This window comes from Ranitomeya variabilis, chromosome 2, assembly GCF_051348905.1.
Source record: "Ranitomeya variabilis isolate aRanVar5 chromosome 2, aRanVar5.hap1, whole genome shotgun sequence".
Lineage (NCBI taxonomy): Eukaryota > Metazoa > Chordata > Amphibia > Anura > Dendrobatidae > Ranitomeya > Ranitomeya variabilis.
This window is the reverse complement of record NC_135233.1, coordinates 420,526,922-420,815,279: the sequence shown is the minus strand read 5'-3', so window position 1 is coordinate 420,815,279 and position 288,358 is coordinate 420,526,922. Positions and strand designations below refer to the sequence as shown.

Genomic DNA, 288,358 nt, shown 5'->3' with positions numbered 1-288,358 from the left:
GTTCCGCGGGGGCAGGTTCCGGCACCTTCCCTGCAGGAGGGTCGTCCTCCGACGTCCCAGCAGCAGCCTGGAGTGCTACACACTGTTGGACGCCCCGAGCTACCCAGCCAGTTTCCCTCCTCCATCGCGTGTAGGTTACTGCATCCCCGGGTTCTAGGTCGCGGCCATACCTTCCTCCGCAGGGCTCCACCTCTTCTCGGTCAACACGGACCTGTAGTGGCTCCCCGATATCTTGAATAACTCCCCTTCCTTTCCGGGATTTGAAGGACACCACAACACCCCAGTGTGACGGCGAGGTCTCTTCGACGCTCATCAGATCGACCTGGGCTGCAGGCTGGGGTCTGTTCCGCCATGCGGTCATCAGGCACCGCAGGTGTTCTACCTCCGGCAGGATCCTCAGGCCCTGTGCCTGCAGCTCACACTCTGCCGCTGCCGGGATGGAGGAAGCAGGGGACACCGGAGTTAGGCGGACCTCCGTAGGCTGACCCAGCCGAGCGATCACACGAGCGTCGGCCTCAAGGCGACGTGCTATCTGCCGGGCCTCGGCTGCGGCCACACACTCCTCAGACGGCGGCCAGTTGGGTCTGCCCATTGGTAGCTCCATAAGGGCCAGTCCCTGCAACGATGGTGCATCTGGGGCTGTGTCGGGTGGTGCAGCCTCATGCTGGGTCGGGTCGTTCCCACGCGGTGCTCCCGGCGTCGCCATCTTTGCTTCCTCTCCAGTGTCTTCTTCCCGCGGTCTCTTTCGTGGGCGGCCCCGTCTCCATGGTCTCCACCCTCCAAAGAGGATGAGAAGGCGGACCTCGGCCGTTGACGGACACATCCTCAGGATGCAAAAATGTTTAGACTGGGCGGCCATTGTCCTTTCGCGCTCTTTAGCTGATCCACGCCTACTCCACGCCCCTCTTCTCCTGCGCTCTCCTTAGCGCTGTAATGGCGGCTGGTTTTGGTGGCAAATGGCAATCCACAGTCTCTGCAATAAGTCACAGTCCAAGCACAATAAATCACAGTTCCAAGGCACACATGACCCGATTCCTCAGGCTTAAGTAGATCCTGTTCGTGACGCCAAGTTGTAGCGCCCCCACTGTTGCAGGGCCGAGGGGTACCCGGTACCGGGCCTCTGAGTCTCTGCTCTGGAGTTGTCACGGTGGCTAGACCCGGTCCGTGACCCTGCTGAGGGGCGTACAATGAAGGTGGAAGTATGGTGACGATGTTATGGTGCGGTGAAGTGCCGGTCGCGGTAAATAATGAGGACACCAGGTTGCAGTCTCTTTACCTCTTTACTGAAGGCTCCAGGATCCTCAATCCGGAATACGGTTAACCAGGCTGCGCAAGTCCGTCCAGTCCGATGGCACCTCCAGAATTCCCTTTGCAAGTGGAAATCTGTGCCTACCTTCTAGCGCTTGTGTGTTGTGGTCCTCCCCTGCTGTGCTTACGGGATAGTCCCCACAACTGTTGTGTTTGTTTCTCGTGTTCCCTCACAACTCGATTCTGATGTTCTTTCACGTCCCCCAGATCTTATGGTTAGGACGCACCCGTATGACGGGGAGGCTCGGAGCTCTTCCGGGACTCTAGCGTCGCCCCACTCCTGTTGTTACCCCCCTGTGTCTTCCTAGGTCAATTGGGTGAGACAGCCCGCCTATAACTGACTGTCCTGCCGTAGGTTTGAAGTTTGGCCTGGAGCTCTATACTTCCTCGGCGTTCCGGCCACCGGTTACGCGCCTCAGTAGGATGTTGCCTCGTCTTACAGCACGACTCCTACTGGTATTCTCCTTGTTGCGTTGATCTCGTTTCTCACTCAGCACAATAAATCTCGCTTCTTGTCCTTTCTTGGGGTACCTGTTGTGAGTTTGGTTTTTGGGCTCCCCCGGTGGTCACTGGTGGTACTGGACTTGTGTGCTTCACTTTCTCTGTTCACCTGTTTCCATCAGGATATGGGTGTATCCTATTTAGCCTTGCTGCTCAGTTATTCTAGTGCCGGCCATCAATGTAACCAGAGCCTTTCTGTTGCATGTTCCTGCTTCTAGACTACTATCAGCTAAGTTGGACTCTTAGTCCTAAGTTTGTTTTGCATTTTTGTTCCAGTTCACAGTTATGTTATTTTTCTGTAGCTGGAAGCTCTTGTGGGCCGAAATTGCCACTCCGGTGTCATGAGTTGACACATGAGTCTTAAAGTAATTTCGGGATGGTATTTTAATAGGGTTTTCAGCTGACCGTGAAGTTCCCTATTGTATCTTCTTGCTATCTAGTAAGCGGACTTCGCTTTGCTGAACCTACCTTCATACTGCATATGTCTTTTCCTCTGAACTCACCGTCAATATATGTGGGGGGCTTCTGTCTCCCATTTTTGGGGGAATTTCCCTAGAGGTAAGCCAGGTCTGTCTTTTCCTCTATTAGGGTTAGTTAGTCCTCCGGCTGGCGCTAGGCGTCTAGGGATAAAACGTAGGTACGCCACCCGGCCACTGTTAGTTGTGTGGTAGGTTTAGCTCACGGTCAGCTCGAGATTCCATCACCCAAGAGCTGTTCTGTTATTTATGTTCTCTGATGTTCCCTTGCCATTGGGAACCATGACAGTATGGCCGGCCCAGTGTTAAAACCGTTGGCAGAAGAAAGGAGAGAAAAAGAAGTCTGCAGATTTTTTTTATTTTTTTTTCCTCTGAGCTTGCTCTATAGTTGACTTAGTTGCATTTTTGCTCTAATTGCAGCCTTTGTCTCTCTCTCTCCTTCTAATCCTTGAATGGCTCTGATCTCACCTGATTAAAATGGATCCTCAGAGTTTGGCTACAGGTTTGAATAATCTAGCTACGAAGGTTCAAAATTTACAGGATTTTGTTATTCATGCTCCTATATCTGAACCTAGAATTCCTATACCAGAATTTTTCTCCGGGGATAGATCTCGCTTCCTGAATTTCAAAAATAATTGTAAATTATTTCTTTCCCTGAGATCTCGCTCCGCTGGAGATCCCGCACAGCAGGTTAGGATAGTAATTTCCTTGCTGCGGGGTGACCCTCAAGACTGGGCATTTGCATTGGCACCCGGGGATCCTGCGTTGCTCAATGTGGATGCGTTTTTTCTGGCTTTGGGGTTGCTTTATGAGGAACCTAACTTAGAGATTCAGGCTGAAAAAGCCTTGATGGCCCTATTTCAAGGGCAAGATGAAGCTGAAATATACTGCCAAAAATTTCGTAAATGGTCTGTGCTTACTCAGTGGAATGAGTGCGCCCTGGCGGCAAATTTCAGAGAGGGTCTCTCTGATGCCATTAAAGATGTTATGGTGGGGTTCCCTGCACCTACAGGTCTGAATGAGTCCATGACAATGGCTATTCAGATTGATCGGCGTTTGCGGGAGCGCAAACCTGTGCACCATTTGGCGGTGTCTTCTGAGAAGGCTCCAGAAAATATGCAATGTGATAGAATTCTGTCCAGAAGCGAACGGCAGAATTTTAGGCGAAAAAATGGGTTGTGCTTTTATTGTGGTGATTCAACTCATGTTATATCAGCATGCTCTAAACGTACAAAAAAGGTTGATAAGTCTATTTCAATTGGCACTTTACAGTCTAAGTTTATTCTGTCTGTGACCTTGATTTTTTCATTATCGTCAATTACCGCGGATGCCTATGTCGACTCTGGCGCCGCTTTGAGTCTAATGGATTGGTCCTTTGCCAGGCGCTGTGGGTTTGATCTAGAGCCTCTGGAAGTTCCTATACCTCTGAAGGGTATTGACTCTACACCATTGGCTAGTAATAAACCACAATACTGGACACAAGTGACTATGCGTATGAATCCAGACCATCAGGAGATGATTCGCTTCCTTGTGTTGTACAATCTACATGACGTTTTGGTGCTCGGATTACCATGGTTACAATCTCATAACCCAGTCCTTGACTGGAAAGCAATGTCTGTGTTAAGCTGGGGATGTCAGGGGGCTCATGGGGACGTACCTTTGGTTTCCATTTCGTCATCTATTCCCTCTGAGATTCCGGAATTTTTATCTGATTATCGTGATGTTTTTGAGGAGCCTAAGCTTGGTTCACTACCTCCTCACAGAGATTGCGATTGTACCATAGATCTGATTCCGGGCAGTAAATTTCCAAAGGCTCGTTTATTTAATCTATCTGTACCTGAACATGCTGCTATGCGAGAATATATTAAGGAGTCCCTGGAAAAGGGACATATTCGTCCTTCTTCATCTCCCTTAGGAGCCGGTTTTTTCTTTGTATCTAAAAAAGATGGCTCTTTGAGGCCGTGTATTGATTATCGACTCTTGAATAAAATTACAGTCAAATATCAGTATCCTCTGCCACTGCTGACTGATTTGTTTGCTCGAATAAAAGGGGCTAAGTGGTTCTCTAAGATTGATCTCCGTGGGGCGTATAATTTGGTGCGAATTAAGCAGGGGGATGAGTGGAAAACCGCATTTAATACGCCCGAGGGCCATTTTGAGTATTTAGTAATGCCTTTTGGTCTTTCAAATGCCCCTTCAGTCTTTCAGTCCTTTATGCATGACATTTTCCGTGAATATTTGGATAAATTTATGATCGTGTATCTGGATGATATTTTGATTTTTTCGGATGACTGGGATTCTCATGTCCAACAGGTCAGGAGGGTTTTTCAGGTTTTGCGGGCTAATTCCTTGTGTGTGAAGGGTTCTAAGTGTATTTTTGGGGTTCAAAAGATTTCTTTTTTGGGGTACATTTTTTCCCCCTCTTCCATTGAGATGGATCCTGTCAAGGTTCAGGCTATTTGTGATTGGACGCAACCTTCTTCTCTTAAGAGCCTTCAGAAATTTTTGGGCTTTGCTAATTTTTATCGTCGATTTATAACTGGTTTTTCTGATGTTGCTAAACCTTTGACTGATTTGACCAAAAAGGGTGCTGATGTTGCTGATTGGTCCCCTGCTGCTGTGGAGGCCTTTCGGGAGCTTAAGCGCCGCTTTTCTTCCGCCCCTGTGTTGCGTCAGCCTGATGTTACTCTTCCTTTTCAGGTTGAGGTCGATGCTTCCGAGATCGGAGCTGGGGCGGTCTTGTCGCAGAAAAGTTCCGACTGCTCCGTGATGAGACCTTGTGCGTTCTTTTCTCGAAAATTTTCGCCCGCCGAGCGAAATTATGATATTGGTAATCGGGAGCTTTTGGCTATGAAGTGGGCTTTTGAGGAGTGGCGTCATTGGCTTGAGGGGGCTAGACATCAGGTGGTGGTATTGACCGATCACAAGAATTTGATTTATCTTGAGTCTGCCAGGCGCCTGAATCCTAGACAGGCGCGCTGGTCGTTGTTTTTCTCTCGGTTTAATTTTGTGGTCTCATACTTACCAGGTTCTAAAAATGTGAAGGCGGATGCCCTTTCTAGGAGTTTTGAGCCTGATTCCCCTGGTGATTCTGAACCTACAGGTATCCTTAAGGATGGGGTGATATTATCTGCTGTTTCCCCAGACCTGCGACGGGCTTTGCAGGAGTTTCAGGCGGATAGACCTGATCGTTGCCCGCCTGGTAGACTGTTTGTTCCTGATGATTGGACCAGTAGAGTCATCTCGGAGGTTCATTCTTCTGTGTTGGCAGGTCATCCCGGGATCTTTGGTACCAGGGATTTGGTGGCTAGGTCCTTCTGGTGGCCTTCCCTGTCTCGAGATGTACGAGTTTTTGTGCAGTCTTGTGATGTTTGTGCTCGGGCCAAACCTTGTTGTTCTCGGGCTAGCGGATTGTTGTTATCTTTGCCTATTCCGAAGAGGCCTTGGACTCACATTTCTATGGATTTTATTTCTGATCTCCCTGTTTCTCAGAAAATGTCTGTCATCTGGGTGGTGTGTGACCGTTTTTCAAAGATGGTTCATTTGGTGCCCTTGCCTAAGTTGCCTTCCTCATCCGAGTTGGTTCCTCTGTTTTTTCAAAATGTGGTTCGCTTGCATGGTATTCCGGAGAATATCGTTTCTGACAGGGGGACCCAGTTCGTGTCTAGATTTTGGCGGGCGTTCTGTGCTAGGATGGGCATTGATTTGTCTTTTTCGTCTGCGTTCCATCCTCAGACTAATGGCCAGACTGAGCGAACTAATCAGACCTTGGAGACTTATTTGAGGTGTTTTGTGTCTGCGGATCAGGATGACTGGGTTGCCTTTTTGCCGTTGGCGGAGTTTGCCCTCAATAATCGGGCTAGTTCTGCCACTTTGGTTTCTCCTTTCTTTTGCAATTCGGGGTTTCATCCTCGTTTTTCTTCCGGTCAGGTGGAGTCTTCGGATTGTCCTGGAGTGGATACTGTGGTGGATAGGTTGCATCGGATTTGGGGACAGGTGGTGGACAATTTGGAGTTGTCCCAGGAGAAGACTCGGCATTTTGCTAACCGCCGTCGTCGTGTTGGTCCTCGTCTTCGTGTTGGGGACTTGGTGTGGTTGTCTTCTCGTTTTGTCCCTATGAGGGTTTCTTCTCCTAAGTTTAAGCCTCGGTTCATCGGCCCGTATAAGATTTTGGAGATTCTTAACCCCGTGTCCTTTCGATTGGACCTCCCAGCATCTTTTTCTATCCATAATGTCTTCCATCGGTCATTATTGTGCAGGTATGAGGTACCGGTTGTGCCTTCCGTTGAGCCTCCCGCTCCGGTGTTGGTTGAGGGTGAATTGGAGTACGTTGTGGAGAAGATCTTGGACTCCCGTGTTTCCAGACGGAAACTTCAGTATCTGGTCAAGTGGAAGGGCTACGGTCAAGAGGATAATTCTTGGGTGACAGCCTCTGATGTTCATGCCTCTGATTTGGTCCGTGCCTTTCATAGGGCTCGTCCTGATCGCCCTGGTGGTTCTTGTGAGGGTTCGGTGCCCCCTCCTTGAGGGGGGGGGTACTGTTGTGAGTTTGGTTTTTGGGCTCCCCCGGTGGTCACTGGTGGTACTGGACTTGTGTGTTTCACTTTCTCTGTTCACCTGTTTCCATCAGGATATGGGTGTATCCTATTTAGCCTTGCTGCTCAGTTATTCTAGTGCCGGCCATCAATGTAACCAGAGCCTTTCTGTTGCATGTTCCTGCTTCTAGACTACTATCAGCTAAGTTGGACTCTTAGTCCTAAGTTTGTTTTGCATTTTTGTTCCAGTTCACAGTTATGTTATTTTTCTGTAGCTGGAAGCTCTTGTGGGCCGAAATTGCCACTCCGGTGTCATGAGTTGACACATGAGTCTTAAAGTAATTTCGGGATGGTATTTTAATAGGGTTTTCAGCTGACCGTGAAGTTCCCTATTGTATCTTCTTGCTATCTAGTAAGCGGACCTCGCTTTGCTGAACCTACCTTCATACTGCGTATGTCTTTTCCTCTGAACTCACCGTCAATATATGTGGGGGGCTTCTGTCTCCCATTTTTGGGGGAATTTCCCTAGAGGTAAGCCAGGTCTGTCTTTTCCTCTATTAGGGTTAGTTAGTCCTCCGGCTGGCGCTAGGCGTCTAGGGATAAAACGTAGGTACGCCACCCGGCCACTGTTAGTTGTGTGGTAGGTTTAGCTCACGGTCAGCTCGAGATTCCATCACCCAAGAGCTGTTCTGTTATTTATGTTCTCTGACGTTCCCTTGCCATTGGGAACCATGACAGGTACCGCCGCTATATCGTGCAGGCGCGGTCCCGTAACGTTCTCTCTGGTCGCTAGGCCTCTGTCAGGATCCCACCCCTGACAGGGACCCCTCTGAATCTTCCCCTACAACACCCTCTGCCACAAGGTGTTGCCTGGTTCCAACCCAGTCAGCTTTCTCAACTAACTTCCTATCCAACCCCCAGTTTTACCAGACTGTGAGGAGTGGCCTAATGCATAGTGCCCTTAGCTCCCCCTGGAGGCCAGACTGTGAAATGTATTGGTGTCTGTGATACCTGGTCAGATGAACTCCTTCAGTGCCATCAGACGTACCATAGCCCCCCTTAGCGGCGGAGCACCAGTACTGCAACGACCAGGACTCTGGGGCGCTGCACTCTGTCCTGTCAGGGGGTCGCTCTGTCCTGTCAGGGGGTCGCTCTGTCCTGTCAGGGGGCGGCTCTGTCCTGTCAGGGGGACGCCGTGTTCTGTCAGGGGGACGCTGTGTCCTGTCAGGGGGACGCTGTGTCCTGTCAGGGGGACGCTGTGTCCTGTCAGGGGGCCGCTGTGTCCTGTCAGGGAGCATATAATCTAACAAAGCAGTATAATAATCACCCCCCCCAGGGTCCTGTCACACCTCCCCCACCTCAGCCCCCACAATACCGCCATCCTCTAACATTCCCCCAGTGACACGCCATAACCAGTCCGCAGTCAGTGAGGAGCAGCTGGAAGTGTCTGAGAGAAATGCAGGGAGGGCGGCACTAGGACCCAGCAGCCTGAGGCTACTTTCACACTAGCGTCGGACGACGCACGACGAAATGCGTCGTTGCGACGTACCGACGCTAGCAGTGAATGCGCCGCACAACGGGGGCAGCGGATGCTGTTTTTCAACGCATCCACTGCCCCATTGTGAGGTGCGGGGAGGCGGTTGCGACGTGTGGCAATGCGTCGCACTGAGTCGCTAATGCAAGTCAATGGAGAAAAAACGCATCCTGCAAGCACTTTTGCAGGATGCGTTTTTTCTACAAAACGACACATAGCGACGTGCAGTGCACGACGCTAGTGTGAAAGTAGCCTGAGACAACCTGAGCGTGCACCAAACTGCACTAGGAAGCATCTCCTCAGGTCAGTAATGGCGGCGCTGTACACTGCAGGGAGATTACACTGTGCTGCCGGCTGCAGAGTCTCCTCAGGTCAGTAATGCTGGCTGTAGAGTCTCCAGGTCAGTAATGCCGGCCGTAGAGTCTCCTCAGGTCAGTAATGCCGGCTGTAGAGTCTCAGGTCAGTAATGCCGGCTGTAGAGTCTTGTCAGGTCAGTAATGCTGGCTGTAGAGTCTTGTCAGGTCAGTAATGCCGGCTGTAGAGTCTCCTCAGGTCAGTAATGCCGGCTGTAGAGTCTCCTCAGGTCAGTAATGCCGGCTGCAGCGTCTCCCCAGGTCAGTAATGCCGGCTGCAGCGTCTCCTCAGGTCAGTAATGCCCGGCTGCAGCGTCTCCTCAGGTCAGTAATGCTGGCTGTAGAGTCTCCTCAGGTCAGTAATGCTGGCTGTAGAGTCTCCTCAGGTCAGTAATGCCGGCTGCAGCGTCTCCTCAGGTCAGTAATGCTGGCTGTAGAGTCTCCTCAGGTCAGTAATGCCGGCTGCAGCGTCTCCTCAGGTCAGTAATGCTGGCTGTAGAGTCTCCCCAGGTCAGTAATGCTGGCTGTAGAGTCTCCTCAGGTCAGTAATGCCAGCTGCAGAGTCTCCTCAGGTCAGTAATGCCGGCTGCAGAGTCTCCTCAAGTCAGTAATGCTGGCTGTAGAGTCTCCTCAGGTCAGTAATGCTGGCTGTAGTGTCTCCTCAGGTCAGTAATGCCGGCTGTAGAGTCTCTTCAGGTCAGTAATGCCGGCTGTAGAGTCTCCTCAGGTCAGTAATGCCGGCTGTAGAGTCTCCTCAGGTCAGTAATGCCAGCTGTAGAGTCTCCCCAGGTCAGTAATGCCGGCTGCAGAGTCTCCTCAGGTTAGTAATACCGGCTTCAGAGTCTCCGTCAGGCAGGTGAGCCCCCGTGTTCTGCCTCCTCACTGCTGGGAGCAGCCTCCGAGCAGTCAGTGCAGCTGACAAGTCTCCTTTCTTCTGAGCAGTTCTGAGGTAATCTCTGAGCTGCCTATGGCTACGTTCACACTTGCGTACCGGGGCCTTGCGGACGACTTACTTCCTCCCTGATACTTCTTCCATTTAGCTCCGCCTTCTTCTGCATGCGTCCTGCGTACCTGTCTTTAACATTGGGTACGCTGGACATTTGGATGTATGCGGATGCGTCGTTTTGACGCACCCGCTGATCGCACAGGAACGCAACAATTTGTGTACCTAAATGGAAGATGTGTGGAAGTGGGCGGAGCATCAGGGAGGAAGTACGCAGCCGTCCGCAAAGCCCCGATACGCAAATGTGAACGTAGCCTTACTGATGTGGACATTGGTCATCACACCAATCCCCCGGGCCCCTGTACTGAGGGAGCTTTATTAGAAAACATCAGCACTGGCCCCTTCAGAAGCAGCAGCTGCAGTGTGATTGCGGCCTGAGTGGCCAGTGCAGCCATTCCTCAATAAAGACCCTCAGTACCGGGGGAGGGTGATGTTATGGCCGATGTGCACATGAGTTAGAACCTGCCAGAACTGTTCAGGAGGAAGAAGTGTCAGATGTACTGACTGCAGGGAGGCTGCTCTCTGCAGCTAACAGAGGTAGTGACGAGGTCGAAGGACCGGCGACAGCTGGAGATCAGGCCATTAAGAGCTGATGGAGGACTGAAGACCCCCAGAATGGAGCTGCTGGAGATGGAAGACCCCCAGGATGGAGCTGCTGGAGATGGAAGACCCCCAGGATGGAGCTGCTGGAGATGGAAGACCCCCAGGATGGAGCTGCTGGAGATGGAAGACCCCCAGGATGGAGCTGCTGGAGATGGAAGACTGAAGACCCCCCAGGATGGAGCTGCTGGAGATGGAAGACTGAAGACCCCCAGGATGGAGATGGAGGACTGAAGACCCCCAGGATGGAGATGGAGGACTGAAGACCCTCAGGATGGAACTGCTGGAGATGGAAGAGTGAAGACTCCCAGGATGGAGCTGCAGGACTGAAGACCCCTGGATGGAGCTGCTCGAGATGGAAGACTGAAGACCCTCAGGATGGAGCTGCTGGAGATGGAAGACTGAAGACCCCCAGGATGGAGCTGCTGGAGATGGAAGACTGAAAACCCCCAGGATGGAGCTGCTGGAGATGGAAGACTGAAGACCCACAGGATGGAGCTGCTGGAGATGGAGGACTGAAGACCCCCAGGATGGAGCTGCTGGAGATGGAGGACTGAAGACCCCCAGGATGGAGCTGCTGGAGATGGAAGACTGAAGACCCCCAGGATGGAGCTGCTGGAGATGGAGGACTGAAGACCCCCAGGATGGAGCTGCTGGAGATGGAAGATTGCACCTGCCAGCGGTCCTATATGTGTGCACAGTGCTTACATGTATCCATGTGTACTGTGGTTATGTGTCTATACACACTAATAATAAACACTATATATGTGTGTGTATGTATGTGTATATATATATATATATACTGTATATACACGTGTATATATATACAGGGTGGGCCATTTATAAGGATAAACTTGAATGGGCCATTTATATGGAAACACCTAAATAAAATGGGAATGGTTGGTGATATCAACTTCCTGTTTGTGGCACATTAGTATATGGGATGGGGGAAACTTTTCAAGATGGGTGGTGACCATGGCAGCCATTTTGAAGTCGGCCATTTTGGATGCAGCTTTATAAATGGCCCACCCAGCTGCATCCATATATATGGGCCGCACTGTATATACCAGTGCACGGTGCTTACATGTATCTGTGTGTAGTGTAGTTATGTGTATGTATGTATCTATACACACTGATAATAGTACACTATATACAGTATATATATATATATATATATATATATATATACTGTGTATATATTGTAGGGGTTTCACTCGCTCAAGTGCGACGGCTGACACTTAGGAGGCTCGTTCCATCAAAAGTTCAAAGGTTTATTGCTCCATAAACCAGAAAGCAAAACAGAAAACAAATAGCTTTTAGCTTAGGCAAAAGGAAAAACAAGTGTCCAGTCCTTCAGGCTCAGTCCTGGAGCCTTAACACACTCTGGAGGCTAGCACCTCCACACATATCTTCTGTGTTAAGCATTAGGCTTTCTTTTATACTGTAGGTCTAACCACACCCAGAACCCATCACATGATCAGACATGTGGTTGTGACATCACCACAGGTCCTGAAACACATATAGGTAGCTATGGTTACATCACAGCGGCAAGCCGTCTATGTGACACATATCTCCCGTCCTCTGCCTAAAGCCGTGGGGCTTGGCACTTTCCCCCACTAGACAAGGGATTCTTGACAGGGCATCAGCATTACCGTGCAGCTTTCCGGCCCTATGTTCCACATGGAAACAGAAGTCCTGCAGGGTTAAGAACCAACGGGTGACCCTAGCATTTCTACCCTTCGTTTCCCTCATCCACCTAAGTGGGGCATGGTCGGATATCAGTCTAAATTTACGTCCCAGCAGATAGTACCGTAATGTGTCCACCGCCCACTTTATGGCCAAGCACTCCTTCTCTACGACTGAGTAGTTCTTTTCAGATGAGGACAGCTTCCTACTCAGATAGAGAACAGGATGCTCCTCCCCATGTAGTTCTTGGGAAAGGACTGCTCCTACCCCAACATCTGAGGCATCTGTCTGAAGAATAAACTCTTTCTTAAAGTTTGGGGCCATCAGAACGGGTTGCCTACACAGAGCCTCTTTCATTTCTTGGAAGGCTAACTCTGTTTCTTCGGACCATTTAACCATTACTGATTTTGTCCCTTTTAGCAGATCAGTCAGAGGCGCAGCCATCGTGGCGGAGTTTGGGATGAACCTCCTGTAATATCCCACGATTCCCAGGAAGGCTTTAATTTGCTTTTTGGAAACTGGTTTTGGCCATATTTGAATTGCCTCCACTTTACTGATTTGGGGTTTTATTTCTCCATGACCCACTATATATCCAAGGTACTTAGCTTCTTCTTTACCCAAGGCACACTTCTTTGGGTTTATTGTAAACCCCGCCTCTCTTATAGCATCAAACACCGCTTGGACCTTTTCCAGAGGACTCTCCCAGTCCGGGCTAAAGATGACGATATCATCCAGGTACGCAGCAGCGTATGCCTTATGGGGTGCAAGGATTCTATCCATAGCCCTCTGGAAGGTTGCCGGAGCTCCCTGTAGGCCAAACGGCATCCGGACATACTGGAAGCATCCATCTGGTGTAGAAAACGCTGTCTTCTCCTTGGCTTCCTGGGCCATGGGGATCTGCCAATACCCCTTCGTCAAATCCAAGGTGGTTATGTACCTGGCGGGCCCAAGCCTTTCGATGAGCTCATCAACGCGGGGCATGGGATATGCGTTGAACTTGGAGACCTCATTCAACTTCCTATAGTCGTTGCAAAATCTCCACTCCCCATCAGGTTTTGGGACCAGGACAATTGGGCTCGACCAACCGCTCTTGGATTCCTCAATGACTCCAAGCTTCAACATACGCTTTACTTCCTTGGAGATTACTTCTCGACGGGCCTCAGGAATTCGATAGGGCTTCACGTTCACGCGCACATGTGGCTCTGTCAGGACCTCATGCTCTATGACCTTCGTGTACCCAGGCAACTCAGAAAACAGGTCCCCGTTCTTCTGGAGTAACTCCCGGCACTGCTGTTTCTTTGCCTTCGATAGCGTCTCTGCTATAGTAACCCCTCCAACCTCACCTTCTGGGTTGCTTAGCAAAGATGGAGTTACTGCCGGCTCTCTGTCTTGCCATGGCTTGATGAGGTTGACATGGTAGACTTGGATTGGTTTCCGTCTACCTGGTTGGTGAATTTTATAGTTTACCTCACCAAGCTTCTCTACGACCTCATATGGCCCTTGCCATTTGGCCAAGAACTTGCTCTCCACCGTCAGAACTAACACAAGAACTCGGTCTCCCGATTTGAACTGCCTAACTCTTGCAGACCGGTTGTAGACCCTGGCCTGAGCTTCTTGTGACTGGAGGAGGTGTTCTTTCACGATAGGCATCACCTTTGCAATCCTCTGCTGCATCAGGGCCACATGCTCAATGACAATGACGCTTCTGTGGGGCGTAACTTCGGCTTCCCAAGTTTCCTTGGCTATATCCAGGAGTCCTCTCGGATGTCGGCCATATAGAAGCTCAAACGGTGAGAACCCTGTGGAGGCCTGTGGAACTTCACGAATGGAAAACATCAGATATGGTAAGAGACAGTCCCAGTCTCTACCGTCTTTCTCTATAGCTTTTCTCAGCATGCTCTTCAGTGTTTTGTTAAATCTCTCAACAAGACCATCTGACTGGGGATGGTACATCCTCAACTGGGAGATTTTCAGGACTTTGCATAACTCCCTCATCACCTTGCTCATGAAAGGTGTCCCCTGGTCAGTCAGAATCTCCTTCGGCAGACCTGTCCGGGAAAACACATGGACCAACTCGCGGGCTATACTCTTCGAGGAAGAATTTCTCAGAGGAATTGCCTCAGGATAGAGTGTGGCATAGTCCAGGATGACTAATATATACTGATGGCCCTGGGCTGATTTAACTAAGGGACCGACCAAGTCCATGGCAATTCTCTCGAATGGTACCTCAATAATGGGCAATGGTACAAGGGGGCTCCGGAAATGAGGACTGGGGGCAGTTAGCTGACATGTAGGGCAAGACCTGCAATAGTTCACTATTTCCCGGTGACACCCAGGCCAATAGAACCTCTGCACAACCCGTTCCTGCGTTTTTTCCACCCCTAGGTGTCCACCCAAGATGTGTGAATGGGCCATATCCAATACCTTCTGTCTATATGGACCCGGCACTACCAACTGCTCTATCAACTCCTCCCTCATTTTCGTGACTCGGTACAACAACTCCCCATTCATCAGAAAATGGGGAAATCTTGTGTCTGCCCCCGGCTCCTGTGCAGCCCCATTAATAACTGTGACATTATTAAAGGCTTCCCTCAGAGTTGGGTCCCTATGTTGGGCAGTCCCAAAATTTTCACCGGTTACCTCTAACTCCAGAATGTCAGATGCAGGGGACACTTCCTCCTCATCCCCAACCAGGACACAAAAAGGAAACCTGTCTGTCTCTGGTTGTGGCAATACCTTTTTAGGGTTCATTGGTTCCCTACTCTTGCTAGCGACCTCAGAACCCTTACCCCACAAATCCCAAAACAAACAGAAATCCCGACCAATAATTATAGGGTGCAACAAGTCCCGAACGACGCCAACTTCATGGGACTCAGTGCCACACGCCGTTTCAATATACACCCTGGCCATAGGGTAGTCCTTGGCATCACCACGTATGCACCGCACGCCGACCTTCTTTCCCGGGAGCAGGTGGAGAGGGAAAGTGGCCCTCACCAGGGTCACTAAGCTCCCCGAGTCTAACAGCGCCGTTACTGCTCGACCGTTCACCTTTACAGAACACGCTTGAGGCCCCTCGTTGGGCGGAGAGTTCACACTGCAGGCTGGATATGCATAGTATGAACTACGGCGTCCCATACTGCAGTCCATCTGCTCAGTGGTCTGGGAACAACGGGCAGCTATATGTCCTGGCCCGTGGCACCTCCAGCAAATAATATAATTCGTAGGGACCTTGGGCACCACCTCCCCCGCCCTTTATGACCTTGGACGCCCCACCCCTTTTTGGGACTCAGCACCTTTCTGGGACCCCCAGTACGGCATGGGCTGCCTCCCAAAGGAGCCTTCCATCCCTTAGTATCTCTCGACCAGTCCGATCAGTTCGTCGGCATTCTGAAGATCACCCTGGGCAACCCAAGTCTGTATGGACCTCGGGAGGGAATGCACAAACCAATCCATCATCACCCGTTCTACCGTCTGTGCAGGGGTAGAGGACTCTGGCTGCAGCCATTTCTGGACCAGGTGCAACAGGTCAAACATTTGGGAGCGAGGCAGTTTGTCCCGGTGATAGGCCCAGCAGTGAACTCGCTGTGCCCTCACAGTCAGTGTCACCCCCAAACGTGCGAGAACCTCGGCTTTCAATTTGTGATACTCCTTGGCATCCTGCAAGGTCAAATCATAGTACACCTTCTGAGGTTCCCCCGTCAGGTAAGGCGCCAATACCTCTGCCCACTGCTCTGGCGGAAGTTTTTCCCTCTCAGCGACCCTCTCAAACACCGTCAGGAAGGCCTCAACATCATCCCCGGGAGTCATTTTCTGCAATGCGCGTCTTACCGTCTTCCGGACGTGGGTGTCAACAGCCAAACCTGGTGTTGGGGCGCTCGTCTTGCCCTGGATGGCGGTTGCCAGAAGCTGCATCTCTTGCCGTTGCTCCTGCTGGTTCTGTTGCATCTGCTGCCGTTGCTCCTGCTGGCTCTGCCGTTGCTCCTGCTGGCTCTGCCGTTGCTCCTGTTGGCTCTGTTGTATCTGCAGCATCAACAGCCTGTTGGTCTCTTGCTGCGACTGGATGAAGTGTTTCAGCAGGTCCTCCATTTTCCCCGGCAATTCTTGCTGGCTTACAACAGACTTGACCCAGGACATTCAATAATAGACTTATGTCTCCGCTGGGAACGCTGCCCGCACGTCTACCACCAATTGTAGGGGTTTCACTCGCTCAAGTGCGACGGCTGACACTTAGGAGGCTCGTTCCATCAAAAGTTCAAAGGTTTATTGCTCCATAAACCAGAAAGCAAAACAGAAAACAAATAGCTTTTAGCTTAGGCAAAAGGAAAAACAAGTGTCCAGTCCTTCAGGCTCAGTCATGGAGCCTTAACACACTCTGGAGGCTAGCACCTCCACACATATCTTCTGTTATGGTTCTCAATGGCAAGAGAACATAGCCCAGCAAACATAAGAACTAGCTCTTGGAAGGATGGAAACTAAACTGACCATGAACTAAACCTGCCGCACAACTAACAGTAGCCGGGTAGCGTAGCCTGCGTTTTATCCCTAGACGCCCAGCGCCGGCCGGAGGACTAACTAATCCTGGCAGAGGAAAATATAGTCCTGGCTCACCTCTAGAGAAATTTCCCCGAAAGGCAGACAGAGGCCCCCACAAATATTGGCGGTGATTTTAGATGAAATGACAAACGTAGTATGAAAATAGGTTTAGCAAAATTGAGGTCCGCTTACTAGATAGCAGGAAGACAGAAAGGGCACTTTCATGGTCAGCTGAAAACCCTATCAAAACACCATCCTGAAATTACTTTCAGACTCTAGTATTAACTCATAACATCAGAGTGGCAATTTCAGATCACAAGAGCTTTCCAGACACAGAAACAAAACTACAGCTGTGAACTGGAACAAAATGCAAAAACAAACAAGGACTAAAGTCCAACTTAGCTGGGAGTTGTCTAGCAGCAGGAACATGCACAGAAAGGCTTCTGATTACAATGTTGACCGGCATGGAAGTGACAGAGGAGCAAGGCTAAATAGCGACTCCCACATCCTGATGGAAACAGGTGAACAGAGAGGATGATGCACACCAGTTCAATTCCACCAGTGGCCACCGGGGGAGCCCAAAATCCAATTTCACAACAGTACCCCCCCCCCTCAAGGAGGGGGCACCGAACCCTCACCAGAACCACCAGGGCGATCAGGATGAGCCCTATGAAAGGCACGGACCAAATCGGAGGCATGAACATCAGAGGCAGTCACCCAAGAATTATCCTCCTGACCGTATCCCTTCCATTTGACCAGATACTGGAGTTTCCGTCTGGAAACACGGGAGTCCAAGATTTTTTCCACAACGTACTCCAACTCGCCCTCAACCAACACCGGAGCAGGAGGCTCAACGGAAGGCACAACCGGTACCTCATACCTGCGCAATAATGACCGATGAAAAACATTATGAATAGAAAAAGATGCAGGGAGGTCCAAACGGAAGGACACAGGGTTAAGAATCTCCAATATCTTGTACGGGCCGATGAACCGAGGCTTAAACTTGGGAGAAGAAACCCTCATAGGGACAAAACGAGAAGACAACCACACCAAGTCCCCAACACAAAGCCGAGGACCAACCCGACGCCGGCGGTTGGCAAAAAGCTGAGTCTTCTCCTGGGACAACTTCAAATTGTCCACTACCTGCCCCCAAATCTGATGCAACCTCTCCACCACAGCATCCACTCCAGGACAATCCGAAGATTCCACCTGACCAGAAGAAAATCGAGGATGAAACCCCGAATTACAGAAAAAGGGAGACACCAAGGTGGCAGAGCTGGCCCGATTATTGAGGGCAAACTCCGCTAAAGGCAAAAAAGCAACCCAATCATCCTGATCCGCAGACACAAAACACCTCAAATATGTCTCCAAGGTCTGATTAGTCCGCTCGGTCTGGCCATTAGTCTGAGGATGGAAAGCAGACGAGAAAGACAAATCTATGCCCATCCTAGCACAGAATGCTCACCAAAATCTAGACACGAATTGGGTACCTCTGTCAGAAACGATATTCTCCGGAATACCATGCAAACGGACCACATTTTGAAAAAACAGAGGAACCAACTCGGAAGAAGAAGGCAACTTAGGCAGGGGAACCAAATGGACCATCTTAGAGAAATGATCACACACCACCCAGATGACAGACATCTTCTGAGAAACAGGAAGATCCGAAATAAAATCCATCGAGATGTGCGTCCAGGGCCTCTTCGGGATAGGCAAGGGCAACAACAATCCACTAGCCCGAGAACAACAAGGCTTGGCCCGAGCACAAACGTCACAAGACTGCACGAAGCCTCGCACATCTCGAGACAGGGAAGGCCACCAGAAGGACCTTGCCACCAAATCCCTGGTACCAAAGATTCCAGGATGACCTGCCAACGCAGAAGAATGAACCTCAGAAATGACTTTACTGGTCCAATCATCAGGAACAAACAGTCTACCAGGTGGGCAACGATCAGGTCTATCCGCCTGAAACTCCTGCAAGGCCCGCCGCAGGTCTGGAGAAACGGCAGACAATATCACTCCATCCTTAAGGATACCTGTAGGTTCAGAATTACCAGGGGAGTCAGGCTCAAAACTCCTAGAAAGGGCATCCGCCTTAACATTCTTAGAACCCGGCAGGTAGGACACCACAAAATTAAACCGAGAGAAAAACAACGACCAGCGCGCCTGTCTAGGATTCAGGCGTCTGGCGGACTCAAGATAAATTAGATTTTTGTGGTCAGTCAATACCACCACCTGATGTCTAGCCCCCTCAAGCCAATGACGCCACTCCTCAAAAGCCCACTTCATGGCCAAAAGCTCCCGATTCCCAACATCATAATTCCGCTCGGCAGGCGAAAATTTACGCGAGAAAAAAGCACAAGGTCTCATCACGGAGCAATCGGAACTTCTCTGCGACAAAACCGCCCCAGCTCCGATTTCAGAAGCGTCGACCTCAACCTGAAAAGGAAGAGCAACATCAGGCTGACGCAACACAGGGGCGGAAGAAAAGCGGCGCTTAAGCTCCCGAAAGGCCTCCACAGCAGCAGGGGACCAATCAGCAACATCAGCACCCTTCTTAGTCAAATCAGTCAATGGTTTAACAACATCAGAAAAACCAGCAATAAATCGACGATAAAAGTTAGCAAAGCCCAAAAATTTCTGAAGACTCTTAAGGGAAGAGGGTTGCGTCCAATCACAAATAGCCTGAACCTTGACAGGATCCATCTCGATGGAAGAGGGGGAAAAAATATATCCCAAAAAGGAAATCTTTTGAACCCCAAAAACGCACTTAGAACCCTTCACACACAAGGAATTAGACCGCAAAACCTGAAAAACCCTCCTGACCTGCTGGACATGAGAGTCCCAGTCATCCGAAAAAATCAAAATATCATCCAGATACACAATCATAAATTTATCCAAATAATCACGGAAAATGTCATGCATAAAGGACCGAAAGACTGAAGGGGCATTTGAAAGACCAAAAGGCATCACCAAATACTCAAAGTGGCCCTCGGGCGTATTAAATGCGGTTTTCCACTCATCCCCCTGCTTAATTCGCACCAAATTATACGCCCCACGGAGATCTATCTTAGAGAACCACTTGGCCCCCTTTATGCGAGCAAACAAATCAGTCAGCAGTGGCAACGGATATTGATATTTAACCGTGATTTTATTCAAAAGCCGATAATCAATGCACGGCCTCAAAGAGCCATCTTTCTTAGCCACAAAGAAAAAACCGGCTCCTAAGGGAGATGACGAAGGACGAATATGTCCCTTTTCCAAGGACTCCTTTATATATTCTCGCATAGCAGCATGTTCAGGCACAGACAGATTAAATAAACGACCCTTAGGGTATTTACTACCCGGAATCAAATCTATGGCACAATCGCACTCCCGGTGCGGAGGTAATGAACCAAGCTTAGGTTCTTCAAAAACGTCACGATATTCAGTCAAGAATTCAGGAATCTCAGAGGGAATAGATGATGAAATGGAAACCACAGGTACATCCCCATGCGTCCCCTTACATCCCCAGCTTAACACAGACATAGCTTTCCAGTCAAGGACTGGGTTATGAGATTGCAGCCATGGCAATCCAAGCACCAACACATCATGTAGGTTATACAGCACAAGAAAGCGAATAATCTCCTGGTGATCCGGATTAATCCGCATAGTTACTTGTGTCCAGTATTGTGGTTTATTGCTAGCCAATGGGGTGGAGTCAATCCCCTTCAGGGGTATAGGAGTTTCAAGAGGCTCCAAATCATACCCACAGCGTTTGGCAAAGGACCAATCCATAAGACTCAAAGCGGCGCCAGAGTCGACATAGGCATCCGCGGTAATAGATGATAAAGAACAAATCAGGGTCACAGATAGAATAAACTTAGACTGTAAAGTGCCAATTGAAACAGATTTATCAAGCTTCTTAGTACGCTTAGAGCATGCTGATATAACATGAGTTGAATCACCGCAATAGAAGCACAACCCATTTTTTCGTCTAAAATTCTGCCGTTCACTTCTGGACAGAATTCTATCACATTGCATATTCTCTGGCGTCTTCTCAGTAGACACCGCCAAATGGTGCACAGGTTTGCGCTCCCGCAGACGCCTATCGATCTGGATAGCCATTGTCATGGACTCATTCAGACCCGCAGGCACAGGGAACCCCACCATAACATCCTTAATGGCATCAGAGAGACCCTCTCTGAAATTCGCCGCCAGGGCGCACTCATTCCACTGAGTAAGCACAGCCCATTTACGGAATTTCTGGCAGTATATTTCAGCTTCGTCTTGCCCCTGAGATAGGGACATCAAGGCCTTTTCCGCCTGAAGTTCTAACTGAGGTTCCTCATAAAGCAACCCCAAGGCCAGAAAAAACGCATCCACATTGAGCAACGCAGGATCCCCTGGAGCCAATGCAAAAGCCCAATCCTGAGGGTCGCCCCGGAGCAAGGAAATCACAATCCTGACCTGCTGAGCAGGATCTCCAGCAGAGCGAGATTTCAGGGACAAAAACAACTTGCAATTATTTTTGAAATTTTGAAAGCAAGATCTATTCCCCGAGAAAAATTCAGGCAAAGGAATTCTAGGTTCAGATATAGGAACATGAACAACAAAATCTTGTAAATTTTGAACTTTCGTGGTGAGATTATTCAAACCTGCAGCTAAACTCTGAATATCCATTTTAAACAGGTGAACACAGAGCCATTCCAGGATTAGAAGGAGAGAGAGAGAGAAAGGCTGCAATATAGGCAGACTTGCAAGAGATTCAATTACAAGCACACTCAGAACTGAAGGAAAAAAAAAAAAAAAAATCTTCAGCAGACTTCTCTTTTCTCTCCTTTCTCTGTCAATTAATTTAACCCTTTTTGGGCCGGTCAAACTGTTATGGTTCTCAATGGCAAGAGAACATAGCCCAGCAAACATAAGAACTAGCTCTTGGAAGGATGGAAACTAAACTGACCATAAACTAAACCTGCCGCACAACTAACAGTAGCCGGGTAGCGTAGCCTGCGTTTTATCCCTAGACGCCCAGCGCCGGCCGGAGGACTAACTAATCCTGGCAGAGGAAAATATAGTCCTGGCTCACCTCTAGAGAAATTTCCCCGAAAGGCAGACAGAGGCCCCCACAAATATTGGCGGTGATTTTAGATGAAATGACAAACGTAGTATGAAAATAGGTTTAGCAAAATTGAGGTCCGCTTACTAGATAGCAGGAAGACAGAAAGGGCACTTTCATGGTCAGCTGAAAACCCTATCAAAACACCATCCTGAAATTACTTTCAGACTCTAGTATTAACTCATAACATCAGAGTGGCAATTTCAGATCACAAGAGCTTTCCAGACACAGAAACAAAACTACAGCTGTGAACTGGAACAAAATGCAAAAACAAACAAGGACTAAAGTCCAACTTAGCTGGGAGTTGTCTAGCAGCAGGAACATGCACAGAAAGGCTTCTGATTACAATGTTGACCGGCATGGAAGTGACAGAGGAGCAAGGCTAAATAGCGACTCCCACATCCTGATGGAAACAGGTGAACAGAGAGGATGATGCACACCAGTTCAATTCCACCAGTGGCCACCGGGGGAGCCCAAAATCCAATTTCACAACAATCTTCTGTGTTAACCATTAGGCTTTCTTTTATAGGTCTAACCACACCAAGAACCAACCCATCACATGATCAGACATGTGGTTGTGACATCACCACAGGTCCTGAAACACATATAGGTAGCTATGGTTACATCACTGTCTTGTCGGACGCTGTTCAGACCAGGTCGTCCGACAGACAGCGGTAATTCCGCTTTTGACCACTATTTGCTCATTGGCGTCTGCTGGATTTTGTCTGGCTGTTCCGGGGTTAATTTGCCTAGTCCTCGGATTGGAAGCTGGGCCATTCCCATGGCCTTTAAATAGTTCTCCTGTTCATTGGGCGTCGCCGATTATAGCTTCTGTCTTGTGCATTGTTATCTCGGTCTGGAGTGGAGAGCTGGTTGTTGGAGATTCGTTGCTGGTGGTGTATTTTCCTCTGTCTTATTTACTCCTTCCTATATTTGTATTTATTTTGCCCTGCACATTTATAGTGTATTCCTGAGTGACTGCGGCGTGGTGTATATTTTCCTTTATCCTTGTCTGTGCTAACTGTGGGTATTGGAATATTACCTCTTCACTGGGTGGAGGGCGGAGGTATCAGCCTAGGGTTAAAACAGGAGTCAGGGTGAGGTTCGAGGCCTGGACATGCACACCTTCAGTGTAAACTCCAGGTAGAGGGTCAGTCAGGATTTCCCTAGTCTGAGGGAAACTGCAGGGGCCCGGGTATTTAGCTCTCGCTCACCTAGTCTCCCCGTGACATTATAATCGGCCCAACAACAACAAAAAAAGGGGGTTCTTTTTTTTGTGTGTGTGTGTGTGTGTTTTGTCATGGATCCCATGACTTCCATAACCCGCCAGTTGGAGGCGCTGTCCCTACAGGTCACTGAGTTGAGGGGGGCAGTGCAGCAACAGGGAATAGCAGTATCTAATGTGCAGGCTGGAGCGACAGGAAGAGTTGCTGAGCCTAAATTTCCTTTGCCTGAAAGATTTACTGGTGAACGCAGTAAATTTGTTTCTTTTCGTGAAGCTTGCAAACTATATTTCCGCATGCACCCGATCTCCTCGGGTAATGAGGCTCAGCGTGGGGGCCTGGTGTTGTCATTGTTAAGCGGGGATCCCCAAGCATGGGCGTTTTCTTTGCCATCTGATTCTGTTGCATTTGACTCTGTGGAGGGTTTTTTTTCTTCTCTTGGGAAAATCTACGATGAACCTGACAGAATGGCTCTAGCAAAATCTAAGATACGCACTATTCGCCAGGGGGAGCGAGTTGCAGAGGATTACTGTTCTGAATTTCGTCGCTGGGCGATCGATACACAATGGAATGATCCAGCATTGCGGAGTCAGTTTATACATGGGATTTCTGGAAGGGTTAAAAAAGCCCTTCTGATGTACGAGACTCCTCCTTCTCTAGATTCCGCTATGAGTCTGGTTGTCCACATTGATCGTCGTTTGCGTCAGGGGGAGCATGAGACGCCGCCTGAGGGAGAAGGTTTAGGTTCACGTGAGGTTGCTGCAGGTGTGCCCACGGAACCTATGCAAATCGCAGGGGTGTCACATGTCAAGCATCAAGCCCCTGAGCTCAGGAAGCAGGGAGCCTGTTTTTACTGTGGTAAAACTGGTCATTTTATTAATATCTGTCCTCTGCTGTCTAAGAAAAACGCAACGGCGGAAAACTTCTAAGCTCAGATGGTGTGGAGAAGACCAATCTGAGCTTATGTATATCCTCCATGGTGGTTACTCAATGCATGCTCCCAGCTAAGGTTTTTATTGCTGGCAGTGAGCTGCCAATTACTGTTTTTGTGGATAGTGGTTCAGCCACAAATCTCATTGATGAGGAGTTTGCGCGCACAGCAGGTTTTAGGATTGAAAAACTGTCTCATCCTATTCGCGTGGTCACCATCAATGCTGCTCCTCTCTCTCAGGGGGGAGATTACTGAATTTGTGGCTGAGGTGAAATTCCACATAGGAGTTCTACATTCCGAGCGGGTTACATGTAAGGTGCTCAAGAATCTTCCTGCTCAGGTGGTTTTGGGTTTTCCTTGGTTGTCTATGCACAACCCGGTAATTGACTGGAAGACTCAGGACATAATTCGGTGGAGCGAGTTCTGCCAGGAGAATTGCCTGGCCACATGTGTGGCTGCGGTGACTTCAAGCGTTCCGGAGTCACTTCTGGATTTTGTGGATGTGTTCTCTGAGAAGGGTTGTTCAGAGTTGCCGCCGCATTGTCCTTATGACTGTTCTATCAGGTTTAAACCAGGGGCCAAATTGCCTAAAGCAAGGATGTTTAACATCTCCGGTCCGGAGAGACAAGCGTTAAAAGATTACATTGCTGAAAGCTTGAGCAAAGGGCACATCAGGCCGTCATCCTCGCCGGTGGCAGCAGGGTTCTTCTTCGTGAAGAAGAAAGATGGCGGATTACGCCCGTGTTTGGATTTCAGGGAGCTGAACCAGATTACGGTATGTGATCCATACCCTATGCCTCTGATACCAGATTTGTTCAACCAGGTGGCAGGTGCTAAGTGGTTTACCAAGCTTGATCTCAGGGGGGCATGCAACCTCATAAGAGTCCGTCAAGGTGATGAGTGGAAGACGGCTTTTAATACCCCTGAGGGTCATTTTGAAAATTTGGTGATGCCGTTTGGGTTGACTAACGCACCTGCAGTGTTCCAACATTTCATCAATGATGTGTTCTCGCATGTTTTGGGGAAATTCGTTATCGTGTATCTAGATGACATTCTCATATATTCTTGCGACCGTGATGCTCATTTAGATCATGTCAGGCAGGCGTTACAGCTTCTCAGAGAGAATAAGCTGTATGCTAAACTTGAGAAATGTGTATTTTCTGTTCAAGAGTTGCCTTTCTTGGGTTATATTGTGTCTGCTTCTGGGTTTAAAATGGACGCCTGTCATGATTCCCAATGGCAAGGAAACATCAGAACACCAAAATAACGGACGAGCTCTGGGTGATGAAATCTCGAGCTGACCGTGAGCTAAATCTACCACACTACTAATAGTAGCCAGGGAGCATACCTACGACTTCCTAGATGCCACGCGCCAGCCGGAGGACTAACTACGCCTGGTAGAGGAAGGAACAGACCTGGCTTACCTCTAGGGAAATACCCCAAAAGATGATAGCAGCCCCCCACATGTAATAACGGTGAGTTAAGAGGAAAGGACATACACAGTATGAAAGTAGATTTAGCAAAGAGAGGTCCACTTACTAGATAGCAGAAGGATACAAAAGAGGACTTCACGGTCAACTGAAAACCCTTTCAAAAAACCATCCTGAAATTACTTTAAGACTCCTGTGTCAACTCATGACACAGGAGTGGCAATTTCAGCCCGCAAGAGCTTCCAGCTACAGAGAATAACAAAAACTGCAAACTGGACAAAAGATACAAAACAAAAGGACAAAGTCCACTTAGCTGATCAGCAGACTAGTAGCAGGAACATGCAACCGAAGGCTCTGGTTACAATGATGACCGGCAAGGAAATGACTGGAGAGCAAGGCTAAATAGGAAACTCCCAAACACTGATGGGAGCAGGTGAACTGAGACAGCAAAGCACACACAAGTCACCAGTACCACCAGCAACCACCAGGGGAGCCCAAAAAGCGGATTCACAACAGTACCCCCCCTTAAGGAGGGGGCACCGAACCCTCACGAGAACCGCCAGGGCGATCTGGATGAGCCCTATGAAAGGCACGAACCAAATCCGAGGCATGAACATCAGAGGCAGTTACCCAAGAATTATCTTCCTGACCATAGCCTTTCCATTTAACCAGATATTGAAGTCTCCGTCTGGAAATACGGGAATCCAAGATCTTCTCTACAACGTACTCCAATTCACCCTCCACCAGCACAGGAGCAGGAGGTTCAGTAGAAGGAACCACCGGTACCTCATATCTCCGCAACAACGACCGATGGAATACATTATGGATAGCGAAAGATGCCGGGAGGTCCAAACGAAAGGACACAGGGTTAAGTATCTCCAAAATCCTATAAGGACCGATAAACCGAGGCTTAAATTTAGGAGAAGAAACCCTCATAGGGACAAAACGGGAAGACAACCACACCAAGTCCCCAACACGAAGGTGAGGACCAACACGACGACGGCGGTTAGCAAACTGCTGAGTCCTCTCCTGGGACAGTTCCAAATTATCCACCACTTGTCCCCAAATCCGATGCAACCGATCCACCACCGCATCCACTCCAGGACAATCCGAAGATTCAACCTGACCAGATGAAAAACGCGGATGAAACCCTGAATTGCAAAAGAAAGGAGAAACCAAAGTGGCAGAACTAGCCCGATTATTAAGAGCAAACTCTGCCAACGGCAGAAAGGCAACCCAATCATCCTGATCCGCAGACACAAAACACTTTTTGGGCTCCCCTGGTGGTTGCTGGTGGTACTGATGACTTGTGTGTGCTTTGCTGTCTCAGTTCACCTGCTCCCATCAGTGTTTGGGAGTTTCCTATTTAGCCTTGCTCTCCAGTCATTTCCTTGCCGGTCATCATTGTAACCAGAGCCTTCGGTTGCATGTTCCTGCTACTAGTCGGCTGATCAGCTAAGTGGACTTTGTCCTTTTGTTTTGTATCTTTTGTCCAGTTTGCAGTTTTTGTTATTCTCTGTAGCTGGAAGCTCTTGCGGGCTGAAATTGCCAATTGAAATAGACTTGTCAACCTTCCTAGTACGCTTAGAGCATGCTGATATAACATGAGCAGAATCACCACAATAGAAGCATAACCCATTTTTACGCCTATAATTCTGCCGCTCGCTTCTGGACATAATTCTGTCACATTGCATTTTCTCTGGCGTCTCATCAGAAGATACCGCCAAATGGTGCACGGGTTTGCGCTCCCGCAAACGCCGATCAATCTGAATAGCCATTGTCATGGACTCATTCAGACCTGTAGGCGCAGGGAACCCGACCATAACATCTTTAACGGCATCAGAAAGGCCCTCTCTGAAATTTGCCGCTAGGGCGCACTCATTCCACTGAGTAAGCACAGACCATTTACGAAATTTTTGGCAGTATATCTCAGCTTCATCTTGCCCTTGAGATAGGGCTATCAAAGCTTTTTCAGCTTGAATCTCCAAATTAGGTTCCTCATAAAGCAACCCTAAAGCCAGGAAAAACGCATCCACATTGAGCAACGCAGGATCCCCTGGTGCCAATGAAAATGCCCAATTTTGAGGGTCACCTCGCAGCAAAGAGATTACAATCTTAACCTGCTGGACAGGATCTCCTGAGGAGTGAGGTCTGAGAGAAAGGAATAATTTACAATTATATTTGAAATTCAGAAACCGAGATCTATCACCGGAAAACACCTCTGGTGTAGGGATTTTAGGTTCAGAAATAGGAGCATGTATAACAAAATCTTGTAAATTTTGAACCTTCGTAGCAATATTATTTAAACCTGCAGCCAAACTCTGAGGATCCATCTTTAAACAGGTGAGCTCAGAGCCATTCAAGGATTATAAGGAGAGAAAGGCAAAGGCTGTAATTAGAGCTGAAATACAACTGATCCAACTATGGAGCAAGCATAGGGGAAAAAAAAAAAAAAAAAATCTACAGACTTCTTTTTTCTCTCCTTTCTTCTGCCAATAACTTTAACATTGGCCGGTCATACTGTCATGATTCCCAATGGCAAGGAAACATCAGAACACCAAAATAACGGACGAGCTCTGGGTGATGGAATCTCGAGCTGACCGTGAGCTAAATCTACCACACAACTAATAGTAGCCAGGGAGCATACCTACGACTTCCTAGATGCCACGCGCCAGCCGGAGGACTAACTACGCCTGGTAGAGGAAGGAACAGACCTGGCTTACCTCTAGGGAAATACCCCAAAAGATGATAGCAGCCCCCCACATGTAATAACGGTGAGTTAAGAGGAAAGGACATACACAGTATGAAAGTAGATTTAGCAAAGAGAGGTCCACTTACTAGATAGCAGAAGGATACAAAAGAGGACTTCACGGTCAACTGAAAACCCTTTCAAAAAACCATCCTGAAATTACTTTAAGACTCCTGTGTCAACTCATGACACAGGAGTGGCAATTTCAGCCTGCAAGAGCTTCCAGCTACAGAGAATAACAAAAACTGCAAACTGGACAAAAGATACAAAACAAAAGGACAAAGTCCACTTAGCTGATCAGCAGACTAGTAGCAGGAACATGCAACCGAAGGCTCTGGTTACAATGATGACCGGCAAGGAAATGACTGGAGAGCAAGGCTAAATAGGAAACTCCCAAACACTGATGGGAGCAGGTGAACTGAGACAGCAAAGCACACACAAGTCACCAGTACCACCAGCAACCACCAGGGGAGCCCAAAAAGCGGATTCACAACAGACGCCGCTAAGGTGCAGGCGGTGCTGCATTGGGAACGTCCTGATAACCTGAAAGCACTTCAGCGGTTCCTTGGGTTTTCTAACTACTATAGGAAATTTATCAAGGATTTTTCCATCATTGCTAAACCGCTAATTGACATGACTAAAAAGGGTACCAATTTCTCCGTTTGGCCTGAGGCTGCTGTGCGCGCATTTGAATTTCTTAAGAACAGTTTTATTTCAGCCCCCATTCTTGTGCAGCCAGACGTATCTAAACCCTTTGTTGTGGAAGTCGATGCGTCTGAGGTTGGTGTGGGGGCGGTACTATCTCAAGGCTCATCTTTGAGTGGTTTACGTCCGTGCGCCTATTTCTCCAAGAAACTGTCGTCCGCCGAACGTAACTACGATATCGGAAACAGGGAGTTGTTGGCAATTAAGTTGGCCTTTGAGGAATGGCGACACTTCTTGGAGGGGTCGGTACATCAGGTTACTGTTATTACCGATCATAAGAATCTGCTGTATTTGGAGTCAACCAAGCGTCTGTCCCCCAGGCAGGCTCGCTGGGCATTGTTTTTCACGCGGTTCAATTTTGTGGTCACTTACAGACCGGGGTCTAAAAACACTAAGGCGGATGCTCTGTCCAGGTGTTTTCCGGGGGGAGAACCTCGAAAGGATCCAGTACCCATCCTCCAAAAGGGTGTTGTGGTTTCGGCTCTCACTACCGAGGTTGAGGCTGAGATTGCCGAGGCTCAGGAGGAGGTACCATCTGAGCTTCCCGTCAACAAATCTTTTGTACCGCTTCATCTCTGCCTAAAGGTTTTGGCGGAGCATCATGATGCTGTCCTGGCTGGCCACCCAGGGGTTAGAGGTACCTTGGAGTTGGTGTCACATCGGTTTTGGTGGCCCAAGATCCGACAGAACGTGGTCTCATATGTGTCAGCTTGTACCACGTGCGCTAGGGCTAAGACGCCTCGCTCCCGTCCTGTTGGCACACTACTTCCTCTTGTGGTACCTAGTAAGCCTTGGATGGAAATCTCCATGGATTTCATCACTGATTTGCCCTCATCAGCTGGGAACACGGTCATATTGGTGATTGTTGATCGGTTTTCTAAAATGTCGCACTTTGTGTCTTTGCCTTCGTTGCCTAACGCTAAGACTCTGGCTCAGGTATTTGTGCAGGAGGTGGTCAGACTTCATGGGGTTCCGTCTGACATCGTGTCTGATAGAGGGTCTCAGTTTGTGGCAAAATTTTGGAGAGCATTTTGCTCACTGCTGGGGATCAAGTTATCTCATTCTTCGGCGTTTCATCCTCAGTCAAATGGTCAGACTGAGCGTATGAACCAAAATTTGGAACAGTACTTACGCTGCTTTGTCTCTGATAACCAGGAGGAGTGGTCTACCTTTCTTCCTTTGGCTGAGTTTGCCATCAATAATCACCGCCAGGAGTCGTCTGGTGAGTCTCCGTTTTTTTGTGTTTACGGGCTACATCCTCAATTTTGTACCTTGAGTCAGAGGGCCTCTTCCGGCGTTCCGGAGGAGGAACTGTTGGGGACACAATTGTCATCAGTCTGGAGGAGAGTTAAGCAGCGCCTGTTGAGTGTTGGTGCTAGGTACAAACGTGTGGCTGACAGTAGGCGTGTGCCAGGTCCGGACCTGAGTGTGGATGACTGGGTGTGGTTATCCACAAAAAGCATAAGACTCAAAATACCGTCCCTTAAATTGGGTCCACGCTTTATTGGTCCATTTAGGGTCACCGCCGTCATTAACCCAGTAGCGTACCGATTGGAGCTCCCTACGGTGTATAAGATACACAACGTGTTCCACAGGTCTCTTCTAAAGAAGGTGGTGGGTTCTGTGGACGCGGCGCCTATGCCACCTCCAGTCTTGGTGGATGGTAATTTGGAGTTTGAAGTCTCCAAGGTGGTTGACTCTCGTGTAGTGCGTCGCACTTTACAGTACTTGGTACACTGGCGTGGTTATGGGCCTGAGGAGAGGTCCTGGGTACCAGCCTCGGACATTCATGCGGATCGGCTGGTCAGGTTTTTTCATCGTCGCCATCCAGACAAGCCGGGTCCTATAAGCCGTGAGGGCCCTGGGGTCCCTCGTAGAAGGCGGGGTACTGTCATGTCGGACGCTGTTCAGACCAGGTCTTCCGACAGACAGCGGTAATTCCACTTTTGACCACTATTTGCTTATTGGCGTCTGCTGGATTTTGTCTGGCTGTTCCGGGGTTAACTTGCCTAGTCCTCGGATTGGAAGCTGGGCTATTCCCATGGCCTTTAAATAGTTCTCCTGTTCATTGGGCGTAGCCGATTATAGCTTCTGTCTTGTGCGTTGTTATCTCGGTCTGGAGTGGAGAGCTGGTTGTTGGAGATTCGTTGCTGGTGGTGTATTTTCCTCTCTTATTTACTCCTTCCTATATTTGTATTTATTTTGCCCTGCACATTTATAGTGTATTCCTGAGTGACTGCGGCGTGGTGTATATTTTCCTTTATCCTTGTCTGTGCTAACTGTGGGTATTGGAATATTACCTCTTCACTGGGTGGAGGGCGGAGGTATCAGCCTAGGGTTAAAACAGGAGTCAGGGTGAGGTTCGAGGCCTGGACATGCACACCTTCAGTGTAAACTCCAGGTAGAGGGTCAGTCAGGATTTCCCTAGTCTGAGGGAAACTGCAGGGGCCCGGGTATTTAGCTCTCGCTCACCTAGTCTCCCCGTGACAATCACAGCAGCAAGCCATCTATGTGACACATATCTCCCGTCGATTAGACACCCTTTAGCCACGCTACAATATATATTTATATATATATTTATTAGCGCACCTGAGACACAATAGACTATGTGTAAGGGTACGTATCACTCAAGGGGGTTTCTCGGGAGCAGACACATCGCCGGTGCGGCTGCATCAGGCCCAGAGTTGGAGTGAGGCCGCTGACACCAGCGAATACTTCAGCTCGATCTGCATCCTCGGACACACATTCTGCTGAAATATATGGCAGTGCAGAGGATCCGCCAGTTCCTCTGCAGTACACAACGCTGACCAATTTGCATCCAACATCTGACCTCGATGTGCTCATGACTAGGGGTCATATGGCAGTGACCTCATGCGCGATGGTGGGGACGCTGAAGTCAGCTGGGGGCTCCTGCACCGGTTGCAGAAGAGGGCACCGCGTTTCTTCAGAGTAAAGAGAGGTGAGTAGAATGTTGTTGTTTTTTTATGTGTTGCAGAAGAACAAGACAAATTATCAAATGGCAGAAGGGCCGGTGGCAGTAGTGGGCCGCTCGAGTGTGCCGCTGTCGGTACACTCCCCCCGCTGTAGGCACACTCCCGGCCCTGCATTCAACTATACTGGCATCATAGACGCCGGTACAGTTGAATGCAATGATGGAGGAGAGAGCGTCTGCTGACGCTCCCTCTCCCATCATTCCCCGCTCCGCCTGCCGCTGACACTGCGGGTGCGTGATGAAGTCGTATCATCGCGCACCTGCTGTGTGATCGGGAGGGCAGACTGCAGCTGCTGAGACCGGAGCCAGGAGCAGCACGGGGCAAGAGGAAAGGTGAGTAGAGTGTTGTTTTTTTTATTATTATTAATATTATATATCAATGAGTGATAACTGGATTGTGGGGCTATTGGTGGGGCTGCATTGCATTGTATGGTGGCTGTGCTGCATTACATTCTATGGGGACTGGCTGCATTACATTATATGGGGGCTGTGCTGCATTACATTCTATGGGGACTGGCTGCATTACATTCTATGGGGGCTGGCTGCATTACATTATATGGGGCTGTGCTGCATTACATTGTATGGTGGCTGTGCTGCATTACATTCTATGGGCTGTGCTGCATTACATTCTATGGGGCTGTGCTACATTACATTCTATGGGGCTGTGCTGCATTACATTCTATGGGGCTGGCTGCATTACATTCTATGGGGACTGGCTGCATTACATTCTATGGGGACTGGCTGCATTACATTCTATGGGGCTGTGCTGCATTACATTGTATGGTGGCTGTGCTGCATTACATTCTATGGGGACTGTGCTGCATTACATTCTATGGGGCTGTGCTGCATTACATTCTATGGGGACTGTGCTTTATTACATTCTATGGGGGCTGTGCTGCATTACGTTCTATGGGGGCTGTGCTGTATTACATTCTATGGTGGCTGGCTACATTACATTCTATGGGGGCTGGCTGTATTACATTCTATGGGGGCTGTGCTGTATTACATTCTATGGGGACTGAGCTGTAATGCTGGATACAGCTGTAATTATATGTTATATAGTCGTGTTACACTCCCCTCACTTCTTGTAACCTACAAGTGTACAAAAATATTATACAGTCACTGTTACGGAACCCCCCAGCACCCAGAATATGTTGTGCAGTCATATGTATGTATAATAGGTTCCATGTGAGATATATGTCCCTAATGCATCAGCCCACAGGCTGCGCCCCTGGGCAGAGGGGACAAGATATCCCCTTCTGACCTCCCCCACCTTTGTAATTCCCACAGTAAATATCGGCAGGCTCCGGCCACCTGCGGCTATTGTAATGTATGTCTGGCCTATATTCTGTGTCCTGTGAGAAAAGTGTTGTCACACTGGAAATACGTGGAGAAGCAGTTATATTTTATATGCGCCCATGTACCAAGGAATTGAAAGCCAGCGTCCTTCATTCAGACGCCAGCCAAAGCAGAGTGGACCTCCTGACCCACGGGGTGGTACTGAAAGAGGTCCTCCAGCACGGTAGACCCCGTTACACTGGTGGCAGACAGCGGGATGTGATACCCCGTCTACAGGAGGAAAGGAATGAACTACCAGAAGTTAAAGAGGACTACATTAAAAGATCTGGTGGAAGCCCGAGGGTTAATCGCCAGCAACAAAACAAAAGCGGATTTGATAGCAGCCATCATGGAACACGACAGTGCAGTGCCCCCCCAATGTGAACATGGAGGAGACTGAATTCCAGAGGGAGGTAAAGAAAAGACTGGCGTTCTATGGCCCAAACCCTGCAGTAGAGATCATACGAGACGTGATGGCTGATGTGCGTACTGATCTGAAGGAAGAGATGGCCGAGCGGACCAGGATGGAGCTAGCCAAGATGGAGATGGCAGAGCCGACCAAAGTGGAGCTGGCCAAGATGGAGATGGCAGAGCGGAGAGAGGAGAGTCAGCGAGCAGGGGGAGCTCTGGCCTCCGACCAGGTACCTTCAACAGTAAGCCACAAAAAGATCCAATATAATGCCTTCCGACAGTTGGGGAGGCATAGGAAGACATTGATGGCTTTCTGCAGGACTTTGAGCGGCAGTGTGCCCTTCATCAAGTGAAGCCAGAGGAACGGGTTCAGATTCTGGCCAGCAAGCTGACAGGCCGGGCAGTGGACGCCTATCGCACGGTACATGATGAGGACTGTATGGACTATGAGCGGATCAAAGAAGTGATCTTGGCCCGGTATGCGCTGACACCAGAGGCATACCGCCAGAAGTTCCGCGGACTTATAAAACGAGTAACCGATACCCACGCTGAATGGGCCTTTAAATTACGGCGGTCACTGCTACAGTGGGTACAAGGGAGCCAAGCAACCACTAAGGAGGACGTCCTCCAGCTCTTCTTGCTAGAACGATTCTTTAATGGACTAACCCCCGAGACACAGGAATGGCTTCGGGACAGGCGGCCAACGACTCTTGAGGAGGCCGCTCGTCTAGCCGATGAACATCAGGAGGCCTCAGTTGTCCAGATCAAAGATGGTCACTAGGGGTCCGCCCATGGACCTGGAGGTCCCCAAACCACTGAAGATTGTAGGGGGACCAGCTAAAAACCTGGCCTACCACAGTCCCCCTGGGGCGCGATGCCACACCTGCCATCAGCTGGGACACCTGCAAAGACAATGTCCCAACCGGACTCAGCATACCCAGTGGCCAAAGGCGGGAACAGCTACCTTCAGCCGGGCCGCTGTACACTGCCACCAAGGAGAAGCTGACCCGGCATTGGGGGCTACGACTAACCAGGGGTGGAAGAGATGGAGGAAGTGCTGCATGAAGTAGACCCCGTGCAGGCAGCTCGGGCAGATAATCGACAACAGCATCGACAGGTCGTGTGGGTTAATGGAAAACGTATGCAGTGTGACGGGGTGTACGGCAGAGCAAGGAGAGACAACAGGCCAAGGGATGATTCCACAGATTTATTATCAAGAATGCTGGAACAACACATGCAGGTAGATCTACAGAGTCCACAATTAGTCCAATGGAACAGGTTCGAGGGCACCTCCCGATAATCCTTGTGCCAGCTAACAAAGCAATAGTCCACACGAGTCCAAAGGATCCCAAAACAATCTCACGAACGACGAGATATGTCCTCAGCTCAAGTCTCGCCCCGTTCGCTTCCGCAGTCACAGATGGACATGGGGTCTTGCCTCAGCTAAGAATCCCCACTCCTTCTCCTTCCAGCTTCAACTCACATCTGATCTCAAAAATAAGAATGGATTGTCTGAGCTCCTGGGATCCGCCCATAAAGGGGGGTAGGGGTCACACCTTCTGTTCAATGGTTGGGTCCACCAGAAGATTCTATTCTGGTCGGCTCCGCTTAGTCTACGTAGTATGTACATTTGACTAGCCACCTGCTGTGAGGAAGAATGGCTATTCCTTCACTAGTTGACAAAGCTTAATTACATTATAGCTTAGGGCTGCAAGTATTGGGGGAAGGAGACATTGTTACAGGTAAACTCCCAGCACAAGAAAATACATAAACTACAGCTAATAGAAACCAGAGAACAGTTACATACATCAAATGGCATATTATTCAAATACAGGACAGGGCAAAAGTACATATCATGACATGCAGGGACTAAGAGATTCCGGGGCAACTTTGACCCTTGTGAAGCATCATCTCGTCCGGGACCAAGAGAAGACGGGCCGGACAGTGGCAGTCCGTGTAGCAGGGGGAGCCATACATCGACTGCCCACTGCCAGGATTCACCTGAACTGGGGAGTCGGGGATGGCCTTGTTGCTGGATGGAGGATTTGCCTGCAGACGTCTTGCTGGAAAATGACTTGGGGCCCATGTTGTCTGCCTTCTCGGCTGCCCCTCTGGCTGAGACATATCCTGTGACCACCCGGAGACAAGCTCGAGCTGCGGAGGCGGAATCACACTCAGAGGAGGCCCAGGTAAGACATCCCAGCCCTACATGTAGTCCCATAGCCAGACACATTTCTTGGGCCACCCCAGCTGAATTTAAGAGGGAGTTACTTGAGGATCCTTCATTGGAGGAATATCGTTGGAAGGCACAGGAGGGGAGAGGGGTATTGGAAGGGGAACAGTTTGTATGGAAGCAGGGACTCCTCTACCGGATCACAGAGCAGCACCACACAGGGACGAGCCCCACTATAAAATGACAGCTGGTAGTTCCCAAGAAGTATAGGCAGGAGTTACTGCGAATCTCTCATGACATACCCTTGGCCAGGCACTTCGGCATCAGTCGCACCAGGCATCGTCTGACACAAAACTTCTTTTGGCCGGGGGTAACCTATGATGTTCGTCAGTACTGCCAGACCTGTGACAGTTGCCAGCGCATTGGCTAGAGTGGAGATCGATGCAAGGCCAAATTACGCCCCCTCCCCATTGTGGAGGAACCATTTAGCCGAGTAGCGGTCGATCTGATAGGGCCGTTAGCCAAACCCAGTCCGTCAGGGAAAAGGTATATATTGACAGTGGTAGATTATGCCACACGGTATCCAGAGGCGGTTGCGTTACCTAACATGCTGGCAGAGACGGTGGCGGCTGCCCTGCTCCAGGTTTTCTCACGGGTTGGATTTCCCCGGGAGATTATCTCGGACCAGGTTACCCAGTTTACAGCAGAGGTGACCAACCGACTGTGGAAGCTGTGCAGCGTAAAGTCCATTAGAAGCGCCCCGTACCACCCGCAAACCAATGGGTTGTGTGAATGCTTTAACAGGACTTTAAAACAACTCATTGGGACTTTTACCAGGACCTACAGGGACTGGGAGAAATTCTTGCCACACCTCCTGTTTGCCTATCGGGAGGTGCCCCAAGAATCCACGGGGTTCTCCCCGTTTGAACTGGTATACGGGAGGCGGGTAAGGGGACCCTGTTATGACCCCAATGGCGAGGGTCTCAGAGGAACGTGGAAGTCTGCAGAATACAAAAATCCAGCTCATAGGGCAGTGGTAACTGGGTTGACCATATATCTACTCCTAACGCCAACACTAGAAGTAGCCGGGGATCATTCCTACGTTGATTCTAGATGACACGCGCCAGCCGGAGAATCTAGCTACCCCTAGTAGAGGAAAACAAAGACCTTTCTTGCCTCCAGAGAAGGGGACCCCAAAGCTGGATAGAAGCCCCCCACAAATAATGACGGTGAGGTAAGAGGAAATGACAAACACAGAAATGAACCAGGTTTAGCACAGAGAGGCCCGCTTACTGATAGCAGAATAAAGAAAGGTAACTTATATGGTCAACAAAAAACCCTATCAAAATCCACACTGGAAATTCAAGAACCCCCGAACCGTCTAACGGTCCGGGGGGAGAACACCAGCCCCCCTAGAGCTTCCAGCAAAGGTCAGGATATAGATTTGGAACAAGCTGGACAAAAATACAAAACCAAAACAAATAGCAAAAAGCAAAAGGCAGACTTAGCTGATATAACTGGAACCAGGATCAGTAGACAAGAGCACAGCAGACTAGCTCTGATAACTACGTTGCCAGGCATAGAACTGAAGGTCCAGGGAGCTTATATAGCAACACCCCTAACTAACGACCCAGGTGCGGATAAAAGGAATGACAGAAAAACCAGAGTCAAAAAACTAGTAACCACTAGAGGGAGCAAAAAGCAAATTCACAACAGTACCCCCCCCTTAGTGAGGGGTCACCGAACCCTCACCACGACCACCAGGGCGATCAGGATGAGCGGCATGAAAGGCACGAACTAAATCGGCCGCATGAACATCAGAGGCGACCACCCAGGAATTATCCTCCTGACCATAGCCCTTCCACTTGACCAGGTACTGAAGCTTCCGCCTGGAGAGGCGAGAATCCAAGATCTTCTCCACCACGTACTCCAACTCGCCCTCAACCAACACCGGAGCAGGAGGCTCAGCAGAAGGAACTACAGGCACAATGTACCGCCGCAACAAGGACCTATGAAATACATTGTGAATAGCAAACGACACAGGAAGATCCAGACGAAAAGATACAGGATTAAGGATTTCCAATATCTTGTAAGGCCCAATAAAACGAGGTTTAAATTTGGGAGAGGAGACCTTCATAGGAACAAAGCGGGAAGAAAGCCATACCAAATCCCCAACGCGTAGTCGGGGACCCACACCGCGGCGGCGGTTGGCAAAGCGCTGAGCCTTCTCCTGTGACAACTTCAAGTTGTCCACCACATGATTCCAGATCTGCTGCAACCTATCCACCACAGAATCCACCCCAGGACAGTCAGAAGGCTCCACATGACCCGAAGAAAAGCGAGGATGGAAACCAGAGTTGCAGAAAAAAGGTGAAACCAAGGTGGCGGAACTAGCCCGATTATTAAGGGCAAACTCAGCCAACGGCAAGAATGTCACCCAATCGTCCTGATCAGCAGAGACAAAACACCTCAAATAAGCCTCCAAAGTCTGATTGGTTCGCTCCGTCTGTCCATTAGTCTGAGGATGGAAAGCAGACGAAAACGACAAATCAATGCCCATCCTACTACAAAAGGATCGCCAGAACCTGGAAACGAACTGGGATCCTCTGTCTGACACAATATTCTCAGGGATGCCGTGCAAACGAACCACGTTCTGGAAAAACACAGGAACCAGATCGGAAGAGGAAGGCAGCTTAGGCAAAGGAACCAAATGGACCATCTTGGAGAAGCGATCACATATCACCCAGATAACGGACATGCCCTGAGATAGCGGAAGATCAGAAATGAAATCCATGGAGATATGTGTCCAAGGTCTCTTCGGGACAGGCAAGGGCAAGAGCAAACCGCTGGCACGAGAACAGCAAGGCTTAGCTCGAGCACAAGTCCCACAGGACTGCACAAATGACCGCACATCCCTTGACAAGGAAGGCCACCAAAAGGACCTGGCCACCAGATCTCTGGTGCCAAAAATTCCCGGGTGACCTGCCAACACCGAGGAATGAACCTCGGAAATGACTCTGCTGGTCCACTTATCCGGGACAAACAGTCTGTCAGGTGGACAAGACTCAGGCCTATCAGCCTGAAATCTCTGCAACACACGTCGCAGATCCGGAGAAATAGCTGACAAGATAACTCCATCTTTAAGAATACCAACAGGATCAGCGACTCCAGGAGCATCAGGCACAAAGCTCCTAGAAAGAGCATCGGCCTTCACATTTTTTGAACCAGGTAAATACGAGACAACAAAATCAAAGCGGGAGAAAAACAATGACCAGCGGGCCTGTCTCGGATTAAGGCGTTTAGCAGACTCGAGATACATCAGATTTTTGTGATCAGTCAAGACCACCACACGATGCTTAGCACCCTCGAGCCAATGACGCCACTCCTCAAATGCCCATTTCATGGCCAACAACTCCCGATTGCCCACATCATAATTTCGCTCGGCAGGCGAAAACTTCCTAGAGAAAAAGGCACAAGGTTTCATAACAGAGCAACCAGGGCCTCTCTGCGACAAAACGGCCCCTGCCCCAATCTCCGAAGCATCCACCTCAACCTGAAAGGGAAGTGAGACGTCAGGCTGGCACAAAACAGGCGCCGAAGTAAACCGGCGTTTCAACTCCTGGAAAGCCTCCACGGCAGCAGGAGCCCAGTTAGCTACATCGGAGCCCTTCTTGGTCATATCCGTCAAAGGTTTCACAATGCTAGAAAAATTAGCGATAAAACGACGGTAGAAGTTAGCGAAGCCCAAGAACTTCTGAAGACTCTTAACTGACGAGGGCTGAGTCCAATCAAGAATAGCTCGGACCTTGACTGGGTCCATCTCCACAGCAGAAGGGGAAAAAATGAACCCCAAAAAGGGAACCTTCTGTACACCAAAGAGACACTTTGAGCCCTTGACAAACAAAGAATTTTCACGCAAAATTTTAAAGACCAACCTGACCTGCTCCACATGCGAATCCCAATTATCAGAAAAAACCAAAATATCATCCAGATAAACAATCAAAAATTTATCCAGATACTTCCGGAAAATGTCATGCATAAAGGACTGAAAAACTGAAGGCGCATTGGAGAGCCCAAAAGGCATCACCAAGTACTCAAAATGACCTTCGGGCGTATTGAATGCGGTTTTCCATTCATCACCTTGCTTAATGCGCACAAGGTTGTACGCACCACGAAGGTCTATCTTGGTGAACCACTTGGCACCCTTAATCCGGGCAAACAAGTCAGACAACAGCGGTAAAGGATACTGAAATTTGACAGTGATCTTATTTAAAAGCCGATAATCAATACAAGGTCTCAAAGATCCGTCCTTTTTTGCCACAAAAAAGAATCCCGCACCAAGAGGGGAAGAAGACGGACGAATATGTCCTTTCTCCAGAGACTCCTTGATATATGAACGCATAGCGGTATGTTCAGGTACCGACAGATTAAACAGTCTTCCCTTAGGAAATTTACTGCCTGGGATCAAATCTATAGCACAGTCACAGTCCCTATGAGGAGGCAGTGCACTGGACTCAGACTCACTGAAGACATCCTGATAATCAGACAAATACTCCGGAACTTCCGAAGGCGTAGAAGAAGCAATAGACACAGGCAGGGAATCCCCATGAATACCACGACAGCCCCAACTTGAGACTGACATAGCCTTCCAGTCCAGGACTGGATTATGGGTCTGTAACCATGGCAGCCCTAAAACAACCAAATCATGCATTTTATGTAAAACCAGGAAACGTATCACCTCGCGGTGTTCAGGAGTCATGCACATGGTAACCTGTGTCCAATACTGCGGTTTATTTGCTGCCAATGGTGTAGCATCAATACCCCTAAGAGGAATAGGATTTTCTAATGGTTCAAGAGTAAAACCACAGCGCTTAGCAAATGAGAGATCCATGAGACTCAGGGCAGCACCTGAATCTACAAACGCCATGACAGGATAAGATGACAGTGAGCAAATCAAAGTTACAGACAGAATAAATTTAGGTTGCAAATTACCAACGGTGACAGGACTAACAACCTTAGCTATACGTTTAGAGCATGCTGAGATAACATGTGTAGAATCACCACAGTAGTAGCACAAGCCATTCCGGCGTCTATGAATTTTCCGCTCATTTCTAGTCAGGATTCTATCACATTGCATTAAATCAGGTGTCTGTTCAGACAACACCATGAGGGAATTTGCGGTTTTTCTATCACATTGCACCGAATTAGGTGTCTGTTCAGACAACACCATGAGGGAATTTGCGGTTTTGCGCTCCCTCAACCGCCGGTCAATTTGAATAGCCAGTGCCATAGTATCATTCAGACCTGTGGGAATGGGAAAACCCACCATAACATTCTTAATGGCTTCAGAAAGGCCATTTCTAAAATTAGCGGCCAGTGCACACTCGTTCCAATGTGTCAGCACGGACCATTTCCGAAATTTTTGGCAATACACTTCAGCCTCGTCCTGCCCCTGAGACATAGCCAGCAAGGCCTTTTCTGCCTGAATCTCAAGATTGGGTTCCTCATAAAGTAAACCGAGCGCCAGAAAAAACGCATCAAGATCAGCCAATGCCGGATCTCCTGGCGCCAGCGAAAAAGCCCAATCCTGAGGGTCGCCCCGTAAGAATGAAATAACAATTTTTACTTGCTGAGCAGAATCTCCAGATGAACAGGGTCTCAGGGACAAAAACAATTTACAATTATTCACGAAATTCCTAAACTTAAACCTGTCTCCGGAAAACAGTTCAGGAATCGGTATTTTAGGTTCTGACCTAGGATTTCTGATAACATAGTCTTGTATGCCCTGCACACGAGTAGCCAGCTGGTCCACACTTGTAATCAAGGTCTGGACATTCATGTCTGCAGCAAGCATAGCCACTCTGAGGTAAAGGGGAAGAAGAAAAAAAAAAAAACAAAACTCAGAATCTTCTTTCTTATAATCCCTCTTCTGCAATGCATTAAACATTTAATACTGGCCTGGCAAACTGTTATGACCCCAATGGCGAGGGTCTCAGAGGAACGTGGAAGTCTGCAGAATACAAAAATCCAGCTCATAGGGCAGTGGTAACTGGGTTGACCATATATCTACTCCTAACGCCAACACTAGAAGTAGCCGGGGATCATTCCTACGTTGATTCTAGATGACACGCGCCAGCCGGAGAATCTAGCTACCCCTAGTAGAGGAAAACAAAGACCTTTCTTGCCTCCAGAGAAGGGGACCCCAAAGCTGGATAGAAGCCCCCCACAAATAATGACGGTGAGGTAAGAGGAAATGACAAACACAGAAATGAACCAGGTTTAGCACAGAGAGGCCCGCTTACTGATAGCAGAATAAAGAAAGGTAACTTATATGGTCAACAAAAAACCCTATCAAAATCCACACTGGAAATTCAAGAACCCCCGAACCGTCTAACGGTCCGGGGGGAGAACACCAGCCCCCCTAGAGCTTCCAGCAAAGGTCAGGATATAGATTTGGAACAAGCTGGACAAAAATACAAAACCAAAACAAATAGCAAAAAGCAAAAGGCAGACTTAGCTGATATAACTGGAACCAGGATCAGTAGACAAGAGCACAGCAGACTAGCTCTGATAACTACGTTGCCAGGCATAGAACTGAAGGTCCAGGGAGCTTATATAGCAACACCCCTAACTAACGACCCAGGTGCGGATAAAAGGAATGACAGAAAAACCAGAGTCAAAAAACTAGTAACCACTAGAGGGAGCAAAAAGCAAATTCACAACAGGACCCCTAGACTTAGTGCTAGAACACTGGGAAGGGGAGGGCATCATAGAAGGGGTACCTATTGTACCCTATGTGCTGGAATTCTGGGACCGCCTACAGGAGCTGACCCAGGCTGTACGTGGGAACATGCAGGTGGCCCAGCGGCGCCAGCGCGTATGGTACAATCGGAGGGCCAGAGAACGCACCTTGGAAATAGGACAGAAGGTCCTGGTGTTATAGCCCACCAGGCAGAACAAGTTCCAAGCTGCATGGCAGGGGCTCTACCAGGTAGTGGGGAAAATAGCCGACATCACCTATAATGTTGTCGATTGTGACGACCCCAGGGTTATCTGCATGTTCCACGTGAATATGCTGAAGCCCTACCGGGAGCGCCCTGAAGAGGTAGTGGCCATCTGTGCACCTGAAGCAGAGGATTTAGCCGGACTTCCCTTGCCTGATGTCTTAGGGGAAAGGACTCAGTCTAAAACATGGGACCAGGTACACTGGGGTGAAGACCTAGGTCCCCGGGTGAGACAGCAGGCGGAGGCGTTGTTGAGGCAGCGACAGAGGATGTTTTCGGGGAGACCAGGGTACACTCGCCTGGCACAACACAAGGTTGAGACCCAGGATCAGACCCCCCTTCCGCGTCCCTGAGTCTGTACGAGAAGGGATGCGACAAGAGATACAAGAGATGTTGCGTTTAGGGGTCATTGAAGAGTCAGATAGTCCCTGGGCATCCCCCATAGTGTTAGTGCCCAAGAAGGATGGGACTACACGGTTTTGTGTAGACTATCGTAAGCTCAATGAGAAAACGGTGACGGATGCGTATCCCATGTCGCGTGTGGATGAGTTGTTAGACTGCCTGGCAGGGGCAAAGTATTTGACCACCATCGATCTATGCAAAGGCTACTGGCAGATTCCCTTTAGTCCTGACGCTATTCCCAAGTCGGCATTTGTCACCCCGTTCAACTTATTCCAGTTTCGAGTTATGCCATTCGGGATGAAGACTGCCCCAGCGACCTTCCAGAGGCTGGCTGACCGGCTTCTGGATGGTCTCCAGGACTATGCTTGTGCCTACCTGGATGACATCGCCATCTACAGCGCGACATGGGAAGAACATCTAAATCACCTAGTGACCGTATTAGACAGGATCCACAAGGCCGGAATCACCCTGAACCCAAACAAGTGTCACGTGGTGTCACAGGTTCCTTCTCCGGTATCACACAATCAACAGAGCAAGAGAATAGTGAACAATTACGAGACCTTTATTTAGGCAAAACATGAAAGGTCCATATATACGATCCATCACACAAAGGATAAAATATTCCAGAACACGAATGCATTTCAGTAACAGGATAAAAGTCCAACAATCCAGCACAGAGGATAACAGTCCATATTCCCTCCTTTCTCTCTCTGAAGTGCTGTCTTCACATCATGGGTCCACACCGGATCTCAATTCCCCCCAGCAGGTTGGGGCGGTTTTCAGGCTTCCCACACCTGACAAAGGTGCCTGGTGGATTAAGGCACTACAGGGGGTCATTGTTTCAACAAGCTAGGTCAACATGTCATTAGCATACAATACAGAACTGTGGGGAGAATATCAGATGGCAAATAACAACTCATCCTACAAGATACAGTAAAGGTACCTTCACACTCAGCAACTTTACAACGAGAACGACAACGATCCGTGACGTTGCAGCGTCCTGGTTAGCGATCTCGTTGTGTTTGACACGCAGCAGCTATCAGGATCCTGCTGTGATACTGCTGGTCGGAGCTAGAAGTCCAGAACTTTATTTGGTCGTCAGATCGGCGTGTATCGTCGTGTTTGACAGCAAAAGCAACGATATCAGCAATGTTAAACATGGAGCTAACGACCTGTGAGAATGATAAGTGCGTCACCGCTACGTCACAGGATTGCTCCTGCATCGTTGTGGAGCTGCTGTGTTTGACATCTCTACAGCGACCTAAACAGCGACGCTGCAGCGATCGGCTCGTTGTCTATATCGCTGCAGCGTCGCTGAGTGTGACGGTACCTTAACACCATGATAATCAGTAAAATAGAAATATACAGAAAAATTATACCCACATAGCATATCACACGTGGGCAAAGCAGAGGTTCAGTATTTATGGCATTGGATGGGAAGTGGGAAACAGCGACCAGAACCAGCCAAGATTGAGGCCACAGCCAAGTGGCCCACCCCACGCACAAAAACCCAGGTCATGGTGTTTCTAGGGACAGCGGGGTATTGCAGGAAATTCGTTCCCAATTACAGCAGTGTAGCCAAGCACCTCACTGATCTGACCCGTAAGAACCAACCCCGCCAGGTAACCTGGACCCCAGAGTGTGAGGAAGCCTTCCGCCAGCTAAAGGACGCCCTCACCAATACCCCTGTATTGGCCACACCCGATCCAACTAAATGTTTCCTGGTTCACACAGACGCTTCTATGTTTGGATTGGAGGCAGTAGTGATCCAAGTCGGGCCGGACGGCCAAGAACACCCGGTAGCTTACCTGAGTCGGAAACTACTGCCCCGTGAAGTAAGCTATGCGGCCATCGAGAAGGAGTGCCTAGCGGTAGTATGGGCACTCAAAAAGTTGCAACCATATTTTTATGGATGACAGTTTTCCCTCCTAACGGACCATAATCCCCTAGTCTGGCTTAATCGGGTCTCGGAGACAACACCAGATTACTGCGGTGGAGTTTAGCCCTACAACCTCTGGACTTCACCATCCACTACAGACCCGGCAAACAAAACGGTAACGCCGATGGACTAAGTTGACAAACGGAACTTGTACCAACCCCATAAACTTCGGTCATCCCCAAACCGATCCATTAAGGATCAGACTGTGTATGCTGATCGCGTCGCTGAAAAGGGGAGCCATGTTACGAAACCCCCCAGCACCCAGAATATGTTGTGCAGTCATATGTATGTATAATAGGTTCCATGTGAGATGTATGTCCCTAATGCATCAGCCCACAGGCTGCGCCCCTGGGCAGAGGGGACAAGATATCCCCCTTCAGACCTCCCCCACCTTTGTAATTCCCACAGTAAATATCGGCAGGCTCCGGCCACCTGCGGCTATTGTAATGTATGTCTGGCCTGCCGCGTTTCAATGGGCCTGCCCTCTGTACCTGTGTGTTATATATTCTGTGTCCTGTGAGTAAAGTGTTGTCACACTGGAAATACGTGGAGAAGCAGTGATATTTTATACTAGATTGTGGCCCGATTCTAATGCATCGGGTATTCTAGAATATGCATGTCCCCGTAGTATATGGACAATGATGATTCCGACTGTGCCCGTCGCTGATTGGTCGAGGCAACCTTTATGACATCATCATCGCCATGGCAACCATTATGACATCTACCTCGACCAATCAGAGACGCGGGATTTCTACGTCGATACTGTGCCCTTCGCTGATTGGTCGAGGCCCAGGCGGCCTCGACCAATCAGCGAATGAATAAACGGGAATGCATCGGGTATTCTAGAATATGCATGTCCCCGTAGTATATGGACAATGATGATTCCAGAATTCGCGGCAGACTGTGCCCGTCGCTGATTGGTCGAGGCAACCTTTATGACACCTTCGTCGCCATGGCAACCATTATGACATCTATGTCAATACTGTACCCGTCGCTGATTGATCGAGGCCTGGCGGCAGACTGTGCCCGTCACTGATTGGTCGAGGCAACCTTTATGACATCATCGTCGCCATGCTGTGCCCGTCTCTGATTGGTCGAGGCCTAGCGGCCTCGACCAATCAGAGACGCGGGATTTCCAGGACAGACAGAAAGACAGACAGACAGATGGAAAACCCTTAGACAATTATATATATAGATGCGCCCATGTACCAAGGAATTGAAAGCCAGCGTCCTTCATTCAGACTCCAGCCAAAGCAGAGTGGACCTCCTGACCCACGGGGTGGTACTGAAAGAGGTACTCCAGGACGGTAGAGTCACCATGTGACAAGTGGGCCTGTGTGACTTCAAATGCCAGGGCTGAATTTTAGTCCCAGTCCGGCCCTGTGGAGTGCTGTCCATTATTATATAGCTTCCTGTTAGGTGGAGCGCCGTCCATTATTATATAGCGTCCTGTTACGTGAAACGACATCCATTATTATATAGTGTCCTGGTAGGTGGAGCGCCGTCCATTATTATATAGCCTCCTGTTATGTGGAGCGCCGTCCATTATTATATAGCCTCCTGTTATGTGGAGCGCCGTCCATTATTATATAGCGTCCTGTTACTTGGAGCGCCGTCCATTATTATATAGCCTCCTGTTATGTGGAGGGCCGTCCATTATTATATAGCCTCCTGTTATGTGGAGCACAATCCATTATTATATAGAGTTCTGTTAGGTGGAGCGACGTCCATTATTATATAGCTTCCTGTTAGGTGGATCGCCGTCCATTATTATATAGCGTCCTGTTAGGTGGAGCGCCGTCCATTATTAAATGTTCATTATCTCTCTATAACGGTGTGGAGTGGGCGGCTCTTCCTGTGTGATGTCAGAGCTCCACTGTGCTCTGGGCCAATCGCATGCGTCCTATGCTGCTTGTCCAATCATTTTACTACATGCAAACAGTCATTAATTCGGAGGTTGGTGACTGTGATGAATCCGCACCGCTCCGCGCCACCACGCCTGATGTCACTATTACGTCAGAAGGATCACTTGCACCAAAGTGACTTTCTGCACGCCCTGGTGACACGTAAGACCAGCTTGGTACAGTTTTACACAGACAACTACTGTCCACACTGAACGAGGGGGGCACGGGGAATGAGAGGATGTGGCCCAGGCAGTCGCTGACATGGTGCCACACTCGCCCACAGCCCTGACAAGCTGAGATGCCCCTTTCACTAGCACCAGTGAAACAGAGCACTGCCAGCATGGTAGGACTGCAACCAGTTCCTTGTTAGATATAAGCCCAGTCCATTACCTGGATTATATCTGACCAGAAACCATCCCCGGTAGCATGGAAAGTTAAACCGAGAAAGGGATGTGATTGAGATAAAAGAGCAGCCCAAGGATATATTATATATTTATTTGCCTTAAGGACACACTAGACAGTACACTATAAACACAATGGTTACATGTATACAATGGTCAGATATGCGAATACAGATAGTGGTAAGATAAAAAATATAAGCAGATGACTCATGTCAATTACCGGATTGATGATAGACCGTGTGTGTGCTGGGATCTGGGGCATGGGCTCCCAGCTAGTTCCTTGTTCCTTTACAGCACATTACTCGATGTGGCCCCCACTTTCGAAGTGAACCACAAGCATAACAGAGAGAGGCCATATGGCCCTACACAAACCTTTAACCCCTTTTGGGTCACTCCTCTCCTGCCCGCTGGGCTGGCCCTAAATCCCTTCCCCTTGACTCTAGCATCTAAGAACTCCAAAACCAAAGATGGGTCATAACTACTTAATGGACGGTCTTAGGAAGGCGGTTTTAGTGCCATCGGATCTGGCCAGGCCCCTGCAGCCCCTGCGCAGCTTTGCTACTTGGCTCTTGCTATCCATTATACATATCTCCCCACCCTGTGGTGCTAGAACGGATTGAGACTCAGGAAGGTGTTTGGTCCATTCCAGAGATCTTGAATATGTAACTGGAGTGTGAACAGGATGTATGATAAGTGCTTATTCTCCATATGAAATCATAGCTGACTCAACAAGGTAGTTAGACCTCATGGTATCTATTTTGCAAGCAAGCGTTTTGTTCTGAGCTTAGCTGGATCAAGGTGTGAGATCTGTCACGCACAGCCTTTTGAGGCTTGACCCCCCTGCTGAGCTATGTGTCCTGTTACAGCTGCACATGGGAAGGGGGTTTTATAATCCTCTGCTAAATAAGGATACAAACGATTGGCATGAAATTATATCTCCAATATTCTTCACATTGACCAACCAGACTCATAGAGGGTCTGCAGGGTTGGAGCTGTGCCTGGTAATGCCCGGCATATTCTACCCATCTATAATGACAATCTTGCTTCTTCTGAAGTTGTTCTTCTGAGTTTTTGTTTATTTGTTTAGATGTCCAGTACATCTGTCTGCGTCTGTTTGCAAGTTCTCTGAATTTACCATTTGCGCTTCATCTACGAGGACAATATTTTGTCTATAGTGTAACCTCATGCACTTACCCATTTATAGATTTAAGCCTGTTTTGCAAGGTCTAGCATAGATGCAACTTACCTGTTTACCATACCTGCCCAGTGTTTGCTTTTTTCATTTCCTGTATGGTCTGTTTACATCTCAATCTTTTAGCTCGTTTCTAGAAATCAAAGAAAAGCGATCACAATGACAGAGGCATCTGGAGTTGGAGCACAACAGTAGTTAGAGATTAAAAGTTTTCAATTGTTGCTCTTATTTTATTCTCCGAGTATTTCAATTTTTTCTGTTTACTCTGCCCAATGGAACCCAAGATGTGGGCCTTTTTATTCGATGCAACTTTATATAATCATTATAACATCAATTGACAAAGTAAGGTGTGAAAAGCACATCGGGTGCGCTTTCTTACACTGGTGAGGTCTCATTTATTCCACCCAGTCAGTAATTCCATCATAGATGGAAATTAGATTAGTCTGGTATGGCTTGTTTGCTACAAACCCATGCTGGCTCTGGTTAATTACTGTATTCTTATCCAAGTACTTACATACATGCTTAGTAATAATTTGTTAACAGATCTTTCCTAGTATAGAAGTAAAGCTCACTGGCCTGTATTTTCCTGGCTCCATCTACTTTCCTTTTTTGAAGATAGGGACAACATTTGCCCTTGTCAAATCTTCCGTCACTTCTCCTTTTCCCCAGGATTTTTCAAAGATTCTGGCTAGTGTTTCTGCAATTTCCTCTGCTAACTCTCAGTACCCTAGGATGTAATTTATATGGATCAGGAAATGTAAATTCATGTAAATTAGCTAAGTGTTCCCTCACCATCTCTTGGTTTATGGACAGTGTGGATTATTTTATTCCTTCGATGGCACAGTGAAGATCAGTTTTTGTTGCGATTGCTTTCTTAGAGAAAACAGATGCAAAATAGGAATTTAAAAGTTCGACTTCTCAACATCATTTTTAACCACTTCACCTTTTTCTTCCTGTAAAAATCCTATAGAATCTTTGACTTTACTTTTGCTGTTGACATACTTCTGAAATCAATTTTTATTGCTTTTGGTCTCCCTTACATGCCTCACTTCATTACTGTCTTTAGCTCTTCTAACTCTTGCCTTGCATTCCCTGCAGATAGCATTATATTCTTGTTTACATATGCCCTCTCTTTCCATTTAACATACATTTCTTTTTACATTTCTTTAAGTTCTATGTTCATCCACCCTGGTCTCTTTAAATGCTTCCAATTCTTCCTTCTTTTCTGGATTGTTACCGATTGAGCAGTGAGAATTTCATTTAGTTAAATCTCTCATCCTTTTTGGACATTTCTCTCCTTTAAAACATCCGGCCATTGAACCTTTCATATCCTCTTTCTGAGTCCATTTAAATCTGCCTTTCTGAAGTCCAACCCTAAAGTCTAAGTTCTCGCTGGTCTCCCTCCTCTTGTAATCCAAAATTTGAGGATAGCATGATCGCTGCCTCCTAAATTCCCAGCTACCTTTACTTCCTCAACCATTTCCTCCCTGTTGCTAAGAATTGGGTCCAAGATTGCAGATCCTCCTGTTTTCTCTTCTACCTTTTGAAAGATAATGTCAGCAAGAGAAAATAATTTTTTGACCCATTACTTTTAATAAATGAGAGAGATTCCCAACAAATATCTGGATAGTTAAAATCTCCCATAATCACTATGTCGTACTTTTTTGAGAACACTGACATCTGATGCAAAAAGAGTTCATAGATATCTTCAGTCTGTCCATGTGGCCCATAGCAAACTCCTACAATAATGTCCTTCCTGTTCTTCTCTCCTTGTATTTTTACCCAGTTTCATCAGAGCTACCAGTCTCTGAAGCTTGGATCTTTTCTTAACATACAATGCAACACCTTCTTCTCTTGTTAATCCTGTTTCTAATAACTTGTAGCCTTAAAGGTTTGTATTCCAATCATGTGTATCATCCCACCAAGTTTCAGTGATGCCAATGACATCATATCTCTCTTCCTGTGTTTGCAGCTCCAATTATTCCTGGTTTATTTCCCGTGCTCTATACAATTGTATATACACATTTTAGTTTGCAGTCGGTTTCTCTTGCTCCTCTATTTTCATTCAGAGTTTGTTGTTTTTGTTCTTTATTTCCACTCAGGGTCTCAAAATAATTCATTAGTTGCCTACTTTTCCTGTCCGTATATTTCCTATCCCATATTGCTCTAGTATAAAGCTCTCCTGATGGGTATAGTAAGGCATCTACCAAATATGTGTTTTCCTGTTTTCGTAAGATGCAACCCATCTCTAGCAAGGAGTCCATCATACAGGTAATTCACTCCATGGTCAAGAAACCAAAATGTTGCTCACGGCTCCATCAACGTAGCCAGTTGTTCACCTGTATAATCCTGTTCAATCTCCTTGTTCCATGTCCATGTCCATCCTGGGATTGAGGACTCTCAATTCTAAATATTTTTCCATCCTCTGGGAGTAATTTTAGTATTGACATCTTTGTAGATGGGGTTCCACCTCAGCATGGCCCATTAATATCTGTCTGTAGTAAGAAGAAACCATGGGGCCCCCATCCAATACTGTGACACCGGCAATAAGGGTTGGGTAACTGGTCCAAGTCCATCCCTCAGACCATAGGCAAACTGTTGTGAATTAGACTTTTTGGCTTCCTCTTGTGGTTACTAGTGATATGACTCTGGGATTGTCTTTCCTCAGTTTGGCACCCACCTGGATCCTTAGTCCAGTGCCTGGCATCGTTGTAATCAGATCCTTTCTGTTTGCTCCTGTCTGCTGGTCCTGGTTCGTGCAAAATTAAGCTAAGTCCTGCTTCTTTGTTTTTTGGTTATTTGATTTGCTCTTATTTTTGTCCAGCTTGTACTAAATGTGATTCCTGACTTTGCTGGAAGCTCTAGGGGGCTGGTGTTCTCCCCCCGGGCCGTTAGACGGTTCGGGGGTTCTTGATTATCCAGCGTGGATATTTTGATAGGGTTTTTGCTGACCATATAAGTCATCTTACTATACTTTGCTATTAGCTAGTGGGCCTCTCTTTGCTAAATACCTAGCTCATTCTTACGTTTGTCTTTTCCTCTTACCTCACCGTTATTATTTGTTGGGGGCTTGTATCCAACTTTTGGGGTCTTTTCTCTGGAGGCAAGAAAGGTCTTTCTTTTCCCTTCTAGGGTTAGTTAGTTCTCCGGCTGGCGCGAGACGTCTAGAACCAACGTAGGCACGTTCCCCGGCTGCTGCTATTTGTGGTGCTAGGATTAGATATATGGTCAGCTCAGTTACCACTGCCCTATGAGCTGGTTTTTTTGTGTTTGCAGACTTAGTAATTATTTCTGAGACCCTCTGCCATTGGGGTCATAACAGTATGCCAGGCCAACATTGAATGTTTAATGCATTGCAGAAGTGGGATAATAAGAAAGGAAATTCTGAGTTGTTTTTTTTTTTCCTCTCTTCCTCCCCTTTACCTCTGAGTGGCTTGTGCTTGCTGCAGACATGAATGTCCAGACCTTGATTACAAGTGTGGACCAGCTTGCTGCTCGTGTGCAGGGCATACAAGATTTTGTTACCAGTAGTCCAATGTCTGAACCTAAAATACCTATTCCTGAACTGTTTTCTGGAGACCGATTTAAGTTTAGGAATTTCAGGAATAATTGTAAATTGTTTCTATCTCTGAGACCCCGTTCATCTGGAGATTCAGCTCAGCAAGTTAAAATTGTTATCTCTTTTTTACGGGGCGACCCTCAGGATTGGGCTTTCTCGCTAGCGCCAGGAGATCCGGCATTGGCAAATATTGATGCGTTTTTTCTGGCGCTCGGATTGCTTTACGAGGAACCCAATCTTGAAGTTCAGGCAGAAAAAGCCTTGCTGGCTATTTCTCAGGGCCAGGATGAAGCTGAAGTGTATTGCCAAAAATTTCGGAAATGGTCCGTGCTTACTCAGTGGAATGAGTGTGCTCTGGCCGCAAATTTCAGAAATGGCCTTTCCGAAGCCATTAAGCATGTGATGGTGGGTTTCCCCATTCCTACAAGTCTGAATGATTCCATGGCGCTGGCTATTCAAATTGACCGGCGTTTGCGGGAGCGCAAAACCGCTAATCCTCTGGTGGTGTTGTCTGAACAAACACCTGATTTAATGCAATGTGATAGAATTCAGACTAGAAATGAGCGGAAAAATCATAGACGTCAGAATGGGTTGTGTTTTTACTGTGGTGATTCTACACATGTTATATCAGCATGCTCTAAACGCCTAACAAGGGTTGTTAGTCCTGTCGCCATTGGTAATTTGCAACCTAAATTTATTTTGTCTGTGACTTTAATTTGCTCATTGTCTTCTTACCCTGTTATGGCGTTTGTGGATTCAGGTGCTGCCCTGAGTCTTATGGATCTGTCATTTGCCAAGCGCTGTGGTTTTGTTCTTGAACCGTTGGTAAATCCTATTCCTCTTAGAGGTATTGATGCTACGCCATTGGCGGAAAATAAACCGCAGTTTTGGACACAGGTAACCATGTGCATGACTCCTGAACATCGGGAGGTGATTCGTTTTCTTGTTCTGCATAAGATGCATGATTTGGTCGTTTTGGGTCTGCCATGGTTACAGACCTACAATCCAGTCTTGGATTGGAAGGCAATGTCTGTGTCAAGTTGGGGCTGTCAGGGAATTCATGCTGATTCCCCGCCGGTGTCTATTGCTTCCTCTACTCCTTCGGAAGTTCCTGAGTATTTGTCTGATTATCAGGATGTATTCAGCGAGTCCAGGTCCAGTGCTCTGCCTCCTCATAGGGACTGTGACTGCGCCATAGATTTGATTCCAGGTAGTAAATTTCCTAAGGGAAGACTATTTAATCTGTCTGTACCTGAGCATGCCGCAATGCGTTCGTATATCAAGGAGTCTCTGGAGAAGGGGCATATCCGTCCATCCTCTTCCCCTCTTGGTGCGGGATTCTTTTTTGTGGCCAAGAAGGACGGATCTTTGAGACCTTGTATTGACTATCGGCTTCTGAATAAAATCCACCTCTCGTGTCTCCCCTTTTCCTCATAGATTGTAAGCTTGCGAGCAGCAGGGCCCTCATTCCTCCTGGTATCTGTTTTGAACTGTGATTTCTGTTATGCTGTAATGTCTGTTGTCTGTATAAGTCCCCTCTATAAGTTGTAAAGTGCTGCGGAATATGTTGGCGCTATATAAATAAAAATTATTATTATTATTATAAAATCACTGTTAAATTTCAGTATCCTTTGCCTCTGTTGTCGGACTTGTTTGCCCGGATTAAAGGTGCCAAGTGGTTCACCAAGATAGATCTTCGTGGTGCGTACAACCTTGTGCGCATTAAGCAAGGAGATGAATGGAAGACTGCATTTAATACGCCCGAAGGTCATTTTGAGTACTTGGTGATGCCTTTTGGGCTCTCTAATGCTCCCTCAGTGTTTCAGTCCTTTATGCATGATATTTTCCGGAAGTATCTGGATAAATTTATGATTGTTTATCTGGATGATATTCTGGTTTTCTCTGAAGATTGGGACTCACATGTGGAGCAGGTCAGGATGGTGTTTCAGGTCTTGCGTGAGAATGCTTTGTTTGTTAAGGGCTCAAAGTGTCTCTTTGGAGTACAGAAGGTTCCCTTTTTGGGGTTTATTTTTTCCCCTTCTGCTGTGGAGATGGACCCAGTCAAGGTCCGAGCTATTCATGATTGGACTCAACCCACGTCAGTTAAGAGTCTTCAGAAGTTCTTGGGTTTTGCTAACTTCTACCGTCGTTTTATCGCTAATTTTTCTAGCGTTGTTAAACCTTTGACGGATATGACCAAGAAAGGTTCTGATGTTGCTAACTGGGCTCCTGTAGCCGTGGAGGCGTTCCAAGAGTTGAAGCACCGGTTTACTTCGGCGCCTGTTTTGTGCCAGCCTGATGTCTCACTTCCCTTTCAGGTCGAAGTGGATGCTTCTGAGATTGGGGCAGGGGCCGTTTTGTCGCAGAGAGGCCCTGATTGCTCGGTAATGAGACCATGTGCTTTCTTCTCTAGGAAGTTTTCGCCTGCTGAGCGGAATTATGATGTTGGCAATCGGGAGTTGCTGGCCATGAAGTGGGCATTTGAGGAGTGGCGTCATTGGCTCGAGGGTGCTAAGCATCGTGTGGTGGTCTTGACTGATCACAAAAATTTGATGTATCTCGAGTCTGCTAAACGCCTGAATCCTAGACAGGCCCGCTGGTCATTGTTTTTCTCCCGTTTTGACTTTGTGGTCTCGTATTTACCAGGTTCAAAGAATGTGAAGGCTGATGCTCTTTCAAGGAGCTTTGTGCCTGACTCTCCTGGAGTCGCAGAACCAGTTGGTATTCTTAAAGAGGGAGTTATCTTGTCGGCCATTTCTCCTGATTTGCGACGTGTGTTGCAGAGATTTCAGGCTGGTAGACCTGACTCTTGTCCACCTGACAGACTGTTTGTTCCTGATAAGTGGACCAGCAGAGTCATTTCCGAGGTTCATTCCTCGGTGTTGGCAGGGCATCCGGGAATTTTTGGCACCAGAGATCTGGTGGCTAGGTCCTTTTGGTGGCCTTCCTTGTCACGGGATGTGCGGTCATTTGTGCAGTCCTGTGGGACTTGTGCTCGAGCTAAGCCTTGCTGTTCTCGTGCCAGCGGGTTGCTCTTGCCCTTGCCTGTCCCGAAGAGGCCTTGGACACACATTTCCATGGATTTCATTTCAGATCTCCCGGTGTCTCAGGGCATGTCTGTCATCTGGGTGGTATGTGATCGCTTTTCTAAAATGGTCCATTTGGTGCCTTTGCCTAAGCTGCCTTCCTCTTCCGATCTGGTTCCTGTGTTCTTTCAGAATGTGGTTCGTTTACACGGCATTCCTGAGAATATTGTGTCTGACAGAGGATCCCAGTTTGTTTCCAGGTTCTGGCGATCCTTTTGTGCTAGGATGGGCATTGATTTGTCGTTTTCGTCTGCCTTTCATCCTCAGACTAATGGACAAACGGAGCGAACTAATCAGACTCTGGAGGCTTATTTGAGGTGTTTTGTTTCGGCAGATCAGGATGATTGGGTGACCTTCTTGCCGTTGGCTGAGTTTGCCCTTAATAATCGGGCTAGTTCCGCTACTTTGGTTTCGCCATTTTTCTGCAACTCTGGTTTCCATCCTCGTTTTTCCTCGGGACATGTGGAGCCTTCTGACTGTCCTGGGGTAGATTCTGTGGTGGATAGGTTGCAGCAGATCTGGAATCATGTGGTGGACAACTTAAAGTTGTCACAGGAGAAGGCTCAGCGTTTTGCCAACCGCCGCCGCGGTGTGGGTCCCCGACTTCGTGTTGGGGATTTGGTATGGCTGTCTTCTCGATTTGTTCCTATGAAGGTCCCCTCTCCTAAATTTAAGCCTCGCTTCATCGGTCCTTACAAGATATTGGAAATCCTTAATCCTGTGTCCTTTCGCTTGGATCTTCCGGTGTCGTTTGCCATTCACAACGTGTTCCATAGGTCTTTGTTGCGGCGGTACGTTGTACCTGTGGTTCCTTCTGTTGAGCCTCCTGCTCCGGTGTTGGTTGAGGGCGAGTTGGAGTACGTGGTGGAGAAGATCTTGGATTCTCGTCTCTCCAGACGGAGGCTTCAGTATCTGGTCAAGTGGAAGGGCTATGGTCAGGAGGATAATTCCTGGGTGGTTGCTTCTGATGTGCATGCGGCCGATTTAGTTCGTGCCTTTCACGCTGCTCATCCTGATCGCCCTGGTGGTCTTGGTGAGGGTTGGGTGACCCCTCCTTAAGGGGGGGGTACTGTTGTGAATTAGACTTTTTGGCTCCCTCTTGTGGTTACTAGTGATATGACTCTAGGATTGTCTTTCCTCAGTTTGGCACCCACCTGGGTCGTTAGTCCAGGGGTGTTGCTATATAAACTTCCTGGATCCTTAGTCCAGTGCCTGGCATCATTGTAATCAGATCCTTTCTGTTTGCTCCTGTCTGCTGGTCCTGGTTCGTGCAAAATTAAGCTAAGTCCTGCTTCTTTGTTTTTTGGTTATTTGCTTTGCTCTTATTTTTGTCCAGCTTGTACTAAATGTGATTCCTGACTTTGCTGGAAGCTCTAGGGGGCTGGTGTTCTCCCCCCGGGCCGTTAGACGGTTCGGGGGTTCTTGAATATCCAGCGTGGATATTTTGATAGGGTTTTTGCTGACCATGTAAGTCATCTTACTATACTTTGCTATTAGCTAGTGGGCCTCTCTTTGCTAAATACCTAGCTCATTCTTACGTTTGTCTTTTCCTCTTACCTCACCGTTATTATTTGTTGGGGGCTTGTATCCAACTTTTGGGGTCTTTTCTCTGGAGGCAAGAAAGGTCTTTCTTTTCCCTTCTAGGGTTAGTTAGTTCTCCGGCTGGCGCGAGACGTCTAGAACCAACGTAGGCACGTTCCCCGGCTGCTGCTATTTGTGGTGCTAGGATTAGATATATGGTCAGCTCAGTTACCACTGCCCTATGAGCTGGTTTTTTTGTGTTTGCAGACTTAGTAATTGTTTCTGAGACCCTCTGCCATTGGGGTCATAACAGCAAACAAAACATTCAGCCCTTAGAGTAATTTATTTTTGGCCTTCTAACCCCTATTTCCCTCCATGTCACCAGGAAGCTTTGTAATATCACGGCCCCTGAAGATCTTTAGAAGGCAAACTACTGTCAAAATTTCCAAATGTAGTGAAACTTCTGGTGTTGGGTGCATGCACTGGAAGGGGGAGTGGCTTGACACCTTTTAGCCCCACCTCTGGCATTCATGCTTGTTATCCCCAGGTCAGCTTCCATCATTGCCTCTTACACTCACGTTCTCTTACAGACCAGACTCAGGGCCTCGTTGGCTTCAGGTTTGCATCTCACTGGCCCAGCGCTGTCCAGCCTTCTAATATGATTGTAATGATGAGATCTTCCCCTGTGTCTCCTCCTCGGCTAATTTACCAATGTTATCGATTGCTGAATGACATGTTCGGAGATGACAATAAATAGTGAGGAGCATTTGTCGCTGTTATCATCCATCCTGCACAGAAAAGCCTGTCGATTGTAATAGATTTAGGGGCAAAGGTAATGTATAGATGGTGGAGGATGCGGGCAGACGTTAGACAGGACCAGATCGGTGACTGCTCTGTCCATTAAGCCCATTAAAGCTGACACTAAAATCAATGAGAAAACCACATGAAGTAATTAGTGCAAAACGTAGGTTTCAGGATTGTGCTCCGTAACCCGGATTCATTAGAAGGGAAGAGAGGAATTCTGGGACAGCAAAGGGAACGTGTTTGGTGCGAGCTGGAAGTGTAGTATGGGATGTAAGAAGCACATTGTCTACACCCATAGACTCCACTGTAACATCCTCTTGAAAGTTATTTGTGGCAGTTTTCTTGCTCTCCCGGAGCCTGAACAAGACTCTTCCCAGCTCCCTGCAACTCATGATCAACACTACAGACGTACAATTGTGGTTCTGCTGTGTTCTCAGAGACTTGTCCCTACTGGATTCATTGTGACAAGCCCGTCAGCTGTGTGTGCAGGTCTAGGTAAGGCTGGGCTTCAAGCTTCTGAGTGTAAACAATTAATGATTCACTTCACTGACAGCAGAGGCATAGCTCATGGTTCAGTTCAGGAGGGGAAAGGCAAAACCTAACTGGTAACCCTGATAACAGTTATTGTGGTGCACCCTAATTGTGGGTATAAGGGAACCTCAGCCGATGACCGCGCTGTTACTGAAAATAATCTCTACCACTGTGCCCCCACATAATAATTCCACCACTGTGCCTCCACATAATAATGTCACCACTAAGCCCCACATAATAATGCCACCACTGTGCCTCCATATAATGTCACCACTGTACCTCCACATGTCACCACTGAGCCCCCACATAATAATGCCACCACTGTGCCTCCACATAATGTCACCATTGTACCTCCACATGTCACCACTGAGCCCCCACATAATAATGCCACCACTGTACCTCCACATAATGTCCCCACTGAGCCCCCACATAATAATGTCACCACTGTGCCCCCACATAATAATGCCACCACTGTGCCCACACATAATTCCATCACTGTGCCTCCACATAATGTCACCACTGTGTCTCCACATAATGTCACCACTGAGCCCCCACATAATGTCACCACTGAGCCCCCACATAATGCCACCACTGAGCCCTCACATAATGCCACCACTGAGCCCCCACATAATCCACTACTATGCCTCCACATAATATTGTCACCACTGTGCCCCCACATAATAATGTCACCACTGAGCCCCCACATAATAATGTCACCACTGTGCCCCCACATAATTCCACCACTGTGCCTCCACATAATGTCACTACTGTGTCTCCACATAATGTCACCACTGAGCCCCCACATAATGTCACCACTGAGCCCCCACATAATGCCACCACTGTGCCCTCACATAATGCCACCACTGAGCCCCCACATAATCCACTACTATGCCTCCACATAATAATGTCACCATTGTGCCCCACGTAATAATGCCACCACTGTGCCCCTCATATAATAATGCTACCACTGAATCCCCTACATAATAATGCCGCCACTCAACTCCCATATAATGCCACCACTGTGCCCTCACATAACGCCCCCACTTAATAATGCCACCATTGAGCCCTCACATAATAATGCTACCACTGAGCCCCCACATAATAATGCCACCACTGTGCCCTTGACATAATAATGCCAACACTGAGCCCCCACATATCAATGCCACCATTGTGCCCCCACAAAATGCCACCACTGTGCCCTCACATAATACCACCATTCTGCCCCCACATAATGCCACAATTGAGCCCTCACATAACAATGCCACAATTGAGTCCACAGATAATAATGCCACCACTGTACCCCTTACATAGTAATAATGGCACCACTGAGTCCCCACATAATAATTTCACCACTGTGCCCCTTTATAATGCCTCCTTTATGTGCCCTCTTGATGGTAAATTGCCCCATAAAAATATTAATGCCCTGTGCAAATGCCTTAGAATACAATGTCAACATTTTGCCCCTTTGATGGTCACTATACTCTAGGTGCCCTAATAATGCTTCTTAAGTGTCCACTTAGGATTTAATAATGTTCACCAAATCCCATAAAATACAGATTCTCTATACACAGTATAGTAGGCCCACAGTTCCCTTATATAGAGTATGATGTCCTCACAGCTCTCATATACCCCTATATACAGAATGGTGGCCAACAGCTCCCCTATACAGAATATAATGCCCCCACAGCTTTCCTAGACACTGTGTGGTGGGATCACAGTTCCGCTATACATAATGATACCCCACAACTCCTCTATACATAGTATGATGTCACGGGTTTACGTGACAGAAGAGCCAGAAGACCGCAGCATCTGATTTCTCCTACTCCTGCACTGATTAGAAGCACTTCATCTTCATATTAAATGGTGAAGGTTTCTTTTAGGGTATGTGTCCACGGGCCGTATTACATACGGAATAGCTGCGGATTGAACGCTGCGTAGAGCTGCAGCATTCAATCCGCAATGTCCAGATGTTACAGCATAGTGAAGGGGATTTTATGAAATCCCGTCTCCACTATGCGTGGTAACACGCATCCAGCAGCCCGGTGATTCCGGACATGCAGCGCGTCTTTTTAGAACGCAGCATGTCCGTTTACCTAGCGGCGCTGCTGCGCCGCCGCAAGTTAAAACACAGGGCCCTATGTGTGGGGTGCGATGATTCCGGATGTGTGCAATGAACACATCCGGAATCATTGTGTCTACAGAAGGGGGCGGCGCTTTGGGCGGAGCGAGTTTTCCGCTCCGTTCAAAGCGCCGGCCATCCTGAACATGGACACATACCCTTAGCAGTGCAGGGATTAATCTACTCAGTTGGACGCTCTCCTGCATTAACGCTCTCAGCTGTTCACTGTTAGCCACTCCCATCTCCTATATAATCTAGGCCCTGGCTAGCACTCATTGTTGGTGATTATTGGAAAAGGCATTTGGTGGATTTATCTGTGACTGTTGCTAGGTTTTTAGCTTGTGATAGTTTCCTTTTTTCTCCTACTTTGGTTTGACCCCATCCTCCACTCCCCTGTGTATTCCTCTGTTTGTGTGAGTATATGTGTGTGTTTGGTATTTTCCTGTAATCCCTGTTCATATTAACTTGTTAGTCTGTTTGGTGTATTACCGTACACTACTATTCCCCTCTTCCCTGGGTGGGGGAAGGGTACAGACTGAGGGCAGATTCATGAGCTAAGGCAAGGTACGAGGCCCCGGCGTCACCACCATCAGAAGTAATTCGGGGAACAGGGCGAGATAGAGCGCTCCTAGAGTTAGGGACGGAAGGAGCCCCTGACCCTGGGACACCAGACAACAGGATCGTGACAGACCCCTAGAGTAGCCCACAAACCATATAAGGGCCACCACATTAGCCCCCAAACTGTATAATGGCCCTTGCATTAGCCTTTGAACTGTATAATAGCCATCACAGTAGTATCTACAATGTATAAGGGTCCCCACACTTTCAGGATACCCCAAAGAAACCCCCACACTATATGATGCCCCCACAGTCACACCACAAGTTTTAATTAAAATAATAAACATCATATACTTACCTAATTTAGGATACTGATAGGTCCACAGGGCAGACTAACACGCTGTCAAAGTCACAGCGCCGGGCCTCTGACATCAGTTCTGTAGACTATAGATTTAAGGTGACCTGCAGAGAGCAGTAGTGCAGGCTTAATTTGGGTGCACAACATTTTTTGGTTCGAGGGTTACATTTGCATACTGAACCGATCCCAAGGGCGGCAGAAAAAATACAGAGGTACCTACATGAATGCATCACCAGAACCACCATCAGACAGTACATTAATACATCACTAAAACCAAATGTTGAGTATTGGAGGTGTCTGAAGAGCTCAATTTCTGCTAAAAAAAATCAGTGTTAACACACACACTTATTTAAAATGAGTTTTTGAAACATAATCACCAAATCCTCCTCATAATTTCAAATTTCTAAATTTTGAGGATTTTTAAGTTTTAACATAGCAATGAAGCACATTATGGATTGCTGCATGTGTATAAGATCAAAACCACCGTAAGCACATGAGTGCAACGCCAGAATCAAGATCAGTACATAAATGTAGAATTAGAACCACTGTCAGTTCATGAATACTTCATCAGAATCACGGTCCGTACATGAATGCAGAACAAGAACCACCATCAGTACATGAATACAGCACTAGAACCAAACTTTCCCTCCTCTGCACACTGCCCACATGATACTGTGCCTTCACATTAACATTGCTAATATACAATAAAAGTCCATATATCTTCAGCTCTATAAGGTGCTTACCTTTCCCATTTCGGCAGTAGAGTGATGGTGGAAACAGAGTGATTGACTCGGCAGGGTGACAGCCTTGGCAAGGTGATGGCACCAGTAGGGAGACACTGACAGCAAGGTGACCGCCTCACTCAAGTGATGACCTTTGACCAGTTATGGATTGCTACATTTGTACAAGATCAGAACCATAGTCAGTAAATGAGTCCATTAGCAGATCCACTGTCAGTACATGAATCCAACTTCTACGTACTGTGCTCCCACTTCTCCATATTGTCCCCATGCTCTCACCTCTCCATACTGTCCCCCTGATTTCCCCATACTATTACGCCACTAATCCATACTGTCCCCCACGCTACACATTCTCCATCCTGTTCCCCCACTTCTCCATATGGTCCCCACACGCTCCCAATTCTCCGTCCTGTTTCTCCATTACTCCCTATTGTCCCCTACATTCCCACCACTACATCTTGTTCCCCCACTTCTCCATATTGTCGCCTACATTCCCATCTCTCGATATTGTAAATCTACTTCTTTATATGGCCCCCAAGCTCCCATTTCTCTATATGGTGCCCCCACGCTCCCACCTCTCCATAATGTCCGCCGTTCTCCATATGGTCTCCCCACTCCTCCATATTGTCTCCCATGCTCATGCTCCCTCCTCCCAACACTGTACCCCACTTCTTCAAATGTTCCACCCAACCAAACGCTGCTCTGTGTGACAATTTTCCCCACTGCCCCATAATGTGTACTCCCCCGATGCGTCATTGCCACCTCTGTGGTGCAGTGATCATTGTAGCAGAGTGATGAGGTCAACAAAGTGAAGTGTGACAAAGATGTGTGAAGAGACACTATGGAGAGGGTGGCGTGGATCTGAACATGCTCATTGATCAGGTATTTTGTAATTAAGTATCCTTGTGATCAGCTATTCGGTGATCCAGTTCTCAGTGATCATATGTTCAGTAATCCAGTGCTCTTAGATCAGGTGTTTAGTAATTGTGCCTGAGGCTGTGATCAGCTAATCAGTGATCAAGTATTTTTTGATCAAGTGTTCAGTGATCAGTAATAGAGTGTTCATTTATCAGGTGTTCAGTGATGGAGTGATCAGGTGTTCAGTGATCCAGTGTTCCATGTTCAGGTGTACAGTGATCCACTGATCAGTGATCAGGTGTTCAGTGATCCAGTGCTCATTCATCAGTTGTTCAGTGATCCAGTGATGGTGTTCAGTGATACAGTGATCAGGTGTTCAATGATTCAGTGCTCATTGATCAGGAGTTTAGTAATTAGGTGTTCCTGTGATCAGCTATTGAGTGCTCAGTGATCCAGTGCTCAGGTGCTCAGTGATCCAATTATCAGTAATTAGTTGTTCAGTGATCCAGTGCTCAATAAATAGGTGTTCAGTGATCCAGTGCACAGTTGTTCAGTGATCCAGTTATCAGTAATTAGGTGTTCAGTGATCCAGTGCTCAGTAGGGTTGAGCGACTTTCATTTTTTTAAGATCGAGTAGGGTTTTGGGAAACCCGATTTTGTCCAGAGTCGAGTCGAGTGCAGTCGGCCGATTATCGCTAAAAGTCGGGGATCGACCGAAACACGAAACCCAATGCAAGTCAATGGGGAAGCATAGTCGGCAGTGAGTGGAGGCCAGGAAAACACCTACAGTGCCCATTTTAATGCCAAAAACATCCATTCTTGTTTCTGAAGCTTGCCAATCTTAATTAACTGTATAATAATAGTTGGGCATAAGGAATTGGGGGAAAGTTGTGGGGGGAGTAGGGCTGGCTCAAGTTTTTCGTGGGCCCAGGAAATGCGGACTACGTCACGGCGGTGTTGCAGGGAAAGGTAAGTATTTAAAAGTTGCAAGTGCTGTGATCCTGAGCAAGCAGGGGGGGCCCACTCGTTCGCATTGCCACTGGCACAGGGCCCCTCAAAGTACGGCGGTGTGTTTGCATGGCGGGGGCGCCTCCCACCAGCAGCGACACTTTTGCGTACTCTGAGGGGCCCTGTGCCAGTGACGTCGCCAACGAGTATGCCCCCCCACCTGATGAAGGAACCTGCACTTTCATCTGCACCTTCCTCTTTGTCCCTGTGTAAGGTGGTATAACATGCGGGAAGGGGAACCTTACTTTCAGCAGGGACAGATTCTGGCTGTGTAGAGTACAAGGGGAATGTAGTGGTCTAGGTCAATGTACCAGCAGACTCATTTAGCAGTGGCTGGGCAATGGGCAGGATGAGGAGGAAACAGATATAGGGCCAAAGAATAAAGTAGGCTACATGCAGTTCAAAATTGGTAACAGGACTAAACAGGCGGCATTGCTTTGTTCAGTGGAGTAGCAAACCCAAGAGCAGCAGACACTGTTTCAAGGGCCTAACCACACTAGTAGGCCAAATGCAGTTTAATATCTGATAGTATAGGGCGAAAGCCAGAATGTGGAAGCTCAGCTTTGTTCAGTTGAGGACAACACCAGGGAGGGGCAGACACCTTTAGTAGGCCGGAAAAGCCTATTGCATTTTTTAAAATGGTAATTTGGAGCAGAAGGTTGAAGCTCAGCTTTATTTAGTTGAGGGCAACACCAGGGAGGGGCAGAAGCCGTTAGTAGGCCCTAACCACCATTTTTTTTTTAAAACCACTTAATGAGAGCCGGAAGGTTGAAGCTCAGCTTTATTTAGTTGAGGACAACACCAGGGAGGGGCAGAAGCCGTTAGTAGGCCCTAACCACCATTATTTTTTTTTAAACCACATAATGAGAGCCGGAAGGTTGAAGCTCAGCTTTATTTAGTTGAGGACAACACCAGGGAGGGGCAGAAGCCGTTAGTAGGCCCTAACCACCATTTTTTTTTAAAAACCACTTAATGAGAGCCGGAAGGTTGAAGCTCAGCTTTATTTAGTTGAGGACAACACCAGGGAGGGGCAGAAGCCGTTAGTAGGCCCTAACCACCATTTTTTTTTTTAAAACCACATAATGAGAGCCGGAAGGTTGAAGCTCAGCTTTATTTAGTTGAGGACAACACCAGGGAGGGGCAGAAGCCGTTAGTAGGCCCTAACCACCATTTTTTTTTTTTTTAAAACCACTTAATGAGAGCCGGAAGGTTGAAGCTCAGCTTTATTTAGTTGAGGACAACACCAGGGAGGGGCAGAAGCCGTTAGTAGGCCCTAACCACCATTTTTTTTTAAAAACCACTTAATGAGAGCCGGAAGGTTGAAGCTCAGCTTTATTTAGTTGAGGACAACACCAGGGAGGGGCAGAAGCCGTTAGTAGGCCCTAACCAAAGTTGAAGGCCAAATGCAGTTTAATTTCTGATACTATAGGCCGAAAGCCAGAAGGTGGAAGTTCCGATTTAGACAGTGGAGGACAATTTGAATTAGGGACTGCAGACAGACTTAGTAGGCTGTCCCCTGTGGACCATGCATCCACCACATTAACCCATTGCGCCGTAATGGACACGTAATCTTCCGTGGCCATGCCTACAGGTCCATGCGTCTGTTGTCAGGTGCACCTTTGTACTCACAGATTGCCAGAGTGCATGGACAATGCGGTCTTCTACATGCTGGTGGAGGGTTGGGATGGCTTTTCTCGCAAAAGAAGTGTCGACTGGTTAGCTTGTAGCGTGGTACAGCGTAGTCCATCATGGCCTTATTAATAGTAAATAAAATATATAACTAGGCTCTATGAACTTTTAAATAGGTTCCAGGGGTACACGGGCAGCATTGGTGTGGTCAGTGGAGGAGTATTGCAAGTAGGGGCTGCAGACAGGCTATCAAAGGCCTAAAATAACAAACAGTAGGCAGTCATGGCAGTTTTACATCGGTTACATGGATACACAGGCAGGCACTCCAGGCAGCATTGTGCTCAGTGGAGGAGTATTGCAAGTAGGGGCCGCAGACAGGCTATCAAAGGCCTAAAATAACAAACAGTAGGCAGTCATGGCAGTTTTACATCGGTTACATGGATACACAGGCAGGCACTCCAGGCAGCATTGTGGTCAGTGGAGGAGTATTGCAAGTAGGGGCCGCAGACAGGCTATCAAAGGCCTAAAATAACAAACAGTAGGCAGTCATGGCAGTTTTACATCGGTTACATGGATACACAGGCAGCTAGGTGGTGAGTGGAGGAGTATTTAAAGTAAGGACCGCAGACAGGCTATCAAAGGCCTAACATAACAAACAATAGGCTCATGGCAGTTTTACAGCGGTTACATGGATACACGGGCAGGCAGCTTGGTGGTGAGTGGAGGAGTATTTAAAGTATGGACCGCAGACAGGCTTCGAAGGCCTAACACAATAAAATGGGCTGGCTGTAGGCACTTTAAAATTGGTTCCAGGGGTACACGGGCAGCAGTGGTCTGGTCAGTGGAGGCCTAGTGGAAGTATGGACCGCAGACAGGCTTCGAAGGCCTAACACAATAAAATGGGCTGACTGTAGGCACTTTAAAATTGGTTCCAGGGGTACACGGGCAGCAGTGGTCTGGTCAGTGGAGGACTAGTGGAAGTATGGACCGCAGACAGGCTTCGAAGGCCTAACACAATAAAATGGGCTGGCTGTAGGCACTTTAAAATTGGTTCCAGGGGTACACGGGCAGCAGTGGTCTGGTCAGTGGAGGCCTAGTGGAAGGAGGGACCGCAGACAGGCTTCGAAGGCCTAACACAATAAAATGGGCTGGCTGTAGGCACTTTAAAATTGGTTCCAGGGGTACACGGGCAGCAGTGGTCTGGTCAGTGGAGGCCTAGTGGAAGTATGGACCGCAGACAGGCTTCGAAGGCCTAACACAATAAAATGGGCTGGCTGTAGGCACTTTAAAATTGGTTCCAGGGGTACACGGGCAGCAGTGGTCTGGTCAGTGGAGGCCTAGTGGAAGTATGGACCGCAGACAGGCTTCGAAGGCCTAACACAATAAAATGGGCTGGCTGTAGGCACTTTAAAATTGGTTCCAGGGGTACACGGGCAGCAGTGGTCTGGTCAGTGGAGGCCTAGTGGAAGTATGGACCGCAGACAGGCTTCGAAGGCCTAACACAATAAAATGGGCTGGCTGTAGGCACTTTAAAATTGGTTCCAGGGGTACACGGGCAGCAGTGGTCTGGTCAGTGGAGGCCTAGTGGAAGGAGGGACCGCAGACAGGCTTCGAAGGCCTAACACAATAAAATGGGCTGGCTGTAGGCACTTTAAAATTGGTTCCAGGGGTACACGGGCAGCAGTGGTCTGGTCAGTGGAGGCCTAGTGGAAGGAGGGACCGCAGACAGGCTTCGAAGGCCTAACACAATAAAATGGGCTGGCTGTAGGCACTTTAAAATTGGTTCCAGGGGTACACGGGCAGCAGTGGTCTGGTCAGTGGAGGCCTAGTGGAAGGAGGGACCGCAGACAGGCTTCGAAGGCCTAACACAATAAAATGGGCTGGCTGTAGGCACTTTAAAATTGGTTCCAGGGGTACACGGGCAGCAGTGGTCTGGTCAGTGGAGGACTAGTGGAAGGAGGGAGCGCAGACAGGCTTCAAAGGCCTAACACAATAAAATGGGCTGGCTGTAGGCACTTTAAAATTGGTTCCAGGGGTACACGGGCAGCAGTGGTCTGGTCAGTGGAGGCCTAGTGGAAGGAGGGACCGCAGACAGGCTTCGAAGGCCTAACACAATAAAATGGGCTGGCTGTAGGCACTTTAAAATTGGTTCCAGGGGTACACGGGCAGCAGTGGTCTGGTCAGTGGAGGACTAGTGGAAGTATGGACCGCAGACAGGCTTCGAAGGCCTAACACAATAAAATGGGCTGGCTGTAGGCACTTTAAAATTGGTTCCAGGGGTACACGGGCAGCAGTGGTCTGGTCAGTGGAGGACTAGTGGAAGGAGGGAGCGCAGAAAGGCTTCAAAGGCCTAAAATAACAAACAATAGGCTCATGGCAGTTTTACAGCGGTTACATGGATACACGGGCAGGCAGCTTGGTGGTCAGTGGAGGAGTAGGGACCGCAGACAGGCTATCAAAGGCCTAAAATAACAAACAATAGGCTCATGGCAGTTTTACAGCGGTTACATGGATACACGGGCAGGCAGCTTGGTGCTGAGTGGAGGAGTAGTGCAAGGAGTGTCTGTCCCAGTACTCCCAAAATATAAATAGATGTTAATGTCTCGCAAAACAACCAAAACAAAAAAAAAGATGGCATACTTAGGTACAGGGGTGGGCTCATCTGCTGTGTTTCTGACATAGTAATTTGGCAGTAACTATTTAATGGTGCCAATATAGGACACAGACACAGACTACTTTAAGTTGCATCATAGATGTCTACAAATTTGTATTGTCAGTGCCAGACATTGAATGATGTCAGCGAATAGACTAAAGATTGGTGGAGCTGTGCGACATAATTTTGCACGTAGTACAGCCCAGTTTGAGCTGGGGTAGGGGGGAACTCTCTTGAGGCCGGCGGGACCGCCCCAGGGCCACTCATGTTACAACGGTGTGTCTGACGTTGGGTGCGCACCACCACCGCCAGAGACACTACATTGTACTATGAGGGACCCAGTAGCAATGCCGTCAACCAAAAGCGAGCACACCCACCTCTTCAGACAAACAGCAGTCTCACGGGTGCTTGCGCCAAGTCGCGATACCACGGCCCCGTGTGGGGAGTTTGGCCATTTAGGGAGGTGTAAACATGTCGTATGCTGTACAATCTGCAGCAGCAAATTAGACATTAGAAAAGTAATTCACAGGCAAGAGCTTTTCATAGGAAAGCTAGGTGTCGGCCGGGCAAGGTGGGGCAAAAGATTTTGAAATCCAGTTGTGGTTCATTTTAATGAATGTTAGATCGTCAACATTTTGGGTAGCCAGACGAGTCCTTTTTTCGGTTAATATTGACCCTGCAGCACTGAATACTCTTTCTGATAGGACACTTGCTGCCGGGCAAGCAAGCTCCTGCAATGCATATTCTGCCAATTCTGGCCAGGTGTCTAATTTGGAGGCCCAGTAATCAAATGGGAATGACGGTTGAGGGAGAACATCGATAAGGGATGAAAAATAGTTAGTAACCATACTGGACAAATGTTGTCTCCTGTCACTTTCAATTGATGCAGCAGTACCTGTCCTGTCTGCGGTCATAGCAAAATCACTCCACAACCTGGTCAGAAAACCCCTCTGTCCAACGCCACTTCTGATGTGTGCACCCCTAACACTCCTAGTCTGCTGCCCCCTGGAGCTCGTGTGAGAACGATCACGTGCGCTGTGTGCTGGGAATGCCTGAAGCAAACGGTCAACAAGAGTTGATTGTTTGGTTGCTAATATTAGTTCCAAGTTCTCATGTGGCATAACATTTTGCAATTTGCCTTTATAGCGTGGATCAAGGAGGCAGGCCAACCAGTAATCGTCATCGTTCATCATTTTCGTAATGCGTGTGTCCCTTTGTAGGATACGTAAGGCATAATCCGCCATGTGGGCCAAAGTTCCACTTGTCAAATCTCCGGTTGTGATTGGTTGAGGGGCAGTTGCAGGCAAATCTACGTCACTTGTGTCCCTCAAAAAACCAGAACCCGGCCGTGACACGCAACCAATTTCCTGTGCCCCCGTGAAAGTTTCCGCATTAAAAATATACTCATCCCCATCATCCTCCTCGTCCTCCACCTCCTCTTCGCCCGCTACCTCGTCCTGTACACTGCCCTGACCAGACAATGGCTGACTGTCATCAAGGCTTCCCTCTTCCTCTGGTGCAGACGCCTGCTCCTTTATGTGCGTCAAACTTTGCATCAGCAGACGCATTAGGGGGATGCTCATGCTTATTACGGCGTTGTCTGCACTAACCAGCCGTGTGCATTCCTCAAAACACTGAAGGACTTGACACATGTCTTGTATCTTCGACCACTGCACACCTGACAACTCCATGTCTGCCATCCTACTGCCTGCCCGTGTATCCTCCCACAAATAAATAACAGCACGCCTCTGTTCGCACAGTCTCTGAAGCATGTGCAGTGTTGAGTTCCACCTTGTTGCAACGTCTATGATTAGGCGATGCTGGGGAAGGTTCAAAGACCGCTGATAGGTCTGCATACGGCTGGCGTGTACAGGCGAACGTCGGATATGTGAGCAAAGTGCACGCACTTTGAGGAGCAGGTCGGAGAACCCAGGATAAGTTTTCAATAAGCACTGCACCACCAGGTTTAAGGTGTGAGCCAGGCAAGGAATGTGTTTCAGTTGGGAAAGGGAGATGGCAGCCATGAAATTCCTTCCGTTATCACTCACTACCTTGCCTGCCTCAAGATCTACTGTGCCCAGCCACGACTGCGTTTCTTGTTGCAAGAACTCGGACAGAACTTCCGCGGTGTGTCTGTTGTCGCCCAAACACTTCATAGCCAATACAGCCTGCTGACGCTTGGCAGTAGCTGGCCCATAATGGGACAACTGGTGTGCAACAGTGTCATCTGCCGATGGAGTGGTTGGCCGACTGCGTTCTGTGGAAGAGCTGTAGCTTCTGCAGGAGGACGAGGAGGAGGAGGAGGGGGTGCGAACGCCTACAGCCAACTGTTTCCTAGACCGTGGGCTAGGCACAACTGTCCCTAAATTGATGTCGCCTGTGGACCCTGCATCCACCACATTCACCCAGTGTGCCGTGATGGACACATAACGTCCCTGGCCATGCCTACTGGTCCATGCATCTGTAGTCAGGTGCACCTTTGTACTCACAGATTGCCTGAGTGCATGGACGATGCGCTGTTTAACATGCTGGTGCAGGGCTGGGATGGCTTTTCTGGAAAAAAAGTGTCGACTGGGTAGCTCGTATCGTGGTTCAGCGTACTCCATCAGGGCTTTGAAAGCTTCGCTTTCAACTAACCGGTAGGGCATCATCTCTAACGAGATTAGTCTAGCTATGTGGGCGTTAAAACCCTGTGTACGCGGATGCGAGGATAAGTACTTCCTTTTTCTAACCAGAGTCTCATGTAGGGTGAGCTGGACTGGAGAGCTGTAGATCGTGGAACTTTCGGGTGTGCCGGTGGACATGGCAGACTGAGAGACGGTTGGAGACGGTATTGTTTCCGCCGGTGCCCTACATGCAATATTTCCTCCTACAAAACTGGTGATTCCCTGACCCTGACTGCTTTTGGCTGGCAAAGAAACCTGCACAGATACTGCCGGTGGTGCGGAAAATGGTGGCCTTACAGTGACGGAAGGGATGTTGCGTTGCTGACTAGCTTCATTGGCCGAGGGTGCTACAACCTTGAGGGACGTTTGGTAGTTAGTCCAGGCTTGAGAATGCATGGTGGTTAAGTGTCTATGCATGCAACTAGTATTTAGACTTTTCAGATTCTGACCTCTGCTTAAGCTAGTTGAACATTTTTGACAGATGACTTTGCGCTGATCAGTTGGATGTTGTTTAAAAAAATGCCAGACTGCACTCTTCCTAGACTCTGATCCCTTTTCAGGGATTGCAGACTGAGCTTTAACCGGATGGCAACGCTGTGCTCCAACAGGTTTTGGCTTTGACACGCGTTTTGGTCCAGATACGGGCCCGGCAGATGGAACCTGTTGCGATGTTGATGCCTGCTGCGGCCCCTCCTCCACCTCCGCTTCTGAACTACTGCCGCCTGCACCCTGTTCCCCCAATGGCTGCCAATCGGGGTCAATAACTGGGTCATCTATTACCTCCTCTTCGAGCTCGTGTGCAACTTCGTCTGTGTCACTGTGTCGGTCGGTGGTATAGCGTTCGTGGCGGGGCAACATAGTCTCATCAGGGTCTGATTGTGGATCTGTACCCTGAGAGGGCAATGTGGTGGTCTGAGTCAAAGGAGCAGCATAGTACTCTGGCTGTGGCTGTGCATCAGTGCACTCCATGTCAGAATATACTTGTAATGGGCATGGCCTGTTAAATGTTTCACTTTCTAAGCCAGGGACGGTATGTGTAAAGAGCTCCATGGAGTGACCCGTTGTGTCGCCTGCTGCATCCTTCTCTCTTGTTGTAGTTTTTGCTGAGGAGGACAAGGAAGCGACTTGTCCCTGACCGTGAACATCCACAAGCGACGCGCTGCTTTTACATTTACCAGTTTCGGAAGAGGAGGCAAAAGAGCTAGAGGCTGAGTCTGCAATGTAAGCCAAAACTTGCTGTTGCTGCTCCGCCTTTAAAAGCGGTTTTCCTACTCCCAGAAAAGAGAGCGTTCGAGGCCTTGTGTAGCCTGACGACGAAACTGGCTCCACAGCTCCAGACTTAGGTGGAATATTTTTATCCCCACGACCACCTGATGCTCCACTACCACTACCATCATTACCAGCTGACAATGAACGCCCACGACGACCTCTTGCACCAGACTTCCTCATTGTTTTAAAATCTTAACCAAAGTAACTTTATTTGTTGCTATCAAACAACTTACACGGTGAGCTATAACTTCAGTATGATTTCAATATCCCTTAACAGGTTGGTGAGACCACAAGGAAAATCAGGCACAATGTTACACACTCTGTTTTCTGTGGCACAAAATCACAGAGATGACACACACGCAGGACTGTCACTCAAGCACTAATGTCAATATTAATCTCCCACCTAATTTATTTATTTTTTTTTCTCAGGGAGACTTTAGAAACCAAATAATATTAAAAAAAAAAATAAATAGGCTTTCTATGGCCCACTGAATGAGAGGGAGAGAGGTGGCACACCCAGGAGTCAAGACTGGCACACAAGCTGAAAGGGCAATATTACTCTCCCACTGTTTTTTTAGGTTTTTTTTTTTTTTTCAGGGAGAATTAGAAACCAAATAATATTAAAAAAAAAAAAATAGGCTTTCTATGGCCCACTGAATGAAAGGGAGAGAGGTGGCACACCCAGGAGTCAAGACTGGCACACAAGCTGAAAGGGCAATATTACTCTCCCACTGTTTTTTTATGTATTTTTTGTTTTTTTCAGGGAGACTTTAGAAACCCAATAATATTTAAAAAAAAAAATAAATAGGCTTTCTATGGCCCACTGAATGAGAGGGAGAGAGGTGGCACACCCAGGAGTCAAGACTGGCACACAAGCTGAAAGGGCAATATTACTCTCCCACTGTTTTTTTAGGTTTTTTTTTTTTTTCAGGGAGACTTTTGAAACCAAATAATATTAAAAAAAAAAAAAAAAAAAAAATATAGGCTTGCTATAGCCCACTGAATGATAGCGCACACACAGCAGTGGCACACAAGCCCTGACTGAGGCCAATATTTTTCTCCCACTGATTGATGTAGTGTTTCTGTGTTGAGGTAGATTTTAGAACACAAATCACGGAAAAAATAAATAGGCTTTCTATGGCCCACTCAGTGAGAGATGGCACACACAGGGATGGCACTGTAGCAGAAATGCCAATCTTAATCTCCCACAAAAAAAAAACAAAAAAAAAAAAAAACTGTCCTACAATTACTATCTCCCTGCAGTAATGTAAGCCAGGTATGGCAGGCAGCAATAGGAGTGGACTGATGCACAAATTAAATAAAAAGTGTGGACAAACAAAAAAGATAGCTGTGCAGAAAGGAAGGAACAAGAGGATATGTGCTTTGAAAAAAGCAGTTGGTTTCCACAGTGGCGTACACACAGCAATACAGCTATCACGGAGCCTTCTAGGGCAGCCCAATGAGCTACAGCGCTGAGGGGAAAAAAAAAAAAAAATAGCTTCCACTGTTCCTGCACACCGAAGGTGGTGTTGGACAGTGGAAATCGCTGCAGCACAAGCGGTTTGGTGGTTAGTGGACCCTGCCTAACGCTCTCCCTGCTTCTGATGAAGCGGCAGCAACCTCTCCCTAAGCTCAGATCAGCAGCAGTAAGATGGCGGTCGGCGGGAACGCCCCTTTATAGCCCCTGTGACGCCGCAGACAGCAAGCCAATCACTGCAATGCCCTTCTCTAAGATGGTGGGGACCAGGATCTATGTCATCACGCTGCCCACACTCTGCGTTCACCTTCATTGGCTGAGAAATGGCGCTTTTCGCGTCATTGAAACGCGACTTTGGCGCGAAAGTCGCGTACCGCATGGCCGACAAGCACAGGGGTCGGATCGGGTTTCATGAGACGCCGACTTAGCCAAAAGTCGGCGACTTTTGAAAATGATCGACCCGTTTCGCTCAACCCTAGTGCTCAGTTGTTCAGTGATCAGGTGCTCAGTGATCCAGTTATCAGTAATTAGGTGTTCAGTGATCCAGTGCACAGTGATCAGGTATTCAGTGATCCAGTAATCAGGTGTCCAGCGATCCGGTGCTCATTGATTAATTGCACAGACATTAGATACATGGTATGCAATTAGTCACAGTAATTAGATTCTCACTAATCATGTGTTCAGCGATCAGGTGTAAATGGACAAAGTGGGACCCACGGTGTAAACCACAAACACAGGACCCCATTAGTGCAAATTACAGACCAGGGAAAAATTGGTTAAACACAACCTTGGTGTCCGGCATCCAGTCTGCTGACAATAAATCTTATGCGAGTCAATAAATCAATCTACTTCGTTAAACTAATTTCTCCTTTTTGTCAATGAAAGGCTCTGCTGTCTCTATGGTGGGAGGTTGTTACAATGTATCAGTGTAGACAATCCATTGTGAACACAGAACAATGTCAACTTTCCAGCCCTGCACTCCAGACAGCTTCTACCTGCGCTGACACATTGTAACGAGCCATGGTGAGTGTTCAGCTTTTGTAAGTAACTGATCATTGTTTCCAATCACTGAGCTTGACATTGACACAGAATTGATGGTCAAGTACTCGAAAGTTGTAGAAGCTTTTATTACACAATGATTGTATTACGTAATGCCAAATTACCAAATATTCTGGATTATTGGATGATCATGGCAAAAAGTGGAACAATGGTAATCCGGCCTCTGCCGCTGGCACTCTGCCTTCTGGTTCTGGATTATCAGATGCCGGATTGCAGGTTGTGCCCTCGCATTTCACTCCGTTTCTTGAAGGCTTTTCCTAATTAACAGTCCTCCGGCTAATTAACCTCGCTGTAAATAACATTAAGCCGCAGCTTTGTTTGCACTCCACAGATTGCGGCAGGGAGGAAATGCTGGAAGAATAATAATAATAATATGTAATTACACGTGATTGCAGGGGGCTGATGGAGGTGGTCCGCAGAAAGCCCCTGAAAGTGCTCCATCTATTGTGCAGCGTGACTGTCGGCGGCCGGCGAGGGGCTTCAGTCCCCGCGCTCTTGTTTTGCAGGAAATTACTTTCATGCCGTCTATAGGATAAGTCTCATTAACTTCTCATTTAGCCGCTTTGGCCCCTTTTTTTCACATTGTTGATCTGGGGCCGGGGGAGGGGTGGCAGTGGCGAAATCCGAAAATCATCATCATAAAATACTCTTCACACTTCCAAGTTTTAATTGATGTTTACATCCCACTAACTCATTCCAGGTCGCTCACCAGCAGCGCATTTCAATTAACGGCGCAGCAAAGCCTTAAGGAGCGGGAATGTAATAAATACCAGGTAAGCGGCGCCTTCTGAGATTGCTTCTTAACTCCCTCCGAGCCGGGGGTGGGGGGCACAACACAGCACAGCAACCAGGCCGACTTGACGGACCCTCCAGCAGCAAAGTGATTACATTGTGCCAAGCCAGAGAACCAAGGTTGCGCTACATTGTGCGACATTTTCCGTTTTCAGGCTGTGGCGCCGCGGCCTCTGCTCTACTGGTACTGGTTTTTCTAATAGGATTTTGCTTTTGGATATTGTGATCTGCAGAATTGCCCCCAGTGACAGCACCCCCCCCCCCCCCCCCCAATTTTGGACCATTCTTTAAATAAAAAGATGAGAATTTTTTGCTTGACTGAATATTGAGAGATGAGGCAACAGTGAGTAATCAGCGAGTCCCAGAGGACAGCTGGAAATAGGGCTGTTCGCAAAACCTTGGAATCTTAGCCGTCTGCAGACTGTTCAGGTTTTCACATTTTATGAGCTTCATTCTAGTCAGGACTTAATACAAGTGTCTGCTGATTACAGACCTTCCATTAAAAGTCCTCGGAGCGGCGGCAGCAGCAATGGGATTGAAATCTCCATTCACCTCAGTCAATTCTCCTGTAACACAATTTCATTATATCAGGCAGGGGAGGACTGGGCCGCTGGGAAGCCGAACAGCTGGCGTCTAAAGTCTAAAGTCTCCCCTTGTAGCGAGCGGACCCTTCCCCCGGACCCCACGACTATGGCGCGTGGACCTTCGTCTCGGGTAACTGGGGGTGTTTGTAGATCTGTAGGAGAGGCAGATAGCATATTAACATGGCGCCTGTGAACTGTATCCAATCAGTTCCTTTCCACTGGCGTGTGTATGAAACAATTAAAATCAGATTTATATGGCGCTGCCGTAATTTATTCTGTCATTAATATAATCAACAAACAAGTGTCGATGAGCGGCGCCGGGTGATGTGTTTATTCTCAGAGATTCTCGCCTTTCAGATTATTTTTGAAAGCATTTAAAGTCGGTTAATGAAGTGGCAGGTGTTGGGATATTAGTGATTGCTGTCACGTGTGATGTGCGCATTGAGGAAAGGGAGCATGGACTGGAGAGGGAGCATGGAGGGAGCGAGGAATATGGAGGGACCAAGGAGCATGGAGGGACCAAGGAGCATGGAGGGAGCGAGGAATATGGAGGGACCAAGGAGCATGGAGGGATCGAGGAGTATGGAGGGACCAAGGAGCATGGAGGGAGCGAGGAATATGGATGGAGCATGGAGGGAGCGAGGAATATGGAGGGACCATGGAGCATGGAGGGAGCGAGGAATATGGAGGGACCATGGAGCATGGAGGGAGCGAGGAATATGGAGGGACCAAGGAGCATGGAGGGAGCGAAGAATATGGATGGAGCATGGAGGGAGCGAGGAATATGGAGGGACCAAGGAGCATGGAGGGAGCGAGGAATATGGAGGGACCATGGAGCATGGAGGGAGCGAGGAATATGGAGGGACCAAGGAGCATGGAGGGAGCGAGGAATATGGAGGGACCATGGAGCATGGAGGGAGCGAGGCATATGGAGGGACCAAGGAGCATGGAGGGAGCGAGGAATATGGAGGGACCATGGAGCATGGAGGGAGCGAGGAATATGGAGGGACCAAGGAGCATGGAGGGAGCGAGGAATATGGAGGGACCATGGAGCATGGAGGGAGCGAGGAATATGGAGGGACCAAGGAGCATGGAGGGATCGAGGAATATGGAGGGACCATGGAGCATGGAGGGAGCGAGGAATATGGAGGGACCAAGGAGCATGGAGGGAGCGAAGAATATGGATGGAGCATGGAGGGAGCGAGGAATATGGAGGGACCAAGGAGCATGGAGGGAGCGAGGAATATGGAGGGACCATGGAGCATGGAGGGAGCGAAGAATATGGATGGAGCATGGAGGGAGCGAGGAATATGGAGGGACCAAGGAGCATGGAGGGAGCGAGGAATATGGAGGGACCAAGGAGCATGGAGGGAGCGAGGAATATGGAGGGACCAAGGAGCATGGAGCGAGGAATATGGAGGGACCAAGGAGCATGGAGGGAGCGAGGAATATGGACGGACCATGAAGCATGGAGGGGGCGAGGAATATGGAGGGACCATGGAGCATGGAGGGAGCGAGGAATATGGAGGGACCAAGGAGCATGGAGGGAGCGAGGAATATGGAGGGATCATAGAGCATGGAGGGAGCGAGGAATATGGAGGGACCAAGGAGCATGGAGGGAGCGAGGAATATGGAGGGACCATGGAGCATTGAGGAAGCAAGGAATATGGAGGGACCAAGGAGCATGGAGGGAGCGAGGAATATGGAGGGAGCATGGAGGAAGCAAGGAATATGGAGGGACCAAGGAGCATGGAGGGAGCGAGAAATATGGAGGGAGCATGGAATATGGAGGGACCATGGAGCATGGAGGGAGCGAGGAATATCGAGGGACAATGGAGCATTGAGGAAGCAAGGAATATCGAGGGACAATGGAGCATTGAGGAAGCAAGGAATATGGAGGGACCATGGAGCATGGAGGGAGCGAGTAATATGGAGGGACCATGGAGCATGGAGGGAGCGAGGAATATCGAGGGACAATGGAGCATTGAGGAAGCGAGGAATATGGAGGGACCATGGAGCATGGAGGGAGTGAGGAATATGGAGGGACCATGGAGCATGGAGGGAGCGAGGAATATGGAGAGACCATGGAGCATGGAGGGAGCGAGGAATATCGAGGGACAATGGAGCATTGAGGAAGCAAGGAATATGGAGGGACCATGGAGCATGGAGGGAGCGAGGAATATGGAGGGACCATGGAGCATGGAGGGAGCGAGGAATATCGAGGGACAATGGAGCATTGAGGAAGCAAGGAATATGGAGGGACCATGGAGCATGGAGGGAGCGAGGAATATGGAGGGACCAAGGAGCATGGAGGGAGCGAGGAATATGGAGGGACCATGGAGCATGGAGGGAGCGAGGAATATGGAGGGACCATGGAGCATAGAGGGAGCGAGGAATATGGATGGAGCATGGATGGAGCGAGGAATATGGAGGGACCAAGGAGCATGGAGGGAGCGAGGAATATGGAGGGACCAAGGAGCATGGAGGGAGCGAGGAGTATGGAGGGACCAAGGAGCATGGAGGGAGCGAGGAATATGGAGGGACCATGGAGCATGGAGGGAGCGAGGAATATGGAGGGACCATGGAGCATGGAGGGAGCGAGGAATATGGAGGGACCATGGAGCATGGAGGGAGCGAGGAATATGGAGGGACCAAGGAGCATGGAGGGAGCGCGGAATATGGAGGGACCATGGAGCATGGAGGGAGCGAGGAATATGGAGGGACCATGGAGCATGGAGGGAGCGAGGAATATGGAGGGACCAAGGAGCATGGAGGGAGCGAGGAATATGGAGGGACCATGGAGCATGGAGGGAGCGAGGAATATGGAGGGACCATGGAGCATGGAGGGAGCGAGGAATATGGAGGGACCATGGAGCATGGAGGGAGCGAGGAATATGGAGGGACCAAGGAGCATGGAGGGAGCGAGGAATATGGAGGGACCATGGAGCATGGAGGGAGCGAGGAATATGGAGGGACCAAGGAGCATGGAGGGAGCGAGGAATATGGAGGGACCATGGAGCATGGAGGGAGCGAGGAATATGGAGGGACCAAGGAGCATGGAGGGAGCGAGGAATATGGAGGGACCATGGAGCATGGAGGGAGCGAGGAATATGGAGGGACCATGGAGCATGGAGGGATCCAGGAATATGGAGGGACCATGGAGCATGGAGGGAGCGAGGAATATGGAGGGACCATGGAGCATGGAGGGAGCGAGGAATATGGAGGGACCAAGGAGCATGGAGGGATCCAGGAATATGGAGGGACCATGGAGCATGGAGGGAGCGAGGAATATGGAGGGACCAAGGAGCATGGAGGGAGCGAAGAATATGGATGGAGCATGGAGGGAGCGAGGAATATGGAGGGACCAAGGAGCATGGAGGGAGCGAGGAATATGGAGGGAGCGAGGAATATGGAGGGACCATGGAGCATGGAGGGAGCGAAGAATATGGATGGAGCATGGAGGGAGCGAGGAATATGGAGGGACCAAGGAGCATGGAGGGAGCGAGGAATATGGACGGACCATGAAGCATGGAGGGGGCGAGGAATATGGAGGGACCATGGAGCATGGAGGGAGCGAGGAATATGGAGGGACCAAGGAGCATGGAGGGAGCGAGGAATATGGAGGGACCATGGAGCATGGAGGGAGCGAGGAATATGGAGGGACCAAGGAGCATGGAGGGAGCGAGGAATATGGAGGGACCATGGAGCATTGAGGAAGCAAGGAATATGGAGGGACCAAGGAGCATGGAGGGAGCGAGGAATATGGAGGGAGCATGGAGGAAGCAAGGAATATGGAGGGACCAAGGAGCATGGAGGGAGCGAGGAATATGGAGGGAGCATGGAGGGAGCAAGGAATATGGAGGGACCATGGAGCATGGAGGGAGCGAGGAATATCGAGGGACAATGGAGCATTGAGGAAGCAAGGAATATCGAGGGACAATGGAGCATTGAGGAAGCAAGGAATATGGAGGGACCATGGAGCATGGAGGGAGCGAGTAATATGGAGGGACCATGGAGCATGGAGGGAGCGAGGAATATCGAGGGACAATGGAGCATTGAGGAAGCAAGGAATATGGAGGGACCATGGAGCATGGAGGGAGTGAGGAATATGGAGGGACCATGGAGCATGGAGGGAGCGAGGAATATGGAGGGACCATGGAGCATGGAGGGAGCGAGGAATATCGAGGGACAATGGAGCATTGAGGAAGCAAGGAATATGGTGGGACCATGGAGCATGGAGGGAGCGAGGAATATGGAGGGACCATGGAGCATGGAGGGAGCGAGGAATATCGAGGGACAATGGAGCATTGAGGAAGCAAGGAATATGGAGGGACCATGGAGCATGGAGGGAGCGAGGAATATGGAGGGACCAAGGAGCATGGAGGGAGCGAGGAATATGGAGGGACCATGGAGCATGGAGGGAGCGAGGAATATGGAGGGACCATGGAGCATAGAGGGAGCGAGGAATATGGATGGAGCATGGAGGGAGCGAGGAATATGGAGGGACCAAGGAGCATGGAGGGAGCGAGGAATATGGAGGGACCAAGGAGCATGGAGGGAGCGAGGAATATGGAAAGACCAAGGAGAGAGTGAGGAATGTGGAGGGAGTGAGGAATATGTAGGGACCAAGAAGCATGGAGGGAGCGAGGAATATGGATGGATCATGGAGGGAGCGAGGAATATGGAGGGACCATCTGAGAAAATAAAGAACCTCATCCACAACTACCACAAAAGACTTCAAGCTGTCATTGATGTTAGAGGGGGCAATACAAGGTATTAAGGAATGGGGTATTAGAACTTTTGATCTGGGTCATTTGGATGTTTTGTGTTGTCATTATGATTTAAAAAGAGAAAACACAGTAGTCTGACAATAAATGGCTTCACCCAACTATTAACCATTAGCGGAGAAAACGTTTTGGTGTTATCATTCATATTCTCTGAAAAAAAGGCCAAGAAAGCAAAAATTCTGCCAGGGTATGTAAACTTTTGAGCACAACTGTAACTGGCAAATAAGTTCCCAACATTTTCTGTTCTTATGGCAGATAACTTCCCTCCTTTTATCGCCTAATTTATTTTAACTTCACTCTTTCTTTTTATTTGCTCTATATATTCCAAGTTCTCGTCCTTTCTTGAGACTTCCCAACTCTTCTTATTTCTTGTTTCTTCAGACCTCATGAGTCTTCCTGGTCTTATTTGTGCAGTTTCCTGACCCTTCCAGTTCTTACTTGCTGAAATGTCTTATGATTCCTCCATTTTGATACAGGAAAGATATATATCTTGGTACTGTGTTAGCCAGTAGATAGAAAAATATTTTGAATTGAGAGTCCTCAGTGGTTGATACTTTTAATGGCTAACTGAAAAGATTAGTCTTTGCCTGATGAAGAGACCTGTGTAGTCTCGAAAGCTGCAATTTGTTACCATCTTTTCAGTTAGCCATTAACCCCTTTCTGTCATTGGACGTACTATTCCGTCCATGTGGGGTGGGCCCTACTTCCCAAGGACGGAATAGTATGTCCAGAGCGATCAGCCGCGCTCTCAGGGGGAGCGCGGCCGATCACAGCCGGGTGTCAGCTGACTATCGCAGCTGACATCCGGCACTATGAGCCAGGAGCAGTCACGGACCGCCCCGACACATTAACCCCCGGCACACTGCGATCAAACATGATCGCAGTGTTCTGGCGGTATAGGGAAGCATCGCGCAGGGAGGGGGCTCCCTGCGAGCTTCCCTGAAACGATCGGTACAAGGCGATGTGCTCACCTTGTACTGAGCGTCTCCTCCTTGCAGGCCCTGGATCCAAAATGGCCGCGGGGCTGCATCCGGGTCCTGCAGGGAGTTGGCTTCACAGCGCCTGCTCAGAGCAGGCGCCGGGAAGCCTGGGGCTGTGCACGTCAGATCGCCGATCTGACACAGTGCACAGCAAAGTGTCAGATTGGCGATCTGTCACTTTACTGTGATGCCCCCAACCCCCCCTCCCCCCCCCCCCTGGGGCAAAGTAAAAATGTAAAAAAAAAATTACATGTGTAAAAAAAAAAAAATTCCTAAATAAATAATAATAATAATAAAAAAATATTGTTCCAATAAATACATTCCTTTAGCTAAATAAAAAAAAAACAATAAAAGTACACATATTTAGTATCGCCGCGTCCGTAACGACCCGACCTATAAAACTGCACCACTAGTTAACCCCGTAAAAAAAAAAAAAAAAAAAAAGCAAAAAACAACGCTTTATTATCATACCGCCGAACAAAAAGTGAAATAACATGCGATCAAAAAGACGGAAATAAATAACCATGGTACCGCTGAAAACGTCATCTTGTCCCGCAAAAAACGAGCCACCATACAGCATCATAAGCGAAAAAATAAAAAAGTTATAGTCCTCAGAATAAAGCGATGCAAAAATAATTATTTTTTCTATAAAATAGTTTTTATCGTATAAAAGCGGCAAAACATAAAAAAATGATATAAATGAGGTATCGCTGTAATCGTACTGACCCGAAGAATAAAACTGCTTTATCAATTTTACCAAACGCGGAACGGTATAAACGCCCCCCCCCCAAAAGAAATTCATGAATAGCTGGTTTTTGATAATTCTGCCTCACAAAAATCAGAATAAAAAGCGATCAAAAAATGTCACGTCCCCGAAAATGTTACCAATAAAAACGTCAACTCGTCCCGCAAAAAACAAGACCTCACATGACTCTGTGGACCAAAATATGGAAAAGTTATAGCATTCAAAATGTGGTAATGCAAAAAACATTTTTTGCAATAAAAAGCGTCTTTTAGTGTGTGACGGCTGCCAATCAAAAATCCGCTAGAAAACGCGCTATAAATAGTAAATCAAACCCCCCTTCATCACCCCCTTAGTTACAAAAAATTAAAAAATTAAAAAAATGTATTTATTTCCATCTTCCCATTAGGGTTTAGGGTTAGGGCTAGGGTGTCATGTCGGACGCTGTTCACACTAGGGCGTCCGACAGACAGCAGTAATTCCACTTACGTCCACTACGCGCTCAGTGGTGTCGGCTAGATTTTATCCAGCTTGCTCGGGGTTAATCTAGCTGGTAATCAGGTTTGAGGCTGGGTCACGCCCACGGCCTTTAAATAGTCGCGATGGACTTTGGGCGTCGCCGATTATAGCTTGTGCTTTATGCCTGGTGATTCCGGTCTGGAGTGGTGGTCTTGTTGCAGGAATATCGTATCTGGTGGTGTATAATCCTTTGTCATATTCCTCCTTCCTATTTGTATTTGTTTTGCCCTGTGCACATTATAGTGTATTCCTGTGTGTCTGCGGCGTGGTGCGTTTTTCAATTTTCCCTGTCTGTGCTTTCTGTGGGGATTGGTGTGTGGTCTCTTCACTGGGTGGCGGGTGGTGGTTTCAGCTTAGGGCTGAAACAGGAGTCAGGGTCAGGCCTGGCGGCCCAGACATGCACACCTTTAGTGTAACTTCTGGGAAAGGGACAGACAGGGTTTCCCTAGCCTGAGGGATATCGCAGGGGCCCGGGTAACCAACCTTAGTCTACCCAGTTCCCCCGTGACATAGGGTTAGGGCTAGGGCTAAGGCTAGGGTTAGGGCTAGGGTTAGGGTTAGGGCTAGGGTTAGGGCTAGGGTTAGGGCTACAGTTAGGGTTAGGGTTGGGGCTAAAGTTAGGGTTGGGGCTAAAGTTAGGGTTTGTATTACATTTACGGTTGGGAATAGGGTTGGGATTAGGGTTAGGGGTGTGTTTGGATTAGGGTTTCAGTTATAATTGGAGGGTTTCCACTGTTTAGGCACATCAGGGGCTCTCCAAACGCGACATTGCGTCCGATCTCAATTCCAGCCAATTCTGCGTTGAAAAAGTAAAACAGTGCTCCTTCCCTTCCGAGCTCTCCCGTGAGCACAAACAGGGGTTTACCCCAACATACGGGGTATCATCGTACTCAGAACACATTGGACAACAACTTTTGGGGTCCAATTTCTCCTGTTACCCTTGGGAAAATACAAAACTGGGGGCTAAAAAATAATTTTTGTGTAAAAAAAAATAAATAAAAAAATATATATATATTTTTTATTTTCACGGCTCTGCATTATAAACTGTAGTGAAACACTTGGGGGTTCAAAGTTCTCATAACACATCTAGTTAAGTTCCTTAGGGGGTCTAGTTTCCAATATGGGGTCACTTGTGGGGGGTTTCTATGGTTTAGGTACTTTAGGGGCTCTGCAAATGCAACGTGATGCCTGCAGACCATTCCATCTAAGTCTGCATTCCAAATGGCACTCCTTCCCTTCTGAGCTCTCCCATGCACCCAAACGGTGGTTCCCCCCTACATATGGGGTATCAGCGTACTCAGGACAAATTGGACAACAACTTTTGGGGTCCAATTTCTCCTGTTACACTTGGTAAAATACAAAACTGGGGGCTAAAAAATAATTTTTGTGGGGAAAAAAAAGAATTTTTATTTTCACGGCTCTGTGTTATAAACTGTAGTGAAACACTTGGGGGTTGAAAGCTCTCACAACACATCTAGATGAGTTCCTTAGGGGGTCTACTTTCCAAAATGGTGTCACTTGTGGGGAATTTCAATGTTTAGGCACATCAGTGGCTCTCCAAACGCAACATGGCGTCCCATCTCAATTCCAGTCAATTTTGCATTGAAAAGTCAAATGGCGCTCCTTCCCTTCCGAGCTCTGCCATGCGCCCAAACAGTGGTATACCCCCACATATGAGGTATCAGCGTACTTACGACAAATTGGATAACAACTTTTGGGGTCCAATTTATTCTCTTACCCTTGGGAAAATAAAAAATTGGGGGCGAAAAGATAATTTTTGTGAAAAAATATGATTTTTTATTTTTACGGCTCTGCATTATAAACTTCTGTGAATCACTTAATGGGTCAAAGTGCTCACCACACATCTAGATAAGTTCCTTAGGGGGTCTACTTTCCAAAATGGTGTCACTTGTGGGGGGTTTCAATGTTAAGGCACATCAGGGGCTCTCCAAACGCAACATGGCGTCCCATCTGAATTCCAGTCAATTTTGCATTGAAAAGTCAAACGGCGCTCCTTCCCTTCTGAGCTCTCCCATGCGCCCAAACAGTGGTTTACCCCCACATATGGGGTATCGGCGTAATCAGGACAAATTGTACAACAACTTTTGTGGTCCATTTTCTCCTTTTACCCTTGGTAAAATAAAAGAAATTGGAGCTGAATTAAATTCTTTGTGTAAAAAAGTTAAATGTTCATTTTTATTTAAACATTCCAAAAATTCCTGTGAAACACCTGAAGGGTTAATAAACTTCTTGAATGTGGTTTTGAGCACCTTGAGGGGTGCAGTTTTTAGAATGGTGTCACACTTGGGTATTTTCTATCATATAGACCCCTCAAAATGACTTCAAATGAGATGTGGTCCCTAAAAAAAAATGGTGTTGTAAAAATGAGAAATTGCTGGTCAACTTTTAACTCTTATAACTCCCTAACAAAAATGTTGGTTCCAAAACTGTGCTGATGTAAAGTAGATATGTGGGAAATGTTACTTATTAAGTATTTTGTGTGACATATGTCTGTGATTTAATTGTATAAAAATTCAAAGTTGGAAAATTGCGAAATTTTTGCCAAATTTCAGTTTTTTTCACAAATAAACGCAGGTAATATCAAAGAAATTTTACCACTATCATGAAATACAATATGTCACGAGAAAACAATGTCAGAATCATCGGGATCCGTTGAAGCTTTCCAGAGTTATAACCTCATAAAGGGACAGTGGTCAGAATTGTAAAAATTGGCCCGGTCATTAACGTGCAAACCATCCTTGGGGGTAAAGGGGTTAAAAGGTCTCAACCACTGAGGACTCTCAATTCTAAATATTTTTATGATTCCTCTTCATTTTCCTCCAGACCACTTCTTATTTCTTGAATCTTGTAGATTGGTTCTTATTCTAATATTTCCATTATTTTTCTAATTTTAACTGTGTTGATTTTTTTTTTTGTTCTTATTTCATGGATCTTGTGACTTGTTATTTCCCTCTCATATATCAGACAGTGGTCCCTGTGGAAGTCCGTTTTGGGTTTCCTTCATCTGCCGCCTGGGAGATAACAGCAGAGAATAAGCAGCCTTCATCAAAATGTATTCATTACAATGTGCAAGAAAGTTTCATTATTTGTCAAGCAATATCTGTGCAGCTACCATTGTGTCTATATGTTTTCATGTTCCTCCCTAATAGGAGCAGTTACCCCAAATATTCCTCAGTGTCCTTACAAATAACATCATAGGAGCATCCATACAGATCAGAACTGGGAGCTCGTCCATGCAGAACATCAATGAGGACACCTACTCAGGACAGGAAGGAGAAACCTTCCAGAGGTCACCGGTGGGAATCCCCATATCGGACACCGGTGGAAATGTACACAGAAAAGAAATGTGAACCCAGGTATCAATAGTAATTACCAGAAGCAAATCTTTAATCCCAGCATCATCATAATTACTGACGTTCAGAAACAACAATAATGGGATCAGGTGTCCTGAACATCAATGGGAACCTGTACCTAGAAAATCAATGGAAATCCTTGTAGAGAATATCAATCGGAGCCTTTACCTGGATCAATGGGAACATTATTGAGAGACTTCCAATGTATAGAACATTGATATCCCAGAACATCAATGGGAAGAAGCGAACATCACCATCATCGTCATCTCTCTGGCCTTGTGGCGTTTTCTGGAATAGAGATGATTCCAATAAGTCTATAAAAAATGGACGTTATGTTTGTTCTTTATTTAATTTATCCATTTTCTAAGTTGGTTTCATCAGTTTTTTTCTCATTATGGGGAGGTTTTGCTTATCTCTGTGTTCTATCCTAATTCATGCTGTACTCAGCAATACTACAGAGAACTAACAGGGTTTTTTCACCAACAAAGTTAAGTGTAAACTTGATTTTAATCATTAGATCTTGGAATAATAATAATTTCCACAATTGGATGTGATAAATAAAATGTTCCTGTGCTGATGCAATCTTATAATGTGCCCCTGCTGTACTGTGTAATGGTCGTGTCCGACCATACAGGGACATGGTCAGATCATACCACATCTCCTAGGCAGGGGGGACGCAGAAGAGTATGCAGACATTACAGCCGGGATCACATGATTATTTTTGTGAGGTAAAACATTTCTCCGCCTGTTTTTAAATAATGTTTTACATCAAGGAAAGAATCATCTGTGATCCCGGCTGTAATGTCTGTATAGTCTCCTGCGTCCCCCCCTGCCCAGGAGATGTGGTATGATCAGACCATGCCCCTGTATGGTCGGACACGACCATTACACAGTGCAGCAGGGGCACGTTTATAAGATTTATCTCCGCACAGGAACATTTTATTCATTACATCCAATTGTGGAAATTGTTATTATTCCAAGATCTGTTGATTAAAATTTAACTTTTTTGTGAGAAAACCCCTTTAATGGCGAGGAGGCCAAACATGTTGCCTCTACTTCATTTGGGATGTGGCTTCCCATTGTCAGAGTGTCCGACATCCAATCTTGGGAATAATGGGGTTCTAACCATTGGACCCTCAATCAGCAAGTTATTGCCTATTCTAAGGATAGGGCGTAAGTTGATTTTTTTCAGAATAATTCTCTAATACTTGTTAAAAGGAATAACAAATAATATCAATATTTTAATGTAGTATTAAAATATCACCCTTTCTTCAGGTCCCTAAGGGGTGACTAGTTTCCCTGCAGCGCACATACGATCGCTGTGCACCAAAAAAAGGAGCATGGCCCGCACCTTCAAAAATCCATACGTTGATCTAATGCCGCCAGGCACAATATCACTGAGTATGATGGTCTTAGTGTAACATTGTGATCAAACTGTATGCAGCCACTGCCACGTCATGGCGAACTTGTCAGTGGTCCCTATCGCCTTAACGAAGGGTGTTGTGCACTGACCACCGCCACAGCGACAATGCACCGGCAGGGCGGATGGCCAATGCTGCAAGACTAAGTCCCCATGACTCCAGACCACGCTGCCCCACCAGCACAAAACCACAGCAATAATGGCCGCCACACAGCACCCACACCAAATTAATGCGATCGCTGATTCACAACTCTCCTATAATAAAACATAACAAGTTTATTGACCAACAAGAAACTGCAACAAAACAGTATAATATTCCCACATGTCTGACAAGAATCATTATGAAATCTATATGCTAAATTATAGATTGCAATATAGTTAAACACCAGTAAAAGCATCTTTACCCACTAGAGAAGATGCAGACACAGAAGTAGCCTCCCCCACCTAGACAATGCTGACCGTACCTGCTCCAGACAGGACTCAGGATTATAACACAGAGATGGTCAGGGGTATGATGAAGGGTTAGGGGGAGTAAGCAGAGGAAGAGGGTTTGATATTTATGAGGATCTGGGTCTGCTTGTGGTTCAGGAGGTGGTGCTAGTGGATTCTCTCTCTGTGTGTCTGCCCTCCTGGTGTCCTGCCTATCTCTTGGGCTCCTGTCAATTTCTTGAGCTCCTGTCTATCTCTTGAGCTCCTGTCGATTCCTTGAGCTCCTGTCGATTTTTTGATCTCCTATCTCTTAAGCTCCTGCCTATCTCTTAAGCTCCTGCCTATCTCTTGAGCTCCTGCTTGTCTCTTAAGCTCCTGCCCATCCCCTTGAGCTCCTGTCAATTTCTTGAGCTCCTGTCCATCTCTTTAGCTCCTGCCTATATCTTGAGCTCCTGTCAATTTCTTGATCTGTCAATTTCTTGATCTCCTATCTCTTAAGCTCCTGCCTATCTCTTAAGCTCCTGCCTATCTCTTGAGCTCCTGCTTGTCTCTTAAGCTCCTGCTCATCCCCTTGAGCTCCTGTTGATTTCTTGAGCTCCTGTCCATCTCTTAAGCTCCTGCCTATATCTTCAGCTCCTGTCAATTTCTTGATCGTCTATCTCTTAAGCTCCTGCCTATCTCTTAAGCTCCTGCCTATCTCTTGAGCTCCTGCCTATCTCTTGAGCTCCTGCCTATCTCTTGAGCTCCTGCCTACATCTTGAGCTCCTGCCTATCTTTTGAGCTCCTGACTATCCCTTGAGCTCCTGTTTATCTCTTGAGCTCCTATCTCTTAAGCTCCTGAGTATCTCTTAAGCTCCTGCCTATCCCTTGAGCTCCTGCCTATCTCCTGCCTATCTCTTGAGCTCCTGCCTATCTTAAGCTCCTGCCTACCTCTTGAGCTCCTGCCTATCTTTTGATCTCCTGTCTATCCCTTGAGCTCCTGTCGATTTCTTGAGCTCCTATCTCTTAAGCTCCTGCCTATCTCTTCAGCTCCTTCTTGTCTCTTAAGCTCCTGTCCATCCCCTTGAGATCCTGCCTATCTCTTGAGATCCTGCCTGTCTCTTGAGATCCTGCCTGTCTCTTGAGATCCTGCCTGTCTCTTGAGATCCTGTTTGTCTCTTGAGCTCCTGTCGATTTCTTGAGCTCCTGTCCATCTCTTGAGCTCCTGCTTGTCTCTTGAGCTCCTGCTTGTCTCTTGAGCTCCTGTCCATCTCTTGAGCTCCTGCTTGTCTCCTAAGCTCCTGCTTGTCTCCTAAGCTCCTGCTTGTCTCTTGAGCTCCTGCTTGTCTCTTAAGCTCCTGCCCATCCCCTTGAGCTCCTGTCAATTTATTGAGCTCCTATCTCTTGAGCTCCTGCCTATCTCTTGAGCTCGTGCCTATCTCTTGACCACTTGTCTATCTCTTGAGATCTTTTTATCTACATTTCAGGCAATGGTGCAGAAGCAAGAACCAAACTAACATCTTTCAAGTGGGGTGACAAGTTGACAGCAAGGACATGAGGGCAAATATCTATATACATTTAGTATATACCGATGTCTATACATATGAAATCTATACATATCCACACCTATAATTACTGCAGATTTCTAGTCTTCCCTTTACAACTCTATAGGAGTGCTGACCCTCTCCCCTGTTTTTTCTGCATTAGGGATTGTGGCCACAGCAGGACCGTGTAGCTTTATTTCCTAGACTTCTTTTTATGAGAGCTAAGCTGGATCATATTCTTCCTCATTTCATTTGAGATCTGACGGGGCACAGAAAAAGATCAGGCTCTTGAGCTTGGGTCCATGGCGTGAGGACGCCTTGTTGCTGGTGAGTGACGGACTCATTTTTTGATTCATAAATGTTAACTACGGACGTCATATTATGTAGATATTCATTAATTGCAAGGTGCTGATACACAGTGTTTGCATGTAATGTCGGGTTACAACGTTGTGATTTGTGGAAAAACTTATAAAGATACAAAAATAAATAATTTACAGACAAAGTTTCATTTCAGACATTTAATTTACTGTGGGGAAAAAAGAATTTAGTCAGCCACCAATTGTGCAAGTTCTCCCACTTACGTGAGCAAATACTTATTTTCCACCATAATTTGCAAAATAAATCTTACCAAATCAGACAAGGTGATTTTCTGGATTTGTTTTCTCCTTTTGACTCTCATAGTTGTGGTCTACCTATGATGTCAATTACTGGTCTCTCTCATCTGTTTACGTGGCAGAATTTGCACAATTAGTGGCTGACTAAACACTTCTTTCCCCCCACTGTATGTATTCCTTCCTTTTATTTGGTACAATGTGATTTTATTGTTACTAACGACTGGTAGATTTTTCTTTTCACCTTGAGCACATAATTTCCAAGAGGATTTCTATTTTAAAGAAATATTGGGGTCTCCTATCGATGCATGGGATCCTAGTCCTGTTTCTCTGCTCCAGAACCTACAAAGCAAAGAATAGAGAACCAGACAGCGAGAGACAGAAGTTGAGATAATGACACATTGTCTATATATCTACAACCTGGGATAATAATGCATCATCACTATACCCAATGTATATCGTCAATATATCTAGAAGCTGAGAAAATTATACATCATCCATTATCTAGATTATTACAAAATTATATATCATCTATATATCTAGTGTATATCGTCTATATATATCTAGAAGCTGAGATGATGATACATCATCTATGTATCTAGAAGATTAGATAATAAAACAATTTTTATACACAGTGTATATCCTCTGTATATCTAGAAACTGAGATGATACATCTTCTATATACCCAGTGTATATCATTAATATATCTAGAAGCTGAGATGACACATCATCTGTATATATACAACCTGGGATAATAATAGATCGTCTACATACCAAGTCTATATTGTCAATATATCTAGAGGCTGAGATAATGGCACATTGTTTATATTATCTAGAGGATTGCACAATGATATATCATTTAAATATCCAGTGCACATCGTCTATGTATCTATAAGTTGAGATAACAATACATTGTCTATATACCCAGTGTATATTGTCAATATATCTAGAAACTGAGCTAGTGATGCATCGTGCATATATGTAGAAGATCAGATAATGATACATTGTCTATATATCCAGATTAGATAATGATACATCATCTATACACCCAGTGCTCATTATCTAGATATCTAATGTATATATCTAGTGTACACTGACAATATAGCTAAAAGCTTAGCTAATGCCTCATCGTCTAAATATCTATTGTAGATCGTCTATAAATCTAGTTTCCATCTTCTACCCAGCTAGAAGTTAAGATATATATATATATATATATATATATATATATATACCGTATTTTTCGCTTTGTAAGACGCTCTGGATTATAAGACGCACCCCAAATTTTGAGGAGAAAAATAGGAAAAAATCTTTTTTTAATAAATTGGTGGGGCTTCTTATAATCCATGCATCTTATTGCTTACCAGGGGTTGTGGCTGCGGTGGATCAGGGTCCCAGGGTCGATGCTGGAGGCATTGCTGTAGGCTGGGATGAGGGGGTCTGCGTGGGGGCTCTTGTGCTGAATGGGGCCTCCTGTGCTGCAGGGGGGCTCCTGTGCTGCTGGCTGAGATGAGGGGGTCTGCAGAGGGGCTCCTGTGCTGCAAGGGGGCTCCTGTGCTGCTGGGGGGCTCCTGTGCTGCTGGGGGCCTCCTATGCTCCAGGCTGGAATGAGGGGGTCTGCAGGGGGGCTCCTGTGCTGCAGTGGGGCTCCTGTGCTGCTGGAGGGCTCCTGTGCTGCAGGCTGGAATGAGGGGGTCTGCAGGGGGGCTCCTGTGCTGCAGAGGGGCTCCTGTGCTACTGGCTGGGATGTGGGGGTCTGCAGGAGGGCTCCTGTGCTGCAGGGGGGATCCTGTGCTGCAGAGGGGGTGTCAGGACTCTGAACATTTTTTACTTTTTGTGCATTACTGCCCTCTTCCAAGATGGCGTCTTTGGTCTCATGTGCACTGTGTCTTCCTGCTATAAAACTTCACCCCAGCCTTCAGTCTGTGCTAGAGTATTCTGCCTTGCTTCCAGCTCCTGACCTCTGATTACTCCCTGGCTATACACCTGCTCCTGTGAACCTGTGTGGTGATCCTGCTACTCTGCTCTGAGTTCCTGCTGCATACACAAGTTTCCAGTAATCCTCCTTCATCTGTTGCTCGTGTTTACTGCATCTGCATTTGCTGGACATGTAAGCTGCTGCTGCTTTGCTATAACCTGAGACTATTAACCAGGCCTCCCTGGTTGAGCTAAGATATGATTTGAACTGCCTATAAGCATATCTATCTGTGTCTGGACTAAGACAAGGATTTATTCGTGTCAAGTATCCTCAAGAATAACTGTGCTTCATAAACTTTCTGCTTGATTGCATTTTTCTCTGAAGACTGCTAAGCTGCGTTTATTATTTGCACCAAGTGTTGTGGACTTGAGTTTCTCTCTGCACCTGTTTGAATCACCGTGTGTTAATATAGACTTTACCAATTATAAAACTGAGTCCTGTAGTTGTCTTGTTCCACGCAAAGAGTCTCCTGAGTTATCCCCTATAATTATTACAGGGGGGCTCCTGTGCTGCTGGCTGGGATGAGGGGGCTCCTGTGCTGCAGGGGGGCTCAGGTGCTGCAGGGAGGCTCCGGTGCTGCAGGGGTGTCTCTGGTGCTGCAGGGGTGTCTCTGGTGCTGCGGAGGGCTCTGCCGACATTTTGTGTAAGGCCAGAGCCCCCGGCAGTTCATCCATGCTTTCCTGTGCAGTGGACTTTGGGAAAATGGCCGCCGGGAGGCGGCACATGCGCAGATGGAGATCTTGGGACCAAGATCTCAAGAGATGAGATCTCAGCATTGAAATCTCATCTCCCGAGATTCCGGTGGCCATTTTCCCGGAGTCCGTCACACAGGACGGCATGGACGAACTGCCGGGGGGTTCTGGCCTTTCACAAAATGTCGCCAGAGCCCCCCCGCAGCATTGGAGCCTCCAGCATCACCCTGGGCAGCAGTGGACAACTGCGGCAGCGGTGGCGGACAACCGCGGCGGGGGACACCCCCTCATCCCAGCCTGTAACGGTGAGCGGTATATCCGCTCTGTAAGACGTACCCCCATTTCCCCTCCAAATTTTGGGCAAATAAAGTGCATCTTACAAAGCAAAATATACGGTGTATATATATATATATATATATATATATCAAAAAAAGGGAACAGCACAACACTTCTACTTATCTTCGGGTGCAAGGCCCCAGGCAACCAGTCCAACGATTGCACCAAGTTTATGAAAGCTCAAAAAAAGAGGCAGCACTCCATTTCTTCTGTGAAAATGTGGAAGATTTAATCAACCCACTTGTCTGGGCGACGTTTCGGCTCCATCTGAGCCTTTCTCAAGCCTTTCTCAAGGCCTATATATATATATTCACCATAAGCCACACCATGTGGGCTAATAAAATCCACTTTTTCACGTACAGATCAGTGAGGGTCGACCATCCGGTATTGCAGTGGAAAATTAAAAAGCCATAAAGACCTCTCCAGAGAGGGGACATGTCACCCTCACATTGACCATATGGGCTTAATTATAACTGGTGAAGTGAAAAGGAACTGACACTTCTACTTCCATGGAAGTAGGACCTCACATTGAACATGTAGGGCTACTTATATCTGGGGAAAAGAAACTAATTATAACTGGGGAAGTGGAAGAGCTGACACTTCAACCTCCATTGAAGTAGGGACTTCCTACAGTGTTCCGGTAATTACAACAGGAGATTTGTTCTGAGAGACAGACACCAAAGCAGGGATTTATTTATTCAGGGGCAGGGAAGTACAGTGGCTTCCGCTGATCAAAGCACTGTTCTGAGACATTTTAACCCCTTCCCGACATGTGACGGAATAGTACGTCACATGTCGGGACCCCCGCTTTGATGTGCGCTCCGGCGGTGAGCGCACATCAAAGTCGCGACATGTCAGCTGTTTTTTACAGCTGACATGTGCGCGCAATAGCGGCGGGTGAAATCGCGATCACCCGCCGCTATTAACTAGTTAAATGCCGCTGTCAAACGCAGACAGCGGCATTTAACTACCGCATCCGGCCGTGCGGCCGGATATGAGCGCATCGCCGACCCCTGTCACATGATCGGGGGTCGGCGATGCTCCTCCATTGTAACCATAGAGGTCCTTGAGACCTCTATGGTTACTGATTGCCGGTGGCTGTGAGCGCCCCCCTGTGGTCGGCGCTCACAGCACACCTGCATTTTAGCTACATAACAGCGATCTGATGATCGCTGTTATGTAGCAGAGCCGATCGGGCTGTGCCTGCTTCTAGCCTCCCATGGAGGCTATAGAAGCATGGCAAAAGTAAAAAAAAAAAGTTTTTAAAAATGTGAAAAAAATAAAAAAAACATAAAAGTTTAAATCACCCCCCTTTCGCCCCAATCAAAATAAATCAATAAAAAAAACAAAAAACTACACATATTTGGTATCGCCGCGTTCAGAATCGCCCGATCTATCAATTAAAAAAAAGCATTAACCTGATCGCTAAATGGCGTAATGAGAAAAAAATTCGAAACGCCAGATTTACGTTTTTTTGGTCACCACGACATTGCATTAAAATGCAATAACGGGCGATCAAAAGAACGTATCTACACCAAAATGCTATCATTAAAAATGCCAGCTCGGCACGCAAAAAATAAGCCCTCACCTGACCCCAGATCACGAAAAATGGAGACGCTACGAGTATCGGAAAATGGCGCAATTTTGTTTTGTTTTGTTTTTTGCAAAGTTTGGAATTTTTTTTCACCACTTAGGTGAAAAATAACCTAGTCATGTTAGGTGTCTTTGAACTCGTAGTGACCTGGAGAATCATAATGGCAGGTCAGTTTTAGCATTTAGTGAACCTAGCAAAATAGGCAAGCAAAAAACAAGTGTGGGATTGCACTTTTTTTGCAATTTCACTGCACTTGGAATTTTTTTCCCGTTTTCTAGTACACGACATGCTAAAACCAATGATGTCGTTCAAAAGTACAACTCGTCCCGCAAAAAATAAGCCCTCACATGGCCAAATTGACGGAAAAATAAAAAAGTTATGGCTCTGGGAAGGAGGGGAGCGAAAAACGAAAACGGAAAAACGGAAAAAGCTCCGGGGGTGAAGGGGTTAAAGCCAGTGGTCAGTGAGGAATATTGGGGTTTACATCGATCTGATATTTATGGGAGATACAGTATATTATCTGTGTTGTAGTGTAGTGTAGGGAGGAACATAATACATTCACTCACATCGTCTAAAGGCCTTTCCAACCCTTCCAACTTAATAACAATCCAATGGATGATGCAATCTAGGCCATGTTTCATCTCTATATAGAGGTATAGTCACAATAGGAAACATAAACTACAATTTGAAATACCTGAGCAAAGTTATCCTGTAAGTTGTGGATCTAATAAAATATTGAAAGACCTAGAACATCCCACAACCAGCCCCCATATGAGCTCACCAAGGGGAGGTATGTAACAGTGATGTAATAAAAAGCTGAATTTAGGTTTGCGTATTTTCAGTCCTGGAAGGTACACCTTGCTGTAGGTTCTGCCCATTTTTCTAAGGAGTACTTCCCTTTGCTAAGCTCTTAGCCATTTCTGTGACACATGTTTCGTAATTGTCCGTTATCTTTTATTTCATGTAATTGTATACATCGTATTGTTTTGTTACCATTTTGTATCATCTTTGTATATTTTTAGAAACACTACCTACCTTTGCGGATTAAATATATAAACTGTAATAGCTCTGTTCTTCTTGCTCTGTAAACCGCACACCGTAATACCATATGCTACCTGTAACGGGTGAACAATCGGCCTGTATAAATGATTGGTGGTGGCAGATTATATATATATATATATATATATATATATATATATATATATATATATATATATAATATAATATAAATATAATAATAATATAATATATATAATATTCCATGAGTTGGAACAGAGGTTGTATATGAAATGTGCGAAGCAGGACACTCACGTTAGACACTGCGATTCCCTCTGGCTCCATATTCTTAGTTCCATATTCAGACTCCGTGTTCTTACTCAACAGTTCAACTTTACTGGAAAAAACGGGTTCTGGTACAGAGGTAACACAGTTCACACCCAATTACATTCCGTGAGCTCTCCCCGCTTCTCTTCTGACAACTTCCATCGCACAGACGCTCCTTTTACGTCTGCGGCTTCTGTGCCCCTAGGTCCACCATCTTCCTCCAATTCTCCTTGTACGCTTTTCCTTGGAAAAATGTAAAAGGCGTGCTCAGCTCTGCCTAGTCCCGATCGTAGGCCCCGGATCCTCTTTGGAATGGTGATGGTTAGATGGTGATGACCACTCGTACGCGGCTTAGCCTGGGGTCCCACATTGCCTCAGCAATTTCCAGCCCCAGAGCCATCTGTCGTCTCCTGTTACTACATCACTCAAACTCCCCTACCCAGGAAGTCTCACCACTATATCTCACGGCTCTCCACTACCCCCATCTCTAGATCCTCTCAACCTGGAAAACCCCTTAATCTAACTAGGCATATTCTGGCACTCTCATTTCTTACCTCTATTGTGCCCCACTAATTTATCCCCAAGACTGTCTTATCCTATCTCCTATATCTATCTGCATACAGTACTGTTTGTGGGGGCCAATAACGATGAGCAAGACTGTATGTGGGGGCCAATAACTATGAGCAGGATTGTGGGTGGGAGCCAATAACGATGAGCAGGACTGTATGTGGGAGCCAATAACGATGAGCAGGACTGTGAGTGGGGGCCAATAACGATGGGCAGGACTGTGAGTGTGGGGCCAATAACGATGAGCAGTACTGTATATGGGGGCCAATAACGATGAGCAGTACTGTATGTAGGGGCCAATAGCGATGAGCAGTACTGTATGTGGGGGCCAATAACGATGAGCAGGACTGTGGGTGGGGGCCAATGACGATGAGCAGGGCTATGGGTGGGGGCCAATAACGATGAGCAGTACTGTATGTGGGGGCCAATAACGATGAGCAGGGCTGTATGGTGGGGGTCAATAACGATGAGCAGGGCTGTATGTGGGGGTCAATAACGATGAGCTGGACTGTGGGTGGGGGCCAATAACGATGAGCAGGTCTGTATGAGGGGGCCAATAATGATGTGCTGGACTGTGGGTGGGGGCCAATAACGAAGAGCTGTGCTGTCTGTGGGGGTCAATAACGATGAGCAGGACTGTGGGTGGGGGCCAATAACTATGAGCAGGGCTATGGGTGGGGGCCAATAACGATGAGCAGGGCTGTGGGTGGGGGCCAAACAGTCTACATCCTACATCTGTCCCTCCTGACTCCTCATATACAGAAGCTCTGAGATTTCTCCTATGTCCTCTCTTAGTCTCCAGTCCTTTGCTGTGGGGAGCAGAGCAAAACCTTCAGTAACATCTCCAGACTGACGTGTTTTATTTATTGATGCGTCAAGTTATCAAACGTGTAACACTTTTGCAAATTTGGCGCATCTTTCACAGATAACATTTCTGTGTAGAGAAGTGTTTCCACGTCATACTTCTCCCCTATTGAAGTCAAAAATGCAACTTTTTTTACAACTTATTAACAAGCTGCAAATCATAAATGTGGCTCAGTCTTATTGGTCTCGCTGCACATAACACCCAGTGTCGCCCATTGCCCATCCACCATTATTGTCCTAGTAGTCATGTCAGTCCCCATATATTAGTAGATCTGCTGCACATAACACCCAGTGTCGCCCCTCCGCCTCTCCACGTCCTTATCCTCTTCCTCTGATATCCTCCCGCCGCTTGTTATTTTGTCTCTCATTTATTTATCTCTTTTCTCTGTCACTTTGCACATAATTCGCCTTCTTTCTTCGCGTCTCTTTGGGGACTCGTCTAAAGGTCATTGAGCTCCCAAATCTGCAGTGGGAATATTTTGCTCTCAGCAGCGCCTTCATATGGAAAGTGAAGGGGATGGGTCTCAGGGCGCCGCTGTCCCTCGACGCCTCTCACCTTGAACTTGCATCTGTTTGCTCCTTTCATGTCTCCTCCAAGGCGAGGAGCTGTCACATCCGGAGGTGAATGGGGGCTTCTCTATAATTGTTGGCTACCCCGGACGAGGGGCTAGGCGGCCACGCAGGGGGGTGCATCGCTGTGAGAGGTGAAGGGGCGTCGAGAATTAAGGTCATTAATTTCGCCCTTCGGAGGAGCCGCCGCTCAGATAAAGTCAGCACAATATTCCGCTCCTCAAGTTTCTCTGGATTTTTTTTCTCTGCCGGCCCATTTATCTCCATGCTGTCAATTAGAGGGAAAAGCAAAGAAGTAATTAGGAACTGTGCAATTTTAATTAGCTGTTTTGATAATTAAACTAATTGGTTCCCTTGTGTTTCCGCAATGTGCGCAGAGCACTTTTTTGATATCTGGGCTGACGATTTCCCATCCGTTGGTTAATTAGTCACTTTTGCATTAAAAAGGAGCCTTTCTTAATAGCCTTAATTTGCAGTTGAAAAGAGGATCTAGCGTCAATAATTTGTGTAATTGGTAACTGTTTGATTGTAATTTAGAAGCACGGCCGGGCAGCGCTGCATGCCTAATTCCTAATGACTAGGATTAAAGTAGGATTAAATGTTCGGGAGGAAGGATTTTTTCCTCCTATGTAATTGTTGAACACGGCCTCTATTTATGTTAACTCCTATTAATTGCCTGCGTTTTTGGTGGATGTGGCAGAAAGGCATATAATGAGCTATTGATGGATCGCATCACGAGGACGCCTATGTGAGGCGGCTGGAGGTGACTTCTGCGGGCCGGGGGGGCACACACTTCATAGAAAGGATGCGGAGCTGGAGTTGGGTGGGATGAAGGTCGGACAATGACATCTGGATGAGACTGACGTTGCGCTCCACACAAACGGCCAAGGCCCCTTAAAGGAAATGTGTCCGGGTGTTTCAAATATATGAAGTTACATGAGATGATTAATACATTAGGAACCTGAACTAGATGAATTTTCAGTGTTTTATTCATTATTTATGGAGCTACTCTACAGCTGGAGGGGAGGCCTAGCCCCATGGGTTGTAGACCATTGCTCTGTGTGGAGGCCCTCCAATCCTCTGTGCCCAGGACCTAGAACTGGGAGGCCCACCCAGGGAGGCAGAGGAGCATGGAGAACCAGTCAGCAAGGAGGGAAGAAGACGCTGCCATTTCTGGAGGAGCCGTTGTGGAGCCTTCATCCTCAGTACAGCTGTGAGATCCGATGGTGCAGCCTTCATAACGCACATGGTATGGAGCATGGTGGAGGCACATGGCATGGTGGAGGCATATGGCATGGTGGAGCCTGGTGGAGGCACATGGCATGGCGGAGCCTGGTGGAGGCACATGGCATGGTAGAGCCTGGTGGAGGCACATGGCATAGTGGAGCCTGGTGGAGGCACATGGCATGGTGGAGGCACATGGCATGGTGAAGTATGGTGGAGGCACATGGCATGGTGGAGCCTGGTGGAGGCACATGGCATGATGGAGTCTGGTGGAGGCACATGGCATGGGGGAGTTTGTATGTAATGAGGAGGAACATAACAAGGCAGAGGAGAAAATGGGAGGCACGGAGTAGCTTTCCTTAGCTGTGTGCATAGAGCCTGATTGTAAGGTAGTCTACTGGATGCTGTTTCTCCTTGTATAGACCGATGGGTTGGCTTAAGGAAATTTATAGGAAAAACAGTGCACCCCTGAAGAAAGTATACCAACTACTATAAGATGAAACCTACTAAGAAACTTAAAGCCCGACCCCGAACACTACAGGGTGGAGAACTGAGGACCACCCATTCAGATATATTGGAAGAATGAGGTACCGAGCCAAGCATGGGCTTCCTGCAGCTCCTCTGATACTTGTATACGGCTGGCAGCGGAGCCTGAGGAAGCCGCCTGCATCAAATCACCGCACCAAGATGATAACGGAGGAAATCTGGCCATGGGCTGCAGACGACAGCCTGCTATGACCCCATAGTAACCCGCCATAGTGTGCAGGTCATGTATCTCTCCACGACTCTGCCGACCCCAGGCACACGTCGATCACTGTCATAACAGGAAAGTGAAATCTTATAGAAATCTGCATTTTGAAAACAAGATTTGTGTTTCGGGTCTAAAAATACCTAAAGTTTGGTCACCAAGAGGTTGGAGCATCCATCATCCTGCAGAACAATCTGCGCACAGCAATTTCTCCTCCTACGTAACTCTCAGCGCCGATACTTCCTGCCCTCCACAAACTAATAAGTTATTACTCCAAATACAGACTTAATTTGAGAACTATTTTGACAAGTGTCATCCGCAGCTTTCTCTTGGCAGGAAAGTGGGGAAAATGTCACCACCAAAAGTCATAAACCTATAATGAAAAAAACAGCATCACCATGGAGATAAACAGTGTGCCGCCTAATGTGCAGAGATGTAAAAGCCAACACTACACGACCAACGTCTGAGAGGATGGCACAAAGTAATAGTGTTATACTAACTCCAGAAACTACCAGAAAACAGATATTCCCACCTGCATCTAAGCAAAGGGGGCAGAGTAAGAAAAGGGGGGCAGTATTATAGTAGTTATATTCTTGTACATAGGGGCAGTATTATAGTAGTTATATTCTTGTACATAGGGGCAGTATTATAGTAGTTATATTCTTGTACATAGGGGCAGTATTATAGTAGTTATATTCTTGTACATAGGGGCAGTATTATAGTAGTTATATTCTTGTATATAGGAGCAGTATTATAGTAGTTATATTCTTGTACATAGTGGCAGTATTATAGTAGTTATAGTCCTGTACATAAGGGCAGTATTATAGTAGTTATATTCTTGTACATAGGAGCAGTATTATAGTAGTTATATTCTTGTACATAGTGGCAGTATTATAGTAGTTATATTCTTGTACATAGTGGCAGTATTATAGTAGTTATATTCTTGTACATACGGGCAGTATTATAGTAGTTATATTCTTGTACATAGTGGCAGTATTATAGTAGTTATATTCTTGTACATAGGGGCAGTATTATAGTAGTTATGTTCTTGTATATAGGGGCAGTATTATAGTAGTTATATTCTTGTACATAGGGGCAGTATTATAGTAGTTATATTCTTGTACATAGGGGCAGTATTATAGTAGTTATATTCTTGTACACAGGGGCAGTATTATAGTAGTTATTTTCTTGAACATAGGAGCAGCATTATAGTAGTTATATTCTCGTACATAGGAGCAGTATTATAGTAGTTATATTCTTGTACATAGGAGGCAGTATTATAGTAGTTATATTCTTGTACATAGTGGCAGTATTATAGTAGTTATATTCCTGTACATAGGGGCAGTATTATAGTAGTTATATTCTTGTACATAGGGGCAGTATTATAGTAGTTATATTCTTGTACATAGGAGGCAGTTTTATAGTAGTTATATTCTTGTACATAGTGGCAGTATTATAGTAGTTATATTCCTGTACATAGGGGCAGTATTATAGTAGTTATATTCTTGTACATAGGAGGCAGTATTATAGTAGTTATATTCTTGTATATAGTGGCAGTATTATAGTAGTTATATTCCTGTACATAGGGGCAGTATTATGGTAGTTATATTCCTGTACATAGGGGCAGTATTATAGTAGTTATATTCTTGTACATAGGGGCAGTATTATAGTAGTTATATTCTTGTACATAGGAGGCAGTATTATAGTAGTTATATTCTTGTACATAGGAGCAGTATTATAGTAGTTATATTCTTGTACATAGGAGGCAGTATTATAGTAGTTATAATCCTGTACATAGGGGCAGTATTATAGTAGTTATATTCTCGTACATAGGAGCAGTATTATAGTAGTTATATTCTTGTACATAGGGAGCAGTATTATAGTAGTTATATTCCTGTACATACAGTAGGAGCTATATTATAGCAGTTATATTCTTGTATATAGGAGCAGTATTATAGCAGTTATATTCTTGTACATAAGGGCAGTATTATAGTAGTTATATTCTTGTACATAGGATCAGTATTATAGTAGTTATATTCCTGTACATAGGAGCAGTATTATAGCAGTTATATTCTTATACATAGGAGCAGTATTATAATAGTTATATTCTTGTACATAGGGACAGTATTATAGTAGTTATATTATTGTACATAGGGGCAGTATTATAGTAGTTATATTCCTGTACATAGAGGGCAGTATTATAGTAGTTATATTCCTGTACATAGGAGCAGTATTATAGCAGTTATATTCTTGTACATAGGGGCAGTATTATAGTAGTTATATTCTTGTACATAGGAGCAGTATTATAGTAGTTATATTCTTGTACGTATGGGCAGTATTATAGTAGTTATATTCCTGTACATAGGGGCAGTATTATAGTAGTTATATTCTTGTACATAGGGGCAGTATTATAGTAGTATTATTCTTGTATATAGGGGCAGTATTATAGTAGTTATATTCTTGTACATAGGGGCAGTATTATAGTAGTTATACTCTTGTACATAGGGGCAGTATTATAGTAGTTATACACCTGTACATAGGGGGCAGTATTATAGTAGTTATATTCTTGTACATAGGGGCAGTATTATAGTATTTTTTTATTTTTCTGTTTAGGGGCAGTATTATGGTTGACATTATAGGATCTGTTTGGTGTATTGCAATATGTATATGATACTTTATGGTGGATTGATGGCTTCTGACAATACGAGTTAGTGTCTGTACAGGTGACGATATTTTGAGTCGGGATAATTAATCATCTTGTTGTAGTAACTTGATATTTTACCATTTTCAGCTTATTTTTTCTCTGTAAAGATCACTTGTGGCCATACTTACTTTGTGGTTAATAAGTCTATGTATACCGTCACGCTTTGTGAGCCGTTCCCTTCTATGGATATATTTGCAGTGTGTATAATGTGGCAGCTCTTATGGTAATCTCAGTAATTAGTGCTGGTCACTTGCTAACAGCGACTTATTAACTCTTCGTCACTGTGTCCACATCTATTAGTTTAACTTTCCCTACCAGCGCTGACTTTAGTGCTCCTTAAAGGCCAAGAACCATCCATCTGACTCGAGTTATGATTTGTATGCATCTTCCTATATATTCAGTTTTCTACATCTTCATGATCGCCACTTACTATCAGATGAAATCTAATGGCTGACAACCTGCCCAGTACTGATATTTCCCAGATTAGGGTTAGTTGCAATTGTAACCAGTGTAGAGAATCATCTGTGAGCTGATCAGTCTTTTCCTTAGAATGATACATGTCTGTGAACAGTTTCCTATGTTGCTAGTTGGCAAAAAGATAGCATATCATCTAAAGTGATACATTGTAGCAAACCCTCAACTGTGTGAGCAGGAAACTGTCAGTGTGGACTTTCAGCATCTGAATTAAGCAATGCAATTTTAATTTACTGCAGAGATCTTTTAAAAATGGTGGAATCGGCTCGCATCGGCTCAAGCGAAGATGTCACGTCGGTCTTTGTGGGTGATCTGCGGGCGCACATAGACGTACAGCGGACATGAGAGTTCTAGAACTCCCATCCACTGTGCTGTCACAGCCGGCCGCTGTGGTTTTGAGGTTGCATAAATACATAGTGTCAAAACCGCAGCAAATCCTGAACGTGGGAATGTGGCCGAATATCTTCACCTAGAGCGTTACATCTGGTGACCCCAGAATTACAGCACATGTGGTGTCAGGCAATGACTGAGTGACCCCCTATCGATGTGGATGAGGGGGCATCCACCGACTCTGTGCCGATGACGTCAGCAGAATTACAGCTGCATAAACGACTTTTATAAATGCTCTGTGCAACGTATATAGTTATAGGATTTCTTAGCATACTGACATGTTTCTATAGGTTTCTTCAGATATGCCTCGTGTTTGCATTATTTTGCATCATGAATACAAAACTTGACTACATGATAAGGAAAACCCACAATCTGTATATTGGCTGCAGACTAGGAGGTCAGGACAAGAGTTGTGCTCCACACATAAGCAGCAATAGACGTGCATCACATCTTACTCAGTGGTTGCAGGGAAGATGCAATCTATGCCTTTTGCAGTCTCAATAATCTGGAGAGAGCCAACCAATCACTCTGCCAATTGTTATCTCTGTATGGTGCCCCCCCTCCCCATTAGGAAAGGAGTTTCAAGAAAGAAGAATTGGACTTTACACCCAGTACCACATACAGCACCAGGAACATTTTCAGTTGAGTCGGGTGAGGAAGCAGAGGGCACATTAATGTCATGAAGCATTTTCCTCTCACGACCCAGACTTTCTGTCTGTAGGACTGCCAATATACAAGGACCCTTGACGTGGGTTGGCAGCTTAAAATATTGTGGCCATAATATCAACCAATACCTTGCATACATTGTTATGTTTTTGGGCACTTTATATTTTTCCAGGGTGCGACTGGGCCCTAGATGGCTCTGTACACTGTGGCCTCTGTTCACACAGGATGCATCATGGTTAGCCCGCTATACATATGGCGTCATTAATAGGCTTTGCACCATATACTTTGCATTCCTGTGTGAACATGCCACATACAGACTATTTTTTTGCATGGGTGCTCCAAGCAGCCAATTCCTGATTGTAGGTTGGCTGCATTAGTATTAATTGCACCTGTGTATTTGCTATCTCTACCTGGGCCTGGTGCACCCTGGTTAGTGCAATTGTTGGAGGCCTTGAGCAGGTAAGCATCTCTGCCTGTGTTCTGGTGTTTTTTTGTTTAGTATAGTGGAGGTTTTTCCTCTAATGGTGTTTTTTTTTTCTGTCAGCAACCTCAACTGATCCGCACTTTATAACACAAAGTGAACTGAACCATCTTGTCAGAGGCTGATCTCGTAGGTTCCCGGCTACAGCAGTAAGCCTGATCTCTTAGGTTCCCATCTACAGCAGTAAGGCTGAGCTCTTAGGTTCCCATCTACAGCAGTAAGGCTTATCTCTTATGTTCCCATCTACAGTAGTAAGACTGATCTCTTAGGTTCCCATCTATAGCAGTAAGCCTGATCTCTTAGGTTCCCCATCTACAGTAGTAAGACTGAGGTCTTAGGTTCCTGGATACAGCAGTAAGCCTGAGCTCTTAGGTTCCCATTTACAGCAGTAAGCCTGAGCTCTTATGTGCCTGCCTACAGCAGTAAGCCTGAGCTCTTAGGTTCCCGGCTACAGCAATAAGCCTGAGCTCTTAGGTTCCCATGTAGAGCAGTAAGCCTGAGCTTTTAGGTTCCCATCTACAGCAGTAAGCCTGAGCTCTTAGGTTCCCGACTACTGCAGTAAGGTTGAGCTATTACGTTCCCAGCTACTGCAGTAAGGCTGAGCTCTTAGGTTCCCATCTACAGCAGTAAGCCTGAGTTCTTAGGTTCACATCTACAGCAGTAAGACTGATCTCTTGGGTTCCCATCTATAGCAGTAAGCCTGATCTCTTAGGTTCCCATCTATAGTAGTAAGACTGAGGTCTTAGGTTCCTGGCTACAGCCGTAAGCCTGAGCTCTTAGGTTCCCATCTAAAGCAGTTAGCCTGAGCTCTTAGGTTCCTGGCTACAGCAGTAAGCCTGAGCTCATAGGTTTCCAGCTACAGAAGTAAGCCTGAGCTCTTAGGTTCCCGGCAACAGCAATAAGCCTGAGCACTTAGGTTCCCATCTACAGCAGTAAGCCTGAGCTCTTAGGTTCCTAGCTACAGCAGTAAGACTGAGCTCTTAGGTTCCCAGCTACTGCAGTAAGGCTGAGTTCCTAGGATCCCGGCTACTGCAGCAAGGTTGAGCTCTTAAGTTCCCAGCTACAGCAGTAAGACTGAGCTCTTAGGTTCCCGGCTACTGCAGTAAAGCTGAGCTCTTAGATTCCCGGCTACAGCAGTAAGGCTGATGAGCTCTTAGGTTCCCGGCTACTGCAGGAAGGCTGAGCTCTTAGGTTCCCGGCTACTGCAGTAAGGCTGAGCTCCTAGGTTCCCGGCTAGTACATAAATATATCACCAGAACCATCATCAAATCAGGAATACATCACCAAAACCACCATCATAAACACCATCAGTACAGACTGCGTCATTAGAATTATCATCATTACATGAGGACAGCACCACAACAAGCATTGGTACATGAATACAGCATGAGAACCACTATCAGTACATGTATTACTGCATGAAAGCTATGGTCAGAACATGACTACAGAACTACAATCAGTACATGAATATATCACCATAAAATAGCACCATAACAATCATCAGTACATGAATACAGTGCCAGAACTATCATCAGTACATAAATGCAACATAAAAATCATCATCAGTAAATGAACTATCACCTGTCCATGAATACAGCAAAAAAAACATCAGTATATGAATATATCACCAGAACCACTATCAGTACATGAATTCAGTACTAAAACCATCATTGACAAACACATACAGCACCAAAAGCATCATCACTGCATGAATACAGCATCAAAACTATCATCAGTACATGAATACAGCACCAGAACTTTCATCAATATACAAAAATATCAACAGAACATGTATACAGCACTAAAACCATCATCAGTATATAAATACAGCCATAGAACCACCATTAGTAGACAAATACAGCAACAAAATCACCACCAGTAGAAGAATACACTAGTACACTAGAATAATGCATAAATGCACCACCACAACCTCCAATAGTTGAGGGATACAGCACAAGAACCACATACTGTATATGAATACAGCACTAAAACATCATCAGTACATGAATGCAGCATTAGAATTATTGTCAATACATGACTACACATTCACCCAGGAATTCAGACATCAACCTAAGAGAGGTATTCATACACATAAGGACCCATCAGTCTTTTGAGACCACCTTGACGTTGGTTGATGTGCAGACATGATTTGGCCAAATTGTGTGCAATGCATCTTTCAATTTTTCCTAATATTCAGAAGCCATATTGCTATTCATATATTTCACGATAGAGTGCAACCTTTTTTTTGTATAAACAACTAGAGATAGGCTGACACCTGGCTGTTCGGGTCCGGCAGGAATGGCCGAACAGTTACAAAAAGTTATCACTGTTCTAGCGGGGATCTCATCGAGGTCATGGCAGTTCAGCTCTGGAATGCAACCTCACTGACTGGAGGTAACCTATGACGTCACTGCCGTTCACTGGGCTGCTCTTCCAGCAGCTCATTCACCAGTGATTCTCAGCCTGTACTGTCACAACTTGGCACCGTCCAGGATGAAAACTGTTTTTCCCCCAGAAATGGATTATGACATGGGACAGAACGATGGAGAGGTGAGGGATACTGTTGTTTTTTATTTTTGTTTTCTTACAGGAGACTGAGGGCTTCAGTGGAATAGGTGTTTGGTGAGTATAACTGTATTTGTTATTTTTAACCCTTTAACTACTGCCGATACGCCTTTTAACGGCGGTAGTTAAGGGTACTTATTCCTCAGTGCCACTTTTTAATGGCGCTGAGAAAAAAGGATATAGCATCCCCCCAGCATCGGAAAATCTCCAGGGTCTTGGCTACCTCCTCCAGTACCTTCGGCATCCACTGGTTTTGTCCCCTGGCCCTCGGCGTCTTCTTCCAGGAAGAAAATGGCAGACGCTTGGCTGAAATTGATTCCAGACAATTTTGCGTTCAAAAAGTCAATCGGTGCTCCCTCCCTTCTGACCCCTGTCATGCGCCCAAATAATGGCTTTCCCACACATATGGGGTATCGGCGTACTCAGGAGAAATTGCACAACAAATTTTGTGGTCCATTTTCTCCCGTTACCCTTGTGAAAATAAAAAAAAGTTTGGTTCCAAAATATATTTTTTGTGAAAATAAAATAAAATGTTCATTTTTTCTTTCCACAGTGTTTTAGTTCTTGTGAAGCACCTGAAAGGTTAATAAACTTGTTGAATGTGGTTTTGAGCACCTTGAGGGGTGCAGTTTTTAGAATGGTATCATTTTGGGGTATTTTCTGTCGTGTTGACCCCCAAAGTCACTTCAAACGTTATGTGGTCCCTAAAAAAATGGTTTTGTAAATTTTGTTGTAAAAATTAGAAATCGCTGGTCAATTTTTAACCCTTATAACTTCCTAACAAAAATCAATTATGTTTCCAAAATTGTGCTGATGTAAAGTAGACATGTGGGAAATGTTATTTATTAACTATTTTCTGCGATATTACTCTCTGATTTAAGGGCACAAAAATTAAAAGTTTGAAAATTGCAAAATTTTTGCCAAATTTCCATTTTTTTTTATAAAAAAAAGCAAGTTATATAGCAGAAATGTTACTAACATAAAGTACAATATGTCACGAAAAAATAATCTCAGAATCAGTGGGATCTGTTCAAGCTTTCCAGAGTTATTACCTCATAAAGTGACAGTGGTCAGAATTGTAAAATTTGGCATGTCATTAAGTACCAAATTGGCTTCGTCACTAAGGTGTTAAATAAAAAAAAGTAAAAATGTGTTTTGTTTTATTTCTAATCAAATACTTTATTCTGGCTGTGTCTTTTTTTACCACGTAACTATAGGATTAGTAATGGATAGCTGTCTTATAGATGCCTCTCCATTACTAACCTGTGGGCTTGATGTCACCTGACAATACAAAGTTGACATCAACCCTACAAACATGAACCCCACTTGCCACCGCTTCAGGGCATGTGGGAAGAGTCGGGCAAATCTCCAGAATTGTCATATCTAATAGATGCTCCTTTTCTGGGCGGCTGCGGGCTGCTATTTTTAGGCTGGGGGAGCCAATATCCATGGCCCCTTACCAGCCTGAGAATACCAGCCCCCAGCTGTCTGCTTTAGCAAGGCTGGTTGTCAAAAATGGAGGGAACCCCACACCATTTTTTAAATTATTTATTTAAATAATTAAAAAAAACAGCATGGGAACCCCTCTATTCTTGATAACCAGCCTTGCTGACAGCTGAGGGTTGCAGACCACAGCTGTGAGTTTTGCCTGGCTGGTTATCAAAAATACAAGGGAATCCACACCATTTTTGTAAAATTATTTACAGCACTAGAGCTGCAGATGAATACTCCCATCAGCCACTATTGGTGAAGTCCATGTTCGATGTCCATGCCCGAACAGTAGGTGTTCAGTACAGACGCCAATCTTTACTGTTCGGGTTCGCCTATCTCTGTGCACAACCTAATTTTACTACAGTAAAACATATAGATACACAACCAAATAAGATAAAAATAGGGTGCTACCCTTGTAAAAAAAACAGTAATGATGACAAAGAAAAGAAATACAGAAACAGGTGCTCACATAGGCACACAAATCATTGAAATGTTATTGAGTATAGCATAACTCTAAGATCAATAGGCATATATAAAGTGTGGCAAACATTTGCATACAATATGATAAACACTAAAATAGTGAGTCAATAAAACATTATTAAGTGAAAATTGTCTGGCAGGAATCCATAAAATGATGATAAATAATAATGCTCTCAATGATGTAGCATGTCAGAGCCAATGGGATCCCCTTGATACAGATCGAGTAGTCAAGGAAAATACACAAATGCAAGATCGAAAGATCTCAAGAGGTCCACCGTCAACTAAAATTGTACTACAGAGATCCAACTCCAATGTCAGTTCTTCCACCGCCATATAACCTTGCATCACATGAACCTACATCTCCCAGTATGATGTTAGCAATAGAAGGAGATGCTGGGAGTAGTTGTTTCCAGCCATCATCATACTGCGGACCATACAGGAACCACCGCACTGATGAGAAATGGGCAGGATCAACAAAAAAAAACATTTACATCCAGGTTCCTTATAAGGTCCCGTCACGCTTCCTATTCTTCACTGTTTCTTCTCACACTATGCTCATCTCCACACTTCCCCCATATTCAGTGCCCACAACATTGCCCCCATTTTTTACTGTTGCCCCAGCTCCCCTTCTTCTCACTGTGATCTCACACTCTATCTCCATCGTTCTGCCACCTCTCCATAATATCACCCTCATTGTACCTCCCCCATGTTTCCTCCTCTCCATACTGTGCCCTCCTTTCATGCTACTCCTCCAGACTGCCTTCTCACACAGCCTCTGTCTATACTGCATTGGTGCATTCACCATCCCTGCGTCTCACCACCTCTGCGGTGCAGCAGTAGCATCAGCAGCACCATCAGGTGACTGCATTAAGCTGCTGCACATCAACCCTGGAACCTGGTAGCCACAATGAACATCTGGTATCCACCGCCCTGTGTCGAACTATCTGACTATCTATTATCTATCTATTTATCTATTATCTATTGTGATGCAGTGACCCCTGTTGCAGCTATGGGGGTGCTGTGTGTGCTCCTCAGGATATGCATGGAGGCGTATCTGTGGTTGTAATGATGGTAAAACAGTGACTGGCAGAATTGTAAATGGCCGATGTGTGTCGCAGAGGGAGTCTGCGCTGTAAGCCTGATGTAATGTTGTTGTTCTGGGACCTGTAGTCCCACAAGTGTATGTATAGTTATGAAGGGAGGCTTATTTGGCTAGTTCGAGAGCTGGGCGGGTTGGACTAGCCACACACAACTCCCATCTATTGGAGTGGTTACAACTACATAATGTGATCATGGTGTGGTCACATGGAGGTGTAGTGGTCTCTGTAATGGAGACTGTGTGAAATCCTTGACGGCTTGTGTGTTGGGAGGTCCTGAGTGTGGCCTGGATCCCTGAATAGCGCACTATGAGGCCTGTGTGTTGGGAGATCCTGGGAGTAGGATCGGATCCCTGTTAAGCACACTGAGAGACTTGTGTGTTAGACGGTCCCAGGTGGGGACAGACGTCCTGAATAGCGCACTGAGTGGCCTGTGTTGGAAGTCCTGGGAGTAGGATTCCCGAAGAGCACATGGGAAGGAGTGTATGCAGAGTCTGTGATGGCACTGCATTGGGGGAGCTACAGCCCATCTGAGGGTCTGGACTAACTGATGTGTGCCTGCCAGGCAAGTTGGTGATCCCGGTTCGGCAGTTTCCCTGGAGGAGAGAGGACTGAAAGGAGTCAGCGTGTGGAGCAGGAGCTCCTGGAAGGTAACCCAGAGTATGGGAAACTGTGTGCACTGACAGGAGGTCAGTAATGAACTGTGTGGTCTCCCACGGTAACTGGATGAAGTGAGGTCCAGCGTGTTTAGAGACTGCAACCTAATGTCGTGTGTTGGTGCCTGTTGTGCTCCATGGACATTAATGAACTGTTCGGCGTGCGGTCGGCCACGGTAACTGGACAAAGTGGTGCGGCGTGTTTACTGACTGCGCTTCAAAGCCGTATATGAAGTATCAAAGTTAAAATTATATAAATTAACTATGTGTTAGGCCTGTGATGTGCAACATGGCCTGCAGTGCAGTTTATGTGGCCTAAAATAAATCGGACTGACTGTTTTTATGAGAAAAACGTGCCTGTGTGAGTCCCGTTGCTAAGCGAGTGCCCCCAACACATGCAGTAAGCGCTATCTCACACTATCTATCTATTATCTATCTATTATCAATCTATCATCTACCTATTATCAATCTATCTATTATCAATCTATCATCTATCTATTATCAGTCTATCTATTATCTATATTTATCTATCTATCTATTATCTATCTATCTATTATCTATCCAAGAGTCCAAAAAACATTAGCGGCAGCACACCATTGAGAGTTAAACTTCAGCTCTCAATGGTGAGCTGCCTCTAATCTTTTTTGGACTCTTAGGACAAGATTTGGTATATGTCTGGGGTGCTTTGCACCCTATTTTTGTTTTTTGTGCTGCTCTTAATTCTCCTTGTATTTATTAGCTATCATCTATTATCTATCTATCTATCTATCTATCTATCTATCTATCTATCTATCTATCTATCATCTAACTATTATCTATCTATCATCTATCTATTATCTATGTATTATCTATCTATTATCTATTTAACTATTATCTATCTATTTATCTATTATCTATCTATCATCTATCTATTATCTATCCACTAGATGGTGGCCCGATTCTAACGCATCGGGTATTCTAGAATATGTATGTAGTTTATTTATGAAGTTTTCAAAATAATGCAATTTATACACAGGATTCGGCCGGCCGCGACCAATTAGCGAAGCATGGTTCAAATTCTGCACAAATTCGCGGTCGGACTGCGCCTGTCGCTGATTGTTCGCGGCCGGGTGTGACCAGTCAGTGAAGCCAGGGCCGGCTCCAGGTTTTTGAGGGCCCCGGGTGAAAGAGTCTCACTGGGCCCCCCTCTTTAACACATACCACGATTCATGATGCACAGATACAGCAGAGAAATTTAGCACAGCCAAGTAGCATATAGCACAGCCACGTAGTATATAGCACAGGCCACGTAGTATATAACACAGCCCACGTAGTATATAACACAGCCCACGTAGTGTATAACACAGCCCACGTATATAGCACAGCCCACGTAGCATATAGCACATCCCACGTAGCATATAGCACAGCCCACGTAGTATATAACAGCCCACTTAGCATATAACACAGCCCACGTAGTATATAACACAGCCCATGAAGTATATAAACACAGCCCACGTAGTATATAACACAGGCCACGTAGTATATAACACAGGTCACGTAGTATATAGCACAGCCACGTAGTATATAGCACAGCCCACGCAGTATATTGCCCACCCATGTAATATATACCACAGCCACGTAGTATATAGCACAGCCCACGTAGTATATAGCAGAGAGACCTAGTATATTACACAGCCCATGCAGTATATAACACTGGCCACGGACTATAAAGCAATGTGGGCACCATATCCCTGTTAAAAAAAAGAATTAAAATAAAAAATAGTTATATACTCACCTTCCGTTGGCCCCCGGATCCAGGCGAGGCGTTTAGCGATTCTCCTCGCAACACTCTGGTCCCAAGAATGCATTGCAGTCTCGCGAGATGATGACGTTGCGGTCTCGCGGGTTAATAGCAGCGTTAACAGACTGCGTTACACCGCGGCATAACGCGGTCCGTTAACGCAGCCATTAACCCTGTGTGAGCGCTGACTGGAGGGGGCACTGACAGAGAGTAAGAAGGGGCAAATTCGCGGCCAGACTGTGCCTAGCGGCCGCGACCGATCGGCGACGCGATATTTCCATGACAAACAGACAGACGGAAGTGACCCTTAGACGATTATATAGATTATCTATCTATTATCTATCTATCATATATTATCTATCTATCATCTATCTATTACACTGGTCTACAAAAAAAAAAAATTCTGGCCTGGACTTTAAGAACAGTTTTAGACTAATTTGAGGGTGCTGAATTCAAATCTGATCTTATAATTTCTCTATCACATCACGTTTTTGCGCTATAGGTATATAGCCCATTTTCATGAATTCCATGATAAATATAAGTAGTGTATGAAAAGTGCCGGTTTATATGGTTCACTAAGGTATATCTTTGTTTTCTTTGAACATGCATAATTCCCATTTGTTATGATAACACCCTTGTTTTCTGTGCTACTGGGACAGTAGAGCTACAGCAGAACATTGGGTGAAAACTGTATGGCCTCAGCGACAGAGTTTGGCATCTGGCGATAAGAATGTCATCCATGATCCTCTAGTGGATAGGAAGGACACTGTCTTTCTTCCCTTACACATAAAACTTGGATTGATGAAGCAGTTTGTAAAAGCTCTCAATCACAGTGGAGAATGCTTTAACTATATATGTTCAACTTTTCCTGGTCTTAGTGAAGAGAAGAAAAAGGCTGGAATACTGTATTTGATGGACCTCAAATAAGAACACTTATGAAAGACCCAAATTTTATCACCAGGGCCGCCATCAGGGCATGACAGCCATGACTGGCGTATGGGGCCCGGTGAGCAGAGGGGGCCCGCATCGGGCCCCGTCTCATCTGCTCACCGGGCCCCCCCCCTGCAGGCGCTGCAGCACACTATTGACGTACGGGCCCGTGCCCGCACGTCAATAGTTAACAGTGGCCGCCAGCCAGTCGGAGGCTGGCAGCTGACTTGAGCGGCCGCAGTGCGCAGCCGCAGTCGCACTTCGCCGGCATCTGATGTCATTGTCAGCCGCCGGCGAGTGCGTCCTTCATCTGCGTGGAGGAAGAGAGCTTTGCCCACCGCAGGAGCATGGCAAGGTAAGAACTCTTTTTTTTTTTTTTTTTCTTTGAGCGCGGCGATCCAGGGGGGGCCCGGGGCAGAGATGCTGGACACAGGGGCAGTATGCTGGACACAGGGGCAGAGATGCTGGACACAGGGGCAGAAAGCTGGACACGGGCATTATGGTGGACACAGGGGCAGAGATGCTGGACACAGGGGCAGAAAGCTGGACACGGGCATTATGCTGGACACGGGCAGAGATGCTGGACACAGGGGCAGAAAGCTGGACACGGGCATTATGCTGGACACAGGGGCATTATGCTGGACACAGGGGCAGTATGCTGGACACAGGGGCAGAGATGCTGGACACGGGCAGTATGCTGGACACAGGGGCAGAGATGCTGGACACAGGGGCAGTATGCTGGACACAGGGGCAGAGATGCTGGACACAGGGGCAGAGATGCTGGACACAGGGGCAGAGATGCTGGACACAGGGGCAGAGATGCTGGACACGGGCAGAGATGCTGGACACGGGCAGAGATGCTGGACACAGGGGCAGAGATGCTGGACACAGGGGCAGAGATGCTGGACACGGGCAGAGATGCTGGACACAGGGGCAGAGATGCTGGACACAGGGGCAGAGATGCTGGACACAGGGGCAGTATGCTGGACAAAGGGGCAGTATGCTGGACACAGGGGCAGTATGCTGGACACAGGGGCAGAGATGCTGGACACAGGGGCAGAGATGCTGGACACAGGGGCAGAGATGCTGGACACAGGGGCAGAGATGCTGGACACAGGGGCAGAGATGCTGGACACGGGCAGTATGCTGGACACGGGCAGTATGCTGGACACGGGGGCAGTATGCTGGACACGGGGGCAGTATGCTGGACACGGGGGCAGAATGCTGGACACGGGGGCAGAATGCTGGACACGGGGGCAGAATGCTGGACATGGGGGCATGATTGGAGACACTGGGAGCAGGATTGGAGACAGATTGTGCAGGATCATGGGGCAGGATGGATATGATGGAGACAGATGGGTCAGGATGGGGAGATCATATGGGGCAGAAAGGATACTCATGAGGGCAGGATGAGAGAACATATGGCTGACGCCAGGAATGAGACACACGTTGGCCAGGATGGGGAATATTATTACCATAGGGACTAATTTAGGGATATTATTACTGCAGTGATGTATTTATTTTATTTTTTGAGGATACTGTTTTAAATGAGGGGACGGTCCTGTTACTGTGTAGAGTGACACTATGTCGCCTCTTTTTCTTCATGTGGTGTAATGTAGAAGTTGGGAAAAATTAAGTGATGTGTTCTGCAAGCGGAGCTCGAGATAACTGTGTTATTTCCTGCAGAGACAAGTCCTGGCTGGATGAAGTGATGGCGGTCTGTGCTGGATGAAAGATGAAGGACTTCACCTAGAGACGTCACTGGTGAGTCAGTGTTACCTATACACTGACACTATACACTGTATACTATATACAGAGGTCCTGTGTACAATGTCACCGGTGATCACTGTATTACCTCTACACAGACACTGCATACTAAGTACAGATCTCCTGTGAATACTGGCACTTATGGTGATAGTATGGTGCTTTTTTTTTTTTTTTTTTATTACTGATCAGAATTGTAGTATTCAGTCACTATGTGGTGGTAATATGTGGTCTGGTCATGGTGCGGTGGTATTTGTTCCTTGTATGTGATATTATTGGTCATTTTAAAAATTGAAAAATAAATAAATCTTTATTTTTATATAGCGCTAACATATTCCGCAGCGCTTTACAGTTTTGCACACATCATCATAAATAAAAATATACCTAAATTGTATTGCATATTTTAACAAATATTTAGTAGGTTATAGTATAGTAGGGCCCGGCCAAAAGTGTCTACCGTGTTATGGTGGCGGCTTAAAAAATCTTTTGGCCAAAACAAAAGCTGCCGACTATATGTGTGATCTGGTGATGGGAACTGTTAATGTGTGATAGGTGAGAAGTGGAGTTTTTTCAAGAGAGAGCGGTGGGACTGTGGACAGTTTGAGGGGTGGAGCGTGGAGGCGGGGCTGGGGTGGAGCCTGGGCGGAGTCTCAAGGGGGCCCCGAACATTTTGCCAGTATGGGGCCCTGAAATTTCTAGTGGCAGCCCTGTTTATCACATCAATGAATGAGACAGAAGAAAGAGCTAGGATAGCATTTTGCATACCTCCCAACCATCCCGGATCCCGCGGGACTGTCCTGATTTTGACAGCCAGCCCCGTGATCCCGGGCGGGACACTAATGTCCCGCACTACGTGCCTAGGGCGGGGACAATGCAGGGGGCGGCACCTGAGTAGCTTAGGTTTGTGGCTGTTTTTTTTTTTCTTATACATGCTGGGTCTCCTCCCGACCGATCCCGCCCCCCCCCTCCCCCGCCCCCTGTGCGGCGCTGCGCTGCCAAGCTGAGGCAGAGAGCCAGCAGCGATCAAGATGAGAGGTCAGCGACTCACTTCCTCCTGTGTGTGCACGGAGCTCCGACTTCTCCTGCTCTTAGCTGCTATCCCGGCAGAGAAGGAGAGATGGAGGAGGTGCCGGGACAGTGCTGAGCTGTGAGCAGCCGGAGAAACTGAAGAGCTGCACATGGCCAGATCAGCCGCCCCTGCAACACAGAGGAGATTGTGTGTGTGTGTGTGTGTGTGTGATGTGTGTGTGTGTGTGTGTGTGTGTGTCTGATGCTGCATGTGTGTGTCATTGTGTGTGTGTGATGCTGCATTTGTGTGTGTGTCATGTGTGTATGAGGTATCTGGTGTGTGTGATGGCTGTGTGTGTGTGTGTGATGGCTGTGTGTGTGTGATGGCTGTGTGTGTGTGTGTGTGTGTGATGGCTGTGTGTGTGTGATGGCTGGGTGTGTGTGATGGCTGGGTGTGTGTGTGATGGCTGGGTGTGTGTGTGTGATGGCTGGGTGTGTGTGTGTGATGGCTGGGTGTGTGTGTGATGGCTGGGTGTGTGTGTGTGATGGCTGTGTGTGTGTGTGTGATGGCTGTGTGTGTGTGTGTGTGTGTGTGTGTGTGATGGCTGTGTGTGTGTGTGTGATGGCTGGGTGTGTGTGTGTGTGATGGCTGGGTGTGTGTGTGTGTGTGTGTGATGGCTGGGTGTGTGTGTGTGATGGCTGGGTGTGTGTGTGATGGCTGCATGTGTGTGATGGCTGCGTGTGTGTGTGTGAGTGATGACTGCGTGTGTGTGTGATGACTGCGTGTGTGTGATGACTGCGTGTGTGTGATGGCTGTGTGTGTGTGATGGCTGCGTGTGTGTGTGTGTGATGACTGTGTGTGTGTGATGGCTGTGTGTGTGTGTGTGATGGCTGCGTGTGTGATGCATTTGTGTCAAAGCTGCATGTGTTTGTGAGCTGCTTTTGTGATGCTGCGTGTGTATGTGTGATACTGTGTGTGTGATGCTGCATGTGTGTGAGCTGCGTGCGTGTGTGAGCTGTGTGTGTGAGCGTGTGTGTGAGCTGCGTGCCTGTATGTCATTATACAGTATGGAGAACTGTGGCCATTATACAGTATGGAGCATCATGTGCAGCCAGCATACAGTATGGAGCATCATGTGTGGTCATTATACAGTATGGGGCATCATGTGCGGTCATTATACAGTATGGAGCATCATGTGTGTTCATTATACAGTATGCAGCCTCATGTGCGGTCATTATACAGTATGGAGCATCATGTGCGGCCATTATACAGTATGCATGTGGTCATTATACAGTATGGAGCGTCATGTGTGTTCATTATACAGTATGGAGCGTCATGTGCGGTCATTATACAGTATGGGGCATCATGTGGGGTCATTATACAGTATGGAGCATCATGTGCAGTCATTATACAGTATGGAGCATCATGTGTGTTCATTATACAGTATGCAGCCTCATGTGCGGTTATTATACAGTATGGAGCATCATGTGCGGCCATTATACAGTATGCATGCGGTCATTATACAGTATGGAGCGTCATGTGTGTTCATTATACAGTATGGAGCGTCATGTGCAGTCATTATACAGTATGGGGCATCATGTGGGGTCATTATACAGTATGGAGCATCATGTGCGGTCATTATACAGTATGGAGCATCATGTGCGGTCATTATACAGTATGGAGCATCATGTGCGGCCATTATACAGTATGCATGCGGTCATTATACAGTATGGAGCGTCGTGTGCGGTCATTATACAGTATGGAGCATCATGTGCGGCCATTATACAGTATGGAGCATCATGTGCGGTCATTATACAGTATGGAGCATCATGTGCGGCCATTATACAGTATGCATGCGGTCATTATACAGTATGGAGCGTCATGTGTGTTCATTATACAGTATGGGGCATCATGTGGGGTCATTATACAGTATGGAGCATCATGTGCGGTCATTATACAGTATGGAGCATCATGTGCGGCCATTATACAGTATGGAGCATCATGTGCGGTCATTATACAGTATGGAGCATCATGTGCGGTCATTATACTGTATGGAGCGTCATGTGCGGTCATTATACAGTATGGAGCATCATGTGCGGCCATTATACAGTATGGAGCATCATGTGCGGTCATTATACAGTATGGAGCATCATGTGCGGTCATTATACAGTATGGAGCATCATGTGCGGTCATCATACAGTATGGAGCATCATGTGCGGTCATCATACAGTATGGAGCATCATGTGCGGTCATTATACAGTATGGAGCATCATGTGTGGTCATTATACAGTATGGAGCATCATGTGCGGCCATTATACAGTATGGAGCATCATGTGCGGTCATTATACAGTATGGAGCATCATGTGCGGTCATTATACAGTATGGAGCATCATGTGCGGTCATTATACAGTATGGAGCATCATGTGCGGTCATTATACAGTATGGAGAATCATGTGCGGTCATCATACAGTATGGAGCATCATGTGTGGCCATTATACAGTATTGAGCATCATGTGTGGCCATTATACAGTATGGAGCATCATGTGCGGCCATTATACAGTATGGAGCATCATGTGCGGTCATCATACAGTATGGAGCATCATGTGCGGTCATCATACAGTATGGAGCATCATGTGCGGTCATCATACAGTATGGAGCATCATGTGCGGTCATTATACAGTATGGAGCATCATGTGTGGTCATTATACAGTATGGAGCATCATGTGCGGCCATTATACAGTATGGAGCATCATGTGCGGTCATTATACAGTATGGAGCATCATGTGCGGTCATTATACAGTATGGAGCATCATGTGCGGTCATTATACAGTATGGAGCATCATGTGCGGTCATTATACAGTATGGAGCATCATGTGCGGTCATCATACAGTATGGAGCATCATGTGTGGCCATTATACAGTATTGAGCATCATGTGTGGCCATTATACAGTATGGAGCATCATGTGCGGCCATTATACAGTATGGAGCACTGTGTGGCCATATTTTTTTGTTTATAACTATTGTATATGAAACAGTGTGATCAGCAGTGCTAAATGGGTGTGGTTGGGACGTGGATATGGGTGTGACTAATTATGAATGGGTGTGGTCAGAGGCGTGGCCTAAAATTTGCAAACTTTGTCCCTCTTTCCCATCTTCAAAAGTTGGGAGGTATGCATTTTGTAATGTGGTGCAGAATGTTCTAGGGAATAAGAAAGCAGACAACTATGAAGACATTGTGGAAGAGCTACTAATGAGTCTGCGAAATCTTGGATGTAGAATGAGTATTAAGATTCACTATTTACACAGCCATTTGGACTTTTTTCCAGAGAACCTTGGGGATGTGAGCGAGGAACAAGGGGAGCGTTTTCATCAGGACATTAAAACAATGGAAGAACGGTATTAAGGCCGGTGGGACTCACATATGATGGCTGACTATTGCTGGAGCTTGATGAGAGACAACCCAGAAGCTGTACATCACAGATCAGCCAAGAAAAGAAAGTTCAACTAACTGCCATTTGTCATTCATCTGTGTGCCATACATATGTGTTTTTATATTTTGTAGTTTAATTCTGTAAGTATATTTGATTTGCTGTACATAGACTTTGTAATCTTTGTTATTCCTTGATTAAAAATATACAAAATGTAGTACCGAAAATCATGTGTTTTTATCATAAAACAATAGGAGTAATTTTCATCAAAAATTGAAAATATCTCGAAATCCTGATGTGATAGCCAAAAACGGAGTTCATATTCGTAATCAGCAGCCAAAATTGACTTAAAATATGTTTTAAAACCTTTTGCCAGAAAAATTGCGTTGACCAGTGTTATCTATCTATGATCTATTATGCATCTATCATCTATCTATTATCTATCTATTTATCTATTCTCTATGTTGCTATCTGATAGCGGGAGCTGACAAGTGAGCAGCAGTTTTGGCCGCTTTCCTCTGTTTTCTGTCGCCAACAAAATGATCAACAATCATCAGGAGCGGACGGTCGCCATGTAAACACTGGGATTCGGCACAAGTTGGACACGATCGCTTCCTCCCACTCAGCTCTGCTGCAATCAGCGGAAGACGTTCTCACTTCCAGACTTGCCGCATATATCTATTGGAGGACATATAATGAGGACGACACTTGTCCACGTTCACCCCCTCCTTATGTGACGCAATATTGGGCCAAAACAGACTCATGAGGCTTTTTATCATTTAATGAGACACGTTTTACAGCTGGAGCCAGAGGAGGGGTCTACACAGAGTAAGGTCTATTCTGGGGCAGTGAGGCCGATCCCTGAGGGATAATGTCATGTAACAAACACAAACCTGCCAAACTAGCAGGGAGTCCCGGGAGGCAGGGAACGTCTCACTGAGGATCCTTTTTCTTCAGAGTAAAAATCCTACGATTGTCAGAGAATTTTGGCTCAGTTGTGCTGCATCTATAGCTCCCATCCGCCCCGGATTCGGCAGGACTGTCCTGATTTGAGGGCTCAGTCCCACCGTCCTGACACATCGGGGCTTTGTCCCGGCTTCTAATGCTCGCCTGTCTCTGGCGTCTTCATTGCTCTGTAGCTCCTCGGGGGCGGGGCCTAGTCTCTGCTCAATGCGTAAATTAAATCATTCACTTCTCATCCTGTGATCTCCTCTCCCCAAGAGATCCGACCATCTCCTGATCAGAAGCAGCAGCGCCAGCAATGAGCCACAGCCCACAATCACGTAGGTGGGGAACATGATAATCTGCTGCAGTCAGTGAAGCCAGAAGCAGATGATCATCATACATAGAGATACATTGTACACAGCAGTATATTTCTATGTATTTGTATTCTACAGGTGAAGAAAAAGTCAGATTTTTTTGTTCTTATAAACTATAAAAATAATGAAAATCCATTTATGAGAAAGTCATTTTCTCTTTCATGAGTCTCCCAGAGACTGGAACCAAGAACCTCTATAACTGCAGGCAGGAGTGAAAGCTCTGGAGCCTCTGGCGATGTGACTGGGAGCATTATGTGCACTTGATCTGTATTGCAGACACGGACCCCGCAGGCAGATTATACTGAGACATAGAGATACAATGTATGTAACAGTGCATTTTTATGTCTCTGCATTCTAGAGGGAGAACTAAAAGAAACATTTTTTTTTCTTGTAAAATTACTAAAATATAATGACAAACACTAAGGCTATGTGCACACGCTTCGGATTTGGCTGCGGATGTGCAGCTGTTTTCCATGCGTTATACAGTACCATGTAAACCTATGGAAAACAAAATCCGCAGTGCACATGCTGTGGAAAAAAATGCACGGAAACGCAGCGGTTTGTATTCTGCAGCATGTCAATTCTTTGTGCGGATTCCACAGTGGTTTACACCTGCTCCATAATAGGAATCCACAGGTGCAATCCGCACAAAAAACTAGGTAAATCCGCAGTAAATCCACAGTGCAGTTTACCTGCGGATTTAACAAAATTAGTGCAGAAAAATCTGCACACCATTCCACAACGTGTGCACATACCCTGACAATAATGTCATTTTTAATTTGTTTCTTTCAAAAAATAATAAACATCACTTATCCGTAAACAACACAGCGATCAGACTATTTACAGCGATTGGTAAACGGCGCAATTAATATTTTTCGTCTTTTAAACCCATTAAAATGTAATAAAACTGTAATGCTGAGGCCGTGTTCACATGTAGCGTAAATTCTGTGGGTTTTTTTCTGCACGTTTTCTACGGGTGTCCGCACCACCTGACGAAATAACAATCTACTCTGATGATTGCGTGTTTGCTGCTTTTCTTTTATGTGTCTTCCCCATTGTTTGTTGCGTTTTTGCTGCAGATGTGAAGCCGCATTTTTAATGTTTTTTGAAATACTACAGAAAAGCTTTGATTCTGCTCTTATTAATGCCACTGCACTTTTTTACATGTTTTTTTTAGGCTCCACATAAAAACTTATATAGCAAAAAGCACCAAAACCGCGTTCAGCAGCGTCTTCAGACCACATAGGACAGAGATTTCATTGGAATCACCTCCACTTTGCTTAGAATTTTAGCCTTTGTTCACATGTAGCGGAAATGCTGCGTATTTTCTTTTGTGATTAACTGTCCAAGCAAAGTGGATGTGATTTCATGAGAACTGCGCCCCCTGTGGTCTAAAGACGCTGCTGATCTGTGAGGTTTTGGTGCTTTTTTCTCTCATCTTCTATGTGGAGCCTAAAAAATAAAAATCGTATGTCTAACTTCAGAAACTAGATTAAAAATCAAAGCTTTTCTGTATATAAAACCCGTTAATAACGCGGCTTTACATCTGCACCAAAAACGCATCAAATAAGGGGAAAAGGCCTAAAAAATGCAGCAATAATCAGATAAAATAGTTATTGTGTAGTTTGGTGCAGATCCTGCAGAAAACAAAGAACACAATATTTCTGCACCGTGTGAACACGGCCTTACAGACACGAAAAACCCGGATGTCGTATAGTGATGCTACATTAAGGTGAGAAAGTTTTGGCGGCTCCGACTGTGAATGAAGAACTAAAAAAATAATTCCCAGGTCTCCACTAGAGATGAGCCGGACGCAGAGATGACGTCGCTCCCACCCTGGGGGATCAGGAGCCGCTGGGGACCTGGGAAGGGAGATTCACGGCCTCCTGTCCACCTGCCAGGGAGCACTGATCTAAACCCTGGACTGGAGACCCGTGAATACATCTGCTCATCTCTAGTCCCAACTGTCCCAGACACTGCAGACAGCCCCCCGGACACTGCAGACAGCCCCCCCTGACACTGCAGACAGCCCCCCCCGACACTGCAGACAGCTCCCCGGACACTGCAGACAGCCCCCCTGAGACTGCAGACAGCCCCCCCCCCCACCCCCGACACTGCAGAAAGCTCCCCAGACACTGCAGACAGCCCCCCAGGACACTGCGGACAGCCCCCCTGACACTGCAGACAGCCCCCCCCCGACACTGCAGACAGCTCCCCGGACACTGCAGACAGCCCCCTGAGACTGCAGACAGCCCCCCCACCCCCGACACTGCAGAAAGCTCCCCAGACACTGCAGACAGCCCCCCCAGGACACTGCGGACAGCCCACCGGACACTACAGACAGCCCCCCGGACACTGCAAACAGTCTGTGACAGAAGGATAAGACACGATGTAACAGCAGAAGAGTGCAGCTCTGGAGGATAAGATACAATGTAATAGTAGAATAGTGAGTGCAGCTCTGGAGGTAACTGGGGGATAAGACACCATGTAACAGCAGAATAGTGAGTGCAGCTCTGGAGGTGACTGGAGGATAAGACACCATGTAACAGCAGAATAGTGAGTGCAGCTCTGGAGGTGACTGGAGGATAAGACACCATGTAACAGCAGAATAATGAGTGCAGCTCTGGAGGATAAGACATAATGTAAAAGTAGAATAGTGACCACAGCTCTGCAGGATAAGACTGCATGTATCAGCAGAATAGTGAGTGCAGCTCTGAAGGTGACTGGAGGATAAGACATGATGTAACAGCAGAATAGTGAGTGCAGCTCTGGAGGTGACTAGATGATAAGACATGATGTAACAGCAGAATAGTGAGTGCAGCTCTGGAGGATAAGACATGTAACAGCAGAATAGTGAGTGCAGCTCTGGAGGATAAGACACCATGTAACAGCAGAATAGTGACCGCAGCTCTGGGGGTGACTGGAGGATAAGACATGATGTAACAGCAGAATAGTGAGTGTAGCTCTGGTGGTGATTGTAGAATAAGACATGATGTAACAGCAGAATAGTGAGTGCAGCTCTGGAGGTGACCGGAGGATAAGACACCATGTAACAGCAGAATAGTGACCGCAGCTCTGGAGGATAAGACATGATGTAACAGCAGAATAGTGAGTGCAGCTCTGGAGGATAAGACATGATGTAACAGCAGAATAGTGAGTGCAGCTCTGGAGGTGACTGGAGGATAAGACACCATGTAACAGCAGAATAGAGAGTGCAGCTCTGGAGGATAAGACATGATGTAACAGCAGAATAGTGAGTGCAGCTCTGGAGGATAAGGAATGCTGTTTTGTCTGATCATAAGGGGATGTGGAGCCAGTTTATCAGAGAACACATCCTCACCCTATGATTCTCAGATTATAGATGTGTTCAGCTCAATAATGGGGTAAAATATCACAAATTAAAATTCCCCAAAAAGGTGACCTCATGCTTCTCTGTGATCCTGTCTGGTGGGTTAAATGGACGTCTTTACTGTTGTAAACCATGATCCCATTCTCAGAAACAAATTATCATAAAATAAAAGCTTGTCATGTAAATGAGTCATAAATCAGCGTGCGGGGGGGGGGGGGGGGGGCGAACACTGTGTGTACACATCTGTAATCAGCAGGTGACATTAATGGGGATCTGGACTCACCAGATTGTGACATGAGGACAAGTCTCCACCTTGTAAATACAGACGGAGGATGAGAGATTATCTGAGAGAAGAGGAAGAAATGAGAGAGAATGGGGAAGGATGGAGTGGAGAGAATGGGAAAGGATGGTGCGGAGAGATTGGGGAAGGATGGTGCGGAGAGAATGGGGAAGGATGGAGTGGAGAGAATGGGGAAGGATGGTGCGGAGAGAATGGGAAAGGATGGTGCGGAGAGAATGGGGAAGGATGGAGTGTCGAGAAGTGAGTGAAGGATGGAGTGGAGAGAATGGGGAAGGATGGAGTGGAGAGAAGTGAGCAAAGGATGGAGTGGAGAGAATGGGAAAGGATGGAGCGGAGAGATTGGGGAAGGATGGTGCGGAGAGAATGGGGAAGGATGGAGTGGAGAGAATGGGAAAGGATGGAGTGGAGAGAATGGGAAAGGATGGAGTGGAGAGAATGGGAAAGGATGGAGTGGAGAGAATGGGAAAGGATGGAGTGGAGAGAATGGGAAAGGATGGTGTGGAGAGATTGGGGAAGGATGGTGCGGAGAGATTGGGGAAGGATGGTGCGGAGTGAATGGGGAAGGATGGAGCGGAGAGAATGGGGAAGGATGGAGCGGAGAGAATGGGGAAGGATGGAGCGGAGAGAATGGGGAAGGATGGTGTGGAGAGAAGTGAGCGAAGGATGGAGTGGAGAGAATGGGGAAGGATGGAGCGGAGAGAATAGGGAAGGATGGTGCGGAGAGAATGGGGAAGGATGGAGCGGAGAGAATGAGGAAGGATGGTGCGGAGAGAAGTGAGTGAAGGATGGAGCGGAGAGAAGTGAGCGAAGGATGGAGCGGAGAGAATGGGGAAAGATGGAGCGGAGAGAAGTGAGCGAAGGATGGAGCGGAGAGAAGTGAGCGAAGGATGGTGCGGGGAGAATGGGGAAGGATGGTGCGGGGAGAATGGGGAAGGATGGTGCGGAGAGTAGAACGAAGGAATAATGGGAATGAGATAGTGGGATGAACTACAAAGGATTGGAAGGAATGGGATGTGCGGAGACATCGAGGTAGACAATGTCACTTATAGTTTTGCACGTTTCTAAGTGGGACCTGGATATATTTCTTTCCTGGACTGGGATCCTGATCCACCCTTCTTCCTCCAGGATTTACACTGTGTTCCAAATTATTATGCAAATTGGATTTAAGTGTCATAAAGATTTAATTGTTTTGTTTTTCAAATAAACTCATGGATGGTATTGTGTCTCAGGGCTCAATGGATCACTGAAATCAATCTTAGGCCTCTTTCACACGTCCAGATAATTCCGGTACCGGAGAAATCGGTACCGGAGTTATCCGTGTCTGTGTGCTCACTTGGCACATCAGTGTGGCACACGTGCGGCATCCGTGTGCCGCTTGAGGACCACACGGACCGTGCAGGAGAGACAGCGCTACACTAAGCGCTGTCCCCCCTGTGTGGTGCTGAAGCCGGCATATGCGCATAGTCATCACTGTAATGAGCGGTCCCACGCGACCGCTCACACAGGACAGGCTACCGGCGCTGAGAGGAGACATCGCGGGAGCTGGGTGAGTATTTCTCTGCAAGGGGCCGGGCGGCGCACTGGGGATGGGAGGCGGGGGTCACATGCAAACTTTATTTTTAACAAAAAAGAAAAAAAACTTGATCTTTCATCTCTTCTCTCCTGGGGGGGAGAAGAGATGAATGCCGGCTTCAGCGCCACACAAGGGGACAGCGCTTACTGTAGCGCTGTTTCTCCTGTGGCGGTACGTGTACACGGAGGAGAGTGCACACTGTTCTCCGTGTGCACATGTGCAGGACGTATTGCTGTACGTGCTGCCAGAGAAAAACAGACATGTCTCCGTGTTTTCAACACGGAGACATGTGCATAGACCCATTCATTTGAGTGGGTCAACGTGTGTCAGTGTCTCCGGTACGTGAGAAAACTGTCACTACACGTACCGGAGACACTGATGTGTGAAAGAGGCCTTAAGCACATGTGATAATTGGTTTTCCAGGTGATTCTAATTAAAGGAAAACTACTTAAAAATGATGTTCCACATTACTAAGCAGGTCACAGTTTTCAAGTAACATGGGAAAGAAAAGGGATCTCTCTGCTGCTGAAAAGCATCAAATAGTGCACTGCCTTGGTCAATGGATGAAAACATTAGATATTTCCCGAAAACTTAAGCGTGATCATCGTACTGTTAACAGATTTGTAGCTGTATCTGAGCACAGATGTGTTTGTGCTGATAAAGGCATAATGAGGAAGATTTCTGCCAGGCAAGTTCATCGGATTAAGAAAGCAGCTGCTAAAAAGCCATTACAAAGCAGCAAACAGATATTTGAAGCTGCTGGTGCCTCTGGAGTCCCTCGAACCTCAAGGTGTAGGCTCCTTCAAAGGCTTGCTGTGGTTCATAAACCTACTATTCGGCCACCCTTAAACAGTGTTCACAAGCAGAAATGGTTGCATTGGGCCCACACATACATGAAGACTAATTTCCAAACAGTCTTGTTTACTGATAAGTGTTGAGCAACCCTGGATGGTCCAAATGGATAGAGTAGTGGATGGTTGGTGGATGGCCACCATGTCCCAACAAGGCTGCAACGTCAGCAAGGAGGTGGAGGAGTCATGTTTTGGGCTGGAATCATGGAGAAACAGCTGGTAGGGCCCTTTAAGGTTCCTGAAGGTGTGAAAATGACCTCTGCAAAGTATATAGAGTTTCTGACTGACAACTTTCCTCCATGGTATAAAAAGCAGAAACGTGCCTTCAGGAGCAAAATCATCTTCATGCATGACAATGTGCAGCGCCCCAGAGTCCTGGTCGTTGCAGTACTGATGCTCCGCCGCTAAGGGGGGCTATGGTACGTCTGATGGCACTGAAGGAGTTCACCTGACCAGGTATCACAGACACCAATACACTTCACAGTCTGGCCTCCAGGGGGAGCTAAGGGTGCTATGTATTAGGCCACTCCTCACAATCTGGTAAAACTGGGGGTTAGATAGGAAGTTAGTGAGAAGCTGACTGGGTTGGAACCAGGCAACATCCTGTGGCAGAGGGTGTTGCAGGGGAAGATTCAGGGGGGTCCCTGTCAGGGGTGGGATCCTGACAGAGGCCTAGCAAACAGAAAGAACGTTACGGGACCGCGCCTGCACTTCATTGCGGTGGTACCCCAAGAAAGGACAAGAAGCGAGGTTTATTGTGCTGAGTGAGAAACGAGATCAACGCAACAAGGAGAAACACCAGTAGGAGTCGTGCTGTAAGACGAGGCAACATCCTACTGAGGCGCATAGCCGGTGGCCGGAAACGCTGAGAAAGTATTGAGCTCCAGGCCTCACTACAAACCTACGGCAGGACAGTCAGTTATAGGCGGGCTGTCTCACTCAAATCACCTAAGAAGACATAGGGGGCAACAGTTGGAGAGGGGCGACGCTAGGGTCCCGGAAGAGCTCCGAGCCTACCCGTCATACGGGTGCGTCCTAGCCATATCATCTGGGGGGACGAAGAAGAACATCAAAATCGAGTTGTGAGGGAACTTCAGAAACAGACACAACAGTTGTGGGGACTATCCCGTAAGCACAGCAGGGGAGGACCACAACACACAAGCGCTAGAAGGTAGGCACAGATTTCCACCTGCAAAGGGAACTCTGGAGGTGCCATCGGACCGGTCGGACTCACGCAGCCCGGTTAACCGTATTCCGGACTGAGGATCCTGAAAGTAAAGTAAAGAGGTAAAGAGACTGCAACATGGTGTCCTCGTTATTTACTGCGACCTGCACCGCACCACAACCTCACATCACTCTCCACCTTCATTGGACGCCCCTCAGCAGTGTCACGGGCCGGGTCTAGCCACCGTGACAACCCCAGAACTGAGACAGAGAGGCCCGGTACCGGGTACCCCTCGGCCCTGCGGCAGTGGGGGCGCTCCAATTTGGCGTCACGAACAGGATCTACTTAAGCCTGAAGAATCAGGTCATGTGTGCCTTGGAACTGTGATTTATTGTGCTTGGACTGTGATTTATTGCAAAGGCTGTGTGTTGCCACTTGCCGCCAAAAGTTCCCGCCAAAAGCCGCCGCCATTGCAGCGCCACAGGGAGCGCAGAGGAAGAAGGGTGTGCCATGGGAGGAGACTACCAAAGCGGCGCCAAAAGTAGCGACCGCCCCCTCCGACTTCTGCTGCGAGATGATGACCTGCCCAGCAGCAGAGGAGAACCGCCCCCTGATTGGCAACGGCGGGAACGAGGTGAAGAGTGAGCTCGACCTTGGAGAAATGGCAGAGCCAGGTGCATGCTTTGCCGCCGAATGCCGGACAGCGATGATGATCAGCAAGTGCCCGAGCGACGGGGAAGTGATCCTGGCTTGCCCTCACCCACCAGAGGCGGATCCGCATCCACCGCAGCTGAAGGATCTGAACTCCTTGGAGCCGCCGGCGGAGGATCCGAGCCCGCCTATCCCGACCACGGAGCCATGGCGAGCAGAACCACATCGGGAGGCCGCCTTGGAGGAGCTGCGGTCCGGGCTGCAGCAGACTCCAGTGTCCTTGTCAACGGAACAGATCGACATCGGTGGAATCACATCAGGCGCAGGTATGGAAGGCGCCCCTACTCCCCCGACCGATCCTGTTCCCCCGACTGATCCTGCTCCCCTGACCGCTCCCGCGACCGCTCCTCACCCCGACAATAACCGTTTCCTCTCAGTGGAGCGGGTGGTGCTGACTCCAGACACGATGGGGAAACTGGTGCCTCCACTACCGACCAAGATGGGGGAACCCCTAGACGTGAGCTCAGACGGGGTGATCCTCCAGTGGGACACCCCCTGGATCGGGCCAGATGGAGCTCGGGAGGAAGGCCTCACCCTTGCTGTGCTCTCTTGGGAACAATATAAACAATGCCTGATCCTACATTGGAAAAACCGAAAAGAGAGAGAACAGACTGATGCGCCGAAAGTACAACACCCAAAGCCTGCACGCGGCAGGAAAGACGTGGTAAAGCGGGGAACTGTGCTGGCCTTTCACCCAAAGCGGGGTTGGGGCTCCATACAGGAACCGGGACTACCGACTGACGTCTTCGTTACTAGTCACGATGTGAAGACTCCTTTCCGCAACCGATATGGTGACCCACTATTGCAAAGGGGGGATCAGGTGACCTACACCCGCCACCGGAGTGCACAAGGATGGTGCGCTCGGAACGTCCAACGATGTGGGCCTGAGGGGGCGTCACCTGTTGCCTCGACCATGATTGAACCAGACTTGACAGCTCTTGCTACTATCGCCACCGTACGTCTTGTTGCGGCTACTGAGCTCGCAGCTAGGGTTAGCCTTCGAATCCAGACACCGGGTGACCTGACTGCACCCGAGAGACCAACCACCGATACTGACACCGCATCAGCCGGAGACCAGGGACTGAAGCCGCCACGGTCAGGAGATGTCCACTACCGGCTGATGTCTTGTAACATACTATGAAGCCCTAACGTTCGACAAAACTGTATATAGTTAACTGTTCGTCCTTTTATGTGTCTTCTTGCTGCTACAACCCGTCTAGGGTTAACTCTTAAAGGGATCCCTTAGTTTACCCGGGATCCCTATTTTGCCTTTTTGCTTTTGTTTTTGTTTCTCGTTCATCACTGTTGAAAAGAACTGCTGGATCATGAACACTGCATGATTACAAACTCATTGTAAATAGTTTGCACCTTCTTAAAGGTGCCCTCTACTGGTTTTACAAAGAAAAGGACTCTTTGCGAAGAAACTGTTCCTGAAAACAGTACCGGAGTCCTTGCTGCATACAGACTTGCAGCTTGAGAAGTTGCACTACCTCATAGAGACTTGGTCCCCTCTTAAAGGGAATGTTCATCAATAGCACTTAAAGAATGATGATGCTTTAAAAGGAAGTACTAATAATGCTTACATATAAAAGTTATATGTAGTGAGCTAGTTAATTGTGAGAAATGTTTAATGATGTTGCTAGAAGAATGAGGACAGGAAGTGAACCCGTATGGGGTTAGTCGGTGAGTCCTCCTAGGAGCCATACCGAGATGGCTCAGTGATCTTGAACTGAGAGAAGGTTGATAAGTTCTATACTGTGTATAGTAGCAGAAAGGCAGTAGGCCCGGGCAGAAAGGGGCGGTCCTGCAACAGAACGAGAGGCAGTAGGCCTGGGGCAGATAGACAGGCGGTCCTGCAGATGTAAGGATGGAAAATTAAGAAAAAGTTGATTTGCCTTATAGTGTTTTATAAGAAGGTCTTTAGTGGATTCAGTGTGTACGTCCTTAAAGGCAACGTTAAATTATTGTTCAAAAATTTGCACTTAGTAGAATACCCGGTTGGGTAAGAAAAGTTATTTATAGTATGTTATTTAAAGTATTTAACCATGTTTGTAACGTTCAAGTGTCCTCACCTCCCATAAAGGGAAGCTCTGTTCAAATTTACTTATTGTTGCATTTCAAAAATTGTATGTCTTTTTGCTGACATGTATTGTTGTTTTCTTCCCAGTCCAGGAGTACTTGGTTTAACCGGGGGGGAGTGCAGCGCCCCAGAGTCCTGGTCGTTGCAGTACTGATGCTCCGCCGCTAAGGGGGGCTATGGTACGTCTGATGGCACTGAAGGAGTTCACCTGACCAGGTATCACAGACACCAATACACTTCACAGTCTGGCCTCCAGGGGGAGCTAAGGGTGCACAATCTGGTAAAACTGGGGGTTAGATAGGAAGTTAGTGAGAAGCTGACTGGGTTAGAACCAGGCAACATCCTGTGGCAGAGGGTGTTGCAGGGGAAGATTCAGGGGGGTCCCTGTCAGGGGTGGGATCCTGACAGAGGCCTAGCGAACAGAAAGAACGTTACGGGACCGCGCCTGCCCTTCATCGCGGCGGTACCCCAAGAAAGGACGAGAAGCGAGGTTTATTGTGCTGAGAAACGAGATCAACGCAACAAGGAGAAACACCAGTAGGAGTCGTGCTGTAAGACGAGGCAACATCCTACTGAGGCGCGTAGCCGGTGGCCGGAAACGCCGAGGAAATATTGAGCTCCAGGCCTTACTTCAAACCTACAGCAGGACAGTTATAGTCGGGCTGTCTCACTCAAATCACCTAAGAAGACATAGGGGGCAACAGTTGGAGAGGGGCGACACTAGGGTCCCGGAAGAGCTCCGAGCCTACCCGTCAAACGGGTGCGTCCTAGCCATATCATCTGGGGGGACGAAGAAGAACATCAAAATCGAGTTGTGAGGGAACTTCAGAAACAGACACGACAGTTGTGGGGACTATCCCGTAAGCACAGCAGGGGAGGACCACAACACACAAGTGCTAGAAGGTAGGCACAGATTTCCACCTGCAAAGGGAACTCTGGAGGTGCCATCGGACCGGTCAGACTCACGCAGCCCGGTTAACCGTATTCCGGACTGAGGATCCTGAAGCCTTCAGTAAAGAGGTAAAGAGACTGCAACCTGGTGTCCTCGTTATTTACTGCGACCTGCACCGCACCACAACCTCACATCACTCTCCACCTTCATTGGACGCCCCTCAGCAGGGTCACGGGCTGGGTCTAGCCACCGTGACAACCCCAGAACTGAGACAGAGAGGCCCGGTACCGGGTACCCCTTGGCCCTGCGGCAGTGGGGGCGCTCCAATTGCACCATCTCATGCTGCAAAGAAAACCTCTGAGTCATTGGCTGCTATGGGCATAAAAGGAGATAAACTCATGGTATGGCCACCATCTTCCCCTGACCTCAACCCTATAGAGAACCTTTGGAGGATCATCAAGCCAAAGATCTATGAGGGTGGGAGGCAGTTCACATCAAAACAGCAGCTCTGGGAGGCTATTCTGACTTCATGCAGAGAAATACAAGCAGAAACTCTCCAAAAACTCACAAGTTCAATGGATGCAAGAATTGTGAAGGTGATATCAAAGAAGGGTTCCTTTGTTAACATGTAACTTGGCCTGTTAGGATGTTTTGGAGTTAAATAGCTTTTTTGTTCAGTGAATGTGACCTTCTAATGCTGCAAATTTCACAAATGAGCGTTTTCAGTTCTTTAAAACAGATCAAATATTTAGAAATTCTACTGTGCCTAATAATTTGGAACAGTGCATTTTGAGTTTTTATTCATTTTGGCGATTATACTGTTATCATTGGGAGGTTTCTTCAATAAAATTCGATGTATACTCTAATGGGTGATTACTTTTATTAGACTGACTATCATTTGTGCCAACCATTTAGGAAAATCCGATAAAAATGTCATTTGCATAATAATTTGGAACATAGTGTATATGTCTCTGCTCCATATTGTCAGACTGTCCCATCTCATAGAATGTCATTTATTTACAATCTTTCTTTTTCTTGAAGAATAGAGGAGAATTTCTCCATCAGAACAGAATATAATGTTGATATGACCCTGAGGGTCCGGAGGCCGCTAATTAATCCTCAGGAGAATCCCACCATGGTCCTGGAGGATAGTTCTGATGCCAGGTGCACCATTGTTACCGTCGGACAATCAATTTCCATGATCGATAGTGTAGAACCATGAAGGGGGATTGATCGGAAAACCGGCCTTCATGGTGGTGCTCAATGTGCAAGGAAGTACGGCAGGAGACAGAACCTTCCCATGATGGCTCCGAGGCTGTAAAGTCGTCTCCAAGCAGATGAATTTCCAGTCACAGACAACTTGATGCAATGTAACCAGTGACGATGGTAAATATTGTGTTTATAAGTCCCAGGAAATAGAACTTTAGTCACTTTCATGGTGGGAGACTGCCAGGAGACGGCTCGGCCACATGTGAGGCTGGGGCTCCTCCGGCCTCCGAATACTACAAAGACAATCAAAGTCCATCCCTAACATGAGAGAATTATCTTTCCATTAGACCTGGCCCCAAGCTATGGGATAATGAGCGATGATATCATTCAGGAGGACTGACAGCCGCTGTCTGGAGGGATCTGGACAATGAAAGATGAACTCGGCCTCCTGAGAATCCTTACTGCAGACAGCACAACTCAAAGACATCTTCAAATACGAGAAGACGCGGATCTCTCCCACTGACGGCCGTTTGTGGAGTTTTATTGATGTGGATCCGGCACCACATGAAACAGAATCATCCAGGAGAACAGAATGAAGAGGAAGAAGGAGGAGAACAAGCAAGAGGCGGGAGAGGGAGCGATTATCAGAAAAATCATATCCTACTATGTACTACTACTACTCCCACCATCCCACCATAACTACTACTATTAGTGGTAATGACACCGCAACGGCTACTACTACTCACACCATAACTACTACTGTTAGTGGTAATGACACAGCAATGACTACTACTACTCCCACCATCCCACCATAACTACTACTATTAGTGGTAATGACACCGCAACGACTACTACTACTCCCACCATCCCACCATAACTACTACTATTAGTGGTAATGACACCGCAACGACTACTACTACTCCCACCATCCCACCATAATTACTACTATTAGTGGTAATGACACCGCAACGACTACTACTACTCCCACCATCCCACCATAACTACTACTATTAGTGGTAATGACACCGCAACGGCTACTACTACTCACACCATAACTACTACTGTTAGTGGTAATGACACAGCAATGACTACTACTACTCCCACCATCCCACCATAACTACTACTATTAGTGGTAATGACACCGCAACGACTACTACTACTCCCACCATCCCACCATAACTACTACTATTAGTGGTAATGACACCGCAACGACTACTACTACTCCCACCATCCCACCATAATTACTACTATTAGTGGTAATGACACCGCAACGACTACTACTACTCCCACCATCCCACCATAACTACTACTATTAGTGGTAATGACACAGCAACGACTACTACTACTACTCCCACCATCCCACCATAACTACTACTATTAGTGGTAATGACATCGCAACGACTACTACTACTCCCACCATCCCACCATAACTACTACTACTATTAGTGGTAATGACACAGCAACGACTACTACTACTCCCACCATCCCACCATAACTACTACTATTAGTGGTAATGACACAGCAACGACTAATACTACTCCCACCATCCCACCATAACTACTACTATTAGTGGTAATGACACAGCAACGACTACTACTACTCCCACCATCCCACCATAACTACTACTATTAGTGGTAATGACACCGCAACGGCTACTACTACTCACACCATAACTACTACTGTTAGTGGTAATGACACAGCAATGACTACTACTACTCCCACCATCCCACCATAACTACTACTATTAGTGGTAATGACACCGCAACGACTACTACTACTCCCACCATCCCACCATAACTACTACTATTAGTGGTAATGACACCGCAACGACTACTACTACTCCCACCATCCCACCATAATTACTACTATTAGTGGTAATGACACCGCAACGACTACTACTCCCACCATCCCACCATAACTACTACTATTAGTGGTAATGACACAGCAACGACTACTACTACTACTCCCACCATCCCACCATAACTACTACTATTAGTGGTAATGACATCGCAACGACTACTACTACTCCCACCATCCCACCATAACTACTACTACTATTAGTGGTAATGACACAGCAACGACTACTACTACTCCCACCATCCCACCATAACTACTACTATTAGTGGTAATGACACAGCAACGACTAATACTACTCCCACCATCCCACCATAACTACTACTATTAGTGGTAATGACACAGCAACGACTACTACTACTCCCACCATCCCACCATAACTACTACTATTAGTGGTAATGACACCGCAACGACTACTACTACTCCCACCATCCCACCATAACTACTACTATTAGTGGTAATGACACAGCAACGACTAATACTACTCCCACCATCCCACCATAATGGTAGGCACAGTACTATATAAGGAACGTGCCTCTGACTGCAGAGCCCTTAAGGGATAGCTAGAGGAAAAAACTGTGCAGTGCCCAATTCCCCCCTTCCACTACTTTCCCAGGTGATGTCATGATCGGGACGCCCAGCGGACCAACCGGGGAGAGGAGGGAAGTCTGGCCACACCCTCGGGGGTTAAATTCTAGTGCCGGGGCCGGATTCTCCCTCTTTCTCCCCCGCTGACCCTTGGAAGCTGTTGTCCCACCCGCCCTCCCTTATGAACTTGTAATTGTACTGTGTTGTTACTTTGGAATTGTCCTAAATTATTAAAAAATTTTAAAAAAAAACCTTGACGTTCTTTTTTACACGTCACAGCGGTAGGTAGAGGGGGGCAAAGGTTCGTAACCTCTCATCGGCTTGCTGGCCCAGCGGTCGTCGGCTGGGGCCTTCAGCAATGAGTCCGTTGCGAAATGTAATTGCCCTTCTCTACTTTGCAAAATAAACTGTGACCGACCTGTTCAACCCATCCAGGCTTGTCGGTATCTTTTATTACGGAGTGGTGGGACGGGGGAAGGCACGGTTTACGACACACGGGTCTCTGGAGTCCTACTACTATTAGTGGTAATGACACCGCAACGACTACTACTACTCCCACCATCCCACCATAACTACTACTATTAGTGGTAATGACACCGCAACGGCTACTACTACTCACACCATAACTACTACTATTAGTGGTAATGACACCGCAACGACTACTACTCCCACCATCCCACCATAACTACTACTACTATTAGTGGTAATGACACAGCAACGACTACTACTACTCCCACCATCCCACCATAACTACTACTATTACTGGTAATGACACAGCAACGACTACTACTACTCCCACCATCCCACCATAACTACTACTATTAGTGGTAATGACACAGCAACGACTACTACTACTCCCACCATCCCACCATAACTACTACTATTAGTGGTAATGACACCGCATCGACTACTACTACTCCCACCATCCCACCATAACTACTACTATTAGTGGTAATGACACAACAACGACTAATACTACTCCCACCATCCCACCATAACTACTAATATTAGTGGTAATGACACCGCAACGACTACTACTACTCCCACCATCCCACTAAAACTACTACTATTAGTGATAATGACACTGCAACGACTGCTACTACTCCCATCATCCCACCATAACTACTACTACTATTAGTGGTAATGACACCACGACTACTACTACTCCCACCATCCCACCATAACTACTACTATTAGTGGTAATGACACCGCAACGACTACTACTACTCCCACCATCCCACCATAACTACTACTATTAGTGGTAATGACACAGCAACGACTACTACTACTCCCACCATAACTACTACTATTAGTGGTAATGACACCGCAACGACTACTACTACTCCCACCATAACTACTACTACTATTAGTGGTAATGACACTGCAACGACTACTACTACTCCCACCATAACTACTACTATTAGTGGTAATGACACCACAACGATTACTACTACTCCCACCATCCCACTAAAACTACTACTATTAGTGATAATGACACAGCAACGACTACTACTACTCCCATCATCCCACCATAACTACTACTACTGTTAGTGTTAATGACACCACAACGATTACTACTACTCCCACCATCCTACCATAACTACTACTACTATTAGTGGTAATGACTCCACAACGACCGTTAATACTCCTACCATCCCACCATAACTACTACTAATAATACCATTATACTACATCTCCTACCATCATCATCACTACTGCTACTAATAAGAGCTCTATTACATTAATACCACCTACTACTTGCAAAACACTATTTCTACAACTACTACCACCATCCCCTTGATAAAGCTGTGATACCAATAGGCGAAACGTATGTTGGGGCGCTCTTGGATGCGATCCGGTGCCACTTTCTCCATTAACTCTTGGTAAGTGCTGCTCCTGTCATGTTCTTGTATATTCAGACCACTTGGTCATAACAAGCATATATTACATTTGGAGCATACCTCTATTTTCTCAGGTGTTCTGTGTACTATTGGGGTACAGGTGGTGCTTATGATCTGGCACATCATCCGTTTTAATTACATTTTTGTATTATATGTATGTCACTTGATGTGTTTATAATAAAGTTAAAAAAAATTTAACCCTAAACACTCTTGTTTTCTCCGATTTCCTAAACTACTACCACCATCAACATTACTAATAGCACTACTACTTCAACTACTACTAATAACACGATTTATCTCAGATACTCTGGAGGCAGTGGTCAGTGATGAATATTGGGGTTTGCAGCAATCCAATATTTATGGGAGATTTATTTTATTTATTTTACTCATTTATATAGCGCTATTATTCCACAGCGCTTTACAGACATTATTGGCAGATATTATTATTGGGAAATATATTTTTGTCATCGTAGCGAAGAGACAAACATACTGCATTCACTCCAATCACTGTAAGGCCATTCTAACATCTTCAACTTAATATCAACCATATTGGATGATGCTATCATGCCATGTTTCATCTCTGTAGAAAGCTAGAATTGTGATAGGACACATGAAACAACATCTTCATGACGATATCCTGAAAATTGGGGCTTTCATAAACTTCTAAAGACCTAGCTAGCACATCCCACAACCTCCTCACATATGCTCACCAATGGGAGGTATGTGGGCGTAACTTTGATTGAATAAAAATGAGAGTTTGTTTTTTGTCATTTGACAGCTCTGGAGGACACAATACTCTGGCTCTGTCCTTTGATCTAAGGAGTGCTTCCCTCCGCTAAGCTCTGAGCCATTTCTGTGTCACAGGTTTAGTCATTCTGGCACAATCCATTTTTGGATTCGTGGCAGCTCTGGTTCCACTATGTTTTAAATTTCTCTTTTTTCCTTTCAGGACCAGCAGGGGTTAATGTCAGCTTCCCTTGCTGGCACCCTGCTGCAGCTGCAGAGTGGCTAGGTCAGCTGATGTGGTGGTGACCACTCCCACCATCCTTTAAATAGTCACCTGATGCATCAGCTGACTGTTGGTGATAGAGTTATTCTATGGAGACCAGCCCTGGTGACAGCTACTTCTGGAGTTTGGAGTCCTGTTTCTGTGTCCTCTGCGGTGTGGAGCTTGCCAGCGGAGTCTGGAAGGTAAGTGTGGTGTTTTTACCTTGTCTGTCTCGTGCTTATCACCACCCCCTGTGTTGTACCATCTGCAGTGATGAGGCCTGCGCTCTTGCTGGCCAGTGCACTAGCCAGGGAAGTGCGAGGAGACAGCGACGAACGAGGTTCATGATGGCAGCGGCTGGAAGGACCCGCTTAGGGCGTTAGGGGAGTGCAAGGACAGGCTCAGGTTAGAACTCAGGAAATGTCCCATCCATCATTCCCTGTCGGTAGGGCCTTCCTCTCCCCTATACCATCCCATTGTGTGTGTGTCGTGTCATCCGCTGACTGACCCCCTGGTGGGATTGTGACAAATTCTTGTTACCCCTTTATTTGTGATGACATATACCATATTCTTATGTTTCCATTTTGTAACATCTTTGTGTATTTTTATAACCACTGCCTACCTTTCTGGATTAAACATATAAAATGTCCTCTTGCTCAGTAAATAGCTCCCATGAAGCCAAACGCAACCTGTAAGGCTACTTTCACACTAGCATCATTTGTAATACGTCGCAATGCGTCGTTTAGGAGAAAAAACGCATCCTGCAAAGTTGTCTGCAGGATGCATTTTTTCCCCATAGACTTACATTAGCGACGCATTGCGATGTATGGCCACACGTCGCAACCGTCGTGCGACGGTTGCGTAGTGTTTTGGCGGACCGTCGCCACAAAAAAGTTACATGTAACTTTTTTTGCGCGTCGTGTCCGCCATTTTCGACCGCGCATGCGCGGCCAAAACTCCGCCCCTTCCTCCCCGTACATTACAATGGGGCAGCGGAAGCTTCCGCTGCCCACGTCGGGCATTACTTTCACAACGCGCGTCGGCACGTCGGGCCGACGCATAGCGACGGCCCCGTGCCGACGCTAGTGTGAAAGAAGCCTAAGGGGCGTCCAGACGTCCTGTATAAACGAATGGTGTCAGCGAGTAATTTCTCTTGTTACTTCAGAGCTGGCAGTGACCTTGCCAGCTTGTGTATATATATATATATATATATATATATATATATATATATATATATATATATATATATATATATATATATATATATATATATATATATATTCCATGCATTGGAATCAGCAGTGTACATACCATACACTCACCGTGAATTCCCCAATAACCGGCCTATTAGTGGCAGCAGCCGTGGCCTCGTTCATCACTCGACAGTGAATTGTTTAATTGTCCTGACGATTGGAGAGAGCGGAGCAGTGTCATCTGACAATATGCAAAAAGAGTGAAAAATTTATAGAGATGATGCAAAACCAGGAGGGATAGCTAACACTAGAGAACACAGAGAAGGGATTCAGAAGGATCTAGATTAGCTTGAACAATGGGCAGCGACTAATAGAATGGTATTTATCAGGGAGAAATGCAGGATTCTACAACTGGGCAAGAAAAAGGAAAATTACATCTACAGATTGGGAGGAAAAGCACTAAGCAATAGCTCGTGTGAAAAAGACTTGGGTATACTAATAGATCACAGACTGCACAGGAGTCAACAGTGTGATGCAGCAGCAAAAAGGCAAATACCGTTTTAGAATGTATAAGGAGAAGCATAGTGTCCAGATCACGTGCAGTAATTCTCCCCCTCTACTGCTCTTTGGTCAGACCTCATCTGGAATACTGTGCCCAGTTTTGGCCACCCACCACATTATATAAAAGACATTAAAAAACTGGAGCAAGGTCAGAGAAGAGCGACCAGGATGGTGAGCGGACTGCAAAGTATGTCCTACGAGGAACGGTTACAGGATCTGGGAATATTTGGCTGCAAAAAAGAAGGCTAAGGCTAGTTTCACATTTGCGTTTAAAAACGCAGCGTTTTTAACGCAAACGCATGTGGTGCAAAAACGCATGTAAACGCGTTCAAACGCTGCGTTTTTTAGACGCATGCGTTTTTGCATGTGGTAAAAAAAACACGGCGTTTTGACGCGTTTACATGCGTTTTTTCCTGCGTTTGCGTTTTTGAGACGCATGATGAGAAGTGTGTGACAGCTGCCAATCATCAAAATCAACTAGAAAACCCACTATAAACAGAAATAGCTAAGGTTAGGGTTAGGGTTAGGATCCCTAGTAACCCTAGGGATCCTAACCCTAACCCTAACCCTAGGGATCCTAACCCTAACCCTAACCCTAGGGATCCTAACCCTAACCCTAGGGATCCTAACCCTAACCCTGAGGGTTAGGATCCTAACCCTAACCCTAAGGGTTAGGGTTAGGATCCCTAGGGTTAGGGTTAGGATCCCTAGGGTTAAGGTTAGGGTTAGGGTTAGGATCCCTAGGGTTACTAGGGATCCTAACCTTAGGGTTAGGGTTAGGGTTGGGGGGTCGCTTATCAGTGTGTTTTCTTGTGTTTTTCTATTGAAACGCATGCGTTTAAAAACGCATGCAAACGCATGTGCTTAAAAACGCATGCGTTTACATAGACAGCAATACGTTTTTTTGCGGCAAAAAAACGCTGCTAGAAATTACTACAGGTTGCATTTCTGCAACAAAACGCAAGCATAAAAAAAACGCATGTGTTGTCAAAACACGGCAAAACGCATGCAAAAAAACGCATGCGTTTTTAATGTTAAGTATAGAAAAAAAAACGCATGCGTTTTTTAGCGCTAAAACGCAGCGGCAAAAAACGCAAGTGTGAAACCAGCCTAAGAGGAGACTTAATAGCTGTCTACAAATATCTGAAGGGCTGTCACAGTGTAGAGGGATCATCATTATTCTCATTTACACATGGAAACACGAGAAGCAATGGAAGGAAACTGAAAGGGAGAAAATACAGATTAGATATTAGAAAAACCTTTTGACCGTGAGAGTCATCAATGAGTGGAACAGGCGGCCACAAGAGGTGGTGAGTTCTTATCATGTATCTCTGTATACAGGGAGCTCCCCCTAGTGGTGGCTGCAGACAGGATCTTATCATGTATCTCTGTATACAGGGAGCTCCCCTAGGGGTGACTGCAGACAGGATCTTATGTATCTCGGTATACAGGGAGCTCCCACTAGTGGTGACTGCAGACAGGATCTTATCATGTATGTCTGTATACAGGGAGCTCCCCCTAGTGGTGGCAGCAGACAGGATCTTGTCATGTATCTCTGTATACAGGGAGCTCCCCCTAGTGGTGGCTGCAGACAGGATCTTGTCATGTATCTCTGTATACAGGGAGCTCCCCCTAGTGGTGGCAGCAGACAGGACCTTATCATGTATCTCTGTATACAGGGAGCTTCCCCTAGTGGTGGCTGGAGACAGAATCTTATCATGTATCTCTGTATACAGGGAGCTCCCCCTAGTGGTGGCTGCAGACAGGATCTTATCATGTATCTCTGTTTACAGGGTGCTCCCCCTAGTGGTGACTGCAGACAGGATCTTATCATGTATCTCTGTATACAGGGAGCTCCCCCCTAGTGGTGGCTGCAGACAGGATCTAATCACGTATCTCTGTATACAGGGAGCTCCCCTAGTGGTGACTGCAGACAGGATCTTATCATGTATCTCTGTATACAGGGAGCTCCCCCTAGTGGTGGCTGCAGACAGGATCTTGTCATGTATCTCTGTATACAGGGAGCTCCCCCTAGTGGTGGCTGCAGACAGGATCTTATCATGTATCTCTGTATACAGGGAGCTCCCCCTAGTGGTGGCTGCAGACAGGATCTTATCATGTATCTCTGTATACAGGGAGCTCCCCCTAGTGGTGACTGCAGACAGGATCTTATCATGTATCTCTGTATACAGGGAGCTCCCCCTAGTGGTGGCTGCAGACAGGATCTTATCATGTATCTCTGTATACAGGGAGCTCCCCCTAGTGGTGACTGCAGACAGGATCTTATCATGTATCTCTGTATACAGGGAGCTCCCCCTAGTGGTGGCTGCAGACAGGATCTTATCATGTATCTCTGTTTACAGGGAGCTCCCCCTAGTGGTGACTGCATGTAACTTCATATCTGTGCAGGGTATTTGGAGCTCTGAGTACTCTTGTTCCCTCTGCTGCTCGCCCCCTGATGTTGATATTTATGGTCTGCGCATTGTCGCTGCCTCTGTTTACACTTTGATGATTTTTCTTTCATTAAACAACTGTATCCGGGATTAGCAAAAAATGACAATAATAAAAGAAGCCGCAGAGGAGATAATAAAGAGGTGAAGGATTGACACATTTCTGTTTCACTCTATTGGTCCTGGGGCAGCAGGAGTTTATTGGAGCAATAGTATAGGTCGGATATCCGGGGGGCTTCTCATCTGGATAAGTCCTGCAAATTCTGCACTCAACACAGCTCCCGCTACTGGTGCATGTAGGATATGAAATATCAATACTCAGGAAATCCATGAGAAGACCAAAGAGGCACTTATCTCCGGAGGGACTGGCTAAGAGCAGAGCCCTGGGATTGGCGTCGGGGGGCTCATTAAGGCCGGCGTCACACTGGCGAGTTTTTCGGACGTAAGAGCGCAGAAACTACGTCCGTAAAACTCGCATTACATACGGCACAATTATTCTCAATGGGGCTGCTCCTATCAGCCGTATATTACGGTTCAGTATTATACGGCTTTCTACGGCCGTACAAAATCGCAGCATGCTGCGTTTGTCAGCGTATTGCGCAAAAAAATCGCTAATGAAAGTCTATGGGGGCGAGAAAAATACGGATTCCACACGGACCTGCAGTGTGACTTGCGAGAAATACGCAGCGGTGTTAGTGAAAAGTCGGTAATTCAATTGCCGGCTTCTCATTTCTCCTGCACAAACCCGACAGGATATGAGACATGATTACATACAGTAAACCATCTCATATCCCCATTTTTTTTGCATATTCCACACTACTAATGTTAGTAGTGTGTATGTGCAAAATTTCAGCGCTGTAGCTGCTGAAATAAAGGGTTAAATGGCGGGAAAAATTGGCGTGGGCTCCCGCGCAATTTTCTCCGCCAGAGTGGTAAAGCCAGTGACTGACGGCAGATATTAATAGCCAGGAGAGGGTCCATGGTTATTGGCCCCCCCGTGGCTAAAAACATCTGCCCCCAGCCACCCCAGAAAAGGCACATCTGGAAGATGCGCCTATTCTGGCACTTGGCCACTCTCTTCCCACTCCCGTGTAGTGGTGGGATATGGGGTAATGAAGGGTTAATGCCACCTTGCTATTGTAAGGTGACATTAAGCCAGATTAATAATGGAGAGGCGTCAATTATGACACCTATCCATTATTAATCCAATTGTTTGAAAGGGTTAAAAAACACACACACACATGATTTAAAAGTATTTTAATGAAATAAACACAGCGGTTGTTGTAATAATTTATTGTTCTCTCAATCCATCAGGAACACCCTCGCTTGGAAAAATAATAAACGCACAAGATACATACCTTCTGGTGAACCGTCTCGTCCCACGATGTAATCCATCTGAAGGGGTTAACTAATATTACAGGCAGGAGCCCTGCTAATGCAGCTGTGCTCTGTGTCTGTAATCCCCCGGCGAATGAATGAAATGTAGGTCATTGACCTACATTTCCTTCAGTCGCGGTGATGCGCCCCCTGGTGGATGTCCTCATATGACCTGGAGCGTGGGAAAAAGTTCCCAGGCTGCAGTTCATGAGAACATCCAGCAGGGGCGCATCACCGCGACTCAATGTAAGTACAGATCACTGCTTTCCTTTCAGCACCCGGGGATTACAGGCACGGAGCACAGCTGCATTTAGCAGGGCTCGTGCCTGTAATATTAGTTAACCCCTTCAGATGGATTACATCGTGGGACGAGACGGTTCACCAGAAGGTATGTATCTTGTGCGTTTATTATTTTTCCAAGCGAGGGTGTTCCTGATGGATTGCGAGAACAATAAATTATTACAACAACCGCTGTGTTTATTTTATTAAAATACTTTTAAATCATGTGTGTGTGTGTTTTTTAACCCTTTCCAACAATTGGATTAATAATGGATAGGTGTCATAATTGACGCCTCTCCATTATTAATCTGGCTTAATGTCACCTTACAATAGCAAGGTGACATTAACCCTTCATTACCCCATATCCCACCGCTACAGGGAGTGGGAAGAGAGTGGCCAAGTGCCAGAATAGGCGCATCTTCCAGATGTGCCTTTTCTGGGGTGGCTGGGGGCAGATGTTTTTAGCCACGGGGGGGCCAATAACCATGGACCCTCTCCTGGCTATTAATATCTGCCCTCAGTCACTGGCTTTACCATTCTGGCGGAGAAAATTGTGCGGGAGCCCACGCCAATTTTTTCCGCCATTTAACCCTTTATTTTAGCAGCTACAGCGCTGAAATTTTGCACATACACACTACTAACATTAGTAGTGTGGAATATGCAAAAAAAAGGGGATATGAGATGGTTTACTGTATGTAAACCATGTCTCATATCCTGTCGGGTTTAGGCAGGAGAAATGAAAAGCCGGCAATTGAATTACCGGCTGTTCACAGATCTCGCGCTGAATGAAATCTAAATACAGAATATATATATATATGTGTCTCAATTACATATATATATACGTTATATATATACTGTATATATGTTTTCCCGAACATTTGAGCACATAAATCCATTAGATGTCGGTTTTGCAAGCCTGCGCGAAAATTTCGCAGTACGGATGCCATACGGATTACATACCGAGGATGCCATGCTCAAAATACGCTGACACACCCTGACTACGGATCACTATTTTGGGAACATTTCTCCGTATTACGGCCGTAGTACGGACGTAAAAAACGGACCGTATTGTCTTACGCCGAGTGTGACGCCGGCCTAAGGCTTCTGCTACTTTTAGGTTCTAGTGATCTACACACAATGGCTTTTTATCAATATTCTGATTTTGCTGCCCCCAGTAATGTGCGTGTCTGACACCGATATTATAGATTACGCATGTAGATGTCACTGCACACTGGTGGCCGAGCTGCAGAGTCTTTGAGGAATGTCTCCTCTGCTCACCACTAAGGTCTGCTCCACCTGCGCCGCAGGATATAATTGTTCCCAGGGCCGGTATTAGACCCAGTGCGGCCCCGGACAACCGTTACAAGTGGGGCCCCAAATGCTGACATATTGCACGACACACAGAACCTTGTGGGGCCCAATTCATTCACATTCCTACTCCAGTGTTACTGATGGATGTGCAGGAGTAGGATGCTCCTAGACCAGTATGAGCCGTGTAAACAGGTCCGTGCCACACTAAGTGACAGGAGGAACATTTCTGACGTCGGTCACACCACGACTTATGGGTAATTTGTCGCCCCAGTCCTGCCAATATGGCGGAGGTGGACAAAACTGGCGCTATATGTCACACACACAATCTGTATGCTGCACACATGTACTGCACACACTGTATGTCACAGACAATCTGTATGCTGCACACATGTACTGCACACACTGTATGTCACACACACAATCTGTACGCTGCACTCATATACTGCACACACTGTATGTCACACACGATCTGTATACTGCACACTGTATGTCACACACACAATCTGCTGCACACATACTGCACACACTGTATGTCACACACAATCTGTATGCTGCACACATGTACTGCACGCACTGTATGTCACACACACAATCTGTATGCTGCACACATATACTGCACACACTGTATGTCACACACACAATCTGTATTCTGTACACATATACTTCACACACTGTATGTCATACACAATCTGTATGCTGCACACATATACTGCACACACTATGTCACACACACAATCTGTATGCTGCACACATATACTGCACACACTGTATGTCACAGACAATCTGTATGCTGCACACATGTACTGCACACACTGTATGTCACACACACAATCTGTACGCTGCACTCATATACTGCACACACTGTATGTCACACACGATCTGTATACTGCACACTGTATGTCACACACACAATCTGTATGCTGCACACATACTGCACACACTGTATGTCACACACAATCTGTATGCTGCACACATGTACTGCACGCACTGTATGTCACACACACAATCTGTATGCTGCACACATATACTGCACACACTGTATGTCACACACACAATCTGTATTCTGTACACATATACTTCACACACTGTATGTCATACACAATCTGTATGCTGCACACATATACTGCACACACTATGTCACACACACAATCTGTATGCTGCACACATATACTGCACACACTGTATGTCACACACACAATCTGTATGCTGCACACATACTGCACACACTGTATGTCACACACACAATCTGTATGCTGCACACATATACTGCACACACTGTATGTCACACACACAATCTGTATGCTGCACACATATACTGCACACACTGTATGTCACACACACAATCTGTATGCTCCACACATATACTGCACACACTGTATGTCACACACACAATCTGTATGCTGCACACATATACTGCACACACTGTCACGCAAACAATCTGTATTCTGCACTCATATACTGCACACACTGTATGTCACACACACAATCTGCTGCACACATATACTGCGCACACCGTATGTCACACACACAATCTGTATGCTGCACACATATACCACACACACTGTATGTCACACAATCTGTATGCTGCACACATATACTGCACACACTGTATGTCACACACAATCTGTATGCTGTACACATGTACTGCACACACTGTATGTCACACACAATCTGTATGCTGCACACATGTACTGCACACACTGTATGTCACACACACAATCTGTATGCTGCACACATATACTGCACACACTGTATGTCACACAATCTGTGTGCTGCACACATATACTACACACACTGTATGTCACACACAATCTGTATGCTGCACACATGTACTGCACACACTGTATGTCACACACCCAATCTGTATGCTGCACACATATACTGCACACACTGTCTGTATGTCACACACACAATCTGTATTCTGCACACATATAGTGCACACACTGTATGTCACACAATCTGTATGCTGCACACATATACTGCACACACTGTATGTCACACACAATCTGTATGCTGCACACATGTACTGCACACACTGTATGTCACACAGACAATCTGTATGCTGCACACATGTACTGCACACACTGTATGTCACACACACAATCTGTACGCTGCACTCATATACTGCACACACTGTATGTCACACACAATCTGTATACTGCACACTGTATGTCACACACACAATCTGCTGCACACATACTGCACACACTGTATGTCACACACAATCTGTATGCTGCACACATGTACTGCACGCACTGTATGTCACACACACAATCTGTATGCTGCACACATATACTGCACACACTGTATGTCACACAATCTGTATGCTGCACACATGTACTGCACACACTGTCACACACACAATCTGTATGCTGCACACATATACTGCACACACTGTATGTCACACACACAATCTGTATTCTGCACACATACTTCACACACTGTATGTCATACACAATCTGTATGCTGCACACATATACTGCACACACTATGTCACACACACACACAATCTGTATGCTGCACACATATACTGCACACACTGTATGTCACACACACAATCTGTATGCTGCACACATATACTGCACACACTGTATGTCACACACACAATCTGTATGCTGCACACATATACTGCACACACTGTATGTCACACACACAATCTCCATGCTGCACACATATACTGCACACACTGTATGTCACACACACAATCTGTATTCTGCACACATATACTGCATACACTCACTGTACGTCACACACAATCTCCATGCTGCACACATATACTGCACACACTCACTGTATGTCACACACACAATCTCCATGCTGCACACATATACTGCACACACTCACTGTACGTCACACACACAATCTCCATGCTGCACACATATACTGCACACACTGTATGTCACACACATACTCTGTAGGCTGCACACATATACTGCATACACTCTATGTCACGCACACAATCTGGATGCTGCACACATATACTGCACACACTGTATGTCATACACACAATCTGTATGCTGCACACATATACTGCACACCAGGGCCGGACTGGCCATCGGGCAGTTCTGGCAAATGCCAGAAGGGCCGGTGGCAGTAGTGGGCCGCTCGAGTGTGCCGCTGTCGGCACACTCCCCCCGCTGTCGGCATACTCCCGGCCCCGCATTCAACTATACCGGCGTCATAGACGCCGATACAGTTGAATGCAATGATGGAGGAGAGAGCATCTGCTGACGCTCCCTCTCCCATCATTCCCCGCTCTGCCTTCCGCTGACACTGCGGGTGCGCGATGACGTCATATCGCGCACCTGCTGTGTGACCGGGCGGCAGACTGCAGCTGCTGAGACCGGAGCCAGGAGCAGCGCGGGGCAAGAGGAGAGGTGAGTAGAGTGTTTTTTTTTAATTATTATTATTTTTATAATATATCAATGAGTGAGAACTGGATTGTGGGGCTATTGGGGGGGGCTGCATTACATTCTATGGGGGCTGGCTGTATTACATTCTATGAGGGCTGTGCTGTATTACATTCTATGGGGGCTGTGCTGCATTACATTCTATTGGGGGAGCTGCATTACATTCTATGGGGGCTGTGCTGCATTACATTCTATGGGGGCTGTGCTGCATTACATTCTATGGGGGCTGTGCTGCATTACATTCTATGGGGGCTGTGCTGCATTACATTCTATGGGGACTGTGCTGTATTACATTCTATGGGGACTGTGCTGTATTACATTCTATTGGGGCTGGCTGCATTACATTCTATGGGGGCTGTGCTGCATTACATTCTATGGGGCTGTGTTTCATTACATTCTATGGGGGCTGTGCTGTATTACATTCTATGGGGGCTGGCTGCATTACATTCTTTGGGGGCTGTGCTGTATTACATTCTATGGGGGCTGGCTGCATTACATTCTTTGGGGGCTGTGCTGTATTACATTCTATGGGGGCTGTGCTGTATTACATTCAATGGGGGCTGTGCTGCATTACATTCTATGGGGGCTGTGCTGCATTACATTCTATGGGGGCTGTGCTGCATTACATTCTATGGGAGCTGTGCTGTATTACATTATATGGAGGCTGGCTGCATTACATTCTATGGGGGCTGGCTGCATTGCATTCTATGGGGGCTGTGCTGTATTACATTCTATGGGAGCTGTGCTGTATTACATTCTATGGGGGCTGTGCTGTATTACATTCTATGGGGGTTGACTGCATTGCATTCTATGGGGGCTGTGCTGTATTACATTCTATGGGGGCTGTGCTGCATTACATTCTATGGGGGCTGTGCTGCATTACATTCTATGGGGACTGAGCTGTAATGCTGGATACAGCTGTAATTATATGTTATATAGTCGTGTTACACTCCCCTCACTTCTTGTAACCTACAAGTGTACAAAGATATTATACAGTCACCATGTGACAAGTGGGCCTGTGTAACTTCAAATGCCAGGGCTGAATTTTAGTCCCAGTCCGTGCCTGCTGCACACACTGTATGTCACACACACAATCTGTATGCTGCCCACATATACTGCACACACTCACTGTATGTCACACACACAATCTGTATGCTGCACACATATACTGCACACACTGTATGTCACGCACACAATCTGTATGCTGTACACATATACTGCACACACTGTCACGCACACAATCAGCTGCACACATATACTGCACACACTGTATGTCATACAATCTGTATGCCGCACACATATATTGCACACACTCACTGTACATCACACACAATCTCCATGCTGCACACATATACTGCACACACTGTATGTCACACACACAATCTGTATTCTGCACACATATACTGCACACACTGTCACGCACACAATCTATTCTGCACACATATATTGCACACACTCACTGTACGTCACACACAATCACCATGTTGCACACATATACTGCACACACTGTATGTCCTGCACACACTGTATCTCACACGCACTGTATGTCACACACACAATCTGTATGCTGCACACATATACTGCACACACTGTATGTCACACACACAATCTGTATGCTGCACACATATACTGCACACACTGTATGTCACGCACACAATCTGTATGCTGCACACATATACTGCACACACTCACTGTACGTCACACACAATCTCCATGCTGCACACATATACTGCGCACACTCATTGTATGTTGCACACACAATCTCCATGCCGCACACATATACTGTGCACACTCACTCTGTCACACACACAATCTGTATTCTGCACACATGTACTGCACACACTCACTGAATGTCACACACACACACACAATCTCCATGCCGCACACATATACTGCACACACTGTATGTCACGCACACAATCTCCATGCTGCACACACTCACTGTACGTCACACACACAATCTGTATACTGCAGACGCTCACTGTATGTCACACACAATCTCCATGCTGCACACATATACTGCACACACTTGCTGTACGTCACACACAATCTCCATGCTGCACACATATACTGCGCACACTCACTGTATGTCACGCACGCAATCTGTATTCTGCACACATGTACTGCACACACTCACTGTACGTCACACACAATTTCCATGCTGCACACACTCACTGTACGTCACACACACAATCTCCATGCCGCACACATATACTGCACACACTCGCTGTATGTCACGCACACAATCTCCATGTCAGGCACACCGGTGCTGTATGTTACACACGGTTCTTGCTACAAATATACACACACCGTATGTTAGAAGCTCAGACTCCATCAGTCTGGATTTTGGAGCAGGACAGAGGATTTCAGCCATTAATTGTTACATTGTGACCTGCTCGTCAGTCGTACGTGTAGGGATTAGGACGCATTAGAATTTTTCAATCACTGACTGCAAGCAGAGGAGAATTTTTCAGAACTTTTCCTTTAGCAGGGATTCATCTTTCTTGCTAGCAGTGCCGGCTGCAGCGTGGATATTGTGCATCTGCCGCAGTGAGAATGCGCCCTGCCAACAAGCGGCACACACGTCTTCCCTCTGCTTGGCAGCGACATTACCAGCTGTCCTGGCGGTTACGTCACAAACAAGGTGTACTTTGAAGATAATACTCGCCATTGCCAAAAGCGCAACTTCTCTGGTGTCAGACCCTGTGTGGCAAATCCAGGCTGCCGGATTAAGAAAAATTACTGGGGATCTGAGATTCGTAACCGCGAGCGCAAAACAAAAGGCGAAAATTCAATGTAAAGCCACAATCCCCGAACAGAGGAGGCCTCGTATCCTGCCGCCAAGAGGAGAAGAAAGGACAAAACCGGAGTCATGGAGCCCAGGAAACACGGGACCAGCACGAAGCCAAGCGGGAGCCAAACAGCAGCGGATTAATGGAGGCGGCAGAATCTACTCCAAGAGCAGCAATCACTGCACAGACAGGCCGACAACGGCCCCTGCGGAGCCAGAGACGTGCTCTCCATACAGGTCATCACCTTACGTGCTGGAGAGCAGCACACGACAGATAAAAGAGAGACCGCGGGAAGGTGAGGGAAGAAGAGGAGAGAGGGAAGGAGGAAAGGAGAAAGAAGAGAGTGCAGGAAGGCGAGGGAAGAAGGAGAGAGGGAAGGAGGGAAAGAGAGAATAGAGCGCAGAAAGGCGAGAGAAAAAGACGAGAGAGGGAAGGAGGAAAAGAGAAATAAGAGAGTGCAGGAAGGCGAGGGAAAAAGACGAGAGAAGGAAGGAGGAAAAGAGAAAGAAGAGAGTGCAGAAAGGCGTGGGAAGAAGACGAGAGAGGGTAGGAGGAAAAGAGAAAGAAGAGAGCGCAGGAAGGTGAGGGAAGAAGAGAGAGGGAAGGAGTAAAAGAAAGAAGAGACCTCAGGAAGGTGAAGGAAGAAGAGAGAGGTAAGGAGGAAAAGAGAAAGAAGAGAGCGCAGGAAGGTGAGGGGAAAAGACGAGAGAGGGAAGGAGGAAAAGAGAAAGAAGAGAGCGCAGGAAGGCGAGGGAAGAAGACGAGAGAGGGTAGGAGGTAAAGAGAAAGAAGAGAGCGCAGGAAGGTGAGGGAAGAAGAGGAGAGAGGGAAGGAGTAATAAAGAAAGAAGAGACCTCAGGAAGGTGAAGGAAGAAGAGAGAGGGAAGGAGTAATAAAGAAAGAAGAGACCTCAGGAAGGTGAAGGAAGAAGAGAGGGAAGGAGGAAAAGAGAAAGGAGAGACCGCAGGAAGGTGAGGGAAGAAGACAAGAGAGGGAAGGAGGAAAAGAGAGAAGAGACTGCATGAAGGTGAGGGAAGAAGAGGAGAGAGGAAATGAGAAAGAAGAGACCTCAGGAAGGAGAGGGAAGAAGACGAGAGAGGGAAGGAGGAAAAGAGAAAGAAGAGACCACAGGAAGGTGAAGGAAGAAGAGAAGAGACAGAAGAAGGAAAAGAGAAAGAAGAGACTGCAAGAAGGCGAGAAAAGAATAGGAGAGAGGGAAGGAGGAAAAGAGAGAAAGAAGAGACAGCAGGAAGGTGAGGGAAGAAGAGAGAGGGAAGGAGGAAAAGAGAAAGAAGAGACCGCAGGAAGGTGAGGGAAGAAGAGGAGAGAGGGAAGGCGGAAAAGAGAAAGAAGAGACCGCAGAAAGGGAAGAAGAGGAGACAGGGAAGGAGGAAAGAGAGAAAGAAGAGACCGCAGGAAGGTGAGGGAAGAAGACAAGAGAGTGAAGGAGGAAAAGAGAGAAAGAAGAGATCGCAGGAAGGCGAGGGAAGAAGAGGAGAGAGGGAAGGAGGAAAAGAGAGAAAGAAAAGACCAAAGGAACGCAAGGGAAGAAGACGAGAGAAGGAAGGAGGAAAAGAGAGAGAAAAAAGAGACCGCAGGATAGCGAGGGTAGAAGCAGAGAAGGAGGAAACGAGAGAGAAAGAAGATAATGAAAGAAGAGGCCACAGGAAGGCGAGTGAAGAAGACGGGAGAGGGAAGGAGGAATAGAGAGAGAAAGAAAAAGGAGATAATGAAAAAGAGAAAGAAAGAAGAGACCACAGGAAGGAAACAGAAGAAGAGAGAGAGAAGGAGGAAAAGAGAGAAAGGATATAATAATAGAAAGAGGAGATGGCGGGAAGGTGAGGGAAGAGCCAGACAATGGAAAGGAGGAAAAGAGAGAGAAAGAAGAGGGAGATAATCAAAGAGAAAAGGAGAAAGAAGGAGATAATGAAAAAGAGAAATAAAATAAAGAAGAGACCACAGGAAGTCCAGGAAAGAAGAGGAGAGAGGGAAGGAGGAAAAGAGAGAGAAAGAAGGATATAATAATAGAGAGAAAGAAAGAAGAGACTACACTTTCATAACACATTCGCCATCATGACCGCTGCTAATGATGGGAGAAGATGGTGACTGAGGCGCTCGCTCAGGGACCACACGCACACTGTATGTCATGCAGGCTGTATGCTAATTATGCAAATTGTCTCTTCAGAGAGGAAGAGAACTAGAACTCTAGTGCCACCTATTGGAAGGTAGCAATCCTACAAGTCAATGTTGACCCTTTAACGAGCCTTGTCACATGACTTAGGATAATAGCCAATCTCAATTGAGATTCTGGTTTGGCTATTATCCTAAGTCATGTGACAAGGCTCGTTAAAGGGTCAACATTGACTTGTAGGATTGCTACCTTCCAATAGGTGGCACTAGGGTTCTAGTTCTCTTCCTCTCTGAAAAGACAATTTGCATAATTAGCATATTTCCCAGAGGAGCATTGCGGCTTTAAGTCTCCTCATCTCGGCATGCTTAGCATGTCGATCTCCGCAAGGAGAAACAATACTTCTTGGATAGCAGGCTGTATGTCACGCATACTGTATGTCATGCACACTTTCCTATTACAGACCTGTCAGCCTTTGTTTGACTCTGTAATAACTTATTGCACTAATACTGCTGTATGATGTACTAAGGCTGCAAGGAGCCAAGAATGCCTCAGTGATGTCATCATACACTACAATGGTGTCATCATACACTACAGTGATGTCACCATTCACTACAATGGTGTCATATACTACAATGATGACATAATACACAACAGTGATGTCACCATTCACTACAATCATGTCATCATATACTACTGTGATGTCATCATATACTACAGTGATATCATACTACAGTGATGTCATCATATGCTACAATGGGGTCATCATATACTACAGTGATATCATCATACACTACAGTGATATCATTATACACTACAGTGATATCATCATACAATACACTACAGTGATGTCATCGTATACTACAGTGATGTCATCATACACTACAGTGATGTCACCATTCACTACAATGGTGTCATATACTACAGTGATGTCATCATACACTGCAGTGATGTCATATACTACAGTGATATCATCATACACTGCAGTGATGTCATACACTACAGTGATTTCATCATACACTACAGTGATGTCATCGTATACTACAGTGATGTCATCATACACTACAGTGATGTCATCATACACTACAGTGATGTCATCATTCACTACAATGGTGTCATCATATACTGTGATGTCATCATACACTACAATGGTGTCATCATATACTGTGATGTCATCATACACTACAGTGATGTCATCATATGCTACAGTGATGTCACCATTCACTACAATGGTTTCATCATACACTACAGTGATATCATCATACACTACAGTGATATCATCATACACTACAATGGTGTCATCATACACTACAGTGATATCATCATACACTACAGTGATGTCATACACTACAGTGATATCATACAATACACTACAGTGATGTCATCGTATACTACAGTGATGTCATCATACACTACAGTGATGTCACCATACACTACAGTGATGTCATCATACACTACAATGGTGTCATATACTACACTGATATCATCATACATTACAGTGATTTCATTGTATACTACAGTGATGTCATTGTATACTACAGTGATGTCATCATACACTACAGTGATGTAACCATTCACTACAATGGTGTCATCATATACAGTCATGGCCAAAAGTATTGACACCCCTGCAATTCTGTCAGATAATACTCAGTTTCTTCCTGAAAATGATTGCAATCACAAATTCTTTGGTATTATTATCTTCATTTAATTTGTCTTAAATGAAAAAAACACAAAAAGAATTGTTCTAAAGCCAAATTGGATATAATTCCACACCAAACATAAAAAAGGGGGTGGACAAAAGTATTGGCACAGTTCCAAAGATCATGTGATGCTTCTCTAATTTGTGTAATTAACAGCACCTGTAACTTACCTGTGGCACCTAACAGGTGTTGGCAATAACTAAATCACACTTGCAGCCAGTTGACATGGATTAAAGTTGACTCAACCTCTGTCCTGTGTCCTTGTGTGTACCACATTGAGCATGGAGAAAAGAAAGAAGACCAAAGAACTGTCTGAGGACTTGAGACACCAAATTGTGAGGAAGCATGAGCAATCTCAAGGCTACAAGTCCATCTCCAAAGACCTGAATGTTCCTGTGTCTACCGTGCGCAGTGTCATCAAGAAGTGTAAAGCCCATGGCACTGTGGCTAACCTCCCTAGATGTGGACGGAAAAGAAAAATTGACAAGAGATTTCAACGCAAGATTGTGCGGATGTTGGATAAAGAACCTTGACTAACATCCAAACAAGTTCAAGCTGCCCTGCAGTCCGAGGGTACAACAGTGTCAACCCGTACTATCCGTCGGCGTTTGAATGAAAAGGGACTGTATGGTTGGAAACCCAGGAAGACCCCACTTCTTACCCCGAGACATAAAAAAGCCAGGCTGGAGTTTGCCAAAACTTACCTGAAAAAGCCTAAAACGTTTTGGAAGAATGTTCTCTGGTCAGATGAGACAAAAGTAGAGCTTTTTGGGCAAAGGCATCAACATAGAGTTTACAGGAGGAAAAAAGAGGCATTAAAAAAAAAACACGGTTCCTACAGTCAAACATGGCGGAGGTTCCCTGATGTTTTGGGGTAGCTTTGCTGCCTCTGGCACTGGACTGCTTGACCGTGTGCATGGCATTATGAAGTCTGAAGACTACCAACAAATTTTGCAGCATAATGTAGAGCCCAGTGTGAGAAAGCTGGGTCTCCCTCAGAGGTCATGGGTCTTCCAGCAGGACAATGACCCAAAACACACTTCAAAAAGCACTAGAAAATGGTTTGAGAGAAAGCACTGGAGACTTCTAAGGTGGCCAGCAATGAGTCCAGGCCTGAATCCCATAGAACACCTGTGGAGAGATCTAAAAATGGCAGTTTGGAGAAGGCACCCTTCAAATATCAGGGACCTGGAGCAGTTTGCCAAAGAAGAATGGTCTAAAATTCCAGCAGAGCATTGTAAGAAACTCATTGATGGTTACCGGAAGTGGTTGGTCGCAGTTATTTTGGCTAAAGGTTGTGCAACCAAGTATTAGGGTATGTGCCCACGTTGCGGATTCTGCTGCGGATTTTTCCGCAGCGGATTTGGAAAATCCGCAGTGCAAAACCACTGCGGTTTTCACTGCGGATTTTCTCGCGGTTTCTTCTGCGGATTCCTCTGCGGGTTTTCAACTGCACTTTCCTATTGGTGCTGGTTGAAAACCGCTGCGGAATCCGCACAAAGAATTTACATGCTGCGGAAAATAATCCGCTGCGTTTCCACGCGGATTTTTCTGCAGCATGTGCACAGCGGTTTTTTTTCCCCATAGGTTTACATGGTACTGTAAACTTTGGGAAAACTGCTGCGGATCCGCAGCGTCAAATCCGCTGCGGATCCGCAGCAAAATCCGCGACGTGTGCACATAGCCTTAGGCTGAGGGTGCCAATACTTTTGTCTGGCCCATTTTTGGAGTTGTGTGAAATGATCAATGTTTTGCTTTTTGCTTCATTCTCTGTCAACTCTCTGTTGCATGCAGGTTCGAGTCATCCCTATAGTACCATCAGGGCCAGGGGCGTAACTACCGCGGTCGCAGGGGTCGCAATTGCGACGGGGCCCGCAGTGCTTAGGGGCCCACCCAGTCGGCTCCTAAGAACTCTAAGCTACAAAATGGGCCGCCGGCCCTTTAAATAATTCTTCCTTACAGGCCCTGCTGCGCGTGCACTCGCGATCACGGGTGGGACTGCACTTGACCCGCAGCAGAGCCCCTCCACCGCAGAGAGCCGCACACCACTACTATAGCTGCCACTGCTCTGTGCGCACAGGACCTGTGATGAGGTCACAGGAGGGGAGGAGTTGGAGTCACATGATCAAGGGCTTCCGTGTAGTGCAGGACAGTAGTGCAGTGCTGTTTGTCATCGTGCTGGAGGGTAAGCTTTTGTGTGAGGTCAGGAGGGGTTTGGGTGGATGTAGCAGAGCAGTGTGTGTATGAGGTGTACGGAGCAGAGCCGGGTGTGTATGAGGTGTACGGAGCAGAGCCGGGTGTGCATGAGGTGTACGGAGCAGAGCCGGGTGTGCATGAGGTGTACGGAGCGGAGCCGGGTGTGTACGAGGTGTACGGAGCGGAGCCGGGGGTGTACGAGGTGTACGGAGCGGAGCCGGGGGTGTACGGAGCGGAGTCGGGTGTGTACGAGGTGTCGCATCTCTGCTTCAGGAAAATGGCCGCCGCGATCTCCATCTGGGCACGCGCGGCATCCTGCGGCCATTTTCCTGAAGCCGCGGCCAGCAGAGCGCCGCTTCTGCGCACGCGCGGCCAAAGGAAGATGGCCGCCCCCACCGATCACCAATGAAATGTCGCACATCACGCTATTTTCACTCCCCTGTGCAGTGGATTCGGGACCTTGGGCATGCGCACACCACTACGCCACCAACGGAAAACTAAGCAAGATCTGGGGGAAGACACCACGCCCATCTGACCAGACCAGCCTGATTGACAGGCGAAAACGACTACTTTGGTAACGTATTTTGGCAGCATAGGTGGGGAATCGGGGTCCACAAACTACACTATTGCAATGCACAGCTCAGGCCCCATTTAACAGTATTTTTATCTCATACGGAAAAAACGGGGTGACAGGTTCCCTTTAAGAGAAAGCCAAAATAACCCCGGGACAGAAGGCGAGAGCAGGGGGGAGGTGCGGGACAGAGCCGCTTTAGGCTAGTTTCACACTAGCGTTAACTGCAATACGTCGCAAATGCGTCGTTTTGCCAAAAATACGCATCCAGCAAAAGTTCTTGCTGGATACGTTTTTTCGTCATAGACTAACATTAGCGACGCATTTGCGACGCATTGCCAAACGTCGCGTCCGTTTTGCGACGCTTGGGCGTGTGGTAGTGGACCGTCGGGAGAAAAAAACCTTACATGTAACGTTTTTTGCTCCCGACGGTCCACTTTTTCCGACCGCGCATGCGCGGCCGGAACTCCGCCCCCACCTCCCCGCACCTCACAATGGGGCAGCGGATGCGTGGGAAAAATGCATCCGCTGCCCCCGTTGTGCGGCGGAGACCACACTAGCGTCGGGAACGTCGGCCCGACGCTAGTGTGAAACTAGCCTTAGTCAGGAGAAGCTGAGGAGCTGCAGCCGGTTTACATCAGCCACCCCTGTACCAGAGAGGAGATTGTGAGTTGTGTATATGAGCTGGTATCTCTGGTGTGTGTGTGTGTGTGTGTGTGTGTGTGTGTGTGGTATCTGTAGTGTGTGTGTGATAACTGTAGTATGTGTGTGATATCTGTAGTATGATGTGTGTGTGTGTGATATCTGTAGTGTGTGTATGTGTGTGTGTGTGTGATATCTGTAGTGTGTGTGTGTGTGTTATCTGTAGTGTGTGTGTGTGTGTGATATCTGTAGTATGATGTGTGTGTGTGTGTGATATCTGTAGTATGTGTGTGTGTGATATCTGTAGTGTGTGTGTGTGATAACTGTAGTATGTGTGTGATATCTGTAATATGATGTGTGTGTGATATCTGTAGTGTGTGTAATAACTGATGTGTGTGTGTGATATCTGTAGTATGATGTGTGTGTGTGATATCTGTAGTGTGTGTGTGATATCTGTAGTATGTGTGTGTGTGAGGCAGCGGCGTAACTACTACGGTCGCAGCTGCAAGCGGCTCTGGCAGGTCAGGGGGCCGTGAGTCCCCTTGAGCCTGTCTCCCTTATGCTTGTGTCCCCATGTGCCAGTCTCCCTTGCCCATTAGTCCCTGTGTGTCCCCATGTGCCTGTCTCCCTTGTCCCCTTATGCTTGTGTCCCTTGTCCCCGTGTGCCAGTCTCCCTTGCCCATTAGTCCCTGTGTGTCCCCTTGAGCCTGTCTCCCTTATGCTTGTGTCCCCGTGTGCCAGTCTCCCTTGCCCATTAGTCCCTGTGTGTCCCCATGTGCCTGTCTCCTATGTCCCCTTGTGCTTGTGTCAGTCTCCTTTGTCCCCTTGTGCTTGTGTCAGTCTCCTTTGCCCACTAGTCCCTGTGTGTCAGTCTCCCTTTCCCACTTGTCCCTGTGTGTCCCCTTGTGCTTGTATCCCTTGTCCCCTTGTGTCAGTCTCTTGCTCACTAGTCCCTATGTGTCCCCTTGTGCCTGTCTCCCTTGTCCCCTTGTGCTTGTCCCTTGTCCCCGTGTGTCAGTCTCCATTGCCCACTAGTCCCCTTGTATCAGTCTCCCTTGCCCACTATTCCCCGTGTGTCAGTCTCCCTTGCCCACTAGTCCGTGTCCCCGTGTGCCAGTCTCTCTTGTCCACTAGTCCCCGTGTGCCCTTTGTGTCAGTCTCCCTTGCCCACTTGTGTCAGTCTCCCTTGCCCACTAGACCCCTTGTATCCTTCTCCCCTGCCTCCTAGCCCCCATGTGTCCCCTAGTGCCTGTCTTCCTTGCCCCCTTGTTCCCTCTCCTCTGCCCCCTCGTCACCATTTGCTCGTGTCTTTGTCACTGCCCCTGTATGGAGGGGCTGCATTATACTATGAGGGGGGCTGCATTGTATTCTATGGGGCTTACATTGAATTTTATGGCGGGGGGGGCCCCATTTGGAAGTTCGCACCGGGGCCCATAACTTTGTAGTTACGCCACTGATCAGGGCCATCCCGGTTGGGCAGCTCCTCAGGATGAGAAGAATTTGTTCCTCCGAATCCAAGTTTGAGAAACAGGCCGATGATCTTCGAGAGAGATTCAAAGCAAGAGGCTATAGTAATAGATGTATTAAGCAAGGGTACCTAAGGGCAAAATCCCAAACACGTGAGGCCTTACTATATCCTCAGAAAAAGGAGAAACCAAAACAGGATGATGTAATTCGGTTCATATCCACATTTAATGGGGAATGGACTACAATGAGGAATTGTCTCCAGAAATATTGGAGTGTGTTAATGACTGATCCAACACTCTCTAAACTCCTGACAGAACATCCAATGATGACGTCCAGAAGGAGTAGAGATCTTAGGGATATCCTAGTATCTAGTCATTATGTCCCTTCCATTCCAAAAAATTCATTTGGCTCAAGAGGTCCACCCATGGGATGCTTTCCATGTGGAAACTGCATCTCATGTAAAAATATCAGTCGGACATTTGAGTTTCAATCAGTGGACGGGAAAAATTTTCCCATAAAACATCACATCACTTGCAATACGACTCAGGTCATCTACTACGCAGTGTGTAGTTGCCCCAAAATTTACATTGGGCTAACGTCAAGACGGTTAGGCACCCGCACGCGGGAGCATGTCAGGGATATTATGGCGGCGGAAATAGAGATGGACATCTCTAAAGTAAAAACTATTCCACGCCATTTTAAAGAGTACCATAAATGTAACCCTGGATTCCTCTTGGTTAGGGGCATCGAACATATTCAATGTGGGATTAGAGGAGGAGACATTCAACGTTTGTTAGCACAAAGGGAATGGAGGTGGATCACCATTTTGGGAACCTTGGCCCCTAAGGGGTTGAATGAGGCACATGGTTTTTCCTCTTATTTGTAGCATTCTTGACATCTTGCATCCCTTCCCATAGTTACTAAATTGCCCATTCCATTCCACTATACTCCATCCAGATTTTAATCTATTTTCTTAGTCTATGTGTTTTTAATTGTGAGTTTTTTGTTCATTTAGCTTTGATTGATACACCCTAAATGAAATAGAGATGGGACGGAAAGGCACCTTATCAGAACTTTATGATGGGACAAAGAAAGAAGATGGCATCTCATATAACAAGAGACTTTTTTGGACACCAATGATACATCTGAGAACATCTATGACTATCAAGTGGATCATGTGACATAGAATCGACATATGGTGATCATTGCATTTGATCCATTATTTATGTCCATAGAAAACCTCTTTGCGGCCCCATTTTTCTATATTCAATCAAAAATATATTGTTTTATCTAGTTTTCATGAGTTGATTGATATTGTGTAAGGCATAAGTACTTTCTTAATATCTTCATATTGGCACTAAGGGGTATTATTCATTCACTCTTATTTACACAAATTTATTGTATTCTGCATTTTTGAATTTGTTATAGTATTATATATAATTGGATTTATTAGTCCAATAATAGGGATATGCAGTAATAAGCACTATACGCACTTTTATTTACACATATCAAACTATGTAGGCACTTTTTGTAATCTTAACTCACATACAATCTGTCTAAGCGGATATCACATGTCCTCTACTGGTGTCTTCTCGGTCATAGGAGCTCGCGTCTCTCCTAGGGGCGTGGTGTGGGCTAGGCGCCGGCCCGTTCACGTGACCTGGATTGACGCGGGCTCCACGATGCGGGTTGACATGACTACGGGACGTGATGCCCGCGCATGCGCAGCTGAACTAAGCACGGATATAACAGTAGGGAGATCACATGACTGCACACCTAAAACTAGCGGCGGCTCTACGTCATGGGTTGCCATGACGATAGGACGCCAAGCTAGCGCAAGCGCATCTCAACCAAGTATAGATAGGTAGCCGGATGTAGACAAAAAAACACAGCAGCACATGTACATGAATCTAGGCCATGTGAAAACACAGACAAATATTCAATATGAATTATACTTCAAAAATATTTTTTTACAAATTTTTTTTATTTATTTATTTTTTTTCAAAAATTTTTTTTTCATAAAACTTACAGTAATGAAGATTCTTAGCGCATAAATTGGCCAATTCATGTGTGCCCATCAACCACGGCAAGGTGATCTCCCTCTGATGGGTCCTACTCTACCGTACATGCCACTCTTGGGCCACCAGCCTACAACTATGGACAAAACATGTCACTCTGGGCTAAACCTACAATTTATGGGCAGGTAGAGCTGATTACCGCCACCTGCAAGGTCAATGGGAGGAGTGCAAGATCAGTATGGATGCAGCCACATCCAATAACTAAATAGAGAAAAAAAAAACAACCAGCACCCCTAATGTGAACATGTGCACAGCTGCAAGCTGCATCATATAGACAAAAAAACACAGCAGCACATGTACATGAATCTAGGCCATGTGTAAGTTTTATGAAAAAAAAAAAAAAAAAAATTTGTAAAAAAATATTTTTGAAGTATAATTCATATTGAATATTTGTCTGTGTTTTCACATGGTTGTAGGCTGGTGGCCCAAGAGTGGCATGTACGGTAGAGTAGGACCCATCAGAGGGAGATCACCTTGCCGTGGTTGATGGGCACACATGAATTGGCCAATTTATGCGCTAAGAATCTTCATTACTGTAAGTTTTATGAAAAAAAAATTAAAAAAAAAAAAAAATTGTAAAAAAATATTTTTTAAGTATAATTCATATTGAATATTTGTATGTGTTTTCACATGGCCTAGATTCATGTACATGTGCTGCTGTGTTTTTTTGTCTATATGATGCAGCTTGCAGCTGTGCACGTGTTCACATTAGGGGTGCTGGTTGTTTTTTTTTTCTCTCTCTAGGTAGCCGGACGGTCATGTGACCGGAACGGCACAGTATTTAGACTGGACTGAGACTTAGATTAAGCCACGCCCCCTGAGGAAGCGAGGCTTTTTGAGCACGCGAAACGCGCGTTGGGGTTGATCGAGGTCCTCACAGGAACTGGAATTTGAAATGGGTAACTATTACCTTTACTTTGTTATATACAACTAGGCAGTTGTTTCAATATAGCCATCATAGAGCGACGGGTGGCTTTCTGAAAGAATCAAATGGAACGGTGTTCCGTAAGACAGTATTCAGTAATACAAGTCGCACCAGGTTGCTGTTTAATTATTTATATGTAAACATATGCCTATCCTTCCAGGTTTCCTAGTGTAGACTTTTGGTCATTTAATCACACCTGGGTATAGTTCACTTAAGTTATGTACTTGACCCATAATATCTATTTTTACTATGTGAATTTTTGATGTAATAAATTTTGTATATTTGGTAATTGTTTGACTCTATGTCCTCCTTTATATGCAATTAATTTATGAGTGGTTCTAAATTGATGGGTATTTTTATTCTACTGGTATCTTTCTAATGACCTAGGATAATTAGTCGCCAGACGGGCTGCTTCACTGTGAACGGGCTAGCAGGCACGCTGCAGCGAGGGAATTATAAATGCTCAGGCCGCAGCTAGACAGTAGCTTATAAAACCCCTTTCCGTTGCTGCCAGCTGTACCCACCTAGCCCAGAACACACTTCGCTGCCACTAGCTCAGATTTCTCCTAGAGAGGGGTTCGAGCAAACCCAAATTAGTAGCGTAATTAACTTCAGAAGACTTAGGGTACGTTTTAGAGCAAGGGGACGAAGGTAGTAAATATTATAGCTTTTACTGCATAAAAAGATTAGGCAGTGTTTGTAAAAGGCATATCAAGATTTTACAAGATGAGACAATTTAAAGTATGTACAGCAATTATAAAAACAAACAGGGATTAAAACAGAAAGTAACACTCACATGTGCTCAGATCATTTCAGCTAACCATGCTGGTGGGCGGAGCCAAATATCCCAGTTCATCAGAGGGCCTTGCTGTAACAGCTCCTCAGGCAAGAATGAAGGTTGGGATGAGTGCCGTGCCTTATACTTGCAGGCTTGTGACATCACTAAATGGGCGGGTTTACCTGCACCCTCCCCTCTCCTCAAAGTTACAGATTTTACCAGCAATACTTATAATTCTCATAACTTGACTTGAGAGTCTAGAAGAGTCACAACACACACATCATTCATCTTATTTTGAAATTAGCTATTCAATGATACCAAATTCATACTAGTTGTTCCACACGGTTCAGGAGAAATCCACACTTTGTACTCGTTGTGTTTAGCTGCTAGCGCTAACAGTGGTTGACAGAACTACCGATGGCAATTCGCAATATGTACTCCTTATTGTTCTAGCCCAAATCGGTGGCCCAATATCTCACTATAATAGAGCAAAGAACCTCATGTCTTTTGAGAGAGACTATACCAGTTTCAGCTGGTACTAGATGGGAGAATTGTCTACCACAGCTACAGGGGCCATAAACATTTTTTTGGTGGGAGGGAATGAGAGGTTTAGGATTCACACACACACACAGCAGCAGAAGCGAAGAAAGGGGGTCGGACTAACCCCCAGCATGTGTGATAACACGGGAAAACTAAGTGAAATGTATACACTATTTTATATATTAACGTGACATATCATCATACCATGTTATGCCATGTTTTGAGTATATACCTAAAAGGTCCATGGCTTTTCAGAAACACACACACGGTGGGCTTTTCCAACCCCCCTCTTCACTCTGCCTAGAAAGCTCTTCTCTCTTAGCCTGCAGGCAACTCCCCCCCTGCTATATAGTTGTAATGGGAGATCAGCGTGCCAGCTCCACGGTGGAATTTTTGTGGCTCTGTGCTGCGAAAGCCAGTCTCACCCTAAACCCCTCATCCCCCCTCTCGCCAGATACCAGCTAAAGCTGGTACAGCCATTTCCCAAACTGCATGGGCCTCTTTTGTTCTTGAAAAGTTATGTTTACTGGCACCGTTCATGGAAAGCGAAATGAGGGTTACATATTCCGAATGTCCACCGAGAAATCTATCCCTCACGGAAATCGCTAGAATCTAAGCCAACAAAATGCAAGGAACGGATTTCTCCATAAGCGGGTCATAGGTGTACGCCGTGTTTATGCTTAAATGAACCCCCATGACGTGGTGAGCATCATGATAATGCTGTAGTTCGTCGCTGAGGTTCATACACCGAGTAATGTATAGAAATGGTGTCATGGTTCACGGGGAGGATACCTTTCTCATCCCCACCACTCACACCAATTTGTCATGAACCAGGGTTGTTTGGTTGCCCCTGGTTCTTTCTGAAGGGGATTTATCTATATCCCACTTCCCAGTTCCGGTTTGGAACTTGCAGCTCTCCTAAGGTACTGCACCTTAGGATAATTAGTCGCCAGAAAGGCTGCCTTACTTACACACTGCAGCAAGGGCGATTTAACTACTCCCACTCAGGCAGGAACAATAATTATACACGCCACCAGTCGCTACAAAGCCTCCCAAGTGCACAGGACAAATCCGCTGCCACGAGCTCCAATTTCCTAATTATTAACGTGTTCGGAGCCAACCCAGATTAGTAGCGTAATTCACTTCAGAGGACATGACCGTACGTTATAGAGCAAGGAGAGAGAAACTAGTAATTTTATATTTTACTCCAAAAAAAGGTAGGCAGTGTTCACAGAGGTATAAAATTATATTATAAAGAAGACAAGTGTCATATGTACAGTACAATTACAAATAAAATGGTATTAAAGTTGAAAAGAACACTTACATTTCGTTATATCATCTTATCTCATGGCTGACTGTGTGCTGTGGGGGAAGGGCGAGCATATATCCAGATGCATCACCCCTGTATAGCAGCTAGACCCCAGACAAGACACATGAAGACTGCTGCTTCACTCATTTCCTAGCCTAAAGCCAAGGCACTCCCTTTGTGGTGACCTCACTTAGAGGCTAAATCCTCCCCTTTTCTTAGAGTTACGGCACCCATTTTTATGCCTAGCTCACTGTACGAACCTCGTATATGAAAGATGCAATGATCAGGAGATGCACCACGTCGGGGTGATTCTTTTAAGTGTAAACGGCGTAGTTACATGACTCGCTTACAGAAAAACCCACTCTTTGCACTTGGGTTTAGCTTCTAGCGATTTCAGGGAGTCATAGATCCTTCGATGGACATCCAGAGTATGTAATCCTTATATCTCTAGCCCTGATCGGTGCCAATATATATAACCTTCAAAGAACAATAGAAGCTCATTCTTTCTATACCAGTTTTAACCAGTACCAGGTGGAAGGGGGGAATGAGTAGGGTAGGGAGACTTGTCTGCCGCCACATAAATTCTTGAGGGACGGGGGAAATGAGGGGTTAGGATTACACACACAGGCAGAGGGAGAAAGAGTGGCTCATAATTCCAGCCTTGTGTTGGCAGGCAGAGGAAACTGCAGCTGAGAGCCCTGTATGGGTAATTGAGTAATCAGAACTTCTATTTCCTGACAAATGGCTTGTCATAACTCTAAGAAAGGGGAGTATTCAGCCTCTGAGTGACGTCAACACAGTGGGAGTGCCTTGGTTTTGGGCATGGAGATAACAATGATACCTCAGTCTTTACTAGTCTTTTGTCCTGGGCTTAGCTGCAAGACAGACCTGTGATGTATCTAGATGTGTGCCCATCCCCCACAGCACATGGTCAGCCATGAAATGAAATGATATGAATGAACTGTAAGTGTTTTTCAACTTTAATCCAATTTTATTTGTAATTGTACTGTATATACGCTACTTGTCTACTCTTATAATACCTTTTTACAGTTCTGTAAACACTGCCTACCTTTTTGGAGAAAAATATATAAAATTACTACTTTTGTTTCTCCTTGCTCTATAACGTATGGTCACGTCCTCTGAAGTGAATTACGCTACTAATCTGGGTTGGCTCTGGACCAGTTATTAATTAATAAATCGGAGCTGGTGGCAGCGGATCTGTTCTGTGCGTTTGGGAGGCTTTGTTGCGACGGATGGCGTTGATAATTATTCTTCCCGCCTGAGTAGGAATAGTTATATCGCCCTCGCTGCAGTGTGCCCATTAGCCAGTACAAAGTATTGAAGCCTTTCTGGCGACTAATTATCCTAGGTGCAGTACCCGTTCTGACCTGAGGGTAAGGGGGTGCCAGAGAGCTGCAAGTTCCAAACCGGAACTGGGAAGTGGGATATAGACAAATCCCCTTTAGAAAGGAACCAGGGGCAACCAAACAACCCCGGTTCATAGCAAATTGGTGCGAGCGGTGGGGATGATAAAGGTATCTTCCCCATGAACCGTGACAGATGTCATCATACACTACAGTGATATCATCATACACTACAGTGATGTCATCATACGCTACAATGGTGTCATCATACACTACAGTGATATCATCATACACTACAGTGATATCATCATACATTACAGTGATGTCATCATACACTACAGTGATATCGTCATACATTACAGTGATGTCATCATATATTACAGTGATGTCATCATACACTACAGTGATATCATCATACATTACAGTGATGTCATCATATATTACAGTGATGTCATCATACACTAGTGATATCATCATACACTACAATGATGTCACCATACACTACATTGATGTCATCATACACTACAATGGTGTCATCATACACTACAGTGATATCATACACTACAGTGATGTCATATATTACAGTGATATCATCACACACTATAGTGATATCATATATTACAGTGATGTCATCATACACTACAGTGATGTCATATATTACAGTGATGTCGTCATACACTATTGTAATATATGATATCACTATAGTGTATGATGATATCACTGTGATGTCATCATACACTACAGTGATGTCATCATATATTACAGTGATGTCATCATACACTACAGTGATGTCATCATATATTACAGTGATGTCATCATACACTACAGTGATGTCATCATACACTACAGTGATGTCACGTGGCGGCTGCACAGGCTCGGGAGATGTGGCCACCCTCGGCTCGTATCTTTGGTGGCCGGTGTATGATCGGGGCACACACGGTGTGCAGACACAGAGCAGCCCGGGTCTCTGCTCAGGTCCTCCGCCGTGCCCGTGTCATCCTCCCTCCTCACACGTTCGCTCACTGACTGCGCTTTTGTGTTTTGTCAGAATTAATGAGAAAAGTTCTCTTGCCCTGGGGGTAATTAGTGTCCTTGGAGTTAAATAAGCTAATACTTAGACACCCCTCGCACAGCCAATTATGTTTGTGTATTGAATAATTGATTCAAAGGAGGGGGATGGGCGGCTAATCAGATCTCAGCATAATGAATTGATTTAATTAACGAGGGGATCTGAGGGTCTGGGAGAAGCCGGCGCATTTCTCCGGCAGCAGCGGCAGGGAGCACACGCCGGCACCAGCTCCCACAGACGGAGATTCTGTCATTTCAGATCCTGCAGCCGGGGCCACAATTACATTAGATCCTGCAGACGAGGTGTCGTGGGAGCCCGGTGCCCCCGTCAGCAGCGCCCCGGCGGTGGCTTCTGCACGGCGCAGGGATCAGGAGGCTGAGCAGTCCCTGGACCCAGCAGAGGACAACCGGCCGCTTCCTCGCCTGCTCTGTCTCCTCTCCGTGTTGGAGGCTCCTGGTGACGGCGGAGCAGCCGAGCTCGGGCTCCCTGCAGCCTCTGGGAGGATGGTGCTGGACAAGGAGGACGGTGAGTCCGCCGTTATTTATCACTCGCTGCTTTGTACGTGATTGTGGCGGGGGATGCCTGCCGCTCTGCACACTGCTCCGCTCGGCACGCTTCTGCTCGCTGCTCTGCTCCTCTTTATTCTGTAGTCTTCGCTCTGCACTGCAGCATGGCTCCGCACACTGGCTCTGCCGGCTCCGGGTGCCATCGCTCCTTCCTCCACACTCATCTCTCCTGTTTTTTTTCCTTGTGTTCATTGATTCCCGGCGTCTGCAGATTCCTCCTATTAATAGACTGGAGAGCAGGAGGCATCAGACGCCGCCGCTGCGCCGCCGCCGGGGGAGAGATCCTCGGGCTGGAGCGGAACTCATTTACTTTTCAGATGAGACATGTGAAGGACGGACTGACAGGAAACTAGTTTTTGGTTGTCCACATATGTGGGGTCTGGCAGGAGGGACGGGAGCGGTCGGGGGAGGGGGCAGACACGCTGGACCCTGAGCGCCGATTCTCACAGACGCAGATTTATTTCTTTTAATTGTACAATTGAAAATTTTGCAAAGGTTGAAAAATTCACGAATGGAAAAAAAAGGCGAATAACGGCGAGCGGAGGGCTCATTACTGACACATGGAGGGGCGTCTATATCAGGTGGTCCCAAGGAGGAAAACGAACCCGACCTTCCTCATCAGAGTGCAATTAGGAGCTGTGGTCAATGCAGACACCCGGTAATATCGGGGATGTGTGTGACCCCCAGTCTGGGAAGGGTTAATTACAGTTACACGTTACCGGTACAAGTCATGAAACTTTGATTTTCATCACTCTCATCCTCCTCATCACCCTCATCCTCCACATCACCCTCATCCTCCTCATCACCCTCATCCTCCACATCACCCTCATCCTTCACATCACCCTCATCCTCCTCATCACCCTCATCCTCCACATCACCCTCATCCTCCACATCACCCTCATCCTCCACATCACCCTCATCCTCCACATCACCCTCATCCTCCACATCACCCTCATCCTCCACATCAGCCTCATCCTCCACATCACCCTCATCCTCCACATCACCCTCATCCTCCACATCACCCTCATCCTCCACATCACCCTCATCCTCCACATCAGCCTCATCCTCCACATCAGCCTCATCCTCCACATCCTCCTCATCCTCCACATCCTCCTCATCACCCTCATTCTCCTCATCACCCTCATCCTCCTCATAACCCTCATCCTCCTCATCATCCTCATCCTCCACATCACCCTCATCCTCCACATCACCCTCATCCTCCACATCACCCTCATCCTCCACATCACCCTCATCCTCCTCATCACCCTCATCCTCCTCATCACCCTCATCCTCCACATCACCCTCATCCTTCACATCACCCTCATCCTCCACATCACCCTCATTCTCATCAGCCTCATCCTCCACATCACCCTCATCCTCCACATCACCCTCATCAGCCTCATCCTCCTCATCACCCTCATCCTCCACATCACCCTCATCCTCCACATCACCCTCATCCTCCACATCACCCTCATCCTCCACATCACCCTCATCCTCCACATCACCCTCATCCTTCACATCACCCTCATCCTCCACATCACCCGCATCCTCTACATCACCCTCATCCTCCACATCACCCTCATCCTCCACATCAGCCTCATCCTCCACATCCTCCACATCCTCCACATCCTCCTCATCATCCTCATCCTCCTCATCACCCTCACTCTCCTCATCACCCTCATCCTCCTCATCACCCTCATCACCCTCATCCTCCACATCCTCCTCATCACCCTCATCCTCCTCATCACCCTCATCCTCCTCATCACCCTCATCCTCCTCATCACCCTCATCCTCCTCATCACCCTCATCACCCTCATCACCCTCATCCTCCACATCCTCCTCATCACCCTCATCCTCCTCATCACCCTCATCCTCCTCATCACCCTCATCCTCCTCATCACCCTCATCCTCCTCATCACCCTCATCCTCCTCATCACCCTCATTCTCCTCATCACCCTCATTCTCCTCATCACCCTCATTCTCCTCATCACCCTCATCCTCCTCATCACCCTCATCCTCCTCATCACCCTCATCCTCCACAGCACCCTCATCCTTCACATCACCCTCATCCTCCACATCACCCTCATTCTCCTCATCACCCTCATTCTCCTCATCACCCTCATTCTCCTCATCACCCTCATCCTCCACCCTCATCCTCCACATCACCCTCATCCTCCTCAGCAGACCGGTATAGAGGACCTGCGTGGCTCCCCGCGCAGACAGGGCAGCGTTAATGGAGTAGTCCCCGGTGTCCGCGGCTGATCAGGGGCATTTTACCTTTCGGGATCGGTGTCAGCTCGAGCACTTCACTCACAATCTCGCGATCCATCTCCAGAAGACGCCGTGTGGCCGCAGCCGCCGGTTCTAATGGCCGCCAGATGTCTGACATTGATCTCCTCTAAAAAGGTGCAATTATCCGGAGTGTGAACAGCGGATCTGCGGGGTCGTTGCAGCAGCACTTATGGCGAGGACGCGGGCAGGTGTCTCCAAGACGACAAATGTATGAGAGGGGCTGAAGTGGCCGCACTGGAGTACGTGCTGCCTCGGGGTCACCCTCCGTGTATACATAGTCTTTACCTTTATGTAGCGGCCACATATGCCGCAGCGCTATACACAGATGGTCGTCACTCACTTCGGTCCCTGTCCCCATTGGGCTCACAATCTAAATGCCGCATTAGTCAGATATTGTCCTGACCAACAATGCACCCAGAGGGGCTCACTGCGTCTGTGAGGGGCTTCTCGGCTCAGCGCCCCGTCCTTTGGTTCACTATGAGTCTGAATCCTATCCATGAGGAAACTTCATCTAAGGGTTCCTACTCACTTGTGAGCAACTCGGATGAGTCTCGCATGTTTAAAACAAGGCTCTGCACCCGGCACTCAGATCGGAGCGTGCGGCCGCATAGGAATACATGCAGCCGCTCACTCCGCTCCTGTGTTGCCAGGTGCAGTGCTGGGTATTGCCGTGCGAGACTCATTCGAGTCTCGCGCAAGTGAGTAGGAGCCCTAAGAGTCCAGCAGAAAGTCAATGGGACAGCGCTGGTGAAGGCCACAGGACCTGGCGGAGGGAGAAGTGGAGGCAGTGCTGGGGAGGTCTGCAGAGGCTGGAGGCAGTGCTGGGGAGGTCCGCGGGGGTTGGAGGCAGTGCTGGTGAGGTCTGCGGAGGCAGCGCTGGTGAGGTCTGCGGGGGCTGTTGGCAGCGCTGGTGAGGTCTGCGAGGGCTGGAGGCAGTGCTGGTGAGGTTCGAGGGGGTTGGAGGCAGCGCTGGTGAGGTCTGCGGGGGCTGGAGGCAGCACTGGTGAGGTCCGCAGAGGCTGGAGGCATCGCTGGTGAGGTCCGCGGGGGCTGGAGGCAGCGCTGGTGAGGTCCGCGGGGGCTGGAGGCAGCGCTGGTGAGGTCCGCGGGGGCTGGAGGCAGCGCTGGTGAGGTCTGCGGGGGCTGGAGGCAGCGCTGGTGAGGTCCATGGAGGCTGGAGGCAGCGCTGGTGAGGTCTGCAGAGGCTGGAGGCAGCGCTGGTGAGGTCTGCGAGGGCTGGAGGCAGCGCTGGTGAGGTCCGCGGGGGTTGGAGGCAGCGCTGGTGAGGTCTGCGGGGGCTGGAGACAGCACTGGTGAGGTCCGCGGAGGCTCGAGGCAGTGCTGGTGAGGTCCGCGGGGGCTGGAGGCAGCGCTGGTGAGGTCCGCGGGGGTTGGAGGCAGCGCTGGTGAGGTCTGCGGAGGCAGCGCTGGTGAGGTCTGCGGGGGCTGGAGGCAGCTCTGGTGAGGTCCATGGAGGCTGGAGGCAGCGCTGGTGAGGTCTGCAGAGGCTGGAGGTAGTACTTGTGAGGTCTGCGGGGGCTGGTGAGGTCTGTGGAGGCTGGAGGTAGTGCTTGTGCTGGGATCATTTATTGCTCTCTCACATCCACATAAGATCTTTCATTCTAAGTTTTCAGAAGTTTTTTGTTTTGCCTCTGTGGTTGTGAACTGTACTCAGGGGTAATCGGCCGATCACTGAGGACCAGATCTGGGGGACCCCGGGGGGCAGAGTTACATTTTGCCTTGTGGGGGGCAGTTAGTCCTGGAGTTGGATGGAAGGTGACTTTGTTTTTTTAATCGCTCATTGAGACGATTTTTCCTGTGTTTCCGGTTGTTTTCTATTTTGATTTTGTAACAAGTGTTTTTTTCTGGCAATTTTTAAGTCTTGTAGACAAAAACGTAGTCTGCAAATGATAAGAAAGGTATAAAAATGCCCCTAAAACGCAGTGTGAATCCTGCCGTATGCAGCGAGATAGGAGACGGTTAATGTGAAGGGACGGTGTGCGGTAACGCTGATCGCCCAGAATACGAGACGATCTGCGGCATTAATGGGAGATCTGACGAGACCGAGCGAAGCAGCAGAAGATCCTGTGTGACGGGATGGAGGTGGATGTAACAATGTAACAACCTGTGAAAACTGAGATCTATGATCTGCACCGTGGAGACTTTGGGAAATTATTATATTTGGGCTTTTTTTTCTAATTTTGTATTTTTTTGCTTGTTTTGCATTTGTGTCTTATTGTTCTTTTAGTTTGCGCCTTTTTTAACGACTATTATACGGTGCATTTATTTGTTAGTTTTTGCATTGTGTGTGAGGTTTGGCAGTCTCTAAAAGTTTGTGGCTAATTCATAAATTGCGACTTTTAAAAAGTTGCTAACTTTTTGTGCAAATTCCCCCAGTGTGATTTTTTTTCTACTTCTATAATTTTTGAACAAATTTATTTGAGCAGAACGTCTGATTGTTTTGTGAACTAAAAAGTCACAAAAAAGGTAAGAGGCGAAAACTAAAAGCTCTTTGGTTTTGTACAAAACTCATGACCCACGTTCACCGTTTTGAATGTTTGGCGCAAAGCACAAATAATACAAAGCGTTATATATATATTACACTCCGCCATCATCTACCCGCTACCACAAGATAGAAGTGAGAAAGACAAAAAGAAGGAAAAGCAATAGGAAACCTGAGAGTGGCAGCACAGCGATGTCCTGGACCCCTGAGCTTACACTCTACAGACTGTGACGGTATCAGGAGTGCCTCCGCCCCGCTATCAGGAGTGCCCCCGCCCCGCTATCAGGAGTGCTCCTCGCTATCAGGAGTGCCCCCCACTATCAGGAGTGCCCCCACCCCGCTATCAGGAGTGCCCCCCACTATCAGGAGTGCTCCCTGCTATCAGGAGTGCCCCCGCCCTGCTATCAGGAGTGCCCTCCGCTATCAGGAGTGCCCCCCACTATCAGGAGTGCCCCCACCCCGCTATCAGGAGTGCCCCCCACTATCAGGAGTGCTCCCCGCTATCAGGAGTGCCCCCGCCCTGGTACCAGGAGTGCCCTCCGCTATCAGGAGTTCCCCCCACTATCAGGAGTGCCCCCGCCCCGCTATCAGGAGTGCTCCCCGCTATCAGGAGTGCTCCCCGCTATCAGGAGTGCCCCCGCCCTGGTATCAGGAGTGCCCTCCGCTATCAGGAGTGCCCCCCACTATCAGGAGTGCCCCCGCCCCGCTATCAGGAGTGCTCCCCGCTATCAGGAGTGCCCTCGCCCCGCTATCAGGAGTGCCCCCCGCTATCAGGAGTGCTCCCCGCTATCAGGAGTGCCCCCGCCCCACTATCAGGAGTGCCCCACCCCACTATCAGGAGTGCCCCCGCCCCGCTATCAGGAGTGCTCCCCGCTATCAGGAGTGCCCTCGCCCTGCTATCAGGAGTGCCCCCCGCTATCAGGAGTGCCCCCCACTATCAGGAGTGCCCCCCGCTATCAGGAGTGCCCCCCACTATCAGTAGTGCCCCACTATCAGGAGTGCCCCCCACTATCAGGAGTGCTCCTGCCCCGCTATCAGGAGTGCCATGCTCCGCTATCAGGAGTGCTCCCGCCCCGCTATCAGGCGTGCCCCCCGCTATCAGGAGTGCCCCCCACTATCAGGAGTGCCCCACCCCGCTATCAGGAGTGCTCCCGCCCCGCTATCAGGAGTGCCATGCTCCGCTATCAGGAGTGCTCCCACCCCGCTATCAGGCGTGCCCCCCGCTATCAGGAGTGTTCCCCGCTATCGGGAGTCTCCCGCCCCGCTATCAGGAGTGTCCCCCCGCACGTCAAGGAGAGGCGTCACAACCTCCCATGTGCAGGATCACTCCTGAGAATGTTTCCATCTGGTAGCCGATGTGACACCTTCAGTCCGGGTGACCCTTACACCAAGCGCTGGGCACTTATCACACCGTCACGCCGGCTCTACCCTGTCGGTACGGCTGCGCCGCTATCAGCGGAGGTCACCTTGCTGATCCATTCTAGGCGGAGTGGACATGATTGCACCTGATGCCACTTTCCATTCTGTGCCAATCTGCTCTTACCGGTAATAAAACTTTATACAGATGGCAAATCCTCTGTGGCGGCTGCGGGGGAAGGTAATTGGAGATTCTGTTTTAAGTAGCATATTTTTCATTATGCCGCGATGAAATGACTTAAAAAGATTGCAGCCGCGCTGATCAATACTTCTGTGCGAAATGCTTCCTTTAATCATGCAAAGTAAGTGACAGGTTCAGTATCTGTAGCTGAGGGTGAGGAGCGGACGGTGAGCTGCTGGGGGTGAGCAGTGGAGGACGAGCAGCGGAGGGCGAGGAGCCGAGGGTGAGGAGCGGAGGGCGAGGAGGGGAGGGCGAGCAGCGGAGAGAGAGGAGTGGAGGGTGAGCAGTGGAGGGTGAGCAGCGGAGGACGAGGAGCGGAGGGTGAGGAGCGGAGGGTGAGGAGAAGAGGGCGAAGAGTGGAGGACGAGCAGCGGAGGACAAGGAGTGGAGGGTGACTAGCGGAGGGCGAGCAGTGGAAGGTGAGGAATGGAGGGCGAGCAGTGGAGAGAGAGAGGTGGAGGGCGAGGAGTGGAGGGCGAGCAGTGGAGAGAGAAGCGGACGGCGAGGAGCGGAAGGCGAGCAGTGGAGAGAGAGGAGTGGAGAGAGAGGAGCGGAGGGTGAGGAGCGGACGGCGAGCAGCGGAGAGCGAAGAGCCGAGGGCGAAGAATGGAGGACGAGCAGTGGAGGGTGAGGAGCCCAGGGCGAGCAGCAGAGGGTGAGGAACGGGGGTTGAGCAGGCGTAAGGTGAGCAGTGGAGGGCGAGGAGCGGATGACGAGGAGCGGACGGCGAGCAGCGGAGGGCGAGCCGCAGAGAGGAGTGGAAGGCGAGCAGCGGAGAGAGGAGCGGAGAGCGAGGAGCGGATGGTGAGGAGCGGAGGGCGAGAAGCGGATGGTGAGGAGCGGAGACAGAGGAGCGGAGGGCGAGCAGCGGAGGGTGAGGGCAGCGACACTGATTTTCAGCAGAGCAGCAGGAAGTCTCGCCAGCCACGAGCAAAGCCAAACATCTGACGGTCGGCGCAATATTTCCTATTTTCCTTCAAGAGATTGCAGTAAACTCCAAGCTGCAGAGATCAGTGAGAGCCGCCGCTTATCAGCCGGGAAGCTCTCGGGGAAGGTGCGCGGCTAAGTGGCTATTGATTGTATATGAATATATAAAGGTCAAGCGATAAACCGCGCATCACCGCCCAGACAGCGGCAGCCAGAGAAGCAGAGACGGACAGGGGGAGATGTCACCTGCAGTCCTATGTAACACCGCAGATAACACAGTGATAAATCAGTGCAGATAATGTAGTAGATGTCACCTGCAGTCCTATGTAACACCATAGATAACACAGTGATAATTCTCTGAGTACAGATAATGTAGATGTCACCTGCAGTCCTATGTAACAGCACAGATAACACATTGATAACTCTCTGAGTACAGATAATGTAGTACATGTCACCTGCAGTCCTATGTAACACCACATATAACAGAATGATAACTCTCTGAGTACAGATAATGTAGTACATGTCACCTGCAGTCCTATGTAACACCACAGATAACACAGTGATAACTCTCTGAGTACAGATAATGTAGTACATGTCACTTGCAGTCCCATGTAACACCACAGATACAGTTATATGAAAAAGTTTGGGCACCCCTATTAATCTTAAACTTAATGTTTTATAAAAATTGGGTTTTTTTGCAACAGCTATTTGAGTTTCATATATCTAATAACTGTTGGACACAGTAATGTTTCTGCCTTGAAATGAGGTTTATTGTACTAACAGAAATGTGCAATCTGCATTCAAACAAAATTTGACAGGTGCATAAGTATGGGCACCTCACCAGAAAAGTGACATTAATATTTAGTAGATCCTCCTTTTGCAAAAATAACAGCCTCTAGTCACTTCCTGTAGCTTTTAATGAGTTCCTGGATCCTGGATGAAGGTATTTTTGACCATTCCTCTTTACAAAACAATTCCAGTTCAGTTAAGTTTGATGGTCGCAGAGCATGGACGGCCCTCTTCAAATGATCCCACAGATGTTCAATGATATTCAGGTCTGGGGACTGGGATGGCCATTCCAGAACAGTGTAAGGCTAGGTTCAAATTGCGTTAGGGCAATCCGTTTAGCGCTAGCGCTTGCGGATTGCGCTAACGCAATGTTTTTGTAGGGGCCGCATTTAGGGGTCGCGCTAACGTCCCCGCTCTCGCAGATCCCCGATCTGCGAGAGCGGGGCACGGACCTCGGGCGCGCCGCGGACGCTGCAAGCAGCGTCCGAGGCGCGCTACAAAAGAACGGCACATCGCTAGCGCGAGCCGAAAAAGGCACGCGCTAGTGATGCGCTACAGGCGAAATTTACATTGCTGTCAATGGGTGCGCTAACGGACCCGTTGCACGGCGTTAATTGCGACATTTTCGCCGTGCAACGCTGTCCGTTAGCGATCACCCACTAACGCAATGTGAACCTAGCCTAATTGTTCCTCTGCATGAATGTCTGAGTAGAGTTGGATGGGTGTTTTGGATCATTGTCTTGCTGAAAGATCCATCCCCTGCGTAACTTCAACTTTGTCACTGATTCATGAACATTATTGTCAAGAATCTGCTGATACTGAGAGGAATCCATGCGTCCCTCAACTTTAACAAGATTCCCGGTTCCGGCATTGGCCACACAGCCTCAAAGCATGATGGAACCTCCACCAAATTTTACTGTGGGTAGCAAGTGTTTTTCTTGGAATGCTGTGTTTTTTTGCCGCCATGCTTAACGCCTTTTTGTGTGACCAAACAACTCAATCTTGGTTTCATCAGTCCACAGGACCTTCCAAAAGGAAATTGGCTTCTCCAAATGTGCTTTTGCATACCTCAGCCGACTCTGTTTGTGGCGTGCTTGCAGAAACGGCTTCTTTCGCATCACTCTCCCACACAGCTTCTCCTTGTGCAAAGTGCGTTGTATAGTTGACCGATGCACAGTGACACCATCTGCAGCAAGTTGATGCTGCAGCTCTCTGGAGGTGGTCTGAGGATTGTCCTTGACTGATCTCACCATTCTTCTTCTCTGCCTTTCCGATGTTTTTCTTGGCCTGCCACTGCTGGCCTTAACAAGAACTGTACCTGTGTTCTTCCATTTCCTTACTATGTTCCTCACAGTGGAAATTGACAGGTTAAATCTCTGAGACAGCTTTTTGTATCTTTCCCCTGAACAACTATGTTGAATAATCTTTGTTTTCAGATCATTTGACAGTTGTTTTGAGGAGCCCATGATGCCACTTTTCAGATGAGATTCAAACAGGAGAACAACTTGCAAGTGGCCACTTTAAGTAGCTTTTTTCATGATTGCATACACCTGGCTATGAAGTTCAAAGCTCAATGAGGTTACAAAACAAAAAAAAGTGCTTTAGTAAGTCAGTAAAAAGTAGGTAGGAGTATTTAAAACAAGAAAATGATAAGGGTGCCCATACTTATGTACCTGTCAAATTTTGTTTGAATGCAGATTGCACATTTTCTGTTAGTACAATAAACCTCATTTCAAGGCAGAAACATTACTGTGTCCAACAGTTATTAGATATATGAAACTGAAATAGCTGTTGCAAAAAAAGCAATTTTTATAAAACATTAAACTTAAGATTAATAGGGGTGCCCAAACTTTTTCATATAACTGTAACAGAGTGATAACTCTCTGAGTACAGATAATGTAGTAGATATCACCTGCAGTCCTATGTAACATCATAGATAACACAGTGATAACTCTCTGAGTACAGATAATGTAGATGTCACCTGCAGTCCTATGTAACAGCACAGATAACACATTGATAACTCTCTGAGTACAGATAATGTAGTACATGTCACCTGCAGTCCAATGTAACACCACCGATAAACTGATTACTCTCTGAGTACAGATAATGTAGTAGATGTCACCTGCAGTCCTATGTAACACCACCGATAAACTGATTACTCTCTGAGTACAGATAATGTAGCAGATGTAACCTGCAGTCCTATGTAACATTAAGATAACACAGTGATAACTCTCTGAGTACAGATAATGTAGTAGATGTAACCCGCAGTCCTATGTAAGACCAAGATAACACAGTGATAACTCTCTGAGTACAGATAATGTAGTAGGTGTCACCTGCAGTCCTATGTAATACCACAGATAACACAGTGATAACTCTCTGAGTACAGATAATGTAGTAGATGCCACCTGCAGTCCTATGTAACACCACAGACAACACAGTGATAACTCTCTGAGTACAGATAATGTACCAGATGTCACCTGCAGTCCTATGTAACATTGTGACAAAACAGTGCCATTCTTAAGTGATGTGAGTAATGCAGCACATGACCACTGACGCCACTGGTTGACTGTAGTGGGAAAATGGTGCGTTGTGTTTTATTACTTTATAACATTTGCTGTGTTTTTTATTTTTATAAATAATTTTCAAAGGTCAAAGAACCTGAAGGGACCAAAGCAAAACAGAGAGAACTTGTCACATCTATTATCTATCATCTATCTATTATCTATGTATCATCTATCTATTATGTATCATCTATCTATCATCTATTCTATCTACCTATCTTTCTATCTATCATCTATTATCTATTATCTATGTATCTATTATGTATCATCTATTCTATCTATCTATCTATCTATCTATTATCTATCTGTCTATCTATTATCTATCATCTATCTATTATCTATCTATCCAATATCTATCATCAAAAGGAAAAAACAGCACCTGGAAAAATTAGAACAATTGGGTGCAAAGCTTCATACCAGTCCCTATAATGGAGAAAATGAGGAAGCAGCACACCATTAATTTACTGCGGAAAAGCTATTTTATCGGCCTATTTGTGTGACGTTTGGGCTCTGTGTGTGAGAAGGCTTGAAGAAAGATCACACACAGAGCAGAAACGTTGCGCAAATAGGCCGATAAAATAGCTTTTCCGCAGTAAATTAATGGTGTGCTGCTTCCTCATTTTCTCTATCTATTATCTATATATTATATATATTATCCATCTATTATATGTTATCTATTGTCTATCAGCTATCTATTATCTATCAATTATCTATCTAGTATCTATCATATAGCTATCTATATATTATCTATCTAAATATTATCTATTTATTATCTATCTATTTATAATCCATCTTATCTAACTATTATCTATCTATTATCTATCTATCTATCTATTATCTATCTATTATTTATTTATCTATCTATCATCTATCTATTATCTATCTATTGTCTATCATCTATCTATTATCTATTATCCATCTATCATCTACTGTATTATTATCTATCTATTATCTATCTATTATCTATCATCTATCATCTATCGATCTATTATCCATCTATCATCTATCTATTATCTATCTATCTATTATCTATATATCATCTATTATCTATCATCTATCTATTATCTATCTATCTATTATCTATCTATCTATTATCTATCATCTATCTATAATCTATCATCTATTATCTATCTATCTATTATCTATCATCTATCTATAATCTATCATCTATTATCTATCTATTTATATATTATCTATCATCTATCTATCTATTATCCATCTATTAATTATCTATCTATCTATTATCTATATATCATCTATTATCTATCTCACAAAATGTAATTTCCCTTTACATATTTTTCTAATTATCTTTCTTCTATAAAGCTCCAAAACGTTTTTATGAGCCTCACAGTCGGGCAGCCTCACAGTCGGGCAGCCTCACAGTCGGGCAGCCTCACAGTCGGGCAGCCTCACAGTCGGGCAGCCTCACAGTCGGGCAGCCTCACAGTCGGGCAGCCTCACAGTCGGGCAGCATCGCTCGCGCTTTTGTTTGTTTCGTCACCGTATAAAACCGGACTTGGCAGAATCCTTTTATTTTTGGGTAGAGTAATCTTTATGTGGAAATATTTGACTTATTACGATGCATCGTAAACCTGTCACTCGCCTTTATGTCACACAGACGAGCAGCAACAACACGATTAGTTACATGTACCGAGAGAAACCACCGCATAGAGTTAACCCTGTCCCTGCCAGAGGCCGCCACAAGGCAAAGTTGTTACCCGTCCGTAGAAGCTGCGGAATAAAGCGCGAGCCGACAGTGCTATTATATAACATGCTCTATCATGTCATCATAAGTACTAATCTCATCACTGGGTCTAACATCATGGAGATTATCAGGAGTTCTTATTCCAGGGAGGCCTCTTCGCTTTTCTTATAAGATGGTCTCCTAGGGGGGTTCGCCAGCACAGATATGGGGGCGCTGGCACATTATCACCAGGCATCTGGTCTGGATGTTGGAAGATCTGGTTCTAGAGATGATCGCGTGGAGAGGTTACACTGGATTTCATTTTTATTTATTTCATGTATTTATGATTATTTTTCTTCTCTTTTCTTTTTTTTATTATAATTATTACTTTTTATTTTTTACACTTATAATGGGAAATTCAAACTTTTGACCATATTTTTTCATTATATATATATATTTTTAGAAAGTTTGATAGAATAAGCGTACATGAGAATAACATTATTTGTGGCCATTATATGACTTGTACCCTGCAGTTTTTCCACCTACACCTCAAACCTCAGCAGTTTCTCCTTGCATACTTCTACTTTTACTGCATTTCCCTCCAGCTTCTCTCCTCTCCACAGAGTTTTATATATAATATATATAGCAAGCAGGTGTAATCTGATCCTTTGTTGCAGACAGATTTGTAGACAGATCTGAGCAGATTTGGAGAGTGAATCATCAGTACAGCAGGCAAAAAGTGACAAGGAAAAAGGTAATTTTTTCTAATTAGATGCATTACAAAATTTCTTATCCTCACTTGCACTGTTGATTTATTAAAGCATATAACTAATAGAGTCTCCAAAACGTGAAGGAGAAGTAAATCTCTCCATTATACTTTTACTTTGTCAATATTCCATGCTTGGCTTTAAATGGAAACTGTCAGCAGGTTTTTTCTATGTAATCTGAGAGTAGCACCATGTAGGAGCTGAGACCCTGATTCCAGCGATATGTCACTTACTGGACTGCTTGCTGCAGTTTTGATAAAATCTCTGTTTTCTCTGCTATAGATGTAGCAGTGCTCAGAATGCTGAGCCCTGTATAACCCCGCCCACACACCTGATTGGCAGCTCTGTGTACATTCTCAGCAAGCTGCCAATCAGTGATGGGGGTGGGGTTACAAAGTTTAGCTGGACTAATGTGCACCAGAGAACTAGTCTTGCAATGATATTTTCCTGCTGATAACACAATGATTGTGTTGCAGCACACCGCCCAGCAAGTGCTGCTCTCAGATTAATTTGCAAAAACCTGCTGAAAGATTATCTTTAGCTGCAAATATTCACACACAATACTGAACAAAACCTGCAAGTGGGAAGGTGGAACATTGCTCAGTTTTTGCAGTAAGGGTATGTGCACACGTTCAGGTTTTTTTGCGTTTTTTTCACGTTTTTTCACGATAAAAACACTATAAAAACTCATTAAAAACGCATACATTATGCATCCTATAAATTTAGAATGCATTCTGCATGTTTTGTGCACATGGTGCGTTTTTTTTCCACGAAAATAATGCATCGCGGTAAAAAAAGCAGCATGTTCATTAATTTTGCGGATTTTCCGCGTTTTTCCCGCAATTATATGCATTTGGAAAAAAAACGCACAAAAAAACGCACCAAAAACGTGTCAAAAACGCGTCAAAGACGCATGAAAAAAAAAAAAAACGCATGCGGTTTTCTGGCAGAAATGTCCGTTTTTTGTCAGGAAAATTTCTGCAAGAAATCCTGACGTCTGCACATCGCCTAACTGGTCTCATGCAGGGGTGAAACATTGTAATGTAAATGTTGCTTGCACACATGTCAGGACTGGGGAGGCACAGCTGAGGGGGAGACAACAAATATTCAGGTACCTTTTATTAAATGTCAGTGAATGGAGCCAGAGATGAGAGCTGGGAATACATTCATGAGATAAAGTCAATTTTGCATCATGTAGAATCTGGAGGGTGAAATTGGAAAAAAAAAAAATATTTTTTTCCTAATTTACCGGTATATTGTTATTTTATATTTTCTCTTTACTGACAAATGTGACTATTTAGTATTAGGTAATTCTTTCTCATTCATCGCAAATCCACAAGATTCCATAAATGTCCCCGATGGAATAAACTTTTGCCACATTTCATTACCATTAGAGGGCGGGATCAGCAGGGTCATCTTATTATCATTAGAGGACAGGGTCAGCAGAGTAATCTCATTATCATTAGAGGGCGGGATCAGCAGGGTCATCTTATTATCATTAGAGTGCAAGGTCAGCAGAGTGATCTTATTAACACTAGAGTGCAGGGTCAGCAGTGTCATCTCATTACATTAGAGTGCAGGGTCAGCAGAGTCATCTTATCATTAGAGGGCGGGGTCAGCAGTCAAGTCATTATCATTAGAGGGAGGGGTCAGCAGAGTCATCTTATTTTCATTAGAGGACAGGGTCAGCAGAGTCATCTTATTATCATTAGAGGGCGGGGTCAGCAGTCATGTCATTATCATTAGAGGGAGGGGTCAGCAGAGTCATCTTATTTTCATTAGAAAACAGGGTCAGCAGAGTCATCTCATTACCATTAGAGGGCGGGATCAGCAGGGTCATCTTATTATCATTAGAGTGCAGGGTCAGCAGAGTCATCTCATTACATTAGAGTGCAGGGTCAGCAGAGTCATCTTATTATCATTAGAGGGTGGGGTCAGCAGTCAAGTCATTATCATTAGAGGGAGGGGTCAGCAGAGTCATGTTATTTTCATTAGAGGACAGGGTCAGTAGAGTCATCTCATTATCATTAGAGGGCAGGGTCAGCAGAATCATCTTATCATTAGAGGGCAGGGTCAGCAGAGTAATCTCATTATCATTAGAGGGCAGGGTCAGCAGAGTCATCTCATTATCATTGGAGGGCGGGGTCAGCAGAGCTATACATGGATCCATTTCTGTACATAGCTCTCCTGTCACTCTCTGGTCTGTGGGGGAGGGGTAATACCTAGAGAGTGTTTGTTTATTGACACTTTTCTGAGCATTGTTTCTGATTCATTGCAGCTGCCATATGTATACGTACCCTCTATGTACTCCATATATACCCCCATGTACACCATGTATAACTTGTATACCCCAATATACACCACATATACCCCTATGTACACCATGTATACCCCATATACACTCACCGGCCACTTTATTAGGTACACCATGCTAGTAACGGGTTGGACCCCCTTTTGCCTTCAGAACTGCCTCAATTCTTCGTGGCATCGATTCAACAAGGTGCTGGAAGCATTCCTCAGAGATTTTGGTCCATATTGACATGATGGCATCACACAGTTGCCGCAGATTTGTCGGCTGCACATCCCAAAGATGCTCCATACAAGGCAGGATGGATCCATGCTTTCATGTTGTTTATGCCAAATTCTGACCCTACCATCCGAATGTCGCAGCAGAAATCGAGACTCATCAGACCAAGCAACGTTTTTCCAATCTTCTACTGTCCAATTTCGATGAGCTTGTGCAAATTGTAGCCTCAGTTTCCTGTTCTTAGCTGAAAGGAGTGGTACCCGGTGTGGTCTTCTGCTGCTGTAGCCCATCTGCCTCAAAGTTCGACGCACTGTGCGTTCAGAGATGCTCTTAGGCCTACCTTGGTTGTAACGGGTGGCGATTTGAGTCACTGTTGCCTTTCTATCAGCTCGAACCAGTCTGCCCATTCTCCTCTGACCTCTGGCATCAACAAGGCATTTCCGCCCACAGAACTGCCGCTCACTGGATTTTTTTTCTTTTTCGGACCATTCTCTGTAAACCCTAGAGATGGTTGTGCGTGAAAATCCCAGTAGATCAGCAGTTTCTGAAATACTCAGACCAGCCCTTCTGGCACCAACAACCATGCCACGTTCAAAGGCACTCAAATCACCTTTCTTCCCCATACTGATGCTCGGTTTGAACTGCAGGAGATTGTCTTGACCATGTCTACATGCCTAAATGCACTGAGTTGCCGCCATGTGATTGGCTGATTAGAAATTAAGTGTTAACAAGAAGTTGGACAGGTGTACCTAATAAAGTGGCCAGTGAGTGTATACCCCCTATGTATCCCATATATACCCCATATATACAAACAACATGAGGGGAGTATATACGTGCATTGCAGCTGCCCCCAGGGAAGTTATACATTATAACTAGCTGTAACATTAATATTCTTTTTCTTGTTCTTCGGACTTTTTCTTGCTAATTACCCAGTCACTATGTTGCCAGATGTTGTGTGCGCGCCGCCTCATACATTACGCCTGTCAGGAACGTCTCGGGGGATTTGTTAAGAGGATGCAGCACCTAGAATTTGCTTTATGAAAAACAGCAACTAATTCTAATCATAGATGTTCCCTAGATTGTGGCGGTGGGGGAGGCGCTGCGCTTCCACCTGGTGAATATGTCAGGCAGGTGTGAATGATCGCAGCCGTCCCATCATCATCATCATCATCATCATCATCATCATCCAATCTCATCATTGCTGGTGGAATAAATGAGATTTCAGAGACAGCCCGATTATGGCGATTATGGATTCCACAATTGTCTTTATAGTCAGATTACCGACCAATAGAAAGTGGACTAGAAAGAAAGTAACGTGTTAGGACACAGCCACAATGGGGGACTGTAGCTGCTTTCTGTAGACCTCCTCTAAAGACCCCGTCTCATCAGAGGCTCCGGCGGGTTATAGTCCTCCATGCTTTACACTGCAGCTCTGCTCATGGAAGCATCACTGACTGAGAGGAGGGGCCTGCAGAAGGGGGAGGGGCCTGTAGAAAGGGGAGGGACCTGCCGAAAGGGGAGGGTCCTGTAGGGACCATGTGACAGACAGCGACTGACATCCAGTCACTAGATCCTAAAGCTCGGGATCTACACATAATATTTTTCACATCTCCATTCTACATTATTCTGTCTTTGATTTTTTTGAAGCCAAAGAAATTTCTCCAGATACTTTTGTCTGTAATCCTCCTTTTCCAGTTTCTAGTGACAGCGACTGATGGCTGATACCAGGATTCTGGGCTGCAGACGATCACTTAGAATTATAAGGATTTATTGCAGTTTTTCAATGTGTCCATCAAAACATCGTCTGAGATTTTTTGATAATCTGTCCAGAAAAAATAAATTGTCAAGTCGGCGACCTTAGTATCAGTGGAGGCAAAATGTATCCTGGGCAGGAGCCAGAACGGGGCGGGTGGGGTGTAACTGTAACAACCCCTCAGCTGTGAGAAGTGCTAGGGCTGCCTTGGAAGGAGCCTCTGACTGTAGATTCACCTCCGGGTGCAGTCACTTTTGCTGCTGATGATCAGGAGGGAGAATTGATACATTGTTGTTTAACCCCTTAACGACCGCCGATACGCCTTTTAACGGCGGCCGCTAAGGGTACTTAAACCACAGCGCCGTTAATTAACGGCGCTGTGGAAAAAGTGTATAGCGCCCCCCACAGTCCGATTTTCTCCGGGGTCTCGGCTGCCGGGGGTAGCCGAGACCCCAGAGAACATGATTCGGGTCGGTTTTTACCGACCCCGCTTTTGCGATCGCCGGTAATTAACCGTTTACCGGCGATCGCAAAAAAAAAAAAAAATCCGGACTTGCGCTTTCTTTCTCTCCCCTCTAATGTGATCGCACATTAGAGGGGAGAGAAATAGGGTCCCCCGAGCCCCCCACGGTACCTTATGTACCGTAAAAGTCCCCCCTCCGGTCCCCGACCCTCCTCCTTCCTCTCACGGCTCCAAAATGGCGGGCGCATGAGCAGATGCGCCCGCCGAAAGTTAACTCCGGCCGCCAGAACCCAGCCTCCCCGCATTGTATTGGGGTCGGTTTTTACCGACCCCTGGAGCGATCGCAATCCCGGGGGTCTTTACAGACCCCCGGGGTTGCGATCGCTGCATATAGTTTGTAAAAAAAAAAAAAAAGTGTGCTTTTCATTTCTCTCCCCTCTGATGTGATCGTACATCAGAAGGGAGAGAAATAGAGTCCCCAGAGCCCCCCACCATGCCTCCGGTGTGTCTCCGGTCCACAGCCCACAGCCCACAGCTCCCGGGTCCCCAGCCCACAGCTCCCGGCCCCCCTTCTTCTTCTCTGCTGGAAGAAAATGGCGGGCGCATGCGCAGTACGCCTGCCATGATCTGCCAGCAGAGACCCAGCAACCTGTGAGAATTTTCTCATAGGCTGCTGGGTTTTGATTACTGTGATATGTCCTATCACAGTGATCAAAACCCCAAATGTTTTATAAACATGGCAGCACTTGGGATGTACCTCTCTCTTCTCTCCTTGTAGTTGTTCTGGGAGAGAAGAGAGAGAGACTACATATCAAGCGCTGCCCTGTCAGTAATAAAAAAAGCCATTTCCATATCCGCCAGCATCGAATTTATCCACCCCCGTTCTCCGTAATCCCTGCATCATAAGCAGGGGATTATAAAAAAAAAATAAAAAATAAAAAAAATATATATATATAATTTTTTTTTAAATTTTTTGTTAGGGTTAGGGTTAGGGTTAGGGTTAGGGTTAGGGTTAGGGTTAGGGTTGGTGTTGGGGTTGGAAATAAATAAAATGGCCCGCAGAACGTTCAGCGCGGAGCAAGCTTACAGCCTGCTTTGCTCCGGCAGCTCCGGCAGTGAAACAGAATCTGCCTCTGAAGCTGAGCAGCTTTCAGACAGTGATGACGACTCTTCCTCCACGGGATCCCCCGGCCCGATGGAGTCGGTCGTCACTGCTGAAGCTTCAGAGGCAGGACCAAGTACCGCAGTGCCCCCACCGCTGTGGTATAATGACACCTCATTTTCCCCTCAAATTCCCCCTTTTTCTGCAGTCCCTGGAATAAAAGTAAATGTCGCCAATTTTACCCCCATTGATTTTTTTGAAATTTTCATTAGCCCCGAAGTCCTGCAATTAATCGTCCACCAAACCAACCTATATGCCCGCCAGTATATTTCCCAAAAACCCAATGCCTTTCATTCCCGTTCCTGGATCCCCACAAATGTCCCCGAAATAAAAAAATTCTTAGGCCTCACCCTGAATATGGGTATAGTCAAAAAACCCACTCTCCGCTCTTACTGGGCAACAAAAGCTGTCCACTGCACCCCTGTATTTGCAGCCATCATGTCCCGAGTCCGTTACGAAGCCCTGATGAGATTCCTCCACTTTAGTGACAATTCCCAAGCCCTCCCAAGAACTGACCCCAACTACGATCGGCTAAATAAATTAAGACCCCTAATTTCCCTCCTAAAAACTTCCTTTCTAAATTCCTATACCCCAGAGCAAAATGTGGCAGTCGACGAGTCCTTGATGAGCTACAAGGGCCGTCTGTCATTCCGCCAATTTATTCCCTCCAAGAGAGCCAAATACGGTGTAAAATTATATAAAGCATGCGAGAGCTCATCAGGGTACACGTCCACCTTTTTAATTTATGAAGGTAGGGACCGCCAAATTAACCCCCCAAACTGCCCCCAGACAATTGGTATCCCAGGCAAAATTGTCTGGGAGCTAATGACGCCCTTTCTCAATCAAGGGTACCACGTGTACACGGACAATTATTATACGAGCATCCCCCTATACAAATCCCTCCATGCTGCAAATACAGGGGCCTGTGGGACAGTGAGGAAAAATAGAGTGGGGCTTCCGTCACAGTTGGTGTCCAGACGCTTGGAGAGGGGGGCGTCATTTTCACTTGCAAGCGACCAACTTCTTGCAGTGAAGTGGAAAGACAGGAAGGACGTCTTCATGCTTTCCACACTGCATACGGACACCACTGTGACGGTCAGAGAGAGGGGTGCCACCAGGGACAAAGAAAAACCTGTCTGCGTCACAGACTACAACAAACACATGGGTGGCGTAGACTTGTCAGACCAGGTTCTGCAACCATACCTGGTCAAGAGGAAGACCAGGGCATGGTATAAAAAGGTGGCAATCTATCTAATCCAAACTGCCACTTATAACAGTTTTGTCCTATATAAAAAATCACAAGGCCCACTTACGTTCCTGCACTTTCAGGAAAAAATTATAGAGAGCCTCATATTTGAGTCCATGGCACCGGGGGAAGCCTTCGACTCTGAGGATTCCCGGAGACTTTCAGAACGCCATTTTCCTCACCCTGTCCCTGTCACTCCCACCCAAAGGTATCCTCAAAAAAGGTGCCGAGTCTGCAGAAAGCATGGCAGACGGAGTGATTCCCGATTCTATTGCCCCACATGCCCATCCCAACCAGGCCTTTGTATCTCCCCCTGTTTTGAGACCTACCACACCACCTACAATTATTAGTTTGGTTTTTTTTTTTCAATAATTTTTATTTTCTGCTTAGTGGCCCAAGTAGTACAATTTGGAACAATTGATAAATATTATTTTAATTAGTAGATCCCATTTTACCCCATTTCATAATTAATTCCAGAACTTGACCAATCCCATACCAAACTACTATCCCAACAAATTCTCATCCACGTACCCACGTCTGTACGCTCTAGAGTGTGGACCCCACAAATGTTCTTGCAAAGTCAGGTCATCTGACAATTCTAGAACTTGATCAATCCCATGCCAAACTACTATTCCAACAAATTCTCGTCCACGTACCCATGTCAATAAGCGTTAGAATGTGGACCCCAGAAATGATCTTGAAAAGTGAGATCATCTGAAAATGAATTCTAGGACTTGATTACTCACAAACATTTTTGACCATTTATCTATTTTTGACCATTTTTTATGACTGTCTTGCTACACAAAACTTTGGCTTCCATTTATATTACTTATATTTATGCTGATGATACGGGCATGATCATTTTATTGTAGGATTTCTAAAAAAAATTAGGAAGTTCCGTACTTATACACTATGGGCTTTACTTTATGGTTCTTGCCGAACCTCTGGTACCAGACAATACTTTCTATAGAGAACTGGTTGTTTTGTGCATATAGCGGTTCTGACCTTGGCGGGTGGGAGCTTGCTATGGTGTACCACGTCTATTGGCACATTTGTCCCCATATAGGGATTGATGGAGCTAAAAGGACGTTGTACGACCAGTCTCTGAAAGTGTCTGCTGTGCCATTCTAGCCCTGATGGTGTTCTTTCATCTTTGGAACAAACTCCGCTTTGCCACATAGTTGGCTGCATTTTGCTACACATTTTGCCCTTCATTCCAGTACAGTTTATTCTTCCTGCTACAATATACGCAAATGCGGGACAACTGTTTTGTTAGCAAGACCAATTTTATAGTCAGCCAAAGTGTTTTAGGAGCATGCCTCACTTTGTGAGTAATAATTCCTGGAAGGATTTTCTTTTTTGCTCAATATCTCTAGAAGCTTTGAATGGGTCCTGGATCTTCAATTTCAAATAAAGCCAAATTTGTCACATTGTGCCCCTTTCTGTCCAAGCCCTGCCATTTGTCCAAACAGAACTTTTTGACTACATATGGGATATCGCTGCACTCATAATAAAGTGGGTAACGAATTGTGGGGTCCACTTTTTGATGTTATTTCTGAAAAAGTGAGACATTCAGGTCTAAAACAAGATTCTCGTGGAAAAAAATGAATTTTTTCAGTATGCCGACCTAATGTTATCAAACTCTGTGTCGTACATGTGGGTTCAAATTGCTCAATATACCCCTGATTAAATTCTTTGAGGGGTGTAGTTTCCAAAACAGGGTCAGTTGTGGGGGGTTTCTGCTGTTAGGCACATCTACAAACCCAAAATGGCGTCCGCTCTCACAATTAAGAGATTAAAAAGTCAAACGGCGCTCCTTCCCTTCCAAGCTCCGCAGTGCGCCCAAACAGAGGTTTACCCCCACATACGGGGTATCGACATACTCAGAACAAATTGCACAACAACTTTTGGGAACCAATTTCTCTTGCTACCCTTGGGAAAATAAAAAATTGGGGGTGAAAAGATCATTCTTGTGAAAAAAAAATGATATTTAATTTTTTCGGCTCTATGTTATAAACTTGTGTGAAGCACTTGGGGGTTCAAAGTGTTGACCACATGCCTAGATAAGTTCCTTAGGGGGTCTAGTTTCCAAAATGGGGTCACTTGTGGGGGGTTTCCACTGTTTAGGCACATCAGCGCCTCTCCAAACGCGACATGGTGTCCGATCTCAATTCCAGGGAATTCTATGTTGAAAAAGTCAAATGGCGCTCCTTCCCTTCTGAGCTCTACTGTGCACCCAAACAGAGGTTTACCCCCACATACGGGGTATCGACATACTCAGGACAAATTGCACAACAACTTTTGGGAACCAATTTCTCTTGATACCCTTGGGAAAATAAAAACTTGGGGGTGAAAAGATCATTCTTGTGAAAAAAAAATGATTTTTAATTTTTTCGGCTCTATGTTATAAACTTGTGTGAAGCACTTGGGGGTTCAAAGTGTTGACCACATGCCTAGATAAGTTCCTTAGGGGGTCTAGTTTCCAAAATGGGGTCACTTGTGGGGGGTTTCCACTGTTTAGGCACATCAGCGCCTCTCCAAACGCGACATGGTGTCCGATCTCAATTCCAGGGAATTCTATGTTGAAAAAGCCAAATGGCGCTCCTTCCCTTCTGAGCTCTACTGTGCACCCAAACAGAGGTTTACCCCCACATACGGGGTATCGACATACTCAGGACAAATTGCACAACAACTTTTGGGAACCAATTTCTCTTGCTACCCTTGGGAAAATAAAAAATTGGGGGTGAAAAGATCATTCTTGTGAAAAAAAAATGATTTTTAATTTTTTCGGCTCTATGTTATAAACTTGTGTGAAGCACTTGGGGGTTCAAAGTGTTGACCACATGCCTAGATAAGTTCCTTAGGGGGTCTAGTTTCCAAAATGGGGTCACTTGTGGGGGGTTTCCACTGTTTAGGCACATCAGCGCCTCTCCAAACGCGACATGGTGTCCGATCTCAATTCCAGGGAATTCTATGTTGAAAAAGCCAAATGGCGCTCCTTCCCTTCTGAGCTCTACTGTGCACCCAAACAGAGGTTTACCCCCACATACGGGGTATCGACATACTCAGGACAAATTGCACAACAACTTTTGGGAACCAATTTCTCTTGATACCCTTGGGAAAATAAAAACTTGGGGGTGAAAAGATCATTCTTGTGAAAAAAAAATGATTTTTAATTTTTTCGGCTCTATGTTATAAACTTGTGTGAAGCACTTGGGGGTTCAAAGTGTTGACCACATGCCTAGATAAGTTCCTTAGGGGGTCTAGTTTCCAAAATGGGGTCACTTGTGGGGGGTTTCCACTGTTTAGGCACATCAGCGCCTCTCCAAACGCGACATGGTGTCCGATCTCAATTCCAGGGAATTCTATGTTGAAAAAGCCAAATGGCGCTCCTTCCCTTCTGAGCTCTACTGTGCACCCAAACAGAGGTTTACCCCCACATACGGGGTATCGACATACTCAGGACAAATTGCACAACAACTTTTGGGAACCAATTTCTCTTGATACCCTTGGGAAAATAAAAACTTGGGGGTGAAAAGATCATTCTTGTGAAAAAAAAATGATTTTTAATTTTTTCGGCTCTATGTTATAAACTTGTGTGAAGCACTTGGGGGTTCAAAGTGTTGACCACATGCCTAGATAAGTTCCTTAGGGGGTCTAGTTTCCAAAATGGGGTCACTTGTGGGGGGTTTCCACTGTTTAGGCACATCAGCGCCTCTCCAAACGCGACATGGTGTCCGATCTCAATTCCAGGGAATTCTATGTTGAAAAAGCCAAATGGCGCTCCTTCCCTTCTGAGCTCTACTGTGCACCCAAACAGAGGTTTACCCCCACATACGGGGTATCGACATACTCAGGACAAATTGCACAACAACTTTTGGGAACCAATTTCTCTTGCTACCCTTGGGAAAATAAAAAATTGGGGGTGAAAAGATCATTCTTGTGAAAAAAAAAAGATTTTTAATTTTTTCGGCTCTACGTTATAAACTTGTGTGAAGCACTTGGGGGTTCAAAGTGTTGACCACACACCTAGATAAGTTCCTTAGGGGGTCTAGTTTCCAAAATGGGGTCACTTGTGGGGGGTTTCCACTGTTTAGGCGCATCAGCGGCTCTCCAAACGCGACATGGTGTTCGATCTCAATTCCAGGGAATTCTGTGTTGAAAAAGTCAAATGGCGCTCTTTCCCTTCGGAGCTCTGCTGTGCACCCAAAAAGTGGTCCTTCCCCACATATGACATATCGACATTCTCCGGACAAATTGCACAACAAATTATGTGGTTCATTTTCTTTTTTTACACTTATGAAAATAAAAAAAATTGGTTCTGAAGTAAAATGTTTGTGAAAAAAAGTAAAATGTTCATTTTTTCCTTTCACATTGCTTTAGCTCTCGTGAAGCACCTGAAGGGTTAATAAACTTCTTGAATGTGGTTTTGCGCACCTTGAGGGGTGCAGTTTTTAGAATGGTGTCACTTTTGGGTATTTTCAGCCATATAGACCCCTCAAACTTACTTCAAATGTGAGGTGGTCCCTAAAAAAAATGGTTTAGTAAATTTTGCTGTAAAAATAAGAAATTGCTGGTCAAATTTTAACCCTTATAACTCCCTAATATTTTTTTTTTTTTTTCCAAAATTGTGCTGATGTAAAGTAGACATATGGGAAATGTTATTTATTGACCATTTTGTGTGACATATCTCTCTGATGTAAGGGAATAAAAATTCAAATTTTGAAAATTGCAAAATTTTCAAAATTTTCGCCATATTTCCATTTTTTTAATAAATAAACGCAAGTAATATCGAAGAAATGTTACCACTAACATGAAGTACAATATGTCACGAGAAAACAATCTCAGAATCAGCAGGATCTGTTGAAGCGTTCCAGAGTTATAACCTCATAAAGTGACAGTGGTCAGAATTGTAAAAATTGGCTCGGTCATTAAGTACCAAATTGGCTCTGTCACTAAGGGGTTAATGCTACAGTTTCTTATTTACATCAACAAGAAGCGTCCGCTGAGCTCCGCGTTGTCCCCGGCACTGGCTGCGGTCATAGCGCGGTGCCGGCGGCAGGTGGCGCCTCTGAGCCGCTTCAGTCACATTACACCGTGTCAGTAGATGAAGGTCTATGGGAAGAGACGGGATTTATTCAGCAGCACGAGACGAGTACAAAGCTGAGGACAGAGGCGGCAGCACCAGGACCGGCGGCAGTACCGGCACCAGCGGCAGCACCAGGACCGGCGGCAGCACCAGGACCGGCGGCAGCACCGGCACCAGCGGCAGCACCCGGTTCCTCCGCGCCTCCTTTTTCTTCTTTTCCCCCTTTTCGCCTTTTCTTCGCTCTGGTTGATTGTGAGCTTCGCTGCCGGGTGTCTCGGGGAAGGATCCAGCCGTCACCGGGGGCAGACACTGGTGAAGAAGCGGCCGCTCCGGGGACACAGATGGTTGTGGCCGGCGGTTCCCGGCAGAGCCCTGAGCTCCGCTCCTCGCCGGTGGACTGGGGCGAGATCGCTTTGTGCTCGTGAAGCGCTTCCCTGCGGGATGTCATCAAGCTGAGGCCCCGGGCTGGACAAGTGGGTAATCAGAGAGCCAGTGGTTGGCGGCGACGGTGGACTCTCTGCTCTGCCGCCTGCGGACTCTCTGCCTGCGGACTCTCTGCCTGCGGACTCTCTGCCTGCGGACTCTCTGCCTGCGGACTCTCTGCTCTGCCGCCTGCGGACTCTGCCCGGCCCCTGCGGACTCTCTGCCTGCGGACTCTCTGCTCTGCCGCCTGCGGACTCTCTGCCCGGCCCCTGCAGACTCTCTCCTCTGCCGCCTGCGGACTCACTGCCCGGCCCCTGCTGACTCTCTGCCTGCGGACTCTCTGCTCTGCCGCCTGCGGACTCACTGCCCGGCCCCTGCGGACTCTCTGCCTGCGGACTCTCTGCTCTGCCGCCTGCGGACTCTGCCCGGCCCCTGCGGACTCTCTGCCTGCGGACTCTCTGCTCTGCCGCCTGCGGACTCTGCCCGGCCCCTGCGGACTCTCTGCCTGCGGACTCTCTGCTCTGCCGCCTGCGGACTCTGCCCGGCCCCTGCGGACTCTCTGCCTGCGGACTCTCTGCCCGGCCCCTGCGGACTCTCTGCCCGGCCCCTGCAGACTCTCTCCTCTGCCGCCTGCGGACTCACTGCCCGGCCCCTGCTGACTCTCTGCCTGCGGACTCTCTGCTCGGCAACCTGCGGACTCTCTGCCCGGCCCCTGCGGACTCTCTCCTCTGCCGCCTGCGGACTCACTGCCCAGCCCCTGTGGACTCTCCTGCCGCCTGAGGACTCTGCCTGGCCCCTGCTGACTCTCTGCCCGGCCGCCTGCGGACTCCCTGCCTGGCCCCTGCTGACTCTCTGCCCGGCCGCTTGCGGACTCTCTGCCTGGCCCCTACGGACTCTCTGCCTGGCCACCTGCGGACTCTCTGCCCGGCCGCCTGCGGACTCTCTGCCCGGCCGCCTGCGGACTCTCTGCCCGGCCGCCTGCGGACTCTCTGCCTGGCCACCTGCGGACTCTCTGCCCGGCCGCCTGCGGACTCTCTGCCCGGCTCCTGCGGACGCTCTGCCCGGTCGCCTGTGGTTCATCATTGCTGTTTTCCCAGAGCTGTGTCGGAGATCGAGCAGTGACCCCGGGACGGACTCCTGAAATGATGGTGCTAGACAAGGAGGACGGTAGGTGGGCTGCTGCTGCTGCCGGCGACCTCCGTGATGCATTATAGATGCTCTTCAATATATATGTAAATAGGGCCGGGATGAATATTGATGCCGGCGTGGCTTCTTCTGTTTGTTTTTATCTCACATAACAATGGCCCCTTTAAAGCTGTAAGTTGTGGGGGCGACAGCTGATCCCGCTCCGTCCACTCCGCCGCTTATCTCCATATTCGCTCCATAGCCAGAAAGTCAACATTAGTCCCTAAAAGCCGACATTAGTTCCTAAAAGCCGACAGCTCCCACCGACCTGTTTCTGGAGCTCAGTGGATTTACTGTAAGGACATTTCCATTTGAAATTTAGGAGGGGGACGGGGTTAATGAGCGCAGAATTGTCCCCCTCCTCCTCCTCCCACCATATGTCTGCTCTAAAGTTGTAGTGAGATCACCTAGGTGATCATCACCCCCATCCTCCTCCTCCTCTAAGTGACTGGGATTTTTTTTCCAGGGATCTGGAAGTTAAAGTGCTTTCTGCAAGTTATTTTTCCGTTTAATGGACTGAATTATATATCCGGCAAATTTACTAAATCGGCAAGTGATTGAGGGGAAGAGACGGCAATTATGGAGAGATACTGGGAGTGATACCGGGAGAGATGCTGGGAGTGATACCGGGAGGGATGCTGGGAGTGATACCGGGAGAGATGCTGGGAGTCATACCGGGAGAGATGCTGGGAGTGATACTGGGAGAGCTGCTAAGAGTGATACCGGGAGAGATGCTGGGAGTGATACCGGGAGAGATGCTGGGAGTGATACCGGGAGGGATGCTGGGAGTGAAACCGGGAGAGATGCTGGGAGTGAAACCGGGAGAGATGCTGGGAGTGATACTGGGAGAGATGCTGGGAGTGATACTGGGAGAGATGCTGAGAGTGATACTGGGAAAGATGCTAAGAGTGATACCGGGAGAGATGCTGGGAGTGATACTGGGAGAGATGCCAGGAGTGATAACAGGAGAGATGCCGGTAGTGATACGGGGGGTGATGCCGAGAGTGATACTGGGAGAGATGCTGGGAGTGATACTGGGAGAGAGAGATGCTAAGAATGATCCCGGGAGAGATGCTGAGAGTGATACAGGGAGAGATGCTGAGAGCGATACAGGGAGAGATGCTGGGAGTGATACTGGGAGAGATGCCGAGAGTGATACTGGGAGAGATGCCGAGAGTGATACTGGGAGAGATGCCGAGAGTGATACTGGGGAGAGATGCCTGAAGAGATACTGGGAGAGATGCCAAGAGTGATACTGGGAGAGATGCCGGGAGTGATACTGGGAGAGATGCTGAGAGTCATACTGGGAGAGATGCCGAGAGTGATACTGGGAGAGATGCCGAGAGTGATACCGGGAGAGATGCTGAAATTGATACTGGGAGAGATGCTGAGAGTGATAGCGAGAGAGATGCTGGGAGTGATACTGGGAGAGATGCTGGGAGTGATACTGGGAGAGATGCCTGGAGTGATACTGGGAGAGATGCCGAGAGTGATACTGGGAGAGATGCCTGGATTGATACTGGGAGAGATGCTGGGAGTGATACTGGGAGAGATGCTGAGAGTGATACTGAGAGAGATGCTGAGAGTGATACCGGGAGAGATGCTGAGAGTGATACCGGGAGAGATGCTGAGAGTGATACTGGGAGAGATGCCAGGAGTGATACTGGGAGAGATGCCAGGAGTGATACTGGGAGAGATGCCGGGAGTGATAATGGGAGAGATGCCAGGAGTGATACTGGGAGAGATGCTAATGAGTGATATCGGGTGAGATGCTGGGAGTGATACTGGGAGAGTTGCCGTTAGTGATAATGGCAGAGATGCCGGGAGTGATACTGGGAGAAATGCTAAGAGTGATACCGGGAGAGATGCTGAGAGTGATACCGGGAGAGATGCTGGGAGTGATACTGGGAGAGATGCCGGGAGTGATACTGGGAGAGATGCCGGGAGTGATACTGAGAGAGATGCTAAGAGTGATACCGGGAGAGATGCTGGGAGTGATACTGGGAGAGATGCCGGGAGTGATAATGGGAGAGATGCCGGGAGTGATACCGGGAGAGATGCCGGGAGTGATACTGGGAGAGATGCCGGGAGTGATACTGGGAGAGATGCTAAGAGTGATACCGGGAGAGATGCTGGGAGTGATACTGGGAGAGATGCCGGGAGTGATAATGGGAGAGATGCTGGGAGTGATACTGGTTGAGATGCCGGGAGTGATAATGGGAGAGATGCTGGGAGTGATACTGGGAGAGATGCCGGGAGTGATACTGGGAGAGATGCTAATGAGTGATAATGGGAAAGATGATACTGGGAGAGATGCTGGGAGTGATGCCAGGAGAGATGCCGGGAGAGATGCTGGGAGAGATGCTGGGAGTGATACGGGGGGTGATGCCGAGAGTGATACTGGGAGAGATGCCGGGAGTGATACTGGGAGAGATGCCGTGAGTGATACTGGGAGTGATAATGGGAGAGATGCCGGGAGTGATACTGGGAGAGATGCCGGGAGTGATACTGGGAGTGATAATGGGAGAGATTCTGGGAGTGATACAGGGGGTGATGCCGAGAGGGATACTGGGAGAGATGCCGGGAGTGATACTGGGAGAGATGCCGGGAGTGATACTGGGAGAGATGCCGGGGGTGATACCAGGAGAGATGCCGGGATTGATAGCGGGGGTGATGCTGAGAGTGATACTGGGAGAGATCTGAGAGTGATACTGGGAGAGATCTGAGAGTGATACTGGGAGAGATGCTGAGAGTGATACTGGGAGTGATACTCTCCAAGTAATGGCTGATAACAGGGAGTAATAGATTGTAGTCACCTGTCCTACTGTCAGTGACTGATAACTGAGGAAACCTGCACAATGAGAGAAGACGTGTAGTCTGTATAGTTTTGGTCACTGGTGCTCAGGAAGGATATAATGGAACTAGAGCGAGTACAAAGGAGGGCAACAAAATTAATAAAGGGGATGGGGCAACTACAATACCCAGAGAGATTAGAAAAATAGGATTATTTAGTCTAGAAATAGACGACTGAGGGGCGATCTAATAACCATGTATAAGTATATAAGGGGACAATACAAATATCTCGCTGAGGATCTGTTTATACCAAGGAAGGTGACGGGCACAAGGGGGCATTCTCTGCGTCTGGAGGAGAGAAGGTTTTTCCACCAACATAGAAGACGATTCTTTACTGTTAGGGCTGTGAGAATCTGGAATTCCTTGCCTGATGAGGTGGTGATGGCAAACTCAGTCGAGTGGTTCAAGAGAGGCCTGGATGTCTTCCTGGAGCAGAACAATATTGTATCATACAATTATTAGGTTCTGTAGAAGGACGTAGATCTGTGACGGAATATAGGCTGAACTGGATGGACACATGACTTTTTTCGGCCTGGCTAACTATGTTACTATGTCCCTTTAAGATCTGTCAGTCATCAATCTCAGATCCATTAATTGCTTTTGTGTCCATGAGATCTGTCTCCATTAGGATGAGGGTAAGAGGCGCTCGGCCGTCACTGCTCCTGGCACTGCTGGGGTTAATACAGAAGATAAATTTATGGAGATTTCCTGCAGATAAAAAGTAACATTCTCATCAGGTTAATTGTAACAATTGATTTTTGCTTCCATACATCATATATTCTGTACAGGAGGCTGCAGCCCCGAGGACGGTGACGCCGGGCGATCGCCCAAAATATCTCCACAAATACCCCCACCGTCACCATGTGACATGTGGGGCGCTTATATGGCGACCCTCCCGACACCCGACCCCGCCGTGTCCACAGATGTGGTGTTGTCAGTTGCCAGTATATATTACATTTTATTACAGATCATTTAGGGTATGTGCACACGCTGCGGATTACTCTGCTGATTTTTCTGGACTGATTTTGGTAAATCCGCAGGTAAACCGGACTGCGGATTTACTGCCAAATTACCGCTGATTTACCGCGATTTTTGTGTGGATTCCACCTGCGGTTTTACACCTGCAGATTCCTATTATGGAGCAGGTGTAAACCGCTGCGGAATCTGCACAAAGAATGAACATGCTGTGGAATAATCAACGCTGCGTTTCCGCGTGTTTTTTTCCACATGTGCACTGCGGATTTTGTTTTCCATAGGTTTACATGGTACTGTAAACTCAGGGAAAACTGCTGCGGATCCGCAGCAAAATCCGTAACGTGTGCACATAGCCTGATAATAAGAAACCTGAATATCGTCTCAGATGGAGAAGCCTCAGCCTATATCCGCACCATACACGGGCGCTGTGCTGCTACCCGCTGCACCATATGGTGCCATATCTTGGAGACGTTCATGCTCCACAGGGGTCCGGGGTCTGTGTATTGCAGCTCGGTGTCACTGTGGGGCCACATTACACCCATGTGCGGGGCCACATTACACCCAAGTGCGGGGCCACATTACACCCATCTGTGGGGCCACATTACACCCATGTGCAGGTGTTGGTCCACATTACACCCATGTGCATGTGTGGGGCCACATTACACCCATGTGCGGGGCCACATTACACCCATGTGCGGGAGTGGGGCCACATTACACTCATGTGCGGGGCCACATTACACCCATCTGTGGGGCCACATTACACCCATGTGCAGGTGTTGGTCCACATTACACCCATGTGCATGTGTGGGGCCACATTACACCCATGTGCGGGGCCACATTACACCCATGTGCGGGAGTGGGGCCACATTACACCCATGTGCGAGTGTGGGGCCACTTTACACCCATGTGCAGGTGTGGGGCCACATTACATCCATGTGTGGGGCCACATTACACCCATGTGTGGGGCCACATTACACCCATGTACCGTTGTGGGTCCACATTACACCCATGTGCGGGTGTGGGGCCACATTACACCCATGTGCGGGTGTGGGGCCACATTACACCCATGTGCGAGTGTGGGGCCACTTTACACCCATGTGCGGGTGTGGGGCCACATTACACCCATGTGTGGGGCCACATTACACCCATGTGTGGGGCCACATTACACCCATGTACCGGTGTGGGTCCACATTACACCCATGTGCGGGTGTGGGGCCACATTACACCCATGTGCGGGTGTGGGGCCACATTACACCCATGTGTGGGGCCACATTACACCCATGTGCGGGTGTGGGGCCACATTACACCCATGTACCGGTGTGGGTCCACATTACACCCATGTGCGGGTGTGGGGCCACATTACACCCATGTGCGGGTGTGGGGCCACATTACACCCATGTGTGGGGCCACATTACACCATGTGCGGGTGTGGGGCCACATTACACCCATGTACCGGTGTGGGGCCACATTACACCCATGTGCGGGTGTGGGGCCACATTACACCCATGTACCAGTGTGGGGCCACATTATACCCATGTACCGGTGTGGGGCCACATTACACCCATGTACCGGTGTGGGGCCACATTACACCCATGTACCGGTGTGGGGCCACATTACACCCATGTGCAGGGGGTAATTTACAATGTCTACAAGTGCTCTAGCAGCTGGGAGCTCAGCGGTTGCGGCTGGATTCACATCGGCTGCGCAATTTGTAGCAATTTTTGTTGCAGATTTTTTTCCTATTTTTTTTATTATAGCAAAATCTTTTTTTCAAGTTTCATTTTAAAAAAAGCATAACATGCCAAAGATACGACACGAGAGAATCCAGCAGACGGCCGCAGCGCCACGAAGACTGATGTGTAGCGTCGTCCCTTCATACTAATTATATTAGCATCATTCACTTTCCATTTTTCCTTTTGCTTTTTTACTATTGTGATTGCCGTTTTTTTGTGTCTTTTTGTGTCTTTATTATTTGCTATTTCTTTTTCCCTGCTTGATATCACTTTCATCTGTTACATTGTTCCTCTTATTACTTTCTAATTTTCTGGCTTTGGAGGGGACAATGCAGTCACTATGGGGGTGGGGTCCTGGACTTAGCCTGGTGGTCTTCTCGTGGATGTCGCCGGCTCATTGATACCCGTCTTGCCATAATGTGACGTCTTGCTCACTGCCCCTGTACTTGGGGAGGCAGCCTGGCGCTTGATCTCCCCTCTGTACAGCGCTGCAGAATATGTTGGAGCAACAGATGTAATCATAACCAACAGGACAGATGCGACATTACGATACTTATATATCACCAATGTAATACACAGCACTGCGCGTCATAGGGCGGCGCACAAAATGTGCCGCATTGTCTGTACTGCGGTGTGTGATACTGCTGTGTACGAGGCAGCAATGAGCGACATAGTAACAATCTACAAGGGATGGGTGAGGATACAGGAGGAGAGAGGACCCTGCCCGCTAGGACTCACAATCTACACGGGATGGGTGAGGATACAGGAGTAGAGAGGACCTTGCCCGCGAGGGCTCACTGTCTACAAGGGATGGGTGATGATACAATAGGTTAGGGTAGAGTTGGTCGTGCAGCGGTTTGGTCGATCGGTGGTCACTGCATGCTGTGGGCTTGTCGGAAGAGGTGGGTCTTCAGGTTCTTTTTGAAGGTTTCTATGGTAGGCGAGTCTGATGTGTTGGGGTAGAGAGTTCCAGAGTAGGGGGGAAGCACGGGAGAAATCTTGTATGCGATTGTGGGAACAGGAGATAAGAGGGGAGTAGAGAAGGAGATCTTGTGAGAATCGGAGGTTGCGTGCTGGTAGGTACCGGGAGACGAGGTCACAGATGTATGGAGGAGACAGGTTGTGGGTGGCTTTGTATGTCATGGTTAGGGTTGTAGAGTCTTTGGGTAATGGGGTGCCAGTGCAGAGATTGACAGAGGGGAGAGGCTGGGGAATAGCGGGGGGACAGGTGGATTAGTTGGGCAGCAGAGTTTAGAATAGATTGGAGGGGTGCGAGAGTGTTAGAGGGGAGGCCACAGAGCAGGAGGTTGCAGTAGTCAATGCGGGAGATGATGAGGGCATGGACTAGGGGTTTTGCAGATTACCAATAGCGGCTATTGCGCAGGCGCCGATGGCGCCATCTTGGAGGAGGAGGTTTTTTTTTGTCTCGCAAGATGGCAACTCCGGCACCTGCGCAGTAGCAGCTATCGGATCACCTCTATATACACTGATAGTTACTACTGCTCAGGCGTGGCGGGCACCATTTTCAAATGGATTTTTTTTTTACAGATGGTGTTATGTTTGTATCAAGACTTTGTTGAAATTTCATTGAATCCGTTTTTCTCTATACTCTGTGCCATTGGCTGCAACACAACCCCAAAGCCTGATTGATCCACCCCCCATACTTAATGGTTGGCAAGATGTTCTTTTCTCCACACATACATTTGATCACTGTGGCCACAGATTTCTATTTTAACCTCCTCTCTCATCAGGACTTGTTTCGATAATGTATCAGGCTTGTTAAGATGTTCTTTTGCATGCTTCTGACGCTTTTTATCGTGAGGACGCAGAAGAGGTTTTCTTCTGATGACTCTTCCATAAAGGCTATATTTGTGCAGGTGTCTCTGAACAGTAGAACAATGTACTCCAGAGTCTGCTAAATCTTTCTGTAGATCTTTTGCAGTCAAGTGGGGATTCTGATTTGCCTCTGTAGCAATCCTAGGAGCAGCTCTTACTGAAGTGTGTGCCGGACAATCTGGTCTTTGTGTATGGGGGAGACAGCGGGCAGCTGGCCGATCTGGTCCTTCTGTATAGGGGAGATGACGGGCAGCCGGTCGATCTGGTCCTTGTGTATGGGGGAGACGATGGGCAGCCGGCCGATCTGGTCATTGTGTATGAGGGAGATTGCGGGCAGCCGGCCGATCTGGTCCTTGTGTATGGGGGAGACAGCGGGCAGCTGGCCGATCTGGTCCTTCTGTATAGGGGAGATGACGGGCAGCCGGTCGATCTGGTCCTTGTGTATGGGGGAGACGATGGGCAGCCGGCCGATCTGGTCCTTGTGTATGGGGGAGATTGCGGGCAGCCGGCCGATCTGGTCCTTGTGTATGGGGAAGACTGCAGGAAGCCGGCCGATCTGGTCCTTGTGTATGGGGGAGATGGCGGGCAGACAGCCGATCTGGTCCTTGTGTATGGGGGAGACGGAGGGCAGCCAGCCGATCTGGTCCTTGTGTATGGGGGAGATGGCGGGCAGCCAGCCGATCTGGTCCTTGTGTATGGGGGAGATGACGGGCAGCCGGCCGATCTGGTCCTTGTGTATGGGGGAGACGAAGGGCAGCCAGCCGATCTGGTCCTTGTGTATGGGGGAGATGACGGGCAGCCGGCCGATCTGGTCCTTGTGTATGGGGGAGATGACGGACAGCAGGCCGATCTGGTCCTTGTGTATGGGGGAGATGACGGGCAGCCGGCCGATCTGGTTCTTGTGTATGGGGGAGACGATGGGCAGCCGGCTGATCTGGTCTTTGTGTATGGAGGAGATGATGGGCAGCCGGCCGATCGGGTCCTTGTGTATGGGGGAGATGATGGGCAGCCGGCTGATCTTGTCCTTGTGTATGGCTGGCACAAGTCTGTTCTGAGTGTGAGAATGTTCCCATTCACTCCCAGCAAGCGGAGATTGTACGTGAAGCCGTTATCGAATGCCTCCGTGCCCGGCCCCACAGCTGCTCGGGTGGGCTGCTCACCTCTCGGGGGTCTCTTCTCGCAGCAGCACTGTGGCTGTCTCCCTGCATCCATGTCTCACTAATGTACCCAGATTAACTCAACTGTAAATTGTCTCTCGGCCGCGGCGCTCGCTGAAAGTTTCCTCGGTGATTCATGATTGGAATTGCTTTTAACAGCTATTGGCTCCGGCAGGACGGTAAATGTACAAGGTGATGCAATCGGCATTACTGGAGGATGCGCGGAGCATGTAATGCAGTCAATACTCCGCATTAACTACTGATGCCCAATTACACCCGCGCCCAAAGTGGCTTTTAAGAGCATTAGGACTTGCAGAAGAGCTGAGATCACCTGCTGCTTCTACCTAAAAGCTTCACCCTTTCCTGGCCGGCAGCACAGAGCCGCTCCGCCTGGCAGCCCCCGCATCAGACACTGACGGCCGATCCGAGGCCACGTGGGTTCTCTGCAGAACTTCAGAAAGTTTGGAGGGATTTTATGTTTCATCAGTGGAGCTGAAAAGTCAGGAGCAGCATCAATGTAGGGTGCAACTGCTGATCTGGGGCCCCAGAGACTAGGGGGCCCAAAAGGTTCCATTGCCCCATAGGAAAAGACTATTACTATTAAAGACTTCTGCTCCTTGGGGGCTCTGTTGGAGATTTTACATTAGGGCCCATAAGCATCAAGTTACACCAAGGTTCATTACACATGGACTCTGAGACTACCGTGCCCCAAAAGAAAAATGTACTCTTACCCCCCGCCCATTCATTAATCACACAACTGTCCTACTATATTGACCGATCTCCCTCTCCCATTTCTGAAGATCAAGATTTATCCCATCATTGAATTTCTTGAGGGCCTCAGCAGAAAGTTCGTTCCTGATAGTGTTTTGCAAGACCTCCATCTGTCTTCATCTCAGAGAAGGAGGAAGACTTACATTCAGGTAACAATTTCATGAAGCCGTTAGAACGACTATTAGAAAGCTCCTCCCAGGTGTCCTCAAAACCTTCGTTCTTCACCATGAATGAAGGGAAAGCTTGAATCTTCAGCACCCTTGGTACAAGTCCTCTTTGCATATATTTCTCTAGAAACGCACGGTTCCACCATATTCTGCTTTTTAACAAGATCTTTGTATCTGACCATTTTTTCTTGCTGCCCCCAACTCAATGTCGCCACCATCTTAAAGACATAATTCAATAGCAGGATCCGCATCTCATCATGTGTCCTAAAATCCATGGTGACCGTGAGATAAACTGTGGTTGACACAGAAATAGGAATCACTAAACAGAAACCCATAAGGTGCAACAAAAACCTATAGAAGGAATCAACTAGAAACGAGCGTTCTAGAAGAAACATGAAGCAACTCCATATGGCAGCATATTGTAGAAAGGAGGATATGTGGGGTCTTAAAATGCTTCATATAGAACAATCCAGAAGCCGCCGGCCTTCACCTTCAGCCGTTCTCAGAAGCCGCCGAACTTCACCTTCAGCCGCTGTCAGAAGCTACCGGCCTTCACCTTCAGCCGCACTCAGAAGCCACTGGCCTTCACCTTCATCCACACTCAGAAGCCACTGGCTTTCACCTTCAGCTGCTCTCAGAAGCTGCCGGCCTTCACCTTCAGCTGCTCTCAGAAGCTGCCGGCCTTCCCCTTCAGCTGCTCTGAAAAGCCGCCAACCTTTACCTTCAGCTGCTCTCAGAAGCTGCCGACCCTCACCTTCATTCACTCTCAGACGCTTCCAGCCTTCAGCTGCTCTCAGAAATTGCTGGCCTTCACGTTCAGCCCCTCTCAGAAACTGCTGGCCTTCACCTTCAGCTCCTCTCAGAAGCCGCCGGCCTTCACCTTTAGCTGCTCTCAGAAACTGCTGGCCTTCTCCTTCAGCCCCTCTCACAAACTGCTGGCCTTCACCTTCAGCCCCTCTCACAAACTGCTGGCCTTCACCTTCAGCCCCTCTCACAAACTGCTGGCCTTCACCTTCAGCCCCTCTCACAAACTGCTGGCCTTCACCTTCCGCTCCTCTGAGAATCCGCCTGTCTTTACCTTCAGCCCCTCTCAGAAACTGCTGGACATCACCTTCAGCTGCTCTCAGAAGCCACCGGCTTTCACCTCCAGCCGCTCTCAGAAGCCACCAACCTTTACCATCAGCAGCTCTCAGAAGCTGCTGGCCTTCACCTTCAGCTGCTCTTAGAAGCCCAGAAGCCACCGGCCTTTACCTTCAGGCACTCTCAGAAGTTGCCGGCCTTCACCTTCAGTCACTCTCAGGACCTTTTGGCCTTCACCTTCAACTACCCTCAAAAGCAGCCAGCCTTCACCTTCAGCCGCTCTCAGAAGCCACCAACCTTGACCTTCAGATGCTCTCAGAAGCTGCCAACCTTAACCTTCAGCTGCTCTCAGAAGTCGCTGGCCTTCACCTTTAGCTGCACTCAGAAACGGCTGGCCTTCACCTTCAGCCCCTCTCAGAAACTGCTGGCCTTCACCTTCAGCTCCTCTCAGAAGCCGCCTGCCTTTACCTTCAGCCCCGCCACCTGCCTTTACCTTTAGCCCCTCTCAGAAACTGCTGGCCTTCACCTTCAGCTGCTCGCAGAAGTTGCTGGCCTTCACCTTCAGCTCCCCTCAGAAGCCGCTGGCCTTCACCTTTAGCTGCTCTCAGAAACTGCTGGCCTTCACCTTCAGCCCCTCTAAGAAACTGCTGGCCTTCACCTTCAGCCCCTCTCAGAAACTGCTGGCCTTCACCTTCAGCTCCTCTCAAAAGCCGCCGGCCTTCACCTTCAGCCCCTCTCAGAAACTGCTGGCCTTCACCTTCAGCTCCTCTCAGAAGCCGCCTGCCTTTACCTTCAGCCCCGCCGCCTGCCTTTACCTCCAGCCGCTCTCAGAAGCCACCAACCTTTACCATCAGCAGCTCTCAGAAGCTGCTGGCCTTCACCTTCAGCTGCTCTTAGAAGCCCAGAAGCCACCGGCCTTTACCTTCAGGCGCTCTCAGAAGTTGCCGGCCTTCACCTTCAGTCACTCTCAGGACCTTTTGGCCTTCACCTTCAACTGCCCTCAGAAGCCGCCAGCCTTCACCTTCAGCCGCTCTCAGAAGCCACCAACCTTGACCTTCAGCTGCTCTCAGAAGCTGCCAACCTTAACCTTCAGCTGCTCTCAGAAGCCACTAGCCTTCACCTTCAGCCCCTCTCAGAAATTGCTGGCCTTCACCTTCAGCTCCTCTCAGAAACTGCTGGCCTTCACCTTCAGCTCCTCTCAGAAGCCGCCTGCCTTTACCTTCAGCCCCGCCACCTGCCTTTACCTTTAGCCCCTCTCTGAAACTGCTGGCCTTCACCTTCAGCTGCTCGCAGAAGTTGCCGGCCTTCACCCTCAGCCCCTCTCAGAAACTGCTGGCCTTCACCTTCAGCTCCTCTCAGAAGCCGCCGGCCTTTACCTTTAGCTGCTCTCAGAAACTGCTTGCCTTTACCTTCAGCCCCTCTCAGAAACTGCTGGCCTTCACCTTCAGCCCCTCTCAGAAACTGCTGGCCTTCACCTTCAGCCCCTCTCAAAAGTTGCCGGCCTTCACCTTCAGCTGCTCTCAGAAGCTGCCGGCCTTCACCTTCAGCTGCTCTCAGAAACTGCTGGCCTTCACCTTCAGCTCCTCTCAGAAGCCGCCTGCCTTTACCTTCAGCCCCGCCGCCTGCCTTTACCTTCAGCCCCTCTCAGAAGTTGCCGGCCTTCACCTTCAGCTGCTCTCAGAAGTTGCTGGCCTTCACCTTCAGCTGCTCTCAGAAGTTGCTGGCCTTCACCTTCAGCCGCTCTCAGAAGTCGACGGCTTTCACCTTCAGCCGCACTCACCTCAGTCACACGAAACACGCTTACCACCTGTGCGGCGACTCTCATTAAAGGCGCATTCACTTTGCTTGAAATAAAAATATAACCTCGGCGTCTCCTCGGATATTTTTTCCTCCCCCTCCCCAGTTCTCTCTCTCTTTTTATTATTTACTTAAATTCTTCAAGCGCGACACTTGGCGAAATTTGTACATTCATGAAATGATTGATTTGGAAGCAATATTTCACATAAATACGCGGCGGTGATCTATCAGCGGCTGTAATAAAGCCCGGGCTGCAGGCTGTGATTTTATTTTCAAATAATAAGAATTGCTTTATTCTTTTTACTCGGGTTTCCATGGTAATTTGGTCGCGGCGCGGTGTTATATTGATTCAGAAAGTGGACAGTAATATTTCTTTTGTGTTATTCTGTTTCTTGGGGTTGATTTCTAATTTCCACTCTGAGATTAGTTTTATAAATTTCTTAAGTCCTTCCAGTTTTTTTCCGCCTGGCGAGGACGGTAATTTTCTCCGTTCACCGCTATTTGGCGAGCTTATTGGTTTGCTCTTCTTTTAAATTAAACTTGCAGCTTTTCAAATATCACAATGACGGGAAGGTCTCTGTCTGCGCCTCCATTGGGGGGAATGTGGGTCTGCGGAGGACCAGAGGAGATGGCGTCTTTGTTCTGGAGCCGCACGTGGGGGTCTCTACTAATGACCGGAGCACGGACGCCGGGGGGCATCCTATCCAGGAGTCTGGTCCGGGGGGCGTCAGTAGTCATCAGACCCCTGCAGGCTGCCTGAATGTTGAGGACATGATCCCTATGATTAGGGACGGTCTACTATATTCCTTCTGTTAGTGCCTCCTCCCTACACTGCTGTCTGGAAACGACACAAATAAACCTACCATATAGTGCCGCCATTGTGGTATAAATGGTGCCTAAATAGTGCATATGTTGACCAAATAACAATACCATATTTTATTGCTATTATTATACCTTATATGTCTAAGCAAATACCGCCACACAGTGCACAAATAGAGCGATAATACATTGCCAAAATATAACCTACCGTACATAATATTGATAAAATCATCTAATAGCGGGATGTATGGGCCAAGTGCCGTCATGAAGTCTCACATCCTCACACAGGACGCCATGCTGCCATGTAGCGCTCAACTACTACTATACAGACAAGTGTAAATGTTAAGGGAGCAAACGTCAAGATAGTTAGTACCGCCATCATTATACACGCCTCAGTGATAAACTCTGTCCACACATTGTGCACCGTACATTGACGAAGTGATAATACGGAACATGGGGACCAAATAATGACGTACTACAGTGCCGCCATCATTGTAACTGGCACAAATATCATACTGTACAGAGCCTAATAAATACCGCCATATAGTGCAGAAACAACAGCAATCAGGAACCAACGGTTGTGCCATATTCTGAGCAGAACCCACATTTTCTACATAATGGTGACCCACGCAGGAGCCACCTGCAGGAGACTGCAATAATAATGTACCGGGACACACAATACCGCAAGACAAGCCAAGAGTAATACCGCCATCTAGTGCTCAAATAATACTAAGATGCAGAGGAAAAATAATAACTTCTGACAAATTACCCAAACATGAGACTGCGATGAGTTTATAATCCTCCTATACCGTCACTATTGGGGACCATAAGGGTCAGAATTCTCAAGTGTCAGGGGGTTGGCGATATAACGCTTTGTGAAGTGATAGGCAAATAAGCCCCCCATAAGGTGGAAAGAATTCTGGTTAATGTGATTGTCAGCACCTCCTTCCAGCCCGCCCCAGTGCAGACCGTGGGTGTCCTGTATCATCTCATTCTCCATTGTGTGAACATGGTTCTATATAAAGCAGCGATGACCAGAAGCTCATGGGCCCCGATGCCAAAGCACCAGTAGGGTCCCAATTTCTGCAGGTCTTTAATAGTAAAGGTCTTTTCATATAGGACAAAGGGACGTTTAGGCCCCTCAGGCTCCAGGGCCCGGGTGTGATCACCACCCCTGCACCAACTGTAGCTACACCCATGCAGAGATGTGCAATGGCACATTCGGCTCTGCTACATCCGTATAATGATATGATGTCTCATAGACAGGACACGACGGACCCTCAAATCTCCCTCTGATCCGCAACGTGCAGAATCTCAGACTAGTCAATTCATTTCAGGAGTCGTCCGTGAGGAGAAGTTCACCTGATGGGATTTGATAATTGGACAGTTGAACAGTAATCTCCCAGAACCGAAGCCATGTTTACAAAGTGCCGCTGTAATGTAGAATGTGCCGCGGCCCCGGGGGAATGTGATTAACAGGCAGCAGAACCGCGGAGAAATGAAAGGGGTCACCGGGAACAGCTTCATCTACAGGGAATTAGGTGATACCGAAATCGGGTGTGAGGAAGCATGCCAATAGATGGAAATAGGAAAGCAAAAGAAAAGCTGCTATAATACTGCCCCCTATATCCAAAAAATAGCTACTATAATACTGCCCCATGTACAGAATATAACTACTATAATACTGCTCCTATGTACAGAATATAACTACTAAAATACTGCTCCTATGTACAAGAATATAACTACTAAAATACTGCTCCTATGTACAAGAATATAACTACTATAATACTGCTCCTATGTACAGAATATAACTACTAAAATGCTGCTCCTATGTACAAGAATATAACTACTAAAATACTGCTCCTATGTACAAGAATATAACTACTATAATACTGCTCCTATGTACAAGAATATAACTACTATAATACTGCCCCCTATATCCAAAATATAGCTACTATAATACTGCCCCTATGTACAGAATATAACTACTATAATACTGCTCCTATGTACAGAATATAACTACTAAAATACTGCTCCTATGTACAAGAATATAACTACCATAATACTGTCCCCTATGTACAGGAATATAACTACTATAATACTGCCCCTATGTACAAGAATATAACTACTATAATACTGCCCCATGTACAATAATATAACTCCTATAATACTGCGCCTATGTACAAGATTATAATTACTATAATACTGCTCCTATATACAAGAATATAACTAATATAATACTGCCCCCTATGTACAAGAATATAACTACTATAATACTGCTCCTATGTACAAGGATATAACTACTATAATACTGCCCCCTATATCTAAAATATAGCTACTATAATACTGCCCCTATGTACAGGAATATAACTACTATAATACTGCCCCTATGTACAAGAATATTACTACTATAATACTGCCACCTATGTACAAGAATATAACTATTATAATACTGCTCCTATGTACAAGAATATAACAACTATAATACTGCTCTTATGTACAAGAATATAACTACTATAATACTGCCCCTATGTACAAGAATATAACTACTATAATACTGCCCCATGTACAAGAATATATCTACTATAATACTGCCCCCTATGTACAAGAATATAACTACTATAATACTGCTCCTATATATAGAAGAATATAACTACTATAATACTGCCCCCTATGTACAAGAATATAACTACTATAATACTGCCCCTATGTACAAGAATATAACTACTATAATACTGCTCCTATGTACAAGAATATAACTACTATAATACTGCTCCTATGTACAAGAATATATCTACTATAATACTGCTCCCTATGTACAAGAATATAACTACTATAATACTGCTCCTATATACAAGAATATAACTACTATAATGCTATGTACAAGAATATAACTACTCTAATACTGCCCCCTATGTACAAGAATATAGCTACTATAATACTGCTCCTATATACAAGAATATAACTACTATAGTACTGCTCCTATGTACAAGAATATAACTACTATAATACTTTCCTATATCCAAGAATACAACTACTATAATACTGCTCCCTATGTACAAGAATATAACTACTATAATACTGCCACCTATGTACAAGAATATAACTATTATAATACTGCTCCTATGTACAAGAATATAACAACTATAATACTGCTCTTATGTACAAGAATATAACTACTATAATACTGCCCCTATGTACAAGAATATAACTACTATAATACTGCCCCATGTACAAGAATATATCTACTATAATACTGCCCCCTATGTACAAGAATATAACTACTATAATACTGCCCCTATTTACAAGAATATAACTACTATAATACTGCTCCTATATACAAGAATATAACTACTATAATACTGCTCCTATGTACAAGAATATATCTACTATAATACTGCTCCCTATGTACAAGAATATAACTACTATAATACTGCTCCTATATACAAGAATATAACTACTATAATGCTATGTACAAGAATATAACTACTCTAATACTGCCCCCTATGTACAAGAATATAGCTACTATAATACTGCTCCTATATACAAGAATATAACTACTATAGTACTGCTCCTATGTACAAGAATATAACTACTATAATACTTTCCTATATCCAAGAATACAACTACTATAATACTGCTCCCTATGTACAAGAATATAACTACTATAATACTGCCACCTATGTACAAGAATATAACTATTATAATACTGCTCCTATGTACAAGAATATAACAACTATAATACTGCTCTTATGTACAAGAATATAACTACTATAATACTGCCCCTATGTACAAGAATATAACTACTATAATACTGCCCCATGTACAAGAATATATCTACTATAATACTGCCCCCTATGTACAAGAATATAACTACTATAATACTGCCCCTATTTACAAGAATATAACTACTATAATACTGCTCCTATATACAAGAATATAACTACTATAATACTGCCCCCATGTACAAGAATATAACTACTATAATACTGCTCCTATATATAGAAGAATATAACTACTATAATACTGCCCCCTATGTACAAGAATATAACTACTATAATACTCTTTCCTATATCCAAGAATATAACTACTATAATACTGCCCCCTATGTACAGGAATATAACTACTATAATACTGCTCCCTATGTAAAAGAATATAACTACTATAATACTGCTCCTATGTACAAGAATATAACTACTATAATACTGCTCCTATGAACAAGAATATAACTACTGTAATACTGCCCCCTATGTACAAGAATATAACTACTATAATACTGCACCCATGTACAAGAATATAACTACTATAATACTGCCCTATGTACAAGAATATAACTACTATAATACTGTTCCTATGTACAAGAATATAACTACTATAATACTGCTCCTATGTGCAAGAATATAACTACTATAATACTGCTCCCTATGTACAGGAATATAACTACTATAATACTGCCCCTATGTACAAGAATATAACTACTATAATACTGCTTCTATGTACAAGAATATAACTACTATAATACTGCTCCTATGTACAAGGATATAACTACTATAATACTGTCCCTATGTACAAGAATATAACTACTATAATACTGCTCCTATGTACAAGGATATAACTACTATAATACTGTCCCTATGTACAAGAATATAACTACTATAATACTGCCCCTATATACAAGAATATAACTACTATAATACTGCCCCTATATACAAGAATATAACTACTATAATACTGCCCCTATGTACAGAATATAACTACTATAATACTGCCCCTATGTACAGAATATAACTACTATAATACTGCCCCTATGTACAGAATATAACTGCTATAACCCTTTGTCTGTATCTGTCGGTGTCGTGTTCTCTGTCCATTTTCTTCTTAGTACGGTAATCCTGATGGAATAAGGTATTAGACTATACCGAGGATCTGATCGTTATCTGGTGATGACCGGGGGTTAATTGACAGCTTGCAGCGGTCTGCCCGGTATTGACAGGTCCTGAGTGCTAGATTCTCCTTGTCGCCTTTTTTGTTATCAGGAGATATTTATATCCAGAAACATAATGTAGAACAATGAATGTCGAATGTTCCAGAAGCTTCTCCATCCATGGGACGAGCACTGATGGCTGCGGTTTCTGTAATATCCCGCACCTCCTCCTGGTCTTCTTGTGACCTGTAGTACACTCACCTGTTAGGACCCTGCATCTGTGTCTGGGGTCAGTTGGGCTCCGACGTCCTTCATAGTGACCTTGGAGTTTAGCCAGGAGCTGCGCTCAGAATGTGACCGGAGTAAATCTTGTTATTCCTGTAGCAGCTTCATTGCATTCTGATGTCAGACATGTTTTTTATTGGACTGTAACACACCATGTAACAGCAGAATAGTGACTGCAGCTCTGGAGGTGACTGAAGGATAAGACACAATGTAACAGCACAATAGTGACTGCAGCTCTGGAGGTGAGTGGAGGATAAGACACAATGTAACAGCACAATAGTGACTGCAGTTCTGGAGGTGACTGGAGGATAAGAATGGATCGCTGAATGAGTAAAGTAATGCATTTCCATGGTGACTCCATATTGTAGAAGTTTGGGCTTCGGTGGCGCTCTGCTATGTTGCATTGTTAGGGCAGCACGGTGGCTCAGTGACTAACAGTTTACTATATAAAGGGCCGCACGGTGGCTCAGTGGCTAACAGTTTACTATATATAGGGCAGCACAGTGGCTCAGTGGCTAATAGTTTACTATATATAGGGCAGCACTGTGGCTCAGTGGCTAACAGTTTACTATATATAGGGCAGCATGGTGGCTCAGTGGCTAATAGTTTACTATATATAGGGCAGCACGGTGGCTCAGTGGCTTACAGTTTACTATATATAGGGCAGCACGGTGGCTCAGTGGCTAACAGTTTACTATATATAGGGCAGCACGGTGGCTCAGTGGCTTACAGTTTACTATATATGGGGCAGCACGGTGGCTCAGTGGCTTACAGTTTACTATATATAGGGCAGCATGGTGGCTCAGTGGCTAACAGTTTACTATGTATATAGGGCAGCATGGTGGCTCAGTGGTTAGCACTGCAGCACTGGAGTCCTGGGTTCAAATCCCAACATCTGCAGGGAGTTTGTATGTTCTCCCCGTGTTTCCTCTGGGTTCTCCGGTTTCCTCCCACATTCCAATGACTGATAGGGAATGTAGATTGTGAGCCCCATCAGGGACAGTGATGATAATGTGTGTACAGCGCTGCGGAATATGTTAGCGCTATATACAGATTATTATTGATATGGTAGGTGACTGCCGGATTCCTCCTTCCTCATCTTCGTGGCTCTGCGGTATGTGCAGGACACGCTCCGTTGCCGCTCTTCCCCGGGCGATGTTTCCACTCTCCGGGTAGAATTATTAGAGTCTTTGTCACACTGTGTCAGGCTCGGGTATAAAGTCCTCGGTGCGGCGCGTCCCTCTAATGCGCGGGATTTATGGCGCTACCCCCCAGATACTGATGTGAGAGTCTGTGGAGAACGATATTGTTAATGTCATCGTCCTCGTTAGCAGCAGCGATTTCCCGGAGTAATCTCCAGTGACGGCTGTAATTAGCATATTTGCTTTGATGGCAGCCGGTGAGGAGATTCTATTAGGGATTTGTGAGACTTTATATTAACTGCCGGAGATGCAAGTTATTATGTTATTAAGAGGAATGACGGGAGGGAATGAAGACATGACGGAGCCCTGACACATGGCCAGATCACATCCGAAGGTGCCGGCACTCCACTCACCGCCAGAGCTGCACTCACTATTCTGTTACATCCTGTCTTATCCTCCAGGTCTTTTATTAGATAAAATAAAATCCTTTACATGACAATAACCAAGATACATTACAAATAAAACACCACAGAACAAAACATAAGAACAAAGCTCCAATCAGACGACAACAAACGACAAAAATCACAAAGAAATAAACCAGAAATGGAACCAAAATGGAGAAAGTTCATGACCTACAAATCAGGGACGTGAAAGAAAAATTCCAATAAAAATAAAGCAAAACTAAAAGACAACAAACAAAATACTCATAACTACATGAATACCCCTGTAAAAATTTTACATAATAAATAGTATAAAATCATATAAGACCCCCGGCCCAGCTTCATTCATACTACTATATACAACCCCAACTACATTCACACCGTAAAAATTTATTTTTTTTTTTATATATATATATATATATATTTTTTTTTTTTAAATTATATTTTCATTTATTTTTTTTATTTTTTTTTAAATATATATATATATATATATATATATATATATATATATATATATATATATATATATATATATACACATACACACACACACACACACACACACCTACTCTAACTATCCCGCCACCCCTGATCCAGCTCTGGCCACAAAGTTCAGGAATTATCCGAGCTAGGATCAGGCCCCAAAGTTTTTCCCCAGGCGGGGCCTGGGCCAGGCCAGATCAGTCTCTTATCACCGCCGTTGAACCCCCCAAACCCCCCACCCAACCTAACTAAGACCCTCTATTATACACACTATATACAATATATACAACATATACATAAACCAACTTCACAGAACACAACCTACATACTCACCACCCAAGGCTCAAGTTCGATGCCTGCAAACCTTCTATTCAGGGAACAGAAATACAAAACAAAAACCTAGGGTGTAAAGATATCAGCCCACCACCAGGATATAGGAGCGCTATCGGACTAAGGCACCCCGAAGGAGAAACCCCTCCAGAGATGGGCCGCTCTCCGGGCACCCAGTCTTTCGCACTCCAGAGAACGCACCTTCACCAGGGCACCTAGGATGCTGCTACAAACTTCATCTACACGGAGGATTTTACTCTGCGTCGTAACTAAAACTCGTGCGTTCCACGTGAAGTACCTGACCACTGCGCTGACTAAGAATAAAGTGACTCGGTCCCTTCTCCCGAGGTCTCTGAAAGCTCCGTAGGCCCACTCGGCATAGGACAGAGTGGCCAGCCGCGGCCAACCAATGGAAGCGCCCACCCTGTTGTACACCTCTGTATTAAAAGGACAATGAAGCAGGAAGTGCTCCATGCTTTCCAGCATGGTAGCGCAAGCCTCACGGGGACAATTCCTGTCCACGGAGCTCCTGTGCTTCAAATTGTCCCTCACATACAACTTACCTTGGAAGCAGTCCCAATACTTCTTGGGGATCCTGCTAGAATTTAACAAACTTAACCCAACCTCTAGATCCCGACTCGGGCAGTCCTTGAGGACCAATTGGTCTCTGAAAATGCGAAAGCAAGACCCGCATGTCGAGGAGTTTCCTCGGGAGGGACCTCACTTCCCACATTCCCAGACCCCACCGGCGCATCATCTTCAGAACCGGGGTAACATAAGCCGGGAGATGCCCGTGCGGTGTGCGAAGATCCTTCAATCTTCCCCCTGTCTCCCATTCCTGGAAGAAAGGCTGAAACCATCCCTTGCAGGAGAATACCCACGGAGGAGCCCTCTCTTTCCAGAGGTTTGCCACGTTAACTTTCAAAAAGGTGTTCACTAGGAACACCACCGGGTTTACCATATTCAACCCCCCTAGTCTCCTCGTGCGATAAGTGACCTCCCGTTTGACTAGGTTTAGTCTATTCCCCCATAACATCTGGAAGAACAGACTGTAGACCCGTGTCCAGAGAGGCTCCGGCAAGACACAGACGCTGCCCAGGTAGATTAACAAGGGGAGCAGGAAAGCTTTGCACAGGTCAACCCTTTCCCTCAGGGTCAAAGACCAACCCTTCCATTGGTCCACTTTTTGGGCGACACCCTTGATTCTGCCTTCCCAGTTTTTCGTGGGGTAATCACCCTGGCCAAATTCGATGCCTAGGACTTTGGCATGTTCTTGGGGTTCGGGGAGGGTGTCCGGAAGATCAAACGTGGGATCCCCGCCTCCCAGCCAGAGACTCTCACACTTGTCCTGGTTGACCCTGGACCCGGATGCCTCCGAGTAGCTCTCCACTTCTGACATCACCACCATCGCCTCCTCTTGCGAAGAAACAAAGACGGTAACGTCGTCCGCGTAGGCCACTACCCTCAGGATAGCCTCTGGCGCCAACACGCCCATCCTCACCCCCGCCAACGGTCCACAATCAACCCTTCTGAGGAAGGGATCGATCGCAAACGCGTAAAGCAAAGGACTAAGAGGGCAGCCCTGGCGGACACCAGATCCCACCCCGAAAGGTTGTCCAATCCACCCGTTTACCAGAGGGAAAGTCTCAGCCCCTGCATACAAGGTCTTAAGCCAGTCCACAAACCCTCCAGGCAGACCATACCTCAAAAGAGTGGACCAGAGGTACTCGTGGTTGACCCGATCAAAGGCTTTTGCCTGATCCAGGGTCAGCAAGAACCCCTTCAAAAGGCCCGCCCTGCCCCGCTCCACGGCCTCTCGGACACCCAGAACAGCACTGAAAGTGCTACGGCCAGGAACGCAACAGTGCTGGGCCTCCGAAAGGAGCCGCGGTGCAAACTTCACCAGCCTATTGAAGAGTATCTTAGCCAAAACCTTCCTGTCCACATTGAGAAGTGATATGGGACGCCAATTCTCAATGCGTGACGGGTCCTTACCCTTTGACAAAATGATCAAAGCCGACCTCCTTAATGATCTCGGCAGAGTGCCCGAGGAGAGACACTCATTAAACACCTGAGTCAAGAGGGGGACCAGAGTCCCTAAAGGTCTTAAAGAACTCGGATGTTAAGCCATCCGGACCTGGTGATTTTTTGGGCCGGAGCCCATCGATCGCCAGTCTCACTTCCTCTTCTTTGATTGCTTCTGCCAAACCGCCCAGCGAGAGGTCAGCCCCTGGCTCAGGAACAGCTTCAGCCAGGAAAGCCGACATCCTGTCACGATCCACCAGTTCCTTCCTTCCCAAGAGGTGCGAGTAGTATGAACTGACGACCTCCAAGATCCCTGATCTGGACCTTCTCAGGGATCCCGTACTGTCCATCAGCCCGGTCACTATCTTACTATTCACTGACATCTTGCAGCTTCTGTAAGGGTCGGGCGAGTAGTACTTCCCGTAGTCCCTCTCAAAAACCAAAGATGCGTGCCTATCGTACTGACACCTCTTTAGCAAGGATTTCACACTGGAGATCGCCTCGCGGCTACCCCCAGTCGAGACAAGATGCTCGAGTTTCCTCCTCAGGCTCTGATACAGGCGATCCCGGTTCAGGCTTCTGAGGTTCGAGAGTTGCCGGAAGAATCTCGCCACCCGATGTTTGAACATCTCCCACCACTCAGACTTAGTGTTACTTAGGCCCAGCAGCGGTACCTGGCTCTGAAGAAATTCCTCAAAGGACCGTCTTACAGCTTCTTCCTCAAGGAGTGACGAATTCAGCTTCCAATAACCTCTTCCCATCCGAGGAGTCTCTGTAACGCTCAGAGAAAACATAATCAAACAGTGATCGGAGAATTCCACCTCCACAACCGACAACGGCGAGGAAACGGCCTCCTCCTTCAAATAAAACCTGTCTAACCTAGACCTGCACTGACTACCTCTAAAAAAGGTGAACCCCGCGTGGCCTGTGTTGTGCCGGATGTGGACATCCACCAGGCGTGCCTCGCTTACTATCCTATTTAGCGCGACGCAATCGTAAGCCAGCCGGTCTCCGGAACCTCCTCTATCACAGGGTCTCGTGACGTTGTTGAAATCCCCTCCAAAGACCACCTGCCGACTCGAAAATAAGTAAGGTTTGATCTTCATGAAGAGACACTTGCGGTCCCACTTGGACTGGGGACCGTAGATGTTAATGAGCCGAAGCTCCTGTCCCCCCATGGAGACATCTAGGATCAACCATCTCCCCATTTCGAACTCGATCAATCGTCTGCATTCAACCGCTGAGGTCTTAAAAAGGACCGCCACCCCGCTATACGGCTCGGCTGCAAGAGACCAGTAGGAGGACCCGTGCCTCCACTCCCGCCTTGCTTTATGCATGGTTGATAGGTTGGTCAACCTGGTCTCCTGCAAAAACAAAATGTCGGCGTCAAGTTGGCCGAGAAAATGAAAGGCCGTGTACCTTGCAGCTTCTGACTTTATGCTGGCAACATTAATGGTTGCCAGCGTCAACGGGGTGGGTGCCGCCATCATGATTGATTGAATTAGATAGCCTTTTTCTTCCCACCCCCAACAGTTTCACCCTCTTCCTCTGACAATGATGAGTTTTTAGTGCGCTTAAGACAAACAGACTCATCCATTCTCTCCTTACATACACTCTGGCCCTTGTCTGGTGGTCCTGAGTTAGTCCCCCCCCCCCAGAAGGCTTTGTATTTGCCCCCTGAGAAGAAGACCCAGCGACCTCCTGAGCCCCAACAACGTTGTCCGCAACCTCCGGCCCCGGGTCCCCATCGCCCCCCTCTGGAGGGGAGTCCTGGAGGGCCCGGAACCGGTTAGAGAGATCCACCAGAGGGGGGGCGGCTGGACCTTCCAATGGCACCTGGATCAGGGCTACGGAGTCAGAGGGGTCGCACTCCAAGGAGGAGGCTCGAGGCCCGGACCCCCTCTTATCCTTAGTTGTTTTCCTGTTACCCTTTTTCTTTTGCTGTGACCACTCCCCCTCTCCCTCATCCAGACTGTCACCGGATGAAGGTTCCTGGGCAGACATGGCATCCTTTTGCTCCTCCCTTTCAAGTCTCTTGACTTCCTCATTCAATTCGCCGTCTTTAGGATCCTCAGCTGCAAGTGAAGCACCCGGGTCAGAGTTTAGGGTCATTACTCCCTGCCCCCTGTTCCCATGGCGCTGCTCCTGCCGCCTGATATTGGATGGCGGCAGCCTGCTCCTCACCGGTTCCCTGCCTCCTCTGCCTCTGCTGGTCCCTTAACCGGCGAGATTAGTCCCGGCTTTCGCCTGTCCCGCACTCGCCGCTTTCAGGACCGCATTGGCAAAGGAACGCGGACAGCGACTGAACGGGTGACCGAGGTCACCACACAAGTTACACCTAATCCTGCCACAGGTAGCAGCAAGATGGCCGAGGTCCCCACACAGTGCGCATTTCTGGGTGGTACACTGCGCACTGAAGTGTGTGGGGCTGCTGCACCTGTGACAGACCTTAGGCTGCCCCCGGTAGAAAATCAAGATCCTGTCCCTCCCCAAAAATGTTGAGGAAGGGATATGGGTAACGGTGTTTCCTGAAACCTTCAATTTTACCATGAAGGTCCAGGCTCCTGACCATATACCATGCTCGTCGAGGGTCTTTTCAGGAATACCGACGATGTCGCCGTATCGTCCAACCCATGTGGAGATGTCGACACAGGAAAGTGACTCGTTACTGGTCAAAACGGTCACCTTCCTGACCGAGTTCTGGCGGGATATTGCTACAGTGTGGAAACCCTGCCATTCGGGGCGGCCCCGAGCCAGCTCATGGCGAGACCAGAAAAGCTCAAGGCCCTCCGGTCTCACGAAGCTGACATCGAAGTAGGAGGTCCCATAGGGATGGATCAAGGCGAAGATGTCATATGCCACGAAGCCCATCCCCAGCAGGAGCTCAGCAACCTTTGACCGATCAGGACAGGCATCCTTGCTTACCCACTGGAGACGGGCCACGTTCCTACGGTTACTCCTCTGCCCCGGTGTCGGCAGAGACCAGACAGTCTCTGCCCCTCTATCTCGGAAGGCGGAAAGACCGTGTCTCTCTATCCAGAAAGACAGATCAACCTCCCTCCCCTCTACATTGATAGAACTCTCCCCTTTCCTCAGGGCGTCCAGGAAGCGCTGTTGCAAGTCACCATCCTCAGGGTCACCAGACAAGGGCGCACTACTACCCCCAGCAGTGACAGCCCCTTAATAGCTTGGGGCTGAAGACCCCGCCACCGCTGGGGGGGCAGCGGGACCACTACCTGCTTCCCCTCCACCAACACCAGTAAAGCTCTCCTCATTCACTCCGCCACTACTCCCATCATTGGCAACGTCACTACTCCCACCATTCACTCCACCACTACTCCCATCATTCCCCTCACCACTTCCCATCACTTTATTACCAGTATTCTCACCACCATTTGTCCCAGTGTTCTCTGCACCTTCCACAGTAACATCCATTCCTTCCTCACTTGTGTCTGGCTTCTCTGCACTCACACCTGCTGGACCGGGGGAGGGGTGCAGCACCACACCCGTTTTCCCTTCATTGGTGTTTTGTTGTTTCTCTGGAGCTCCTTGCCCCCCTACTGCAGTAGTTTGTATTTTATTATTCTGGGCCCGCTGCATGTTGGGGGGCACCGCCTGCCCCGCACCCACAGACTTCGGGGTCCTGGTGTCACATTTGGGTGCTGGAGCACTCTGTCCTCCCGTCGCAGCAGGGCGCCCAGTGTTCCCTGCAGATGATTTTTCCTGCTTTTTTTTTTCCTTTTTGGACTCGCTGCTCCCCTATCGCAGCCGCGTGCCTCTTCTCTGTTGAGGCGCACTGCGCCCCTGTCACAACAGTGCGCCCCCCTTTCGCCGCACCAAGTTTCTCGGACCTGCCCCCCACAGCCCCGGCGTTGGCCGGCTCAGCCATAGTGAGCAGGGATGGAGTCTGCCCACACCGTCCCCCTTTCGCAACGGCGTGGACATCCCCCTCGCTCCCCTCAGCCCCGGTGATAACCGGCTTAGCCGCAGAGGGCAGGGAGGGAAACTCCTCGGGGTCCCCTATGTCCGGTGCCGTGAGTACCTCCACAGCCTCGCCCCCTGCACTGTTCCCCGCACAGACGGCAGCACCGCCGGACGTCCTCCTCCTCTCCCCACCTTGCCTATGCCCCGGACCCACTGCAGAGCCCGTGCCTTTAGGTTTGGTGGGGTTTACACAGGAGGTGGTAGGTGTAACATCATCCATCAGTACATATCTGTAACTCACCACCTCCCGTGCGGTCTCCTTCGTTGTCTTCTTCCTCTTCTTTGTTTCCTCTGCTGGCTCGTCCTCACCGAAGGAGAAGCGGTCTAGGTTCACTGGAGACTCCAGCTGTCGGATCTCCTCTAGCAGACCGCCCTCCTCCTCTTCCTCCGCTGACACTCCAGCCTGTGCTGTCGGAGTCCTCTGCCGTGCCGGGAGGCCGCTTCCCTGTTGTCGGCTCTGCGACTCACTCTCCCGGCTGGTTAAAGCTTGTAGGACTCCAGTTACAGCCACGTCGTCGTCCTCCTCCTCCTCGTCGCTTAGGACGCTGGCTGGCGGCTCTCCTGAGGTATTTAACCCCTTCATTTCTGAGAACCGCCGCTGGTTCTTAAACCTCTCCAGGAAGGGACCTGCGCTTTTCTCAATCCCCTCCCGGAGGAGCACTAACCGGACCACCTCATCTCTGAGGGCTCTGAACCTCTGGGAGGTCACGGGTTTCTCTTTGTTAGAGGCTCGGGTGTTCAGGATTCGAGCCTCCCGCAGCTTCTCCTTCAGCCCGGTCAGTGCTTTACCGGCGTCCTCGTACTCACGTAGCATGGCGACCACTCGGGAGGAGAAGGTACTCGTGGACTCGCTGGAGCTCTTATCCCCCCAGGATGTTCCTGGGCTCTCGTTCCTGGGGCCTGGGGTGCCCCTGTCTCCCTCTCTTTACGGACGATGAGCCGTCTCAGGGTTGGAGTAGGTGGGTAAGGTTTTCTTCACCCGTCCCGACCTCCTCAGTCCCTCTTGGGCCGGTTGCTGCTGCTGCTGCTGCTCTCTGTCCCCCGCCGGCACAGACCGGGGAACAGAAGCCTGGGAAGCCATGCCGGCCTCCCAGGAAGCCTGCCTCTCCCTGGGGAGAAGAGAGGCAGACTCTGGGCCTCCTGCTGGAAGTGCTGGAGCTCACAAGACAGGTGCTGCTTCTAGCAGGGTGTGACTGATTGTGGGCACCTGTCCTCCAGTCACCTCCAGAGCTGCACTCACTATTCTGCTGTTACATTGTGTCTTATCCTCCTTTCCCTCCAGAGCTGCACTCACTATTCTGCTGTTACATTGTGTCTTATCCTCCCTTCCCTCCAGAGCTCCACTCACTATTCTGCTGTTACATTGTGTCTTATCCTCCTTTCCCTCCAGAGCTCCACTCACTATTCTGCTGTTACATTGTCTTATCCTTTCCCTGCAGAGCTGCACTCACTATTCTTCTGTTACATTGTGTCTTATCCTCCTTTCCCTCTAAAGCTCCACTCACTATTCTGCTGTTACATTGTGTCTTATCGTCCTTTCCCTCCAGAGCTGCACTCACTATTCTGCTGTTACATTGTGTCTTATCCTCCTTTTCCTCCAGATCTGCACTCACTATTCCGCTGTTACATCGTGTCATGCAGTGACATGGGGAGCAGTTCTCTTTGGCTTCTCGGCGCTGTGGTCAGATCCATTCTAGAATCAGACGACATCTGAGTGCAGCCGATCTATCGTACACGTCGCAGGCCGCTGCCCGATCCTTATTACCGGCTAAGAATCTTATGAGCCATTTACTTAAGAGACAAGAACAGGAAAACCTGTAATCTGTGATGGTAGATGTCACCCTGCAGGGGGTGCACTACTCCATGATTTCATCATTAGCTATTATTGACACTTTAGCCTTTGATATATTGTTACACGATGATGGAAAACAATCCGCGGACCCCGGCACGGCTGCGGGGTCGGCCTGTGGCTCCGAGAGTCCTGGCGGCCATGGAGGCACCGTGTGCTCGGGTTATCAGACCTCCAGCCCCATCGTGAGCCGTCACATTTACCTATGTCCACATTACCTTGTGACAGGCAGCAGCACGGGGGCGTGGCCTTGTCTGTCCCCATGCTCCTCCCACACGGGGTTTCCCCAGCCCCTGTCATATGAGCCGCTCTGGTAATAAAACACAATTTATTGTGACATTCAGATTTAATTAAAAAGTGCGGAATGAGAAAAGTAAAACATAACGGCGCGAAAACTAATTAGACTTGTATGTTAAATAGTTTATGAGCTGCTAATCATGGCGGTAAATCCTCGGCAGCCAGAGACGCCGTCACCGGGATCTATCAGGAGCGCATCGATCTGGAAGCAAATTTATTAACTCTGGGGAAAAAATACTTTGCGCTTTCTGTAACTATTCCGGGGGCGATTATTCCCGCACTGCCAGAAGGTGAGAAAGTTCTCAGCCAATCACCTCCAGGCCGGGGTCACACTACGTATGGCATCCGGTGCGATATGCTAAGGACCCTCGGCGCCTGCTCTGCTGTCAGCGTGGCCGAGTGTCGCGTGTCTGAGCTCCGAGCTTCTCGCGGAGAAACTAATGTCTCCATCTCCTCCATTGCCGGGGTCCGCATTTAGCGCACAGCACTCGGATGATATCTGCGTGGTGTGCGCTGTGTCACTCATAGACTTATATGGGAGTCGGCCGAGTGTCCGTGACAATGGCAGCATGCTGCAAGGAAAACGGCCCACAACAAATCGGCTGCTGGGAGCTGCCCCCATAGTGTAACATTGGTCCGAGTGCTGAGCGATTTTTTATCACATTGCACTCGTCCGTTTAAGTCGCCAGTGTGACCCCGGCCTCAGGCTAAGTCACATGACTGCGTCTGGGTGACATCATCAATGCGTCATGATCATTAGCAGTGATCCGGGAGGCGCTCTATACGTACCCGTGCCTGAAATATTCACAGCAGCACAGAGTATATCAGCAGGGAGGGGAGCAGCACAGAGTATTTCAGGACAGAAGTATGCTGATCTTCTGGAATGTCACAGCAACAACCTGCGGCTCCAGCTTCCTATGTCACCAAAAGGCCGGATACAACTGCGATCATTCACAGCAATATCAAGTGCGCATGAAGAACGAGAGTCCAACCGCATCTGTCTGTCAGCTCCACACATTGTATGTGGTAATTAGGGAAGGGGCGACGCCACTAATGAAGCCGTCACCTCTCATCTAGGAGAAAACTGACTGGTATTACAGGGCAGATAAGAGCTCACAGCCCCGACAGAAACTGCTCCACTAGATGCAACAATTACCTCCTGTATTATACTCCAGAGCTGCACTCACTATTCTGCTGGTGCAGTCACTGTGTACATACATTACATTACTGATCCTGAGTTACATCCTGTATTATACCCCAGAGCTGCACTCACTATTCTGCTGGTGCAGTCACTGTGTACATACATTACATTACTGATCCTGAGTTACATCCTGTATTATACTCCAGAGCTGCACTCACTATTCTGCTGGTGCAGACACTGTGTACATACATTACTGATCCTGAGTTACATCCTGTATTATACCCCAGAGCTGCACTCACTATTCTGCTGGTGCAGTCACTGTGTACATACATTACATTACTGATCCTGAGTTACATCCTGTATTATACTCCAGAGCTGCACTCACTATTCTGCTGGTGCAGTCACTGTGTACATACATTACATTACTAATCCTGAGTTACATCCTGTATTATACTCCAGAGCTGCACTCACTATTCTGCTGGTGCAGTCACTGTGTACATACATTACATTACTGATCCTGAGTTACATCCTGTAGATCTTTTATTATAAAAATGAAAAACATAACAATAATAGTAGAAGAAAACATATAAAAATTATTAGCCAGAAAATAATCAGTATACTGAACACTGGTCCAGCCGCTCATTCTCTCCTCTCACACATATTATATAGTATATACAGAATAATAACTACTTTGACCTTCAGGTCCGGTCATCAAAATAATAATAACAAATAAAATAAACAATGGCAAACAAAAACTATATACATGAACTTTTTTTTTTTTTTCATATATTTTTTTTTAAGTTTTAAATAAAATAACCACAAATTAAACAAATATATACAATACTAAGCTATCCTCCATTCCCAACCCCCCGCGCTGACCTGAGAGCTGGTCCTGCGTCTCATGCCTCAGTCCATGTCCAACGTCCATAGGCCAGATCAGGCAGTGCCAGTTTTTCCCCCAAACAACCCAGTGTCCCATAGTCCCACAAGATAAACCCACCTCCCCCCTTTTCCCACCACCCAACCTAACACCTACACCCAAATCTATATCCCTATATACAATATATACAATATATACAGCAGCGCACACTACAATAACCATAAATCACAAAGCCCAAGTTCGGCGCCTGCAGCACTACATCACTGTATAATGATCAAATAAAACAAAAATCTACAGTGTCAGCAGCAGCCCACCACCAGGAAAGGAGATGACCAGACTAGGGCATACCGAAAAAAAAGCCCCTCCAGAGGAGCACGGCCCTCCGTGCGCCCAGTCTGCCATACTCCAGAGAGCGCACCTTCACCAGGTCACCAAGTATGGTCCTAAACACATCGTCCACTGGAAGGATTTTTCGTTGCATCGATATTAAGCACCGTGCGTTCCACGTGTGATACCTAACCACTGCGCTAACTAGAAATAAGGTGCAGCGGTCCCGACCACCAAGGTCTCCGAATGCTCCATAGGCCCATTCCACATAGGAGAGACCGGCCAGTCGAGACCAGCCAATGAAGGCGCCCACCCTGTTGTACACCTCTGTGTTGAAGGGACAATGAAGCAGGAAGTGGTCCATGCTTTCCAGCAAGATACCACAATGCTCCCGAGGACAATTCCTGTCCTCAGAGCTCCTACACTTCAGATTGTCCCTCACACACAGTTTCCCATGGAAGCAGCGCCAAGCCAAGTCCCAAAACATCGAGGGGATCCTGATAGAATTCAAAAGATGCAAACCCACCCCAAGATCCCGACTTGGGCTGTACCTGAGCGCTAGAGGCCTCTGAAAATGGGTCAACAGAACCCTATTGTCAAGGAGTTTCCTTGGCAGAGTCCTGATCTCCCACATTCCCAGACCCCACCGACGAATTACCTTCAGAACCAAGGTAGCGTAAGCCGGAAGATGTCCATGCGGTGTGCGAAGATTCTTCACTTGCCCTCCTGTCTCCCATTCCTGGAAGAAAGGCTGAAACCATCCCCTACAGGAGAATACCCACGGAGGGCTCCTCTCTTTCCAGAGGTTTGCAATATTGATCTTAATGAAGGTATCCACAAGGAATACCACAGGGTTGACCATACCCAACGCTCCTAGTCTACTCGTACGGTAAGTAACCTCCCTCTTGACCAGGTTCAGTCTATTCCCCCATAACAGTTGGAAGAACAAACTGTAGACCCGAGTCCAGAGAGATTCCGGCAAGATGCACACACTGCCCAGATAAATCAGTAAAGGGAGCAGGTAAGTTTTGATCAGGTTTACCCTTTCCCTTAGGGTCAAACACCAACCCTTCCATTGGTTCACCTTCTGAGTGGCGATCTCTAGCCTGCTGTCCCAATTTTGTTTGGGGTAATCCCCCTGGCCAAATTCGATGCCAAGGACTTTTGCAGAGACTTTGGGTCCTGGAAGGGTGTCCGGGAGATCAAAACCAGGATCTCCTCCTCCCAGCCAGAGACTCTCACACTTATCCCGGTTGATCGTGGACCCGGATGCCTCCGAGTAGCGATCTACCTCTGACATCAGCCACCCTGCCTCCTCGTGGGAGGAAACAAACACAGCGACATCATCGGCATACGCCACCACCCTCAGAGTGGCTTCCGCTGCTGCCTGGTCCATCCCGATCCCAGCCAACGGTCCACGCTCCACCCTCCTAAGAAGAGGGTCAATCGCAAACACGTACAGCAGCGGGCTCAAGGGACAACCCTGGCGAACACCGGACCCAACCCCAAAAGAGCTGCCAATCCAACCATTCACAAGCGGGAAACTCTCTGCCCCACTGTACAAGGTCTTAAGCCAATCAACAAACCCCCCCGGCAGGCCATATCTCAGAAGGACGGAGCAGAGGTACTCGTGATTAACCCTATCAAACGCTTTTGCCTGGTCCAGTGACAGCATGTACCCCTTCCAGTGACCAGCCCTACCCTGCTCCACTGCCTCTCGGACACAGAACACAGCAGCACTAAATGTGCTGCGGCCTGGAACAGAGCAATGCTGGGCCTCCGAAAGGAGTCATGGTACAAATTTCACCAGCCGATTAAACAGCTCCTTTGCCAGAACCTTCCTGTCTGCATTGAGAAGCGCTATGGGATGCCAATTCTCAATGCAAGATGGGTCCTTACCCTTTGACAAGATGATCAGAGCAGACCTCCTCATTGACTTCGGCAGAGTGCCCGAGGAAAGACACTCATTGAATACCTCAGTCAAGAGGGGAACCAAAACGTCCTTAAAGGTCTTATAGAATTCAGATGTTAAGCCATCTGGACCAGGCGATTTTTGGGGGGCAAGCCCTTCAATCGCCAACTGAACTTCCTCTTCCCTGATCATTTCTGTCAAAACGTCAAGAGAGGGGTCTACCCCTGGTTCGGGGACGGCTTCAGCCAGGAAAGCTGACATCTCATCCCAATCAAGATCCCTTTTCCCCAAGAGGTGCGAGTAGAAGGATCTGACCACCTCCAGGATCCCTGATCTGGATCACCTCAGGGACCCCGTAGTGTGGACCAGTCCTGTAGCCACTTTGCTATTCACTGACATCTTGCAGTTTCTGTAAGGGTCGGGCGAGCGGTACTTCCCGTAATCCCTCTCAAAAACCAAAGATGCATGTCTATCGTACTGACACCTCATAAGCAAAGATTTCACTCTGGAGATCTCCTCGCGGCTACCTCCAGTTGAGACAAGATGCTCGGGTTTCCGCCTCAGACCCTGATAAAGGCGGTACCTGCTCATACTCCTGAGGCTCGAGAGCTGGCGGAAGAATCTCGCCACCCTTTCCTTGAACATCTCCCACCACTCTGACTTACTACTACAAAGATCCAGTAAGGGTACCTGGCTCTGAAGAAAATCCTCAAAGGACTGTCTTATCTCCGCTTCTTCCAAGAGAGACGAATTGAGCCTCCAAAAGCCTCTTCCCATCCGGAGGGTCTCTGTAATATTTAGAGAAAACAAAATTAAACAGTGGTCAGAGAACTCCACCTCAACAACAGACACTGCTGAAGAGACAGCTTCCTCCTTTAAATAAAACCTATCTATTCTGGACCTACAGTTACCTCTACGATAGGTGAACCCCTCGTGGCCTGGGGTGTGCCGAATGTGGGCATCCACCAGGCGAGCCTCACTAGCTATACTATTAAGGGTGACGCTATCATAAGTCAGCTTGTCTCTGGAACCTCCTCTATCTCGGGGCCTCGTGACAGCATTGAAGTCCCCTCCAAAGACAACCTGCTGACTTGTAAAAAGGTAGGGTTGATCCTCCTAAAGAGACACTTCCGGTCCCACTTAGATTGGGGACCATAGATGTTAATGAGCCGAAGCTCTTGTCCCTTCATGAAGACATCTAAGATCAGGCACCTCCCCATTTCTCAATAACCCGTCGGCTGTTATGATCCGGTGACCTTGGAGCCGCATGAGAGACTTTCTCAGGAGTAGGTGGTACCTGTACTGACCGCAAACCCTAAACTAACACCGCAACTAGAAGTAGCCGTGGGATGTACCTAACACGTCCTAGACACCTCGACACAGCCGAAGGACTAAATACCCCTATAGATGGAAATGGGAATTCTATCTTGCCTCAGAGCAGAACCCCAGAGGATAGGCAGCCCCCCACAAATATTGACTGTGAGTATAAGAGGAAAAACACACGCAGGCAGAAAAACAGGATTTAGCAAAAGAGGCACTTCTAGCTAAACAGAAAAGGATAGGACAGAATTCTAAGCGGTCAGTATTAAAATCCTAAAAATATCCACAGCAGATAATACAAATATACTACATCTAACTAAAGACATAGAAAGTATATCTGCATCTCCTGAGAATCCAGCATGACTGAAAAATCCAAACAAAGTCTAAGCTGGACAAAAACACAATGAATTGCACTGAATTGCAAAGCACACTGCATGTGTGCACAGAGACAAAAAAACAGACACTTATCTTAGCTGAATTGGCAGCAGGGCATGAGGAGCCAGAGAGAGATGCAATCCCTCCAAGTACAATGGACAACTGGCATTGACTCATGGATCCTGCACACCTAAATACCTAATAGAGCTGCAATCAGCAGAAACACCTGCCCTGGATTACAACCCCAAGACAACTGCACTACCACCAACAACCACCGGAGGGAGCCCAAGAGCAGAATTCACAACAGTCGGCATTCCACTGGTGCGGTAAAAAGGACCGCCGCTCCGCTATACGACTCGGCTGCAAGAGACCAATAGGAGGGCCCGGGTCTCCACCCCCTCTTAGCTTTAAACACGTCTGCCATATTGGGCAGCCTGGTCTCTTGCAAAAAGAAAATGTCAGCTTCAACCCGGCTGAGAAAATCAAAGGCCACAAATCTAGCTGTATTTGACTTTATCCTGGCGACATTAATGGACACCAGTTTCAACGGAGTGGGTACCGCCATCATTGGTGATTGAGTTAGATGGCTTTCTTCCCACTCCCCTTATCCTCTGCCTCAGAGGAGGAATCCTTCCCCCTCTTTAATGACATGGAGGTATCCATTTCCACATGTTTTTTCTTTTTATCATTCTCGTCTCTGGACTCTGGGCCAGTCCCTCCCTCCAAGGACCTTACATTCCCAGAAGAAGGAGACTCGGCGCCCTCTGTGAACCCCGCCGAAGCCAGAACCTCACCCTCAGCTTTTTCGTCAGAGGAAGAGATGTTTTCAAGGGCTTGGAACCGGTTAGAAAGACTAACCAGAGGGGAGTCGGTTTTTCCTTCCTTAGGTACCTTGGTCAGAGCGGGAGAAGATGTTTTATCTCCCTTCTTTCTCTTCTTTTTGGTGCCGAGCTTACGCTTGTCCTCTAGCCATTGCCTATTATCCTCATCCATACTTTCATAATGGGAGGACTCTGAGGCAGTGGCACTTTCCTCCCTGTGGATCCTCCTGACCTCATCCAACTCATCATCCCTCGGGGCCTCAGCAGCAAGACTGGCGTCCAGGACGGGGGACGCCCCAGTAGCCCGAGGCTCGCCCAGCTTCCTATCCTGTCTGCGCTTGTCTAGACGCCTTAGCTGGGCAGGCGTCTTTTTATTGCTTTTCCTCCTTGGCCCCTTAGCTCCCTCACCCCTGCTAGTCCCTTCCCCAGCAGAATCAGCCTCGCTGCTTTCTCCCACCGGGGTCACGACCTAGCAAAGGAGCGAGGACAACGGCTGAATGGGTGACCTAATTCACCTCACAGGTGGCACCTAATCTCCACACAAGATGCAGCAAGATGGCCGATATCCCCACACAAAGCACATTTCTGCACAGTGCAGTTTGCACTGAAGTGCGTGGGGTCGCCACACCTGTGACAGAGCTTCGGTTGCCCCTGGTAGAAGACCAGGATACGATCCCTACCTAGGAAGGCAGATGATGGTATGTGGGCAACCGTACCACCTGAACGCTTAAGTTTTACCATAAACGTCCAGGCCCCTGACCAGATACCAAACTCGTCACGGTTTTTCTTTGGCATCTCCACTACCTCTCCATACCGGCCAAGCCACGTCATGATGTCATAACAAGAAAGCGACTCGTTACATGTCATCACGGTCACTTTCTTGACTTGGTTTTAGCGAGACACCGCCTGAACGGCAAAGTCTCACCAGCCTGGCTCATTTTTTGCCAACTCATAGTTCGACCAGAAGAGTTCAAGCCCCTCTGGCCGAACAAAGCTGACATCAAACTCAGGTGTGGAATAGGGATGTATCAAAGCATAGATGTCAATCACCTTGAAGCCCATCTTCAGCAGGAGCTCCACAACCTTCGACCTTGGAGGACATGCATTACTGCCCCTCCACTGAAGACGAACCACATTCCTACGCACACTACCCGGCCCGGCTGTTGGGAGGGACCACACTGTATTCCCCACTCTTTGCTCTCGGAAGGCCCCGAGGCCATGCCTCTCTATCCAGAAGGATAGATCAACCTCTCGACCCTCTACCATTAGTGATCTCTCCCCCTTCTTTAGAGCCTCCAGGAGACGCTGTTGCAACATGCCGTCCTCAGAGACAAGGAGGATGCCCTATTTCCCCCAGAGGTGACCGGCAAAGCTCCTGACAGGTGCTGCCACCACCAGGGGGGCAACCGGACCAATGACCACATCCACACCAACAGTATCACAATTACCCACCTCCATAACCCCCTCACCTTCCACCAAACCAGCAACCACACCACTAGACAAAGACTTTTCTGCATCCATAGCCACCACCACATTCACTCCTGCTGGACCAGTGACAACAGAGGGTGAAACTTTGGCCTCCGCATCATCAGGCACAAGGGGCTGAGTCTCCTCCACAGAACTGGAGGTGACCTCACCCCTGGTTTTATGTGTGCCCTCCGCATCGTCAGTTGATATTCTCCGCTGCTTCATGGTTGCTACCAGGTGCCGTTGATCTTTAGCTGCTGTGAGGCACCGCTGATCCTTAGCATCAGGATCTTGTTGACCAGCGGCACCAACACAAAATAGGACTTTGGGAGGACCGGAACTCCCAGCCCCGGTAACCCCCTCACACTGCCTCCTCTCCTCAACTAAGTGATCGGCAGCAACAGTATTCAGGGGCACCGAGGCTACCGAAGCTGCCCCCGACACCGGGCCGCTCCTCCCTCCCACTGTGGAGCGGACCACAGTATCGTGGCCTGACCGTTCGCCCGCCGCCGGGTCGCCCTCACTGTCCAGCCTCTCGGCTGATGCACCTGCTGCTACGTCCCTGCTACTACAAGCAGAGACGGAGCTCTGCGCCTCATTGCGTTGCTTTGTAATCTCCCCACGCCTTTGCACCAGATCCACAGCAGAAACCGGGCTGGGCTGGGCAATGGGGCTTATACAGCGAGCTGACCCTGCAGCCGACTCGGGGTACAGGTAGGGGGGCATACACATAGCTTACCGCTTTCTGCAGCTTTGACTTGGTGGTCTTTGACTTTTTCTTCTGGTCCCCAGGTGCCTCCTCTGGTAAATCATCACCAAGATGGAAGTTCTGAAGGCACACTGGGCACTCCAGGAGCTTGATCTCTGCCATTAATGCCCCTCCCTGGCCGATATTGTCACTGTCCTCCCCAGAGCCAGCAGAACTGCGATGAGATGTTATTGTCGCCTGTCCTGCAGGGACCTCGCTGCACGTGGCCTGTGAGTGACTAAGCAGGCTGCCAGGTGGGGCTTTCTGCTGGTCATCCTCCTCATCATCATCCACCTGGCTCTCAGGCTGCAGCCCCATCTGCCTTTGCTCTCTGTTATCAGCCATTTCTCTGAATCGGTCTTCATTTATAAGCTTTTCTTTAAACGGTCCACTTTTTTCTCTGATGAAAGCTATTCTGACTTCAAGCTCATTGATCTCAACTTTCAGTCTCCTTACCTCCGCCTGGAGCTGATTCTTCCTTGGTTTGGAGGAACCTGCAGCTTTGTTGTTTGTGCAGCGCAGATCCTCCCGAAGCCTCCTCAGGGTCTTACTCGCCTCTTCATGCTCACGGAGGTGGCTCATGACCCGGGAGGCATAGGTGGACACAGACTCCCGGGGTCTCGGGGTCCTGTGAGCACTCAGCTTTCCTCCAGAAGGACCGCCATCTTGCACGCTAGCAGGCTTCTCCTCCATGGAAGCCTTGCGGCTTCTCTGGGTCTGTGCAGACCTGGGGGGAGTGGAAGCCACATTGCTGCGACTCCTGGTGGAGCGTCTCACCCCCGAATCCTCTGATGTGCAGGCTGGTTGCTGGTTCCTTCTGCCCCCCGCCAGCCTGGTCCGGGAAGCAGAAGCCTGGGACTTGGCTCCCTCATTCATCCCAGGAAACCCACTCCCTCCCTGGGTAAGAGAGAGAGCAGGTCCCCGGGTGGAGAGGTGGTGAGTCTCTGGAGCTCAGGAGCAGACAACAGGTTCAGTGGCGACCACACCCACAATCACCACAATGAGTAGCAGCTGAGCTGCACTCACTACTCTGAAGGTGCAGTCACTGTGTACATACATTACTGATTCTGAGTTACATCCTGTATTATACCCCAGAGCTGCACTCACTATTCTGCTGGTGCAGTCACTGTGTACATACATTACATTACTGATCCTGAGTACCTCCTGTATTATACTCCAGAGCTGCACTCACTATTCTGCTTGTGCAGTCACTGTGTACATACATTACATTACTGATCCTGAGTTACCTCCTGTATTATTCTCCAGAGCTTAACTTTTACAATGGTAACCAGGGTAAATATCGTGTTACTAAGAGCGGCCCTGCACTTACTAACCCAATGTTTACCCTGGTTACAAGTGAACACATCGCTGGTTCGGTGTCACACACGCCGATCCAGCGATGACAGTGGGTGAGCAGCGACGAAATAAAGGTCTGAACTTCTAGCTCCGACCAACGATATCACAGCGGGATCCAGATCGCTGCTGCGTGTCAAACACAACGAGATTGCTATCCAGGACGCTGCAACGTCACGGATCGTTGTCGTTCTCGTTGAGTGTGACGGTACCTTTACTGATCCTGCGTTACCTCCTGCATTATACTCCAGAGCTGCAGTCACTATTCTGCTAGTGCAGTCACTATATGCCCCAGATAAGAGTCTCTTGTTTGTTTCATAAAGAAAAAGTTCGGTTTTTGAAATCTGTTTTTTTTCGGCTCCTATCACTGAGAGAACAGAAAATGGTTTTACAAAATGTTTCAAACATCGGAATCAGCGCTGATTAATTCTCGGCTTCAAACATATTAACCTCAGAATGACTGCGCTGCGTTGTCTCCCGGGGGAGCGCTGCTCCGGAGCACATATGCGGATTCCCTGTTTCAATAGAAAATAAAGTTTATTGCCATGGAAACTATTAGAATCTCATTAAATATATTTTTGGAAAGATTAGGAGAAGGGTGTAATTTACTGGTTAGAACGCTGAGCAAATATATATTCAGAGCTGAACTCGCGAGATACAATATCAGTGCTGGTGACAGCGGCTCGTTCCATGTGAAGCCGCCTTTGTTTTCTCCAAAATACTGCAATCAGTGGAAACGAATCATAAAAGAAAAGCTTCATGATGCATTCACACAGAAGCGAGGAAGCTCAGCACAGCAGAGGCAGGTGCCAGGCGCAGCACGGCACTCCGCTGACCCCGCAATCCAAGCCGCTATAACCTGGGCATCTCCTGTATATAATTATATATGTACAGCCGGTATAACCTGGGCATCTCCTGTATATAATTATATATGTACAGCCGGTATAACCTGGGCATCTCCTGTATATGATTATATATGTACAGCCGGTATAACCCGGGCATCTCCTGTATATGATTATATATGTACAGCCGGTATAACCTGGGCATCTCCTGTATATAATTATATATGTACAGCCGGTATTACCTGGGCATCTCCTGTATATAATTATATATGTGCAGCCGGTATAAGCTGGGCATCTGCTGTATATAATGATATATGTACAACCAGTATAACCTGGGCATCTCGTATATAGAATTATATATGTATAGAAGCTATAATCTGGGCATCTCCTGTATATGATTATATATGTACAGCCGGTATAACCTGGGCATCTCCTGTATATAATTATATATGTACAGCTGGTATAACCTGGACATCTCCTGTATATGATTATATATGTACAGCCGGTATAACCCGGGCATCTCCTGTATATGATTATATATGTACAGCCGGTATAACCTGGGCATCTCCTGTATATAATTATATATGTACAGCCGGTATTACCTGGGCATCTCCTGTATATAATTATATATGTGCAGCCGGTATAAGCTGGGCATCTGCTGTATATAATGATATATGTACAACCAGTATAACCTGGGCATCTCTTATATAGAATTATATATGTATAGAAGCTATAATCTGGGCATCTCCTGTATATGATTATATATGTACAGCCGGTATAACCTGGGCATCTCCTGTATATAATTATATATGTACAGCTGGTATAACCTGGACATCTCCTGTATATGATTATATATGTACAGCCGGTATAACCCGGGCATCTCCTGTATATGATTATATATGTACAGCCGGTATAACCCGGGCATCTCCTGTATATGATTATATATGTACAGCCGGTATAACCTGGGCATCTCCTGTATATAATTATATATGTACAGCCGGTATAACCCGGGCATCTCCTGTATATGATTATATATGTACAGCCGGTATAACCTGGGCATCTCCTGTATATAATTATATATGTACAGCCGGTATTACCTGGGCATCTCCTGTATATAATTATATATGTGCAGCCGGTATAAGCTGGGCATCTGCTGTATATAATGATATATGTACAACCAGTATAACCTGGGCATCTCGTATATAGAATTATATATGTATAGAAGCTATAATCTGGGCATCTCCTGTATATGATTATATATGTACAGCTGGTATAACCTGGACATCTCCTGTATATGATTATATATGTACAGCCGGTATAACCCGGGCATCTCCTGTATATGATTATATATGTACAGCCGGTATAACCCGGGCATCTCCTGTATATGATTATATATGTACAGCCGGTATAACCCGGGCATCTCCTGTATATAATTATATATTTACAGCCGATATAACCTGGACATCTCCTGTATATAATTATATATGTACAGCCGGTATAACCCAGGCATCTCCTGTATATAATTATATATGTACAGCCGGTGTAACATGGGCTTCTCCTGTATATAATTATATATGTACAGCTGGTATAACCTGGGCATCTCCTGTATATAATTATATATGTGCAGCCGGTATAAGCTGGGCATCTGCTGTATATAATGATATATGTACAACCAGTATAACCTGGGCATCTCGTATATAGAATTATATATGTATAGAAGCTATAATCTGGGCATCTCCTGTATATGATTATATATGTACAGCCGGTATAACCTGGGCATCTCCTGTATATAATTATATATGTACAGCTGGTATAACCTGGACATCTCCTGTATATGATTATATATGTACAGCCGGTATAACCTGGGCATCTCCTGTATATAATTATATATGTACAGCCGATATAACCTGGGCATCTCCTGTATATAATTATACTAGATTGTGGCCCGATTCTAACGCATCGGGTATTCTAGAATATGCATGTCCCCGTAGTATATGGACAATGATGATTCCAGAATTCGCGGCAGACTGTGCCCGTCGCTGATTGGTCGAGGCAACCTTTATGACATCATCGTCGCCATGGCAACCATTATGACATCTACGTCGATACTGTGCCCGTCGCTGATTGGTCGAGGCCTGGTGGCCTCGACCAATCAGAGACGCGGGATTTCCATTATGACATCATCGTCACCATGCTATGCCCGTCGCTGATTGGTCGAGGCCCAGGCGGCCTCGACCAATCAGCGAATGAATAAACGGGACAGACAGACAGAAAAACCCTTAGACACAGAAAAACCCTTAGACAATTATATATATAGATATGTACAGCCGCTATAACCTGGGCATCTCCTGTATATAATTATATATGTACTGCCGGTATAACCTGGGCATCTCCTGTATATAATTATATATGTACAGCTGGTATAACCTGGGCATCTCCTGTATATAATTATATATGTACAGCTGGTATAACCTGGGCATCTCCTGTATATGATTATATGTACAGCCGGTATAACCTGGGCATCTCCTGTATATAATTATATATGTACAGCCGGTATAACCTGGGCATCTCCTGTATATAATTATATATGTACAGCCGGTATAACCTGGCCATCTCCTGTATATATTTATATATGTACAGCTGGTATAAGCTGGGCATCTCCTGTATATAATTATATATGTACTGCCGGTATAACCTGGGCATCTCCTGTATATAATTATATATGTACAGCCGGTATAACCTGGCCATCTCCTGTATATATTTATATATGTACAGCTGGTATAACCTGGGCATCTCCTGTATATAATTATATATGTACAGCCGGTATAACCTGGGCATCTCCTGTATATAATTATATATGTACAGCTGGTATAACCTGGGCATCTCCTGTATATAATTATATATGCACAGCCGGTATAACCTGGGCATCTCCTGTATATTATTATACATGTACAGCCGGTATAACCTGGACATCTCCTGTATATAATTATATATGTACAGTCGGTATAACCTGGGCATCTCCTGTATATAATTATATATGCACAGCCGGTATAACCTGGGCATCTCCTGTATATAATTATATATGTACAGCCGGTATAACCTGGCCATCTCCTGTATATAATTATACTAGATTGTGGCCCGATTCTAACGCATCGGGTATTCTAGAATATGCATGTCCACGTAGTATATTGCCCAGCCACGTAGTATATTGCCCAGCCACGTAGTATATTGCCCAGCTACATAGGATACAGCACAGCGACGTAGGATATTGCACAGAGCCACATAGTATATTGCGCAGCTTTGTAGTATATTGCCCAGCCTTGTAGTATATTGTCCAGCCACGTATTATATTGCCCAGCCTTGTAGTATACAGCAGAGCCACGTAGGATATTGCCCAGTGACAGGTCCAAAAAATAAAAAATAAACATACTCACCTAACGATCCGAGGGCCCCTTGTAGTGTATCATACTCACCATTCTTGTCGCTGCTCCTCCGCGTGCCGCCTCTCCTCTTCCTGGGATCCTGTGCAGATGGTAGTGCTCGGCTTCAGGAAAATGGCCGCGGGATGCCGCGCGTGCGCAGATCGAGATCGCGGCGGCCATTTTCCTGAAGCCGAGTTCCATTGCAAGTGCCAGGGCTGGTGGGAGCAGGACCTATGAAGACGTCGCGGTCACATGACCGTGACGTCACGGCAGGTCCTTGCCGCACACCAGCCCTGGGACGGGACCTCACCGCAAGCTGACGCTTGTAATGGAGCGGTCCAGGGAGCGTGGCGAGGAGCGAGAAAGGCGGCGGAGGGTGAGTATAGCAGGTTTTTTTTTTATTTATTATTTTTAACATTACATTTTGTACTATTAATGCCGCATAGGCAGCGTCAATAGTACAAAGTTGGGGACACACAGGGTTAATAGCAGCGGTAACGGAGTGCGTTACCCGCGGCATAACGGGGTCCTTTACCGCCGGCATTAACCCTGTGTGAGCGGTGTATGCCGGCGCCGGGCAGTGAGTGCGGGGAGTAAGGAGCGGCCATTTTTTTCTGGACTGTGCGCGTCGCTGATTGTCATGGCTGCCGCGACCAGGCAGCTGCCGAGACCAATCAGCGAACGAATAACGGTGACAGAAGGACAGACGGAAGTGACCCTTAGACAATTATATAGTAGATATGTACAGCCGGTATAACCTGGGCATCTCCTGTATATAATTATGTATGTACAGCCGGTATAGCCTGAGCATCTCCTGTATATAACTATATATGTACTGCCGGTATAACTTGGGCATCTCCTGTATATAATTATATATGTACAGCTGGTATAACCTGGGCATCTCCTGTATATAATTATATATGTACAGCTGGTATAAATATATAAATAATATATAAATGTTAATGCATATAAAGCATAGGGGTAATCATAGTCGGTAAGGTCCGCGCAGCACCCCAGCTGTGGAGCTCAAATAATGGGGAATGAAAAATTATTTTACCTACAGCAGAATAGTGAGTGCAGCTCTGGGGTATAATACAGGATGTAATTCAGGATCAGTAATGTAATGTATGTACAAAGTGACTGCACCAGCAGAATAGTGACTGCAGCTCTGGAGTATAATACAGGATGTAACTCCGGATCAGTAATGTAATGTATGTGCACAGTGACTGCACCAGCAGAATAGTGAGTGCAGCTGTGGGGTATAATACAGGATGTAACTCCGGATCAGTAATGTAATGTATGTACACAGTGACTGCACCAGCAGAATAGTGACTGCAGCTCTGGATTATAAGGCTAGTTTCACACTAGCGTTAACTGCAATACGTCGCAAATGCGTCGTTTTGCCGAAAATACGCATCCAGCAAAAGTTCTTGCTGGATACGTTTTTTCGTCATAGACTAACATTAGCGACGCATTTGCGACGCATTTGCGACGCATTGCAAAACGTCGCGTCCGTTTTGCGACGCTTGGGCGTGTGGTAGCGGACCGTCGGGAGAAAAAAACGTTACATGTAACGTTTTTTGCTCCCGACGGTCCGCTTTTTCCGACCGCGCATGCGCGGCCGGAACTCCGCCCCCACCTCCCCGCACTTCCCCGCACATCACAATGGGGCAGCGGATGCGTGGGAAAAATGCATCCGCTGCCCCTGTTGTGCGGCGGAGACCACGCTAGCGTCGGGAACGGCGGCCCGACGCACAGCGACGGGTTGTTCCCGACGCTAGTGTGAAAGTAGCCTTATACAAGATGTAACTCAGGATCAGTAATGTATGTACACAGTGACTGCACCAGCAGAATCGTGAGTGCAGCTCTGGGTTATAATACGGGATGTAACTCAGGATCAGTTATGTAATGTATGTACAAAGTGACTGCACCAGCAGAATAGTGACTGCAGCTCTGGAGTATAATACGGGATGTAACTCCGGATCAGTAATGTAATGTATGTACAAAGTGACTGCACCAGCAGAATAGTGAGTGCAGCTCTGGGGTATAATACAAAATGTAACTCAGGATCTGTAATGTAATGTATGTACACAGTGACTGCACCAGCAGAATAGTGAGTGCAGCTCTGGAGTATAATACAAGATATACAGTATATACTCGAGTATAAGCCGAGATTTTCAGCCCACTTTTTTCGGCTGAAAGTCCCCCTCTCGGCTTATACTCGAGTCATACCCAGGGGTCGACAGGGGAGGGGGAGCGGGGGCTGTCTAATAATACTCACCTGCTCCTGGCGCGGTCCCTGCAGGTCCCTGCTTCCCGGCACTGCAGTTTCTTCCTGTAGTGAGCGGTCACATGGTACCGCTCATTACAGTAATGAATGTGCGGCTCCACTTCCCATAGGGGTGGAGCCACATATTCATTACTGTAATGAGCGGTAACGGTGACAGCTCACTACAGGAAGAAAATGCGGCGCCGGGGAACAGACGTGCAGCGACGGCGTCAGGAGCAGGTGAGTATGACGGGGGCAGTGCGCGATATTCACCTGCTCCTCGTTCCATCGTCGGCGCCGCTGTGTTTTCCGCAGTGACGCTCAGGTCAGAGGGCGCGGTGACGCGATTATTGCGCGCCGCCCTCTTCCTGAACGTCGGTGCAGAGGATCGGAAGACACAGCGGCGGTCAGCAGTGGAACGGGGAGCAGGTGACTATAGCAAGTGCCAGGGGCCGGAGAGGTGAGTATGTGATTTTTTTATTTTTCTCGTCGCAGCAACAGCATATGGGGCAAATATCTGTATGGGGCATCTGTATGTGGCCATGTGCAGCATGATATGGGAGCAAATATCTGTATGGGGCCGTGTGCAGCATGATATGGGGGCAAATATCTCTATGGAGCATCTTATGGGGCCATGTGCAGCATTATATGGGGGCAGATATCTGTATGTCTCATAGGGGCAACTGTATGTAACTCAGGATCAGTAATGTAATGCTGCCGGAGTATACAGAACAGTATATAACATGCAGCTACAGGAGCTGTATGGGGACTCGGGCCTGTCTGCACGGGAGGGGGAGGGGATGGATCTGAGGATTGCACCTGATATCACTAATGTATAATGTTCGCACATAACGTCAGGATGATAGCGGACACATTGTCACAAAATTTCAGCTGTGAGAAGTATTAAATCAGGTTTTAAAACATGAATTATTCTATTCAATGATGAGAAGAGATTTTGGAAATGGTGAGAAATCAAAAGACGAAGTTTTCTATAAAGTTAGTGCCGGTAGGAAGAATATTCGAGCCGCGGCTGATGCAGAGCCCGGTGTATGAGTCCATCAGGCGCAGCCGGCATCATCCCTCCGGCCGGAGACAGCTGGTTATATAAGGATAGAATGGTCTCCAGCATTTTCACTAGGACCATCATGTAGATCTGATTTCTGGGGACCCTCAATGGCCGTGGTGCATTGTTCATATATCAGCCTATAGGAGGCAGCGAGACATTAACTTATGCGGCCATAATACAGAGTAGAAGCCTCCCCGGAGGTCTGGCCGGCACTCTTGGCTGACTTAGTCTCCTTCCCCTTCTGGCAGCTGACATTTTCATCCCTTTCTTCTGCCATGTGATCTGGGTCGGCTCCTTCCCTGACAAGAGATCCTGCGCCCTCCGTCCTATTTCCTAATTGCACTTTGTAACAATTTCTCATCTGGAGTTTTGTTACAATTTTGTTTGTTTTTGTCAATAAGGCTACTTTCACACTAGCGTTAACTGCATTACGTCTCAAAACGTCTTTTTTCAGAAAAACCGCATCCAGCAAAACTTTTTGCTGGATGCGTTTTTTCCCCATAGATTTGTATTGGCGACGTATTGCGACGGATTGACATACGTCGTGTACGTTTTACGACGTATGCGTCGAAATTTGGCGACACGTCGTCTCAAAAAAACGTTGATTGTAACGTTTTTTGTCTCCGCCTAAAAAACGTGTCGCGACGCATCCTGCGGCATACGTCGTTGGCTGCAATGGAAGCCTATGAGCGACGGATGCGTCGGGACACGTCGTACGACGCAATACAGCGCTGCAATACGATTTTTTTACACTGAGCATGCTCAGAAGCAGAATTTTGTTGCCAATTGGCCAGACACCCCCAAATCTATATAAACCTGGCCTGGGCCTTCAACCCCACATATGCCAGCAAGAAGACAAAAGAGAGAAGCCTGCCAGCAAGACCCCAGCCAGCCACAAGACCCCAGCCAGCCACAAGACCCCAGCCAGCCACAAGACCCCAGCCAGCCACAGGAGCCAGCCACAAGACTCCAGCCACAGGACTCCAGCCACAGGACTCCAGCCACCATAGAGCCAGTGTGAGTATTGCAATTTTTGTGTGCATCTGTGTGCCTGTGCATTTCTGTGTGTATGAGGTACTACTGACTACAGCAAGAGCTTAAAACCTGAAGAGAACCTGAGGCCTGTCATCATCCTGCACCAGCCAGTGCCATGCTAGAGTCCAGATCCACCATGATGCCAGCCACTGTGAAGACCTGCAGCTCCAGCCAAAGGATTGTCAGCCTTTTGTATGTGTGTGTGTGTGTATGCGTCTTCTGATTGGGTTCACCTTTCTGCCTTTGTTGTACATATGTGTATTTGCATAAAGCTATGTGCGTGCATGTGTATGTGTGTATTTTTGGACGGCTGTGTGCTTTTGTATCATGTGCCTGCACCATATTATGCCTTTGCCAATCTTATGCCTGTTCATGTGGGAGGGTATGTGTCCATGTGCAGGATTGCATCAGGATTTGGTCAGGATTTTGATTGCATGTGCATTTGTCCATGCTTTAATTAGTTAATTGCCTTTTTCTGATGTATTGACTGTATAGTGGTCTGTGCAGCATGTGGTTTAAAAGTGTTTTTTTTTTTTTTGTTTTTTTTTTAATCTGATGTATTTTTTTAGAAAGTCTAGCGGTCTGCAGCTTGTTGTTTGAATGTGTGAGTGTGGGTTTTTTTTTCTATTTAAAGGGAACCTATCACCCCGTTTTTTCGGCATGAGATAAAAATACTGTTAAATAGGGCCTGAGCTGTGCATTACAATAGTGTAGTTTGTGGACCCCGATTCCCCACCTATGCTGCCGAAATACGTTACCAAAGTAGTCGTTTTCGCCTGTCAATCAGGCTGGTCAGGTCAGATGGGCGTGGTGTCTTCCCCCAGATATTGCGTAGTTTTCCATTGGTGGCGTAGTGGTGTGCGCATGTCCAAGGTCCCGAATCCTGCACAGGGGTGTGAAAATAGCAGCGATGTCCGTTATTCCATTGGTGGTCGGTGGGCGCGGCCATCTTCCTTTGGCCGCGCGTGCGCAGAAGCGGCGCTCTGCTGGCCGCGGCTTCAGGAAAATGGCCGCCGCGATAGCCATCTGCGCACGCGCGGCCAAAGGAAGATGGCCGCGCCCACCGACCACCAATGGAATAACGGACATCGCTGCTATTTTCACACCCCTGTGCAGGATTCGGGACCTTGGACATGCGCACACCACTACGCCACCAATGGAAAACTACGCAATATCTGGGGGAAGACACCACGCCCATCCGACCTGACCAGCCTGATTGACAGGCGAAAACGACTACTTTGGTAACGTATTTCGGCAGCATAGGTGGGGAATCGGGGTCCACAAACTACACTATTGTAATGCACAGTTCAGGCCCTATTTAACAGTATTTTTATCTCATGCCGAAAAAACGGGGTGATAGGTTCCCTTTAAAAGTGTTGATTTTATTTTAATTACTGTTAAAACCATTTGCAGTTGATGTACTTGTATTTAAAATAAAGAGCATGTCAGCTCCTAATTGTGATTTAAAAAAAAAAGAGTGAAAAAAAAATAAAAATTTTTTGTTAAAAAAATGTCCGTAGTATCATTTCATACAGGTAAATTTAAAACAGGTGTATGTACCAATGGTTATACTTGCAATACACAGTTGGTTGAGGGCACTTTTTTTTAATAAAGGTTACACTTAAAGGTTTTTTTGGGGAGGTGATTTTTGAAAATAAAATGTGGTAAATATATGTTTACATGGTGGGTTCACATTTAAAAAAATTTTTTTGGGAACATGGAAATGAATGGTATACCGTGCACCTGTTTTGGGGTTTTGGTGTTCACATTTAATGAACTTTTCTCACATCATTTTAGCAGGGTGTTTATTAAAACATTACCTAGTTTAGGGGGTGGTCTAACTAGAAATCCATTATACTTATTATAGATACACCAGGGCCCAGGACCACAGCCGCCGCCGCCTGTCAGCCCAGGACCAGCCCACCAGGACCACAGCCACCAACTGTTAAAAGTAAGTTTTGAAGACCCCAAATCTGCTGCTTCAATGTGTAGAGCAGATTGCAAGTGTTTTTAAACTTACAGAAAAACCAGGACCACAGCCGCCGCCTGTCAGCCCAGGACCACAGCCGCCGCCTGTCAGCCCACCAGGACCACAGCCACCAACTGTTAAAAGTAAGTTTTGAAGACCCCAAATCTGCTGCTTCAATGTGTAGAGCAGATTGCAAGTGTCTTTAAACTTACAGAAAAACCAGGACCACAGCCGCCGCCTGTCAGCCCAGGACCACAGCCACCGGCCTTACTTCCACAACAATGTCCTCTTCTGACAGCCCTCCTCCACAGCAACAGCGTGTATCGGTAAGTTTACACAAAATTTTTTTTTTTTTTTTTTTTTTTTTAAATTTACTTTTTTTTTGATAACTACATGCATAAATTATGTTTCAACAGGAAGCTGAATCAGATGAGGAGCTGTCAGAAGGGGGCGAGACGGGTGGAGAGATGCTAGTGGAGGAGGAACCAAGTGTAAGTAGTGGTGAAACAGTTGTTTCGCACATCACACTGCACCATACACAAAACAGATTACTAAACACAGAAAATATATGCCTACCTAACTGAGAATTTGTTTCCTTTATTTCAGGCTGCTGCTGCTGCTGCTCCTGCTGCTGCCGCTGAAGGCTCTCCCAGACACTCCCAGAGTCGGCGGACTCGTCGCCGCGGTCGGCCATCAGTGAGTTTTTTTTTTTTGGGAGGGGGATTCTATTGGTACTTTAGTGTTTCAGTGTACTAATTTGTTTGTTTTCCTTTTTTTTTTTTTTGGCACAGGCTTCACAGCGTGCTCCCGCAGTAGAGGATGATGATGATGATGACGACATTGATATCGAGAATCTCATCGAGGAGGTTCGCGAGCGGGAGCCGCTGTGGAACATGGCTGACCGCAGGCATGCTGATACCGGTGTCACCCGTTGGCTCTGGGACGAAGTGTGTCGCAACCTGTTTCCAAGGCGGGAGAGCCTTCATCCTCAGCAGCTGAGCAAACTAGGTAAGTATTCACTTTCCAGTGATGTTTTGAGCTGACTGTAATGTATTGCATTTACCAATTTTTTTTTTTTTTTCTTTTGATTCTTGTCTTCACAGTTGGAAAGGTTAGGAAGCGGTGGCGGTCACTGAGGGATCGCTTTAAGAGGGAATTCAACGCGGAGATGCAGGCCCCGAGTGGCTCTGCAGGAAGGAAGAGGAGCAAATACAAATATGGCCAGGCCCTCTCCTTCCTGAGGCGAACCATGCTAAGCAGAGTGTAAGTATTCTACAGCCCACTAATAACCATGTTAACCTGTCTACTTAGTTTGCTTTCAGTCAGGGCTTTTTCATTCCAATGTATTAATTTCTTTTGTTTTTTCTTTCACAGCACCTTCTCCAGCCACCGTGCGCCTGCATCTTCCTCTGCGCCCTCTGGAGCGATCCCTCCTGAGTCCGCCACTGAGGGCCACGTCGGTAGGCCCCACACCACTGTCCCCTCCTCTGACCCCTCTGTCCCCTCCTCTGACCCCTCTGTCCCCTCCACTTCATCCACCCCAAGCAGTGGAGCATTATTGCAGGCTTCATTGCTCGCATCTGATGCTGAACAGTTAGCGTTCCCTTTACCCCACCCCTCTGATCCTGCCACCTCGACACCACCATTAGGTTCGTGGCGGCAGCGACAGAGGGGTCAGGAAAGGAGCTATGCTCCTGAGTTCTTACACCTGAATGCATCCTTCCAAGGCTCTTTCAAAATTTTGGGAGAGCAAGTGACTGCTGGTTTCAACATGGTGCAGTCACGCATCAGTGAAACAAGCCGTGAAACCAGCAGTCGCTTGGATAGGCTGCATTCAGCTGTAAGTCCCGATGCGGCCAATCTTTTTTTCCAATCCATGCTCATGAGCATGGAGAAGCTTTCTTTTGAGCAACAGATGCGGGTAATGAATACCTGCCATAATGCTGCACTGCAGGCCGTTAATGAAGCTACCCACACACCTCCCCACACCTCCACTCCAAGCCCCATTTCCACACCATACCCCCCCATTACCAAACCCAGCCCCAATACCCACACCAGCACCATTACCAAACCCAGCTCCAATCCCCACACCAGCACCATTACCAAACCCAGCCACAAACCCCACGCCAGCCCCATTACCCAACCCAGTCCCACTACCCTACCCAGTCACAATACCCAACCCAGTCCCCACAACAATCCTGGCCCCCAGACCAAATTACTTCCCCAATGTTTTCTTTACTCAGTTTTTCTCTTCCCCCTACCCCAACACCACCCCCCTCTGGTCAGCCTCTTGGTTTAACCCCCCCTTCCACTGCACCCCAAACAAGTAGGGTTTCCCCACCTATCGACGTGGTCCAACCTTCCTGCCCCTCCTCCTCTCATATCTCCACCCAAAACTTTGAAGACTTGTAAATATGTTTTTTTAATGTTTATGTCAAAAAAAATTTGCTAAGTTTTCCCAAAAAAAAATTGGAAAATAAAAAAAAAACTATTTTTTTGGCAAAAAAAAAAAAAAAAAAGAGTTAAAATAAAATTCTGATTATAATTGTACTCTTTGTGTGTGTGTGGATTTATTAAGGTAATATAATAAAAAAGGTTTAATAAAAACAAACACCAGACATGTTAAAGGTATAACATAATGGTTTTACTAGCAAGAAAGCCACGCTTTTGGGCCTTTTTTTGGGGGGGGGGCAGAAACACATTTTTTACATAAACAAAACACATGGGAAACAGGTTACACATGGGAAACAGGTTACACAATCATGTCTTGCCACGGGATCCGCCCGACAGGTGAGACAAAATAATCGGCAAACTGGTCCCTTATCCTTGTAACAGAACCTGTAGAGCGAACCGAGCTGCTGCGGTAGTCCCACAAGGTGGTCTCCAACTCTTCATCATCCAAGGAAACGGGCTCCTTTGACAGGACAAAGTTGTGGAGCACCACACAGGCTTTAACTACCTCGTCTATAGTTGTTGTTTTCAGCTTGATAGCCGTCAGCAGAACCCGCCACTTCGCCGTCAATATGCCAAAGGAACACTCCACTACTCTTCGTGCTCTAGTAAGCCGGTAATTAAAGACCCGCTTGGTATGGTTTAAGTTCCGGCTACTGTACGGTTTCAGTAGGTGCGGCGACAGTTGAAAGGCTTCATCACCTACAAAGACATATTCCAGGGCTGGGTCATTTGTTCCTGGCAGTGGTCTGGCTGGCGGTAAATCGTAGCTCTCTCCATAAAGGCAACGACCCATCGGAGAGTTTTTAAGAACTTGCGAATCGTTGGACCGTCCATACGCTCCAATGTCCACGGCAAGGAACCTGCAGTTGGCGTCTGCAATAGCCATAAGGACGATGGAGAAATACTTCTTATAATTATAATACTCCGATCCTGTTCCTGCCGGTTTCGCAATCCTTATATGTTTCCCGTCAACTGCACCCACACAATTAGGGAAATTGCAAATTTGCTGAAACTCTTCAGCACTTCGCAACCAGATTTCCATGGATGGTTGGGGGATATACTCTGGTTGCAAAGTGGTCCAAACAGCCCGACATGTGTCCTTCACTATTCCAGAGATAGTGGAAATGCCCAGCCTGAATTGGTAATGGAGCGAAGTCATAGATTCACCCGTAGCTAGGAAACTTTAAAAAAAAAAAAAAAAAAAAAAAAGTTAGAAAAAAATTGCACAGACCAACAAGTTTTAATATGGCACTGTTAATTTTTTTTTAAGGACGGGACACACAATAAAACCAGCATGAAACCGGTGTAAAAAAGCAGTGGAATGTCCGCCAAGAAAACCCAAATTACATGCTGCAGAAAATAGTGCGCAGTATGCCAGCGCAGTATTGTCTGCAGCATGTAATATAACATTCAAAATGACCAATGAAAGAAAAAAAAGCAGTTGCATGTCATCAAACCCAAAAAACTTAAAAAAAAAAAAAATGCAGAAAATGCAACGCAATATTTCAGCGCAGTATTTTCTGCAGTCTGTTATCTAACATTCAATATCAGCAATGACATTTAAATAAAGCAGTGGAATGGCCGCCAAGAAAACCCAAATTACATGCTGCAGAAAATAGTGCGCAGTATGTCAGCGCAGTATTGTCTGCAGCATGTAATATAACATTAAAAATGACCAATGACAGAAAAAAAAAGAGGCTTACCGCAGGGTCACCATCAGCCGCTCCGCCGGTGTGATGGCAAGCCTCATCCTTGTGTCCTGCCTTCGGATGACATCCTCCATTTTTGCAAGCAAAAAATCGAAATGTTCAATCCTCATCCGCACGTAGTTGTGGAATTTGTGTGGATTGTGCCGCAACTCCAGGTACAGAGTGGACTGGACACCCCGGGTCATCCGTAGTTGATTAATCGGATGAATCCACAGTCGTCTCCGTTGCTGCAGAAGCATCCTACGCCTTTCTGCTGCCGCCTCCTTCTCCCGCACTATGATGTCCAGGCGATTCGTCTCAAAGATAACGTCGGTAACCAAACTAGCAATCCTCCCAAGAACACCTTCCATCGCTGCCACAAAACTAAACCCACAAAGATGGGCTGTAAAAACAGTAACTATATAGTTTTTCAAATTTTCCAGTAGCCAATCAAATTTGGGAGCCTCCCATTTTAAAAACGGATCCGTCGGAAAAACGGATACAACGGATGGTAAAACGTATGCAACGTATGCAACGCATCCAGTATTTTCGACGGAAACGTTTAGCGGATTTGCGACGGATCCGTCGAAATGCTGGATGCGTTGCATACGTTTGTCACCGTTTTTTACTTTTTTGACGCATCCGTTTTTTCGGCAAAAAAACGGATTTGCGACGTTATCCAGTTAACGCTAGTGTGAAACTAGCCTAAGTCTGTCTGTTCTCCTAACAGTTTGTTACAGTGTATCGGTCCTGAATTCACAGCTCAGTCTTCTGAACGATCTGCAGCTGCAGTACATTCTACATTGATTCATCACGATTCTCACCACCTCTGCTTGCTGTCATCGGTATATATACTGTATATGTTTCTCTCGGGCGCCAGACTGTCTCAGCTCAGAATCGTTGGGTTTGATTTAGACTTCGGCCTAGAATCAGTGCACAGTCGGAGCTGTTCTCTACTTTTGTTGTTTATACGTCATTTTTATTTTAAATCCTGTGTGATACTGTCTGCTGAGCCATGTATCTAATCCTATCCTGTGTGATACTGACTGCTGAGCCGTGTATCTAATCCTATCCTGTGTGATACTGTCTGCTGAGCCGTGTATCTAATCCTCTCCTGTGTGATACTGTCTGCTGAGCCGTGTATCTAATCCTCTCCTGTGTGATACTGACTGCTGAGCCGTGTATCTAATACTATCCTGTGTGATACTGTCTGCTGAGCCATGTATCTAATCCTATCCTGTGTGATACTGACTGCTGAGCCGTGTATCTAATCCTATCCTGTGTGATACTGTCTGCTGAGCCGTGTATCTAATCCTATCCTGTGTGGTACTGACTGCTGAGCTGTGTATCTAATCCCATCATGTGCGGTACCCTGAGCTGAGCCACGTATCTAATCCATCATGTGTGGTACCGTGTGCTGAGTCACGTATCTAATCCATGATGTGTGGTACTGTGTGCTGAGCTGTGTATCTAATCCATGATGTGTGGTTCCGTGTGCTGAGCCATGTATCTAATCCATCATGTGTGGTACCATGTGCTGAGCCACGTATCTAATCCATCATGTGTGGTACCATGTGCTGAGCCTTGTATCTAATCCATCATGTGTGGTACCATGTGCTGAGCCTTGTATTTAATCCATCATGTGTGGTACTATGTGCTGAGCTGTGTATCTAATCCATGATGTGTGGTACCGTGTGCTGAGCCATGTATCTAATCCATCGTGTGGTACCGTGTGCTGAGTCACGTATCTAATCCATCATGTGTGGTACCATGTGCTGAGCCTTGTATCTAATCCATGATGTGTGGTTCCGTGTGCTGAGCCGTGTATCTAATCCATCATGTGTGGTACCGTGTGCTGAGTCACGTATCTAATCCATCATGTGTGGTACTGTGTGCTGAGCTGTGTATCTAATCCATCATGTGTGGTACTGTGTGCTGAGCCACGTATCTAATCCATCATGTGTGGTACCATGTGCTGAGCCTTGTATCTAATCCATGATGTGTGGTTCCGTGTGCTGAGCCGTGTATCTAATCCATCATGTGTGGTACCGTGTGCTGAGTCACGTATCTAATCCATGATGTGTGGTACTGTGTGCTGAGCTGTGTATCTAATCCATGATGTGTGGTTCCGTGTGCTGAGCCATGTATCTAATCCATCATGTGTGGTACTGTGTGCTGAGCCACGTATCTAATCCATTATGTGTGGTACCATGTGCTGAGCCTTGTATCTAATCCATCATGTGTGGTACTATGTGCTGAGCTGTGTATCTAATCCATGATGTGTGGTACCGTGTGCTGAGCCATGTATCTAATCCATCATGTGTGGTACCGTGTGCTGAGTCACGTATCTAATCCATCATGTGTGGTACCATGTGCTGAGCCTTGTATCTAATCCATGATGTGTGGTTCCGTGTGCTGAGCCGTGTATCTAATCCATCATGTGTGGTAACGTGTGCTGAGCCATGTATCTAATCCATCATGTGTGGTACCGTGTGCTGAGCCATGTATCTAATCCATCATGTGTGGTACCGTGTGCTGAGCCGTGTATCAAATCCATCATGTGTGGTACCGTGTGCTGAGTCACGTATCTAATCCATGATGTGTGGTACTGTGTGCTGAGCTGTGTATCTAATCCATGATGTGTGGTTCCGTGTGCTGAGCCATGTATCTAATCCATCATGTGTGGTACCATGTGCTGAGCCACGTATCTAATCCATCATGTGTGGTACCATGTGCTGAGCCTTGTATCTAATCCATCATGTGTGGTACCATGTGCTGAGCCTTGTATTTAATCCATCATGTGTGGTACTATGTGCTGAGCTGTGTATCTAATCCATGATGTGTGGTACCGTGTGCTGAGCCATGTATCTAATCCATCATGTGTGGTACCGTGTGCTGAGTCACGTATCTAATCCATCATGTGTGGTACCATGTGCTGAGCCTTGTATCTAATCCATGATGTGTGGTTCCGTGTGCTGAGCCGTGTATCTAATCCATCATGTGTGGTACCGTGTGCTGAGTCACGTATCTAATCCATCATGTGTGGTACTGTGTGCTGAGCTGTGTATCTAATCCATGATGTGTGGTTCCGTGTGCTGAGCCATGTATCTAATCCATCATGTGTGGTACTGTGTGCTGAGCCACGTATCTAATCCATCATGTGTGGTACCATGTGCTGAGCCTTGTATCTAATCCATGATGTGTGGTTCCGTGTGCTGAGCCGTGTATCTAATCCATCATGTGTGGTACCGTGTGCTGAGTCACGTATCTAATCCATGATGTGTGGTTCCGTGTGCTGAGCCATGTATCTAATCCATCATGTGTGGTACTGTGTGCTGAGCCACGTATCTAATCCATCATGTGTGGTACCATCTGCTGAGCCGTGTATCTAATCCATCATGTGTGGTACCGTGTGCTGAGTCACGTATCTAATCCATCATGTGTGGTACCATGTGCTGAGCCTTGTATCTAATCCATGATGTGTGGTTCCGTGTGCTGAGCCGTGTATCTAATCCATCATGTGTGGTAACGTGTGCTGAGCCATGTATCTAATCCATCATGTGTGGTACCGTGTGCTGAGCCATGTATCTAATCCATCATGTGTGGTACTGTGTGCTGAGCCACGTATCTAATCCATCATGTGTGGTACCATGTGCTGAGCCTTGTATCTAATCCATGATGTGTGGTTCCGTGTGCTGAGCCGTGTATCTAATCCATCATGTGTGGTACCGTGTGCTGAGTCACGTATCTAATCCATGATGTGTGGTTCCGTGTGCTGAGCCATGTATCTAATCCATCATGTGTGGTACTGTGTGCTGAGCCACGTATCTAATCCATCATGTGTGGTACCATCTGCTGAGCCGTGTATCTAATCCATCATGTGTGGTACCGTGTGCTGAGTCACGTATCTAATCCATCATGTGTGGTACCATGTGCTGAGCCTTGTATCTAATCCATGATGTGTGGTTCCGTGTGCTGAGCCGTGTATCTAATCCATCATGTGTGGTAACGTGTGCTGAGCCATGTATCTAATCCATCATGTGTGGTACCGTGTGCTGAGCCATGTATCTAATCCATCATGTGTGGTACCGTGTGCTGAGCCGTGTATCTAATCCATCATGTGTGGTACCGTGTGCTGAGTCACGTATCTAATCCATGATGTGTGGTACTGTGTGCTGAGCTGTGTATCTAATCCATGATGTGTGGTTCCGTGTGCTGAGCCATGTATCTAATCCATCATGTGTGGTACCATGTGCTGAGCCACGTATCTAATCCATCATGTGTGGTACCATGTGCTGAGCCTTGTATCTAATCCATCATGTGTGGTACCATGTGCTGAGCCTTGTATTTAATCCATCATGTGTGGTACCGTGTGCTGAGCCATGTATCTAATCCATCATGTGTGGTACCGTGTGCTGAGTCACGTATCTAATCCATCATGTGTGGTACCATGTGCTGAGCCTTGTATCTAATCCATGATGTGTGGTTCCGTGTGCTGAGCCGTGTATCTAATCCATCATGTGTGGTACCGTGTGCTGAGTCACGTATCTAATCCATCATGTGTGGTACTGTGTGCTGAGCTGTGTATCTAATCCATGATGTGTGGTTCCGTGTGCTGAGCCATGTATCTAATCCATCATGTGTGGTACTGTGTGCTGAGCCACGTATCTAATCCATCATGTGTGGTACCATGTGCTGAGCCTTGTATCTAATCCATGATGTGTGGTTCCGTGTGCTGAGCCGTGTATCTAATCCATCATGTGTGGTACCGTGTGCTGAGTCACGTATCTAATCCATGATGTGTGGTTCCGTGTGCTGAGCCATGTATCTAATCCATCATGTGTGGTACTGTGTGCTGAGCCACGTATCTAATCCATCATGTGTGGTACCATGTGCTGAGCCTTGTATCTAATCCATCATGTGTGGTACTATGTGCTGAGCTGTGTATCTAATCCATGATGTGTGGTACCGTGTGCTGAGCCATGTATCTAATCCATCATGTGTGGTACCGTGTGCTGAGTCACGTATCTAATCCATCATGTGTGGTACCATGTGCTGAGCCTTGTATCTAATCCATGATGTGTGGTTCCGTGTGCTGAGCCGTGTATCTAATCCATCATGTGTGGTACCGTGTGCTGAGTCACGTATCTAATCCATCATGTGTGGTACCATGTGCTGAGCCTTGTATCTAATCCATGATGTGTGGTTCCGTGTGCTGAGCCGTGTATCTAATCCATCATGTGTGGTAACGTGTGCTGAGCCATGTATCTAATCCATCATGTGTGGTACCGTGTGCTGAGCCATGTATCTAATCCATCATGTGTGGTACCGTGTGCTGAGCCGTGTATCTAATCCATCATGTGTGGTACCGTGTGCTGAGTCACGTATCTAATCCATGATGTGTGGTACTGTGTGCTGAGCTGTGTATCTAATCCATGATGTGTGGTTCCGTGTGCTGAGCCATGTATCTAATCCATCATGTGTGGTACCATGTGCTGAGCCACGTATCTAATCCATCATGTGTGGTACCATGTGCTGAGCCTTGTATCTAATCCATCATGTGTGGTACCATGTGCTGAGCCTTGTATTTAATCCATCATGTGTGGTACTATGTGCTGAGCTGTGTATCTAATCCATGATGTGTGGTACCGTGTGCTGAGCCATGTATCTAATCCATCATGTGTGGTACCGTGTGCTGAGTCACGTATCTAATCCATCATGTGTGGTACCATGTGCTGAGCCTTGTATCTAATCCATGATGTGTGGTTCCGTGTGCTGAGCCGTGTATCTAATCCATCATGTGTGGTACCGTGTGCTGAGTCACGTATCTAATCCATCATGTGTGGTACTGTGTGCTGAGCTGTGTATCTAATCCATGATGTGTGGTTCCGTGTGCTGAGCCATGTATCTAATCCATCATGTGTGGTACTGTGTGCTGAGCCACGTATCTAATCCATCATGTGTGGTACCATGTGCTGAGCCTTGTATCTAATCCATGATGTGTGGTTCCGTGTGCTGAGCCATGTATCTAATCCATCATGTGTGGTACTGTGTGCTGAGCCACGTATCTAATCCATCATGTGTGGTACCATGTGCTGAGCCTTGTATCTAATCCATCATGTGTGGTACTATGTGCTGAGCTGTGTATCTAATCCATGATGTGTGGTACCGTGTGCTGAGCCATGTATCTAATCCATCATGTGTGGTACCGTGTGCTGAGTCACGTATCTAATCCATCATGTGTGGTACCATGTGCTGAGCCTTGTATCTAATCCATGATGTGTGGTTCCGTGTGCTGAGCCGTGTATCTAATCCATCATGTGTGGTAACGTGTGCTGAGCCATGTATCTAATCCATCATGTGTGGTACCGTGTGCTGAGCCATGTATCTAATCCATCATGTGTGGTACCGTGTGCTGAGCCGTGTATCTAATCCATCATGTGTGGTACCGTGTGCTGAGCCATGTATCTAATCCATCATGTGTGGTACCGTGTGCTGAGCCATGTATCTAATCCATCATGTGTGATACCGTGTGCTGTGTATCTAATCCATCATGTGTGGTACTGTGGGGTTACAAGCTCACCGCCATTTCCGTGACGTCGCACCCTTTCTCGCTTCCGTGTGACATTATTTTTGTTCTCATGCATTTGTGTGTCTGAACTGTTACTTTCCCAGTGACCCCCAACAACGGCTCTGTCACCAACAGATGGATCACTGCAGTAACAGCTTCCATTGTCATCCATCTGTACGATCCCCATAGACTGACATGGCCCAGTCTGATCCGCAGAGGAGAATCGGATCTGACAGATCACAGACGAGATCCGTTATCAAATCTGATATGTGTGGCTCAATTATACTCTGCCAGCCGCACTCATCATTAGCGGGTTTTTTATTATTTTTTTTCTTTGTCTTGTAGCATTATTTTTGTTTTCTTCAAAGTAGCGTTTTCAGTTCATGAATTTTGAGCAAGATAAAAAATGCTCCATAATTTTGGCTATTAACCTGTTTTGCAACATTTTAAATAAAATCTCTCTGGATGAGGAGAGGGAAATCTGTACAAGGTACAATTGATGAATCCACTGAAAAAATATGGAAACCTTAAACCTTTCCTACAATAGAAATAAAACCGCCAAACCCAAGAAATAGACTATAAACATTAAAGAAGAAAAGGCACAAATGTAAAACATAAAAATCTACACAAACAAGAACAAAAGCAATAACGAATTGTGTCCTATGTGTCCGTGAGTTGGGAAAGAAATTAAAGGCAATAAGGATATGTAAAACCGATAAGAAAAAGACAGAGCACTACACCCCCCATCACTGACGTTTCTATAGTAGGAGGACTACAACCCTCATCAGAACCTGTTTTATCAGTACTGTTCATTCAAATACTGTGTACATGAGTTACCCAACTCTGATACCTGCATGTTAGGCCGGCGTCACACTCGGCGTAAGACAATACGGTCCGTATTTTACAGCCGTAATACGGAGAAATGTTCCCAAAATAGTGATCCGTACGCAGGGTGTTTCAGCGTATTTTGCGCATGGCATCCTCCGTATGTAATCCGTATGGCATCCGTACTGCGAGATTTTCGCGCAGGCTTGCAAAACCGACATCTAATGGATTTATGTGCTCAAATGTTAGGGAAAACATATATACAGTATATATATATATATATATATATATATATATATATATATATGTCATTGAGACACATATATACACTCACTGGCCACTTTATTAGGTACACCTGTCCAACTTCTTGTTAACACTTAATTTCTAATCAGCCAATCACATGGCGGCAACTCAGTGCATTTAGGCATGTAGACATGGTCAAGACAATCTCCTGCAGTTCAAACCGAGCATCAGTATGGGGAAGAAAGGTGATTTGAGTGCCTTTGAATGTGGCATGGTTGTTGGTGCCAGAAGGGCTGGTCTGAGTATTTCAGAAACTGCTGATCTACTGGGATTTTCACGCACAACCATCTCTAGGGTTTACAGAGAATGGTCCGAAAAAGAAAAAAAATCCAGTGAGCGGCAGTTCTGTGGGCGGAAATGCCTTGTTGATGCCAGAGGTCAGAGGAGAATGGGCAGACTGGTTCGAGCTGATAGAAAGGCAACAGTGACTCAAATCGCCACCCGTTACAACCAAGGTAGGCCTAAGAGCATCTCTGAACGCACAGTGCGTCGAACTTTGAGGCAGATGGGCTACAGCAGCAGAAGACCACACCGGGTACCACTCCTTTCAGCTAAGAACAGGAAACGGAGGCTACAATTTGTACAAGCTCATCGAAATTGGACAGTAGAAGATTGGAAAAACGTTGCTTGGTCTGATGAGTCTCGATTTCTGCTGCGACATTCGGATGGTAGGGTCAGAATTTGGCGTAAACAACATGAAAGCATGGATCCATCCTGCCTTGTATGGAGCATCTTTGGGATGTGCAGCCGACAAATCTGCGGCAACTGTGTGATGCCATCATGTCAATATGGACCAAAATCTCTGAGGAATGCTTCCAGCACCTTGTTGAATCTATGCCACGAAGAATTGAGGCAGTTCTGAAGGTAAAAGGGGGTCCAACCCGTTACTAGCATGGTGTACCTAATAAAGTGGCCGGTGAGTGTATATAGTCTGTATTTAGATTTCATTCAGCGCGATATCTGTGAAAAGTCGGTAATTCAATTGCCGGCTTTTCATTTCTCCTGCACAAACCCGACAGGATATGAGACATGGTTTACATACAGTAAACCATCTCATATCCCCATTTTTTTTGCATATTCCACACTACTAATGTTAGTAGTGTGTGCATACCTCCCAACCGTCCCGATTTCAGCGGGACAGTCCCGCTTTGGCACCGGGGTCCCGCTGTCCCGCTTCGGGCATTTAAAATCCCGAATTTGCGGCCGCCGGTGAAGCCCCGCCCACTTCCGGGACGTAGAGAGAGCCTGTTTTTTTTTTTTTTTATAAAAGCTGCCTCCTGACCGCCCGCGCAACACCCCCCCCCCCCCTCCCGCCCCCTGTGCGGCGCTGCCACGCTGAAGGAGAGAGCCTGCAGCAATCAAGAAGAAAGGTCAGCGATTCACTACCTCTGGCTGTGTGTGCACGGAGCTCCGGCTTCTGCTCTTAGCTGCTATCCCGGCAGAGAAGGAGAGACGGGGGAGGTGCCGGGATAGTGCAGAGCTGTGAGCAGGAGACTGAAGACTTCAGCAGAGAGCTGCACATGGACATCAGCCGCCCCTGCATCACAGAGGAGATTGTGTGTGTGTGATGTGTGTGATGGCTGCGTGTGTGTGTGTGATGGCTGCGTGTGTGTGTGATGGCTGCGTGTGTGTGTGTGATGGCTGCGTGTGTGTGTGTGTGATGGCTGCGTGTGTGTGTGTGATGGCTGCGTGTGTGTGTGTGATGGCTGCGTGTGTGTGTGTGTGATGGCTGCGTGTGTGTGTGATGGCTGCGTGTGTGATGGCTGCATGTGTGATGGCTGCGCGTGTGTGTGTGTGTGTGATGGCTGCGTGTGTGTGTGTGATGGCTGTGTGTGTGTGATGGCTGCGTGTGTGTGTGATGGCTGCGTGTGTGTGTGATGGCTGCGTGTATGTGATGGCTGCGTGTGTGTGATGGCTGTGTGTGTGTGTGTGATGGCTGTGTGTGTGTGTGTGATGGCTGCGTGTGTGTGATGGCTGTGTGTGTGTGATGGCTGTGTGTGTGTGATGGCTGTGTGTGTGTGATGGCTGCGTGTGTGTGATGGCTGCGTGTGTGTGTGTGTGTGTGATGGCTGCGTGTGTGTGTGTGTGTGATGTCTGCGTGTGTGTGATGGCTGCGTGTGTGTGTGTGTGTGTGTGTGATGGCTGCGTGTGTGTGTGTGTGTGATGGCTGCGTGTGTGTGTGTGATGGCTGCGTGTGTGTGTGTGATGGCTGCGTGTGTGTGTGATGGCTGCGTGTGTGTGTGATGGCTGCGTGTGTGATGCATTTGTGTCAAAGCTGCATGTGTTTGTGAGCTGCGTGCGTGTGAGCTGCGTGCCTGTGTGTGAGCTGCGTGCCTGTATGTCATTATACAGTATGGAGCATCATGTGTGGTCATTATACAATATGGAGCATCATGTGCGGTCATTATACAGTATGGAGCATCATGTGCGGTCATTAGACAGTATGGAGCATCATGTGCGGCCATTATACAGTATGGAGCATCATGTGCGGTCATTATACAGTATGGAGCATCATGTGCGGCCATTATACAGTATGGAGCATCATGTGCGGCCATTATACAGTCTGGAGCATCATGTGCGGTCATTATACAGTCTGGAGCATCATGTGTGGTCATTATACAGTATGGAGCATCATGTGCGGTCATTATACAGTCTGGAGCATCATGTGCGGTCATTATACAGTCTGGAGCATCATGTGCGGTCATTATACAGTATGGAGCATCATTTGCGGTCATACAGTATGGAGCATCATGTGCGGTCATTATACAGTATGGAGCATCATGTGCGGTCATTATACAGTATGGAGCATCATGTGGGGTCATTATACAGTATGGAGCATCATGTGCGGTCATTATACAGTCTGGAGCATCATGTGCGGTCATTATACAGTATGGAGCATCATTTGCGGTCATACAGTATGGAGCATCATGTGCGGTCATTATACCGTATGGAGCATCATGTGCGGCCATTATACAGTATGGAGCATCATGTGGGGTCATTATACAGTATGGAGCATCATGTGCGGTCATTATACAGTATGGAGCATCATGTGTGTTCATTATACAGTATGGAGCATCATGTGGGGTCATTATACAGTATGGAGCATCATGTGCGGTCATTATACAGTATGGAGCATCATGTGTGGCCATTATACAGTATGGGGCACTGTGTGGCCATATTTTTTTGTTTATAATTATTGTATATGAAACAGTGTGATCGGCAGTGCTAAATGGGTGTGGTTGGGATGTGGATATGGGTGTGACTAATTATGAATGGGTGTGGTCAGAGGCGTGGCCTAAAATTTGCCGCGGCGCGCAAAGCGCGCCGCAAACTTTGTCCCTCTTTCCCATCTTCAAAAGTTGGGAGGTATGGTGTGTGTATGCAAAATTTGGGCGCTGTAGCTGCTAAAATAAAGGGTTAAATGGCAGAAAAAATTGGCGTGGGCTCCCGCGCAATTTTCTCCACCAGAATGGTAAAGCCAGTGACTGAGGACAGATATTAATAGCCAGGAGAGGGTCCATGGTTATTGGCCCCCCCGTGGCTGAAAACATCTGCCCCCAGCCACCCCAGAAAAGGCACATCTGGAAGATGCGCCTATTCTGGCACTTGGCCACTCTCTTCCCACTCCCGTGTAGCGGTGGGATATGGGGTAATGAAGGGTTAATGCCACCTTGCTATTGTAAGGTGACATTAAGCCAGATTAATAATGGAGAGGCGTCAATTATGACACCTATCCATTATTAATCCAATTGTTTGAAAGGGTTAAAAAACACACACACACATGATTTAAAAGTATTTTAATGAAATAAACACAGCGGTTGTTTTAATATTTTATTGCTCTCTCAATCCATTTGCAGACCCTCGCTTGGCAAAACAATAAACCCACAATATACATACCTTCTGCTGACCCGTCACGTCCCACGAGGTAATCCATCTGAAGGGGTTAAAATAATTTACAAGCAGGAGCCCTGCAAATGCAGCTGTGCTCGTGCTTGTAATTCCCCGGCGAATGAAGGAAATGTAGGTCATTGACCTACATTTCCTTCAGTTGCGGTGATGCACCCTCTGGTGAATGTTCTCATGAACTGCAGCCTGGGAACTTTTTCCCACGCTCCAGGTCATATGAGGACATCCACCAGGGGGCGCAACACCGCGACTGAAGGAAATGTAGGTCAATGACCTACATTTCCTTCATTCGCTGGGGAATTACAAGCACGAGCACAGCTGCATTTGCAGGGCTCCTGCTTGGAAATTATTTTAACCCCTTCAGATGGATTACCTCGTGGGACATGACGGGTCAGCAGAAGGTATGTATATTGTGGGTTTATTGTTTTGCCAAGCGAGGGTCTGCAAATGGATTGAGAGAGCAATAAAATATTAAAACACCCGCTGTGTTTATTTCATTAAAATACTTTTAAATCATGTGTGTGTGTGTGTGTGTTTTTTAACCCTTTCAAACAATTGGATTAATAATGGATAGGTGTCATAATTGACGCCTCTCCATTATTAATCTGGCTTAATGTCACCTTACAATAGCAAGGTGGCATTAACCCTTCATTACCCCATATCCCACCGCTACACGGGAGTGGGAAGAGAGTGGCCAAGTGCCAGAATAGGCGCATCTTCCAGATGTGCCTTTTCTGGGGTGGCTGGGGGCAGATGTTTGTAGCCACGGGGGGGCCAATAACCATGGACCCTCTCCTGGCTATTAATATCTGCCGTCAGTCACTGGCTTTACCACTCTGGCGGAGAAAATTGAGCCCACGCCAATTTTTTCCGCCATTTAACCCTTTATTTTAGCAGCTACAGCGCTGAAATTTTGCACATACACACTACTAACATTAGTAGTGTGGAATATGCAGAAAAAAAGGGGATATGAGATGGTTTACTGTATGTAAACCATGTCTCATATCCTGTCGGGTTTGTGAAGGAGAAGGAAAAAGCCGGCAATTGAATTACCGACTTTTCACTAACACCGCTGCGTGTTTCTCGCAAGTCACACTGCTGGTCCGTGTGGAATCCGTATTTTTCTCGCCCCCATAGACTTTCATTGGCGATTTTTTTTTTGCGCAATACGCTGACAAACGCAGCATGCTGCGATTTTGTACGGCCGTAGAAAGCCGTATAATACGGATCTGTAATATACGGCTGATAGGACGAGACCCATTGAGAAGCATTGTGCCGTATGTTATGCGAGTTTTACGCACGTAGTTTCTGCGCTCTTACGTCCGTAAAACTCGCATGTGTGACGGCGGCCTTACTGTTAGCCCTGAATCCATTATGCTGAATGATCTCTCCTTCGTAAGGCACAACATTGAAAAACTGACACAAAAGGTGAAAGGGTCCTAGAAATAAACTGTCCAAACATCAAAGAATATAACTACTATAATACTGCTCCTATGTACAAGAATATAACTACTATAATACTGCCCCTATGTACAAGAATATAACTACTATAATACTGCTCCTATGTACAAGAATATAACTATTAGGGTATGTGCACACGTTGCGGATTCCCTGCGGATCCGCAGCGTTTTTTGCAGTGCAGAAACGCTGCAGATCCGCAATTGATTTACAGTACAATGTAAATCAATGAGAAAAAAAAAATGCTGTGCACACTTTGCGGAAAATCCGCTGTGGAAACGCTGCGGTTTTAAAGAAATAGCATGTCAATTCTTTTTTGTGAATCTGCAGCGTTTTTGTACCCATTCCATTATAGAAAACCGCAGAGGTAAAAAACGCAGCAAATCCGCAAGAAAACCGCAGCAAAAACGCACAAAAAACGCTGCCGCAGGTGCGTTTTCTGCCAGGAGAGACAGAATCCGCACCAGAAATTCCTAAGCCGAATCCGCAACGTGTGCACATAGCCTTATAATACTGCTCCTATGTACAAGAATATATCTACTATTATATTGCCCCTATGTACAAGAATATAACTACTATAATACTGCCCCTATGTACAAGAATATACCTTCTATAATACTGCCCCCTATGTACAAGAATATAACTACTATAATACTGCTCGTATGTACAGGAATATAACTACTATAATACTGCCCCTATGTACTGGAATATAACTACTATAACACTGCCCCTATATACAAGAATATACCTTCTATAATACTGCCCCCTATGTACAAGAATATAACTACTATAATACTGCTCGTATGTACAGGAATATAATTACTATAATACTGCCCCTATGTACAGGAATATAACTACTATAACACTGCCCCTATGTACAAGAATATAACTACTATAATACTGCCCCTATGTACAGGAATATAACTACTATAATACTGCTCCTATGTACAAGAATATAACTACTATAATACTGCCCCTATGTACAAGAATATAACTACTATAATACTGCCCCCTATGTACAAGAATATAACTACTATAATACTGCCCCCTATGTACAAGAATATAACTACTATAATACTGCCCCTATGTACAGGAATATAACTACTATAATACTGCCCCTATGTACAAGAATATAACTACTATAATACTGCCCCTATGTACAAGAATATAACTACTATAATACTGCCCCCTATGTACAAGAATATAACTACTATAATACTGCCCCTATGTACAGGAATATAACTACTATAATACTGCCCCTATGTACAAGAATATAACTACTATAATACTGCCCCTATGTACAAGAATATAACTACTATAATACTGCTCCTATGTACAAGAATATAACTACTATAATACTGCTCCTATGTACAAGAATATAACTACTATAATACTGCTCATATGTACAAGAATATAACTACTATAATACTGCCCCTATGTACAAGAATATAACTACTATAATACTGCCCCCTATGTACAAGAATATTCTTCTTATTCTGTGCATATACAAATCTCTAATTCACCGTTATGCCGTTTTCTTCCCTTTTTCTTTCCTTTTATTCCCTTCCCTTTCCCTTCCCTTCCTTTCAGCTTTCGTTCCTTTCCTTTCCCTTTTTCTTTTCCTTTCGTTTTTTTCCATTGTAGCCTCTGTCTTTGTGGGGCAGATTTAGTTTTGTTTCTAGGGTCTGTAGTGCATATCTCCCACTGCAGGAACATTGGGGGTGGTTGTTCTGACTTTTGTATATAATCAGCCCAGCGCTGAGGCTGAGAGTCTCCATGGAATTAGCAATTAGCTGCCATTACTGGTGATTGGGGTTGCTCTCGGCCTCCACGGCGGGCGTGGAGTGAAGTGGAGTGGTCTCTTGTGTTGCTTGCGCTTCTCATCCCCTCATTAGGGTTGTTTTCCTGCACAGTAACGAGCCACTGCATCCTAACAAGGTGTGAAGTGCAGGTGAACAAGCAGAGGGGCCCCCGGGGAGGAGCAGGGATGCCGGGTGGTCTCTGGAGCCATTTATGAGGAGGATCATTAGACGAACGTTAAACCCCGGGCAGACGAATTAACTGTTCTCCCCTGTAGTGGTTGCGCTCAACACCCCACGCTCCATGCTCCGCAGTCCCCTCCACACGCCCCACGCTCCGTGCGCCTCATGCCCTGCAGTCCCCTCCACATGCCGTACGCCCCATGCCCAGCAGTCCCCTCTGCATGCCCGACGCTCTGTGCCCCGCCGTCCCCTCCGCACGCCCCATGCTCCGCAGTCCTCTCCTCACGTCCTACGCTCCGTGCCCCACAGTCCCCTCCGCACGCCCCACGCTCCGTGCCCTGCAGGTCTCACGCTCCGTGCCCCACAGTCCCCTCCGTATGCCCCACGCTTCGCAGTCCCCTCCGCACGCCTCATGCCCTGCAGTCCCCTCCACACGCCGTAAGCCCTGTGGTCCCCTCCGCATGCCCAACGCTCTGTGCCCTGCAGTCCCCTCCGCACGCCCCACGCTCCGTGCCCCACAGGTCCCATGCTCCGTGCCCCACAGTCCCCTCTGCATGCCTCACGCTCCGCAGTCCCCTCCCCACGCTCTGTGTCCCGCAGTCCCTTCCGCACGCCCAACGCTCTGTTCCTCACAGTCCCCTCCGCACGCCCCACGCTCCGTGCCCCGCAGTCCCCTCCGTATGCCCCACGCTCCGTGCCCCGCAGGTCCCACGCTCCGTGCCCCACAGTCCCCTCCGCATGCCCCACACTCCATGCCCCGCAGGTCCCACGCTCCGTGCCCCACAGTCCCCTCCGCACGTCCCACGCTCCGCAGTCCCCACATTCTGTGCCCCGCAGTCCCCTCCACACGCCCAACGCTCCATGCCCCGCAGTCCCATCCACACGCCGTACGCCCCATGCCCCGCAGTCCCATCCGCATGCCCCACGCTCCATGCCCCGCAGTCCCTTCAGCACGCCCCACGCTTCGTGCCCCACATTCTGCGCTCCCCACTTATGGTTTTGGGGTGAGATCCTTCTTATCCCCTTAACCCTCAGTTGGAGCAGACGTCTGGACGCCTCTGTCACCTGCGCTCTTCTTATGGGGACTCGGAATCTCCTGTGTCATGTCTGATAAATACCAGAGTCTCCGGACACGGACTCGATACATTTCCTCTGCTCTTCACAAATATTGTCCCTAATCACAGCAGGAGGTTTGTCCCTTTGTTACATGGTTGTCTATGGGACACATGCATATCCACAACCTGCTGCTCTAGGGTTAATAGTTTGCTGTGAATGTGGAGTGTCCTCTCTCTGAGGAGGCAGTCAGCAGGCTGGAAACCATCAGACACTTTTCTGTTCATTTCCATTTTTAATGAAGTTCACATGTCCGCTTGCTGTCAGCGGATGATGTAACTTTGTTATGCGCCATTTTCTCCATGTTCACATCTCCGCTTGCTGTCAGCGGATGATGTAACTTTGTTATGCCCCATTTTCTCTATGTTCGGATCTCCACTTGCTGTCAGCGGATGATGTAACTTTGTTATGCGCCATTTTCTCCATGTTCACATCTCCGCTTGCTGTCAGCGGATGATGTAACTTTGTTATGCCCCATTTTCTCTATGTTCACATCTCCGCTTGCTGTCAGCAGATGATGTAACTTTATTATGCCCCATTTTCTCTATGTTCGGATCTCCACTTGCTGTCAGCGGATGATGTAACTTTGTTATGCACCATTTTCTCCATGTTCACATCTCCGCTTGCTGTGAGCAGATGATGTGACTTTATTATGCCCCATTTTCTCCATGTTCACATCTCCACTTGCTGTCAGCGGATGATGTAAGGGTATGTGCCCACGTTGCGGATTCTGCTGCGGATTTTCTCGCGGTTTCTTCTGCGGATTCCTCTGCTGGTTTTCAACTGCACTTTTCTATTGGTGCTTGTTGAAAACCCGCTGCGGAATCCGCACAAAGAATTGACATGCTGCGGAAAATAATCCGCTGCGTTTCAGCGCGGATTTTTCCGCAGCATGTGCACAGCGGGTTTTTTTCCCCATAGGTTTACATGGTACTGTAAACTTTGGGAAAACTGCTGCGGATCCGCAGCGTCAAATCCGCTGCGGATCCGCAGCAAAATCCGCAGCGTGTGCACATACCCTAACTTTATTATGCGCCATTTTCTCCATGTTCACATCTCAGCTTGCTGTCAGCGGATGATGTAACTTTGTTATGCGCCATTTTCTCCATGTTCACATCTCCGCTCGCTGGCAGGGGATGATAACGATTTCCCATACTTTGTATTGATATTATCAGAATGTCGCTTCCCTTCGGTGGACGAGGACATGCCGGTTACATCTGACCCCGCACTTCTGTTTCCTGATTATTGTATCAAGTCCAGACTGATACAAGTCATCTGCACCGATACAATGTTGCAAACTATCAGCGCATGAGAGATTTGTGATGCTGATGTGTTGGCTCGCAGAGAATTTTCTAGACTGGATACATTGTAACAAACCCTCAGGATGGTAGTGTGCAGGTCGGGGTGTGAACTCCTAGGGGCTCAGGTCATTGATCCAGTAGGGCTGAGGCTGTAGTCTCACGGCGCGCCTGGGGTACGAGAGGCACAAAGGTCAGACTGGTGCGGGCTAGTTTTGGGGTCCGGTCCTAGATTTTGTGCCACCAATCACCATCAATGCGTCTGACCGCACAGGCCCTCCCGCCTCCTCCTGGTCTTCACTATGCCCTTGAGGGGTTAACGTTGACCCGTCACAATGTAGCGCTGGGACTGATGAACGTCCTTCCTGTCACTTTGAGGCGCAGGCGACAGGTGCACGAGATCCAGCCGATACGTTTCTGCCTTTATATTCTTCATCTTCTGTCGCTAATTAAAACTTTCCGGAGGTAAATGTAATTTCTCTCTAGATTGGCTGATTAAGGTGCGAGATGAAAACTGCGGCAAATCTGGCGGCAGATAAGCGGCACAAGGCGGCAGATTTCATTAGGATTGTATGAAGATCTATCAGCCGCCTCAATGGAGGAAATATTTATTCCAAATCTCGGCTAGAAATTCCCCTTTTATTTCAAGCGCGCGGCGTTATTTGATGATATCTGGTGAGTATAGGGGGAGGGCGCAGGAATCGTCTCCTCCGGCCCCTCACCCGCAGCTCAGGAACAAGATCACATCGCCCTGGTTACGGGGGGATTGGGGGCCGATAAACCTGAGGTTGACCTTGACCTCATAAAAATAAAAACCATTGTGGGGAAGATTAACAAATGCTGCTCTACATACAGGGCGGAAACCAGAAAGCGAGAAACATTTCTCATACGCTGTCTGGCAGAGCTGGCGTACCCTGTCTGGCAGAGCTGGCGCACGCTGTCCGGTAGATCTGGCGCACGCTGTCCGGTAGAGCTGGCGTACCCTGTCTGGCAGAGCTGGCGCACGCTGTCCGGTAGATCTGACGCACGCTGTCCGGTAGATCTGGCGCACGCTGTCCGGTAGATCTGGCGCACGCTGTCCGGTAGATCTGACGCACGCTGTCCGGTAGATCTGGCGCACGCTGTCCGGTAGATCTGGCGCACGCTGTCCGGTAGATCTGGCGCACGCTGTCCGGTAGATCTGGCGCACGCTGTCCGGCAGACCTGGTGCACGCTGTCCGGTAGATCTGGCGCACGCTGTCCGGTAGATCTGGCGCACGCTGTCCGGTAGATCTGGCGCACGCTGTCCGGCAGACCTGGTGCACGCTGTCCGGTAGATCTGGCGCATGCTGTCCGGCAGGCCTCTTATACCTCGCACGTCTTTAATAAACCATTTCCTCTTTTCTAGACTTTAGAGTCGGTGGCGACGTTTGATCTCTGGAGCGTGCAGTCGGCACGAGGCTGCCAGCTTCCCCAGACTCCTGAATGGTGGCTCGTTGGCTCCCACCCAGCACGGTGCCTAGTCACGGGTGTCCCCCAGCTGGAATCCCTCCATACCTTGGGGGCCAGTTCTGGGGGATGTGCCGCGGTTCGGTGGACCTCCACGTCCTGTTCACGCCTTATGTCACCATCCTCCACAATAAGATAACGCGGAGTCTTCTGCCGCTTCGCAGCCTCCAGCACAGGAGGATTCTGGGGGATGACTGCAGGCCAGGGCAGCGCTAGTTAACGCGTCTCTCCCGCAGTCGGAGAACAGATTTACTTCTACCATTTAAATACATTAAGTGGAGGGACGGTGAGGACGCGCAGACGGGAGAGCGGCGTTCTGAGCCATTAGCTGCGCCGGCGAGATTTCCAGAAACGCGACTTTTAAAGCCTTAAGAGGTTTCGCTGTGACCCGTCTCCATGGCAGTGCGGCTACTTAGTTATGGCTCGGATCGATGCGCGGCGTTCGCCTTAAGTGCTGTTGTCGGAGGCTTTTAGATGCGGCGGTCACTGATTACTGTAAGAAGTGTCCTCACATCAGGAGCGGTGTCAGCCAGAAGACTCCTCCGAGAGCAGCAGCGAAATGTCAGGAACAGAGAGCCGCTATTAGCGCTCGCTGCGTACAAGACGCTCATTACTGCTCCGTAAGGGTCCTCATGGGAAGTGGTGAGACCCCCGAGCAATCTGCGGCCGACCCAGGATAAGAACCATAAATGAGACCTAAACCACTAATGAGAAGCCGTGGCAGGTACAAGGCGGTAACGCTGCCCAGAGCCACGGCCACGCTCCAGGCTCCCGACACCTCGGCGCTTCTGCTCCACACTCGGGATCCAGAGCTGAAATTAGAGACGCTACCGTCCTATAGAGAGCAGCTCATGTTGTGCCCTTCTCCTTCATCCATGGGTCCTAAAGTTACTTAGTCTGTGTATGATATAACCTGGGCAGCCTGAATCCCAGCCTGGAGCAGGATTACTGCCCGGTATATTATTCTGTGACGCACTCCAGCAGCTCAGAGAAAACGTACATTGAGGATCCGGCAAGGAGCCATAGGGCAGACATGCTTAGTCCGGCCCAAGTCTCTCTCCAAGTCCACACATGGGAGCCGGGGCACGGAGGGGCCGAGAGAGGAGGAGCTGGGGTGCGGAGGAGCTAGGGTGAGGAGAGGCCGGGAGTGGAGGTGCTGGGGCACGGAGAAGCCAGGAGTGGAGGAGCCAGGGAGTGTGTGTGTAGAGGGGCCGAGAGTGGAGTAGCCGGGGCGTGGAGGAGCCAGGAGTAGAGGAGCCGGGGCACGGATGAGCCAGGAGTAGAGGAGTCGGGGCACGGAGGAGCTAGGAGTGGAGGTGCTGGGGCACGGAGGAGCCAGGAGTGGAGGAGCCAGGGAGTGTGTGTGTGTGTGTGTGTGGAGGGGCCAGGAGTGGAGGAGCTGGGGCGCGAAGGAGCCAGGAGTGGACGAGGCGGGGTGCGGAGGAGCCAGGAGTGGAGGAGCCAGGGAGTGTGTGTGTTTGCGGAGGAGCCAGGAGTGGAGGAGCCGGGGCGTGGAGGAGCCAGGAGTGGAGGAGCCAGGAAGTGTGTGTGTGTGTGGAGGAGCCAGGAGTGGAGGAGCCAGGGCGCGGAGGAGCCAGGAGTAAGGAGACAGGGCGTGGAGGAGCCAGGAGTAGAGGAGCCGGGGCGCGGAGGAGCCAGGACTAGAGGAGCCGTGGGCGCAGAGGAGCCAGGAGTAGAGGAGCTGGGGCGTGGAGGAGGCAGGAGTGGAGGAGCCAGGAGTGGAGGAGACGGGGCGTGGAGGAGCCAGGAGTAGAGGAGCCGGGGCGCGGAGGAGCCGGGGCGTGGAGGAGCCAGAAGTAGAGGAGCTGGGGCGCGGAGGAGCCAGGAGTAGAGGAGCTGGGGCGTGGAGGAGCCAGGAGTGGAGGAGACGGTGCGTGGAGGAGCCAGGAGTAGAGGAGCCGGAGCGCGGAGGAGCAAGGAGTAGAGGAGCTGGGGCGTGGAGGAGCCAGGGCGTGGAGGAGCCGGGGAGTGTGCGTAGGAGCCAGGGCGTGGGGGAGCCGGAGCGGGATGGTGCCAGACTTATCAGCCGGATGTCCACTCTGTGTTTTCTGTGACACGCCGGAGTGAGGATAATATACCGGCTCCGGCTGTAATCGCGCACCGCGCTCTGATTCAGGCTGCTCGCAGTTTGGGCAGCATTCGTGTAGCGACAAGTTCCCTTTAAGATCACAGGCCCCCTGATTCGTGCCCTATGGTCCCCGGTGCCGGCTCTGTCCTGCATATGACAACTCTAAAAGAATGTTCGGACGGCTCCTGAGAAAATGTGAGACCTCCAGGAGTGGGGAAACCTCCTGGAAACCAAAGATGAACCCCTTAGTGACGGAGCCAATTTTTTTAAAATCTGTCCAGTGTCTCTTCATGTGTTGATAACTCTGGTGGAGCTTCAATATATCCCGCTGATTTTGAGATTGTTTTTTTCGTGGCACATTATACTTTATGATGATGGTAAATTTAGGTCGATATGTTTTGTGTTTATTTATAAAACATAGCAGAAATTTGACAAAAATGTTAGAGAATTAGCAATGTCAGACTTTGAATGCTTCTTCCTTTAATCCAGAGAGTCACACCACAGAAACCCTTAATAGATAACACTTCCCTCATGTCGGCTTTATATCAGCGCCATTTGTAAAATGTTACTTTATTTTGTTCGCCGTTGAGGAGGTTTAATAACGTAGCAGGAATTTTTCATTTTTTTTCAAGGAAATTTACAAAATTTATTTTTCTTGGGACCTATCCAGGTGTGAAGTGACTTTGGGGGTCCTATATGTTGGGAAACCCCCAAAACTGACACTGCGCCCCCCCCCCCCCCCACACACACACACATATTGGAAACTGCAGTCAGGTAGATTATTAACCCTTCAGGTGATTTTCAGGAATTAATGTAAAGTGACATGACCAGAATGATGAAGTGCTTGATCACCTAAATGTCGGTGACTTCTGCTCCGTCCGCTGTAGCCGGGAGACTCTGAGGCCACTATTTGGCCGTGAATTACCGGCAAACATCAGGACCCCACAATCATGATCTCTGAGGGCCGATGGGGATAAACAGGAAGCCCCCACACTGTTAACCATTTATGTGATATAGTCACTATTGACAGCAGCATCTAAGGGGTAAAACAGATGTGGACGGGGCCAGCACTGATCGTGGCTGATGGAGGAAAGGCTGCTCATGCCTCATCCCCACCACCCCTATAGATTGCTCATAGCTGCTCCGATACCTGTATTGTACGACGCATTCATGTGGTTCGGGTCAGTCGGTCCCTGTGGATATTGCTCCTTTCTTCCTAATATACAGTACAGACCAAAAGTTTGGACACACCTTCTCATTTAAAGATTTTTCTGTATTTTCATGACTATGAAAATCGTACATTCACACTGAAGGCATCAAAACTATGAATTAACACATGTGGAATTATATACTTAACAAAAAAGTGTGAAACAACTGAAAATATGTCATATTCTAGGTTCTTCAAAGTAGCCACCTTTTGCTTTGATGACTGCTTTGCACACTCTTGGCATTCTCTTGATGAGCTTCAAGAGGTAGTCACCGGGAATGGTCTTCCAACAACCTTGAAGGAGTTCCCAGAGATGCTTAGCACTTGTTGGCCCTTTTGCCTTCACTCTGCGGTCCAGCTCACCCCAAACCATCTCGATTGGGTTCAGGTCTGGTGACTGTGGAGCCCAGGTCATCTGGTGTAGCACCCCATCACTCTCCTTCTTGGTCAAATAGCCCTTACACAGCCTGGAGGTGTGTTTGGGGTCATTGTCCTGTTGAAAAATAAATGATGGTCCAACTAAACGCAAACCGGATAGAATAGCATGCTGCTGCAAGATGCTGTGGTAGCCATGCTGGTTCAGTATGCCTTCAATTTTGAATAAATCCCCAACAGTGTCACCAGCAATGCACCCGCACACCATCACACCTCCTCCTCCATGCTTCACGGTGGGAACCAGGCATGTAGAGTCCATCCTTTCACCTTTTCTGCGTCGCACAAAAACACGGTGGTTGGAACCAAAGATCTCAAATTTGGACTCATCAGACCAAAGCACAGATTTCCACTGGTCTAATGTCCATTCCTTGTGTTATTTAGCCCAAACAAGTCTCATCTGCTTGTTGCCTGTACTTAGCAGTGGTGTCCTAGCAGCTATTTTACCATGAAGGCCTGCTGCACAAAGTCTCCTCTTAACAGTTGTTGTAGAGATGTGTCTGCTGCTAGAACTCTGTGTGGCATTGACCTGGTCTCTAATCTGAGCTGCTGTTTACCTGCGATTTCTGAGGCTGGTGACTCGGATTAACTTATCCTCAGAAGCAGAGGTGACTCTTGGTCTTCCTTCCCTGGGGCGGTCCTCATGTGAGCCAGTTTCTTTGTAGCGCTTAATGGTTTTTGCCACTGCACTTGGGGACACTTTCAAAGTTTTCCCAATTTTTCGGACTGACTGACCTTCATTTCTTAAAGTAATGATGGCCACTCGTTTTTCTTTACTTAGCTGCTTTTTTCTTGCCATAATACAAATTCTAACCGTCTATTCAGTAGGACTATCAGCTGTGTGTCCACCAGACTTCTGCACAACACAACTGATGGTCCCAACCCCATTTATAAGGCAAGAAATCCCACTTATTAAACCTGACAGGGCACACCTGTGAAGTGAAAACCATTCCCGGTGACTACCTCTTGAAGCTCATCAAGAGAATGCCAAGAGTGTGCAAAGCAGTCATCAAAGCAAAAGGTGGCTACTTTGAAGAACCTAGAATATAAGACATCATTTCAGTTGTCTCACTCTTTTTTGTTAAGTATATAATTCCACATGTGGTAATTCATAATTTTGATGCCTTCAGTGTGAATTTATAATTTTCATAGTCATGATGAAAATACAGAAAAATCTTTCAAATGAGAAGGTGTGTCCAAACTTTTGGTCTGTACTGTATATATATATATATATATATATATATATATATATATATATATATATATCCCCGCTGGAGATCCCCCTTAACACCTGAAGCCATGCTTATAGGGCTTCTCCATCATTAGTAGGTGCTGGGTTCAGCTCTCGTGTTTCCTTGTTACAAGGAATGATATTAGGACAGACAAGAGGGGCCCCTGGAGCTGCAGATGTGGCCACTATGGGACCCTGGTCATATATATGCGTCATGGCGCCATCCTCACGTGTCTGCTCTCCTCTCTCCTAGGAGTTCCCATGCTGTCCGTACAGCCCAAAGGGAAACAGAAAGGCTGCGCTGGCTGCAACCGGAAGATCAAGGACCGCTACCTGCTGAAAGCCCTGGACAAATACTGGCACGAGGACTGTCTGAAATGCGCCTGCTGCGACTGCCGCCTGGGGGAGGTTGGCTCAACGCTCTACACCAAGGCAAATCTGATCCTGTGCCGCAGAGACTACCTGAGGTGAGGGCGGCAGATGTACATGTGTATGTCACAGAGGTGTCACCAGCAGGGGCAGAGGGCGGCGACATCATCACTGTTCACATCAGTCACTGACCACCAGGATCTCACAATCTAATCCCCAATCTCATGTTTATAGTAGTTATATTCTTGTACATAGGAGCAGTATTATAGTAGTTATATTCTTGTACATAGGGGCAGTATTATAGTAGTTATATTCTTGCACATAGGAGCGGTATTATAGTAGTTATATTCTTGTACATAGGAGCGGTATTATAGTAGTTATATTCTTGTACATAGGAGCGGTATTATAGTAGTTATATTCTTGTACACATGGGCAGTATTATAGTAGTTATATTCTTGTACATAGGAGCGGTATTATAGTAGTTATATTCTTGTACATAGGAGCAGTATTATAGTAGTTATATTCTTGTACATAGGGGCAGTATTATAGTAGTTATATTCTTGTACATAGGGGCAGTATTATAGTAGTTATATTCCTGTACATAAGAGCAGTATTATAGTAGTTATATTCTTGTACATAGGAGCAGTATTAGAGTAGTTATATTCTTGTACATAGGGGCAGTATTATAGTAGTTATATTCTTGTACATAGGAGCCGTATTATAGTAGTTATATTCTTGTACACATGGGCAGTATTATAGTAGTTATATTCTTGTACATAGGGGCAGTATTATAGTAGTTATATTCTTGTACATAGGAGCGGTATTATAGTAGTTATATTCTTGTACATAGGAGCGGTATTATAGTAGTTATATTCTTGTACATAGGGGGCTGTATTATAGTAGTTATATTCCTGTACATAAGAGCAGTATTATAGTAGTTATATTCTTGTACATAGGAGCAGTATTATAGTAGTTATATTCTTGTACACATGGGCAGTATTATAGTAGTTATATTCTTGTACATAGGGGGCAGTATTATAGTAGTTATATTCTTGTACATAGGAGCAGTATTATAGTAGTTATATTGTATATAGGAGCGGTGTTATAGTAGTTATATTCTTGTACATAGGAGCGGTATTGTAGTATATTCTTGTACATAGAAGTGGTATTATAGTAGTTATATTCTTGTACACATGGGCAGTATTATAGTAGTTATATTCTTGTACATAAGGGGCAGTATTATAGTAGTTATATTCCTGTACATAAGAGCAATATTATAGTAGTTATATTCTTGTACATAGGAGCAGTATTATAGCAGTTATATTCCTGTACATAGAGGCAGTATTATAGTAGTTATATGCTTGTACATAGGAGCGGTATTATAGTAGTTATATTCTTGTACATAGGAGCATTATTATAGTAGTTATATTCTTGTACATAGGGGCGGTATTATAGTAGTTATATTCTTGTACACATGGGCAGTATTATAGTAGTTATATTCTTGTACATAGGAGCGGTATTATAGTAATTATATTCTGGTACATAAGAGCGGTATTATAGTAGTTATATTCTTGTACATAGGGGGCAGTAATATAGTAGTTATAGTCTTGTACATAGGGTCAGTATTATAGTAGTTATATTCTTGTACATAGGGGCAGTATTATAGTAGTTATATTCTTGTACATAGGAGCCGTGTTATAGTAGTTATATTCTTGTACGTAGGAGCGGTATTATAGTAGTTATATTCTTGTACATAGGGGCAGTATTATAGTAGTTCTATTCCTGTACATAAGAGCAGTATTATAGTAGTTATATTCTTGTACATAGGAGCAGTATTATAGTAGCTATATTCTTGTACACATGGGCAGTATTATAGTAGTTATATTCTTGTACATAGGAGCTGTATTATAGTAGTTATATTCTTGTACACATGAGCAGTATTATAGTAGTTATACTCTTGTACATAGGAGCGGTATTATAGTAGTTATATTCCTGTACATAGGAGCGGTATTATAGTAGTTATATTCTTGTACACATGGGCAGTATTATAGTAGTTATATTCTTGTACATAGGAGCGGTATTATAGTAGTTATATTCTTGTACATAGGAGCAGTATTATAGTAGTTATATTCTTGTACACATGGGCAGTATTATAGTAGTTATATCCTTGTACATAGGAGCGGTATTATAGTAGTTATATTCTTGCACATAGGCGCGGTATTATAGTAGTTATATTCTTGTACATAGAAGCTGTATTATCGTAGTTATATTCTTGTACACATGAGCAGTATTATAGTAGTTATATTCTTGTACATAGGACCGGTATTATAGTAGTTATAGTCTTGTACATAGGAGCGGTATTATAGTACTTATATTCTTGTACATAGGGGCAGTATTATAGTAGTTATATTCTTGTACATAGGAGCGGTATTATAGTAGTTATATTCTTGTACATAGGAGCAGTATTATAGTAGTTATATTCTTGTACATAGGAGCAGTATTATAGTAGTTATATTCTTGTACATGGGGCAGTATTATAGCAGTTATATTTTTGTGTATAGGAGGCAGTATTATAGTAGTTATATTCTTGTACATAGGGGCAATATTATAGTAGTTATATTCTTGTACATAGGGCAGCATTATAGTAGTTGTATTCTTGTACATAGGAGCAGTATTATAATAGTTATATTCTTGTACATAGGGGCAGTATTATAGGAGTTATATTCTTGTACATAGGGGCAGTATTATAGTAGTTATATTCTTGTACATAGGGGCAATATTATAGTAGTTATATTCTTGTACATAGGGCAGCATTATAGTAGTTGTATTCTTGTACATAGGAGCAGTATTATAGTAGTTATATTCTTGTACAAAGGGGCAGTATTATAGGAGTTATATTCTTGTACATAGGGGCAGTATTATAGTAGTTGTATTCTTGTACATAGGAGCAGTATTATAGTAGTTATATTCTTGTACATAGGAGCAGTATTATAGTAGTTATATTCTTGTACATAGGGGCAGTATTATAGTAGTTATATTCTTGTACATAGGGGCAGTATTATAGTAGTTATATTCTTGTACATAGGGGCAGTATTATAGTAGTTATATTCTTGTACATAGGTGCAGTATTATAGTAGTTATATTCTTGTACATAGGAGCAGTATTATACACCTCTTTTCATGATTTCCCTTATTCACACCAATGTTGTGTTTTATGACCATAGTTTTTTTAATCAATTTTACTTTATATTTTCTTTTCAATATTCACAATTTCACTTTGGCATCTTTATAATTTTTGTAGTCTGTAGCTTTTCGTTGTTTTTTTTTTTTTTTCTTTTTCTGTTATAGTAGTGACACTTTGGATTAATATAGGCAAGAAATTTTTTGTTAGGAGATGGGCACCATTCCCTTAGTGTTTTGCAGCTTTAAGGGTAAAGGGAACAGTTCTGTAAATGTAGCAGTTTTCTTTACAAATAGTGCGGTGTGGGATCTTTTGTGTCCGGTAATCTGGAAAGTGGCCGATGCTATTGTGCAATTTATGAATAATTCATCACAGACGATGCCACATGTAGCGAAGATTAGAGACCTGAACAGCCCCTCGTTATCCCACTCGCTCCATGCAATTCAACATCCAGCACTACTACCCCCAACACTGCAAGACTTTATCAATGCGAGTACAGATGTGGTAGACGTCACCTGCAGTCCTATGTAACAACATAAGTAACACAGTAATAACTCCGAGTACAGATAATGTAGTAGGCGTTTCCTGCAGTCCTATGTAAAAGCAGAGCGAGAATATTGTATTAGTTCCTATCAAGTGTAGATGATCACAGCGAGGCGTCCGGTGACCGTTTACATCCCTGCAGTGAGACGTGAGGGTCGTGATACAATTCATTGTTTCCTTATTGTTACATTTGATCATTTTATTTACAGTAAAACTAATACAAAAATGTAAAAAAATCCCAATATAAAAATATACAGTAGAATAGAAATAAAAGGAAACTTCTACAAGGTAATTGCAGATTGGCAACAGGCTGCTGTGATGTCTGATGATAATCACCGGGGTCATAATATATTGTAGATCCATGTTGTTATTACAGTCGCTGCGTCCTCGCACAACCGTCCGCTCAGCAAAGGGATCTAAATCTCTGCTCATCCTGACTCTTCTGGTTCACGAAAACAATAACAGACCTACACTGTGGCCTCACCCTCCGGGGCAGGATAATAGGACTGATGGGGGCTACTGGGGTTCGTTTCTTTTGTCTTTTCAGAATCTCCTTTTTGTTTAATTTCCCTTTCTTTGAGTTACATGTAACATCGGGGGCGATTCGCCTTTCACCGTTCCCCTGGCTGGACATGACGATGGGCTCTGCAGGGCGCGGTCCCTCCGGATTTGTATGGCGCTCTGTGCTGTCGCTCACGGCTGCGGCGCTGCCAGACGACAATCTGCACTCACTTGTATGTCCAGGCAGATTGTGTCTCCTATAACAAGATCCAATGATACCAAACAAATGACGTCGAGGTCCCTGCACCTAACCTTCCAGCCACATGGAATCCAGGACTTGTATTCCTCCGTGTCCTCAGGATTAAGCTTCAGAGTATTAAAAACTGTATCACACCGCGCAGAATGCACACAGTCATATCAGGACCAAAACAAAGAAGAAATAATTACTGAGATCCGTTATGTCAGGATGGAACGATTACTGGTGCGACTACAGAGGACACCGAAACCTCAGGGGCCATCATTACATATGGCGAGGGGTGGTCTCTGTCTGTTATTTACAAATTATGGAACTCGCTTCTTAGAAAAGAGCTGCACTCACTAATGTTACATTGTCTCTTATCCTCCAGTCACCTCCAGAGCTGCACTCACTATTCTGCCGTTACATCATGTCTTATCCTCCAGTCACCTCCAGAGCTGCAGTCACTATTCTGTTACATCGTGTCTTATCCTCCAGAGCTGCACTAACTATTCTGTTACATCGTGTCTTATCCTCCAGAGCTGCACTAACTATTCTGTTGCATTGTGTCTTATCCTCCAGACCAGCACTAACTATTCTGTTACATCGTGTCTTATCTTCCAGTCACCTCCAGAGCTGCACTCACTATTCTGTTACATTGTCTTATCCTCCAGAGCTTCGATCACTATTCTACTATTAGGACCTATACTCCATGATCTCTATTTTTATTATCTCTGAGCTAGTGGGTGTAGATTAGATGCTCCGATATCTTCCTTGCACATCATGCACAGACAGTAATGATTATTGTTGCTGTGTGTCCTTCACTGATAAAACACCTATTAGGAGCAGCAGCAGCATGAAGACCATGATACAGTGATACTGAAAAGTGTAGCTGTGAATCCAGCCCTGGGTTTAAATAAATACTTCCTAGAAGCTGCACAACAGACATTATACAGCAGATGTGACAAGAGAAGCACTGTGCATCCAGCACTGGAGGGAGGTAAACCCGATGCTGCAGCTCAGTCTGTGTGCTTGGCTTCTCTGGTGAGTGGAGTGAGCTCTGCTCCTCCTCCGTCTGGAGACTTCAGAGGCCAGTGTAGCCTCCTTCTTCAGTGAACTCTGCTCCTCCTCTGTCCATAGGCTTCAGAGGCCGGTGTAGCCTCCTCCCTCACTGAGCTCTGCTCCTCCTCTGTCCGGAGACATTAGAGGCCGGTGTAGCGTCCTCCCTCAGTGAGCTCTGCTCCTTCTCTGTCCATAGGCTTCAGAGGCCGGTGTAGCCTCCTCCCTCAGTGAGCTCTGCTCCTCCTCTGTTCGTAGGCTTCAAAGGTCGGTGTAGCCTCCTCCCTCAGTGAGCTCTGCTCCTTCTCTGTCCGTGGGCATCAGAAGCCGGTGTAGCCTCGTCCCTCAATGAGCTCTGCTCCTCCTCTGTCCGGAGACTTCAGTGGCAGGTGTAGCCTCCTCCCTCAGTGAGCTCTGCTCCTCCTCTGTCCGGAGACTTCAGAGGCCGGTGTAGCGTCCTCCCTCAGTGAGCTCTGCTCCTTCTCTGTCCATAGGCTTCAGAGGCCGGTGTAGCCTCCTCCCTCAGTGAGCTCTGCTCCTCCTCTGTTCGTAGGCTTCAAAGGTCGGTGTAGCCTCCTCCCTCAGTGAGCTCTGCTCCTTCTCTGTCTGTGGGCATCAGAAGCCGGTGTAGCCTCGTCCCTCAATGAGCTCTGCTCCTCCTCTGTCCGGAGACTTCAGTGGCAGGTGTAGCCTCCTCCCTCAGTGAGCTCTGCTCCTCCTCTGTCCGGAGACTTCAGAGGCCGGTGTAGCCTCCTCCCTCAGTGAGCTCTGCTCCTTCTCTGTCCGTAGGCTTCAGAGGCCGGTGTAGCCTCCTCCCTCAGTGAGCTCTGCTTCTTCTCTGTCCATAGGCTTCAGAGGCCGGTGTAGCCTCCTCCCTCAGTGAGCTCTGCTCCTCCTCTGTTCGTAGGCTTCAGAGGTCGGTGTAGCCTCCTCCCTCAGTGAGCTCTGCTCCTTCTCTGTCCGTGGGCTTCAGAAGCCGGTGTAGCCTCGTCCCTCAATGAGCTCTGCTCCTCCTCTGTCCGTAGACTTCAGAGGTTGGTGTAGCCTCCTCCCTCAGTGAGCTCTGCTCCTCCTCTGTCGGGAGACTTCAGAGGTTGGTGTAGCCTCCTCCCTCAGTGAGCTCTGCTCCTCTGTCCATAGGCTTCAGAGGCCAGTGTAGCCTCCTCCCTCAGTGAGCTCTGCTCCTCCTCTGTCCGGAGACTTCAGAGGTTGGTGTGGCCTCCTCCCTCAGTGAGCTTTGCTCCTCCTCTGTCCAGAGACTTCAGAGGTTGGTGTAGCCTCCTCCCTCAGTGAGCTCTGCTCCTCCTCTGTCCAGAGACTTCAGAGGTTGGTGTAGCTTCCTCTCTCAGTGAGCTCTGCTCCTCCTCTATTTGGAGACTTCAGAGGTTGGTGTAGTCTCCTCCCTCAGTGAGCTCTGCTCCTCTGTCCGGAGACTTCAGAGGTTGGTGTAGCCTCCTCCCTCAGTGAGCTCTGCTCCTCCTCTGTCTGGAGACTTCAGAGGCCGGTGTAGCCTCCTCCCTCAGTGAGCTCTGCTCCTCCTCTGTCCATAGGCTTCAGAGGCCGGTGTAGCCTCCTCCCTCAGTGAGCTCTGCTCCTCCTCTGTCCGTAGACTTCAGAGTTTGGTGTAGCCTCCTCCCTCACTGAGCTCGGCTCCTCCTCTGTCTGGAGACTTCAGAGGCCAGTGTAGCCTCCTCCCTCAGTGAGCTCTGCTCCTCCTCTGTCCGTAGACTTCAGAGGTCGGTGTAGCCTCCTCCCTCAGTGAGCTCTGCTCCTCCTCTGTCCGTAGACTTCAGAGGCTGGTGTAGCTCTCCTCCCTCAGTGAGCTCTGCTCCTCCTCTGTCCAGAGACTTCAGAGGCCAGTGTAGCCTCCTCCCTCAGTGAGCTCTGCTCCTCCTCTGTCAGGAGACTTCAGAGGCCGGTGTAGCCTTCTCCCTCAGTGAGCTCTGCTCCTCCTCTGTCGGGAGACTTCAGAGGCCGGTGTAGCCTCCTCCCGCAGTGAGCTTACAGGCTGTAGCTGTATTAGTTTGAACATGATGGACTTGAGCTTTTAGTCAGACTGATTGGTGCACTCAGGGGAGAAGGGGAAGAAGAGGCTCATAAGTGGAGAAAGAAGCCATTTCTCTGATATATTACACACCTAATTATATTTGCATGTACACAGCGGCCACTTAAAACGGAGGTGGAACATAGATGGCAGCTAAATGAACTATGAGCGCAGCTCTGGATGTGACTGGAGTAGAATGATCTAACTTAGGGCTTATTCACACGTCAGGACTTCTAAGTGAAAACAAGGACTGTAACAATCAGAGGAAAGTGTCACAGACGCTGATGCCGGCCCTATGTCTGAGGTTTTTATGATTTTGGCATAAAACACTGATGTGTGAATAAAGCCTAAGAATCAGTGCCGGCGAGCAGGTGCCTCCAAGAGTCGCGGCGTCCAGTAACGGTGCGGCTCCGCTTGTGTCTCTGCAGGTTGTTTGGAACCACTGGAAACTGCGCTGCGTGTAGTAAATTGATCCCGGCCTTCGAGATGGTGATGCGCGCCAGAGACAACGTCTACCACCTGGATTGCTTCGCCTGCCAGCTGTGCAACCAGAGGTGAGAGCCCGGGCTGAGGCCGCAGAGCATTAATCCACTGAGCTGCAGAGCATCGCTCCTCCACCGCCTGATATTACTCCACTGAGCTGCAGAGCATCGCTCCTCCACCGCCTGATATAGTGATGTACCTGCAGAGCATCCCTCCTCCACCGCCTGATACCTGCAGAGCATTGCGCCTCCACCAGATTGTGATATATCTGCAGAGCATTACACCACTGACCTGCAGAACATTATTATTATTAATAATATTTATTTATATAGCATCATTGATTCCATTGTGCTGTACATGAGAACATCACTTCTCCACTTCCTGACAGAATAGTGGTGTAATAATCTGCAGAACATTTGGCTGTATGGTGGCTCAGTGGTTAGCATTGTTCCTTTGCAGCGCTGGAGTCCTTACCTCCCCCCAGGGTCGGCTACCTTACCTCCCCCCCAGGGCGGGCTGCCTTACCTTACTTCCCCCCAGGGCCAGCCGCCTCACCTCCCCCCAGGGCCGGCCGCCTTACCTTACCTCCCCCCAGGGCCGGCCGCCTTACCTTACCTCCCCCCAGGGCCGGCCGCCTTACCTTACCTCCCCCCAGGGCCGGCCGCCTTACCTTACCTCCCCCCAGGGCCGGCCGCCTTACCTTACCTCCCCCCAGGGCCGGCCGCCTTACCTTACCTCCCCCCAGGGCCGGCCGCCTTACCTTACCTCCCCCCAGGGCCAGCCGCCTTACCTTACCTCCCCCCAGGGCCGGCCGCCTTACCTTACCTCCCCCCAGGGCAGGCCGCCTTTCCTTACCTACCCCCAGGGCCGGCCGCCTTACCTTACCTCCCCCCAGGGCCGGCCGCCTTACCTTACCTCCCCCCAGGGCCGGCCGCCTTACCTTACCTCCCCCCAGGGCCGGCCGCCTTACCTTACCTCCCCCCAGGGCCGGCCGCCTTACCTTACCTCCCCCCCAGGGCCGGCCGCCTTACCTTACCTCCCCCCAGGGCCGGCCGCCTTACCTTACCTCCCCCCAGGGCCGGCCGCCTTACCTTACCTCCCCCCAGGGCCGGCCGCCTTACCTTACCTCCCCCCAGGGCCGGCTGCTGCTGGGAGTCTCCTGCGCTCAGATTTGGGGATTTCACGCTCCTGAGCTGTTAATAGAGAAGCAGCTGCCATGGTGTCCATCCACAGACTCCAGGCCTGGACTGCCATCTGGTGGACGACAATCAGCACTGCACGAGGAAATTTCGCAAATGTCAGTTACAAAGACGATACATTCAGATAAAGATTCATTATTTACATCCAGATCCAAAACATTCTCCTTAAAGGGCCAGCTCCCTGCAACTGCAGCTCAACGTGGATCTGTCACCTGATTTCACAATGCAAACTGCTGATATTATTCTTAGACCTAATGAGGCTGGTGTACTTATATATGTCAGAGTAACTGCAATTCTGATACGAAGATGTTCAGTTTATGAGTCCAGTAATTACAGAAAGGAAAAGGTCAGGTCTAAGTGTATTCAGCTTTCACCCACCATAATTATCAGCTTCCTCCAGGGCATAGGCCTTAGTTGTCAGCCTCCTCCCCACACAAGTTTTAGTTGTCAGCCTCCTATTCCACATAGACCTCAATTGTCGGTCCCTCCTCCGCTCAGGCTTCAGTTGTCGGCCCCTCCTCCGCTCAGGCTTCAGTTATCGGCCCCTCCTCCACTCAGTCTTCAGTTGTCGACCCCTCCTCCGCTCAGGCTTCAGTTGTCGGCCCCTCCTCCGCTCAGGCTTCAGTTGTCGGCCCCTCCTCCGCTCAGTCTTCAGTTGTCGACCCCTCCTCCGCTCAGGCTTCAGTTGTCGGCCCCTTCACCGCTCAGTTTTCAGTTGTCGACCCCTCCTCCGCTCAGTCTTCAGTTGTCGGCCCCTCCTCCGCTCAGGCTTCAGTTGTCAGACCCCCTCCGCTCAGTCTTCAGTTGTCGGCCCCTCCTCCGTTCAGGCTTCAGTTGTCGGCCCCTCCTCCGCTCAAGCTTCAGTTGTCGGCCCCTCCTCCGCTCAGGCTTCAGTTGTCAGACCCCCTCCGCTCAGTCTTCAGTTGTCAGCCCCTCCTCCGTTCAGGCTTCAGTTGTCGGCCCCTCCTCCGCTCAAGCTTCGGTTGTCGGCCCCTCCTCCGCTCAGGCTTCAGTTGTCGGCCCCTCCTCCGCTCAGGCTTCAGTTGTCGGCCCCTCCTCCGCTCAGGCTTCGGTTGTCGGCCCCCCTCCGCTCAGTCTTCAGTTGTCGGCCCCTCCTCCGCTCAGTCTTCAGTTGTCGGCCCCTCTTCCGCTCAGTCTTCAGTTGTCGGCCCCTCCTCCTCTCAGTCTTCAGTTGTCGGCCCCTCCTCCTCTCAGTCTTCAGTTGTCGGCCCCTCCTCCACTCAGTCTTCAGTTGTCGACCCCTCCTCCACTCAGGCTTCAGTTGTCGGCCCCTCCTCCGCTCAGGCTTCAGTTGTCGGCCCCTCCTCCGCTCAGTCTTCAGTTGTCGACCCCTCCTCCGCTCATGCTTCAGTTGTCGGCCTCTTCACCGCTCAGTTTTCAGTTGTCGACCCCTCCTCCGCTCAGTCTTCAGTTGTCGACCCCTCCTCCGCTCAGTCTTCAGTTGTCGACCCCTCCTCCGCTCAGTCTTCAGTTGTTGGCCCCTCCTCCTCTCAGTCTTCAGTTGTCGGCCCCTCCTCCTCTCAGTCTTCAGTTGTCGGCCCCTCTTCCTCTCAGTCTTCAGTTGTCGGCCCCTCCTCCGCTCAGGCTTCAGTTGTCGGCCCCTCCTCCGCTCAGGCTTCAGTTGTCGGCCCCTCCTCCGCTCAGGCTTCAGTTGTCGGCCCCTTCTCCGCTCAGGCTTCAGTTGTCGACCCCTCCTCCGCTCAGTCTTCAGTTGTTGGCCCCTCCTCCTCTCAGTCTTCAGTTGTCGGCCCCTCCTCCTCTCAGTCTTCAGTTGTCGGCCCCTCTTCCTCTCAGTCTTCAGTTGTCGGCCCCTCCTCCGCTCAGTCTTCAGTTGTTGGCCCCTCTTCTGCTCAGTCTTCAGTTGTCGGCCCCTCTTCCCCTCAGGCTTCAGTTGTCGGCCCCTCCTCTGCTCAGGCTTCAGTTGTCGGCCCCTCTTCCTCTCAGTCTTCAGTTGTCGGCCCCTCCTCCGCTCAGGCTTCAGTTGTCGGCCCCTCCTCCGCTCAGGCTTCAGTTGTCGGCCCCTCCTCCGCTCAGGCTTCAGTTGTCGGCCCCTTCTCCGCTCAGGCTTCAGTTGTCGACCCCTCCTCCGCTCAGTCTTCAGTTGTTGGCCCCTCCTCCTCTCAGTCTTCAGTTGTCGGCCCCTCCTCCTCTCAGTCTTCAGTTGTCGGCCCCTCTTCCTCTCAGTCTTCAGTTGTCGGCCCCTCCTCCGCTCAGTCTTCAGTTGTCGGCCCCTCTTCTGCTCAGTCTTCAGTTGTCGGCCCCTCTTCCCCTCAGGCTTCAGTTGTCGGCCCCTCCTCTGCTCAGGCTTCAGTTGTCGGCCCCTCCTCCGCTCAGGCTTCAGTTGTCGGCCCCTCCTCCGCTCAGGCGTCAGGTGCACCTGTCTTACACATAAAGCTGACCTTGGGTGGGCTCACGTCTCGTAACTGACCGCCGCTGTCTTCTTCTTGCAGATTTTGTGTGGGGGACAAGTTTTTTCTTAAGAACAATATGATCTTGTGTCAGATGGACTATGAGGAGGGACAGCTGAACGGAAGCTTCGAGTCCCAGGTGCAATAACCGCGGCCTCCGCCGGCACAGTGTGGACGTCCTTCCCTGAGAGCGGTGACGAGTGTCTGTTGGCTTGCCTGCAATATTTGATGAATTCTCGGCCCCCCACCCCACGGACTGTGTACGATGTCGTCCTCCCCACCCCAAACCACACCAAACAAGTTGCAGTCTTCGATGTCCGGTCGTGCTTTGCTGAGCACTGCATTCGCCTGTCTGTTGTGGGACTCGGGAGGGGGTGGAGGGTCCGGGAACCTGTACAGTCTGTTTTCTGTATATAAACTGGAACATTTATTTTATGAAGATGTAATGCAATTTTATTACTGGTGTGAAATTAAAGATTATGAATGTTTACTGATTGTATCAGACGTCTGAGGTCACTGAGAAAGGTCCCCTTCCTCCCCCCCCCCTAATGCTGTAAAGGAGCCCTCCGGATAATCCACATGATTCCCTATCGGAGCCGCACTTCTCTTCATGTAGTGGATTTACTTCCATGCCGACCTGTGTTTGTCTCTTCAGGCGTTATCTTGATTTTCAGATTTCACTCTGCTCCTTTCTCCTCTGTGCTCTGCTATCTGTCGCTGATATTTTGGTGCAGCATCATCTCTGCCTTTTGGGAGGATCCCGTGATTATCCCTCCTCTGCCTTTTCTCCTATATGAACAATATACAAGTATACAGTCACAGAGGAAGATCTGTGATCTCCATTATAACTGTGTGACGGGAGCTGTGCAATCATCATCAGTCACTGTGATAGCAGGATGTCAGTGGCACAGCCCACGCATCGTCATCATGCAAGCACTGCTGACTGAGATGGTGATCCCCTTCAGGGGGAAGATCATCACGTGATGACGTGGCCTAAATAAGAAGTATACCATTAATTAGAGAGGAAGAACCACATAAGGTAAAAGTAACTGAATGATCTATGTACTGAATATTGGGGCACAAGTGACAGAAAGGAGTAAACAGAATAAAAGAGTAGAATGCTACTGTAACCTTCTATTACTCTGTTAATGGAATTATTGGTTGGGGTGAGGTCGGCGGGCCACATTCATGGGTGACCCCAAAATAAAGAAGGTGAATACTGCATAACAACCCCAGGTGTAATCCCAGGACCCCCCACTATTGCAAAGATTGTAGCGGGTGATAATGTCAGAGGAGACTTTCTATCATGGACTCTTCAAAAATACAGGCGCTTCTCACAAAATTAGGATATCATCAAAAAGTGAAATTATTTCAATTCAATACAAAGAGTGAATCTCCTACAGTTATATGAAAAAGTTTGGGCACCCCTATTAATCTTAAGCTTAATGTTTTATAAAAATTGTTTTTTTTGCAACAGCTATTTCAGTTTCACATATCTAATAACTGTTCGACACAGTAATGTTTCTGCCTTGAAATGAGGTTTATTGTACTAACAGAAAATGTGCAATCTGCATTCAAACAAAATTTGACAGGTACATAAGTATGGGCACCCTTATCATTTTCTTGTTTTAAATACTCCTACCTACTTTTTACTGACTTACTAAAGCACTTTTTTGGGTTTTGTAACCTCATTGAGCTTTGAACTTCATAGCCAGGTGTATGCAATCATGAGAAAAGCTACTTAAAGTGGCCACTTGCAAGTTGTTCTCCTGTTTGAATCTCCTCTGAAGAGTGGCATCATGGGCTCCTCAAAACAACTGTCAAATGATCTGAAAACAAAGATTATTCAACATAGATGTTCAGGGGAAGGATACAAAAAGCTGTCTAAGATATTTAACCTGTCAATTTCCACTGTGAGGAACATAGTAAGGAAATGGAAGAACACAGGTACAGTTCTTGTTAAGGCCAGAAGTGGCAGGCCAAGAAAAACATCAGGAAGGCAGAGAAGAAGAATGGTGAGATCAGTCAAGGACAATC

The 288,358-nt window shown here is 47.3% G+C and overlaps 1 protein-coding gene and 1 long non-coding RNA gene across 4 annotated transcripts; both read left to right on the top strand.

The window, feature by feature from the left end:
* The first annotated feature begins 157,970 nt into the window (after positions 1–157,970).
* Positions 157,971–162,657, top strand: LOC143809535 (uncharacterized). Its single transcript, XR_013222324.1, has 3 exons — positions 157,971–158,052; positions 158,511–158,637; positions 161,759–162,657. It is a non-coding gene; the product is annotated as an uncharacterized LOC143809535 (long non-coding RNA).
* Positions 162,658–168,975: 6,318 nt separating this feature from the next.
* LMO1 (LIM domain only 1) lies at positions 168,976–286,811 on the top strand. Of its 3 annotated transcripts, none has more exons than XM_077286616.1 (4): positions 168,976–169,331; positions 274,533–274,746; positions 282,639–282,764; positions 286,364–286,811. In XM_077286616.1, the coding sequence occupies exons 1-4, from the start codon at positions 169,310–169,312 to the stop codon at positions 286,467–286,469; spliced, it is 468 nt and encodes a 155-aa protein (XP_077142731.1). In that variant the 5' UTR covers positions 168,976–169,309; the 3' UTR covers positions 286,470–286,811. The 3 variants fall into 3 exon arrangements, with proteins under 3 accessions (XP_077142731.1, XP_077142732.1, XP_077142730.1); XM_077286617.1 differs by lacking the exon at positions 168,976–169,331 and adding an exon at positions 171,758–171,778; XM_077286615.1 differs by lacking the exon at positions 168,976–169,331 and adding an exon at positions 196,163–196,322.
* The last annotated feature ends 1,547 nt before the right edge of the window (positions 286,812–288,358 follow it).

Excerpts from the sequence above, each read along its gene's own strand:
- LMO1 (XM_077286615.1), top strand. The coding sequence starts at position 196,298 with ATGATGGTGCTAGACAAGGAGGACG. Across the intron at positions 196,323-274,532 it reads GGTGCTAGACAAGGAGGACG|GAGTTCCCATGCTGTCCGTA; the intron begins GTAGGTGGGCTG and ends CCTCTCTCCTAG. Across the intron at positions 282,765-286,363 it reads TGCCAGCTGTGCAACCAGAG|ATTTTGTGTGGGGGACAAGT; the intron begins GTGAGAGCCCGG and ends TTCTTCTTGCAG.